At 36.1% G+C, this 288358-nt stretch overlaps 5 protein-coding genes across 8 annotated transcripts; 2 read left to right on the top strand and 3 right to left on the bottom strand.

Annotated features, from left to right (window-relative positions):
- Window positions 1–46599: 46599 nt before the first annotated feature.
- On the bottom strand, window positions 46600–131701 carry trabd2b (TraB domain containing 2B). The gene is made up of 7 exons (XM_073819596.1): window positions 131327–131701; window positions 127712–128281; window positions 76834–76980; window positions 70585–70759; window positions 53750–53840; window positions 47539–47787; window positions 46600–47436 (listed from the first exon to the last, which is right to left on the bottom strand). Exons 1-7 carry the CDS (start codon window positions 131435–131437, stop codon window positions 47211–47213), a joined length of 1569 nt encoding a protein of 522 aa, XP_073675697.1. The 5' UTR covers window positions 131438–131701; the 3' UTR covers window positions 46600–47210.
- Window positions 131702–154727: 23026 nt separating this feature from the next.
- On the bottom strand, window positions 154728–161776 carry lpxn (leupaxin). The gene is made up of 9 exons (XM_073819675.1): window positions 161690–161776; window positions 160746–160870; window positions 160226–160278; window positions 160015–160114; window positions 157861–158130; window positions 157605–157778; window positions 156164–156245; window positions 155870–156018; window positions 154728–155668 (listed from the first exon to the last, which is right to left on the bottom strand). The coding sequence occupies exons 1-9, from the start codon at window positions 161760–161762 to the stop codon at window positions 155402–155404; spliced, it is 1293 nt and encodes a 430-aa protein (XP_073675776.1). The 5' UTR covers window positions 161763–161776; the 3' UTR covers window positions 154728–155401.
- A 581-nt stretch (window positions 161777–162357) lies between these two features.
- Window positions 162358–170972, top strand: znf692 (zinc finger protein 692). Of its 2 annotated transcripts, none has more exons than XM_073819252.1 (12): window positions 162358–162631; window positions 163800–164000; window positions 164368–164399; window positions 167723–168211; window positions 168293–168362; window positions 168445–168519; window positions 168940–169014; window positions 169104–169154; window positions 169393–169471; window positions 169692–169806; window positions 170112–170211; window positions 170393–170972. In XM_073819252.1, the coding sequence occupies exons 2-12, from the start codon at window positions 163834–163836 to the stop codon at window positions 170673–170675; spliced, it is 1536 nt and encodes a 511-aa protein (XP_073675353.1). In that variant the 5' UTR covers window positions 162358–162631; window positions 163800–163833; the 3' UTR covers window positions 170676–170972. The 2 variants fall into 2 exon arrangements, with proteins under 2 accessions (XP_073675353.1, XP_073675352.1); XM_073819251.1 differs by having other exon boundaries at window positions 168904–169014.
- Window positions 170973–173312: 2340 nt separating this feature from the next.
- On the top strand, window positions 173313–236810 carry fcho1 (FCH and mu domain containing endocytic adaptor 1). The gene is made up of 27 exons (XM_073818607.1): window positions 173313–173397; window positions 190655–190706; window positions 208371–208462; window positions 212026–212100; window positions 212719–212860; window positions 213047–213199; window positions 215799–215903; window positions 218188–218286; window positions 218456–218552; window positions 218883–219000; window positions 219154–219178; window positions 220949–221009; window positions 222475–222659; window positions 223841–223865; window positions 223955–224011; window positions 224798–224849; window positions 225758–225876; window positions 226211–227167; window positions 228167–228273; window positions 229888–230002; window positions 230700–230811; window positions 230900–231055; window positions 231143–231275; window positions 232600–232796; window positions 233489–233553; window positions 235031–235198; window positions 236420–236810. Exons 2-27 carry the CDS (start codon window positions 190674–190676, stop codon window positions 236446–236448), a joined length of 3477 nt encoding a protein of 1158 aa, XP_073674708.1. The 5' UTR covers window positions 173313–173397; window positions 190655–190673; the 3' UTR covers window positions 236449–236810.
- An 88-nt stretch (window positions 236811–236898) lies between these two features.
- On the bottom strand, window positions 236899–284878 carry rfx2 (regulatory factor X, 2 (influences HLA class II expression)). 3 transcript variants are annotated; one of them, XM_073818608.1, is made up of 18 exons: window positions 284742–284878; window positions 260066–260178; window positions 258961–259050; window positions 258334–258413; window positions 256682–256946; window positions 254127–254201; window positions 251378–251559; window positions 250994–251113; window positions 249374–249495; window positions 249141–249259; window positions 244298–244410; window positions 242982–243139; window positions 242773–242870; window positions 241003–241152; window positions 240696–240904; window positions 240362–240515; window positions 238766–238808; window positions 236899–238669 (listed from the first exon to the last, which is right to left on the bottom strand). In XM_073818608.1, exons 2-18 carry the CDS (start codon window positions 260168–260170, stop codon window positions 238545–238547), a joined length of 2208 nt encoding a protein of 735 aa, XP_073674709.1. In that variant the 5' UTR covers window positions 260171–260178; window positions 284742–284878; the 3' UTR covers window positions 236899–238544. The 3 variants fall into 3 exon arrangements, with proteins under 3 accessions (XP_073674709.1, XP_073674710.1, XP_073674711.1); XM_073818609.1 differs by lacking the exon at window positions 254127–254201; XM_073818610.1 differs by lacking the exon at window positions 258961–259050.
- Between the last annotated feature and the right edge of the window lie 3480 nt (window positions 284879–288358).

The raw sequence follows: 288358 nt of genomic DNA, 5'->3' as shown, positions 1-288358 counted from the left end.
TCATACTAACAAAACACAGTAACACACACTGGTAGGATACTAAGATATGTAATCGCGATTAGTATATCACTTCAGTAAACTGTATCTTAATATAACTAACGTTACAGTCTATAGAACTTTATATAATAGTAAAGGGTACTTACCTTTTGCAGCTTGCATGATCTTTAGCTGCTGGAAAAAGTCCATATTCGCGTTTGTTTGTTCTCAATCTTCATTCCACAACCAAAACTCGCTCAAAATATGAATTAAACAGTCAGACGTAAAATAATCCACGTGAAAGCCGTTGCTTGAGGAGCGACCGAAGCAGACTGTCACTGTACAAGAAGCCGATCAGCAGCATATTCAAATTTGACCGGGAAACGGCTCCCTACTAGTCATTGGCCAGAATAATTAATGGCAGCGATAATCAAACGCTCATTGGCTGTCGCCGGTACCGTCATAGATTGCGACTTGCAGTGTTTCCACCGGTAATGCGTGATTTAAAAAGGAAAAGCGCGTCAACTGAGCGATAGTGAAAGTGAATTCGGGATACTAGTGTTTTGAGCGTTTAACAACTTAAATGATGCCCTGCTCCTCAAATTACATTATTATCCTACTGTATATTCCACCAGAGAGGACTGCGACTACAAACGTATTGTCATTTGGACTACTGTGGTATTGCTTTTTGACTTCTGCAAATAAATTATACACTCGCTCTTTATTGGTTAATTTGTTCTTTATAAAAATAATTTTTTTTTAATGCAATAGATTTTTAGTGCATGGTTACAGGATATGTGGATTTTAAGACTGATTTTCTATTTTATATATATTCTACTTCTGTTTTATTTAAAATTACAGAGTTTTAATGTAAAATACACCTTAAATATAAAACTAATAAGATTTACTTTCAAATTACAAAAGAACATTAAATTGTTAGTATGGACATAAACCTTAATGAGCAACATTATTTAATTACAGATTGTTTTTGTAATTTTACATCAATATGTAAGTAGTTTAAGAAAACAGAAAAAATACTGTAAAAAATACAATAATTTTTTGTATAAAAAAAAAGAGAATTCCTGTAATTTGTCATTAATGGAGTAATACTTAAAATAACAATTAAGTTGTTAATTTACAGATATTGTTTGTAATTTTACAAAGTTTTTAACATAATTTAAAATAACACAAAAAATACTGTAAAAATAATACAGTATTTTTTCTGTATAAAAAAAAAATACTGTAATTTGTCTTTAATGAAAAAGGACCTAAAATAACAGTCAAGTTGTTAGTTTACAGATATTGTTAGTAATCTTACTAAGTTTTGAATGTAACTTGAAATTACAGAAAACTACTGTAAAAAAGTTACAGTTATTTTCTGTAAAATTAGGGGTTTTTTTAACAGTGTACCTACAATTAAAAATGACAGATCTTTCCATTTTTTGTAAATGGGAAAACTTGACAAATCGGCAGTGTATCAAATACTTATTTGCCCCACTGTATATTTTTACGAGTTTTATTTTAGTTTGTTTGAGTAATTTTATTTGATTTTTTTTTCTTTTTTTTTTTTTCAGTTTTTGTAATTTTAGTATTTCAGTTCCTGAAGCAATTTTTCTAAAAGATTGAATCAAATATTTATGGTATACTATTTTAGCTTTATTACTGTCACCAAAAATGTTCTAATAGTTATTTTTAATGAAAACATAGTATATATACATCTATTTGACATCTGTTTTTACATTTGACATATTTTTTTAGAGTGTTTGCTAATAATATCTATTAGATATCTGAAGGTGTTTTTGGTAAATCAATTCTGGTAATTTTTTTCTAAAAAATATTCCTTAAATAATAATGTTTTAATAATTTCATTATTAGTAGTAGTACTATCATTACATTAAATAATATATTTCCTTCACAGTTTCTTTAAATTAAACCGAACTTTTATTTTGACGGGTTGCTGTGAAGACCTTCAATTAAGTTTCTATTTGTAGCCTATTTTATACTACTATAGTTTTTCTCAAAAGAAATGGTCAAATGCTCATAAAGTGACTCTGAGAGCAGTTCTAGAGATTATACTTACGTGTTCATGTACGCGAGTCTGCGCCGTTCATCGAACAGAAACACGCAGAACATGCAGGTTAGTATTTAAATAGTATTTTTGCGGTTTAATATTCATAGACACTAGTCTATATCGTCTTTTGATTTAAGTGTACTGACCACTTGATTTATTAATCCCAAATATTCTGCATTATACAGTAAATTACATTTTTATGAATGGATTCTGCGATTCCGTCCATGTTTTCTGCATTAAGCTAGGCTATATTTTGTTAACATTGCACTGACATGTATTCATTTAGCAGAAGTTGTCACACAAAGAATCTGCTAAGTGAATAAATGTAATGCTAACTTTTCAAAATAAAGAATTTAATATCTAATCATTAAAGAATATGATTCATTATAAGGAGGCACCCACAATAAAAAGTTTAAAAACTGAGACTAGCAGAAAAGCTTTGAAAAAGCTAATCTAGTCTAAAGCAGTTCAGTTTCCTCTCAAAGCCTATACCTGGTCACAAATTCAATTCAGGACACCTATGTAAATCATGTGTCTAACCGTGCCCCTAGGCCATCGGTGGACACAGAATTAGCCCATTTCTGCACTTGTTTACGCGTCTAAAATTAAAACCTGCAATTAAACAAAATAATGTGTTGTTTTTGATGTTCTTTTTGCGTTGCGGTTATGTTTGACTGGGGTTAATGAGCAGGAGACGGGGCACTCATCACCGTAAACCCCCTCCCTGAACCCAGCGTGTTCTCACCCACCCCGAACACAGATCTAATTGGGGGCAATCACTCAGATAAAAAGGCTCAGGAACAGCACGACTAGGCTGTACACACACGCACACACACACGCACACACACACGCACACACACACACACACACACACACACACACACACACACACACACACACACACACACACACACACACACACTCTCCCTCTCTATCACTCTCCCTCTCTCTTTCTCTCCCTTCTCCTCTTGTCTGTTAGCCCTCCCATTAAAATGCCATGTCCTTCTTTCATTTCTCCACTGAGTGATCCAACCAGCTGGCTTTTGTGTGGGAGAAGGAGAAGAGGCAGAGAGAAAGAGGAAGAGATGGAGAGAGAGAGGGCAGCCCCGTTGTTGACTGGTGCCATTGTCTCGAACCCCTATGAGTTCCCCTCCTCGAAAGTACAGACCCCACAGGTTTTCAATAGATGCTCTGTCTCTCTTTCTCTGTCGTTTTTGCTCTGTCGCTTCCTTCTAAGTTACAGGAGAAGTGCGTAATTTATGTTAAAACAGTTTTGCATTGAATGTGCAACTATAAGCAAGTCATAAACACTGTAGTGCTTTCTAAACTTTGTTAGATGTTTGTTTAAGGTTCCTGACTATTTTTTATTTTCAGAGTGTTTGGGAAACCTGTTTGGAAACAACAAATATTAGCGTTTTAAAGATGCAATGTGTAGCTTTAGCACCACCGTTGGCCACAGGCGGAATTGCAATGTGTTAGTTTAACACTTTGCTGTGTCAGTTTGAGGGTTTTTGATGCTGCTAGTATATAAAAAATTATATGTCGTACTTTTAAGTTATGAGTAATACAGCAATTTAAAAGGAAGAACACCGCAGATGTGGAACTGGTGCATGTTGTTCCAGTGGAAGCAGACTGCGCTGAAGAGGCCTGTTCGTGATTGCAACATGGGCTTCAGAACAGAGAGCGACTGTTGATTTGGAAATGGTGCAAAATGAAATATGCACAATGATTGCAAAGCTCTTTAACTGAAGAGCCAGAGCCACCCGCACTCTGAGGCTGGCCCCCTCTCTTTCTCTCTGTATCTCTCAGAGGGTGATAGTGTTTGGAGTCAGCGTCGAGTTACGGATGGTGCTGTTGGATGAAGAGGATGGTTGGAGGCTAATAGGGTGGAGCAGGCTGACTATTGAGAGAGCCAACCCCACTTAGCTCCTTTACTCCTCTTTTTTTCTCTCTCTCTCCCTCTCTCTGAATTCTCTTCTTTTCTGTATTTCCATGTACACTCTTGTCTTGCCACTCTCAGGCTTGGGTAAAAAAATGTTTCACTACAGTGTTAAAAAGTTGTTAAACTGAGCATTTGGTAAAGGCTAGATTTCAGTCTGAAAAATCTTTCTCTATACACTACCAGTCAAAAGTTTTTGAACAGTAAGATCTTTTGCTTACCAAGCGGGCATTTATTTAATCCAAAGTACAGCAAAAACAGTATAATTCTGAAATATTTTTTACTATTTAAAATAACTGTTTTCTAATTGAATATGTTTTAAAATGTGATTTATTCCTGTGATTTCAAAGCAGAATTTTTAGCATAATTACTCCAGTCACATGATCCTTCAGAAATCATTCTAATATTCTGATTTGCTGCTCAAAAACATCACATGCTTATTACTTATTACATGACATATTACTATTATTATGTTGAAAACAGCTGAGTAGATTTTTCGAGGTTTTGTTGATGAATAGAAAGTTCAGAAGAACAGCATTTATCTGAAATAGAAATATTTTGTAACATTATAAATGTTGTTATCATCAGCTTTTGATCAATTTAAAGCATCCTTGCTAAATAAAAGTATTAATGTCTATAATTTCTTTCCCAAAAAAATTATACTGACTCCAAGCTTTTGAACGGTATAGTGTATAATGTTACAAAAGCTTTTTATTTTAGATAAATGCTGATCTTTGGATCTTTCTATCAATCCTGAAAAAATGTACTCAACTGTTTTAAATATTGATAATAATAATGATAATAATAATAAATGTTTTTGAGCAGCAAATCAGCATATTAAATGATTTCTGAAGGATCATGTGACACTAAAGACTGGTGTACATTGATGACATTTTTGATCACAGGAATAAATTAAATTTTAAAATATATTCAAATAGAAAGCAGTTACTTTAAATAGTGAAAATATTTTAGAATTATAATTTATTGTTTGCTGTACTTTGGATCAAATAAATGCAGGCTTAGTGAGCAGAAGAGACTTTAAAAAGCATTATTCTTACTGTTCAAAAACTTTTGACTGGTAGTGTATAAAACATCAAAATCTAACAAAAATGAAAAAAGCACAAGCAATTTGGTATAGTTTTAATGTTTTTTTATTTCATTTTTGTTTAATTTTAGCAATTGTATGTGCTTTTCTCATTTTTGTTATTTTTTATATAAAATTTCTATATAATTTTTATAGCTTTAACAATGTTTTTTTTATTAGATTTTTAGTTTTAGTATTTTTAGTACTTTGATATATACATGTTTCAGTTAGTTGGCAATGTATTTCAGTATTTAATTTCTGTTTTCTTTTTTAATAAAAATAAAATTTTTATCTAATATTTATATTTTATTTTATCATCATTTGAAGAAAAACAGCTTTTAATTTAGTTTACAATAGCTGATAATAATTTATAATAAATTGGGTCCCACTTTACATTAGGTGGCCTTAACTACTTACATTTACATTAATAATTTGGTGCAATGTACTTATTGTGTACATACATGATTTTACATTGTACTTATATTTTTTAAAAACCTATATGTAATTACATTTGTAATTAATTTCTGTAATTACCTTAATAGAAGCCAAAGTGTTTTGCAATGCAATATGACCACATTAAGTACATTGTACTTATTTTTTGATGTAAGTACATAATTGTTAAGGCCACCTAATATAAAGTATAGTACAAAGATTGTTTTGTTTTCCTGTCTGTTTAGTGTAGAAACTATTAAGAAACCTGTTTGAAAACAATCATTAATATTTGCAATGGTTCAGTGCCACTAATGGTGCAGAAATTACATGCTTAAATATTCCCTGAAGACTGCACACTATGCAGCACACACGAACAGAAATACTGGAAAGAAAATGTGGAAAACCACTAAATATTCCAGAGACTTGGGTATACTGAGATTTTGTGTCGCTCAGCCACCGTTCAATAAAAACAGCTGATCAAATATTGCAGGGAGGTTATGAATCCAAGTCAAAGTGTTCTGTATTATCACGTTACATTAAACATGAGAGCTGTACCCACAGCACTCAGTTTGAGTACGTGTGTGTGCGTTTGTGAGCACAGCGGCGCTCCAGTGTCCTCTACAGAACAATCATGTTACACCTCTCCAGTATCAATTAAAACCAACAGTCCACTCGGTACTCATCTTTTGCTTCCGTTTATCCATATCTCTCTCTTTCTCTTTCTCTCTCTCTCCCCCAGCCAGTGAAAACATTAACATAAGTAAGCTCTCTCCACGACAGGCCGTGTATGGCTGCAGAGACACAGGGGAAAACATCCTAGTCCAGGAGAGCAGCTAATGAGGGAGCGTCGGCGAGCCAGGGGCTGATGGGTAAAGCCACACGGTGCTGCCGATGGGAGAGGACTAGTGTAATTGTTCAGGCCCTTGTCTCTGTTGATACAGGCTCTTCAGAAAGCATGTGATTTAGCTAAAAGCCATCTCCAGGCCAAGTAATTAGAGACACCATTTAGGACTGGCATTAGCCAGATCCACTGTTATTGACTCGCACAAAGGACACACATGCGCACACACTCTTTACTACCAATTTAACACCACGCTGTGGGTGTTATTCAAGCTATTTGTGCTGAGATTAGTCACCCGGTGTGACAGAGAGAGTAAGTGAGTGGACAAGTGTGTGTGTGTGAGTGTGTGAGTGTGTGTGTGTGTGCTCTCATTGGTATGTGTTTCTTAATATGTTTTCTCTCTCTGAGCAGGGTGTGCATTGATGTGTTTAAATACCGAGATCACTGTATGTCCTCAGACAGAAGCAGTACACTTGACGGGCTGAAGTATTTAGTGTGTGAGTAAGGGCTGTTTGTCTGTGTATTTCGCTGGGTTCATTCTCTAACAACGGTGGGTCAGTGTGGCAATTAAACCCATCCAACGTGTGACTCAACAGCCAAGAGGACACACACGTTCACAGATTTACAGATATAGCATGCTTTTCCAATTACTTTTGTTTTATTGTTTATTTGACATTTTATAGATATATTTATGTATATATACACTATCATTCAAATTGTTTCTACAACATTTTTTTCAGTGAACAGTTGTTTTAAATTGTAATAATATTTCACAAGTTTACTCCCTTATTGGTAACACTTTCTATGAAGCCCCTATTTATAATACATTATGAGGGTATTTCTAAGGCATTATAATGAATGCATAATGCATTATAATACAACTTATAATATGTTATATCATCTCATTAATACTCGTAACAACAATTATAATACATTATAATACTTGAGTATTTGAGGTTATAACTATTAAGATTATGATTATTTATAACACAATGGATGCCATTTAATCTATCGAATTTATAATGGACTATATCATATTACATTTATTTTTTCATTTATATTATGTTTTATTAATATATGGTCCCCTTATTCTACTGACTATAAGCAACTTTTCAACTACATGTCAACTAACACTCCTTAGAGTAGTAGTAGACTTAGGTTAAGGTTAGGCTAGGTAGAAGGTTCATGTACTTGCAAAGTTACTTATAATCAGTTTGCCATTTGGGGAACCATCAAAATACAGTGTTAGCATATATTTTGCATACTACTAATAATAATTACTGTTAGCTGACATGCAGTTGCAGAGTTACTTATCAAAAGCTGTCTAAAGGATGCCATCCAAATAATCAAACTGATAATACAAATACAAACACATTTATCTCATCTAATACCTGATCTTATGGCTCTTTGAGAAATATTATTATTATTATTACTTATAAGTGGTCTTTGTATGCTTTAAGTAAAGTGACATGAGAAACATGGCAAGATATGAGACTTATAATACGTTATAACTATGGAGGAGGTAATCATACTCTTAAAAGCTATAACCACAAATAAGTCAAACATTATAATACATTAAAACTGTTCTTATGAATACTCATAAGATGATACAACATATTATAAGGTTTTTTATAATGCATTATAAATTCATTATAATGCCTTAAGAATACCCTTATAATGTATTATAAATACAGGCTTCATAGAAAGTGTTACCCTATAAAAAAAAGTGTAACTCTAAAATAGTGTAAAGTAGTTTTGGGAAATAAAAACTGTTGATAGGTTAACAGTAAGTTTCCATACTATATACAGGGAAAAACTGTAAAAGATCTAACCAGATATTTCATTAAAGTTTACAGTAAAATTCTGTCAATTGTATAGTTTTTGAAGTAAAAAATGGACAAATCAATATATAATTTACAATTAAAAACTGTAAACTAATGTTCCCAGAATTCCCTGTATGACACTCAACATTTGATATATATATGGATCCAAAGGACAGCAAAAATAGTAAAATTGAAAAATATTTTTACTATTTAAAATAATTGTTCTATTTGAATATATTTTCAGCTAAATTTTCAGCATAATTTCTCCAGACTTAAGTGTCACATGATCCTTTAGAAATCATTCTAATATGTTAATTTATTGTTTAATGTTTATTATTACTATTATTATTATTTAAAATAATTTTAATAATTAAAATATTATAAAAAATATTTTACAGGATTCTTTGATGAATAGAAAGATCTAAAGATCAGCATTTGTCTGAAATAAGAATCTTTTGTAACATTATACACTATACAATTCAAAAGCTTGGAGTATATAATGTATTATTAACTGTATTTATTTTATTTTTTTTAGGAAAGAAACTGTAGAAATTAATACTTTTATTTAACAAGGATGCTTTAAATTAATCCAAAGTGATGATAAAGAAATGTATAATGTTAAGAAATATTTTTATTTCAGAAAAATGGTATTCTTCTGATTTTTTTCTATTTATCAAAGAAACCTGAAAAAAATCTAGTCAGCTGTTTTCAACATAATAATAATAATAATAATAATAATAATAATAATAATAATAATAATAATAATAATAATAAATGTTTTTTTTGATGAAAATGATTTTTTTTTTTTTTTTTTTTTTAAATGATTTCTCAAGGATAATGTGACTGGAGTAATAATGCTAAAAATTTAGCTTTGAAATCACAGGAATGAATGACATTTTAAAATATATTCAAAAAGAAAACTTGCTGTACTTTTGATCAAATAAATGCAGGCTTGGTGACCAGATAAGACTTATTACAGATCTGTTCTAATATAGGAATTATGTATATATAAGATATATTTTTGAGAGCTAGCCATCAGGAAATGCTGGGAAGAGGGGTACAGAATGACAGAATGTTGCAAGCCAGATTTAAACCCTCACATAGCAACTCAATGTGTCAGTCATGCGTGCTAACCTGTAGGCCACATTTCCGACAGAACCAGCTAGCCTTAATGCGTCTGTCATTCCCAGAAGTCTACGCGAACGTGTACCTGTGACACAAAACAGGAAAGTCTGATGGCTACCATGAGGGAAAAGTCAAAACCTAACGCTTAGCGGGTCTTTAACGGTTAATAAAACCAACCTCCAAGAATAGCGTTCCCTGGGTGGGCTCTGCTGAGATGAAAAAGCGAAATGTGATAGAATTTACTGGAATGGAGTGATAGGCTGAAGGAGGAACAAACAGAAAGAAACGGAGAGAGGAGCGTCTGTGGCGAGGTGAAGTTAAAAAGATCAGGGAGCCCCTCATGGCACCTCGCTCCCTCTCCGCCGTTCTCTTTATGGGTTACCCGATTCCCTGACAGTTTGTTTTAAATTTGACCATGCAGATGTTTCTCTGGGTGACTGACTTTTATAGTTTAGAAAAGATTATATCAGTTTCCCGCAGATTGTGTTACTGTATTTAAAAAAGAACCGACCGTACAGGGAGAAAGCGAGCGTGAGGGAGGAAGGAGAGAGAGAGAGAGAGGCCAAGGGGCCTGGGGAAGCAGGGGCGCGGGACTGGAAGGAGAACGCTGTAGGTCTTTAAATCCTGGAGTCTCAGTGGCACAAAGAGAGAGAGAGAGAGAGACTGTGATGGAAGTGGAGCGAAGTTCAGGGGAGCCAGGTTTGGCTTATAGCATTAGACACAGATTCTTTCTAATTTCAAAGGACAACATAAGCGTCAAATTTGAGGATATTAGTTTTTGATAGGCAGCTGGGGCAAAGAACTTGGAGGGGGAAAACACACTGTTCCCATTACTGACTTCAGCTTCCACTCCAGCCTGCCAGAGAACAACACACACTCACTCGCTCGCTTCCCTAACAGTATCTTTAGATCTCCAACTTTGTTTCTTACACATTCTATCTGCTAATCTCTGTCCTGCTAATTTGTTGTTTTTCTCTATATCTGTCTTTGATGCAAAGCTGTGTTTGTGTGTTTAATCTTTACACGGTTTGCAAACTGTTGCACTTAAGCCCCCTAACCTGATAGTGGAACGATTACACAGTCCATAGGAATGGGCCTCTGAAATTTCATAAACATTTCGAGCATTCACGTTCTATTTCCTAAATAGCGTCTGATGCCACTTGGCTGGGGCATTAAGGGCTCTGAAGGACACAGGATTAAGGAAGTAGGTTGAGTGGGCTAAACAACGTATGATAGGTGGATGGTAATGGAGAGTTGAAAGGGGTTGTTAGGGAAAATGAAGAAAAACTTCACTGCTGCCCGTGTCGGAAAGCATTTACCGCTGCTCCTCTGTCAAGACGAATTTAAAAGGTCATCCGTCCTCGGCCTGGAACTTAATCAAACCCCATCAACACCAAATCTTTCTTTTCCTTTTGAAAACATGTAGAAAAACTGACGGAACAACAACTGACAGATTACAGAAATGGATAGCACTAACGGCAGAAATGAACTGAGATTTGCATGAATATGCAGATGTCTAAATCAGACTATTTGGGTTCTGATGTTGAACTTTTCACATCATTCTAGAATTTATCAGAGATCAGTGTTCTGCCATGCCTTGCACAGTCAGACTAAACCATCTGGAAATGACTCAGGAGTTTTCCCAGACCGTTGAGGGTGACTAAACCATCCTGCATCACAGCACAGTTTCCTATATTGTAAGTCTCAGACCACTGACCTGCTTCACACTGATGAAGATGCTTGAGCCGCAGTGGCAGCTGTGTAATTTTGCCTCACGTCTGTCAGTCAGCTCAAATAAACTCTCCTGGAAACTGAGCCACACCTTCCCGCTGTAACGGTCAAGGACAACACACTCTGTCTTTGTCAGGCTTTTAGCCTTTCAGTTTGGAGTGACTTCGTAAACATTATTCCAAGATATCTCGCCCTCCGAATTTTCGGAACAAATTGAGTTTCACTCTGTTGCAGATTTGGTGCAGATACATGAAAATTGAGTTAAAGTAAATTAGATTACGTTCAGTTACATCATATGTTAAGTTAATGTTTTAAAGAGCTTAGTTACAGACTGTTTCTTTTCCCTGTCTTTCCCACATCTTGCAGTGAAAAATAAAATTGTTAAGAGCTGGAGATATGTTTCTATGGATCAGCACAACCCACTGCTATTACTACTGGAACCGCTTTCTCACAGTGAGGTTTATGCCTAGAACTCTATCAATCTATCTATGTACATTATATTGCCAAAAATATTGGGACACCCCCTTCCAATGAACAGGTTTAACTACTGTAGTCATTTCCATGAGTACAAATCTTAAAGTTTAAGTATATAATGATATTCTAAGAAATTGTGTGCTTCTAATTTTATAGCAACCGTTTGGAAAGGACCCTTTTCTATTCTAACATGACAATGCCACTGTGTATAAGGCAAGGCTCAAATAGAAATGACTGATTCAGTCAGTGAGGAACAACTTGACTGGTCTGCAGAAAGCCAAGTCCTAATCTATTGTGTCAAAACCATCCATCCTTCATCCATCATCATATACATCCATCTATCCATCATCCACCATAATTGTATCCATCCATTTATCCATCCTTCATATCAAAACTATCCATCCATCCATCGTATCAAAACTATCCATCTATCTATCCATCATCCATCATCATATTCATTCATCCATCATCCATCTATTGTATCAAAACTATCCATCATTCGTATCAAAACTATCCATTCATCCATCCATCCATCCATCCATCCATCCATCCATCATATCAAAACTATCAATCTATCTATTCATCATGCACCATCATTGCATCTATCTATATATCTCTATCTGTCTATCCATCCATCCATCCATCGTATCAAAACTATGCAGACATCTATCAATGCAGCCATCGATTTGAATCTATTTGAATTCAATTCAAATTTATTAAATTACCATTAAAATGCATTTTCAGTTGAACTCTGAATGGCTCATTCCTGCCTCACAACACGTCACACTTCATCCTCATTGAACTTAATAGGCCAAACTTTTGAATGCAGACTTTTCAGTTTAATTTGTTTCAGTTTCCATCAATCAAATTCATTGACCCTCCCACTCTGTCTGCTTCTACAGCTTGCTCAGATAATGTCTTGTACTTTGATGTTGTTGTCCCCTGGCCTGAAATTGGGGGGGTTTGTTGGTTTGAGGCGAGGCAGTTGTTGACTTGATTTTCTTGAATCAAGATGAAAGACCAATCTGTCTTTCTATTGCATTTGATCAGTGAGTTCCAGTGACTTCTGCGTGTTCAGGTTCATCACGGTCAACCTCTGATCCACTCATGACAACATGATAGAGGTGACAGCAGAAGTGTCTGAGAGCCCCTGACTCTGGCCCCTCTCTCTTTTTCTCAGTGTCATCAATGACTTTGATTATTATGGGCTCAGTGATAGAATGGAAGTGCTGTCATTTGCCTGTAATAGCAGCACAATCAGGCTCTAACACTCAGTCTGTATTGCTGCGGAGGGGCCAAACATTTACCTCAGTGTGCGCCAGCATATTTCTGCTTTACATGCTGTTTACATTAAGTGATGCCTGATGCCGTGCACGCTGCCCACTTCCTTTCTATCCTTCGCTATCTCTCATGATTGGCTTTGTAACTGTACATTACATAGTATAGAGAAAATCTATGTACTTACGTTTTCAATTGTGAAGCTCTTGGATTGATAAGCTCTCATGTAGATGTTCCTTTAATCTGCCTCTTCATTAGAGCAATGTTAAGAAGAGAGAGGGGGAGGTGATGGATGAGAGAAAAAAGGAAAAGCGAGTAGTGTAATGTAGATGAGGGAGAAATGAGAGCTAGTTAGGGGTGTCCGTGCATCTCCCTCAAGTGTTTCTGCCTCACCTTTAATCCATGGAAATGTGCGTATCAGATGAGAAGTAATTGTAAAGTGGAGTTTGACCATTAAAATGTCTGGAGAGCATGCTTGATCAGCCGTCCAAAGATAGAGCTGAGATAATCGCAGTCACCTCGCAGGACACTGATGATGGGGACGGAATTAATTTGTGGCGGAGGAAAACAAATTAAGGCACTCGCCGCAGAGCTCTCCATTAGACAATAGCATATATAAATATTTGATCTTGGGTTTGCAAAGGTTTAGCACATGCTCATCCAGACAAGAGCTCACACTTCAAACGCACGGCTGTCCTTAACCTGCAGCCCTTCTCTCTTCTTTCCATCCCTCTCTCTTTCTTTCCTTTCTCTCCTTCCCATCCCAACCCCTCTCTCTGTCGCTCATCACCGTTTCCTGTATTTTTTATTTTGCTCTGCAGAATGATTCTCATTCCAGAAGCTGCAGCAGCATCAAGCCTGTTTAATGTGAATGGCTGAGAAAAAACATTAACCCCTCATAAAGAATATAGTGTGAAGCGTGCTTAATAAGATTCAGCTGGTACTGTTCAAAATGTCACAATGCTTTATGAATATTGCTATAAATTTTATTGGACTCTATAATTGGGAGTTAGAGTTACAGTCTGACTGACTCCTAAATGTTAGTTTCTATATAAGCTTGTATGTGTACTATTATGGGATTAAATGTAATTGCATCCATTACTTCACAGCTTCACAATGGCATTTCCATCTTTTAGGAAATCTTTTGTAACCATATACACAACCATTTAGTGTCACGGTGAGAAGGAAGGGTCTGGGTCCAAGTGCAGGAAGAGGGTTTTTAATTAAACAAACAAAATAAACATAAACCAAAAAGGCCAACACGGCACAAAACTAAACATAAGAACTTAAACACAAAATAAACAAGATCTAGAGCATAACTTGAGTCCGGGAATTCAGGAGCATGAAAAACAAACATGACACGAGACAATGCAGACATGAATGCAGAGTGAGTGGAGATGATACTTATAGTCCTGATAGTAATTGTGAACAGGTGTGGGTGATCAGTGCTAATGACAAAACAGACGTGAAGAATCAGAGGAGTGTGTGCAAACAGCGACCTCAGGTGGCTGAGGGAAAACCCACAGCCCCGATCATGACAGTACCCCCTCTCTAGGGAACGGCTTCCAGACGTTCCCAAAACCAAAATTCTGGAGGGAGGAGGAACGGTGGAAGGTGCATCAGGGGGAGGGATGGCGGGCCAGGCCCATGCAGCGGAGTCACGTGAGCGGACCTCACCGCCAGAGGAACGCGAGCTGGCCTCGCCGCCAGCAGAACATCAGCGGACGCTGCCGCCTGAGGAACGTGAGCTGGCCTCGCTGCCAGAGGAACGTCAGCGGACGCCGCCAGAGGAACGTGAGCTGGCCTCGCCGCCTGAGGAACGTGTGCTGGCCTCGCCGCCTGAGGAACGTGTGCTGGCCTCGCCGCCTGAGGAACGTGTGCTGGCCTCGCCGCCTGAGGAACGTGAGCTGGCCTCGCCGCCTGAGGAACGTCAGAGGTCACCGCCGCCGCCGGAACAGAGAGAGCGGTCAACGCCGCGTCAGGAGCAGAGAGAGCGGTCACCGCCGCGTCCGGAACAGAGAGAGCGGTCACCGCCGCGTCCGGAACAGAGAGAGCGGTCACCGCCGCGTCCGGAACAGAGAGAGCGGTCACCGCCGCGTCCGGAACAGAGAGAGCGGTCACCGCCGCGTCCGGAACAGAGAGAGCGGTCACCGCCGCGTCCGGAACAGAGAGAGCGGTCACCGCCGCGTCAGGAGCAGAGAGAGCGGTCACTGCCGCGTCCGGAGCAGAGAGCGCGGTCACCGCCGCGTCCGGAACAGAGAGCGCGGTCACCGCCGCGTCCGGAACAGAGAGCGCGGTCACCGCCGCGTCCGGAACAGAGAGCGCGGTCACCGCCGCGTCCGGAGCAGAGAGCGCGGTCACCGCCGCGTCCGGAACAGAGAGCGCGGTCACCGCCGCGTCAGGAGCAGAGAGAGCGGTCACTGCCGCGTCCGGAGCAGAGAGCGCGGTCACCGCCGCGTCCGGAACAGAGAGCGCGGTCACCGCCGCGTCCGGAGCAGAGAGCGCGGTCACCGCCGCGTCCGGAACAGAGAGCGCGGTCACCGCCGCGTCAGGAGCAGAGAGAGCGGTCACCGCCGCGTCCGGAACAGAGAGCGCGGTCACCGCCGCGTCCGGAACAGAGAGCGCGGTCACCGCCGCGTCAGGAGCAGAGAGAGCGGTCACCGCCGCGTCCGGAACAGAGAGAGCGGTCACCGCCGCGTCCGGAACAGAGAGAGCTGTCACCGCCGCGTCAGGAACAGGACGCGCAGCCGTCTCAGCGTCAGAGACAGGGATGGCGGTTGTCGCCACATCCCCGCGAAAGAGCGTCTCCGCCCCGGCCGCAAAGCAGGGACCCTTCCGTGCAGCCTCGGCGCTGCGGGTGTCCAGTGCCGCCAAGCAGGCATAAATGAACTCAAACCGCTTGGCCGACGCCGCCTCGAAAGACATCCCGGCAGTGTCAGGAACAGAGCAGATTGTCACCGCCCCCAAACGTGCGTCCGCCGCCTCTTCAAAAAAATTCCTCCCCGCTGGACCCATCAGTGATGTCTGCATTCTGTCACGGTGAGAAGGAAGGGTCTGGGTCCAAGTGCAGGAAGAGGGTTTTTAATTAAACAAACAAAATAAACATAAACCAAAAAGGCCAACACGGCACAAAACTAAACATAAGAACTTAAACACAAAATAAACAAGATCTAGAGCATAACTTGAGTCCGGGAATTCAGGAGCATGAAAAACAAACATGACACGAGACAATGCAGACATGAATGCAGAGTGAGTGGAGATGATACTTATAGTCCTGATAGTAATTGTGAACAGGTGTGGGTGATCAGTGCTAATGACAAAACAGACGTGAAGAATCAGAGGAGTGTGTGCAAACAGCGACCTCAGGTGGCTGAGGGAAAACCCACAGCCCCGATCATGACATTTAGTTGTTGGGTCAGTACTTTTTTTTTTTTTTTAAAGAAATAGCCTAACGTCTTCTAACTTAACTTCTAACTTTTTTCAGCAAGGATATGTCAAATTGATAAAATGTGTAAGATAAAACTTATATGGTTACAAAAAACTATTTTGAATAAATGCTGTTCTTTTCAACTTTTTATTAATTAATGGTCCTGGAAAAGTATCATAGTTTACAAAAAATATAAAGCAGCATATTGATAATAAATCAGCATATTAAAATGATTTAATGAAAATTCAGCTTTGCCAATACAAGAATAAAATATATTTAAAGTAGACCTATATTAAAATAGACAACTGATTTTTAAAATTGTAATAATACTATATTACTATCATTACAACAGTACTGTTTTTACTGTATTTTGATCAAATAAGCCTTGATAAGCATAAGATACTTCTTTAAAAACATTAACTTTGACTGATCCCAAAACTATCAATCTATCTATTCATCATCCACCATCATTGCATCTATCTATATATCTCTGTCTATCCATCCATCGTATCAAAACTATCCAGACATCCACCATGCAGCCATCAATTTGAAACAATTTGAATTAAATTCAAAGTTGTGGAAGAAAGTCAGTCATACCGGTTTCCAATGACAAGGAGGGTGACTGAGTTTTTATTTTTGGGTGAACTACCCCTTTAACAATTTAAGATGAATCCGTCATTGTCTAAATCCTAACTACGTGTTTTTCTTTTAAGAAAGCCTCAATGATTGGCGTATATAAATCGCTTTTAGTAGCCACAATAGCGCAACCAAAGAGCGTCGGTGTTGATGTTCATAGTTTGATTAGCTGACAACAGGCGGCCATAATTATCTCAGCTTGCGTTAATGACTGTGTCGGTGGGCATGCAGAGAGTTACTCACGCACTGCTCCTCCCTCTCTCGCTCGGACTTAATGAGCCTAGTGCTCTAATGAGCGGGATTTAATGGATTTATTGCCGTTTAGGGCTCCGAGGTACGAGGCTCCCTGATGTCAAATGGCTTTAATTGGCGTATGGAGTTCGCCCCAAAGTCCATTTTATTGTCATCTTGTCACTCGCCTGACGCGAATGTGCAGTCAAGTATAACCGGACTGTTGCCGCTTTCTCTATAGGCATGTTATATGGACAGACCGCAAGACGTAGGCTATATATTAAATTGGCATAAAAATATTACTTCGAAAAATATTATATTATGTTTATATGCAATATTGCAATATGTAGGCTACGTAATACTACAACAAACCCACATTTTATTAATGCAACCATTATTTATTTACTTCTTTATTGTTTGTTTGTTTGTGTCATAAACTATTTTTAAACATTAGGTAGATTGCATTAATATTATCTTCTAATCATATAAATAAGGTCTGACATTTGGGTTTATACAGTATCTGGATGGATCTAGTTCAGCTCCTTCTCTGTGCAATCTGTCTCACATGCTGTCTGTATTCCACATCAGTTGAAAGTCATTTGGGTACTTTGAGTGTTTGCTCTGGCCAGCTGTCAGAGGAGCTGCGTCCTCTAGCTCTGAGATCAATACTAATTTAGTGTTAATAGATGTCAATTGATCAGCTCTCCCCAGGGTGCGTGGCACGACCACACGCGGAGTTTGACATCTAGCCTGTAAAGAAGGTGGTAATCCAGGGAATTGGGAGCCACACAGATGCTGCTGAGATGCATTGCAACACTATCTTCCTAAGATAAGATGCTACAGTCTCAGAAAAAAAGCTACAAAAGCTGTCACTGAGGCAGTGCCTTAAAAAAAAAATACAACTACCTAAATGGTCCATATTGGTACCTTAAGGGTACATATGTGTCCCTGGACCACAAAACAAGTCGCACGAGTGTATTTGTAGCAATAGTCAACAAAACATTGTATGGGTCAAAATTTTTGATCTTTCTTTTATGACAAAAAATATTAGGATATTAAGTAAAGCTCATGTTCCATAAAGCTATTTTATAAAATTTCTACTATAAATATATTAAAACCTAATTTTTTATTAGTAATATGCATTGCTAAGAACTTAATTTAAACAAATTTATAGGCGATTTTCTCAATATTTAGATTTTTTTTTGCAGATTCCAGATTTTCAAATAGTTGTATCTAATCATATCCTAACAAACCATACGCCAATCTATTCAGCTTTCAGATTACGTATAAATCTCAGTTTCAAAAAAATTACCCTTATGACTGGTTTTGTGGTCCTGGGTCACATATTAGTACCTAAAAGGTACAAAAATGTAACTTTTGAAAAGCTACCGCCCCAATTTTTGTACCTTTTTACCTTACAATAATGCTCCAATTATTTGCTATATTGAACGATGGAATGTTTTGATTATCAATGGTTTCTAAGTATTGTTATTAATTATAACAGTATTTTAGATTATGTTCTTTGTTACAAATTATAATGTCTCAGAAGACAATATTCAGAACTGCGAATGCCTTTCAAATTTCACTTTATGAATTTGTATTGAATTTGAATTGGACAACATTCAAACTGTAAATTCTTAAATGTATAAGTTGATTTGAAATTATTTGATATCCAAAGAAATTCATAGAGCTGCAATTTTAACTAAAAAGCTTTAAAAAAGTATTAAAGAAAGGCTTAAAGATAGATGGCCTATAGATAGATGGACGGTCGGACAGATGGATAGATAGATACCTCCTATAGAGTTTATTTTATCTAGTTTATCTATTTCATCAGGTTTAATAAATTACCTTTTGTAGACTTTATTTCCCAGAATGCATTCCTATGTTTCTTTCTTTCTTTCTTTATTTGGTGTGTTTTTTTTTTAGCCAGATTAAATTCCACTTCTTGTCATCCCAATTCAGATGTCTTATATTGTGTTCCAATTCAATTCAAATTCACTCGTATGAATTGAAAAAGGAAGTATGCTGAACGTCTCTTTAACCCTGTTAGTTCTCTGGTCCTCATAAAAGGTCCCTGTGATGCTAAGCTTGCCCTAGAGACAATTTGTATTGGCTGATGCGTAACATTCAACAAGGCCTTCTCTTCAAGGAAGGAATTTACCATTTATAAACATAATCACATAAAACAACTTTCGCAAAATAGGAAACAGAAAATTTATAGTTGAACTAAAACATGTTTAATCCTCTGTTTGTCCCACCCTTGTGGATCTGGCGCACAGCTAGAGAGGATACGGAGCACGCGGATTTGAAGAAGAAAGGAAGAGGAACTTCGAAATTCTTCTTGTTTATTCCTGTCCTCTCCCCATATTTACTTCTGAACTGTCACTCATCTTTTTTTCCTCCCTTGTTCGCTCTGCCCTGCGGCTTTTCTCTCACACACAGGCTGTGTGACGGTGCTGTTGTGAGCGGAGAAATCTAGGGGACCATCTGAAACCAATTAGGGTGGTGCAACAGCCACCCAAAGACTCGGTGACGGATGGGGCTCTTGTATTTATAGCCGGGGTAATTGGCAACACACACACACATACACACAGATTGTGGCGCATGAATGCACTTTTCTCAAGACGTGTGAGGGAGAGCCAGGCCAAGTCCCTCCAAATTATGATTCATGTTACATCACAGTTTGATAGCACAGATGTGTATGAGATTACACGATCCTCCCTCTCCGAGAGCGAGGGTGCTTTGAAGTTGTTTAGGCTGCGTACGCTCGTCACGCCTGCCAAAGAAAATCTTTCCAGTGTCCGCCGACCAAATGGTCTGGAATGAACGTATTAATACGATCATCAGTCATTGCGAAGGGGACGAGGTGGAAATCACGGTGGCTGTATGCAGCTGATACGGAAGTCAGGGCCGAGGCAGTACATCTCAGCTATCTGTCCGGGGCTGTCAGCGCGTCAAACCTGCATGTGAAAATATACACACGGCACATCTGCCTCTCGTTAGCCGCCATAAATGGCTGCCATGTGGTCTGCTGATAAATAGGCCAGTCTATTTATTGGAACACAACAAATTGGCTACAAACACTGACATGGAATCGAAGCACTATAAATACTAGACGCGATGAAAGTTTTAAAACGTGCTGCAGGTATTTTATGAGGGTCCTCGTTTTTCCTCCTTTCTTTTTATGTACTTTCAGCCATTCCTCTCACTCCTTTCTTCTTGCTCTGCCAAACAGGAGTGGACTCTCTTCCTCTCTCTCTCTCTCTCTCTCTGGCTCGCTCGCTCTCTCGCTCCTTGGCTGTGAGCGATCGAGCATAGAACGTAGATCAGACTCCGACTCCATCACGGAGCATAGTCTCTGTACACTAAAAGCCATAAGATTCCTGAATGAATTGTCAACAGACAAGCCCTAAACCCCGTGTAATTACATATTTGGAGTTTATCTGGGTTTATGCGAAAATGCACAAGTTTCCCTTCCTTGGTGGTCCTTAAACACATCCATATGTCTTGAGTGTTTCCCTTTTCACTCCTCCCTCTCTCTTTCTTGCTCTCTCTCTCGCTCTCTCTCCCCTCCCTAGTCTTTGGAAACATTATCCTTTTGCATGAGTAGATTAGTAGACCTGTTGGTGTGGTGTTTTTCTATTGTTAAGTTTGTTGTGGCATTAGACACTTTCACTGGCCCAGATGAGGTTTCAGAGTGCGGAAGATCTGGGTGGGACGGTTTGCAAACAGAATCAAGCCGCAAAGCACATCCCTGCAGAACCAAACAGGAACACACAGTAAATGTGGGGAGGCCTGGGATCGTGTGTGGGCCTGTTTTTCCTTTTTTTTCCTCCCTGCTTGAGAAAACCGATCTGTTTTAGAACACGTGCTAAATATTACCATATTTACATTTTCCTGTTTGAAAAAGGCCAAGCCAGGAGGGAGGGCGGTGGGGTTTGCAGTGGAAAGGTCTCGAGCCGGGTTAGGCTCTGTTTGAAACTCTAAACCCTTTTCATGCTTATTTGTTTTATGATTCTGCAGGGTACTGTGTTTACACTCAAAGTGCAACATCTGGATTAGATAATTTGTTGAGAATTAACCGAGGCTGGATGCTTATCGACCTCTTCTGATTAAATCTGTTTGATGTTTTGCTATTTCGTGTCGCAAAGATTTTTTTTGTCGCTCTGTCGGCTCGTATCTTGCATGATATATTTCATTCTAATAACTTTGTAGAAAAAATAAAACAGGTGAAAGCTAGGATTATTGTACTGGAATGGCCCCTTTAAACACACAGACAGAGAGAGAGCGCGTCCACGCTCTAATCACATTCATGGCCTTTGATCTATAATGGCTTATTTGAAAGTTAAGCATGTGGTGACTGTTTGTCTAAAGGCCACTCCTGCAGACTGCACAGTGAAGGACCAGAGAATGATTAAATCCCTCTTACTCCAGTAATAGTTCTGTTGTCATTCACCATTTGTGTATTACAAATCTGCTTGTTTACGATGACGGGAGCAGAATCAATAGATTATCAAGTGAAAGCATCACATATGCACAGCAGATGCAGTTATGAATAAAGGAATGCGTGAACAAATGAGGGAATCAATACGTTTGATTTAGGCCTGATGCAGCACGTGCAATAAGAACACACCAGGTATGTGTGTATCTACTAAGCAATAAAATGTAATAATAAAAAAATATATTCATATTATATTTAAAAAAATCACATTATAAAAATACAGTATTAAAAAGTGAAGTCTTTTTTTATTTTCATTTATTTCATTTTGTCTTATTATATAATGTTAGATTAGATATTTGTTATATTAATTTTAGATTTAATTTAATTTAACTTCATTTTAATCTTATACCAAGTATGTTTTGTATAAGAGAAAAAATCTAAATAAAATGGATTAATTCACTTGTTTGTTCTTTCATTCCTATATAATAACAATATAACAATACATGTACTTACTATTTACTTTCCAGAGCTTACAAATTGTAATTTTAAGTAATTAAATCAGAGTACTTTTTGATTACTTTTGGCCTAACTTGTTTATCACATTGACTTATATAGGATAATCTTGTACTATATTGATATAAAAATACAAAGGTGAATAAAATATATTCTATTCATTGGTATTAAATTACATGACAACAATTGTAGTTAGCAATGTAATCTATTACATTACACATTTTAAGTAATATAACCAGACTACTTTCTGATTACCTTTAGATTACTTTTGGCCTAACTCATTTATCACATTGATTTATATAGGATAATCTTGTACCATATTGATATAAAAAATACGAAGAGAAAGGAAATATATTTCATTCATTGCTATAAAAATATATGATAAATATATGATAAAAAATGTAATCCATTACATTACACATATATAATCAGACTACTCTTTGATTACTTTTTGCCTAACTCATTTATCACACTGATTTGATAATCTTGTACAATATTAATATAAAAACACAAAGATAAAGAAAATATAGTCCATTCATTGTTAATAAATTATATGACAATAATTGTACTTAGTAATGCAATCCATTACATTACACATTTTGAGTAATATAACAAGACTACTTTTCGATTACTTTTAGATAACTTTTGGCCTAATTCAGTTATCACATTGATTTATATAGGATAAACTTGTACCATGTTGATATAAAAATACAAAGGGGAAGAAAATATATTCCTTTCATAGTTATTAAATTACATGACAAAAATTGTAGTTAGTAATGTAATCCATTACATTACATATTTTAGGTAATATCATCAGATTATTTTTTGATTACTTTTAGATTACTTTTGGCCTAACTCATTTATCACATTGATTTAAATAGGATAATCTTGTTATATATTAATATAAAAACACAAAGATAAAGAAAATGTATTCCATTCATTGTTAATGAAATATATGACAAAAATTGTAGTTAGTCCATTACATTACACATTTTTAGACTACTTTTAGATTACTTTTGGCCTAACTTATTAATCACATTGATTTATATTGGATAATCTTGTACCATGTTGATATAAAAAAAAAAAACAAGAAGATAAAAAATATTCTATCCATTATTACATTATATGACAAAACTTGTAGTTAGTTATGTAATCTATTACATTACACATTTAATATAATCAGACTACTTTTTGATTACTTTTAGATTATTTATTTATCGCATTGATTTAGATAATCTTGTACCATATTGATATAAAAACACAAAAGGAAAGAAAATATATTCCATTCGTTGTTATTAACATGAAGTGCATTAAACATTACATTGCATCAAGGTTTCCCAAACTGGGGTTTGGAAGGGAAAAAGTAGTTTACGTAGTTATTAGTTTGCATGTTATGTGACCATTAACCAACCTCAGAAAACTGTGACCATGCAAATGTGATAAATATTAAAATTTTCATTTTAAAATCTCACGAGTACTTCAAGTAAATATATATGGTGAAAGGTTCAGATGACCAAAAAAGTTTGGGAATGCCTGCATTATGTAAATAAGATTTTTTTCAAATATTCAAATAAAAACGAATGCGTTTATCAATAGTTAATGCAATGTTGAAACACTTCTTAAATGTGAAATGATTTTTGTAAATCTGGTGGTCAAATGCTGTGTAGCCATCAGCCTAGTTTTTCTCTTTTAGAAAGTAACATTTAAAAAGTATATTTTAAAATGTAATTTAATCTAATTACAAGTACGTCATTTTTGGAATCTGATTATGTAATCCAGATTACATGTAATCAGTTACTCAGCTCTGACTATCCAAAACAGCACTATCCTGTTCAATTTAGTGAATATTAAAACGTTATGGTAAAATAGTGATTTTTTTTAGTACATGGGTCAAAACAATGAGGTATATAAATTCAACTAGTTTGTTTTGTCCCTTTTCCAAAGACAGCATCAGTTTCTATCAGCATGGTACCACCAGTGCTTTGAGATCATGTCCCAATGAGGTTTATTAATATATATTTAATAGCACAAAAGTTTTCAGTAGAAAAGCCAGTTATGACTCAGAGGACTAAAGAGAGCTCCAGTAATTTGATGGGAGCGTTTGAATCATGGGAAATTCCTTGCTTTGAGCCGCTCTGCCATGCAGGGTTCCAGTATGGATTGTAAGCTAACTGTGTTGCTGAGGTCAGCCATAGTTCCAGTTCAGCTGGTGGTGTGGGGTCTGTGTCACATTAATAGCTTTACTGTCAGAGCGAGTGTAGTGAAAGAGAACAATACGTGTGTTCTACAGTCCAGAGTTTGAGGGTTATTATTTATTGTGTTGTTTTAGCTTAAAATGGACACAGAGTGTCTGGGACGACATGCTATGAAATAGGACCTTAATTAAGTAAACAAAGCTCTGTGCCAAATATGTCATAAAAACTATAAGAAGAACCCCCTTCAACAATGGAGGGCCGGTTGCGATCATGCAAATGATGCTCGTTCATCAAGAACATCCAAGAGGGATTAGCTAAGTTACTTACTCCCACTGAAAGATGAGAGGTCTCAGGGGCGAGCCCAAAGTCCCCCCTCCATTCCATCACTGCTGTCCCAGGTCTCTTCAGCGAGGAAATTACTCTAATGCTAGGGAACAGATGTGTCAGAGACACGATTTTTGTGTGTTTTATTGACTCTGTCCATCTGTTAATACAGTTGCTTGTTTCTTGCAGGGTTTTTTTCTGATGCAGAGATAAGCATGCGAGAATGCCAGAAGAAACATATAGAAGAGAAGAAGGACTGATGATGAAATAAAGGAATGGGGTATAATGTCTTGAGATTTAAGACTAATATTTATTTATTAGATTACATTTCATTTCATTTGAATTACTTATCAGTTCCTTTCCTATGTGTTCATTGTTTGATGCATTTCCCAGTCAAACAGTTTATGCTGAAAATGTAAAAAAAAAAAAAAAAAAAAAGTTGAAGAGGGAAAAACTTCTCATCTGTTGTAGTGATTAATAACTGCACAGATGACCACACACAGTGAGGATATTGCATGTCTGTCAGTGAGGTGACTCATTAGTCCCATAGAATACTGAATGTCGCATTGGTTAAAAAAAGTAACAATAAAATAAAAAGTAATTTTATGTGCCTTACAATGGCAAATTTAAATATAATGAAATTTATAAATAAAATTTAAATATTTAAATGAATTAAATTTTCATTGAATGTAAATGACTGGATTATTTAAAATGAAAATGCATTAAAAATAAATAAAAAATATATTTATAAATGTATTACTTTTACATATGTGACCCTGGACCACAAAATCAGTCGTAAGTTACACGTGTATATTTGTAGCAATAGCCAAAAAGAAAAAAAATTTACGCCAAAAATTATTATGATATTCAGTAAACTTCCTACCGTAAATATACCAAAACTTAATTTTTGATTAGTAATATTCATTGCTAAGAACTTCATTTGGACAACTTTAAAGGCCATTTTCTTAATATTTTGATCTTTTTTGCACCCTCAGATTCTAGATTTTCAAATAGTTGTATCAAACCTAAACACAATAGAAAGCTTATTTATTCAGCTTTCAGACAACCTCAATTTCAAAAAAATTACTTTTATGACTGGTTTTGTGGTCCAGGGTCACATATTATCATCCAACACTATCCTATTTAACATTTTTTTGGATATCTGGGGAATGGTGTACTATAGTAAGGGTTCATTATAATAGTATACAGGTGTTTGTAGATGACACACCCACTCTCAGAATCATGTGATCAATAAGCTAAAAGCTTGGCCAGAGGTTGTCTTACTATTGGAAGATGAGAGTCTGTATTACTTTCTATTGAAGAAAGTAACGGTCAACTTGGATTATGTGTGCCTTGATAACCAATTACATTACAGCCTTGATGTCACGGAATTTCAGTCAGAGTTGTGCGACACTCAATCGCCGTTTACGGATACCATAGGAATGAATGCGAAGTGCTGTTGCAAAAAGTCAGTGACTTCAATTATAAAACATTTTTTTCAGTGTAAACTCTAAAACTAGTTCAATCCAAAATTATTTTTAGTGTAAAACATGTTGAAGATCATTAAATGATAAGATGTTTCCTCTAAATAGCTGTTTATTCAGCACAGTGAAGCCTCTATTCCAGTGGTTCTCAACCCGCGGCCCGTCACAAATACAAATGCGGCCCGCGATGCTGACCACGTAAAAAAAAAAAAAAAAAAAAATAAATAAATAAAATAATAATAAATGGTTTTACAATTCATTTCTTAAATGTATTAAACAAATAAATGTATTAAACAAACTTTGAACAATATTTTTTGTCACAAAATCATTTTGGTGATCATGTTTTCATATATGCGCAGAACTGACGCAACTATGAACTGATGCAATTACACAGTTAACGCACACAAGTACAAGCGCGCGCGCTCTGACAGATTTAAAACAGTCATCAATTAACCATCAAAATGGACAAATTTGTTATTAGAGGATGTAACGCGCCGAGTCAGGGTGAAGGGATAGCTTGCCTAACTCACGTTGCAGCAGGAAAATGAACCAAACCGCACTTGGGTCGCATTCCACATCTTGAGCTTTATGCTCCTGGCAATGGCGTTAATTATTAAAAGAAGACAACTTAAATGAGCAACAGAAATTAAAACTAAAGCCATCGCACCCGCACACATGCGGTACTCATAGCATATAGCTGCAGACTGTGCACAGAACGGAACTCTGCTCTTAAAGGAGCCACAACAATTTTACCCGTTACAAGGAGAAAAAAGGTGTGTCATCCTCAGTTGCAGAAATGTGGCAAAACATCTCTAGACAAAACCTCAGATTATTAAGTTCAAAAGTGCTTTTCATATTTGGATCCACATACATTTGCGAACGCACATTTTCTGCAATTTTCTTTTGAGCCGAATTTCACCAAATTGGTCGACTCCCCACAGCATCAGGTGTCCCATTAATGGTAAGCAGAATTATACTCTCAAATGATAATAATACATCTAATTGTAATAATTTTAGATGCATAATATCTGGTTAGTGAGCGTTGATGACGTCATATGTAAATAATATGCGGCCCGTGAGACTTGAACTTTGACATAGTGCGGCCCACTGCAAAAAAAAGGTTGAGAACCACTGCTCTATTCCATTGACATCCATTTAAAAAAAAAAAAAAAAAAACATGTCTTGTCTCCTTCCCTGTGCCACAGCGTTAACTTTAGCCATTATGCTTTTTTGGCTAAAGGTGCAGCAGGCTTACCTTCTAGTGGCTTTGGCTTGGCCTCTTCATGTCAGTAGCTAGTGTATGTCCTGGCCTTGGCTTGAACTTTCACTTGACATGACCACTTTCTTCTCAGATTTTGTCTAGGTACACTAACATTGTCTATAGCAAGCATTTTTTGTGCACTTTTTAACCACTGAATATATTCTTGATTCCAGTAAGATTTTTTGCACTTTATTACATTATTGTTAATTTTGAGCTTAAAGAGTTAGTTCACCCAAAAATAAAAATTCTGTCATTAATTAATTAAAAATATGCGAGTTAAAGACAGACACAGAAAAGAAGAAATTGTTGAATAAAGTCAGTATTTTTGTTTTCTTTGTGCATAAAAAGTATTCCCATAGCTTCCTAAAATCATGGTTGAACCACTGATGTCACATGGACTATTTTAATGATGTCTTTATTACCTTTCAGAGCTTTGAATGTGTCAGTTGCGTTGCTATCTATGCAGAGTCAGAAAGCTCTTGAATGTCATCAAAAATATCTTTGTTTGTGTTCTGAAGATGAACAAAGGTCTTACAGGTTTGGAACAACAAAAGAGTGGGTAATTAATGAGAGAATTTTAATTTTTGGGTGAACTAACTAGTTAATTAGTGTACTTCAGATGTAGTTTTCCTTGCTGTGGTAGTTTTCTATTAAGATTTTTTTTCTAGAAAGGCATACTGTATTTTTCCATTCCAAGCTGTTTCATCAGCACTGTAGAATGTGCCGTAAATGCCAATGGACTATGTCGATGTGTGTGTTTTTGTGTCGAGATTGTTTTGAACATCTGATATTTCTGCCCATGAGAAATGTTAGTAAATTTATAGACGCTGTTACTGTTCCCTGTGCTCAGGGAAAGCCTTACATTCTTCCGCATCACAGGCCTCACATTTCATCTCTCACTTTCCATCTCCATTTTTTTCCATCTATCTCCCTTTCTCCCATTAGCAGTATATCTCACAGTTTTACACTGTTTTACTGGTGTATTTGCAGTCAACTGACTGTCCCGATGCTGTCTGCTCGATTTACAGGACTCAGAGGTTGCAGATATCATGTGATCCAATCCAAACGCCGGCTTCTGGTCTCCTATCAGCCATGAAGCTCGTTGAGTGCTGACTGCATTATAGCTTTGAATACCTTGAAATCACATCACTGCATAAAATGCAGCCAGCCTAAACAGCCCTCACATACGAAGTGTAAAAGTTCAGTGGCTGTACTCCATAATACTGCTTTGTTTTGTTATCTGTAATATCTCACCACTTACAGTTGAGGTCAAAAGTTTACATACACCTTGCAGAATACGCAAAATGTTAATTATTTGACCAAAATAAGAGGGATCATAATGCATCAAAATGCATGTTATTTTTTCTTTATTACTGACCTGAAGAAGATATTTCACATAAAAGACATTTACATATTGTCCACAAGGAAAAAATAGTTGGATTTATAAAAATTAACCTGTTCAAAAGTTTACATACACTTGATTCTTAATACTGTGTTGTTACTTGAATGATCCATAGCTGTGTTTTGTTTTTTGTTTAGTGATAGTTGTTTATGAGCTGCTTGTTTGTATTGCCTGCTGTTCTTCAGAAAAATCCTTCAGGTCCCACAAATTCTTTGGATTTTCAGCATTTCTGTGTATTTGAACCCTTTCCAACAATGACTGTATAATTTTGAGATCCATCTTTTCACACTGAGGATTTGAACCTTCTGTAATAGTTGCATAAGAGTGCCTCAGTTGTGGATCTCAGAATCATACAGTCATTGCTGTGGATCATTCAAGTAACAACACAGTATTAAGAATTAAGTGTAGGTAAACTTTATTTTTTATAAATTCATAACTATATGTAAATGTATATTATGTGAAATATCTTTTTCAGGTCAGTAATAAATAAAAAATAAACATGCATTTTGCATGATCGCTCCTATTTTGATAAAATAATTAACATTTTGCAGACAGCCTACTGCAACGTGTATGTAAATTCAGGGGACTTAATAAGACAATGGAAGTGTTTGTGGTCATAACCAGTATAGGGAAGGCTACTTTAAAATTGTACTAACTAAACTAAAGTTATTTCGGCTTAATATTAAAATATAATTATGTAGCCATAGTGTATTGTTGCACAAACAAAATGAAGGGTTTTGAATGAATAAATAATCTCAGTTAGAGTTACAGTATCAACTTAACCAGGTACATTTATTCTAAATAAATCAACAACACCCTGAGTGGTACATATTACAAGGTCTCGAATCGATTAACCGTCTGAATGAACCGATTCACCGGAATGAATCAGATGTTACAATGCTAGATTCATACGAGAGAGGAGACCATTTCAGACGAAACGACACAATAAAATGAATCAGATTTTCCTAGCTAGAGAGTGTGGACGGTTTAGGTAAGCGTTTGTTCCCTCAGACAATAAGAAACATCGATGTAAGTTTGGTTGCATTTAGCATTATTCATTGGATCGTTTTTACTACAGAAAAATAAATGCGATCCCGTTGAAACAGAGGTGGAAACGGTCCTGAGTAATTGTACTGCGAGCGCGTCAGCCAAACACGTAGCAATTGTGTCTATATAGAAACTATAAAACTCTATCTCATATACAAATTGTGGTGCGAATAATGGCCACAAACTAACATGCAGCTGCTTTCGTGTGTGTTAACAAGCCTAGCAAAATAAATACAATTCTTCTGGTTTTCAGTGTCGTTACAAAACGAGAAGTATTTCAAGGTTGTAGCAGATGGCAAAAGAGCAACACGCAGAATAAAATGTCTTAGTGTTTGTTAGCTTCTTTTCCTCCTCCATCCCTCTCATATAAACACATGGCCACACAAACACACACTCTTTCTCAGACCAGCTGAATAGTTTGGGTTTTTGGCCTCTCCACAGGTTGAACCAAAAATAAGAGGCTGTTTAACAGCACTGGCAGGAGCTTACATAAACAGGCAGGGGATTAGAGTTTCATGAGTTTCTGTCTCTCTGTCTGGTATCAGCACTTGAAGAGAGTCAGGAGAACCAGATGAAACATTTGGAAGGAATGAGCAACCAGCTAACGTCACATCATGCATTGTGGATGAATACGCTTTCCATCTTCGTGGAAAAGGCTCGCATTTTACTGTTCTTTGTGTTATTGTTTATATGTAAATGCTTAGCACTCAATTAAAATAACATGCTTTGCACATTTTATTGCCTTGACTAAAGGCTAATAATAGAAATATGGTTAGGTAAACTCTCTGTGTCAGATTTATTGATGCAATAATTTTCAGAGCGCAAGAATTAACGTAGCTTATTTTAGTTTTGCAGAAGACGTTTAGACTGGATTTAAGACCCTGTAATTGTCCACATTATATGCTTTACAGTTAAAGAGAGAGTATAGAATAATGCACGGCATTTGTGATGCTCCGCTTGTAGAGGCAGAACAGCTGAAGGCTATTTCATGTGAGCCTTGTTGCATTAAAAACATCTGATCGCTTCTGAGAAGCACAAAGACGATGCCTAAAAACCAACACAGCAGTTTGTGTTCATGTGAAATGCTTATATCCCACGCGACCACTGTTGTGGCGAAACACATGGTGTTTGTGGAAATCGGGCCTTTGTGAGGAATCTCATTGGCATAAGGCGCATTGCATATTGGAGATGGTGAAGACATGACTATCCGTGTGTCATACCTCTCTCGTCTGTTTCTCTGATGACTGTCTTTCAGCTTTGTCTGCCCTTGGGCAGTTTTCTAGATGCCCTGCTTTGATCTCAACCATAAGTGAGCTGTGACAACAACCTTGAGATGTAAAGAAAATAGCCAGTTGATGTTTTCATGACAGGCTCGTGAGAGGTGCGTGCTGTGTTTTGTGTTACTATATGGCAGATTGAAGATTTGTCATGGCTTCGTGAATAATTCATGATGTATCATAATTATAACGTCTAACTTTTTGTGATTGATGAATCACTGTATAATTTTGAACATCAGATTTTACGTTCATTTGAATCTTCTCGGTCGTTGCCCTTACACAGATATCCTCTTACCGACCATAGCTATGAGGCCTATGGGAAGTATTTCATAATATAATTGGCATTTAATTAGTTTCCACAGGCTGAGGAGGGGAAAGCTCAAGGCAAAGTGAGAAGAGCATCTGTTCAACACGTCTGACTTAAAATTTCAAATTCTGTCATTAAATACTCACTTTCATGTCGTTCCAAACCCGTAAGACCTTCATTCTTCTTCAGAACACAAATTAAGATATTTTTTTACTAAATCTGAGAGCTTTCTGACCCTGCATAGATAGCAACACAACTGACATGTTCAAGGCCCAGAAAGGTAAAGACATTGTTAAAATAGTAAATGTGACACTAGTGGTTCATCCTTAATTTTATGAAGCTACCAGACTTTTTGTGCGCAAAGAAAACAAAAATAACGACTTTAGTAAAACTATTTTTCTCTTCCGTGTCAGTTGACGTGTGTTTACGAGTACCATGACTCTCGGATTTTATCAAAAATATCTTCATTTGTGTTTCAAAGATTAACGAAGGTCTTAGGGTTTGGAACGACATAAGGGTGAGTAATTAATGACAATTCTCATTGAAAACAATAACTTGGAGTATTTACTTGATATAATCTTCGTAACTAAGACATTTTAAGTAAATTTGCTCTGTACAGTTTACCTGTTATTATATTAAGTTAAGTATATTTAACAATGAAAATAAATAACTTTAGCTTGGCCAGTAAAATAATTTTTACTTAGTCAAAGCTTACTTGGCAATACTTTGATTTTACTCAATATGGCACTGAATTAGATCATGCTTTTAAAGTGTATGTGTTATTTAGAAACATCTAAGTAAATAATACCATAGAAATCATGCAGACAGACACCATATCTATTGCAGCATGCACCCGAACATGCAGAGACTTTAATAGTTGGTACAAAATACACAGTGACTGTAACATTCTGTGAATCGTTTTTGAGTATAGATTTGTCATTTTAAGTAGAAAATTAACTCCAGATGTAACAAAATTGCATATTACTAAACCTAACAACAAAAGCAATAATAAAACAGTGTAAATACAACTTACAAAAACAGCAAAAAAATAATAATCTTGGAACACCTTGGCATCTTGGAACACCGGTATCAGAAAAGTTGAGTAGGTTTCCCTTAAATATCAGTTATAATATTTAATAAATATTTATACAATTTATTAAATATAGTGAATTCATAAAATTTACACTCTTAAAAATAAAGGTTCCAAAAGTGTTTTTGCAACTTTTTTGCAAAAAAGAACCAATTTTGCTTTCCAAAGTACCTTTCAGTGAACGGTTTCTAAAAGAACCAATGAAAAGAATATTTAAAAAATCTAAAAAACATTTTTTGACTATAAAGAACCTTTTCTAAAATTTGGTTCTAAAAAAGGTTCAATGGATATTCAAGGTTCTTCATGAAACCATCAGTGCCAGTAAAGAATCATTATTTTTAACAGTGTACCTTGTTTTTTTTTTTGTTTTTTTTGTTTTTTGTTTTTTTGGCAATTATTGCCTGAACTAACTTTTTCAAGTTGACATTACATTTGTTTTTCTGTAGTATTTACTTCACCACATAATCATTTTAATCAGTGATCCCTTTAACCTGACTTAAATTGTAACCATGCTTTAGATACCCTATAAGAATTTAAAAGAGATTTTTAAAATGTATTTAGTTATTTATTGTTAAATATTTTCTGATACTAATTAATTATCAAATATTACTCTTTAAACATACAGTGCATTGTAATGTCTAATGCTGAATGTTGGAATTTAACTCTACTGTTCCATAAGTGTTTAAAACCTTTTTGAGTTAGCAATTCATGTTGCTGGCTGAGTGATAACTCTGTTCCTACAAACGTGCTTAATTCAATATATCTGTGAAACTTACTGTGTCAGTTCAAGTGAAATATCAGAGTGCCGTTCCAGTTTTGGCCGGGGAACAATAAGCGCACGCAGGTGTTGCCATATGTCTGTACATTTCACATATGTTTACTGACAGCAAGTTTGTAGGCTTTCATTTGTGGTCTTGTCTGTTTGTGTGTTAAAAAGGTCTGCCTAAACATCTGAAAGTCTGTGTGCTTAATCATGTACACAAAACAACAGTAAACTCTCTCTCTCTCTCTCTCAGACTCTCTCTCCCTCTCTCTCTTTCATAAGGACTCCTTTGCTTTCAGTCTGTTGTTGCTACCAGCACTAACACACTCTTGCACACACAAGCTTTTTGGCAATCTTTCTCTCTCTCTTTCAATCCATTGCACCCTACTGCACAAACACAGCTATCCCACCCAGAGGACTCTGGGGGTGATCTAAAGGGTTTTGGGGGAGTGAGGCAGAAGCTCACACATGGGCAGCTGTGTGTGTGTGGGAGGGCTTTGATCAAAGCCAGGGGGGAACAGCCAAGTGGAGGTGGCTGCAGAATGTGGGCTGTGATCATTGAGGAAGGGGTGGGATTGGGGGGGCCTCACTACTGAGAGACACACTAGCACTGCAAAGAACAAACACCTGCTTATCTCCTCACCACCTCCTCCATCTCCAAACCACTGCCTGCTGCCTGTCTATGGACTCACTGATACATTCAGGAATAGGGACTCGGCTAATAATGCTAGCTACAGCTTACAGTGACAATAGCATTCACTGTAGTAGTTGCTGAAAAATATTAGCGAAAAAATAAAATGGCCTTTTATTTCGCTTTTATCTACCAGATTTGCTCTTATCTGTACATTTCCAGGGCTCTTTATTTAGTAAAATCAAGGTGCAAATTATTGAGGAACTAGGGGGTGTGACCTCCCTAATTAAGGCTTGAACCCATCCAAAGGAGGTCAAAACAAGGTTGAGGGGGCTCTTATAAGTATGCCTTTTTACCTACAAGCATATATACGTTTCAACAACCTTTGTAAACAACGTTTCAGCAATTACAAAAGTAAGATTACAAGTTATTAGTGCGCGAAATAGACGCGAACATTAGCTGTGTTTGCCTGAGGAGTAACCATAGAAACAGTACGTCAATGACAATCGCATAGAGCAAGTAGGCTGCATCGACAAAACTTAAGTACTATCATTATTTATCACTTTATTATAGATTTACACATGACATATATAATGAAAAAGTCTTTAGTTTTGTGTTTTCTCTAAATAGTCTTAAAAATTAAGTCTTCATGTTTTCTTAGCGATGCCATTGAACCGTTTTTGGTCCAAACTGAATTTGTGTAAAGGACATTTTACAAATTTAAAGAACCGTTTGTGTATTGGAAAATTTCGATATATGTCAATAAGGAAAGAACCTTTATTTATTTTTTTAAGAGTAACTATTTGGGCGGACGCGAGACGAACCTCAAGCGACTTAAAATTATTAACAGAAACGTCTTTTTAAAATTTGGCCACATGAAAGTCATTGAATAATTTGCACGCTGAATAAAGCGGGAGAACAAAGAATAGCCCAGAATTTTCAATAATTAAATCATACATTAACTCGACTGACTCGGGGCTGTAGCTTGCTTATTGAGCACATGTTGTGTTAGGATGAGTATGTGGTAAATATGTTCAAAAAGACAGAGTAACGAAGCGCAGGTGTGCATGTGGCGATGAAATGTATATATTATGCCCGCTGATGCAGGTTTATGTTTAAGCTCAGAACAGCTCACATTCCCCTGCCTCTGTGAAAAAGGGGCATTTTCCTAATTTGCCAATACAAGTTAACCAAACCCAGTCGTTCTTATTCTAAGACATTTTTAAGAACATCTGAAAGTGTGCGATTTTAATATTTGGCCAACACGCAAATGTATTGGAATATAATCGGGACTGCTGAAAAAAAAAAAAAAAAAAAAAAAAAAAAAAAAATATATATATATATATATATAGCCTATATATATATATTTTTTATCGTTTTCAGGATTTCCTTCAGTTTCTGACACGCGTGAAACGTTAGCTATGCTTAACTCAAAACACATCCAGAATAGCTTTCTTCAAAGAGTCTGTGTTCTCTCTCTCTCTCTCTCTCTCTCTCTCTCTCTCTCTCTCTCTCTCTCTCTCTCTCCCTCTCTCTCTCTCTCTCTCTCTCTCTCTCTGTGTGTGTGTGTCCAAACCTGATTTATTTTCAATAAAGCAGCTGTGAATTGTCCGTTTGGACAGAAATGTAATAGTTCTCAGCTTGCATCAATATTTTACAGACTGTCCGGTGAAGAAAAAAAAATTAATTATGAATAAAATAAATGAATAAATAAAGCCTTTGAAACTCAAGAAAGCCTAATCGTGAAAATCTCCACAATCCTTTGCCAAGCACAACTTACAAACATGCTCCTGAAAACCCACGGTTTATTAGAGTTGACACATAAAGACGGAAAATTAAATTTGACAAAGATAAATTGATAACAGAAGGCAGTACTGGCAGATTTTGCCTGGGTGAAGACAATTTAATTTCCTTAAACCATGCAATATTTCGGCACTTACACTTACTTTTCAGTAATAATAATAATAATCAAACATGTAAATATAAAGTTAGGCCTACAATACAATTGTCTAAATTATAGTATAAGTATAGCTAAATGTAGAGCAATAGACCACAAACTTGTTTTTGGGTGATTACTGAAAATAAGCCAGGAATAATTCCTCTGCAAATGGAATAATAATAATATTTTTTTGATTAATATTACTATTATTATCTGTGGTAATGACATGCAGTAGTGTACATCAAGTTTCTATTCTTTTTCAATTTGCTGTTACAAGCTGGAACTGTAAATTGTTTAACTTGAGGTCTAATGGAGGGTATTAGGCTATATTTATTTATTTATTTTTCATCAGCAGCTCTGCTTTTCCATGATGCCAGTTTTTAAAACATACAAATATTTATCTTTTCGAAATTAAAATCGTTCTAGAAATTCATTTAATAAACGTCACAGTCAACCATCAGTGTGCTGCTCACCAAAACGTCAGAACGATCCATAAGCGGCTCTGAGGAAGAAAACCCACAAACGAACATATGTTTTAACTTTGGTTCCAAGCCGACTAACACACCGAATTGTGCTGGAGATGCCGCCGACGTTTCATTTGTTTCATGCTCCCTGAATGATGTCATGTAATGGAATCACTGGAGAAGATGACATTTCAGTGTGAGGAAGGAAACGCACAATTAAAATCAGAGTGAATCGACATTACAAAAATCTGGATTTTGGCTGCTGAACAGGCCTGCATATAGCCCCCTTGTAAAGTGTGTCTTATATCACAAGGAGCAAACTACGTATGGGTGTGTGTTGTCTACATTTACTAAATAATAATAAATCTTGCCGTCAAACGGCAGTAGGACAGAAAACCAGTGGACCGAAGCTTGGCAACGAGACAGCGTTTGAAAGGAATCTAATCCCCGCAATTTATTTTACAAGCCTAACGCTTCATTACTGTAATATTGTAGTAATCACCACATAATTGCTGCTTCCTTGCCAAACTAAGACGTAACCTGACTGAGATCAAACTGGGATTTCACTAGGAAGCAATCAGAGAATTAAAATGCTGATAATATTATTTAAAACTATATTACATTTATATTATTTAACTGATTGTGTTTCATATTTGTAATGATATAACATAGGCTGTTTATTGTGACCTCTGTACTCGACTGTCTTGTGTTTTTGTGTGAGCATTTATTAAGCAGTCTATTTGTCTTTGTAGAAAGAACCGAGTAGTGCCCTTTTTTACCTGGAGAAAGGAACAGGGAAAAAGAGAATTAAATCAATGTGTGTTTCCAAACAAAACGAATGGAATCAAAGACGTGTTTGGTTTTTCTGTGGTTCTCTCCGCGGGCGATCCCTCTCTTCTTCAGATGACCCCTCATTGGAGTCTTGGATTGTGCGACACAAAGGCGAGCAGATGGGCTCTAGTCTCCTCTTTTTCTCTTTCTCTCTCTGCACTAACAGCCTTGCACGCAAAACTAACACACGTCTCAGCGCCGTTTCTTGAGGACGTGCTCTTGCCACCATTACCGCCCTGAACAGACACGGGTCAATTAGACATTCTGGCTGAACAATAACGTGATTTCTTTCCTGTGTTTGGACTGTTCACAATGTTTTGACTATCTATCTATCTATCTATCTATCTATCTATCTATCTATCTATCTATCTATCTATCTATCTATCTATCTATCTATCTATCTATCTATCTATCTATCTATCTATCTATCTATGTGTTTGTTTAAATACGCTATCTGTTCAATACGTAGCCTACTTAAATATCAAACATTTTCTAGTAGTAAAATAAATGTTTCAGCTTGCATATTGAGCTTTCTCTCCACAACAGTAAGGGCAGCCAGGCCTGAGAATCCGCCGTGTTCATTGCCCTTCCAGCCCACCTCGAGAAGTGGTTTAGTCCTCAGAAGTGTATTTGGCATGAATAGATTGGGGTCCCAACAAAGCGGCCGAGCTCTGAGCTTCTCATCGGTGTTTGGAAACCACTGGTTCGTGTGATGAGACCGAGGGGAGATCTGGGTCTGGAGGCTCTCTCTCGCTGCATTAGGCTGTAATAGGTTTGGGATGACCTAAACGATTTGTTGACTGGGACAATAAATCTGTTGTGTGTTTCTTGGCATGCTGAGGGGAGGATTACAAGTTGTCGTACAAAGGAATGCAAATTGCTGGCCAAACTGTTGGAGAGGGCTTGGAGGAGGCGAGCAATTCGCACCATTTGTGCGGATCCCTTCTTCTTTTTCTTCCCTTTATTTCATGTTTTTCTATTAGGCCTAATAACTGTGAAGGGGTTGAAAGTAGTCACTGTATTCATCCCAAATCAATGGATCACCCATAGCAAGCCCTGCAGACCCCTAGATTTGCATTCCATTGAAATATCGACGCTAAGAGGTGACCAGGAGGACAATGTCCTTCACTGGTGTTAGGACATTTCTATAGGGAACCGCGTGAAAAGTCTTGAATCACTCGGTTTCACCCTCTTCGATCTCCTTGAGCCTCCCCGTATAATAATTTCACCGAGTTTAATTTTGGTCAACCGGCACACTAAATCCAAAATATTGACTTAAACTTTATTCACCTACTACAGTTTGCATAACAGTATTATTTGACTGCACGAGACGAGTTGCTAAAAATACTAGTCGATGAATTTGGAATATGGTAGGCTATTATATTTATTAGAATGTGTTTTGAGGGAAAATGCTTGGCATACTTCCATATAGAAATATAAATCAAGTCATATTAATGCTGCGGATCTCCAATTATTTTCTTTCCTTACATATTTTTTTATACAACGTTATTTTATTATTTTCAGTTATTACCTGTAATTACCTTTTTAATTACTATTATTAATTTGTGGTGCGGATATGTGATACAAAATACCCGCTTAAGGTAGATTCCCAGGTTTGTGATGGGCTGCAAAAACAGCTTCATTCAATACTAAAGCGGATCAAATAAGTAATTCCAGCATTTGGTATTTCAGCAGAGTGTGGTGGAGCTTGTAGATCAGTCACTTGTAGGCCTTTGTGTATTATAAGCACAATTAAATGTCTCTCTGTAAATAATTTTTCAGGTTTAAAGTACGTTGGATGTCTACTTTGTAATATTATATTTAAGCCACTGTAAAGCATTGCATCCATCTTGGTTGCGCTGTAATCGCGGTGGATAAATCGCCTGTCCTGTAGATGATTTCAGTTTCTGTGGTGAAGAATGAGTGGGACAAAGCTGTGTTCAACAGCGCCTCCTAGTGACCACTGAATAGGCCTACAATACAAAGCCCGCCTAGTTCAGGACACATCTCGAATCCTTGTAAGGCTTCTCGATCCTTGCAGCTAGGAAATAGGACCACATGACCTATGAATTGGCTATGTGCCACATATCCCCTCGTATTTTATCAGGTATGAATATATAGTCTGCCGTTAGTTATACTACTTAAGTCATTTTATTTTAGGTAATAAACAGATTTTATACAAAATCAACCCATTACATTTTATTTCATAAAGGCTTTTTAGAGCCATTAATCAATGTCAGTGCAAATGTTAAAAGCAAATATTTTTCATAGAAAAAATATTCTACTAAAAATTAAATCTATCCACTCATCCATCCTTGTGTGTGCGTGCGTGGAGGAGTTGCTGGAAATTCAGCTGACTCCAGCACATTGTCAAATCGCTAAACCTACTTGAATTCCCTCTCCTTTACCTCCCTAGCTCTTGATCAATGGGGAGGGATCCGCCGTTTTAATTAAAACACAACAACAACGTTCTAGTTTAAAAGTCTGCTCTCGGAGAATTCTCAGGAGACGTCAGGCTCCTCCCAGTTAACAGGTTTAATGGCGCTGTGCTAAAAGCACCTGTCATGTGAGAGTTCCAATGATATTTTACGACCGCCCGCTTCTAGGGACAAGCCATAATTGCGATCCTCATAACTTTTTAACGGACTTTTTGTGTGTGCGACGTTGCATAACAGCATTATTTTAAAAAGACAACTAGGAGAAAGCGCGTGCGCGTGAGTTCTCCATTTCTGTCATAAAAACTGCACTTAAGGAAAGGGACGCTGAAAATATGGCAAGCCGTTTTCACGTTTGTTCCTTAAAATTAGCTAGTATTTAAACTAACAGGGAATACTCGTTAAAAAGGGTTACCGATAGACGAAACAGGTGAATTCGAGGCCTCGCTTAGGGCGAGTCAAAGTGAAAATCTGTCGAAGACCGTGAGCGGGAAACTACTGGTCCTAACGACCCACGCATCTCTTTATGCAAACCTAGGCTCGCCCCTCAATTAATCGCATTGTCTTTGATCAACACTCATCGCTAAATTTAAACCCATTGGCACTCGGCTTACCCATATGTGGCACGCTGCGACCACGATGGGTTTGATAAATACAATTATGACATGGCACAAAAGACCTGAATATCCATTTCTAAGGAGTGGCGCGAGTGTTTTTCCCGCCACATACAGTACGTCGCCCTGGTAACTGCGCCTCTAGAATGCAGATCAGGCGCTTGGCTCTTGTGTTCTTCTCAGCAATCGAGTTTGATAGCTGTCACTTTTGTTCACAGGAAAAGGGGGCAGGTGGAAATTACAATGTGCTCCGAAACCATCGCCCAGATCTTTTTCCTCTCTCCAGTTCTGAATTGATCAATTTGCCTCCTTTTTTTCTTTTTTGCCCTTCCACTTACGAGCGCCAGAGTCCTATAAAACCGCTCACTTAGGCGTGCGCGGCGGCAGCGGGAGAGAGGTCAGTGTTATCCAAACAGTGCCATCGGGCCATTTGCTATAGCACCCTCCAGCCAGCAAGCCGGAGGAATCAGAGCCCGTCACTTCAATCAAGCTTACAAGCACAAGCTGTGCACAATGAATTTATAATGCCAAGAGCAGAGGAGCAAAATCACACCAGAAGAGCAAGGGAGAGGGAAACGGGGAGAGAGAGATGGAGAGTGTGTGGGACGTGAAAAGCATTACACACACACACACACACACACACACACACACACACACACACAGAGAGAGAGAGAGAGAGAGAGAAATAGAGTATTATGCTATCGGTGTCAATGGCTCCTATTTTGCTTGTGTGGTTGCTTGTTTACAGATGGAAATAAACAAGTGATTGTTGAAGGTGAGAAAATAGACTGTGAGCAAAGCCAGCAGTAAACAGGGACCTGTTGTCATTGTGTGCGTGTGTGTATATGTATGTGTGCCAACAGCGTTAATGTGTTATTGTCAGGTAGCTGCTTATGAAGGTTTATTTCAAGAAGCGGCTGTGTTTTCTCAACACTTTATATATGTAACAATACTCCGACTGTTTGAATATGGTGTGTGTGTGTACATTTGTCAGGGCTGTTTGCTCATTCTACACCTGGCTGGTGGCCTTTGACCACATTAAATTCACGTTATTATGGCTGCTCTTATCACGTACAATTAAACATTTAAAGAGAGGCATATACATGTTTACCTAAAGGAATCGAAGGTGAACCAAATGAGAATGAAATAATGCAACAATAAAGTGAAAACAGTGCAAAAAATTGGAGGAAACATCTTGAGGTGATGAGAAAACGAATCAAGCTGCAGTTCCTCATCTGTCCTCTAGTTGTAAATGAAGGCTAGTCAGTCTTTGGCAGACAGGATGTTTTTACGAGGCAGCACTGCAATTACCTGTTACCTTGACTGTCTGGGGTTTAAGAGCACCTCGGCCTTGGGGTTACCTGGATACACCTGGGGGAGGTGATAAAGATCTTAAGTTAATGGAGCCAGTGAGTTCAAATTAAACCCATTCTCTAGGTTCTCCATCAGAGTGCGTCTGATGCCTATTACCTTGTTTTCTCTCTAGGGTTTCTCTCCAATGCCAATCATTGTGTATTTCTCCATCTTCACATAAAGCTAAATGCTGTTTCCATAGCACTTTCTGTGACATTTCAAACAGGTGTTTGGATACTGACTGATGGGAAAATATTTGAGCACTTATGTGTGCATGCTCCTCATCACTTAAACTTTTGCATATGTATGTGTGTGAATGGCTGTATGTGCCTGTGTGTGTCTATGTGTTTGCATAGTGAGCATTTAGCATCAGTTAGCAGACAATAGCCTCACAAACACACCCTGTTTGATCAAATTTAATCCAGGCCCATTTGACCTCCACCTTCCCTATGACCTCTAGCAAACTCCTTGGGGAGATGAAGGCTAAGGTGTGTGTTTGTATGCTTGCTTTGATGTCTGACTAAGGAGTAAACGCTGATGGTCAAACACACATCCCTTTTTTTCTTTCACTCTCTTTCTGCTCACTTCCAAATCCATCTATTTCTCTCCTCCGCCCACCCAGAAAAAAAGAAAAAATAATTGGTTTATGGCTCAAGAGCCAAAATGAGAATTTATTAGGGATCTGTTGGATATTTGGAAAATTACACTGATATAAATAAGTACGAGTTGATGACGCCCTGCACCTTTAAACAGTTTTCTCAAATCTGCTCACAGATGATGAAATAAAGGCAGAGAGTGATGTAAATCTCCTGAACATAAATCTCCAGGACAATTCAGAACGTTGTTTATATTTGATCTGTCAATAGTGGATAGTCTGCAAAAACCTGGTGTCTTTTTTCCAGTTTTGCTGTTTTACAAAACACCCAGTCTCGGTTTTTGAACACACTGCTTATTATTTAGAGTGAACAATGCTTGTTGATCTGTAAACCCTTTTACTCCGGACCATTTTGGGGTCAAATGATGCCTTCTTTCGCTTTGTAGTCAATAAAAAGAATCAAATGTGTTTATTAGAATTAGTATTCATTATGGGGAAAGCATCTTTGGATAAAATCATATTTGTTTCTCTCTTTTTACCATCTCGCTGCCTCAGTAGACGAGCTTTCATGTGTATGTAATTATCAGACATCATTATGTGGTGATTGTCATCGCTGGAGCATCAAAGCTCGGGATCCCGTGTGCGTGAGTGAAGCTTACCACTACTTTCCCCCTTCTCTCTCTCTCTCTCTCTCTCTCTCTCTCTCTCTCTCTCTCTCTCTCTCTCTCTCTCTCTCTCGATACTTGCAATTATTTATTTATTAATTTATTTATTTTGAATAAATTTGTTAGCGTCTGTTTTTGAGTGCACTCTCTCGAGCTACAGTCGGTATCAAAGAGAACGCGTGAAGTGCTCCTTGTTCACGAATAATGAATCGGTGAAACGTCGAGAAAACCTGTGAACCACGACACTCACACCTTTCTTAATTCGCTCTCATTCTCTTTCCCTATTGAAACATTTCTTCCTGGGTAGCAAAACATTGATTCCATAGAGAGCCACGCCATATACATAGAGAGAGATACAGTTTACTGTAGGCTATATTTAAAACAAACCATGATCGTATATTTCAGTGTTTATTTTAGCACATTTTGTTTAAACGTACGTAACTTATGTTTTTGTATTTTAAACGTTGATATCCCCGTATTTGCCTGCTAGTAATTAAAATACTTTAGAAACATAGGCTATTATTTGTCACTGAATTGAAACACTAATATAAAATATAGACATTTTATAGCCTATTTAGTGCTCTAGTTTACCGTGATAATCAAATTAAAGTGTTTAAAATAATTATTACGGTATCTCCCATCGTCTCAATTTCATTTTTATTTTTTAATTGAACACGGTAAACATTTAACTCAAATTAAGCGAATTAATTCGGAAACAAATATGTACAGCATAAAACGCGCTAAAATTCATTGTGAATCCAGTAGTTGCTGTTGTCGACTTTGAAGTCTATTGCGTACACTCGTCTGGTCACCCGTAATATTTCTATTTATTTGTTTAAATGTAGATGAAAAGCTTATGTGGATTTTATATCAAATTAAATTATTAGAAATAATAGAACGATTTAAATGACATTTTTTTGTCTTACCTTAAACTGTCTTACCTCAAATCTTTTTTTTTTTTTTTTTTTTTTGCAGAATATATAAGCTATGTTTATGTTTTTACAAACTTTCTTATATATTTAACATAATTAATAGCTTTAAACAGCAAACGCTGGTATAAGCAGGTATGTTAAATTCTATATTTACATATTATGTTGCAAACATGTTGACTATCATATACATTACTCTAGAGACATTTTCTAAGGATATTGCATTAAGACAGTGGATGGTGGTTTATCCTTGCATGGCTCCGGCTTTATTGTCTGACACCCACACAAAGGCAAACTAACCTCAGCGGAAACACTGTGGCATAGTCACATTATAGAACAATAATATATTTTGTAATAGAACAAGATTATCGACGTTTTGTACAATGGGGAGAGCTGTATTTTTTTCAAGGTGAGTATTGATGCACTAATGCGTTTTTCCCAGATGTTCCTTTGAAGGAACTGAAATAATAGCACTTATTTGAAATAATAAATTGTCCTTTATACCTGGTGATCTCTTAAGGAAGTCTTTCCAATTGCAGTCCCTCCTGTAAGCAACAAAGCCCCCTCTTGTTATGTGTGTTTTAGAAACATGTCCCTGAATTTTTTTATTGATCAAATGGAACATAATATAGCCTGAATTTGTAGTGTTATATTTGAAAGACCTTGAGTTGATAACCATTGTGTGCATGCTTTATCTTTCGCTCCACTCAATCAGAACTGCTCTAGATATGTTTACAGAAAGCATTTGAGGGCCGCAAACAAAACCACCCAGACAAAAGATAAGTTTTATATATAAATACGATATAATATTAATTGTTAGCTATCAGCATCTTCCCAGCTATCCCTACCACTCCATCTTGGTCTGGCCCTGCTGGGCCTTAACCTTGGACCATATGACCGTGCAAAGGGGGGCTTTAAAGCCGAGGGGGTCCTGGAGGTGTGTGGGCAAAGTCATGCCTTCCACATTATATGCTTTAACATGGATAGCAAATCCAGCACGGTTAAACAAACTTAACCTTCATTTGTGAAACGGTGCAACTCAAAGGGCAGAAAACGACTTGTGAAAGTAATTACCGCTAGGGAAAAGCAACAGAGCGAGAGGGAGAGAGAGAGACGGAGTGGAGGTAAAGAACAGAAATCATTTAAGATGAAGAGGCATTTTTAATGAGTTTGCTCAGACATTGATTTTCCCCAGTAATCTTTTATTAATATGCAGTGGGTGTTCTGTCCCCAAGCCCAGGGAGGGGTCACAGCCTGTCAGGACCCCTACTCCCTCAAATAACACCCCAAAGCCCAGGGAAAATGGTATTTTAGCAAAGGCAAACATTGTCCTGTCTTGGCTTAAGGGGCGAAATAGCTGTTTATTTTAAAACTTGTTCCTCTCTGCCTGGATCTGTGACATACTTTGAGGAAGAGCGACAGGACGTTTATATACAGTATAAAAGAAATGCATAAAATTGAATTTAGCTTGGCTTATTGATTTTATTTAATAGCTTAGACTTCTTGAGATGTTAAGTTGTGTTTGTACTTCACCTAAATGCAGTATTTAATGGGAAGGAAAAACATAGTTACAATTGTGCAAAAACTTACATAAAAATGCATTATAGATAGACAGGCAGTGAAATGTGTTCATATAATGGGAAACAATTTGTTAATTATGTTACCATTATATTTATTTTAACCAATTGTTTTGAAACAAAGCGTTTAAAATAATTTAATATTAAACATTTGTCAGTGTATTAATGTTTTTAAAGTGTAAGTGAGAAAGAACAAAGATAAATACATGACACCAATGGTTATTGTTACATTTTCTTACAGAGTAGGCAACTGTAAGCTTTTATTATTTATATTATTAATTATATTTATAACTATTTATTATATAAAAAAATACTTATTTTTTAACCCATGATTATTGAACGTAGACAAACCACTTTTGAAACGTATTTCTTGAGGTTGCAGATTAGACTACAACCCCTTTTTATTCGGTTACAAAGGTGTTGTCTGCCACCTAGTGGTTCAAACAGGATAGACTGATTACATTTAATTATGGGTGTAAAGGAAAAGTTTAGTCTATAAATGAAAATGTTATTTGTTCAGTTACGGCATTCTAACGCAGTATTGTTTTTTCCTTTTAACAGAAAGGAGATAGATAGCGTTTCAGTACAATGAAAGCATATTGCTAATTTAAATGCCAAGCTACAACTAGAAACATACCATAAGTGGAAAGAAGTACCATAAAACTGAATATCCATATGAAATGTGATTAATATTCCAAGTCGTCCGAAGCCATACGAAACCTTTTGTGTGTGAGAAACATTGAATTCAAGTCCTTCTTGTCCGGCGATTTGTCCTGTGCACTTGTTCAATTATAATCCAGTGGCGTTTCGACTGTTGTAAGCAGTCACATGACATCCTAGAACAAATGGCGTCACGTCTAAAGGCGCCATTTTTGAGTAGAGCACGACCGCGAATGATTCAGAAGAATATCACTCATTTGTCCTATAGATGACTTTTTTAAATGCTTTTAGCTTGGCATTTAACATAACTTCCCGCTTTTATTGTATGGAAAAGCTGCCTAAAGATATTCTGCCTGGCATGTCCGTTTATGTTCCAAGCAAAGGAAGAAAGAAATAGGCTATTGCTTTGGAACTGCATGAGGGTGAGTGAGTAATGACAAAATTATAATATTTTTATTTTTGGGTGAAATATTCTTTTCAATTATGTGTTAGAACAGAACTAAATACCATGTCGAATAAAAAAAAGTTTATCATTATTTATCATTATTTTATTATTATTTTTATTTGTTTTTACAATTTTACGTACTATGTAACAAGTAATTAGAATCAAAGTATATGGTTTGAGAGCCAGTAGAGGGCAGTGTATGTTGATTTCTCAGCAACGCTGCAAAATACCGATGGACACGACAAGTCGAGTTTGTTTACATAACTATAACTTTAATACTTGAGAAATGCATGAAAATATACTCTTCATGAAATAATAAATATAAAATTTCTGTATGAACAAATGCACAATTTACAAAATATAAGTGTCATCTCTGTGAACTATTTAAGTTATGTCAGTGACCATATCACATATTAAGTCTCTATTATATAATTTATGTGTTTAACCCTTATATCATATTGATAATTTTGGTATAGTTTCAGTTGCCCCATTTCATTTACCAGAAAAAAATGCACATTCATGTTTTGCTGTCTGCTCTGATGGGGCAATAGGGAACAGTCACGTGGGTATTCACATAAAAAAAAAGGTACAATCTTAGCTGATTCTTATGAATCATGTCTGGGCAGAGTCATTGCATAAGTATAACAAAATGTTCTTGTTTTTCTCTTATTGTTATTCTTACAGACTACTACCATTCTGCCAGATGTAACAATTAGAAATTACTCACATATGTCTACTGTTACATACTGCGGCAACTAATTTACTGTAGGCAGACACCCAAAATTGATCTAAGTGGTACCTAAATGTACTTCACTGCCATTTATTTTTACCACAGGCAAAGTCACTCAGATAAAATTCTGATTGAGTTGGTTTGTGAGCTTCCAAGAGACCCATTTCCCTTCAGGAAGTGAAAAGCACTTGTGAAATAAGACAGACCAAAAGGCAAGTCAGCGCATATGTTGTGTTTGGAGCAGCAGAGTCAAGTGTGCTGGGGTTTGTGGGATGGCTGGGGGGTTTCAGTCTGTCTCTGAGCGGCGTTCGTCTTTGCTGTTGTTCCTGTCGTGTTTGAGGAGGTTCCACCGTCACATAGCCATTGGTTATCCTTATATTCGAGTTTGGAGTTGTGCTGCGGTCAACATGAAAACAAAAATGTGGGTTTTGTTAGTTGAAAGCAGCTTTGAACTCCCTGTTGTGGAAATGTGGTTTCTGGCATGTGTTGTGTCCTCACCTGTCTCCTATGCGCACCCACAGGTCACTGAACAGCCGTGGTCGACTGTGTGCATGATGGGTTTTACGGGGGCGCTTGTAGCGGCCAAACTCCTCTAGCTGGCTGAGACTGTCTGGCAGCAGCATGTGGGAGAGTTCCTCCTGGCTGATCTCCTCCAGCTCAGGAGGTTCTGATGTCCATTCCGTCACTGACTCAGAGCTGCCTTCAGTGGGATTAACAGTAGTCTCCTCCACCTCAGACCAACTCCTTCTGTGAGAACATGTGGAACTTATAAAACTTGAGGTATGCAAAAGTTAAATTTGAAATGGTCAAAACACAAGTAATATATCAATATACATGCCTAAAATGAAGAATGCATGATATATCAGCACCATATCAGTCATCAGACAATACTAGAGGTTTTTGCTGTCATCTAATCTAATGTGCACTACCAGTCAAAAGTTTTTGAACACTAAGATTTCAATGTTTTTTTTTAAGACCAAGCCTGCATTTATTTGATCCAAAGTACAGCAGAAACAGTGAAATATTTTACTATTTAAAATAACTGTTTTCTATTTGAATATATCTTAAAATGTAATTTATTCTTGTGATTTCAAAGCTGCCTTTTTAGCATCATTACTCCAGTCACACGATCCTTCAAAAATCATTCTAAGTCGGCACCGATAGCCTTGTGGGCAGTGCGCCGACATACAGCGCCGTTGCGCTCCGGGTGTCCCGTGTTCGAATCCCAACTGGAGGACCTTTCCCGATCCTGCCCCCTATCTCTCTCCCACTTCGCTTCCTGTCATGTATGATCTGTCCTATCATAATAAAGGCAAAAATGCCAAAAAATAAATCATTCTAATATTCTGATTTGCTGTTCAAAAAAACATTATTATTATTATTAAAACAATATTATTATTGTTATGTTGAAAAAAGCTGAGTAGAATTTTTCAGGTTTCTTTGATGAATAGAAAGTTCAGAAGAACAGCTTTAAGGAAAGGAAAGGCGGTGACATGAGGCCAAGTATGGTGACCCATACTCGGAATTTGTGCTCTGCATTTAACCCATCTAAGTGGGTTAACACACACACCGTGAACACACACCTGGAGCGGTGGGCAGCCATTGCTGCGGCGCCTGGGGAGCAGTTGGGGCTTGGTGCCTTACTCAAGGGACTCACCTCAGTCGTGGTATTGAGGATGGAGAGGGTGCTGTACAATCTTTTGTAACATTATAAATGTCTTTATCATCACTTTTGATCAATTTAAAGTATCCTTGTTAAATAAAAGTATTCATTTCTATAATTTCTTTTCCAAAGAGACTCCTAGCTTTTGAATGGTATAGTGTATAATATTACAAAAGCTTTTTATTTCAGATAAATGCTGATCTTTGGGTCTTTCTATTAATCAAAGAAGACAGAAAAAAATGTACTCACCTGTTTTACATAATTGATAATAACAATAAAAATGTTTCTTAAACAGCAAATCAGCATATTAGAATGATTTCTGAAGGATCGTGTAACACTGAAAACTAGAGCAATGATGCTGAAAATGTGTCTTTGATCTCAGAATAAATTACATTTTAAATTTCAAAAACTTTTGACTGGTAGTGAAAATATTTGAGCAAATCTCAAAATATAATTTGATAATCCCCTGTACATTATAATGTTGTGATGTCTAAATTCAAAAGTTTATATTATAAAAAAAAAAATTGAACTTGTAAATAAAACTTTTCAGATTATTGGAATATGTTTTAAAAGAAAATACTACATCAGTTTTTGTACTTTAAAATATATGATGTGTCTTTATATTTATTTATTAATTATTTGAAATTAACTAGCAATTTCTGAGTGAAAATGGCTTCAAAATAAAACCCACCACCACACCTCTTAGTGTAGTTTTAGTTAATTTATTTAAAAAAAATATATATAAATAAATAAATAAATAAAAATACATTTTATAAAAAATAAATGTGATGTATTATTAGGTACATTTTACATTTGCCAATTATACCATAAACATAATTCTCAAGTTATTGATATCGGACATAATTTTATATTGATGTATTTTAATATAAAGTTCAGTTAGCATTTAAAGGAGTTGATTTGAGCTTTTATTGTAATATTTTTCTTTTAATTAAAAACTAATATTAATATTAATGAATATTTTAACATCAGCCATTTATAACATGAAAATAATTCTCTGAATATCTGTATTGGTCTGAATTTTTAATATTTAAAATAGTGAATTTATGAAGGTTATTAGAGAACTGGGCAGTGTCAGGAGACACCTTTGAAGTACTGGAGATAACATCCTAGCAGTGTTTCAAAAAAGCTCTGGCTTAGTGTGAGTGTGCGTGGACTTCTTTGGACTTCAAACAGCATGATATCAGCCTTTCGGCTTGCTAAGAATTTACGAAGAGCCAGTGAGGTCAAAACCACAACCTCAAAGTCTTGAGCTCCCTTACTGATTTCCAAATAAAGGCTTACATACCAAGCCATACTGCTACTAAATGATAGTACTTTTAAAATTATGACTTTGGATTTATCCATTTTGAATAAAGAATTGAATATTAAAGACATTTGGATGCAGACTTTACCATAGTGAACCAGTAGGGCGTAGTATTGCCCAAGATTATGCCACTCTATACTTGTCACCTCCAGCTGGTGAGTGCCCACTAGGGCATTTTATTGCAGTAAACATCAGCCAAAGCCGTGCACACTGAGTAACCATGACGACATTTGGTAAACCGTCCTTCATTCCGAACTGCCTCATTGTGGTTACGCCAACCCGCCGTGTTTAGTACGTCCACAAAGTGTTTTGTTTGGTTTGAATCTCGTAATCACCCATATGTGCACCACAAACACACTACGGGACTGTTTCAGGGCCTCGATTTTGTGGTTCATGAGCTTTTAGTAAACACATGTCCGGCTGCCATTGCACGTTGTTTTACTTGCCCATCATATCACCTCATTTTTTTCGCTTTACCGTGGAGAGAAAGTGAGCTGAAGGGAGCGGGCCTAGGAAAGCCGAAAGGGTTTGTGTTTCTAAACCACAGTCAGTCCGTCATTCAGCTGGTCCATCCAGCTGTCAGCTTGTTACCACAGCCACTGTCATCATCTCCTGCAATCTGAGAACCCCCCTTCACGCTCTCTTTCTCTGCCTCTATTACTTCCACCGCCGCAGTGTGCCAGAGGAAAATGTTTGCACTAAAATTTGCAACAGGAGGTTTTTCAAATGACACCAGCTGGATGTTGTGGTGGCGGTTGGGTGCTTTGCGAGTTCGAACTACCTTTCTGGGACCGTTCAATTGCTCGCCATTCTCATTTTTCCATTTGCGCCTTTGTTGGGTGTTGGAGCCATTACAACAGCTATTTAATGAGTACAACCTACACAGCCTTTGGATCACCCCTTTCCAGCTCCCCTAAAGGCTTGTTGAGTAATGGTACGAGTATGCTAGCGATGAAGGTGGATTGTCTTTGTTTGAGCAGGCATAGCACCCCTCTCTACAAGACAAATGGGTGAGGCATGAGTTGGCGAGCGCTGGTCTGGCCCACTCCGTCATGGTTAGCAGGGGGAGATCAAAGGCATAGTTTAACTCTGTTTGCAGTTTAGCACAGTAAGTGGAATATCCTCTCAGTGAATTACAATGTGCTTGGGGTTTCTATGTGGTGAAATACGATGCATTGCTGAGTCTGTGTATGTAGTATGTTCATTATGTTCTGTGCCACAGAATATTCGGGAAAGTTTGTTGTTTAAATAACTTCTTCATTATTATGTGTGTGGGCAAGGTATTGGCATGGGAAGAAAAGGAATTAGAGGAAGACCGAATCCGAGTGGGGAGGAAAAGGTGATGAGGAGAACTGTGCTTTGTGAAAACCATGAAGCCACACAAGAGTGTGAAGCATATTGTGCACTATTTAAAATTTAGATTCTGAAGTAGACAAGATGTTCATGTCTTTATTCAGTCAAAAGGAAATTAAAGTTTTTGAGGAAAATATTTCAGGATTTTTCTCCATATAGTGGACTTCAATGGGGATCAACGGGTTGAATGTCCAAACTTCAGTTTCAGTGCAGCTTGAAAGAGCTCTACACAATCCCAGCTGAGGAATAAGCATCTTATCTAACGACACAATCTGTAATTTTCTTTAAAAAAAAATAAAAATGTATATACTTTTTAACCCCAAATGCTTATCTTGCACTAGCTCTGTGTCCACAATTTTGATTCCTGCTTCTTAAATTGATGGGATTTAATTCCAAGAATCGATTCCTTATTGTTGTTTTCGATTCTTGCTTTTTAGATTGGAGGAGCCTATTTTCGCCATGACTGCAGGATATAAAGATTGCAGAAAGTAGCCTTTTTTTGTAAAAATGACATGATACATTTCTGTAGGTCTTATTTTGTTTTTTGTTTTTTGTTTTTTTATTGTAATTTTGTCTGCATTGCCCATGAAATTAGTCATAGCCCACAGCTCAGCAGTGGACATTTAATTTAATTTAGTGCGTTTAATGAATGGAACAAGACATGATTTGTCTAAAATACATGTCCAAAGTTTAGCTGAACAATGTTTACTTTAATGCTTTGCACATTTGCAATTAACAAACTGTACACTGAAACAAAATAACCAAAACACAACACTGCTATAAAAGCTTGTGGTTTATCTATCAATCAGATGCACTCTCGGCCACTGATATGTGCTCTTAGAGTTTTCTTTAAGAATTATCATTGGTTGATAGAAAAGGTAAAAAATAGCATTTTATTTAAGACTGAGGTAAGATCAAGCCCTTCGATCGATCACATCATGATCTATTCTGTTGTGCAGCACTCAAAATTGTGGACAACATAAGCCATAAGCCGAGAGTGCATCTGATTGATAGATAAACCACAAGCTTTTATAGCAGTGTTGTGTTTTGGTTATTTTGTTTCAGTGTACAGTTTGTTAATTGCAAATGTGCAAAGCATTAAAGTAAACATTGTTCAGCTAAACTTTGGACATGTATTTTAGACAAATCATGTCTTGTTCCATTCATTAAACGCACTAAATTAAATTAAATGTCCACTGCTGAGCTGTGGGCTATGACTAATTTCATGGGCTGTTTAACTGGTTTATTAAAACCTATCTATCCGAAAGAACCTTTTCGTGGAAACAAATCAGACTTTTAATCACTATTAGCCAGCAAGAGGTGAATTAATGGGTGCTTCTCAAATGGAAGGCTGCATCCTCAAACTCAGACGAGTTAAGTACCATCTCGTTTTCATTCAGTTTATTTTAGTGAATCAATGTTCAGCGACGTTTGAGGATGAAGCAGCCAAGATATGCAGCCTTTGTAGGATGCAGCCTTCCGTTTGAGGGGCACCCATAAATAAGCATTGTTGAACTGAAAATGGCTTTGAATGAGGAGTCGATTCCCCTTGATGGGATCTCTTTCAACCTTTGGAATCGACTCTTGATTCCCAATGCCTCGGAATCGATTCTTTTTGGAATCGGTTCCCAGCCCTATGGTCATGTTGAAAAGGTCACTCATGATGTAGGCAGAAGAATGGACCCAGTGTTTACAAAGCGTCAAACGCCCCTTTACAAAAAAGGCAAATCAACTATGTCGGCGATTTTAAAGTTGGAGGAGGAAATGAGATGAGAAGTTTTTTTACCCTACCCTTTTTAACCGAAGCACACAGACGAAGAACTAACTTTTCAACCTGACCTGACCTTTTCAATGTGATTACTGATTACATAATGCGTTACGTCTCTTTTTTTCCTAGAAAATGACAGAACGTTTTACTTGATAAGTCCCTTATTCCTCGGCTAGGGTTGTGTAGAGCCCTTTGAAGCTGCATTGAAATTGCAATTTGGACCTTCAACCCGCTGATCCCCATTGAAGTCCACTATATGGAGGAAAATCCTGAAATGTTTTCCTAAAAAAAACTTAATTTCTTTTCGACTAAAGAAAGAAAGACATGAACATCTTCGATGACATGGGAGTGAGTAAAATCAGGAAATTTTAATTCTGGAGTGAAGTAACTTTTAACTTTATGTATTCATTCTGAAAATTTGATTTAATATAAATGCCAACTATAGAAATTCTGTATTTAGTTTATACATTCATATTTACTAAATTATACTTTACTTGTCATTCCAGTTCAGCCTTCTATGTTATATGGCCAACATACTTAATTCTGAATTATGCATGACCCTAGTGTGAAGTGAAGTGTATATGTGTGTGTGCGCACTTACTGTGTGATGGGCTCTTGTGCTGGTGTGTGCTCCACCTCATAGCCCTCCTGGCGCAGGATGTCCAGCACACTGTGATTCCCCAGGAAATGACCTGCAGCACACAAGAAACAAGTGGCAGCCATGTTAAGACGATAGGTTTCAGGTGGGTGTGTGCAAATATTAAGAGAAAGCAGATAAGTGCATGTAGTCATGGGGGTGACGCTGTCTCAAGAACCCTCCTTTTCTCTTGTTCTTGATCTCGAGGTGCACTTGTTCCTTCAAGAATGAGGCCATATAAAATGCCCCCGTGCTACTGTCTCTCCGCCTCGGCTCTCACGTATAATACACTCATAATTCCTTCACTCTTGAGACATCAAACGCACGCGCTCCAGCGCCACGCTGATGAAAGCTGTTTCACTTCTCAGCGCAGCCGATAATCCTGTGTGTCACTCAACCCAGCAATAAGCGCTAATACAGCCTGACCTCATCGCCTCAGCATGCTCTGCAAGCTTATTAACAGCACGCTGAAAATCTTCAAGGCTGTCTCTTTTCATGCTTCTTTATCATCATTATTTTGCTGATCAGTCGTGAAGACAGGGCGGGGGAGGGGTGAGCGAGGGGCCCGCGGCGCTTTCTTGGCCGCCAAGTTCAAAGGCTGCTGGGGCGACTGGCACGGAGCGTGAAGAGGCTACCGCTGAGCGTCGGTCAGATCAGACAGCCAGATTACGCAGCTATGCCCTTTGGCATGGTGGGAAGAAACAGGCGGCCCATTGAGGCGGTCCCGTTGTGTTCCTCACCTCGTCTCCCATCCCAGTGCCAGACTCAGACAGCTTCAATGACACGGCGGCACGATCAGCAGGATTTCACACCCACATCCTCTGATTCATGTTCATATTAAACTCTGTTAGAATGTACTTTTATGGAAATTTCGAGTAAAACAGCCATGCTTCTGTATTCTGCGTGTGAGGTCGAGCGGCTCAATTTATGTCCTGTATTTATTTGCAGGGTTCCAGCCACATAAATATCCCAACCGCCGGACAGAGCACTCTCACAGACGTTTTGGCTACTGGAGGAAGTAGTTACTCGAGAAGCGTTCAGTGACTAGAGGAAGTAGTTAGCTTAGGTTTCAGGCTGCGGTGAGGTACGGGTGGTCACACGGCTACCAAATGGTGAGGTTTTTCTTGTTCAATGAACATGAACGCCACCACCAAGTTGTAATTGCACATGGGAAACTCAGGTGTTTGGCTACTGGAGGAAGTAGTTACTCATGAAACATTCAGTTACTAGAGGAAGTAGTTAGTTTAGGTTTCAGGCTGTGATGAGGTAGGGGTGGTCACCTGGCTACCAAACTGGTGAGGTTTTTCTTGATTAGGACTTGTTCAGGGACTTGGTGCATTCAAGTCTTGTCAGAAAAGATAATATTTATGAGTTGAACACACATGAACGCCCAGAGTTTTTGAATTGGTGGTATATCACTGAAAAAAAATATGGCATTGACATTAATAGTAAATTTGTTAAAGCATTTTTTTTTTTTTATTTACAACAAAAAATTGCATGTACAAGATACAACAGTATTATTTAAGTTCTATAGAATATATAATGATTCAATTTACAGCACTTTCATTACATGAAGAAAACACCTGATGCACATTCTTTATTCATTTTTGTAGAGTTAAAAAATCTTGTAGATTTTTTTTGTAGGAAAGGTACATCACGATATAAGATTTATATATCATCTGAAAGCTGAATAAATAAGCTTTCCATTGGTGTATGTGGTGTATGTGCAAAAAATCCAAATATTGAGAAAATTGCTTTTAAAATTGTCCAAATGAAATTCTTAGCAATGCATATTACTAATCAAAAATTAAGTTTTAATATATTTATGGTAGGAAATTTGTTAAATATCTTCATGGAACATGACCTTTACTTAATATATCCTAATGATTTTTGGCCTAAAAGAAAAAACGATAATTTTAACCCATAAAATAGACATGTATTAAAGGAGTAATGGAATATAATTACAGTATATTTGAGATTAAGCTATAGCGTTTGTGCATTTATAGCTACTAAATTGGTAGACTACTGTTTTTCATACAAATACTTAGAAACCATATAGACCTATTCAGTGTTTGTGAACAGTGATGGTGTTTTTTGTGGGCGGAGCCTATCTGGTGGCAGAAAATTACAGTTTTCAAGTACTAGTCTATGGAAGCCATGAAATAAAAGAGTAAAAAAGGTACATTTGAGTTTTAGCAATTTTTTTTTAATTTTTACTTTATTCTCACAATTCCAAGATTATATCACAATTCTGATAAGAAAAACTTGTCATTCTTTCTTTTCCTTTCGGCTCAGAATCTTGAGTTTATAGCCCAAACTTCAGCCTTTTTTCCTCAGAATTGACAAACTTGCTATTGCTGAGTTAAATTGAGTTATAAAGTCTAAATGAAATACAAGATATAAACTTGCATTTGCGAGAAAAAAAGTCTGAATTGTAAGATATTATAGGTAAATGTAAAATGTTATAGGTTTAAATAGTATTTCATGCTGTAACTGTACGGCTAATTTAATATGTTATGAACTGCATATGTGAATATTATGTAGCCAGCATAGCAGGTTTCATCCATTAGTCTGTCCATTTAAACATCTGCGTTTAGCTTAAAATGGCGTCTTTGACGACAGTATTCTATAAAACTTTTATAAAAATTTGCATTCCAATTCTGAAATCCTGACATGACCCTGGATTTTACTCATTTCCCTCCACTTGTTACCAGTGTTCTTCTGCCACCACAATGTGCGCGCAGCTGCAAGTGATGTAACTGTAATGTCTACTACAAATTGGTTTATAGTTACATTTTTACCATGGTATTGAGGTTCTGTATGTACAGTTTTAACTGTGGTTACCATGATCTAAATGTATGCTGTATGGAAGACCAATGGTTAATGCTCGGTCAGAATAATTCAATTTCACTATATAAAAACGAGGTTGTCACAATTTGTTTCTGTTACTGATGTCCCAACTCAAGCCACTGACAAATGTGTATTTCTAAGTGACAAAAAAAGTAATATTATTAATACTGCCAACTGTGCTGAAAATACTCACAAGTCAAGCAACACAAACCTGTCTCATGATTTGTAACAATATCACTCATTAGTACATGCAGAAACTAAGAATTAAAATTTTCTATTAATATATTTATTTTGTTAAGGAAAAATGTTCTGACCAAGAGTAGTTTAAAACCAAAATTAATGGTCTGGTTTCTACTTTCACTTAGGAGCAAAATCTGCCTTTAAACTCAAAAGATATCAAGATTTGAAATTTATTGTGATAATCATCGATATCGAGTGATATGAAAAACTTTAACGTGATAATTTTTTGCCATATCGCTCAGCCCTACTTTATTGTACCTAATATTAGGGCTGTGCAGTATAAAAATCTAAACTGTCACAATTGTCATTTTAAATCTTTTTACATTTCATCACAATTATTGCATTTTCACATAAGCACAATCAACTTTTCCTGTATTTTCAGCTCATTAGTGCTTTTTCCGTAATGTAGAGAGAGCACGTGCATGGTTGCCAGGTTGGGAAGACTAAGTAAACCTTGTGGAGGCTTGTAATTTAAGATCACCCAGATGCAAATTTAAAATTAAATGTTTTAGGATAAATAACCAGCATACAAATGCAATTGTTTATTAAATTGAGAGCAGAAATGATTCATCATGCAGCCCTATCTGACATCATAATTACAACTTTTCAACTTATAAATATGCACTGCTCAGCAGGACTTGAATGCACTATTACTGAAGCACTCTCCTTTAATTATTGCAAAGAGACAGGCGCATGTTACGAAACAAATCAGCCTGAACTAATCTCTTGCTCTCTTTCTCTGTAGGCACCCACACCCAAAACACTGGCACACGATAAATAAATATACACGCCCATAAACAAACAAACAAACCCATGCTCTGTACACAGACACGCAGCTCTCCAAAGGCTGATACAGTTCATTATGTATATTTGTGATGTTTATTTTGTGACCGCAGTTAACATATTCCGATTACCAAGAACAAACTGCTGTTAAGAATTCCTGAAAACACAGCCAGTATGCGCAGGCCTTAAACAAATCCATTCGAGGCTTAGCAAAATCTCTTGGATTTTCACTAGTTATGCCCAAAGCGTTCATTCAAATCACAGAGACAGAGACAGGTGCAATGACTGTCAGTTCATACTCTCAGAATACAGCACATGTGGTGTTTCCATTGCTGGAATTGGAGTATTTGTTTTTCAACCCATAGCTCTATTGGCAGGAACAATTCCATGGCTATACGTTCGATTCCCAGGGAACATGCATAACTTGAATTTACTGTAAGTGGCTTTAAATAACAGTGTCTGTTACATTGATAAATGTGAATGTTTGACTAATGTCCTTATAGCCCTGCTTTTACTGTAATGTGCAAATCTACAGCTAAAACTATGTGCTTTTGCTCTCTGACTTTCATCAGACTTGTTCCCGTTTTCTCTTTCGGGGTAATTAGGGCTCTCAATCACTTTATAGCAGGACTTCTTTGGTGCATTTATACTTTTTCCAAACCCCCCTTTCCTCTTCCCCCTTCAACGTACTCAGAAGATGTACTGTGAATGGTTCAGGGGTTGGTTTGAGTATTTTGGGTTGTGTCCAAATATGTCAACACCTTCATGATACATGATACATGACACACAAGACCATACATAAACATACAGCCAACATTTTAGGCATGTGAGCAGTGTTTTATACAGCAGTTTTTTAGTGTTAATCATAGTTATTGTCTGTTTAAATTTTGTGCATTTTTTAATATGTAATATTTGTTCTTTTTTATTAAGCATTTAAGCGTGTAGTGCCAAAACCCTACTGTAATTGTTAGAATGGTCACGGATGAGCAATCTCAATGTAAAACTGATTGTGCAGACCAAACCATAAGTCGTAGAGACTTGAAACTTGGAGGGTTGCTAGTACTCACACCGTCTACAATGTGACCAAGGCTCAACCCAATTGGCCTGACGAGGGCGCTACAGTGATCAAAAGTACGAAAATCGCTCGTTGCAGGTTTAAGTGTCTTATGTTATTGGAATCAAAACGCACGCCTCCGATTTGATCACAAGCCTTTCAGGTATTTTGCATTTTTTGAAAAACCTACTTTTGTGAACTAGTCCTAGGTTTTTCGCCTGATCAGAACCAAACCAGTGCAGAAAGATTCTCTGGAGAGTGAATATCAATAATTATCAAAAGAAACTGAACTATCGATATCGGGGCAATATTGCATTTTTCAAGGGCATAAATGATTGTACATCTCACGTTTTTTTGCACATACATACAATATTGGTATCATACAGTAGAAGTCCTCATTCTGGACAACTTTGCCTCTAGAACAACTACTGTCAATCAAACCTTTTTTTTTTAAATGATTGAGAATTTGTGGGAAAAAAAAACTTCTTTTGCGAACTAGTCCTAGGTCTTTTGCTCAATCTGGGAAAAAAACACTGCAGTACAATTCTCTGGACTCTCTAGGTCAGTAATTATCAAAAAATATATTGAAATTGTACCCTTTGGGAAGTTATAACGGGGTAGTTTAGATGAGAGGCCTGTCCACATTTACCCAAAATCCTATAAAGTCTAAAGGAAAACTCAAAACTTGCAACATGTGATTCTAAACAAGCATACAAAGTTTTAAGGGGATCGGACCACAGCTGTCACTATAAAGTGAAAGTGAAAGTCGTGACGTATTGTCAAGTATGGTGACCCATACTCGAAATTGGCCCTCTGCATTTAACCCATCCAAGTGCACACACACAGCAGTGAGAAGTGAACAAACACACGCACACACACACTGTGAACACACATAAATGTCATAAACATCATGGCAAATTATCTGAATTTGGCAAAAATGCTTTTTTTAATCATTGATATGCTTAAATGCCTTTAGCGCCTAAACCCTGGTAATCGCTGCTTGCAGCTATTTTTTAAATTAATTTTACTTTAAAAAAAAGTAAGTAAACAACTCACACACTATAACCACAAATTCAAACTTTAAATGGCCTAAAACATGATCTGTTTTCTTTTCTTTTTTTTCTTCTTTTTTTGTGAGTAATTAGTTCTTTGAAATTAGAGGTAAATATTTGCATCTATGACTAGTGTTTACTAGGCTCTGATGACTGATGATACTGTAACATTTTCGTCAGCAGTTAACTGTTGGTGTATGTCTGTGTAACACTTAATGAGCAATCAAACATGCAAATCGACTGATGTACAGTTCACAAACAATGGGCCGTATTGCTACTCTGCCAACAAACAAAATATTCCTCAGCGAGAGGGAACAGTCGAAAGAAAGGAGAAAGCACATACGTATAGTCAGCCTTATGATATGAAATTGAAAGGCATTGTAGGCCACCAGGCTGCTTCTGTCTTTGATCATAGTACTACTTTTGTGTTGTTTTCCCTCTACTTGCTGTCCATTATCATGAGCATGTGTGCATTTTCTGCCGTGTGTGTGTCACAGGATGCTCGAGGGAAGCCTCTACCCTCTGACTCATTCATTTTTCTTCTTTCCAACACTCAATCCCCCGTGATTACCCTACAAACGACTGACCTCTAATGCAGCACAGCTCTGTCTAATCCATGCGTACATACTACCTTCTGCAAGTTTTTACAGCAGCAGGAAATCTATAAATCTCAACATGGTCTCTGAGTCAACAAACCCTCTGCGGCGCCCCGGGTGTACGCGAGAGTATATGACCCACAGATCAGCGAGGAGAGCAGCTCTCACACCTCCTATAAATCTCAGAGCGAGATCAGGAAATTCCAGCCCTCGGGCCATCCCCGGGATCTGAGCTGAGCCGAGAGATTAGTGAGAATTAAGGGGGTGCTTCTCTCTTTTACCTGTCCAAAGGGACTCCTCCGGTGGTAGTCCAGCAGACTCCATAATGAGGGAAATTTCGCTCTCTGTGGTGTAGTGGTTTGGGGAACTGGACTGGACTTTTGTAAGGTCTGTTTGGGGTTCAAGGGTTTGTTGCAGAAACATTGAAACTGTTTCCGTTATGGCTTTAAATATTTACATTTCTTTTATAGTGACTGTGGGGTGGCAGGGAAGCAGATTTAACAAAGAGAGAAAGAGTTAGTCTGATGGTTGGGGACATTTTTGCAGTTGGGGAAATGGGGGAAAGTAACAAAAAAGGGGGAGCAGGAGCGCATTAACAGTCAAAGTTCACAGGGGTTAAAGCATTTAGGGGAAATTGCTCCTACAGTTTGTTTTAGTTTCTGACAGATGGGGTCTCTACTTCTTTTCTTGAAATGCTAAAGTGGCTTTGTGAATCGGTGGGCATGACTGAAGAAAGAGAAACCTTTCTTGCACACATGAAATGGTGCGTGCACACATACTTACAGAGCAAAAACTACATTTGTGTTGAGGTGGTGCACAGCTTTATGTGTGTGTGTGTATCAGGGGTATGTCCTTCGAGAATGTGACGTTGGCTTTGTAGGTGTCACCACAGTTCTGACTTGAAATGTCCGTTGAGTAGCGTTATAACTCTAATGCTCCATGACGTTTTAAAATAACGTACCATCTGCACTACAACCAAACCTACCCGATAGTATGAACAAAAGCAAATGTGAGGTAAAAAAGCAATCGCAAGCAAGCCGTTTTAGCTTGTTTTTAAATTTTTCATTTTTCAGTCATCTCCAATTCTGTGCCGGCTGAGCTACCGAGCGAGCTTGTTACATCCGGAAAGCAAAACATATGGAGCTGTAATCATAACTGTGTTAATTTCTGTTGGAAACTGCAGTGATATGTACTTATTGGCAGTGTAGGGGGTAATGCATTACAAGTAACACGAGTTACGCAATCAAATTACTTTTTTCAAGTAACTAGTAAAGTAACGCATTACCTTTTAATTTACAAGAAAATATCTAAGTTACTTTTTCAAATAAGTAACGCCAGTTTTTTTCCCATTTATTGATTAAAAGCTCTCCTGTCCCCATGTTGAGAGAAATCAGGAGTAAGATGTTAGTTTAGTTCTAGAATGAATGTGAACATGCATTAATTCATCTCACTCGCAAAAAAAAACAAATTCAGTATTCTTCAAAATGAATAAAAACAGTCAAATGCAGCTCAGAATATGATGCAAACCTGCAATATTTAAATACGTAAAATATACAGATATCCTTTATGTATTTAATTCATTTTTGTTAACCAGTATCTTTGCTGCTGACCTTCAGTGATTCAATTCAACCATACAAATAAGAAAAAATTAAACAAGATAAACTATCATTTGTACTTCTTTTCTTTATTGCTGAAAAAATGTACTTTCTTCTTCTGCGTTCTGCTGTACAGACGTGAATTTACTTTTCCTTCAGCCTGAGGCTTTTGGTGTGAAAGGTTTTTACATTTGCCAAAAATAGAACTTTATATCTTAAAACAAACAAGCAAGCCCTGCCCAGATTTAAAAAGTAATGCAAAAGTAACGCAACACATTACTTTCTGTAAAAAGTAATTAAGTAATGTATTTAGTTACTTTTTTAAGCGAGTAACGCAATATTGTATTGCATTACTTTTAAACTTTTCCCAACACTGCTTATTGGTACATATTTTGCGTCTGGTGAAAAAGTTCCCACAAGTATGTTTTCATCATGAGATCAAGTAGATTACTTTGGAATAAATGTAAAATCCTTAAAAACAGTTAACTGATGAGATTCATACTTGGTTTTAGTAAACAGAATAGCCTATTAATTACATTGTTAATGTAAAAATATAGATTTTTATTCTGGTAGTATAAGTATTAGGGCTGTGCAATAAATTGCATGCGATTGTCATGCGTATCTCATCAGTAAAGCCGGTTCTGTGATTAGTAGTAAATCTCCATCACGTGCGTTCAGATGGCGCGGTATTTAAAACACTGAGCCGTAGATCACTGAAAAGCTACGCAATATCGCGTTCAAAATCGCGGATGAATAGCATTCGATTTTAAACGCGATATTGCTTAGATTTTCAGTGATCTACGGCTTAGTGTTTTAAATACCGCGCCATCTGAACGCACGTGATGGAGATTTACTACTAATCACAGAACCGGCTTTACTGATGAGATACGCATGACAATCGCATGCAATTTATTGCACAGCCCTTATAAGTATGTTTATTTAAGAAAACATGACTGGAACATAAATTTACATGTTCACAATTGTAGTTCGGTTCATTTGGTTGATTTGATCCAAACAAAATTATACATTTGGTCCCAGTCTTCTTAGTGTTCACACTGGCATTTTTGACAGCAAACAAGATACTGAACCTAAAGGCATAGTGATTTCCTGTTTTTGGTTCGTTTAGAAGTATTTGGTCTGTGTTGCGTTCGTATTTCATTCGAACCGCACCAGAGTTCATTTGGAAGCGGAGCGAGACCCATCTTTTTAGCGGGTTTGGATAGCAGCATTCAAACTTATTCAAATGAACCGCGCTACAGAGCAATCGCATCAGAGTTCGCTTTAATCGAAACAAACATGACAAGTGTAAAATCACCCTTAAAAATATATTTTATATATGCTATTATATATACGCGGTATTATATATTAATGTGGTTGTCACTCCCAAGACTCCCCGACTTTGTTGACTCTGCAATAATTCCCACAGTTCTTTTCTCTGTTGTAAAGGGACACAAGGTTGCTTAAATAATTCGCCTAATAAATCACAGACTCTGTCTTGGAGTGCATCCACATACTCTTTGAATGTGTATGTGTTGGCTGAAATCACATGCGCAGGTAGATGCGTCTGTGAAAGTGCATCACAGTAAAACTGTGTGGGTGGGGAGAGAGCATGTGTTGTGTGTGTAATGTGAGCTTAAATTCCATTAGCACTCAGATCAGTTGTTTTAGTAGCTAATGAGCCGTGTAATGGCAGAGTCTGATAATGAGCTCTGCTGATCTAATTAGCGCTGAGAGTCACTTTAGCATCTGCACAAATGTCCTCAGAGATGCAGGCCAACACGACACCGCAGCTCAAGACAAACTGACTGCTTTCTCCAGCGTCCCGAAAGCCATTAGATTTGATTGCCATTTAATAGTTGAGCTTTTTTATTGTGTAACCATTTGGAGTAGTCATTTAATGACTTTGCCATTTAGATAAAACACTTCCTGCTTGCCTTTTGAGCCTGACAAATGTTAATCTGATTTCCATTTTAACCAGGTGCAGCATTGTAGCAGATTCACCTGATATTATATAACATTTCTTAACAATAAGAGGACCAGTTGCTATTGTGATTATTGTGGTGTCAGTGTCTTATTTCTTTCTCTTTTTTTGCATAGTTTACATGGTATAAGTTATGTTATTTTCATCTGTTTAAACCCCAGGAGCTTCTGTTATCGTCTTTAGTAACTGTTGCTTCTAATGTGGCGTAAAGAACCTTGGGAGTGAAGCGTACGCCGTTTGGGCACCAAAAAAATGTCCATGGCTCTTTGAAGCTATTATTTTTGAGCACTTCTGTTAGGAATGACACTACAACGACCACCACAAACAACTGCAAACCATGTGCTGAGAGTTCCTCACCACACACAAACACACGGATGAGTGATCACTTCATACAAACACAGTAAGACATAAACAATGGCCCGTGCGCTTACTGGAACTGACTGCATTAGTGCTTTAGCACCCGTGATATTAGCTTTGTCATTTATTAGTGTCATATGCATGTCAAATCAATAGCAAAACAAATCCGAGGCTATTAATGCGAAGACAAATGCATCATGCAGAGTGTGTATTAAAGAAGAGAATGGTGCCTGGGCTGTGGCCATCACAGGAAATTCCTAGGGATGTTTTCAATAAGAGCACAAAACTCCATGCAGCACTGAGGAACCAGGCAAATGAGAACCTGCTGAAATGCCACACACACACTTTCTTGCTCAGCAAACAGCTAATTATATGCAAGTAAATATGTTTGTGAGGCACAATGATTTGCATGAGTGTACATAAAAGTTTAGAGTCATATTGCATTGACCTAAGGGCATATATGTTGTTTTTATGTAAGGTTTATATGTGATTGTTGGAGGTTTATAATAATAGATTTTTAGCGGATGTGAAATACTGATACTGTAGTTTGTGTGTGTGATCTGTACCGTAAACAGATGTGCCATGGTGGTGTGTTCCCGCTTATCATCTGACCTCTTACGTAACTTTGCAGGCTCTCTCATAAGGTCACACTCACAAAAGAACAAAGCAAAACAGATGAAAGAGAATTTTCTTATGAAAAACAGAATTTTCACAAAACTGGCTAAAACGAAGTATGTGCTTTACTACTCCAAACAAACAGGGAGCAGTAAGTTCTACTTGTGTTTCTACTACAGCAATTTAAAAGAGTAGTTTAAAAAGGGCATAAAATAGAAATGCACCCTATCTATTTTCTGTGCATGTTATTAAGTTGGCTTGAAAAAGCCAACTTACTGATCTGCTATTTAAGCTGCTGCTGCTTCTTTTTCTTCTTCTTCTGAGCCTAAATTTTAAAATGTGTCTTCTCCTAGAGCTTTCAAGCTACAACCATCAAACTCAGACTGGTCTGACTCGGGTTGCTATATCTTTTCTAGCTGATCCGAGTTACGGTTTTGTTTTCAAAAATCAGACTATCAAAACCACCCAAATTTCATTGAGGGGGTGAACTTTTATACAATGAGACTTATGGTGTATTTAAGCTGACTATTGCTATAGCAAAGCTTAGTAACTCTCTATTGAAAAAAACTAAAGCAGCTAGGTGGCTCTATGCTTTGACTGGTCTTCAAGTGGCCACTTTTAGCTGGTCAGGATAGCCTTAGCTGGTAGGGACACCTGCTAAAAGGCTTAAACCAGCTAAGACTAGACAACCAGTTGGTTTAAGCTGTTTTTTATCAACTGGTTTTGATGGTTTTAGTTGGTTGTTAACTGGTTTTGTTAAATCAGTTAGCTTTTAGCTTTTTAAATCAGCTGGTTTTAACTTTTTTTTTAGCTGGCTTTTTGCTAAATCAGACAGTTTTAACTGGTTTTAACTGGCTTCTAGCTGTTTGTTTGTTACTGAGTCAGTTGTTTTTAGCTGGATTTCACTCTGCTTAAAAAAACCCCCAGCTAAAACCAACCTAAGCTGGTTTGCTGGTTTAAGCTGGAAGTAGCCGGTCTCCTAGTTTCAGTTGGTCTCCCAGTCTGACCAGCTGAAACCAGCTTGACAAGCTAAAGAAGTGGGCAAAACTAAAATCTAAAACTAACCTGCTTACCAATAAAGACAAGGCTGGATATCTAGTTAAAACCAGCTTAGAACATTGTTAACAACATGGTAATCATGCTAAAACAATCTAGCAACATGTTATGTTAAATTATGTTAAAACATGTTAGCAATATGCTAATCATGCTTGCGAAATGCTAGCAACATCTATCCAATCTCTATCTAAACTTTCAAGCTTTTATAACTACTTCAAACTTCAAACTACTTCAGTCTAGGCTTTTTCACACCAAATTCAAAGTTCATTCACAAACATTACTTATCTAGTTGATTTTATTGCAAATTATTCATCATCGATGTTACACTTTTAAATTGTGCATATGTTTCATTTTAATGTCATAACTGTGTCTTCCAATGAAACAACAGATTTCCTACTGGCAACATATGCTGGACTTATGTCTCCTTCATGTGCTATCAGAATTACTGTAAATATGAGTTTCCCAGTCGGAAATTGGACATGAACGGCTTCTCAAGTCATCTTTAGTACTGGGAAACTCAGAGATAATTTGATACCTGAGCTTGCATTCAGATCTGCCTCCATTCTATCCATTACCAATGGATAGAACAGTGTCCTCGCTCTACATTTTTATTTCTTAGAACCTTTTCTAATAATCTGTTTCACTTGGAAACAATGTGAAAAAAAGAAAAAAGATCTGTCGCTACCTACTGTCATTATGCTGTTTTAAAAAGTACAAGTTTTAAAAAGGATACAAAAGCATCATAAAAGTGTTTTTCACACCCAAGTCATTGGTTACTGATTATTTTCACCTTCACTTAACTATTGATCACTGATTCAATGAGTTGAACTCGAAAACATCAAATAATTTAGTTTTTTGTAAAGTGTGTGTCTGTTTATGATTTGTTAAAGAAAGTAAATGTGCCAGGTAGAGCTATGGTCAGTTTTTCCAAATGAACACATTGGAAAACATATGGTGCCTTCTTTGTAACTGCACTGAGAAAAAAAAAAGTTTCTTCTTTTGTGTGCCACAGAAGAAAGTCATACGGCTTTGGTACAACATGATGATATAAATGACATACATGATGACAGAGTGTATTTTTTCTTTGCGTAAACTATACCTTTAATAGCTAGGCATTCGGTTTCCACAAATTGTGTTCTTTTTTTTCCAGCTATACATTATGCATTATGTGAGTCAGAGTTGAGGGTATGTGCGAGTACACGTGTGTATGATTTCCCAAAAGAGTCTTGTAGCTTGTGCCATGGGGCTTCCTGTAGAATCAAAACATGCTATTGCAAAGTCTGAAAAGCAAGGGTGGCAGGTTTGCTGTGGAGCAAAGATGGATGGCCTGTTGAAACCACTTTACCAGCACAGCGTGTAGCTTAATCACCCCTGTAAAGACTCTGGTAACTGTAGAACCCTCCGAGCCCAGGTTTACAGCTGCTGATTGTGCTTTCTGTCAGTAATTCTGACTTGGTTCTGGATGAAATGATCCAAGTGGAACTGAGAGTAACTCAAACAAGAGCTCCAAGGAACAATGGTTAGAGAAAGGCCTAGCACACATATTTGTCACAGTCATTATCTGTTTATGATTTTTAACTCAATGTTAAAAACTGTAAGGGCAGCATCATGGTAAATTCTACTCCACTAACACATAAATCGACACCCAGTTTCTCACACACACACTTGTCCTGGAGAAAACCTCAGATTCACCCCATCAGTGCTAATGAGCGACGCACAAACATAAACATGCGCTCATACAAACACCATAGCTCTCCCTCAGGACCTGGATGCAGCACTCAGGAAACATTAGCAACATTAGCTTGGAATGCAAATTAAAACAAACAGCTCACACTTGCGCAGATGAAAGTAGCTGTCAGTCCTCTAACTGGGTCTCATTCACTATTAAATGCGCTCAAGTGTTCTTCATGTAGCAAAGGTTATTGCGCAAAACCTTCGGCAGATTCAGAACAGGTGCGTACACGCACACATTTCTATTCTCATTCTAATGAATCCAGATTATTCTAAAGCATGTGGCCAGTGTTAGTAATGAGCATATTAAGGGGAGGACGCAAGGAGGCAGGGCCTCAAAATGTTGAATGAGACAAAAAATAGTAGTACAAAAGGGCATGTCTAAAGCTTGGTGCTGACGTGACCATCATAGTGACAATAGCCAATCACATTAGTTTGCTGGTTTTGTATAAATGTGATTGGCTAGTGTCTGCACCAGTGCATAAGGTGATCTGATTTACTGACACCTGCACTTGGAACCAGTTGGAAAAGTTGCTTGGAAAGTTTTCAACACCAGTGAAGCGACGCAACAAACCCGCAGTTTAGTTCCGCAACACTTGACTTCATTCCATTCAAAGTAAACAAGAGGTGTTGGTGCAGACACCCCGTGTGATTGCATTATAAGTGTCTTTCTCGCCTCTCCTGAGCCCATTAAGTTTTAACAGACCTCCTAAAGCGTGCAGTGGGTTTGGTGGGGGTTAATTGAGAATGAATGAAGGAAAATCACATGATATGATTGGCTGTGATTGGTTCATGTGAAAAATCCCACCTCTTGTTTTCATGCGCATTCTGCATTCATGAATCAGTCTGAATGAACAATATAATGGCGTTAATGGGAAGACTAGTTTAAAAAGGTAAGTAAACAACTCACACACTTAGCTATAACCACTTTGTTATGTGACAATAAGGACAAAATAAAATGGTCTGAAACATGATCTGTACAGGTTTTTAGTGAGTAATCAGCTTGATGAAATTTAAAGTAAATCTCCATGTCTGTAACCAAAATTTACAGAGCTTTGATGATGTAACAAGGAAGGGTCAGAGACGTGCGGATCCATTCGCAGCATTTATTCCAAACAAACAAACACAAAGGGGCAGGCAGAAATCGTGGTCAAAACAGGCAGAAAGGTCGGGGCTGGCAGCGAGAATCAAAACACGGGAAGGAGTCCAGGAATCAAAAACACAGGAAATCAAACACGGGAATAAACGCTCGGAAATAATGACCAGAAGGAACAATAAGACTTCGCAGAGTGGCTGTGTGTGTGTGTGAAGCTTAAATGCAGTCAGTGTGATGAGGTGCAGCTGTGAGCAGTAATCAGTAAAGTGAGAGCAGGTGAATGCAGTGATTAGTGCAGTGGCTTGTGGGGAATGAAGTCCATGAAGTGTGGTGCAAGAGTTCATGATGACAGGATAGACCAGATACGTGACAGATGACTGATGATCCGAAGAATTCAAAAATAGTTAAAAGTTAACTATTTAAACAATAGCTCAACATAAGATCACAAATAAAATATATTGTTTAAATTGTTATTGCCTTAAGTTATTATTTTGGAATAAATGTAAAATGCTAGAAAACACTTGATGAGATTCATACTTGGCTTTAATAATAGAATATTTGTTGTTAATGTAAAAATATAAAATAGATTTTTTTGATAGTATAAGTAATGTTTATTTAAACAAGAAAATGTGACTAGGATATGAGTTTACTTTAAAAAAAAAAAAAAAAAAAAAAAACTTTGAGGACGTCCTCATTTCCTCATTTCAGAACACTACTGGTATATACACTGAGTCTTCTGCTCACCAAGCCTGTATTTATTTGATTCGAAATACAGCAAAAAACTGTAAAATTGTAAAATATTTGTACTATTTAAAATAACTGTTTTTCATTTAAATATGTTTAAAAATGTAATTTATTCCTGTGATTTCAAAGCTGAGTTTTTAGCATCAATACTCCAGTCACATGATCCTTCAGAAATCATTCTAATATTTTAATTTGCTGCTCAAAGAACACTTATTGTTTTTATTATGTTGAAAAAAACTAGTATATATATAATGTTATAGTATATAATGTTTTATTTCAGATAAATGCGGATTTATGGATCTTTCTATTCTTTAAAGAATCCTGAAAAACTGTTTTATGAAAAATTTACTGTTTTAAATATTGATAATAATAATAAATGTTTCTTAAACAGCAAATAATCATATTAGAATGATTTCTGAAGGACCATGTGACATTAAAGACTGGAGTAATGATGCTGAAAATGTAGCATTTATTACAGGAACAAATGACATTTTAAAATATATTTAAATAGAAAGCAATTCTTTTAAATACTAAAAATATTTCACAATATTACTGCTTTTGCTTTGGATCGAATAAATGCAGGCTTGGTGAGCAGAAGCTAATTCTTTAAAAACCATATAAAATCTTACTGTTCAAAAACTTTTGACTGGTAGTGTACATGTATTGTATTATATTATAGGACTGATCTACTGAACAGGAGTTTTTGTATACATGTGGTTTGAAGTCTTATCCTAAATGAACCCTATAAAACACTAAATAAATGTAATTTCAACCTGATGATTCATAATTTGAATGAAATTAATGCTTTGTAATGTTTGTCACACACGCACACACACAGGTGCACACTGATCAGTAATGAAAGTGATGTGTTCTCAGTCGTGGGAAAAGTTCTTAGGCCCATTTAGTTTTACTGCCATCTGGGGGAGTTTGTGTGTGCGTTTGTTTTGTATGTGAAGCTGGACCTATTCCTAGTCAGTGTCAACTGACCTCATCTTCATGTTGTTATGAGTGTGTAACTGTGTGATGGTTAGAAGTTTTGTGTGACTCACCAGCTCCGAAAGCGAAAAAGAAGCTCTGGGTGGGGTTTCTCTGAAGGAGGGCGGAGACCCGGCGGGCCATTCGTTCGTTGCGTTTGTAAATGAGCTCCTGCCGCAGGTAACTGTCAATCTGTTGCGCTGTCAAGCGCTCGTGATCTGGCAGGGAACTGTTGATGAAATGCGGAAGCTGGGACAGAATGAGAGAGAGAGAGAGGTGTTATTAAAGACCTGGCATGAATCGGAGTCTGTGTATGAATGAGAAACTGGGCAGCTCAGATATTTATGCCACTTTGTGGAACGTGACAGCCACACACGCAAAGACTGTTATACTGTCTTGGACTCCACATGAACTGATTGATTTGCTGCAGGGTAAAGTTTATGGGAAGCTTGGCTCTACAGCTGGCTGGGTCTGTCTACATAGTCTGCTATGAATAAAGAGGGATGAATGTAATTGATGAAAGTAGAAAAAGGGTAAATGTAACACTGGACCACCAAACCAGTCTTAAGTAGCACAGGTATATTTGTAGCAATGGCCAACAATACAATTGTATGGGTCAAAATTATCGATTTTTCTTTGATGCCAAAAAATATATAAATACATATAATCAATATATAATCATAAATATATTAACACTTAATTTTTGATTAGTAATATGCATTGCTAAGAACTTAATTTGAACAACTTTTAAGGTGATTTTCTCAGTATTTTGATTTTTTTGCACCCTCAGATTCCAGATTTTCAAATAGTTGTATCTCAGCCAAATATTGTCCTAACAAACCATACATCAATGAAAAGCTTATGTATTCAGCTTTCAGATGATGTATAATTCTCAATTTTTAAAAATGGACCCTTATGACTGGGTTTGTGGTCTAGGGTCACAAATAAGGAATAGAAGAGAAAAAGAAACAGAAGTTTTTGGGGAAAGATTAAAAAAATTCTTTAAAGAGATTTTAAAGAAAAGTTGCATATGTAACCCTGAACCACAAAACCAAATTTTAGAAATTTACATTATCTGAAAGCTGAATAAATAAGCTTTTCATTGATGTATGGTTTGTTAGGATAGGACAATATTTGGAAATCTGGAATCTGAGGGTGCAAAAAATCTAAATATTGAGAAAATCGCCTTTAAAGTTCTCCAAATTACATTCTTGGCAATGCATATTACTAATCAATAATTAAAATTTGATATATTTATGGTAGGAAATTTACAAAACATCTTCATGTAACTTCTTTACTTCCTAATGATTTTTGGCAAACAGCATTTTTTTTATCCATACAATAGATTGTTGGCTGTTGCTACAAATATATCTATGCTACTTAAGACTGGTTTTGTGGTCCAGGGTCACATTTAAGAAGTTGCAGAAAAAAAAGATATAGTCACAGTTTTGAGATAAACAGGCACATTTATAAGTCAAAAGTCAAAAATGTCATTCATAAAGTTGGAATTTTGAGATATATAGGCCCAATTACCTTTTTTTTTTTTTTTTTTTACTTTGGCTTCTATATGTTTGGAATCCATCTTTGGAATTGGAAAAGTGTGTATAGATCTTTGAAAGAGAGCAGGACATTAGGGGAATATATATGGTTATGGACCTCAATTCTGGACCTTTCGCTCTAATTGATGGTCGGAAACACAGCGCTTCCCAAGACTTGACTGGCTATACATACACCAGAGACGGGGGGTAATGGATAATGGTACAAGGACGGAGGAAGCGAGAGAGACTTAAAAGGGAAACTGTGAGGTGGCCTCTTGCTAGAATCCAGAGCTCTGGAACGTCTAAATACTATGTGTGTGTGTGTGTGTGTGTGTGTGTGTGTGTGTGTGTGTGTGTGTGTGTGTGTGTGTGTGTGTGTGTGTGTGTATTTATCCATACGCCCTGCTAATGAGAGAACAGTTTGGAAATGGAGAGGCAGAGGGGGTAAATATGGCTGTACACGTGTGTTTATCTGAGAGATTCCTGCCTGAGCTGTGCACTAAAGAACTGAAGTGCAGTGGAGCAGAAAGCTATACGTTTGGCTCCACTGTGTGCGTGTGCGTGTGCGTGTGCGTGTGCGTGTGCGTGTGCGTGTGCGTGTGCGTGTGCGTGTGTGTGTGTGTGTGTGTGTGTGTGTACCTGGTATTCATCACGTTATAGGAATACCAGTAGATTTTGTCCTTGTGGGGACATTTCTCAGGTCCCCATGAGGAAACAGGCTTATAAATCATGCACAATGAGTTTTTTTGATGAAGTAAAAGTGTGCACAATCTCCTGTGAGGGCTAGGTTTAGGTGTAGGGTAGGTGTAGGGCGATAGAAAGTACGGTTTGTACAGTATAAAAACCATTACGCCTATGGAATGTCCCCATAAAACATGTAAACCCAACGTGTGTGTGTGTGTGTGTGTGTGTGTGTGTGTGTGTGTGTGTGCGTGCGTGTGTGTGTGTGTGCGTGCGTGTGTGTATGTGTTCAGACACTGATAGATGAACTGCTGTACCCCTGTAAGCATCCAAACCACTTTTACAGAAGGCTTTTCCCGTATTGCCCTCTTACACTCTCTCCCCCCAACACCCTCTCCTATAACACACAGTATAGAGAGCCTTCAGTGTGTTAAGGATTCAAACAGGGTCTATACAGAAGCTGGAGTATGGATGGTTAAAACTGAAATAAATAATAAATATTAAATAATTTTACAATATTAGCAGGGGTGTGTGTAAGATTTTCGGTCTGGCTCTCATGAGAGCACCTACAGAATTGGTTTGATTCTCAGACTGCACATAGTGTGACCAATTAAATATAACTATAAAAAAGAATAAATAGTAAAAAAAAAAAATAATAATTAAAAATAATTAGTAGTAAAAAATACTACCTGATCTCATGACAAAAACGTACCTGTGGGAACTTTTTAGAATGAAATGAACACTAGAGGCGTTAAAACAGTGAGCACTTGTAGTCGTTTTCGTACACAGTTATGATTACAGCTCCATAGGTTTTGCTTTCCGGATGTAACAAGCTTGCTCTATAGCTCAGCCGGCACAGAATTGGACAAGATGTGGAATCCATGGGTATGAATGTTGTGAAAAACACGTACAAAACCAACGTCACATATGTACGTTCATCTGTTCCAGGGAAAAAAACGAACACTCTTTTAGTGCCACAGAATGGACATTTCACATTGAATATGTTACGAAACAAACGTATTTTGCAGGTTTTATTGTGTCAGTGTTGTCAAGTCTGTTTTTCTCCGCGGAATTGGGCTACTTTAATGCTCTTGCCGTGGATTGAAGCGCCACCAATAACATGATATTTAGCCCCTGATATGGGAATTTTTCAAAAAAAGGTTTATCTTACCCCCGAAATCCAATTGGGCAGGTTTGGTTGTGAAAATCTGGCAACCAAAAGTGCTGGTTTTAGTGCGGCCAACTGAAGCGTGTCAGTTAAATTTCACAGTTTTATGTTTTGCACTAAAACCAGCAATGCACAGCCTAGATTTAATGAACCTGGTCTTATAACAAAACGTCCCTGTGGGAACTTTTTCACAAAACGCAAAATACCTACCGCCATGTTCGTTTTGTGACATATTCAATGTGAAATGTCCACTGAGTGACGCTAAAAGGGTGTTTGTTTTCTCCCCCGGAACAGATGAACATACATATGGTACGTTTTATGTGATGTTGGCTTTGTATGTGTCACCGCAGTTCTGACTGAAATCTCTGTCAAGTGGCGCTATAACTCTAATGCTCTGTGATGTTTTAAAATAACATACCATCTGCACTACACCTAAACCTACCTAGTATGAACAAAAGTGAATGTGCGTAAGCAACATGTGTGGCAAGCCAGCCATTTTAGCTTGTTTTTTACTCTCTCATCTCATCATGGGATTTGTAGTCGAGGACTCCGTGGAAGTCCAATTCTGTGCCGGCTGAGCTACCGAGCAAGCTTGTTACATCCAGAAAGTGAAACATATGGAGCTGTAATAATAACTGTGTACGGAAACGATTACAAGTGCTCACTGTTTTACTGCCTCCAGGGTTTTGTTGGAAACTGCAGTGATATGTACTTGTTGGTATGTATTTCATGTCTTGCGAGAAAGTTCCCACAGGTACGTTTTCATCGTGAGATTAGGAAGTAGTTATTAGATAGTAGATTAGTAGTATTACAGTTAGTCAAACTAAAATGGTGAATGTGCAGTTTATTTAATTCATACACATAATTTTTGTGTGTATATAATATTGGTGACACAAATTTAATCATCTTAAATTATGAAAAGTTCTAGATGGAGAAAACGGTAATATACCTTTTGTCTGGTTATGGTCTGATCTAAAATAATTAAAGTAGTTTACAGATTACAAAAATTTACAGATAATGTACTCACCCCCTTGTCATCCAAAATGTTCATGTCTTTCTTTCTTCAGTCATAAAGAAATTGTTTTTTGAGGGAAAATGTTTCATATCCATATAGTGAACTTCTATGCCCCCGAGTTTGAACTTCCAAAATGCAGTTTAAAGCAACACTAAGGAGTTTTTTTTACTCATGTCAGTGGTTCATCAACTCATAACAGGGTGAAACGGCACTTCTGCATTCGCTTTGCAACCCTCTATCGGCCATAACAGCACTATGTAAGTTTGGGGCGTCGGGCGGTTTTGTAGTTCAAATGAGACTACAAATGCGACTTGATTAACGGCAAAAATAAATAGCAAACAATGTCATTATTATGTTTTATTTCGTTTTCATACTTTCATAAAGTCATGCAACATACTCTACCTTGTCACTGGACATCGTTATTTCCAAAGCCGGTCCTGGATAGCCTCCAAACAAATAACGTGCATGTGACGGGCTAAATTATTTACGACAGCGGTGATAGACAATTCCGCTTCCAACCTGTAGAGGGATAAAAAAGTTCCTTGGTGTTGCTTTAAATGCAGCTTCAAAGGGCTGAGGAAGAAGGGTCTTATCTAGCAAAACGATTGGTTATTTTCTAACAAATATTTGCAAAATATATATATATATATATATATATATATATATATATATATTTTTTTTTTTTTTACCTCAAACACTCGTCTAGCTCTGCATGAACTCTGTGTATTTCGGTTCAAGACAGTTAGGGTATGTCCCATCTCCCATCTCATTTTCTCCTCCATCTTCAAAATCGTCCTACATCGCTGCAGAAGTACTGACCCAGTGTTTACAATTGAGCAAGTGAACATGCAAAGAAGGTCAAACCTTTCCAAAAAAAGGTAAAACAGCAATGTTGGAGGAGAAAATGAGATGGGAGTTTTTCGACATACACTGTCATGAACTGAAATACACAGAGTTCACGCAGAGCTAGACAAGATGAGCGTTTGAGGCTAAAAAGTATATAAATTGTAAAAAATTTTAGAAAATAACCGATCGTTTCGCTTGATAAGAACTTTTTTCCTCGGCTGGTATTTAGAGCCCTTTGAAGCTGCATTTAAACTGCATTTTGGAAGTTCAAACTCGGGGGCACCATAGAAATCCACTATATGGATAGAAATCCTGAAATGTTTTCCTCAAGAAACAATTTCTTTACGACTGACGAAAGAAAGACGTGAACAACTTGGATGACAAAGGGGTGTGTACATTATCTGTACATTTTTGTTCTGGAAGTGAACTCCTCCTTTAATTAGCTAGATATTACTCTTGTGTAGAGTTAGTTTAGACCTAAACTAGCTTGCAAAGTCTGAAACAATTCATTACCAGTAAAGAAAAATTACTGAAAGGTTTATAAAAAGAGAAGACTTGACATTTAGTGAGTTTATATGTCCACATTGTAATTTAATGTGGTTTAGTTTGCTGTCCATAGTAAGGAGACTCAAGCAGAAGACTTGACTCACACTCAAGTCAAGTACAACATAATTTCCGCATTGAGTATAGAAGCCGAAATAGCGAGAGAATGAGGAAGAGAGGCATAAAGCAGTGAAAGAGAGAGCACAGAAACCTTATCAGACGTTACAGCCATTAGCTGCCCTGCGTCTGACCTTTGCAGGAAATATGGAACAACACAAAGACATTTCCTCCCTTCCTCGTCTTACCGCTCCCTCACATTTCTCCTGAAATGTTCCTGCTCTCTCTCACTGTGTGTGTGCCATTGCTTTAATCTTTTAGCATGTTGCAGGGTGAAGTAGAGAATTATAGGCCATCCATCAGAAGGAACCTGTTGCTGCTCAAACCTTAAGCTCATAATGACTCCAATACATCACATACCTCCACACACAAGATGCATAGAACAGAATCAGGCTGTGTTTTTGTGTGCGTATACCTGGGACGTGTCATGGTTGAAGATGATGGAGTTGAGGTCTCCACAGTTGTAGTGTGTGATGAGGTCTTCAGTAGTGAAGCCGTCCTGCAAAATGCCTGCACGCAAACTCTCATGCTGCAGTAGAGTCTGGTTTAGAGCAAACAACACCTGCAGACAGAGAGAGAGAGAGGGTCAGTTTGTTATCCTGAACACATAAAATACACAAGTTTAGTCATTCTCACTTCTGCACACATAACATGATGTCACGTTGGACATAATGTGTTCATAAACACACTCGTCATTTATTCACACACTATAAACATAGCGGTGTTGAACATTTTTCCTTTTAAGGGCTTCCCAAATATTACGCCAGGTACAACCATGTTGTGTACGCCAGCCAGTTTCTAAAGTAACAGGTATGAGAGAAAGAGAGTGAAACAAAAAAGACAGGGAGTGCTCCTTTAAAAACAGCTCTATCTCCAGGGTCCAAGGGTCGTAAATTTACAGCCCCCATTAAAATAAAAAGTAAACCCTCTTTAAAGAGAATTTATGGTGTGCAACAGCCACAGACCACAGCGACACTGCAGCTGTCCCAGACTCCTGGGGTTAAACTTCACACTCCCGCCCACTCCGCTCTCACGCCACACCTGACTGGCTGACTCGCTTGTCTCGGGCTGTCAATCAAAGTTAAGCGTTTTGACAGCAGAGCCTGTTGAAGATGGGAGGGGGGAGTTCCTTCTGTTATTTTGCATGGAAAGGTAGATTGAATTTCACGCTGTCGTGCATTCTGCTGGCTAACACGTTCGTCCCCGATCATGTGTGGTCAGTTGATTTGTGTACTTGATTACACATCTCTATTCTGGCTGGGACCCGTCACACTAATTGCCTTGGAGATTTACAGGGAGGGTGTGTTTGTGAGCGTGTGTGACAGAAATACAGTAATGAAAATGGTCTATGAAAGCAGTGATGCTGATTGATTTATATAATGGCTTAAAGGCTACAGAAGATTTAGTCCCCTGCCTCATGCAAAAAGGTTGGAAATGAGAGTCTGGCACTGGGAATGAAATACAGATTGCTGTTTTGCTCACTAGTCCGGTGTGCTTTGCCTACACTGTGAGCATCGCCAACAGCAATCCAAGCTTAACATCACTTTACAGTATTTGTTTAAAAATGTTTAGAATAATAGCCTCTTCTATAGTAGAATTTTTTCTTCTTTACATCAGTTCACCTTTCTCCATACATCTATGGGTATTACTAGGAGAAAAGTAAAATACATTAGCCAAAAAGTAAAAAAAATAAATAAATAAAATAAATAAATAAATTTTCTTTGTCTTATTAAAAATATCTGTCAGCCTGTTTTATTATTTATTTTATTTAATTAAATTTTATTGAACATATCTGTCAACATGGTTTGTTTTATTATTTTATTTTATTTTATTTTATTTTATTTTATTTTATTTTATTTTATTTTATTTTATTTTATTTTATTTTATTTTATTTTATTTTATTTTATTTTATTTTATTTTATTTTATTTTATGTCAACCTGTCATTTTAATGCCACATTTTTATTTTATTTTCTCAACAGATATACATGCACAATACATGGCAACATTTTTTATGCCTCCTTCGTAGATTTTTTTTAAAGCATTTTTTTTAAATATTACCAAATAAAAATATTAATAAGATTCAGTTTAGCTAATAGCATAAGTGTAATTTCCGTATTAGTACTGTCAAACGATTAATCATGATTAATCGCATCCTAAATAATTTTTATTTACGTGTGTGTGTACTAAGTATATTTATTATGTATATGTAAATACACACTCATGCATGTATATATTTCAGAAAATTTTTGTTTATATATTATATATGTATTATATTATTATTTATATGAATATAAATATATACATGTAAATATTTTCAAAATGTATACTGTATGTGTGTGTATTTATATATATATATATATATATATATATATATATATATATATATATATATATATATATATATATATACAGTACACATATATTATATAAACTTTTTTTAATGTGATTATTTGGGATTAATCATGATTAATTTTTTAACAGCACTATTGTAGTATTTAATAATGTTTTAATTTGCTTTTATTTTAAATTTTCAGTTTTCATTACATTTTAAAGTTTTAATAATTTAGCAAATTACTGTTTTGTCATTTTTAGTAGTTTAAATATTATTTTATTTAGGTTTTAATCTCAGTACTTCAACTTATTTCAGTTAGTTGCCAAGTCAGCATTTTTTAATTGTATTTATACATTAAGTTTACATTTTTCATCTAATATTTTTACTTTTATGTTATTGCAGCTGAATTGCTGAAAACTATTTATTTTTAGTTTAAGTAGCTTGCCCAACACTACCCGAGTGTGATGTTAGTTGGGGTTTGGGCATACTATTTAATCATTTAAACATTTTTTAAACAATCTATTTTCAGCCCAGTGCTGTGCAGGTCTTTGTCACGCTTCCAGCGCGGTAATCCCAAAATGGACCACGATCAAACCAGCACCAGATCAGGATGAATGCACTCCATCTTTCGCACTTCACATCCAGCCAGCGCTCTGTGCTCTGAGCCGACCCCCTGCCGGCCTTGTAATCGCCAGCCATTTATTTCAATATTGCGTGTGTTGTTTTATTGTCTTCATTTTTTACGTTGCCATGTCATGTCAGAGTGTTGCCCTCCTGTGCAGATGTGCTCTGGCTCTGTGTGCCACGGTATGTACCCACATATGGGAGCTTTATAGTGATGCCAGCTGCTGCAGCGGCCATGGCACGCTCAGATTAGAAGACGGGTGTCTGACCCATCTGCCTCGCTTCTGTGCTGGTGCCAAAAAATGAGGAGTTTCCCTTAACCTTAAGCACATTCCATGTGAGAAATAGAGAGATGAAAGAACGACTGGGATGTGATAGATAGAGGGATTAAAGGATGGGACGGCGAGGACGAGAGCGAGCCAGGAAAGAGAATTGGATCATTCTGTACTGTTTTGCCATTCATTTGACAGACAGAGTGTGAGAGAGCAGACATTAAGGCCTGTGTGTGTGTGTGTGTGTGTGTGTGTGTGGGATGAAGGATGGCTAAAGTGTGTGAGAATGTTCCATTTGTTGAAGTGTGAACACCCTTTAGCATCTATTGTGCTAAGTAAAAGCATATTTCCTCAGCGGATTCTCTCTGGTAATGGAGATTTCACAGGGCGGTAGGTGTGCGATCTACCCAGAAGGACTCTTCTGTGTGTTTCTTGAGAAGCTCCGTTTACATCTGGTATTAACATCCATTTTGGAGGTCAGTTGAAATCAGGATGATGCCAGATGCAAGTATTAAAAGGGACATCGAATGCCCATTTTCCAAGTTGGAATGATTCTTTAGGGTCTTCATAAAATTTCTGCAACATACTTCAGTTAAAATTCCTCAGTGGTTATTTAAACAACACACTTTGTGTGCGATATAGACCAAAAATGATATCTCGATATTTTCTGAGATTTCATCAATAATGGTAATTAAACAATACTTTGCTCTGTGAGTTATTGTGTTACACAATCTTAAGGCCTACCGTAGACAGCTGACTACTTAATTTTTTAATACTTATCATATTTTCTGTGGTAAGTTCACAACAGTGATAGAAATGAATGATTTCCAATAAGTTTAAATTGATTTTTACCTTTTATGGGCAGTGTTACCTTATAATAAGACATTTGGGCTTTTAACAAGATGAAATCAGTATCAACAAAATTCATCTTTGCTAAAAATCATCTTTGCTTAAAACGTCAAATACTGATATTTGAAATTATTTAAAAATGAAAAGATACTTTAAACGTGAAATTAAAACCGCCAGTAGGTGGCAGCAAATTACTGTTAAGTGAGTCATTGCAATTGAACCGAATCATTTAAACGGTTGATTCATTCAGAAACAATTCATTCATGTTGCTCAAAGACGCAAAACAGCGCTGTGGCTGTGTTTGGAATTATTTTTGTTGGTGAAACAGAGCAAAAACAAAAATATGGTGTCTAAAACGTAAGTCTCTTAAAGGGGCATATGATTTCATGTTTTTCTTCGTCTTTGGAGTGTTACAAGCTGTTTGTGCATATATAAGATCTGTAAAGCTGCAAAGATTAAATAACACCGCCCAGATGTATAAAGAAAGAAAGAAGGTGTAACTTTTATTCTCACTGCAGTATTTTTGCAGCCGTCGCCATGTTGTTGAGACGCTGTGTGTTTCGTTGTGAAAGTGAAAGTACTTTGTTTGGCCTTCCAAATGAGTACAGAACTAGAAATCAGTGGTTAAGTTATATTTAACACTGTTCCAGAACAGTACAATGCAAATATTCGAGCACGCTATAAAGTGAGTCAATTCTAACTTTGCAAGAACAGTCTGGCGCTTCTGACTCACAGCCTGTAAGTACGTTTTCATATTTAAAGAATTTGCTACTGGCTATTTGAACGCAAGTTTTGAGCAGTGTAGAGTAGTACTTATTGTTTGTCGTTCTGCGATCACAAACGCAGACATGGTGTTACGTTTATGTGGCGCAACGTAACACGTAATTATGTGATCATTCTAAATGCATTTTAATAAAACTTAATAGAACCTAACTTATTAGACTCTTATTAAACACGTAATGTCTGCATGCACTAGTCTGTAGGTGTGTTTTGTTTGCTTTTCGGGATGTACTTGATAATGCCAAATCGCACATCATTAAAACAACAATTACGATATTATCGCAGACAATATATATCGCATACTATTACATGGAACAAGAGGAAACTGACAGCACACCCACGGACAAGACAGAGCAGGTCAATTCTGGTATGAAACAAGGTCGAAGCTTTTAAATGTTGTAATTTTGTAAAGAAATTCAAATGATAAATACCATTTTGTACCTCTTTAATGTGTCATGACAGATCCTTTATTGCCTTATTAGATCGATCGACACATGAACCAATTGTGTTTTCTTTTACTTAAAACAAACATGAATGAACATCAGAACATATTTTATTTTAACCGTGGAAAGTGAACATCAGTACACAATTTTTCAAGTTTAAGTCCAGCGAAGCTGATCTGTTCTCCTGTCTGATTTGTTTATCAGACAAAATGGCAGCTTCTGTGCTATAATTTGTTAGATCGCCTGTCAATCAAGCTGTTTGCGAAGGGTCAATTGAAAATGGATTATCATCATTGTAGGGTGGTTGCATCTAAACACTGCTAAGACACATTTATTTGCATTGAAAATGTGAATTTTGCACCCAATGCCCCCTTTAAGATTTGCATATAAAATTAAACCCAAAAGGTTTATATTTGGGAGAAACAGTAGTGACATTTTCCTTCCTTTTGTGATCGGTTCCCCCGAGACGGATCTTAATACCAGGTGTACCAGAGTCTCATGGCCTGATTAAACACAGTAACCCCTTTGCAAACAACAAAGTTTGGAGAACCCAGCCTGCTTCTGGAACGTCTAACCTTCACCCAAGCATTGCATTCCAAAATTTTATTAGCGGTTTGGAGAGAATAAATAGAGAAAAAGACCAAGCGAGGGAGGGAGGGAAACACAAAAGAAGAGAATTTTAATTCCCATGTAATGTTCCCAAATGAGAGGAGGAAAGAGAAAGATGCTATTTCATTGACACGTGTGAGTATGGAAGCAGTTGACTTGCTAATTCACAGACTTCTTTTTCCAGTTCAGCTCGTGCAGATCTTACACGACCAACATGACATTATCACTCTCACACCTTAATTTCTTTGTTTCTTTTTTCATTCAACTCTCTAGCATTCACTCGATTGTCTTCATTGTTGTTTATGGAAAGTTCTGAGGTAGAACAGAGGGATAGAGAGCGGGAGAGGATGGCAAAATAAATAATAGCTGGCTGCAAACGCATCTGCACCACAGCTGGAAGTGATTTCATCTCTTTTAGAGTGGTCAGAGGCATTATGGGAAAAGTCCAGATGGGCACAGGTGCAGTTGGTGGGTAGTGTGAGCCAAAATCAGCTCAAAGTATCCAAACAGAGAAGGAAAAAAAGCAGTCGAGCACAGCTGACCACTTCAAACCAACATCACGTGAATGACGCTTGCTCTTATTGGGCATTAATTAAAGGTTGTCTGCTCTTTCTTGCCATATTTTTATCTGCTCTTTGTTCTCACACTTGACTGCCCGGTGCATGCCACAGAGATTTTGTGGATTAGCTTTGGATAACTCAAAACATAACACATGGCATGCAATTTTTAGTTTCCAGCAGTCTTTTTAGCAGAACATGTTTTTCACAGCAGTGTTGGGCAGTATTCAGAATTTTAAAAAATGGATAATTTCCATTCTTGAGCGTGAATTTAAATGAAAAATATTGTATTGTAACTACCATCCACAGACAAAATTATCACATTGTTTCAGATAACTTCAACTATTGAAATTGTATCTAGAAATCTACTTAGTTTGTAATATTTAATGAACTACAGTACATTTGAAGTGGATAAAAAAAGTTAATCAAAGTTGTCCTTAGACAAGAACAGGTATTGTTTTGGTTTTAGGACAACTTTGATAAAAGGTTTTGATCCACTTCAAATGTTGACTACTGTATTATGATTATAATATTCATTAGTCCATTAAAAAAGACACTTTTATATGAACTTATATCTTTTTTTGTGCATTCAATTGTAGGAGTATTTCCTAAACTCACATGCGAAAGAAATTGGAATTAAAATTCTCCTTCCAACGTAATTGCGGTTAAAGGGCATTCTTAATTCAGTTTTGGATGACACACAATCCAAATCAAAGAGGGTGAGATACTGGAAATATTGAGGCATTTAAATATTGTTTGACATTTTTCTAAACCATTTTGTGTAAATTCTGCATTTTCTCCCTGTATTTGGATACATTACATCAGATGCAAAAGTGCATCAAAAAGTTACATGATATCCATCTTTAGCTGATTGAAAACTATTTTATTTGTGAGTATTTAGAGGTAAGCAGTTCATGCAGAACAGAGCAGACCTTTTACAGGATATGTTTGTGAATCACGGTTTCTGTGTTGCTTGCATACTAATTTTACATGCTTTCCTTGTCTTGTCTTATCTATTTTTACTGCCAAGAGAAGTTTGGTAGCACATCGATGCACTTGGGTTTTCCTCTCCTTCCTGTCTTGCTAGACAAATCTCTTCATCTCTCTGTCTGATCTCTCCATGCTGTCGTCTCCATCCTGTCAGTCTCTTTCTTGAACCCACTGTCAGCCCACAGTGACCATCTGTGTCTGTTTAATAAGATCATGGAGAGAGTTTCTCTTTTCCTGTCTTTTATTTTTCTCTCTCACACCCTCTCTCTCTTTTTGCACTTGTCCAAAAACAAACTCTGCCATTTGACTTGGCAGCACCAGTAGCGGAGTCTTCAGCAATTCTTTCCCTTCGAACAAAAAAAAAGAAAACAAGACAAAAGAGCAGGAAAATAATCAGTGCTCTAACTCCACATGTCCTGTGAGGAGTGGGAAAAAGTGTGAAATTACTAGACAGCATGAAGCGTACTGAGAAAGTAAAAGGGTACACCACTGAGAAACAGGAAAATGCTCAGACCGGTCTCTAGGAGCTGAGGGAAAGATGGAATGAAGGGATGAATAAACAGAAAGGGAGAGGAGCATTGTTGAGACGGGTCAGAGGTCAAATAAAACTCAGCCGTCTGAAAGCCCACCACTCTGAGCAAACATGCCAGTAGAGATGAACTGAGCTGCATGGGGCTTCAGGACATTTATTAAACCCTGTGTGTGTGAGGGGGTCAAGTTTTGCTTGCCTTGCTTGTAGAGGGGGAGATCTGTTAGGACAGGATTTGTTTTCTAAATGACGTTACAATTTTTAACTTACAACACCTGTGTTTTCATGTACTGGTTTAGACAGGACTGGGATTTATGTGTCTCAGGATGTGGGTGTTATGGAAGGGCATTCACTGCTGTGAATGCATGCATCATAAAACCTTTAAAATAAAATAAAGATTTTTTTTAAGAAGCCATTTATGGTCACCCAGGCTGCATATATTTGAGAAAAAAATACAGGGAAAACAGTATATTGTAAAATATTTGTTGTGATTTTAAAATTTAAATATTATTTCTTAATATTTTTTCTTGTGATGGCAAAGCTGAATTTTCAGCAGCTATTACTCCAGTCTTCAGTGTCACATGATCCTTCAGAAGTCATTCTAATATTCTAATTTGGTGCTTAAGGAACTTTGAAATCAGTTGTGCTGCTTAATATTTCTGTAGAAACTGGATAATATGGATAGTTTTTTATGCAGGATTCTTAGATTAATTGAAAGTTAAAAAGAGCAGCTTTTTTTTATACATTTAAAGGGACAGTTCACCCAAAAATGAAAATTCTGTCATTAATTAATCACCCTAATTTCATTCCAAACCCTTTGTTTATCTTCAAAACACAACTTAAGATATTTTTATTGAAATCCGAGAGCTTACTGACTCTACATAGTCAGCAATGCAACTACCACATTCAAGGCCCAAAAAGGAAGTAAGGACATCCATAAAATAGTTCATGTGACATCAGTGGTTCAACAGTAATTTTATGAAGCTACAAGAATACTTTTTTTGCACAAAGAAAACAAAAATAATGACTTTTTTCAACAATTACTTCTCTTCCATGTCAGTCTTTGCTACACGTTCATCAGAGTACCATGATGTACAATCCTGCTTGAAAGTTTGCGAACCTTTTAGAATTTTCTATATGTCTGCATAAATATGACCCAAAACATCATCAGATTTTCATCCTGAAAGTAGACAAAGACAACCCAATCAAACAAGTGAGAGAAAAATATTTTCTTTGTCATTTATTTTTTGAGAAAAATTTATCAGTGTGACATATCTGTTCGCTGCAAAAATATGTGAATCTCTTGGATTAGCAGTTAATTTTAAAGGTAAAATTAGAGTCCATCTGTGCAGATGAGTTTTCAGTCAGTGCAGTGACTATCAAATGTCAGTATGTGACCGGTTTATTCAAATAACAGGGATCTATTAAAGTCTGATCATGTTGTGGAAGTGAATAATGTCACGAACAAAGGAAATTACTAAGGACCTTGGAAAAAGAGTTGATGTTGCTCATCAGACATCTCTAAAGAGTTTGGACTCCACAAATCCACAGTCAGACAGATTGTGTACAAATGGAGGAAATTCAAGACCACTGTTACCTTCCCGAGAAGTGGTCGATCAACAAAGATCACTCCAAAGTGAAACGTGTAATAGTCTGTGAAGTTGCAAAAGTTCCTAGTGTAACTTCTAAGCAACTAAAGGCCTTTCTCACATTGGCTAATGTTAATGTTAATGAGCCCACCATCAGGAGAACACTGAGCAACCAATGGTGCGCATGGCAGAGTTGCAAGAAGAAAGCCACTGTTCTCCAAAAAGAAAATTGCTTGCTAAAGATCATGTGGACAAGCCAGAGAGAAAGGAGAAAGGTTTAATGGATGGATGTAACCAAAATAGAACTTATTGGTTTAAATGAGAAGCTATTATGTTCAGAGAAAAGAACACACTGCATTCCAGCTTGAGAATCTTATTCCATCTGTGAAACATGGTGGTGGTAGTATCATGGCTTGGACAGGACAGCCTGTCATCGTTGATGGAACAATGCATTTTGAATTATACCAGCAAATTCTAAAGGAAAACATTAGGACATCTGTTTAAGAACAGTCTCAAGAGAACGTGGGTCATGCAGCAAGACAATGACCCCAAGCACAAAAGTCATTCTACCAAAGAATGTTTAAAGAAGAACAAAGTTTTGGAATGGTTAAGTCAAATTCCAGACCTTAATCCAATTAAAATTTTGTGGAAGGACCTAAGCAAGCAGTTCATAGGAGGAAACCCACCAACATCACAGATTTCAAAGCTGTTCTGCACTAAGGAATGGGCTAAAACTACATGGTATTGTGCAGGACTGATCAGCATTTCAGTCCTAACCAAACTTTACCTTTAGTTACTGCAGCAAAAGGGGGTCACACCAGATACTGAAAGCAAAGGTTCACATACTTTTGCAATGCACAGATATGTAACACTGGATCATTTTCGCAAAAAATAAATGACAAAGAAAATATTTTTCTCTCACTTGTTTGATTGTGTTCTCTTTGTCTACCTTCAGGACTTATATGAAAATCTGATGATGCTTTGAGTAATATTTATGCAGACATCTAAAAAATTCTAAAGGGTTCACAAACTTTTAAGCAGCACTGTATAACCCAGATGCACTGCGCCTTTTTTACAAGCAGTCTTTGTAAAAATGTCTGAAAATTTTGACAGAGAGGATGACTTGCAATTTTTGCCCAGCCTTACATATCTGAGTCAGAATATACAGATGAACGTAGAGAGATGGACGTTCTATGTCACAAGGCCGGCTCCTGCATTAACAGCACCACACGCATGCAAGAAATTGATGAATAAATTTATTATTTTTGTTTTCTTTGCACACAAAATGTATTCTTGTAGCTTCATAACATTACGGTTGAACCACTGATGTCACATGGACTATTTTAACAATGTCCTTTTTACTATTCTGGGCCTTGAACATTGTAGTTGCGTTGGTGTCAATGCAGGGTCAGAAAGCTCTCAGATTTTCATCTCAAATTTGTGCTCTGAAGATGAACAAAGGTCTTATAGGTTTGGAACGACATGGGTGAACTAACTTTAATGCTTCCATGCTGTATAAAAATATTTAATAAAAAAAAAAAAAAGACTGACCACAAACTGTTGGATGATAGTGTAGTGAACTTTACCTATAAACATTAGTTAATTTGACAGGAATGAAAATGAGGCTGTGAGAAATAGAAGTAAAGTGTCAAAGTTGTGAATTTTGAAAATTACATGCTCTAGGACTTTTAAAAGTCTATCCCTCACTGTCCCATTTTCATCCATGTTAAATTTAAGGTCATCTATTCTGACTAAGGCCTGTTGACTTAAGTAGTTTAATTTTACTTAGACAGTTGCCAAACATGTCTTTAACCGTAATAAAAGTGCACCAGGCCACATAATTAGAAGTGAAAGAAAGGGCACACACAAAAATAAAGAGTAGGCAGGCAATTTGCTAAGTAATTTTCATCAAACCTTTACAAGAAAAACATAGATGTTTGAGTCAGTATTAAAATCACCAGGTACATCTTTAAAGCCCAAATTTGCCTAACCTCCTCAGGAAAGACTAGACAAAATACTAAATGTTTGTTAAAATTAAAATGTGAAAAAGAAAATAGGATTTTGTGAGCAATAAGGCGATAAGATAGAAAATCTCTTTTACTTAGTATATACACAATAGAAGGCAGTGGAAATTCCAAACTATGATAGATAAACAAACATCTGTGTCTGTGTGTGTGTGTGTGTGTGTGTGTGTGTGTGTGTGTGTGTGTGTGTGTGTGTGTGTGTGTGTGTACCTGGTATTCATCACGTTGTGGGGACCAAATGTCCCCACAAGGATAGGAATACCAGTAGATTTTGACCTTGTGGGGACATTTCTCAGGTCCCCATGAGGAAACAGGCTTATAAATCATGCACAATGAGTTTTTTTGAGGAAGTAAAAGTGTGCACAATCTCCTGTGAGGGCTAGGTTTAGGTGTAGGGTAGGTGTAGGGCGATAGAAAGTACGGTTTGTACAGTATAAAAACCATTACGCCTATGGAATGTCCTCATAAAACATGTAAACCCAACATGTGTGTGTGTGTGTGTGTGTGTGTGTGTGTGTGTGTGTGTGTCTGTGTGTCTGTGTGTCTGTGTGTGTGTGTACCGCACTCTCGCATTGATCCTTCCACATTCTAAGGATAGCGACCCCTCCCACTGGGAGAGATAACTGACTCCCACTGCTCTTTATCAGACCCTGGGGCATCTGATAGCATCTAAACCATATGATGCTCATTCCTGGGCCGAGCGAGAGAATAAGACAGAGAAAGACTGAGAGTCCTTCCAACTGCTTTCTTATCTACAGGACAGGTTTTCATCCGTTTAATGCCCTCGGACAGAGTAATTCTTCTCGAGTGATTTGTAGTTTTCACAAACTCTTGCTTGGAGGGTGTGCTGAAACATGAGCGTAACCCATGAGTTTTAATACTAAGGTAAATGCGCCTAGGAAACTGGGACAAAGACTCCAGACTCCTACCGCTGCTGTTCATTCATGCAGACAGACCTGTGTGTGAGTGTGTTTGAGAGGGACTAAATGAGAAGCAGACAGTGACACCGTGTCATGTTCTCCTGATCTGGAGCACAGCTGGGCCGCTCCCCACCCAAACCTGCAGTCTTATCAACATCGCATCCTCTTTCTCGCTCTCTTCTCTCTACGATTCATCCTCATCATAATGTTTATTCTCCTTTCATCTGCTCCCTGCCCTTCCTGTGTCATTTTCCTTTCATGTGTATGCTTATGTGTGTGTGTGTGTCCACTAATGTTGGCCGAATCTGAGTGTGATTGTATAGTCAACATGTAGGTGTATTTCATGTGCTCCATTTGGTGTTTACATTACTGTAGGATGCAAAAAACAGCAAAAATGCATCTATTTTTGGCTAAAGAGAAAATAGGCTGAATAGTAGAACAGAAACCATTACTTCATTCAGTGACACAATCATGAAAGTGTTAGTTCGTCCAAAAATGAAAATTCTGTTATCAATTACTAACCATCATGGCGTTCCAAACCCATAAGACTTTCATTTATCTTCAGAACACAAATATATTTTTAACACAACCTGAGAGATTTCTGTCACTCCATTGTAAGTCCATTCACCCAGTAGTCTGACTATTCAAAACTATTCATAAACCATTGTAAAATTAATCTACAATTATTGATCGATTCATGGATTTCTTTTACTGTGTTCGTTTTTATAAACTTTTTGAAGGCAATGTTTCCATTCACAGTAAATGCTGCTCCACACAAACTGTTCTTATTTACTGTAGATATGTGGAGTGTCTCAAACCCCATCTTCACATATTGCTGTGAGTTTGGGTTTATTATTACATTCATTTGGGAACACAACATGCGCCATTTCATCAGATTTGTAAGCTAAATCATTATTAACCTATGCAAACACAGGAGAATATATAATTATCTTTCTCAGTATGCTAACTGTTCATCGTGATTTTAAAATAAAAGTTCAAACCTGAACTCTAGTTTATGCGTTTTGATTTCCACATATTTAAGAAATTACAGTGGCTGTAGCATTTCTGTCGTAAAGAAATGGTTAAATATTAAAGATTAAGTGGACATTTAAATTAAATGTTTAGTCAACATTAAACAAGGATTAGATCATGCAGTAAAGTGTAAAAACAATCGTCAGGCCGTTGGCAGCCTCTGCATTCATTTGTTATAATGCATAATAGACATTAGTTTTATTGTTCATAATACATTATGTATTTAAACAGTTTGGTTCAATAAAACCATATGATTACTTGTTTTTGATACTTAATTTGAACTAATTGTTATTGCCTCATTGCAATTATATATGTATTTTTTTTTTTTAATTAAAACCCATTTTTACGCTGCGGTCTATTTTTATTACCACAAAAAAGTGAATTATAATTATTACTCGATTGTCAGAATAATTGACAATTTACTCAATTACCAAATTAATTGTTAGAGACATCTCTAATTACAACCAATTAGAACATATTTGATATTTTGTGTACATTTATTTAGAGCATTTTTATAGACCAATGAGATTTAACTGTGGGTGGAGCTCATTAGAATTACAAAAAATTATATTTTTTATTTTTGTAAAATAAAAATATAAAATTTTGTAATTTTAATTAGCTCTGCCCACAGTTAAATCTCATTGGCCCAATTTCTTGAAATTGCAAGTTATAAAGTTAGAATTGTGAGATATAAACACTCAATTTTGAGAAAATATTTTTTTCCCTCAGAACTGGACATTATAACTTACAAAAAAGTCAGAATTGTGAGCTATAAACTCACAATTGCGTGAAAAATTCAGAATTGCAAGACAAACAATTGCGAGGAAAAAAATTCAGAATTGCAAGATATAAATTCGCAATTGAGAGAAAAAAGTCAGAATTGTAAGATACAAACTTGCAACTGCAAGAAAAAAAGTCAGAATTGCAAGATATAAACTTGCAATGGTGAGAAAAAAATTCAGAATTGTGAGTTATAAATTCGCAATTGACAGAAAAAAGTCAGAATTGTAAGATACAAACTTTCAATTGCAAGAAAAAAGTACAAATTGTGAGATATAAACTCGGAATTGTGAGAAAAAAAGTCAGAATTGCAACATATAAACTTGCAATTGTGAGTAAAAGAAAACCTGAATTGTGAGATACAAACTCAGTTCTGAGAAAAAAGGTTTTTTTAGATTTTTTCCTCGCAATTTTGACTTTTTTTTCTTGAAATTGTAAGTTTGTATCTCACAATTTTGACTTTTTTCTCACAATTGCGAGTTTATATCTCACAATTCTGACTTTTTTTTCAGAATTGTAAGATATAAACTCAGAATTGAGAGTTATAATGTCCAATTCTGATGCGTAAAAAATAATATTTTCTCAAAAATATTTTCTCTTTTTTCAAAGTTTTTTTCAAAGTTAGAAAAAAGTTAGAATTTTGATACAAAAGTCAGTATTGCGAGATATAAACTAGTAATTCTGAGAAAAAAAAGTCAGAGTTGCGAGTTCATATCCCGCAATTCTGAGAAAAAGTCAGAATTAGAATTTCAAAAATACAAACCAGGTGACCAACAAAAGATTTTGTTGCATGTCATGGGTGCAGCTGGCTAAACTCAGATTTGTCTGAAGACGGAGGGTTTAACACTTGTTTAGGACACAACTTAAGACTGAATAGTCTGAATGTGACTTTGTGTGATACTATGCGCAGAAATGACGCCCTAATGCAGCCTAAGCCCAAACAAACATAGCATTTCACGGCAAATCTTTGCAGAAAAGTTCAATTTCACACATGGACTGCGCCAGCACTGTCCGCAGGCCTCTGTCTCGCAGACTAAAGGAGAAGCAGAGAAAATGTGCGAGTGTGTGTGTTTGACTAATGGCAGGCATATGTTGTCTTGACTGTGTCCTGTGTGTACGTTACATGTGACCTGATGACAGAAAACATGGAAGTGTGTGTGCTGTCATATCAGGAGCGTTAACGTATGTTGAACACATGTAAGTGTGTGTGTGTGTGTGTGTGTGTGTGTGTACAAAGGCAACTGCACTCATCTAAAGGGGTCAGCCTCCCCCGTCAATTTCAATGTATTCCATTACGGTACGAAAGGTTCCTGTCAGCACGAGCGTACACACTGCAACAAGAACAAGCTGTCTGAGCCTCAGTAGATATTGATGGAGCTTTCACAGACTGGCGCTCAGACGCAACGTGTGATTCTGTGGAGGAGCCAGCACTCTCTCAGTACTGGCTACAGTGTAGTCAGAGTCTGAAACCAGAATGAAGTGACACTTTTTTTCCTGATGGAAAATATGTACAGAGGGCTTGAGCAGACTTATGTCATCCATCTCTCGTGCTTTCATTCTTTATTTTTGGCTCCAACCATCCCAAGGCCCACAAGCTCTCTGTAACATAGACTCATGTGTATTTATACAGATGCATGAACACCCATACAATTATTTATATATGAATATATTTGTGAGAATAGTTTAAAGGGATAGTTCACCCAAACATTTTAATTTTGTCATTTAATTATTTACCCTCATGTCATTTGAAACCCGTAAGACCTTCGTTTTTGATGGAATCGGAGAAATTTTTGACCCTGCATAGACAGCAACGCAACTAACATGTCTAATGGTTCGTTCACACCGGACGCGAATGAAGCGGCAAGTGCAAGTGATTTACATGTTAAGTCAATGCAAAGACGCGAATAGCCATCCAGCTGTACGATACATCTTTGTACTTTTATAGAAACAGGAATAAAAAGGATCTTGCTTGGAAGAAAGTGAGTGAGGAGGTTGGACAATCTGGTAAGTTTTAAAAAAAGTGAGAAGAATAGTTCAAGAAGAAAATAATTGTACTATTTTATTTAGAATTTTTTTTTTTCCCCAGATTTTTTTTTTTTTTCGGTAACAGTACAATAAGGTTCCATTTGTTAACATTAGTTAACATGTACTAACAATGAAAGATATGTCTAAAGCTTTTATTAATCTTAGTTAATATTGATTTCAACATTTACTAATACATTATTCAAATCAAACGTTGTCTATTAATGTTATTTAATGAATCTAAGCTAACATGGACTAACAATTAACAACTGTATTTTTATTAACTAATGTTAACAAAGATTAATAAATACTGTAACAATGTATTGCTTATTGTTAAAAAATGTAAAAAGAATTATTATTATTATTTTCATTATAAAGGGTATAGTATGTCCAGAAATAAAAAATAACATTTTGTTTAATTTTAATTTTATTTAATTGTAAAAGGAATTACAATAAAAAGTACACACACACACACACACACACACACACACACACACACACACACACACACACACACACACACACACACACATACATATATATATATATATATATATATATATATATATATATATATATATATATATAATTTTTTTCCCCAAATAGAGCGATCAGGTCCCTAAAGAAGCCTGTTTCCACCACTGAATAAATAATAAAAAAGGTAATTGCAATTTTTTTATCTCACAATTCTGACTTTATAACACAGAATTGTGTGTTATTAAGTCTCACTTTATAGTTATTCTGACTTTTTCTCAGAATTGTATGATATAAATTGCGAGTTTTAAAGTCAGAATTGCAAGATATAAACTCACCATTCAGACTTTTTTACAGAATTGCGTGATATGAACTCGCAATTGTGAGCTTTAAAGTCAGAATAGGAGATATAAACTTTTTTTCTTAGAATTGTGAGTTTGTATCCCCCAATTCTGACTTTATTCTCTCAGAATTGATATTGTGCATTATAATATCCAATTCTGAGGGGGAAAATAAGACTGATATTTTCTCCAAATTGTGAGTTTATATCTTAAAATTCTGAGAAAAAGTCAGAATTGTGAGTTTATATTTTGCAATTCTGACTTTATAACAAGCAATTGCAAATTTTTATCACATAATTCTGAGAAAAAGTCAGAATTGTGAGTTTATATCCCGCAATTCTGACTTTATAACTCGCAATTGTGAGTTTATATCATGCAGTTCCGAGGAAAAAGTCAGAATCGCGACATGTAAACTTGCAATTGCAAGAAAAAAGTCAGAATTGTGAGATAAAAACTCGCAGTTACCTTTTTTATTCCTTATTCAGTGGCGGAAACAGGTTTTCATAGGTCACAGACTTGACTAATATATTAAAACCAACTTCACTATTCAAGATGTTCATAAATCTGCCTAATAATATTTAGCTTTAAATCTATTAATGCCAATTGTGAGGTTTAGGTGTGTAGTAAATCATTTTTTTTTAGCAGGAGAGCTACTTTGTGTGTGAGAAATCCTTACTAAAACCGCTTCAAAGGTCTGTGTCTGTGTCTGTGTGTGTGTGTGTGTGTGTGTGTGTGTGTGAGGTGCATGCTGGCTCAGGCCGCCCTCTCAGACAAAGCCCAGCTCTCTCCGATCATCAGAATACATCATGTCAGCTCTTTCCCTCTCCTCCACACCCATCACTACACAGAGCGAGGGAGCGGGTAGCTTGGCAGAGGAGAGTGTGAATTAGAAGCAGATGAAGACGGGGAGTCACAGCCAGTGTTTCAGCAGGAACAAGAGCATTTTTACTCTCTCAGAGACCCACATCCCAGAACACATCCACTACGCACATACACATACAGAAAGAGATACACACACACACACAGAGAGACAGACAGTGCTTCCGTTTCTGCAGCTGGCTGGATCCATATCTTATGCTGTGCGTGACACAGAGAGAGGGGAAAATGGAAAGAGGGTTAAGACCAACATAGACAGACAGACAGACGACAGGATGAACTCAAGGAAAAGAGACAGAGCCAAGGGATAGAGCCAGGCAGACAGACCTACACACACACAAACACAAACAGAGCACCTCTTTGACTATGTGCTGGTCTTAATTAGAAAGTGGGATCCAGACTTCTCTAGCTCTTTCTCCGTATATTTCTCCCTCTCTTTCTCTCTTGGCCATGCCCAAGTCTCCAACCCAAAGAGACGTTTATTACTTTACAAGAATGTTCCACAGGTGAGGGCAAGGCCAATTTGTAAATAAGCCACTGGGCAACTTGCAAAGCAAAACATGCCAAACTGCAAGAATCACAGCTATATTTGCATTCATTTATGTCTCATTTCATTTTAGTCTTCATTAGTCTGTCACAACAATATTTATTTGTACATTTCTGTGTTTTTGTGTATTTTTCAGTTATTTAATCATAAAATGCTACTTTGAGTATGATGCAATGTCATAGGGTTTAGTTACTGTTATGGCTCCTCATTGGGTTTAGATCAAGTTAAGGCACACATTCTATGAATTTAAGTTGATTTACAGGAATGGAATGTTCAAATATTCAAATTCTGTCATTTACTTACCCTCATGTCTTTCCAAACCAGTATTATTATTTTTTTTCCTTCACTGGAACACAAAAGAAATGCCATTTTCCATATAGTGAAAGCATACAGTGTCCAACAACATGAGGATGAGTAAATGTGACACACACTACCGTCCAAATGTTTGGGGTTGTAAAGTTTTTTTTTTTCAGCTTCAAATTTAAGTTCATACTGTCAGCAAAATGAGTTAAATTGATCAAAAATGACAGTAAAAAATTTAAATAAACGATGTTGTATTCTGTTTTCATTTATCAAAGAATACAAAAAAAGTATCATTTTTCACAAAAAGTTTCCACAGTTTCTTGAGCATAAAAATCATCATATAATAATGATTTCTGAAGGATCATGTGACACTGGTGACTGTTGAAAACTCAGCTTTGCCATCACAAGAATAAATTACATTTTATTATACAGTTGAAGTCAAAAGTTTATATATACCTTGCAGAATGTGCAAAATGTTAATTATTTTACCATACAAAATGCATGTTATTTTTTATTTAGTACTGACCTGAAAAATATATTTCACACAAAAGACGTTTACATATAGTCCAGAAGAGAAAATGATAGTTAAATTTATAAAAATGACCCTGTTAAGTTCAGTTTACATACACTTAATTCTTAATACTGTTTTGTTACCTGAATGATCCACAGCTGTGGGTTTTTTTCTTTGTTTGTTTAGTGATAGTTGTTCATGAGGTCCCTTGTTTGTCCTTAACAGTTAAACTGCTCGCTGTTCTTCAGAAAAGTACTTCAGGTCCCTCAGATTTTTTGGTTTTTCAGCATTTTTGTGTATCTGAACCCTTTCCAATAATGACTGTATGATTTTGAGATCCATCTTTTCACACTGAGGACAACTGAGGGCCTCTCATGCAACTATTACAGAAGGTTCAAACACTCGCTGGAAAAATTATGGATTTCTAAATGAAAAAATATGATATTTAGGCAAAATAAGAAAAATGTACACATCCTCATTCTGTTCAAAAGTTTACACCCCTGCCTCTTAATGCATTGTTTAAATACACAAAAATCCTGAAAAACCAAAGAGTTTGTGGGACCTAAAGAACTTTTCTGAAAAACAGCGGGCAGTTTAACTGTTTAGGACAAACAATGAACAGCTATCACTAAAAAAATAAAATAAAAAATAAAAACAGATGTGGATCATTCAGGTAACAACTAGTATTAAGAATCAGTGTATGTAAACTTTTGAACAGGGTTCATTTTTATAAATGATTTTTTTTTTCTTTCTTGTGGACTGTATGTAACGTCTTCTATGTGAAATATCTTATTCAGGTCAGTACTAAATAAAATAATATGCATTTTGTATGAACCCTCTTATAATTAACATTTTGCAGATTCTGTAAGGTGTATGTAAACTTTTGTTTTCAACTGTATATTCAAATAGAAAAGAGTTAATTTAAATTCTAATAATATTTCATTATAGTACTGTTATTACTGTATTTTGGATCAAATAAATGTAGCCTTGGTGAGTATAAAAGACTTCTTTCATAAACAGTAAAATATCTTACTAACCCCAAACGTTGAAACTGTGCTCTGTTCAATTGATATTTTGGATGAACTAATTTTTATGCAGAATCATTAGGTCTGGTGGTCCTGTAAATTGCACACCATTTCGTGCGTGTCTGTAATTCTAACTTTATAGGTGTTTTCCAGCATAATTAGCAGCTTTCATATCATTCATATGATGTCTTTAGTTCTGCGCAGTCCAAAAGCTTAGAGCTGATTTCATTTCTCTTGTACATTTACAGCTGTAGTTGTTTTCCCTCAGTGTTTTATTGTTGTGTTGTGTGTTTGTAATTGTGTGTGTATGTTTTTATGGTGGTTTGCGTACACGTGTGTGTCTGTTTGTTTGCCTCCCAGTAGTAGCATGCATTTGGCAACCTTAAGTCTTTTGCTGAAATTACAACAGCATTTGGTTTAGTTCATTCCGTATCTGATTGTGTGTGTGTTTGTGTGTGTGTGTGTGTGTGTGTGTGTGTGTGTGTGTGTGTGTTTGTGTGTGTTTGTGTGTGTGTGTGTGTGTGTGTGTGTGTGTGTGTGTTTCATTTGTGGCTCTGTGCTTTGAAAAACAAACATTTTATTATTTCATTAGAACCTTTAATAATGTGAACCATTAGGAAAAACAGAGATCTGGGATTTGGTTTCCAAGTACTGACTAAAAATAAGGATCATTTTCGAGGACATGATGGGCCAGCAACCAATCACAAGCAATCCTGTCTTCCAGCTTCTGCCAGCGACCAATCACAAACCAATCTCTGGCCCAGCTAACTAAATCCTAGGAAATCAAAAGCTATTTTTTAAAATCTTGATAAAAATGAAGTGATATTTTTGATTGATAATCATTTGTGCTACACAGAGCATACAGAAGTGCTGCACACACCTGTGTTCACACACTTTTGTGGCATGGATTTGAATGCCAAAACCCTGAAAAAAGGATTATTTCATGAGAAACCTTTAGAAAAGTACAGAGTGTTGCTGATGTTGACAGAACAGCAGGGAAGAGGGAAAGTTTTGCACCGTATTTTAACCAGTGAAACCAAAGAATCCATGGCAACGCACACATACACACTCACAACTCTATTCTGGAAACTAGTGTCTTTATTAAAGTCATGACATTTTATTAAAATGATGATTCAAACTTTTTCAAATAACTGTGGTTGGTAATAATAGCCCATTTTTTATTCTAGTATGATATACAGAAAAAAAAACATTGAACTTTAAAAGTAAATGTATTTATTTTTAATGAAAATTTTTTAAATGTACTAGTGCTATGGAAATTCTACAAATGACTTTCATGCAAGTAAAAAAAGTAAAGGTTAAAGTAACAGTTCACCCAAAAAGAAAAATGTTGTCGACATTTATTCACCCTCATGTTGTTCCAAACCTTTAAAAAAATGTAATATGTTGAACAAAAATGATATTTTGAAGAATTTTGAGGAACCAGACAGTTGTCCCCATTGACTTCCATAGTAGGGAAAGAAATACTATGGAAGTCAATGAGGCCATCAACTATTTGATTACCAGCATTCTTTAAAATATCTTCCTTTATTTTCAACATAAAAAGAATCTCATACAGGTTTGGAAACGACATCGAACATGTTCATTTTTGGGTGAACTATCCTTTTAAAATACCCTACCAGTAAAAAGTTTTTTTTATCTTTTTTAACTTAGTTTAACTTAATCGTTTTTAAAGAAGTCTCTTCTGCTCACCGTGCCTGCCTTTATATGATCCAAAGTACAGCAGACACAGTAAAATTTTGAAATATTTTTACTATTTAAAATAACTGTTTTCTGTTTGAATATATTTGAATATGTAATTTATTCCTGTGGTTTTAACATCATTATTCTAGTCACATGATTCTGATTTACTGCTAAAAAAAAAACGATTATTATTATTATGTTGAAAACAGCTGAGTAGAATTTTGTCAGGTTTTTCTGGTGAATAGAAAGTTCAGAAGAACAGCATTTATCTGAAATAGAAATCTTTTGTAAAATTATAAAGGTCTTTATCATCACTTTTGATCTTTAAAGTATATATATATATTTCTATTCGTCAAATAATCCTGACAAGTTGTACTCATTGTTTTAAATATTTATAATAATAATAATAATAAATAATAATAAATTTTCTTAAACAGCAAATCAGCATACTAGATTGATTTCTGAAGGATCATGTGACAATGAAGACTGCAGTAATGATGCTGAAAATTTAGTTTTGATCAAAGCAATAAATTACATTTTAAAATATATTTAAATACTAAGCGATTATTTTAAATAGTAACAATATTTCACAATATTACTGCTTTTGCCGCACTTTGGATCAAATAAATGCAGGCTTGGTGAGCAGAAGAGTCTTCTTAAAAAAAAAAAAAAAAAAAGGAAAATCTTTCTGTTAAAAAACTTTTGACTGGAAGTTTAAGTATTCGTAAAATTTTCTAGTGAAATATTGAGTCCACCTCTATGTCTCTGTAATATAATGGACCCCAAATATGGCTTGGGCCTCTCCATCAGAGTAAATCTAATGGATTTTGCCACTTTTTTAATTATCCATCAGGCAAAATCGTAAATCCTGATTGCTTAGAAAAGCAATAGCACATCTCTCCTCTACAAACCACATGATTTGAGGTATCATCTCTAGCTCAGGACGAGCCAAAGTTTAATAGTAAAGCTTGGGGATTTATCCAAATCCCAAACCTTAAGTAATTCTAATGATGATTGTCTTACCAAGCACCACTAAGTGAGATCCGCCTTTTAAACAGCCGTGTAATCCTAAAAACATTTGAACTGTCACAGACCGATTCATCCCTGTGGGAAATTGTGGCATTAATGTGTTTTAGTCCTGTTAATAAAGTTTGGTAACTTGGAGCAGGTGAGGAAGAGGGTCATTTTGTGGTAGCGCTAAACGTTACTTCTGCTGGACCAGCTGTGAGCAGTAAATCCAGCTGTGCTGCCAGGCTGATCTCAGCTGATGTAATTCAACGTGTCGTCCCTTTCCTGCTCTGGATAGCACTGACTCCTAGTCCCATCACATTAGGACTGTACTGAGGCCTTATGGGACTGCATACAATGGAGCTCTTTTATTAGCCCCTCAACTACTGTTCTCTCACTCTCTCTTTCTTTACCTCTATGATTTTGTTCATAAATTTGAGTGGGGCCGCTCTGTTTGAGAGCAGAGAACTTGGATAAAGCTGGTTTAAAGTTTTCTCTAATAGATGGTGCTGATTAAGTCTTTAGGGGACCAGGCAGACCTTTTTTGCAGCTGTGGGAGGTGTGTAAGAGGATATTATGTAGCAAATTATGGATGCAAGGCATAGTGAGGTACAAGGAATGATGTAGAAAACATAAACGGAGGAATAGAATTTAAAAATTACTTTGTTTTCAGGCAGTAATGATAATTTAGCAGCTATGATTTGCTTTGCTTGGAAAGTACTGACAGAAAAGTCATCTAATTATTATCCATGAGCCAGGCTGATGAAGTTTATAAAATGTCCTGGATTATAATATGAGCCTGGGGCACATAGCAAATCTGTTTTTGAGATTTTTTACCCCTAAAAGTACCCCTCACAGAAAGCTTTCTGCATTTTTAGGTTTTCAGAACACTTCATTCTGTATGATTTACAAGCTTGTTTCCTCATGGGGAAAAAAAAATCTCCCCACAAGGTCAAAATTTACTTGTATTACTATACTGGGGACATTTGGTCCCCATAATATAGTGAATACCAGTACACACACACACATACTACGTCAGATTGGCCGTTCTGTGACCCTACAGCTATCTGTTGTTCAGATCTCTTTCTGGGATTTAAGCTACTGTCTGGGTTGGCAATGCCCCAGGTCATTTAACCTTTCCTCACCCAATCTTTCTGTATATCTGTCACTCTCATGTTTAAACACAGTGGCTTTCATTCACCCATTAACAATGTGTATAGAGGTATTAATGTGTAAAATCTGTGTGAACATTTTCACACAGAACTAACGAATCATCAGTAATAAAATTGAGAATCAGCTCAAACACAAATCACAAACACACACACAAAAAAAAGTATTATACACTACCAGTCAAAAGTTTTTGAACAGTAAGATTTTTGATGTTTTTAAAGAAGTCTCTTCTGCTCACCATGCCTGCCTTTATTTGAAGTACAGCAGACACAGTAAAAATTTTAAATATTTTTATTATCTATTTAAAATAACTGTTTTCAATTTGAATAGATTTTAAAATGTAATTTATTCATGTGATGTCAAAGAATGTTTAGCATCATTACTCCAGTCACATGATCCTTCAGAAATCATTCTAATATTTTGATTTGCACCTCAAAAAACATTTATTATTATTATTTTGTTGAAAACATCTGAGTAGATTTTTTCAGGGTTCTTTAATGAATAGAAAGTTCAGAAGAACAGCATTTATCTGACATAGAAATCTTTTGTAACATTATAAATGTTTTTATTATCACTTTGGATTAATTTAAAGCATCCTTGCTTAATAAAAGTATTAATTTCTATCATTTCTTTTCCAAATTTGAATGGTATAGTGCATAATGTTACATAAGCTTTTTATTTCAGATAAATGCTGATCTTTGGATCTTTCTATTCATTAAAGTATCCTGAAAAAAAAGTACTCAACTCTTTTAAACATTGATAATAATAATAATAATAATAATAATAAATGTTTCTTGAACAGCAAATCAGCATATTAGAATGATTTGTGAAGGATTATGTGACACTGAAGACTGGAGTAATGATGCTGAAAATTTAGCTGTGATCACAGGAATAAATCACATTTTAAAATATATTCAAATATAAAGTAGTTATTTTAAATGGTAAAAATATTTTGCATGATTACTGTTTTGCTGTATTTTGGATCAAATAAATAAAAGGTTATAGCTTAATCTGGGATAGGCTCTGAATAATTCAATTGCCATATTAATGGTGCTACAACTTTGCATCTTTAGCATTGTGCAGAAATTCATCTGTATGTAACTCTTCTGGCTCTTGCAGAAATGTTGCGTGAGCACTGATTTGTGCAGATACAAGCAAGAACACTTAAACGCAGTTATTAGTAAATGAGACCCATATGAACAGTGAATATGACTGACTTTGACAGTGGCAAAGCCTCAACCTCTGAGTGTCTTTGTCAGTGTGTATATCTGACACAAAGCTCTGTTTCCCTTCACTTCTCACGAACCTTCTGGTTTTCAGAATTAATATTAAAATTAAAAACGACATTGGACTCAGACAGTTGAAGCCTTTGTTCCTGAATGCATTCAGCCTTTTCCATCAAAATGTTTGACAGTCATCCTACAATAAAACTGTATCTGTCAGAAGCACTTTACTTACGAGTAATGTGTTTTTGTTTATGTGTTTAAGAAAAGAACGATAGCAGCTCCCATCTTTCAATCGAGCCACTGCTCTTGTTTCATTTAGTAACAGATGCTCTGGGTGAGTGGTTGTGGTTTTGGTATCTTTTGGCTTGCGTGTGTGTGCATGGTGCGCTGTGCCTCCTAGACACAAACTAACCACAATTTTATCGCTGTGTGCGCATACGCCGGTCCGTGCCTTTATACATAATAGCAACGGCAGGACGAAGAAGAACTATTTCAGCAAAAATAAGCACTCAGTTGACCGCAAACACAGACACACTCATACTCTTGGCTGTATGAGGAAATGCTTCATTTTCAAGGTCTTTCCACGTAGATTACAGGCAAGGAATTGTTCGCCCCATAAACTGTGTGCAACCAGAATCCCTGAGTAGGGAAGATGATCTCTTCGGGTTATTTTAGGTCACACCAGACCCAAACACTGCTGACGCCTACAGGGGATATTAAGGGTGTCAATTAGACAGACACAACACACACATAATTAAGTCCGGTTTGTGGGCAGTCTGACAGGGCCCATGAGTCAAAGAATGGCTTCAAAGGTAGCCTTGAGCACCATTTTCAGTGAACATTTAAACATTACATCTCTATCCATTTAAACAAACTCGAAACAGCTTTGCTCAGTGTGGTAACAGAACCCACACATCTAGAACACAGAACTGGATCAAACGGCTGGGATGGACAGTAAACAGTAAAGCTTAGCTGAGATATGGTGCTGGTTTGGTTGGGCAGTTTGACCAAAAGTCTGTATCATGGTTTTCCCTGACTGTGCCTTTATGTGAATCCAAATGCATGAAACAGTTGCAGAACGACTGCATTTTAATCACGATGCATGTGTAGCATGAAGAGTTTTTGATGTTAATTAGATTGTATAATTTACATATTTAAAGCAAAAACAGAAAGGTTTGACCTTAGCCTTGTGAAATTATACTACATAACATAACTGCACGAAACAAAAACAGCAGATGGGCTAAATGAGAGCGCAAATTCACTGTCTGACAGCAGATGGCGCTTACGGAACATCTGCAATTTAACATTTTATTGGTGACTGCTGTAAATAAAGCAGCGCTGTGCTTTTAAATACTACATTAATATGCATTATATATAATACATATTAATGTAGTATACCATCTAAACTTTTCTAAAGACAGTGAGTTCCCCTCAGAGATACATTCATATTAGGACTGTCAAAATGGCTGAAAAACTAAATTCAAATTTTGTACTTAAATATGATCAAAATTCGAATTATATTTAAAATGTACAATTTCAGTTGGGGTTAAAAACAGGCCACAATAGGGTGCATGCAAGCAAAATATTACTAATGCACGTTTATTCAAAGCAATAAACCAATTATAATAAATTCGTTGCTTAAACAACTATAAACAAACCAGCATCATGTAGGTATGTATGTATGTATGTATGAGCCATTCACACAGAGTACTTTTTTCATTTAAAAACATGAGATGCAGTGGGATGGGGGGGGGGGAAACACCATAAAGTTTTAAAATATGATTTTTCAAACCTGCATTAATTTTACATGACTTTGTAAACATGCGTAAAGAACTTGTGTGTCTCACACGAAAGTACAACAGTGTTAGATGTCCCTCTAGAAAATATGTGAAATAATGTGTCTTAGTTTCAGTTTTGACGTAAACAAGATGTTCTCTGCATTGATATTTGTTATGAACAATGCAGCAGCTCTGCATTTCGTGCGCCACCAAGGCTGCCCCCTAAGAGCACACCTAAAATTCGAATGCAACGTTTTTGCATTCGAATGTGGGTTTTTGTTTTCAATTTGACAAATATTTGAAATTCAATTTTTTTTTTTTTGACAGCCCTAATTCAGTCTTTAGGATTTTTTTTTTTAAATATTTCACACATCTTGAACAGTGAGTTTCAGTTCGTCTGCTACAGTATTTTCTCCTCTTTGCGGTCGTCTTCAGCATCTCTGGCTTCTGTTAAGAGACGTTTACAGTTTGGTTATTTGCCCAGTTAAATAATTAGTTGTGTGTTATTAATAGCTATAGAAGCCAATCATTTAGTGAGAAGTGTATACAGTTAACAATGATCCCTTCTCAGTTGATGACATTGCGTAGACGCTTATTAATTGTTTTTTAAACCGATATGCAGTTTTTCTCCAAAAAAATTCACAGTGTAAACTATTTAACTATTTTATTTATATGTTTTGGACTAGAATTAATTAAAAGTCACTTTACTCTCAATTCATCCTCCGTTTGGATTATTTTATTTTCTTTGAGCTCAACGCACTGCATTTTGGGATTGTTTTTTGTTCTAAGAGTGCATGCCATGCTGCCTGAATTTGGTCAAAGAAAATATTTTAGAAGGCAATGTAGTTAGGCTGCTTGCCTTTCGCAACAGCCTTTGTATCAGAAGCATCAAGTCACATTGTTACATTTATCATTTGCACAGCTTGCACAGATTTACTTGGTGTCAAAATGCTTGTGGCAAGATTTACATTGCAGGATACTGACAAGATAGACTTATTATAGAACAAGACACGGGGTATCTAAAACACAAAAGTAAAAAATGTATATGGGCCATTCTACAGAATTGGTGCAAACTGCTGTCCCACAAACAAAAAACAGTTTTCAAATCTTTGATGTTTACTAAGATCCTTCTATTATCTATTGAAACCCACAATGACATTTAAAATATTAGTAAGATTAATATATTTAAAATCATCATTTATTGGGTGCTTTCAATTAGGAGGTGGCTGTCCCAAACTCTAACCCCTAAATTTCAACTTAAGAAAATGATATTGGAATTTTTTTTTTTCATTATTGTTTTTAAAAATATCTTTTTGATTCTTTTAAAAAGTGAAGTTTAAAAAAATATATATTTATTTAATATTTTCTTTGTAAATTAGGAAACTTGTGTCCTGCTTTTTCATTTCACTACCAAAACAGTCTTTGTTTTAAGTCCATTGGAGATTGATTTTAACTACACCCCTACATTTATGATCAGGAAATATTCATGTGTCCCTCTCTTTCAGCTGCAAGGTGTGAGTAGATAGGTCCAATCATTTTAAGGTAAATGTGTTCAAAAGTCTGAAAAACCTATGTGTAACTTTGAGGAACGTCATTACCAAACACCTTTTTTCTGCAATTAAGCATTTTCAGGTGTTATCCCATAACATTTAGTTTTTACATGTGTACCACTGTTCAGAACTGTGCTATAGCTAACCATGTGCTGATTAGCAACTTTGAACTAGGTTGAAAAGTATCTAAAAGTGTCACTACCCAAATTTTCTTGGCGTTTCGGTAGTGACATTTTTGTTTCTTTTTGTGTGTTATCCCATAAAATTGTCACTACCGAAACAGTTGGTAGTCGGTTCATCTATAAGTGAAATATAAATTTGTAATAAGTGGATACTATAGCAGAAAGTAGCATGCTTGTAGAGCAACAACTGCCTATGATGTCTCCAATGCTGTCTAGTTAGGCTTTTTTGGTTTGGGTTTTGGTCAGCGCTGATGTTTCTTTCTCCGACCAGAGCAGGGACCGGGACACATGGTTATCATTGAAGGGGATTGTGGATTCCTTTCATCTGGGGGTGACTGTCTGTTTCCTAAACCTCGCTCTGACCTCCTTACCTTTATCTCTCTCTGTCTCTCTCTCTTCCTTTCTCTTTCCATTTTCACCCGCTCTCATCTGCTTCTCATCCGTGAGTGAAAGTGAATCTGGGGGCTTGGAATAAGAGCATGTGTAATGTATGTCAGTGCTGGACTCCAAACCGTTTTCCCATGTAGAAGTGGAGGTTATCTATTCCCACAATACAATACAGCTTGAAGTATCTGCTGCACATAATGAGCCAATAGATACACGCAGATCACCAGTCCAAACAGTGGTTTGTCAGTGTAAATGTGTGGGCTGCTTGCCTTTGTGGAAAAAAACAAAAAACAAATGGAGATTTGACGGGGCAGCCTGCCATTTCAAAACACACATATACAGACATTCAGTAAGGCTGTCAGTGCCTGTTAGGCTTGGCATCCTGATTAGCAGGCGGTTTGGATTCACTTTCAGAAGACCTTTTCCCCTCATCTCCTCTCCCATACACAGACAGAGAAAAAGAGAGGAGGATTATGGGAAAGTCTGAAAGGCTTCTGTCACACTGAAAGGGAGAATATAATACAGCATAATCTTTTCTCATATGCGAATTTCACGAACGCACCTCTTTGTTGCATTATATATACATTAACAGTCACTACCAAGTTTTTGAACAGTAAGATTTCGAATGTTTTTAAAGAAGTCTCTTCTGCTCTTCAAGCCTGTATTTATTTAATCCAAAGTACAGCAAAAACAATTCCTGTGATCAAAGCTACATTTTCAGCATCATCAACATATATATATATTAGGGGTGGGCATAGATTATTTTTTTTAATCTAGATTAAATCTTGGAATTAATCTGGATTAAAATGGCTAATTTGAATTCTGTTGAAGGCATTCAGAATATGTGTGCTACCCAAATAATGACTAAAAGTAAGTCTTCGAGAACGGGCCAGGTGGCGCATTAGATCAGGCACTCATCTCCTGTTTCCAAAATGCATCACAAACTGCTTGACAATTGCATTTACAACATAATTACCTATACAAACTTGTGTAACCATGTACTTCTGCGCAAAAGGCTGCACGACGTGCGCGTTGCCGTTAAATACACAGACGCGCACGGGCATGGATTTCTGCGTGCATAGTCTTCCATTAAACTGCGTTGCTTTTAGAAGCGTCAATTCAGTTGTTGCATATAGTTTAATGTCTTTATTTCGGGATTATCAAAGTAAATTATAACTCACGTGCCCCAGTAAAAAGGGTCTAGCAACGCACCTGCCCTGAAGCGGCTTCATAGCTGCATCCATGTTGCACGTCTCATTGGATGTGGTAATTTTACAGAAGTTGAAGACTCGTTCTCGCCTCCTACGTCATCCGCGCTAAAATATCAAGGTGAAAGTCGTATATCTTGTGTAGTTTAGACCCAGCTCCCAACCCAACTTTGAGAATAGATTAACAGCGATATTTTTTTTATCGCCCGATAAGAGTCTCACGTTAACGCAGCACGTTAACGCCGCTAACGGCCCACCACTAATATCACCACTAATATATATATATAATTTTTTTTTTTTTTTTTTTTTTTTTTTGAGATGCAAATCAGAATATTAAAATGATTTCTGAAGGATCATGTGACTGGAGTAAGGATGCTAAACATTCAGCTTTGAAATCACAGGAATAAATTACATTTTAAAATATATTCAAATAGAAAACAGTTATTTCAAATAGTAAAATATTTCAAAAATTAATGTTTACAAATTAATAAAACAAAAATACTGTTCAAAAACTTTTGACTGGGTGTATATATTATGTATATTTTTATTTATTTATTTATTCGATATTGGTTATTTGATTGTGCATGCTCATTTTCCCTTTTTTTATATAGATTCACTTCGCCATCTAACACTCACTTAAATTAAATATTTTCTTTAATCTCATACAATTTACATACTTAAATTTATTTTTTATTTTAAAAATTAAAATATTTATTTAAAAATGTATTTTATTTATTTCATAAACTTAAAATTACAATTATTTAAAATTATTATTTTTGTTTAAATATAATTTTCCCCAAAAATACTAAGAATTTGAATCTTTTATCTATAGAAGCCTGTTTCTGCCACTAAAAAAAAAAAAAAGGTTATTGGGACTTATCTCACAATTCTGACTTTTTTTTCTCAGAATTGTGTGATACAAACTTGCAATTCAGACTTTTTCCTCAGAATTCTGACTTTTTTTTTCTCACAATTGCAAGCTATAAAGTTAAAATTGTAAGATATAAACTTGCAATTCTTTTTTCAGTCATTTTTTCTCATCAAAACGAGTTTATATCTCACAATTCTGAGAAAATAAAGTCAGAATTGCGAGTTTAAATGATGCAATTCTGAGAAAAAAAAAAGTCAGAATTGTGAGATAAAAAGTCTAAATTACCTTTTTTATTTTTTATTCAGTGGCGGTAACGGGCCTCCATAGTTATCAGCTATATAACATGGGAATAATTATTTTATAGTTTGATATCAGGGCATCCCAGTTTTCATTTTCATTCTTTGAAATAAAAACCTTAAGGGAATGGAGCTGATAATGAGTATTTATTTGTGTTTAAAGGTTCTATGTTTTATGATTAAAGACAAGATCCCTGTGAGTCATTAAATCCACAGTAACATCAGCCTTAAAACTGACCCAGATCTCACACACTGTGCCAATAATGACAGAGCCTCAGTGCAGATAGAATCAAATGCACTGATGTTGTCTATCACCACATTAAATGTGTTACTACCACAATAAACAAAAAAGGCAAGACCGTTTTCTTTGGATGCAAAGTCTCCTACAGAGACCAGTCCACTAAAGGTGCTCTTTCTCTCTAACTCTAACCATCTCCCTTTTTCCCATTCCCCCTCAGAGGAAAACCATTAGCTCCTACTTTTCCTCTATGGATAATGTGTTTCAAATGACTCCTTGCATCTCTTTCATGCCTCTTTGTCTCTCTCCTGAGGGGCAGGGTGCCTCTTGAAGGGCTTGTTTGGAGAGGGATGTTTCCTCCTGAGTTTGGCCTGGACCCGTGGCAGGTTCGAGAGGGGCCCCTGCAGGCCTGTATTCTACAGGTTGATGGATGGCTGTTTCACCGTGGACAGCTCTAAGGGTGGGGGGAAACATTTCTACTCTGTAACGCCGTAACGAGGCTCGTTCACCCCCGAGACGGATGGCACTCCAAACAGAGTAAGCGGCAGGGGGCCATGTGGCTTAGTAAGTTAACAAGCTCCTGTGTGCTTTTCTCGCAATATACGGAGCGCTGTCACACTCGACCTCTACCACAGCGGGGTCACGGCTCCTGAAGAACACAAGCTGCGAGGGGGTCCGCATTTGGCCGGTAAAGACATTATGAGAGAGAATGCACACATGTGCACAGAAGCCCCCTGATAGATAGATAGATAGATAGATAGATAGATATCTTTTTAAACCTTTCTTACATTTTAACCCCATTCTTAGCCCCATGTTATCCATGGTAACTTTACTGCAGTCCAAATTCAAAATATCTCTTTCAAGTGTAGAAATTAGGAAAGACGTATTGTAATTTCCCTACTGTAGTCTAAAGCAAAAATAATGCACCTATGAAATATTCATTTTCATTTATTTTACAGTGCAATTGTTCTACAATATATGGCCATTACTGTCATAGAAATAACAGTAGTATAAAATTGTTGTTATTTATTATTATTATATTCTAATATGTTTGGCTTCCTAAAACACCAATGTGAATGTAATTTAGACTGAGACAGTATACCACAACTAAAAAGAGGGTTGCGTCCCCTTTAAGGTTCAGGTACAAGTCAATTCACTGACTTTTTTCTGACTTAAGTTTTCTTAGTTAAGAACATGGGTTAGAGCTCTTAGTTTTGAACTCTTACAGTGCATTAGATAACAATTTTGTACATTTTAAAGTTAAATTATTCTGTCTTCAGGTTTTTTTTTAAATATCGCAATAATATCACATTGTGTAATTTAATATTGTGATATTATCGTATCGTGAGGTTTTGATATCATTACATCCCTAGTCATGAGTGGTTGGTTCTTCGTCTTTTTAAAATGTCGCGATAATATCGTATCATGGACTTCATAACGTGATACTATCGTATTGTGAGATTTTGTTACATCCCCACATGGTTAGTTCTTTGTCTGTGTACTTTGCTTTTAAAAGGTAGGATAGGGTGAAAAACTCCTCTAACTTCAAAATCATCCAACATCGTTGTTTTATCTGTTTTTTTAAAGGGTGTTTGACTGTCTTTGCACGTTCGCTTTGTAAACACTTAGTCAGTACTTCCTCCAACGTCACGTGTGATCTTTCCAACATGGCTGTATAAAGTCGTGGATGCAGAGCTAGTGCAGGACGAGGGTTTTTTTTTTGCTAAAAAGTATACAGTTTTATATTTCATGACTGGGATCATGTAGAGCCATTTGAAGCTGCATTAAAAATGTAATTTGGACCTTCAACCTGCTGATCCCCATTGAAGTCCACGATATGGAGAAAAATCCTGGAATGTTTTCATCAAAAACTTTAAGTGTTCTACATTTTGTCAATGTAGCAACATCTAACCTTTAATTAAAATTCTATCGTTTACTGTCCCTTATTTCATTCCAATCCTGTGTGACGTTCTTACTTCTGTGGAGCACAAAAGATATTTTGACTAGACAGTTTTAAAGACAAAATAATACAATGGAAATTAATGGGAACCAATAGTGTTTGGAGAAAGAAATGCATACAGGTTTGGAATGACATGAGAGTGAGTAAAGATGACAGAATTTTGGGTGAACTATCCCATTAAGGTATTAATTTTACACATTGACACACATAATGTTTATCTTGTGGCTTGACTTTTGAAATAGTGTATTTTTAACATTTATCATGGCGCAAAGCCTTGCATCTTAGACTTCCATTGTGAGAGACAGAGATGCTGTTTTGATAGAGCATACTTTAACTTCTCCTTTCCAAAGTCTATTCAGTCTTATACTGTATCTTCTCAATAGTGACCTGCTTCACCCTCCTCTGACCTGTTTTTAGGAATTTGTTGGGTAATTTACAGCTTTAGCTACAGGTCGTGGCTGTAAACAGACCAGCTGACACCAAGATATACAAACACAGTAAACATTTGTGTGTGCTGAGTGGTATAACTGCCATTCAAAGTTATAGAGACACTGAGGTCATCTCAGGGCTGGAGTCAAAGGTGCTGAAATATGTAAATCTTGGACTGAAGAGCCATAAAATCCGTAATTGCTTCAGCTGGTGGGCCAAACGTGGCGTTGTAATAACAGACTCCCTGGAATCACAACAATGTCCTAATACATCTCCACACCCGTGTTTTTAAACTCTCAGCTAATTCCTCTCTGCATTATTCCAGCAAAAACACATTATACCATTAATTGAACCACTCAAAGATGTTTTTTGAGCCTTTCAAGTCATTTTTTGGCCGCCTTCACATGTAGATCTAACCGAATCCAGCAAGCATAAATGGTAGTAAATTTCAGGATTAGTGGACACCAAGGAAAGCTGACGTGTTCGGCTCAGTCAGGGGTGGTTGGAAAGACCCGTCCCCGCTCTGTCGACACTCTCTTCCCATCTCCAGTTCGCCACCGTGCTAAATACCACTCCTGTTAGCAGGCATTAAAAAGCCATTCACACCACAGCCATGTGCTTGAGTTGGCCGCCATAATAGCTGAGCTACGTCTGGAAGGTGTCCGTTATACACACAATCTGTCTCTCGCTCATCTATTTTCTCCATCTCCCTTTGCTTTTGGCACGCCAACAGCAATCGGTCTCTCTGGATCGGTGCTTGAAGCGTAGTTGCCACGGATAAAGTCCCTCATGCGTCTTTTTTTGGCTTAAAACGTTGAGAAATGGCTGTTATGGCTGTTACCTGCGAAGGCCGGAACAGCGAAGCATGATTTATGCACTTGAAAACGAAAGGATTTGCTAATGCATGTCGATCGAATATCACGGCTAGCCACGGAAAAGCGCTCTCTGGCACGTATGAGTGCCTAAAGCCATATTTTTCACATTAGAGGTTCTGTAAAGTTGCCTTGTGGTGCACATATCCGCTGGCACTCTGCTCGAGGGACGACCGAGCCTTGCCGGAGCTGTGATTCCCATCTGACCATCATCATAATCCAATACGCTGTATACAGGTCCCGTGAATGATCCAGTGTTGCGATGAGGGCTGAATTAGGGGGCGTTTTGGAAAGTCAGGGAGGGTTAAGAGCTTGATGGGTGGGATAGAGATGCTGTAGTGCAAGTCTCTTTTTCTCTCCCTTTACCTCCTCCCTTGGGCAGGTGGTCTGGCCGAAAACTGACAGGGGCATCAGAAACCAATTACCCAGACTGCTTACACACAGGCTTTTCGCTGCCAAACCAAACTATGCTATCTGAATAGGCTTGCGTGTTCACTCCCACCCGAACCCCCGCCTTTCTCTCTCTTTCTCTGTGTCAAGCTCACAGCAGAAAGAATGTGAGATGGTACCGTATTATGTCCCTGTTTATTATGTCCAGATCTTTGTTTTTCCTCATTTTCATTTATTTAAAAGTTATAAACTATAAGTACTTTTACTTGTTTATAAAGCACTCAATGGCCTAGGACCTACATACATTGCAGATATGCTCACTGAATATAAACCTAACAGACAACTCAGATCACTAGGATCGAGTCAGTTAGTAATATCAAGGGTTCACACAAAACAAGGGGAATCCGCTTTTAGCTATTATGCCGCCCGCAGTTGGAATCAGCTTCCAGAAGAGATCAGATGTGCTAATACATTAGCCACATTTAAATGCAGACTCAAAACTCATCTGTTCAGTTGTGCATTTATTGAATGAGCACTGTGCTGCGTCCGAACAGATTGCATTATTTTATGTATAATCATTTTACTGTATTAATTAATTTGAAATCATTTTCTTTTTTTAAATCATCTTAAATGTTCTTAATTTTGTTTTTATTGTTGTGATTATTATTTTAAATTTTTATGATTTTTATGCTATTGTGATTTTAATTCCTTTTTATGTACAGCACTTTGAATTACCATTGTGTATGAAATGTGCTATATAAATAAACTTGCCTTGCCTTGCCTTGCCCCACAGGTGCTTACTCATCAGTTTGTACCAGTGCAGTTTTAGTATTATTTATGTACATTTGCAGTATCATTGTTTATTTTTTTCTATTTATATTTAGCTTTGATTTTTTTATTTTAGTTTTAGTTTTAAAGAGATATTTCACTTCAAAATAAAAATGCTGTCATTAATTACTCACCCTTATGTCATTCCAAATCCGTAAGATCTTCGGAACAAAATCTAAGATATTTTTGCCTTTGAATGTCAGAATTGTAATGCAAATCATTTTTTATAGAATATTGTCGTCAAAGGCGTCATTTGAAGCTCAACGCAGACATCTAAACAAACAGACTATAGATAAAACCTGCTATGGTAACTCTACTTTTAAAGCATAAATTCAGTTTAAACCCTGCGTGGTCACACTTTATATTAGGTGGCCTTAACTATTATGTACTTACATAAAAAAATAAGTACAATATACTTAATGTGGTCATACTGCATTGCAAAACACCTTTGCTTCTATTAAGGTGGGATATGGGTTAGGGTATAAGGTTAGGGACAGGTTTGGTAGTATGGGTAGGTTTAAGGGTGGGGTAGGGTGTAAGGGATGGGTCAGCAGTGGTAATTACAGAAATTAATTACAAATGTAATTACATAGAGGTTTTTAAAAATATATAAGTACAATGTAAAAACATGTATGTACACAATAAGTACATTGTACCAAATGATTAATTTAAATGTAAGTACATAGTAGTTAAGGTCAACTAATGTAAAGTGGGACCCAATGTGTCTACACAATATTTACATATTTTTTATAAGAGACATATTGCATTACAGTTACAGCATAAAATACTACTTAAACCTATAACATCTTACATATTTACACACTTACCTATACAATTCTTTTTTTTCTCCATAATTGCAAGTTTATATCTCATAGTTCAGACTTTATAACTCAATTTAACTCAACAATAGCAAGTTCATCAGTTCTGAGGGGGGGAAAAACCCAGTACTGTGGGATATAAACTCATGATTCTGAGCCGAGGGGAAAAAGAGAGAATGATGAGTTGATTTTTCTTATCAGAATTGAGATATAATCCCAGAATTGTAAGAATAAAGTCAGAACTTTGAAATATAGACTAAAATTTATTATTTTATTCCATGGCTTTCATAGACTGCTACTTGAAAACTGTCATTTTCTGCCACCAGATAAGCTCCGCCCACAAAAAACAACATCACTGTTTGGAAACACCAAATTTTTTGTGCACAAAGAAAACAAATATTTACCTTTTTCAGCAAATTCTCTTTGTTGTGTTGTGTTAGTATTTTTTATTTATTTTTTGCTTTCTTTGCACACAAAAAGTATTCTTGTAGCTTCATATTACAGTTACAGTTACACCACAGATGTCACATGTAAGACTATTTTAACATTGTCCTAACTACATTTCTGGGCTTTGAATGTTTCAGTCGCATTGCTGTCTATGCAGGGTCAGAAAGCTTTTGGATTTCATCAAAATATATTAATTTGTGTTCCTAAGATAAACGAAAGTCTTACGGGTTTGGAACAACATGAGGATGAGTAATTAATGACAAAATCTTTATTTTTGAGTGAATTATCCCTTTAATGTATTCATTTTAGTACTTCAGCTTAAACTTACTTGAGTTAGCTGCCAATGCAACCTTTCTAATGTGTTTTTCATATATTTTATTTTAATCAGCAATTTTAGTTAGCAAATAGTTTTAGTTAAGAATAACAACACTGGTTCAGCTCTGGTTTGGCCACAGTTAACAGTTACGGAGCACATCAGGCCCAAAAAATAACTTTCAGACATGTGCCCTCTACTAATTTGAACCTGAAAACCTGGGATTTCTCTCGCTTGTTCTCCTTCTCTTCCTGTCTTTCTGTCTGGAGGGTGTAATTTCAGATGCCCATCATCGTCTCCCATGGTTACCTTTTCCTGAGGAACCAGAGCTGGAATCGTTAAGCAAATTTGATTTCTCAACTCATTTGCCTTCTATAAACGTTGCCATATGTTTGATATTACATATAAGCTGTTCCAGTGGGTGCAGAGGGAAAGCTGAGAAAGGAGAGAGGTGGAGAACAGGAATCGGAACATTAAATGGCAGGTGAAATTGAGCGAGATCTGAGGCGGAGGAAAAACAGGGAAGATGAGAGGACCGATACGCCAAAACATCTCTTTTCTTGGCCACAAGTAGGGAAAAAGGCAAAAGATCTCTTCTTTCAATCAGTCTGTTTTTACAAACGTAAAACAAGAACATCCGAATGTTGAAAGTTCAACCAGCAGACAACCGGGGTAGCGGACAACACAGTGTCCCAACTCTACAACAATGCAATGCCGAGTGGCTAACCAGAATCCCTCTGTATGGTGAATCAACGGTATATGGTTTCTGGAAAAAAGAAAGATTATAAAAACAGGGGGGTAGAAGTATTTAACTCAAGGACAGCCTGGAGGTTGGATGGTTTTGTGCGCTGTAAGGAATGTAAGCAAAGGAAATTTATCAACCAAAGACGGAACTAAAAACTTTCAGCAGTGACATTAAGAGGATAGTTCACCCAAAAATGAAAATTCTGCTACCAATTATTTATCCTCATGTCATTCTAAACTCATATCACTTTCAAACTAAAATTTTTGCAGTGTCAAAACTACTTTTTTTACACAGTAAAACTGGAAAAGGACCATGAGAGCCGAACTAATACAAAAAAAATAATTCTCATGAAATCTTTTCAAATCCTGAAATGTATGACTATATATAGTTGAAGTCAAAAGTTTTCATAGAATCTGCAAAATGTTAATTATTTCACCAAAATAACAGGGATCATACAAATTGCATGTTATTTTTTTATTTAATACTGACCTGAATAAGATATTTCACATAAAAGATGTTTACATATAGTCCATAAGAGAAAATAATAGTTGAATTTGTAAAAATGACCCCGTTCAAAAGTTTACAAATGCTTTTTTGTTTATTGATAGTTGTTCATAAGTCCCTTTGTTTGTCCTGAACAGTTAAACCACCCGCTGTTTTTAGCATTTTTATGTATTTGAACCCTTTCCAACAATGACTGTATGATTTTGAGATCCATCTTTTCACACTGAGGACAACTGACAGACTTCGATGCAACTATTACAGAAGGTTTAAATGCTCACTGTTGCTCCAGAAGGAAAAACCATGTATTAAGAGCCGGGGGTGTAAACTTTTGAACAGAATGAAGATGTGTACATTTTTCTTATTTTGCTTAAATATCTTTTTTTTTTTCATTTAGTACTACCCTACAGAAGCTACAGAGGATACTTACATGTTTCCCAAAAGACAAAATAAGTTAAATTTACCCTCATTTTCAAATTCAAAAAGTTTTCACCCCCCAGCTCTTAATGAATTGTTTCCTTCTGAAAATCAGTGAGTGTTTGAACCTTCTGTAATAGTTGCATATGAGTCCCTCAGTTGTCCTCAGTGTAAAAAGATGAATCTCAAAATCATATTATTCGTTATTGTTGGAATGGGTTCAAATACACAAAAATGCTAAAAAAACAAAAGAATCTGTGGGACCTGAAGGACTTTTCTGAAGAACAGCAGGCAGTTTAACTGTTCACTAAACAAACAAACAAAAAAACACAGCTGTGGATCATTCAGGTAACAACACAGTGTTAAGAATCAAGAGTATGTAAACTTTTGAACAAGACAATTTTTATAAATTCAACTATTATTTTCTCTTGTGGACTATATGTAAATGTCTTTTTTGTTAAATATCTTATTCAGAACAGTACTAAATAAAAAATAACATGCATTTGGACACTAAATGAAGGCTGTGAAGAGTTGAGAGTGAGAGATGGGTCAAGAATATTTCATAATGGAGCAAGGATAAAACAAGACTTGGTGATGAACTGTTAGTAATGGATACGTGTCACCGTCTCGCATGTGATGTCACTGGCACTAAACCAGTATTAGCGCAGTGCAGAAACCTAATCGTGTGCTAATCTAGACCTATCTGCTGTCGTCTTAGACGGACTGGGGAAAAAAATCCCTCCAAATGCCATAAACAAGTACTCTAGATGTACTTGGTTCCACATGTAGCTATATAATCCACTCTCTAACAGTGAGCACTGTTTTACATCGCTCATTTATTGATGAAGTGGGACTGAAATTGTCTGATCTCATTCTGATCTCATTAAAAAATGGATGGCGAAATATACAATCTTTCCCATGATGCCTTTCTCAGAGCAGAATGGCGATAACTGTGTAACCGAGTATGAGACCTTGTTAATATCACTGAAGCCTGTCTTTATCCTTCAGGCGCTGATGAACAGGGGTTGTTCGGACTCTGAGACAGAGGTTACAGTGACAAAGTGAAGGGAAACCGGTTTTGAAGGGAAGTGGTTGACAGGGAATCAGAGGATTTATGTGCACGCCTGTAAAACTTTATGAGAGGAGCCGCATTTCAAGAGATCCAGCGGGCGTTTTTCACATCAGGCCTAACTCGGCGGGGGCGAGCTATGAAAACTTTGTCTGAGGCGAAGGTAGAAATGATAAAAGATGAAGAGAGGTGTGTTTTAGTCTGGATAGCAGCATCTGTTCAAACAATAGCAGCCTGATTGAAGCTTTATGGTGCAAAACTGTCTATTAAGATCGTGACTGTTGTGATTAGGACAGTGATTCTTACTCTTGTGCACGTGCCTGCTTGTCCAGGGGTCACAAAAGTAGCCATATTCCCATCTTTACGCTTCTCATGGGGTTTGTGTGGACATGTGCGGGCAGGACCCACAGGAGTATTTAGAGAGAGTATGGATCGTATTAGAGCAGAGGTCACCGAGAGGCTGCCCATGTGTGCTGTGGACCTGATAAGATGCAGAAAAAGACCCCTGGATCCACCGTGACCTAATATGGAGGCGTCTCTGGATTATCATGAAACAGTATTCGCAATACATTTAACTGACTGAGTATTCAGAAGAGAATAATGAGACCAGTGTTAACTTTAACAGCAAATTTTGATTAGTCTTAGTCATAGACTTTTGACTAAAATGCCATTTAGTTTTAGGTACATTTAAGTTATCTGAATTGTTTTAGTTTTAGTCTAGTTTTAGTCAGCTAAATATGTTAAGATTTTATCTATGAAATCTCCAGTAGATTTAGTCAGCTAAAAGCTAATGGGTTTATTTACAGTGTAATGCATTTATTAAGCATTTCTCTAAAATTTTGACAAATTATTCATAAACGAAATTAACACTGGCTACTATGAAAGCCTGTTTCCACCACTGAATACAAATAAAAAAGGTAATTGAACTTTTTATCTTACAATTCTGACTTTTTTCTCGCAATTGTGAGTTTACATCTTTTTTTTTCAGAACTGTGAGAATCAAACGCACATTTGTGAGAAATAAAATCAGAATTGGAAATATAAACTCACAATTCTGACTTTTTTCTCGTAATTGCGACTTTTTGTCTCGGAATTCTGACTTTATAAAAAAGAGACTGATATGTTCACAGAATTGTGAGTTTATATCATGCAATTCTGACTTTAAAACTTGCAATTGGGAGTTTATATTATATAACATAATATTAAATTCATAACATTAAACTTGAACCACTAATGTCACATTAGTGTTTCTTACCCTTTAAATTGCGCAAAATTGAAACTGCGAATTGAAAATATGCCTAATGGAAACGTGTCAAATGGGCAAAAACTCCCATATATTGCAAAAAAGTTTTTATGCTCACACGAGTTGGTTTTACAGGAAATTCGGAAAAAAAGGAATATTTCGCAAAAAAGCAATGGAAACCTTTTTTTTACAGGTCACATTCAATTAAATATAGCCAAAATCCCACAAAAATCCGTTGCCATGATTTATCGCTAGAGGAAAAAAATACGTTTAGTCGCATAACATCGCTTATTGGAAATGCTGTCATTTTGCAATACTTTTTAATTGACATTTATAAAACATTGCCAAAGTTTTGCACATAACACAAACATTTTGCACATAACATATAAAAAACATTGCCAACGTTTTGCACAAATCTGTATAGACTATTTTATCAATGTCCTTACAACGTTTCTGGGCCTTGAACGTGGTAGTTGCGTTGCTGTCTATGCAGTGTCAGAAAGCTCTCGGATTTCATACAAAATATTTTAATTTCTGTTCCAAAGATGAACAAAGGTCTTACGGGTTTGGAATGACAAGTGACTGAATAATTAATGACAGAATTTTCATTTTTGAGTGAACTATCCCTTCCAGCAATGCTGGAAAGTCTCCTCATATTTTTGAAAGGGTGCCATGTTTGTGGTCAGTCGCCTCGGAATCTTTCCTATGAAGAACACTCTCAAAACCTCTTTATCTGTTGACTATTTGAAGAGTGTTTGTAGAGTGTTATCTGATTTAACTGTTACACCCATTGCTTGTATTTGTGTGTGTGTGTGTTTTCTGCAAAATAGACCTTGTTCCTGCTGATAGGTATGACAGCCGGTGGGCGACCTCTCGCGTGACGTGAGGCCATTAAGGCAAAGATGAAATGACTGTTCCATTCTCAAAGAAGGAATGCAGTGAAGAAGATGAAGCGAAAGGAAAAGAAAGGTGGATCTTGGCGCTGGGATCCCAGCTGTGTGGAATAGCACTCTGTCTTGTGCATTCCCAGCTGCTGGGAGCTCATAGTTCTGCTGCTTGAGCACGATCTATCCCCAATGTGCAGAATTCATTAGGGCTGGAATAGTGTAGCACAACAGACTTAGCAAGACAGGCCATTTATTCAGTCATTGAGATGTTTCATGAATCACTAACAATAGGAAAGCACCAGGGACCACTCTCTGTTAACAGCAACTTGAATAATCAAAATCAGCCTCAATTTCTGTACATCAAGACATTTATATAGTGCTTTAAATGAAAGTTTGGGAGGAGTTCATGTTCATCTCACTCTGTATAGTACAACCTAAGTGTATATAGATTAGAAATGGGTTAGGACTGGGTTAGTTGAGTAATGAGATTTAGATTAACTCACTTGACTTTTTTCTTAGCTTGAATATTTGAGTGACAATTCTTTGAAGGCTAAAACTCTACAAGAGTTAGTACACCCAAAAATAAAAATTCTGTCATTAATTATTCACCCTTATGTCGTTCCAAACCCGCAAGACCTTCGTTTATCTTCGGAACACAAATTAAGACATTTTTGATGAAATCCGAGAGCTTTCTGACCCTGCATAGACAGCAACGCAACTAAATCGTTCAAAGAAATCATTCAAGGCCCAGAAAGGTAGTAAGGGCATCGTTACAATAGTCCATGTGACATCAGTGGTTTAACTGTAATATTATAAAGCTACGGAAATACTTTTTGTGTGCAAAGAAAACAAAAATAACTACTTGATTCAACAGTTTCTTTTCTGCCGTGTCAGTCTTCTACATGCTTCAGTTGCATTGCTGTCTAGAAAGCTCTCAGATTTAATCATGATTGAAGGTCTTACGGGTTTGGAACGAAATGAAGGTCAGTTATTAATGACAAATTTAATTTAATTTTTTATTTAAAATTTAATTTTTGGGTGAACTATCCAGCCACTATAGCTATTAAAGTACCACTTTTCAGAATAAACTTTAAGACAATTGCTGCCAGACTTCAGATATGAATAATATAGATATTTTTATTTATATACAATATTTTATGAGAATTATGTACAAGTCAGGGTCAGTCAGATTTTTTTTCTTAATAGTTTTATTCAGCAAGGTATGTGATTAAAGTGATTAAAATAGACAGCAAAGACATGTATATTGTTAATAAATGGTTTTCTTTTTAACTTTCTGTTAATCAAAGAATCCTTAAAAAATGTATCATGTTTCCACACAATTAAGCAGCACTACTGTTTTCAACATTGATAATAAGAAATGTTTCCTAAGCATTAAATCAAATGCAGACTTGAGTGAGCATAAGAGACTTCTTTAAACAAAAACAAAACAAAACACATTTTTACAGACTCCAAACTTTTGAATGGTGGTGTACACTCGCAGACACATCTTTTGCTGTTGAGTCAAAAATTCATTGCACATATTAACCGTATCTACTTCTATTTTAAACCTGACAGAAAGCCACAGAAACAGGATGTTTGCGAGGCACAAATCTCAGTGTGTACTGCATGGATAATTTCCCCTGCGAGGAAGGCCGCACCCTCAGCACAGAACGACGAGAGTTGGTCCTGCCGAGCACTGGTTCCTTGCTGTGTGTGTGCCACGCTCTGGGTAAGATATCACTTTGATGTAGGTAACTACCCCCCATTTGATGAAAGTAAACATTCACGGTATCCATGGCTTGGCTTTTCCACTTCAGTGAATTCCAGAGCAAGCCTCCCTTTCAGGCCAATACATAATTGTCTAAGTGGTTCTGGACAGCAGGGGGCAATTTAGTCATTAGAAAGGCCAATTAAGTAATTAGGCCAGCGGTTTGACTGCCGCGTGTGTGCTTACGGGCCCCGCAGATCGCCTGATTTGGCTCCGGTGCCACTTTTACGCACATTTGCTCTTGATATCATTGAAGGCTTAAGTCCCCAAGTGGACATCCTCCAAATGGAAATTGCATTTCTTTAACAGCATGATGGGTAATTGAGAAAATTAAGTCGTGGATATACAAACCGAGGTCAATCCTGAGTCAGAAGCATTTATGAAAGTAAGAGTGCCAGAATCTTGGGTAATATTTAAAGACATGCTTAAAACATCATCCAATCAGCCACGCGAAAACACCAAGCTCCAATACCATCTTGAAACAATGAGGAAAGAATTTGATGATAACATCTTTGCTTCCACCAGACTGAAGCTCATGTGTTCTCATTCCCGTATTATTCTAACTCTCCAGTCATTCTAATTCCATGCTGACACTCATATTCCGTTCTGCAGGTAGTGTGTCACAGAGGTGTGCAAAAAGCCAGCAAAAACGTAGACGGAGAGAGGTAAGGAGAATGTTTTGGGCTAGGAGGTTATCCAGCAGGAGCAGAGAGGTGACTGCTTTTTCCATCACGCTGTTGCTCGTGCCAGCAGATCATAGCGCCCAGTTCTTACACATGAGACCTGGAATGTAAATATTTAAATGCGGCAGAAGTCAGATTCTCCTTAATTCTATCATTTAAATATGCATTATTTATCTGAGGTCCGTCAAATGGTTACAGCATGGAGCGTTTAGTAAATATTTGTAGCAGAATGCTGATGATGAACTGTTTTGAACACAAGCCAGTTGAGACATTTGCTAAATTTATGGTGGAAATTTTCTGCACGTTTTCCACCGTGGTATCATTCCTAATAACATTCCTAATTAAGCAATGAGCATACACACAAGAATGGCTGTGATTCGGCCGTTTGCTTGTGATGTCTTCATTTGTAAGTTTCTAGTTTGAAAGAAGTATGCTCTCCAAGGGTGTGTTTACGTGTTTAAAAAAGCAGAAAAAACAGTACTGTGAAATGTTCTATTTGAGTATATTGTCACATGATCCTTCAGAAATCAAATCAATCTAATATGCTGATTTAGTGCCCAAGAAACATAAATGGTACTAATGTTTAGCATAGTTGTGCTGCTTAATATTTTTGTGGAAATCGTAATTTTTTTTTTTATTATTCAGGATTTTTTGACAGTTCAAAAGAATTCATTTATTTGAAATAAAAAACTCTTTTGTAACATTATAAATGTCTTCACTGTCACTTTTGATCAATTTAATATGTCCTTGCTATGGAAGCCTGTTTCTGCCACTGAATGAAGAATAAAAAAAGGTATTTTTATCTCACAATTCTGACTTTTTCCCTTAGAATTGCATGATACAAACTCACAATTCTGACTTTTTTCTCAGAACTGTGTGATAAACTCGCAATTGCGAGTTATAAATATAGTTCTAACTTTCTATTCTGAATTGAATGTAAACTCTGAGCTATAAACTCAGTTGCAGGATATAAACTCACATTTGCAAGAAAAAAAGTCAGAATCAGTATCCAATTCTGAGAAAAAGTTTGTATAATGCAATTCTGAGGAAAATGTCAGAATTGTGAATTTGTATCATGCAATTCTGAGGAAAAAAGACAGAATTGCGAGTTTGTGTCACACAATTTTGAGAAAAAGTCAAATTTTGAATTTGTATTACACAATTCTAAAGAAAAAAGTCAGAATTGTGAATTTGCATCACGCAATTGTGAGAAAAAAATGAGAATTGTGAGTTTGTATGATGCAATTCTGAGAAAAAAATGAGAATTGTGAGTTTGTATGATGCAATTCTGAGAAAAAAAGACAGAATTGTGAGTTTATATCACGCAATTCTGAAAAAAAGTCAGAATTGTGAGTTTGTATCGTGCAATTGTGAGAAAAACGTGAGAATTGTGAGTTTGTATGATGCAATTCTGAAGAAAAAAGTGAGAATTGTGAGTTTGTATCACGCAATTCTGGAAAAAAGTCAGAATTGTGAGTTTGTATGATGCACTTCTGAAGAAAAAAGTGAGAATTGTGAGTTCGTATCACGCAATTGTGAGAAAAAAGTGAGAATTGTGAGTTTGTATCACGCAATTCTGGAAAAAAGTCAGAATTGTGAGTTTGTATCATGCAGTTGTGAGAAAAACGTGAGAATTGTGCGTTTGTATGATGCAATTCTAAGAAAAAAAAAAGACAATTGCGAGTTTGTATCACGCAATTTAAAAAAAAAAAATTTAAATTTAGAGTTTCTAAGATGTAATTCTGAGAAAAAAAGACAGAATTGTGAGATAAAATGTTGCAATTAACCAATTTTTGTTCAGTGGCAGAAACCAGAAACCATACCTTGCTCAGCAGAAGAATTATAAAAAATCTTACTGACCCCGAACTTATGAACAAATAGTTGTTAAAAAATAATATAAAGTAACTGACATTTCATTCACAATATGCCTGGCTATACAGTATAGTTTATTTTTTCTCTGCCAACAAAAAGACTGTAGTTACACTTTGAATTCTCTGTAGCAAACACAGAAGCCGAGTGATACAAACAAATTAGTGGACTGGAACTAATTGCTGTATAATAATATGGCGAAAAGCTCATGACAACTTCACAGTGAGTGTACAAATATTTCTGCTGTATTTGACCTATATATTTCTGTTAATCCCATTTTAACAGACTCTATCCCTCCAAGGTCCATCAACACTTCAGCACTTCTTCACAGCTGAAAACAGATGTGGCTTCTGCTAAAGTGTGAGTTCCAACAACTTTATTCTGTTAGTCTGAGTTTGCGCTGGGGTTTTCACTCCTTACACAGATCCCAAAATAGCCTTGTTACTTTTCTTCTTTGCTAGCCAGTATCACACAGACACTCTAGTATCCATGACGTTGTCTACATCGTCAGCAAGGCCGCGACCTTTGACCTCAGCCCAGAGGAGGGTGGTATATATGAGATATAGCTACAATGTGACCTTAGGATGAACAAATAAGCACATGCATACATTGCTTTAGCATAGGCATGAGGTATTCAGTCCACCTTCCAGCTTGCCCTCCATACTACTCTTGTTTGGTGCATTCTGCATTTTTTAAGTTTGAAGCAAGCGTGTGTTGCTTCCTGTCATACCAAGCTGTCTATGTTCATCCACGTCTGCAGAGCAAGAGATGAACCATGCGCTGCATGCGGCCTTTGAAACTCACCACTCCTGCTTGAAGGAGAAAGCCAAACCCTCCCTAGTGCTCTTCAACGTCCCCCTTCATTGCATCCGAGAGCCAGACGTGGATGTGTGCCAGGCCAGGCAAACCGCTCTATCCTCCAGGCATCACACCCCATTATCCCCCAAGGAACCACATCAGCACTGAGATTGGGACCTGTTTTTCTGTAGCACCTTCTGAGCTCAAAGCACTTCCTGAGCTCTTGGCGACGTTTCCCAGCGAACAGAGAGGAAAAGGTCAGGCTAACTGCTTTAACCCAAGGTAGAGGCCAGGGTAAAGGCTGGAAATGCCAGCGACAATTGATGACTCACGCCACGAAAGCCAGAGAAGGAGAACGCTGCAGGTTTGAGGATATCGTAGGCAGTTACTTTTATTGGGAACAATTAATACGCCACTAGCGGCATTTGGAAGCATTCCCAACTCTGATCTCCCACAATCCCGCGGCTCATGTTTCAGATTAAGCCTCGCAGCGACACCGCAGCCTACACATCATCCAACCCCTTCCTTCTTGCCTCCACGCATGATCTTGCCGTCTGACCTCACTCCTGCCTGAGCGTTCCAGGCGAGCACGGCGCTTAAATTATCCCTCAGATTCTAATACAGCATAATCATTTGCCTGTCATTTTCATTTCATGCTCTTTACTTCTTCTGGGACTATTTTTGGGCGGAAAGCTGTAGGAAATTCAGATGTTCAAAAGCTTGCTGATTAGCCCTGTGATTAAAATGGATCGCTGGCTGAGCCTTCGCCAGAATCTAAAGCAGAGACTTCTAGAATCATTAAGAGTACTTTGTAACAGTTCATATTGCAGTGCCTAACTCCATCTGATCTGCCCTTTCTGGTGACATTTAGCGTACGAACGCAATTCAGTGAAAAATAAAATATAATATCCTAACTGTAATTCTATCTAAAACCCATTCCGTCTCAAAGTAAAAAAAAAAAAAAAAAGATTATTCGACTTTGTCAGCCTGGGAATGAGAGTGGTATTTTGACCTCTCTCTCCCAGGATAAAGATGAGAGAGCTGTCACCCTGCGCCGGTTCCACATTTCCCACGATTCCTTACACGGGGTTCGCTGGCTGGCGGGCCCTGCAGGCATGTTCTTTTTTGACAGCATAGTTAGGAGGTGCTGATGAAAGTGGAGAGGCTACGTTGCCCCTGTACCCTCTCAAATTAGCACAGGAGCCCTGTTGCCTGTCACACGGGGGCCCCGGCTCACAGATTCAGTTGCAGTGTTAGCATTCGTGTCTGTGTTGCTGCCACCGATGCAGGTTTTGTGGTGGTCAGCAATGGATTAAGGTTGAGTTGAGGTCTTGAGGGACCTCAGTTAGCGCCAAACATCAATTTTGGAATTTTTTAACAAAATGCTTTTTTACAGTTTTTTTTTTATGTGTATTTTATCTGTGTGTGTGTGTGTGTGTGTGTGTGTGTGTGTGTGTGTGTGTAATATATATGTGTAGTGTTTGTTTATAGACGTATTTAAAAAGTTTATATATTTTAAAATCACTATTGTCTGTGTGTATGTGTATACTAGTTTTTGAACAGTAAGATTTTTAATGTTTTATTAAAGAAGTCTCTTCTGCTCACCAAGCCTGCATTTATTTGGTCCAAAATACAGCAAAAACAGTGAAATATTTTTACTATTTAAAATAACTGCTTATTTGAATATATCTTCAAATGTAATTTATTCCTGTGATCAAAGCTTTATTTTTAGCATCATTACTAGTCTTTAGTGTCACATGATCCTTCACTTGAGTAAATTTTTTGAGTAGTATTTTTGATGAATAGAAAAATCTAAAAATCAGCAAATAAAAAGCCTTTGTAACATTATACACATGTACCATTCAAAAGCTTGGGGGAGGAGGGTTATAAAAATTAATACTTTTATAATTTATAATGTTGCGATTTCGATTTCAGGTAAATGTTCTTCTGAACTTTCTATTCATCAAGGAAACACAATAATAATAATAATTAATAATAATAAATGTTTTTTGAGCAGCAAATTAGAATATTAGAATGATTTCTAAAGGATCATGTGAATTTAGCTTTGAAATCACAGGAATAAATTACATTTTAAAATATATTCCAATAGAAGAGTTATTTTAAATAGTAAAAATATTTCAACATTTTACTGTTATTGCTGTACTTTGGATCAAATAAATGCAGGCTTGGTGAGCAGAAAAGACATCTTTAAAAAATACTTTAAAAATATTACAGTTCAAAAACTTTTGACCGGTAGTTTATATAAAATTAATCATTTTTAAAGGTATGTATTAAATGTAATATATAAATTATAATATATAAAATAGGGTGTGCGTGTGTGTGTGTGTGTGTGTGTGTGTGTGTGTGTGTGTGTGTGTGTGTGTGTGTGTGTGTGTGTGTACTGGTATTCATCACATTGTGGGGACCAAATGTCCCCACAAGGATAGGAATACCAGTAAATTTTGACCTTGTGGGGACATTTCTCAGGTCCCCATGAGGAAACAGGCTTATAAATCATGCACAATGAGTTTTTTTGAGGAAGTAAAAGTGTGCACAATCTCCTGTGAGGGCTAGGTTTAGGTGTAGGGTAGGTGTAGGGCCATAGAAAGTACGGTTTGTACAATATAAAAACCATTACGCCTATGGAATGTCCCCATAAAACATGTAAACCCAACATGTGTGTGTGTGTGTGTGTGTGTGTGTGTGTGTGTGTGTGTGTGTGTGTGTCTGGCACACACTCGGCCTTTTTAATATAACTCCTCCGCTCTATACATATCTCTGCTTTTTCTGTTCAGAAGTAAAAGCTGGATACCCTCCACCTGCATATCATCAAGCAATTAGGTTAGTTTGTCCATCTTTCACTCTAATGTTACATTGGACAGGCAGCAATAGGATAATCAAGACGTGTCAGATGACAGCGCGACCCCACAGGCAGACAGTCATCCTCTTTTCTCCCCCTTTACCTCATAAATTTTATTCAGCATTGATTTCCACACCAATCTATCAGCCTGACAGCTCCTCTCCCTCCCCCTGTGATTTAACTCCAAACTTTTCGTCAGACTTTTATCTCATTTCCTCCCTGCTCTGGTTTGTCTGTGGATATTCATAATCACTTAATCCATAACAACACCTTTTTTAACCTCCGGATCCCTCATGCACACTTGCCAAAACACACACACAAGACTCTCTGTCTAGTTGCCTGCTCACTGACCTGTGAGAAGTTCAGTCCATTCAGGGGATGGCACTGTTCCTCAACCCTCTCCACGGCACCTGTCTGCTTTCCGAGACGCTCGGCTTCTTGCGCCAAGAACAGGTCGAGGACCGGAGTTCCCCGCGACCGCACATCTGCTTCCGTCAGTGAGTTCACCATCAGCATCACCCACACAGGCCTTTTGCGTTCCCAGTTTCCTGCGATGGCGTTGAAGAGGTAGTCGGCATAAAGTCCCCGGCCACGCTGGTCTGCCGTCATCCAGAAAGGCATCATGTGTTTGACGTAGTCCAGGTGGCGCTTGAGTCGGCGGTAGAGATCGCGCGGCAGTAACGTCTGGAGGTTTTCTCCGTTGGGAAGAAGCTGGCAGCTTGTGAGTTTTGAGATAGTTAGAGGATCTGTGAGATCCAGTTCAAAGAAAACATTGGTACTGGTCTGGAAGGCCTGTTTTGAGTTCTCAGGGATGTAGTCCCAGACTCGAGTGTACGGGACGTGGATTGTCCCAAACAGATAGGACGGAGGGTAAGGAGCAGGCCGTTTAACCATCCATAGGAAGGAGTTCATGTCTTTCTGCTTTAAGGAAAAAACAAAGAGGAGATTTTAGGGTCAAAGGGTCAAGCATTAGACTGAAAGAACTTTAACTTTATATGTGACCCTGGACCACAAAACCAGTCTTAAGTAGCACGGGTTTATTTAAAGCAGCAGACAAAAATACATTTAGATTTTTCTTTTATGCCAAAAATCAGGATATTAAGTAAAGATCATGTTCCATGATATTTTGTACATTTCCTATCGTAAATATATCGAAACTTAATTTTTGATTAGTAATATGCATTGCTAAGACCAACTTAAAAGGCGATTTTCTCAGTATTTAGATTTTTTGCACCCTCAGATACCCGATTTTCAAACTGTTGTATCCTAACAAACCATACATCAATGAAAAGCTTATTCATTCAGATGATGTAAACATTTCAGATGATGTATAAATCTCAATTTAAAAAAAAAAAACCTTATGACTGGTTTTGTGGTCCAGGGTCACATAACAATCTCGAACTGAGTTCTACAGGGTCACAGGCATAAATTTCCCTTATTCAAAGTCAAACCGAAGGAAAAAAGCACCGTATAGTAGCTGTGTCACAGAGGACTCGGTTCATGCCAGTGCACTGATAGAGCTGGCGTATTAAATCTGTGGTGGAAATGTTTAACTGGGGTTCTTAGTTTACAGTGTGCCTCTCCTCGTAAAAAGGCCCTTTACACTCTGCAGCACTGCAAACCTCTGCCGTTCTGCACCCTCTGAAACTTTCAAGTATTTACTGGTTGCTGAGGCTGTCAATAGCTGTGCCCTTGTAAAATGTAACCTTCAATGAACAACTCACACTTAAACGGTCAACCTTTAAATTTAATGAATTGTTCAACCACCTCGGACCAGGAAAGAGCAGTTTAGAGTTTATTAACCACGAGTCAGAGCTGATGGTAATGAGAGCAGAAAGAATTGCAAGTGATGTTTGACTATATTTGTAGTTTATATATATATATATGTGACCCTGGACCACAAAACCAGTCATAAGTAGCATGGGTATATGTGTAGCAATAGTCAACAATATTATTGATTTTTCTTTTATGCCAAACATCATTAGGATATAAAGTAAAGATCATGTTCCATGAAGATTCCTACCATATCAAAACATATTTTTTTATTAGACATACACATTGCTAAGAACTTCATTTGGGCAACTTTAAAGGTGATTTTAGATCAAAATTTCAGATCAAGATTTTAGATTCCAGATTTTCAAATAGCTGGATCTCGGCCAAATATTGTCCTATCCTAACAAACCATTTTTATTTTATTATAATTTATTCAGCTTTCAGGTAATGTATAAATCTCAATTTTTACAGAAATTTATTGGATACAACTGTTCTATTTTTGAATTAATGTCATTTTAATGTTTTTGTCAGGGTGTAAGAAGCAGAATTTTGCTGTCATGTGAAAAAAAGGAGGATGTATATACATGTGTATAGATAAGAATTACCTTAAAACACGCTAGAGTACACAAGTGTTTTAGTACTTTTCCTTTATGGTTATTAGATTGCATTTCTAATAATTTGGTACGTTCTAATATTAGCTTTTTAAAACATTTCTCTTTTTTTAATCGAAGTTATTTATTCCTTCCTATTTTTGGACTTCGTCTGAAATAGCCACATGTGTTCGCGACTGCTCAGGTCTTCATATTGTATTTGGACACCTGTGGAAATGGTTCGAACACTGAGTAGTTTTACTGGAGAGCAGCTTATATACTAAAGTAATATATTCTGTAAGAACAGGTCACATTCACAGACCCTCTGCTCTGTTTTATGGAGTAATTTCTTAACCAAAAACAGGCCTGGCGGTACTCGCGTATTATGAATTACATTAAGAATGCACAGGTCATGTCCTGGACAATGAGACCATTAATGATATAATTCTCAAGGAAAAGATAAACATTATTGACAAAACAAATAGAAAAAGGTAGACTGGAAGAACGTTTGCGTGCATAATGCATTAATTTTCGATTTATGTTTAACAAAGACTTGCGCATTTCTGCCTGTAAATGCACAAACACTATGTTTATAATCGTTTGATGGAATATAATGTATATTTCCTTATTATTTCTTTCTTAATCGATGATGAATTCTCTCTTCCACACAGTGTATGGCTCAGATAAAAACGAGACATTAATTGCGTTAAAGAGCTTGCCAAATCATAATGAAGTAAATATGCTCGATAACTACTTTAACAGCTCTCGTCTCAATGAAACTTGATCAGTTTATGGGGGTCAGTGGATTTTCTTTCCATATAAATGCATTTGAAGTCTACTCACTCGTGGGGCTTCCCCCTTTTTCCTTTGACACATAAACTGGCACTGCACTGGCAAGACTTTAGCAGTATTTCACTTGGCACAAAAATTCATTTTTCTGGCCTAGATTTCTACGATTACATCACAAGAAGTGACACGCGGCTGGCTGGACGCCACTAAATAATTATTGTTTTAAAATAGATATTCCGTTATGGCTCACATGAGAACTTGAATGCAACAAATATAATTATCTTACAATACTTGTGTCTATAGCAATTATAATGTCAGTATAAAATGTCTGTTTCTTTAAATGTATAACTTTGATTCGTATGTAGCCTATATTTATTTACTAATACGAAGAGAAACATGATCATGCAGAATAATTAAATAATAAGAAACGAAAACCCACCTCACATCAAAAGTAATTAATGTCTTATGGCAAAATAGCAATTTAATGTTTTAATTTGTTGCAAAGTAGTTACGTGTTTTAGTGGCCAGATACAATTATGTTTAGAATAACATTTTCGCTTTCATTTTATCCAACTAAAAATACTTTTATCAAACGTCACAATTTCGACTCAATCTTTGAATTAAATTATTTCAGGTGTTGGTAATAAAAGCACCTCTTTAAAACAGCCCGCATCAGCAGCGGAGAAGATCAAACAGCGAATCAATCTCCTATAATAATATCATGCACGATAGACCTCGATGACAAGCCATTTACGAGATTCTGCGAAGGTGCGTGCAGAAGCAAATCCACAAAGTGCGCGCTAGACAAACTCACCGATACGGGCTTGTCACATTTCCGCGTGCTCTGGTGCGTGTCCCGGAGTGAGCCCACTTGAAAGAAAGCGCATAAAGTTACCAACCATCGTAGTCCCGAGTGACAGTTCATTTCGAGATGAGAGGGCACAGGACACCCTCACGCTTCCCTCAGCTCCGTTGCCTCTGTTGTTTACAAGTTGCTCCTGGTTTCAGAGCACAAATAAAATGCTTTCTGCCGGTGATGGTTGTGGGCTCACATTTGCCGTCTCGAAAGGAAAGCATTCTGCCCCTCCGCCATTCTCTTGCCCCAGACTTTCAAAGTGATTCGCGTTGTCTCCTGACTCCCTCACTCTCTCTCTTTCGCTCTCTCTCTCTCTCACTCTCTCCAGCTGCCCAGCTGCTGTGGAGAGCACAAACTCTACGCTGCGCCCCTCAAGTTTCCAGTTTAACTGTGCGGAGAACGTGAAACACTTGAATGTTTCCCCCTCTGCTTGTTAAGAGGAGGGGAGAGCAGGTTCTTTCGGAAGACGAGAGTGTTTAACATTTCGACGGTCAAGGAACAGACCATTGGTATCTACAAATTTACTGTAAAACTAATTGGTCTGGTTGTCAGAAATTCACCTTAAAACTTTTAAAGTATTACGGAAGACATTTTGTGTTCACAATTGTTTACAGTAGGCTATATATAATTTAGTACTATAATGTTAATATAGGCCTACCATCCATACTAATCCACCTTGTTTTTCAATGTGGAAGTAAGCTGTTTTCTGGTAATGTGTGAGACTTCCGGTTCACCGCCGAAACAACAAGAATAACTAAGTGCAGTAAACACTTTAAATTAATATGGCAAGACACCAGTTTGCAATATCAAGCAGCAAAATTAGCTGTTTTGTACAGCTAAAAATAGCTGGACGGGGATGAGACCTGAAGCCAGACACAATAAATTTACAAATGGTCTGCTCTTATGGAGAAATATGGTGGATATTTTGTCCCAAAAAAACTAATAACTACCATAATATTACAGGTGGTACCTTAAATGGTCAAACCACATGATGAACAACAAAAAAAGTAAAACAAACAAATAATAAGTTAATTAGGCCTATTAAAAAATGTATAGGCTAAGATTGACACAAAATAGCAGTAATGCACAGGACAGTACATAATGCAATACATATCTTTTTTAGTTTTAGTCATTTTTAATATTTAACAGTAAAATTGCATGTCCATTTTATATATTAAAGCTAATACAATTTAAGGTGACTTCTAGTTACAACTGTCCATTTTTTTTTAAATGCAGAAGTAAGCTGTTTTCTGGTAATGTTTGAGATTTCCAGTTCATAAACTATTGCAGGGAAATAATGAGAATAATTATGAAGTGTAGTAAACGGTAATGTGTTCATAATTAAGATAATACATTAAAATAATATGATAAGACACACCAGTTGCAATATCAAGCAGAAAATCAAGCAGTTTTGTACAGCTAAAAATCTGCTGGACACAGATAAGACCAGTAGCCAACACATTGAATTTACAAATGGCCATGCCCGCTCTTACAGGAAAAATAAGGTGGATAGGCTACATTCTTTTTCTAATTCTACATCTATTTTAGGGAGTCAAAACAATCTGACAGTCAACACCAGTTCCTACAAGATAACTTTTTCCCTTTGATTATTTTCCATGATACAGCACAAAGCTGATGCTTTCTGCATGAACTGGTTTGTTATTGTTTAAAAATGTGACGCATTCTGCATAGAAGGCATGCCATCGGGGTCTTTTAACACTTAAATGTTTCGTTTCTGGCATATTGTATCGTTTACCCTCAATTCATCACTGTCACCGTCTATTTGACAGTAATGCGTTGTGTCCATTGACTCTAATCATTTTTGCATCAACGTGTTCTGGATCTCAGGCGCAGCTATGATTAATGGATCTAAACATTGTAGGAAGTAATGCCTGCAAAAATATCTTTTAGGTTTGTTTTTCATTCCAGGTCTCGTTAAGGATGTGTAACTCTGACCGGTACCACTGGAGGATGAATGGTGGCGCTGAAAGCCAGTTGACGTTTTTCCACAGTGGTGCCGTGACCCGTGTTATTGTCCGAGTGGACGGCAGAGTGACAGTGTCAAGTAGTAGGCAATTAATCATAGGGATCCTTCAAAACGAGTGCTACATGGAGCTCCGCTGCCACTGGTGACAGCAGAAAGGGTCGACACAAGAGCCCCTTTGTGTTTCCATCACGTCTCATTCTCCAGACTCTCTGCAGGTCCTGTATGAGACTCCGACACGAGCGTGCTCTTACCTACTGTATATTTTCTGTCGGCTCAGTGATTACACCACACTGATTACAGACTTATATTTGTTTATGTGAGTGCGAGCCTGCTCAACCAGGCCTTGATGATGTGCAGTATCAGTACGTTTTAAAGCAGCACGTTTCAATCACAAGTGTTGATGAACGATTAAATTATATATCTGGTTACAGTGTAATGAACGGCTCTAGCTAAAATGCCCTTCCTCAGTTTCGCCAGCATGCTGTAGTTACAGTAAGAGATTCACCTAGAATCAGTTTTCAGTCTAAATTATAGATAATCCCGAGTAATTGTTATTCTACGGCTCATTAACCCTACGTGCCGTTTAGCGGGTTTATTTTATGGAGATCCCACATCTGCCGTCTCTCATTGTGTGTGTTCTGTTATTGAGGGCTTTTCCCTTCGTACCTGTCTTCTGATTCACCTGTGGCCACCTGCAGATGCGTTTACCTGTTGAAACCACCCCTTGCAAGAGTTCGGGGTCTGAGGGTGAGTTTCACATTCTTGGCTGGTGAGTGCGCCGTGCGCGAAGCTTGTTACGGAATATTTCTGGATCTCCTCCAGCACATATATTGTGCACTCGGATAGTGGAAATAAAACAGTTTCAAGTTAATGTTCTGGTTGTTTCTTTAATGCATGCCCTGGGACGCATAACCCATAGCTTGTATGTGTTTTTCGCGCTCAAAGGGCGCAATGACACAGATGTATCTGCATTCATTCACCTCATCGTCAGACTGAACCCTTTAATTAGACGTTCAGCCAAACAAACACGCTGACAGGCCAGTCTATATGGTCTCATATGCCGTCAAGCTGCTTTTTGTGATAGATAGAGTGGGTAATGTCTTTCACCTCAAGGTTCCTCAAGACGCGTGTTTTCGTGTTTCTGAGGCCGAGAGAACTGACGCTTTGACATTTCACAGCGCACCCCCGAATGAGCTCATGATTCATGATTGAATCAAGACAGAACCTCTCCATTTCTATTTGAAGGTCTCTTCCCCTTCATTTTTGATAATTTTGATCTTTTTTGTGTGTTACCTGCTTTGTCCATTATAATACCTGTGCCAGTTTAACTTGTTTATCTTTAAAACGGCGCCCTCTGTTGTCCTTTCCCAGTATTTGCTTTAAGTTGTGAGAGAAAACTAAGTGAAACAGCCATTGTGCTGCTCTCAGTAACCTAAGACAAAGTCAAACAAAAGGGAAAGTTCCCAGTGAGTGGGTTATGAAGACATGGAAATTAAACAACCTAGCTTGAACCATACAGATGTTTGCTCATCCTGACAGACACTGAACATGATACAATACTGTATAGTCAGTGGTAACCTTCAAATAACTTTTACATTGCCCCCTAAACCCAAAATAATACGGCTTTGTTGTAAATACTGAGGTATTGTTGTGGTTTATGGTGCTTTGGATTTCCTAAGACAGTAGGGGGCAAATAGGTCCTCACAGAAGGGGGTTGCAAGTGTCATTTGGGGGTCAGTAGAAGAAATGTGAGGCCTTGACCTAGTAATAAACCAGCCGATGGAGAAAAATGCTCACTTAAATGGCTTTAAGATTTTACAGTCTTCATGCCAAAGCATGAAAAACCTCTGTAGTTTTGACAGCAAAGTGTAGCAAACTACAAAAACAATAAAGAAGAACGACTCTTTTTACGACTGTTTGAAGCATCTGTTGTGCAGCGCTTTCCTGGCGTGTGCTCACATGCAGACAAAGGCTGTCAGGCTATCTCATGAATCAGTATGAGAGAGATGGAGAGGAGTGAAAGTGAGAGGTGGGGGGGAGGTAGGGAGATTCAGATGATGATAAGATGGGAAGGCGACAGACGGATGGTTGTTCGCTTTCTGTGAGTGATGGAATTTCTTACAGATCGAATTCGAAAGTGTTGCTGCTTCCAGGGAATATCGGAAAACTGTGGATGGAATTGTTTAGCTTTGTTTGTTTGATGTTGGAAAAGGCTTAACTGGCTTGTTAGCGTATAGGAGAGAGAGCGGAAAAAGAGCGTTTCTGTGTGCGTTTCTGTGTTCGTAACCTCTGAAGACACTGAACAATCGCTTCAAAGAGCTCGCAAACAAAGGCTTCCCATAATGCTACACTGCTTTCTTTTTAGATCAGAGATTACATGTGTAATTGCATGATGATCTGTGGGGGACCCCTGCTATGGCTTCATCTGTTACTGGGGTCTGTCAATGTTACAGTCTGAATAGATTGAATAACGGCATCTATTCATGATGCAACTGTACAAAGAGCTCCAAAATTACTACTGGTTAAAGATTGTGGTGGTTTAATATAGTGAGACCTGGAAGTCTGGATTTGAACAAAAGAAATCACAATATTATGGAAATAACAACCAGGGCATCATTGTCAGGCGACGGTTCATTCACATTCACCGCAAATCGGCTTATCTTTGTCCAAGAGATGCTAACACAGAGCAGACTGGCAACAGGGATCCAGAATTTCCCACAGAGACGGAGGTACTCCATACCGAAGCCGGTGTAAATCACATCTTCTCTGACCATGTAATTATAGGGTTTGTGAGAGCACTTAATTTGACCAAAGCAGGCAAACATTTATTGTCATAAATTTGCTGATCACAATGTACTGACACACCGTTAGATGTAGCGTATCATCTCCTGTTTAAAATGTACTTGTGTGTGTGTGTGTTTGAGACAGAAATGGGTGGGGGGTGGCCAGAGAGCTGCCTAAGAAAATACAGAGAGGCCTGTTTCCTGGCTGCAGCGTACTGTGTGGGGTTTTATGAGTGGTGAAATCTTAACCATGTTTATCTAGCGTTTTTCCAGTATTCTTAAAGAACATCTTAGTTTCTTGACCTGGATCGCTCGTCGGATTTTGAAATGTTTTGGCATTGGGTGGGTGCTGTGTGTGTGTACTTGATTAACAAGGAAGCCTTTTTAGTCTTTTCAAATCAATAATGAATACATTTATATATGAATTTATTTGTTGTTGTTCACAATGGACAATCGTAAAATACTAAATGTTTAAAAATTATTATTAATATTATTATTATTATTAATCCAGATAATTACTTATGTGCCTTATGTAATAAAAGCACAAAAATTCTTTCTGTTTTAAATACATTTTATTTGAAAATGTATAAATATGTATACAAATATAAAAAAAATAAACTAACAAATGATTATTATTATTATTATTATTATTATTATTATTATTATTATTATCCACATACACTACCAGTCAAAAGTTTTTTGAGAGTAATGTTTTTTAAAGAAGCCTCTTCTGCTTACCAAGCCTGCATTTATTTGATCCAAAATACAGCAAATCAGTAATATTGTAAAATACTTGTACTATTTAAAATGACTGCTTTCTATTTTAATATATCTTAAAATGTAATTTATTCCTGTGATCAAAGCTAAAATTTCAGCATCTTTACTCCAGTCTTCAGTGTCACATGATCTTTCAGAAATTAATCTAATATGCTGATTTGCTGCTCAAGAAACATTTATTATTATTATTTTTTATTATTATTATTATCAATATTTAAAACAGTTGAGTACATCTTTTCAGGATTCTTTGATGAATAGAAAGATCCAAAGATCAGCCTTTATCTGAAATAAAAAGTTTTTTTAACATTATGCACTATACCATTCAAAAGCTTGGAGTCAGTATAATTTTTGGGAAAGAAATTATAGAAATAATACTTTTATTTAGCAAGGACGCTTTAAATTGATCAAAAGTGATGATAAAGACATTTATAACGTTACAAACGATTTCTATTTCAGATAAATGCTGTTCTTCTGAACTTTCTCTTCATCAGAGAAACCTGAAAAAAATACTCATCTGTTTTCAACATAATAATAATAATAGATTTTTTAAGCAGCAAATCAGCATATTAACATGATTTCTAAAGGATCATGTGACTAAAGTAATAATGCTAAAAATTCAGCTTTGAAATCACAGGAATAAATTACTTTTTATTTTTTATTTATTTAGCACACGCTTTTATCCAAAGCGACTTACAATTGGGGAATACAGAAAGTGATTCATCCTAAAGAGGCAGATGGACATAGGAAGTGTTCATAATACCATATATCAGGTATTGTTTAGATAAGTACAAGCTAGAAAGGGAAGATTAAGAAAAGAGGAGAACAAAGTTTTTTTTTTTTTATATATGTTCAAACAGAAAACATTTATTTTGTAAAAAAAAAAAAAAAAAAAAAATATATATATATATATATATATATATATATATATATATATATATATATTTCAAAATGTTACTATTTTAGCTGTTCTTTAGATCAAATAAATGCAGGCTTGGTATGAGACATATTTTTTTTAAAAATGCATTAAAAATCTTACTGTCCAAAACTTTTTGTGGATACCAGTATTGTGCTTGTTATGTGCTATAGAGGGTGAATTGCACGGTTTATGTACTACTGAATACGTTGTTCTGCTAATTTATGCTGTCTAAACCATGGAAAAATATGTGGAAGCTGCTAAATTATATAGAGGAGGAGTTAGTAAGCAGGAAAGGGTGCAATATTTTGACAAACTAACATTAATAAGCTGTATAAATATGAACAAGCAGTATTAATTAAGATACTAGCTTAATATTTGACCTACCTGACCGGAAATGATAAAAACAAACACGAATGTTGTCAAGATTCTTGCTCTGGAAATCCTGGTTAAGTTTGGCCAACCACAAACACCTTTTGTTCCTCAGACAGTTTTTTGCACTCTTGTCCTTGATTTGTTATAACTTTTGGCAGTCTACAGTACTCTAAATGTTTTTGCAGGTTTGACCGATTAGTAGAGCCCAAAACAAGACAATAATTGACCATTTTCAGCAGCAATAATCAGCAAAATTAGTTCTGTTTATTTCAGTGGCATTGTTTACATTCAGTGCCGCTATAATGGCCGATTGATGACGCATTGTGAAAACACACTATTCATTTTACTTTTCACATTTTTTTACAAATGTGTCCTGATTAATGTAGAAGTAGCTTGATATGTTGACATGAAGGCATCTCTGAAGTCCTGCAAAAATAGATGCTTTGCTGATTGTTGGCTCTCTCATGGTGGCACTTTTAAATATTTGTGTGTGTCCAGGCTGTGATTTGAGGCTGTGCTGATTATTTCTGTCTTAGAAATCACATCGGGCCAGCAGGCCATGGGAGAGAGATGTGGACTGCTTCCCTAGTCTGTCAAGTGGACAGAATTGCAATGCCATTTTTCAAAACTCGCAGAAGTGCATTACAAGTTCTGTCAAACTACATCATGTTCTTGTCATTTAGATGATGTTCTTCATGAAGTACTTCACCGGATAAATAAAAGTCAAATAAATATTTTGTCCAACCTTTTACGTCTTACATAAATGACTGAAAGGGGAGACCAAAACAAATTCAATGACTTAAAAGTCTCCAGGGATGTACTGTAAGTGCAAGTCATTTTCTCAGGAGGAAAAAAAGGTTAAAGTAAAAAAAAATCTCTGCTTTTGGTTTCCATGACAGACTCTGCACTCCCTGACACCACAGTCGTGCTACTTTCCTCTGCAGTTTGTTTTCATCCAGTGCCGTCAGTAAACAGCACAATCAGATCCTGTCTTTTCTTGTTCTGCTGCATGTTTTCAATTTCAGTTCACAAACAGTTGTTGCTCTCTGGCTTAACCCAGAAGCAAAGAGAAGCTGTCAGTAGAGACATGATAAACCCTAGGAAACATCCCACCCATCCATTTCTTCAATGATCCTACAACCCCTCTTCCCAAATAATAAGCAGAAAAAAAAACATTGTGAGTGTGGGCGCTTCCAGGAAAAGCTCAGCTCTCATTTTCTGCTTCTCCTGCTGATTCTGAGCATGTGTCTGAGCTTTTGCTGTAATCTACAGTACGAGGAGGAAAAGGAAACACGCGTTATGCTGTTTTCATTTTGTGATTTGTTTATTGTCCTGCCAGCGGCCGCGGCCTGACGTGCCACATGTTTGTGCAGACGCGTTTCACGCACAGTTTGTATGGAAGAAATTATGCAAGTATGTGTATTTCTGTGTGAGACATGAATGAATCATTCACGTCGCTTTTCCCAGCACGAAGAGTAGTGTTGAAATCATTATCGTATTCAGAATAAATTCATATTGACCAGTAACTCTGATGATGAGATGGTCATCTGGTCTTTAGAATGGCGTCTTTAGTTCCTGATGATGTTTGTTAATCTTAATTGGCTCTAATTCATGTCAATCAAAGTCGAAAGGAAAAGAAATGCATTTAATTGCAATGAATATACATTTGAATCATATTTCAAAGACAATAATTATGAAATTATGTATAAAGGATGTATGTGGGTCACTTTTAAAGTTCTTCTAATTGCATTTTATATACATTTAAAGTATAATACATTTTAAATATACACTGCCTTTCAAAAGTTTGGGATCAGTAAGTTTATTATTGTTTCTTATGCTCACCAAAGCTGCATTTATTTGATCAGAAATCCAGTAAAAAACAATAATATTGTGAAATATTATTTCAATGTGAAATAACTGTTTTCTATGTAAATATATTTTAAAATGTAATTTATTCCTGTGATGTAAATCTGAATTTTCTGTATCATTCCTTCAGTCTTCAGTGTCACGTGATTCTTTAAAAAAATCATTTTAATATGCTGATTTATCGTCAGTGTTAAAAATAGTTGTGCTATAATATTTAGTTGGAACCTGTGATGTTACAAAAAGTTCAAAGTTAAATAGAACAGCATTTATTTAAAATAGAAATCTTTTGCAACAATATAAAATACCATTTAAAAGTTTGTGGTCAGTAAATCTTTATTCTTATTAATACTTTTATTCACCAAGGATGTGTTGAATTGGTAAAAAATGATAGCAAAGACTTGTATTGTAAGAAAAGACTTCTATTTTGAATAAATGCTGTTGTTTTTAACTTTTTATTCCTCAAAGAATCCTGAAAAAAGAATCACAAGTTCCACAAAAAATATGAAACAGCACAACTGTTTCCAACATTGATAATAAATCGGTATATAAGAATGATTTCTGAAGAATCATGTGATACTGAAGACTGGAGTAATGATGCTGAAACTTCAGCTTTTCTTCACAGGAATAAATTATATTTTAAAATATAATAAAATAGAAAACCATTATTTTAAACTGTAAAAAGTATTTAACAATAATTTTTTTTCTGTATTTTTGATCAAGTTAATGCAGCCTTTATGAGCATAAAAGAATTCTTTAAAAAACATAAAAAATCGTACTGATCCCAAACTTTTCAACGGCAGTGTAAATAAAACATGACATCCAGTTTTGCTTCATTTGAAGTATATTATTTCTATAATGCATACCTTTTTAAAAATATACTGAAGTGTACTTGTTTTTCACTGGGGTTTGCATTTCTGAAGCTTCTAGACTTAGTTTCACTTGGCCGGACCCCCTACAAAAGCCTGTAGGGGTTTGTTTTAAGCGTGTGGGCAAAGGTGAAGGACTCTGTTTGCCTAAAACACACACCACTCAACAGGGGGTTAAAAACACAGCAAGGCCCGTATGTAGACAGGCAGCTTGATTAATGGCTACACTCACGGTCCAGACAGATTTGCGTGGTATCATGAGATGTGATGCTGATTCCTCTTAAATCAATCTCAGATAGTTGCAGATTTGCCGGCGTTGAGTCACGTAATATCTCAGATGCAGTACGTGATAGTGCCGTTTCCCTCAATTTGATTTAAATGAGATGAGTGCCTTATGCTCAGCTGTAATAGAAAACAGTCATTCTGCATGATGCATTTCCTCGATTTCTGTTTTTTTTTTCCTTTTTCCACTGCCAAAGACAGATTCCATATACATGGAGACATGTTGTGAAACACTTCTATTTGTTTCTGTTTGCAAATCCTTCCTTATCAGGACAAGCCCCAGCCGATCAGAGCATCATCATGTTCTCTTATCATCATGTGTTGAGTCTAAATGATGCATGGATGGATGAGAAGCATGCCAGTACTGCAATCTGACTCTCTTGTTCAGAATGAGATCACGGCTAAATCGTCATCTATCATTTAGCTAAATAAATTTTTCTTTTTTAAAAAAGAATGAAGAGTATTCTAAGAATAGTTTTCGAAACTCTGTCAGTTATTTAAAAGGATTAAGTAAATTTAACCGTATTACATTTTTTATATTACCTATAAACTACTAGCTACTAAAATGTATATGAAATGCTTTTATCAAACTGTTTCCAAGTGAAACTGGATTTTCAGTGAGAAATGTAGAAAGGCACTTTATATCCACGAGAAATTGATCGATTTGTGAAAAGTGGACGCTATATGTTGTTTTGGAGCCAAATTTAGGAGGACAGATTGAAAAGTAAGAGAGATTTGTTTCAGTTGTTTAGGATGTGAAACAAGTTATTATTATTATTTTTTTAAATAAATAAATAACATGCAACACTTGTGCACAGTAAGAAATATGTTTTAAAAAGTAATTTTTCATTTTATTTTATGACTTTTATGGTGACTTGTGGTATTGAGTTTTTATCGAAGCCTGTTTCCGCCACTGAATAAAAAATGTAAAAAACTTCTCACAATTCTGACTTTATTTCTCAGAATTGTGAGATACTCCCAATTGTGATGTTTTTTCTCTCAAATGCGAGTTTGTATCTCACAATTCTGACTTTTTTTTTTCTCATAATTGTGAGACATCAAGTCAGAATTGTGAATTTTTATCTCAAGATTCTGACCTTATAACTTGCAATTGCGACTTATCTTACAATTTTGACTTTTTTTCAGAATTACGTGATTAAAAAGTCACAATTCTGACTTTTTTCTTGCGAGGCCTTGTTTGTATCTCGCAATTCTGAGAAAAAATATAAACTCAGAATTGTGAGTTATAAAATCATAGTTATGAGTTTATATTTAGCAATTGTGACTTTTTTTCTTAGAATTAGGTGATATAAACTCAAAATTGTGAGATAAAAACTGACAATTCTGACTTTTCCCTCGCAACTGCGAGTTTATATCTTGCAATTCTGACTTTTTTATTGCAATTGCGAGTTTATATTTCGCAATGACTTTTTTTTTTGCATTTGCAAGTTTATATTTTGCAGTTCTGACTTTTTTCTCAGAGATATCAACTCTGAATTGCCAGTTAAAGTGCCCCTATTATGCCATGTTAAAGGTAGTTAATATTGTTGTAATAGTCTCTTAAAACAGGTTTACATGTATGCAAGTTCAAAAAACACTTTAGTTTTCTCCAAAATTAGGTTTAATTTTACCCCGTTTCTAAATGATTCGTAAACGACTCGTGTGAAGCAGTTCGAAGAATCAGTCTCTCTAAACCCCTCCTTTCAGTGAGCCCTCACTGCTGTGATTGGTCAGATGGTGCAGTCCTTTTGGATTGGTCTACCGCTTCAGCGCAAAAACGAAACGCCCATTGGCATAACTGAATGACAGCTGTGGAGACCTGTTAATGCATAGAAAAGATAGCCTCGATTTTACCCTATCAATTCGAGCCGGAGTCTGACGATGAAACGGTTGAAGTGGCACATCGACAAGAAACTGTTTTGCAAGCACGACTGGAGCAGGACGTTTCTCAGTGGGTGTCATATTATAACTGTGGAAAGTGCTTGCAATTTGCTTTTGTAAGCGAACCGGGCACACCTCTACGTTGTGAACTTCAACACTGTACAATCCATAACACTGCGTTAAGCCATCGTTTATCATTATCATTACTTAAACTAATAAGGCAGACAGACAGTCAAGCTGCATCAATCACAATTTTTAGACTACATTGCACTCACAGCTGAACAACAGAACTACAGAAACGCAAGTTAGCCGGTTACCAAGACATGAGCGGGGTTGTTACACACCATAACGTACACAAAGACGTATTTTGAAGATCGCTAGAAAATACAATCATCAATTATTAATCATACTTACAGGTAGAAGTTCAGAGGAGCAAGCCGGTCCAAATAAACTGGGCACTGATCCATTTTTTAAAACCAAGTGTTTGGTGAATCTCGCGTTGTAACGTTACTCCCCAAGATTGGAAAAGCAGTCATTAGTAAAATGACGCGAACACAACACAAGATTGGAATTGGACTGCTGAGGTGTTGAAAAAATTAATGTTAACCACTCATTCTTGGTAGTTTCATCTTTTGGAAGGGCATATAAAACAAATTCACTCTCACAGCGCAGGGCGTCTTCTTGACATGATGTAATACACGTGAAAATGGTAGGCCTACTGTTTGTGGGCGGGCAAGTTGTTCGCGAAATTGAACGTGGGCGGACATTAAGCAAATGTGTAGCTCGTGACGTGTGGCCGTTACAGAAAAATATTCGAATTGCTGACGACTCGTTTAGGCGAATGTGAGCCGACTCTTTTTTTTGTTAGACAAAAACTTCATTTATAGAGCACTGTCGGCGTCACAACTTTGCAGATAGTTTATGTTCACATACAGCTACATGACACACTACATGAAATATCATATTTGAAAAGGCATAATAGGGGCACTTTAAGTCAGAATTGTGAGATGAACTCATAATTCTGACTTTTTTCTCTGAATTGCTGGTTTTTATTTCGCAGTTCGGACATTTGTTTCTTAGAATTGTGTTATATAAACTCGCAATTCTGACTTTTCTATCGCAATTGCAATTTTATATTTCGCAATTCTTTTTGTCTCCAAATTGCATGATATAAACTCACAATGTGAGTTATAAAGTCAGAATTGCGAGACAAAAACTCACAATTCTGACTTTTTTATCGCAATTGCCAGTTTATGTCTTGCAATTCTGACTTTTTTTCTCAGAACTGCGGGTTTTTATTTTTCTGAATTTTAATTCTAACTTTTTTCTTGCATTTGCAAATTTTTATATCTTGCAATACTCAGAATTGTGAGATATAAACTTACAATTGCGAGTTATAAAGTCCAGTTTTGAGAGGGGAAAAAACGACTGATATTTTCTCAGTATTGCATGTTATTAAGTCAGAATTGTTAGATATAATCTTGATTTCTCGTAATGCTGACTTTTTAACTTACAATCGCAATTTTATATCACGCAATTCTGAGGAAAAGCAATTACTGTTTTTTTATTTTTTATTCAGTGATGGCTTCCGTAAGTTTCAGCTAATGTTAATCCAAATCAATTTATAAATAGCTCCTGACAATTAAAAGGTGTCTTTGCTAAAAAATATATATACTGTATACATAGTTATAAAGAATCTTGACATAATATAACATAATGTTCCAGTTTGTAATTGTATTCATCTTTATTTTTTCATCAGATACCCAGACAACTGCTTCAGTGTTGTTCTTACTTAGTCGTCATATAGTGCTTGAAGTCACAACTTCTGTTTTGAAGATGCAGGACTCAGACAGTAAATGAGCCGCGGTGTAGGTAATTGGGGAAATAATTCCCCTTGAGCTTTTTTTTTTTTACATTTTATTAAGTGGAAACAATTCCATAGCCTGACCACCACATACCATCCAGGAAAGAAAGAAGAGATGAAAAATTGTAATAATCCCTTCCTTCCTGTTTATCCTGGCTCAGTACAATGGAATGTGATACTCTGATAAAACAAGGAACCAATGTTTGATGCAAAGTAAAAGGGTTTCCAATGTCAAACGGACCCTTAGAAGTTGTAAATTAAACTGGGATAAATTGTTCGTGCGTGTATGAAATGTGGTGTTAACTTAAAACAGCACAAGCAGAGCAAAAACCAGAACACTTTAATCAATATTTTGCCAAAAAAAAAAAAACTGTAAAGTTAATTTGTCTTGCGAAACTTGTAAAGAGATGAAAGATCCCATCCATGCATACTCCTGCAGTTTATATAAATGATAAATTAGGCCTAACTCTATGAGAAATCACAGAGGTTCCTGTTCTTTTCCCGTTCTGTTCAATTTTTTTTTTGTTCTGATCACCAAACAGCTATGAAAGCAAAAGAGCAGACCGGCCCTTCAATCAGTGCTCAGAGTCTGCTGGGGCTTTATTCAGGGGATTTTGCACATGGTTAATTATATTAGATTATCACAGATTCCTCTGCTATTCACATTAATATGCTTGTCTGTGTGGGTGTTTATATATGTGTGTGTGTGTGTGTGTGTGTGTGTGTGTGTGTGTGTCTGAGTGGGACTGTCAGTGTTTTCCATGACAGGGGCCAGACAGACCCCTAGGCCTAAGTCTCCCCTGACAGAGTCTGTAATTTATCATCTAGTAAGCCTCTTGTTTCAAATCTACACACACACACAGACTGATCAACTTAGTTCTCATGTGGTTAACCACTCCTCAAAGAGACAAATCTCTCAATGATGTCTAAACTTCCTTACATAGTGCGGAAGGCGCTGTCCTTCCAAAAAATGCAGTTTGTGCTGAAACATAATACCACTGCAAGTAGAAGAGTCATACACCTATTTTTAAATATTATTTTTTAAGGGTCACCTCTTTTGTAACTTTATAAACATCTGTACTGTCACCTTTCATCAATTTAATACATCCTTTTTGAATAGAAGTATTAATTTCTTTACTTCATGCTTAAATAAATAAATCTGACCCCAAACTTTTATTTAGTAGTATACATTAGACCTGGGTAAATAAATATCGATTCCTTGATTTTAATCTATTCTAATTTTTATGAAATGATATTGATTCTTAAATAGCAAGAATCAACTGTTTCAGTTAATGAATGAGACATTGTAGGGCACCAGCCATCCAAAAAATCGCAAATAGCTTTGTGCTTTTGATATGAAACAAAGTCTCAGATTTGAGAGTATTCAAACCAATAAATGCAGTTTTGGCGCTGTTTAATGTGGAGTGACAGATCGCCGTTGCGCCTAGAGAAGTGGCACTTGAACTGATAGTCATCTCCTCCTCCTGTTTCAGCACGAAATAAACATGAATTTACATATTTACCTCAGAAAAACATATTCGTTGACCATAAACTTGTTAGTCAGCTAAAGAGGAGCGTTTTGCTAAATATGCACCATATAACATATTCATTATCAGTTTTACTGTTATTAAGTGTTTAAAAACTGAATTAAGTGTAATTTAAGCGTTTGTATACAAAGCAGGGAATTTGAACTTTCAATTTTATAGTAATGTTTGATAAAACATTTGATATGTACTGTACCCAATATACAGTTTAGGTCAAAAGTTTACATACACCTTGCAGAATCTGAAAAATGTTAATTATTTTATCAAAATAAGAGGAATCATACAAAATAATTGTTATTTTTAATTTAGTACTGACCTGAATAAGTTATTTCACATAAAAGATGTTTACATATAGTCCACAAGAGAAAATAATAGTTAAATTTATAAAAAATTACCCGGTTCAAAAGTTTACATACACTTGATTCTTAATACTGTGTTGTTACCTGAATGATCCACAGCGGTTTTTTTTTTGTTGTTGTTTTTTTTTTAATAGTTGTTCACGAGTCCCTTGTTTGTCCTGAATAGTTAAACTGCCCGCTGTTCTTCAGAAAAATCCTTCAGGTCCCACAAATTCTTTGGTTTTTCAGCATTTTTGTGTATCTGAACCCTTTCCAACAATAACTGTATGATTTTGGGATCCATCTTTTCAAACTGAGGACAACTAAGGGACTCATATGTGACTATTAAAGAAGGTTCAAACACTGCATTAACAGCCAGGGGTGTAAACTTTTGAATAGATTGAAGATGTGTGCGTTTTTCTCATTTTGCATAAATATATTTTTTTAGGAACTACAGAAGATATTTGCATGTTTTCCAGAAGACAACATAAGTTAAATTTACCCAGAGCTTCAAATTCCAAAAGTTTTCACCCCCAGCTCTTAATGCATAGTTTTTCCTTCTGGAGCATCAGTGAGGATTTGAAAATTCTTTAATAGTTGCATATGAGTTCCTCAGTGAGAAGATGCATTTTAAAATAATACAGTCATTGTTGTAAAGGGTTCAAATACACAAAAATGCTGAAAAATCAAAGAAACTGTGGGACCTGAAGGATTTTTTTTAAAGAACAGCGGGCAGTTTAACTGTTCAGGGCAAACAAGGGACTCGTGAACAACTTAAAAAAAACACACACACACACACACACACAGCTGTGGCTCATTTAAGTAACAACACGGTATTAATAATCAAGTGTATGTAAACTTTTGAACGGGTCGTTTTTATAAATTCAACTATTATTTTGTCTTGTGGACTATATGTAAATGTCTTTTATGTGAAATATCTGATTCTGGTCAGTACTAAATAACATGCAATTTGTATGATCCCTATTATGTTGGTAAAATAATTAACATTTTTCAGATTCTGCAAGGTGTATGTAAACTTTTCACCTTAATTGTATATCCAAAACAAATCAATATTGAATCGAATCGCAAGCTTGTGAAATTTGTGTCAAAACCAAGTCCTAGTCTATGTTTATATGTAATCGAATTTTGCACAACAATCTCTCTAAATAAACCAACATTTATACAATAACTCAGCTTAAATGCTATTTATCTTTCTATATTATGTATCTCAGGTTTAAATGCACAACTCTAAGAAGTTTTGACTGTAGGAAGCAAATTCACAGTTGCAGACTGTAATTTTAAACAACAAACCATCAAATTTATAGTGCATGAGACTTTGGGGAATCAGGCCCTGTAGATGACAAATGTCAACATTTGTTTTCCCATCAGCGCTTAGGCAAGTATCACCCAAGAGAGCTCTCTGTCACAGCCTTCACACTTCCACGGCTCTCAGGGGCTCAGCAGAGCGTGGAGCTGGCCACCCTCAGCAGCCTCTGAACAACAGTAAATCAGGCCTTCAAGAAGCTGGTGCTGCACTTTTCAGGTTCAGGGGAGGAGGAGGAGGATCAGATGAGAGGGAAATGAGAGCAGAGATGAGAGAGGAGGATTTAGTGTGTGGGAGGACTGCGGTCTGAGGTTGATTTGAAGCTCTCCCAAGTTGCCTCCGATCGCTGCTGTCTCCATAGTTACTTTTCTGTTTCAGAGGCAGAGTTTTGTTTTTCTTTTTGAGTTCTGTCGGTGAATTACTGCACACGAGTTGCATTTCAGAGGGCCGAAAATTAATAAAGACATTTCTTTAAAAAAAGATAGTCCACCCAAATAAAAGATGTTTTGCAGAATGTTGGTAACCAAACAGATTTAGTTCCCTTTGACTTCCATAGTATTTTTGTCCATACTGTGGAAGTCAATGGGACCCAAAAAAATTTGTTTGCCAACATCCTTCAAAATGCATTCTTTTGTGTTCAACAGAGAAAAAAAGTCATGCAGTTTTAGACTGACACCATATACGTTTTTAGCTGGGCTGTCCCTTTAATATAAAGCATCAAATGGAAAATAAATCCTTTTAGACTTATCTTAAATGTAAAGTGTGTAAAACATTTTTTTCCTGAGAAACCTGGCAACACTGACTCACATCAATGGAGAGTTTGAAAACAGTCATTATTTCACAATACCGGCTGTTGCTCATAAGCAGAAATTACAGAAGCATAAGAAAGACATAAAAGAAGAGGTCAAAACTGTTTGTTGCATTCAAACCATGAGTCCTTATGAGCAAGGGAATTAGAGGCCAAAACTCAGAAGCTGAAGGAAAGAGAGCGTGAAACCACAGATCAAATGATAAAGAGGAAAAAAAGGTCACCTGGCACAGGGAGCCTCAGCTAAGCACTACAGGAAGTCCTCTGTACAGAGAAGCTAGTCATTAATCTGATGTGATACCTGCACTAGGTTGGCTGTGGGCCTAACCAAATACGGGTAACGGCGGAGGGAATGCAGCCCATTTCCTCTGGCTTTGAATGAGCTTGTCTAATTAATATATGGGCTCTGTGTCACCAGGATGCAATTAGGGGGTGTTGAAGTTGTCACTTCTTGTCTTCGTTCAAAAACCACTCTTTAGGGGGCAGTTCCGTCAACACACAGTCCAATGACTTAAACTTTGTGCACTGTAAAGCTTTACCTAGCTGTTAACTTTTAGCTTTAAAACATAATTACATGTTAAGTATTTTTCGTTTTATTTTTGGAGACGGTAATTCAGGATTTGCCATGGAAACGGTACCTGTGGGAACTTTTCCGCAAGATGCAAAATACGTACCAATAAGTACATATCACTGCAATTTCAACAGAAATGAGCACTAGAGGCAGTAAAACAGAGAGCACTTGTAATACATTCCGTACAGAGTTATGATTACAGCTCCATATGTTTCATTTTCCGGACGTAACAAGCTTGCTCGGTAGCTCAGGTGGCACAAAATTGGACTTAGGATGCAGAATCCTTACAAATCCTGTCAAAAAGAACGTCGAAGACTGATACAGAAGAGAAGAAATTGTAGAATGAAGTCGTTATTTTGTTTTATTTACACACAAAAAGTATTCTTTTAGCTTTTTTTAAAAAAAAGATTTTTAAAAGACTATTTTATTGAGTTTTTGTTTCAGGTTTTACAGGCTTGGAATGAGTAATTAATGATAGAATTTTTATTTTCGGGTGAACTAACCCTTTAAATTACATTTTTCTAATTCTTCAAGTGTAGCAAAAGATAAAAAATGTTTGGCTTTTTATTTTTTTAATTGTATTACGTCACTGCCTCGCATATTTCTAAATTCAGTTTTTCTATGGTCTCTTTAACATCTACCTTTGCACTGGCAGCCATCTGGATTGGATAAGAATAAACGTTACGACATGTCTCCATGTTGGTGATGGAAGACATGGCAAATAAATCAACAAAACACCGCTTTGCTGACACTCCCGCATTTCAGGTTTGCACCATAAATAGATTAAGTTACATTTGACTTCATTGGTTTTATTAAGTATTGCATACAGTTAATCATTTTGGCATTCAGCGGTCCACATTCATCTTTCCAGTCCTTTATAAGGACTCTGAGACTGATGAATGCGGTTTTGTTCGTGGGGTTACACACTCATTGGCTTGTCTGGCAGTGACATAGTGGACACTTATTGGCTTCATTGTTTATTATGGGAGTGTGGTCTCAGGGTTGCCAGGTTGTGCAGTATTTACGGTGCTTCGTGACCCATGTCATGGCTTTGTGAATTGGCGGGGTGACAGAGAGGCCAAGGTCTGGTTCAGGTGAGGCTAGGGTTTCAGAACGACTCCCCTCTATTTAACCTCTCTATAGGATCCATGGGCCAATTCACCCACCGGCCTCCTTCAGCCCTACAGCTGTAAATGTCACCTGACTCCTGCCACACCAACACTTATTGACAGGCCTTTTATTTCTGCCGCTTTAACGAGGTTGAACACTCCTGTTTCATTCCCTATGGCTTTACAAGTAGTAAACACCATTGCTCCCAATAATTCTCTCATATTGTTGCAGCAAGCCGGATGGTTAATGCTTTTAAACAATAGTGTAATATTACAAGAGGTACGTATTGAGTAATTAACATTTTAGATACAAAATTGCCATGTATTTTTTCTACCTTATTTTTAACACGGAAGTAAGCCTATGGACGAGACTTCTGGTTCATTAGCCGCTAAAGGGAAATAACGAGAAGAATAACAACATGCAGTAAACGGCAAAACAGTTTGCACTACAAACCAGAATGTTCATAATTAATATGATACATTAAAATAATATGGTAAGACACACCAATTTGCAGTATAGAGCAGCAAAACGAGCATTTTTGTACAGCTAGAAATAGCTGGACGCAGATGAGACGAGAAACCAGACCCATAAAATTTAAACACGGCCACACCCACTCTTACGGGAAAAATATTTTATTTTAAATGAATAGGTTGTGTGAATGAATCAATGACTTAGTTATAAAAGACATTCAGTTGTTTCTTTCCTTTACAATTCAATGTTTTTGAACACATTTTTTCCACAAAGAAATCAAGATCTGCTTAGAGACCCAATTATTTTCAATGTACCAGATTATCAGATTGCATTGAAAGATTCTTTGGCGAATTTGACTGAATTTATTGCAGCAGTAAAAGGGCTAGTCCAAAAGGGCCTTCTTCCAAAATTTGTTTCGGTTTTCATTGACTTTCATTACATTTTTGTCCATAAAATATGGGAACCAATAGTGTTTTACGGCACATCATCCATTGACCATATTGGAACGTTAACAATGCCCCTGAACCGAACGAAACTTGCATATTTTCCTGATTATTGCTGCTAATGGTCAATTATTGTCTTGTTTTGGGCTGTACTAATCGGTCGGACCAGGAAAAAACATTTGGAGTACTATAGACTGCCAAAGGTTATAACAAATTGAGGAGAAGAGTGCAACAACTGTCTGAGGAACAAAAAGCGCTTGTGGTTGGCCAAACAGAAAACATGATTGCCAGAGCAAGAATTTTGACAACATTCGTGTTTGTTCTTATTCACGGTCAGGTAGGTGAAATATTAGGCTAATATCTTAATTAATACTGCTCGTACGTATCTTTACCACCTATTATCTTTAGTTTGTCAAAATATTTCGCCCTTTCCTGCTTACTAAGTCCTTCTCTCTATATCATTTAACAGCTTCCATGCCTTTTTTTTCATGGTTTAGACAGCATAAATTAGCAGAACAATGTATTCAATAGTACATTAACCGTGCAATCGATGCTGTTGTTTACATTATCTTCAATATGGTCACGCATCGTAGTAACTGACCAAACTATACTATGCCATACTATGTTTCTAGGGATGTGCTCGAATAGTAAATCCGTATTCGGAAAGGCACCGAAAACGAATAACGCGTTAAATATTGTAAAATGTGATGTAAGTACTGGCGCTCCGTAGTATACACAGAGTAACTCACGTGCGATCCCGAATTTAAAAGTGAAAGTAAAAACCGAGCGTGCTTTCAAACGCCATATTAATAGCAGGCCCTAATGCCTGGAATTTATATACAGTATAATTAGCTACCCAACAATATAACGATATGTATTTTTTTTCTTCCCATCTCGTATTTTGTCCACCACTTTGTATTTATTTCCTTTAGAGTTCCGTAAGTACACGTAATGTCATACTGAATTCCAACCTATTTAAGCTCTATCCTGTCCTGAAAAAAAAAGCAGGAGGATGAAATATATGCCTGTCAAACAGGGAAAAATAAATACACTCTATTAACCACATACTGTAGCAACCACCCACTACCACAGGACCACAAGAGTCAAAAGGAAAGAAATTAAATGGACCCAGATAGCAAAATTCAGGTTGTATGCAGCGTGGTTCCAAACAGAAACTCCATTCAGGAAGCTCTATATTAGCACTAGATTAGCAGTTATTTGAGCAAAGGGACAGTAAACGGAGAAGAGGGAGCAAGAGAATGTGAAAGAGAGCAGCCTGTGTTGTTTTGTGACAGCAACATATTTTAATCCGGTCTGCATAAACCAGAAAAGAGAGTTCTAATGTAGTGATGACAACATGATTTATAAACTCAACGCTTACACATGTCTTCCCATCCACTGCATTCCGTGTTCCTCTTCCCTTCTCTCTCTCTCGCTCAATCTCTCTCTCTTTCTCAATTTCTTTTTATGCGAGAAAGATCTTTTTCAAACCCTCAGCCCTCCAAGTTTTGTTTTTGTGATTTTTAAAGGGATAGTTCACCCTAAATTTTAAATTCTGTCCTTAAGTACTCACCCTCATGTTGTTCCAAACCCATTAGACCTTTGTTTATCTTGGGAACACAAATTAAGATCATTTTGATGAAATCCAAGACCTTTCTGACCCTGAGACAGCAACACAACTACCACATTCAAGGCCCAGAAAGGGTATGTTATGTTACTGTATGTTATGAAGCTACGAGAATACTCTTTGTACACAAAAAAGCAAAAACAATGACTTCATTCGACAATTTCTTGTCTATCCCTTTAAGGAGTGCTTTCTTGTGGTCAGTTATGGTGAAAGCATTGTGACAGAATTGATGCCATTTATGGTCAGCAAATGTTAGATTAAGCCATTGCATTAAAATCTTAAATTCAGCATGTACTGCATGAGTGTTTGTCCACTCACTGTGGGAGGTTCTTGCGCTTCATAACAGTCTTATGGTGTGATAAACATCTTGATCTTTGACCCATCCTCCCAGAAAGCAGCTGTCATCTCTTACCATCAAAGAGCATTCTTTGAAGATGAGAAGGCACGTCCTTAAGTTACTGCCTGGTTGAACCTTGAGTAACAGTGCAGTGAACTGACAAAGCAGGGGATCTTGAGCAATGCCTATGGTGATGTTTCCTCATGTGATCTTGCCGTGCGCACAACAAAATCAACAGGCTTCTGTAGAGTTCATGTGTACTCAAACAAGAAAGTCACAGTCTGTGTTATTCTAACCTTTTTTGAATATTAACAGAAAATGTCCCCATGATATTACTGTAATGCATAGGCTATGAAAACACATATGGTATTAGTTAATTAGGATTGTGAGTCTTAGTCACTGAAACCTTAATGAAATAACAGTACATCAATGACATTTACAAGACCCAGAAATCTCCTCAAAGGCTTGTAGAGATGTATCAAGGGGCGTTTCCTCCGAGGAGGCAAGGGAGGCAGTGTCTCCTCAAAATATTGGGTGAGAAAAAAACTAGTACAAAAATAAAACAACGCCAATAATACAAAATATAACATTAAAGAGTGTATAAATCATAGTTTTCATAAAGAAACATTGTCCAACAGCGACATCAGCAGGTAAAGTAACATACTCCCTAAAGCCTGCAGTGAGTTTAGTGGGGGGTAATTGAGAATGAATGGGGAAAAGTCACGATCGCAATATGATTGGATTAATATGACTGGTTATGATTGGCTGTGATTGGTTAATGTGATAGATCCCGCCTCTTGTGTTTGTGCACATTCGCGAATCAGTCTGAATTAACGATATAATGCTGTCAATAGGAAGACTAATTTTAAAAAGTAAGTAAATAACTCTTAGATATAACCACTTTATCACATCAAACTAAGACTTAAAATGGCATGAAAACATGATCTGTGGAAGTTTTTAGTGAGTAGTCAGCTTGGTGAAATTTAAAGTAAATCTCTGTCTGTGACCAAAATTTACCAAGCTTTGATAAATGATGATTTGAGAAATTCAAAAATAGTTAAAAGTTAACTTTTAAAAAGAACAGCTGAACATAAGTTCAAAAATTAAATGGTTACTGCCTTGAGTTATTATTGGAATAAATGTAAAAATGTTGATGAGATTCATACTTGGCTTTAATAAACAGAATATTTATTACATTGTAAATGTTTTGTTCAACATGTATTAGAACAGCTTCACTGATGTGACATGATAATGATATAATTAAATAATGACATTTAACATATTGCTATAGTTTACTTTATAAGAAAATATAGTAAACAATACATTTTTTTTATGTTTTTTTATTTTGAGTGCAATTTACATTTTCTTGCATTTGACTTGCATTCTCTAAAAAGTTTTCTCTTTTTATGATATTAATAAAAAAAACTTAATTGTGACCCTGGACCACAAAACTAGTCATAAGGGTCAATTTTTTGAAATTGAAATTTATACATCATATGAAAGCTGAATAAATAGGCTTTCAATTGATGTATGGTTTGTTAGGATCACATCTGTCTGAAGTACAACCATTTGAAAATCTGGAATCTGAGGGTGAAAAAAAAACATTGAGAAAATCTCCTTTAAAGTTGTCCAAAAAAAGTTCTTAGCAATGCATATTACTAATAAAAAATTAGGTTTTGATATATTTACAGTAGGAAATTTACAAAATACCTTCATGGAACATGATCTTTACTTATCCTAATGATTTTTGGCAAAGATTTTGACCCATACAGTGTATTTTTTGCTATTGCTACAAATATACCTGTGCTACTTAAGACTGGTTTTGTGGTTCAGGGTCACAATTTTGTTTGAGAAATGTCACATCTTTCACACAAAGAGTTTTGTGTGACATACTGAGCAGTACGGCTTCCCTGCCTGATCCTTAAACACTCCCTGACTCAGTTGTCGAAGACAAAACGCACACACAAAGTGTTCAGGGTGAAACTTGCGATCCAGAGCAGAGATGCAGCGACCCGAGATGGGCTCTCCACAGGTCCCACACAGAGTGCCCTGTCTGGAGTGATAGTGCAGGGAACAGAGGGGCCGACCATTCAACTCAAGGAAGCAGCCGTCTGTAAAAGGCTTCAGGCAGTCCTGGAGAGATGCAGAAAGAGGGTATTAAAGAATGGTTTAATGAAGAAGAATGTTCTGGAGTGATAGATTGAGCAGGTGAAGAATTCACCTTTGAAGCTCACTACAATAGAACAGACTGACTGACTCCATATTACTTATTTATAAGGAGCGAGTCACATGACTGTATTGCATTCCAGCCTTCAACGCCACTAATTCACTCACCGCACAGACAAAGCAGTCGGGGTGCCAGGTTCCATTGGCTGCAGACAGATAGTTCTCCTTCACTGGCTCTCCACAGCCGGAGCATTTGGGTGCAAAGAGGCGGTAGAAATCCCTAGAGCAATATGGTTTACCATCTCTCTCCAGAAATCCTGGAAAAGGTAGATTCTTTTAGTATGAAAGTCATTTCTCAAATAGTTACTATATCTGCTGACTCACAGAATGCATGGGATGTTCTTGGCATTTGTGTGATGATAAATTATGTTGGTTTAATTGATAAATCTGCGGTTGTCTCACCATCAGGTCCAAATAGATCTCCACAGTGGCTGCAGAAAAAATGTTCTGGGTGCCATGTTTGATCCATTGCTGTGAGAATGTTCTGTGCAAAACGCAATTAATTATAAACCATTTCATTAGCTAGAATAATTCATTTGTTTGTGAAAGTTGAAAACGACAAGTTTTTTTATATTTATATATTTCATACATACATCATATATGTCTTTCTTTCTTTCTTTCTTTCTTTCTTTCTTTCTTTCTTTCTTTCTTTCTTTCTTAGTATTTTTATTGCATTTTATTGCTATTTAAATTAAAATATGACTCCAATTAATTTAGTATTCGGGTCTAGAGCAGTAGTTCTCAACTGATACAGCAGGGGAAAAATAAAATAATTTTTAATAAAAGCTATATTTTACTTATAAAAATTGACATTTTTATAACAAAACCAAATTAAAATATAAAATAAAATAATGTCTAAATGAATATTATATTTTTTAATAATTAAAAGAATAGTAATTACATAACTCTCTTTCTAATAAACATTTATATTAAATCATAAATATTATATTTTTTTCATATTATATTTTTTAATAAAAATAATAGCAATTATATATATATATATATATATATATATATATATATATATATATTATAAATTTAAAATAATTTCTAAATGAATCATAATTATCATTATATAACTTTCTCTAATAAACATTTAAATAGTAGATCATAATTATAATTTTTATAATAAAAGAAAAAGAATAGTAAATGTATATTAAATCATAAATATTGTTTTTAATAAAATAATAGCAATTTTATATATATAATACAATAAAATATAAATTCAAATAATTTCTAAATTAATCAATTATCATTAATCATTAATTATATAACTCTTTCTAATAAACATGTAAACAGTAATTCATAAATATTATAATTTTTAATAAAAGAATAGTAATTATATATATATATATATATATATATATATATGAATTAAAACAAATGTATATTGTGATTTTTTTTTAAGTATATGTATATGTATGTATATGTGTGTGTATATATATATATATATATATATATATATATATATATATATATATATATATATATATATATATATAAATTTAAATAGAATAATTAAAATCATATATAAATGTATATTATGATTTTTATAATAAAAAAGGATATACACACACACACACACACACACACACATATATACACACACACAATTTTGTTTATATATAAATATTATGCTTTCTCTCTATATATAAATAACATTATTAATCATAATAAACATTTAGACATTTAAGGTTATTAATTCATTTTTTTAAATTAATAATAATTTGTAATAATTAAGGTACTGTATTGAGTCATAACTTAATTTTTTCAATGAATATGCCTGAGGAAATTCTGACAAGGTGCTTTTGGAGGATAAATAGAGTCAGATATGGCAAGTCACCTGAGTAATAGGACCTTTGCAGTAAGCGCAGCGAGGGGAGAAGAGGTTCTGGTAGTCTTTCTCACAGTACGGCTTGCCATCTCTCTCAAAGAAACCACTTGTGCCTAGCTCCTCCCCACATGTCGTACACATAAAGTGTTCTGGGTGCCACACCTGACCCAGAGCTGTGATCATCTGTAGTTTGGGATACAGGATGACATATTTGTTACTACAGAAAACTGATTAGTAATTTGCAGATTTGTTGTCTTGCTAGTACCTTGCCAGCTATACACTTGCCACAAGAAGCACAATGGCCTTTGGCAGCTGTGCGGACGCCCATTTTCTCCATATCTGAGCTGAGAGAGCCAAGCAGGTCGTCTATAGCATCCACACTCTTGGATACTTTATCCGACACAGGAGGATGCTGCGGTTTCTTAGATTCTTTTTGGTTTCCACTATCACTTTCTTTAGTTTCCTCAGGTTTTTTGTCTCTCATTGATTTGCGAGCCAAAGGAGGAGGGTTTGATGTGGGAACTGGTTCTGAAACCTACAAAATAAAGCATTTTTGGTCAAAAATGAACTTAAATTGGAATAAATTAGGAGCCTTAAAGAATAATTTCACTTCCAGAATAAAAAATTCCTGATAATTTACTCACCCTATGTCATCCAAGATGTTCATGTCTTTCTGTCTTCAGTCGCAAAGAAATTAAGGTTTTTAAAGAAAATGTTCCAAGATTTTTCTCTTTATAGTGGGGATCAATGGGTTAAAGGTCCAAATTGCCGTTTTAAGGGCTCTACACGATCCTAGCCAAGGAGAATAAGAGTCTTACTTAGCCTAGAAAAACAATCATTTTCTAAAAAAAAAAAAAAAAGTATATACTTTTTAACCACAAATGCTCGTCTTGCATTAGCTCAGCATCATATAATCCCATTGGAAAGGTCATGCGTGGTTAGATTGCCTGTGTAATTCTGTTTAAAAAGGTAGGGAAGGGCGAAAAACACCATCTCATTTTCTCCTTCAACTTCAAAATCGTCCAACATCGTTGTTTTACCTCTTTTTGTAAATGGAGTTTGACTTTCTTTGCATGTTCGCTTTGTAAACACTGGGTCAGTACTTTCACCTACATCATGCGTAGGGTTGGGTATCATTTTAATTTTATTGTTTCCAATTCTGGTTCCGATTCTGCTTATCGATTCCGATTCTTATCTATTCCTAATTCCAATAAGATAAACAAAAGTCAAACATTTAGATGTCAAACATATTTAATCTGTCCTTTGCCTATGGTTTTACCAAAAAATACCACAGAAAAAAAAACAACTAGACTGATATAAATTTCAAACATTAAATTATTAAAGAAAAGCAATAAAATAGGAACAAACTAATCAATTAGCAATCGCATAAATAAATAAAACTGAACAAACTGTTACACATGCATTTTCTTTCTCATCTGTTTACGTTCACTTAAGACAAAAAAACGCTGTGTTTATGATGATATACCGACGTATGTCGTGCATACTGGTCAATAAATGTGAAAGAGAAGTCAGTTCCGGCCCGGAATAACCTTTTCTGCAGTGGAAATGCACGGAACTCGTCGGGAACCCGCATCGGGGCCGCTGTTCTCCATGCTCACGCCTCAGATGTGTGAGCTGCATGCAAACAGTGCACAAGTTCTTTTTTTCTTATAGTTCACATTGAAATGCAAATGTGGGAATCGTTAAGCGGAATCGAAATTTGGGAATTTGGAACCGGTTCTCGATACCCAACCCTAATCACGCGTGACCTTTCCAGCGTGACTTCGTAATTTGTGAAGTCGGGTTGGTGTAAGACGAGCATTTTTGGTTAAAAAGGATATACATTTTTTATTGTTTTAAGAAAATGACTAATCGGTTATCTAGAAAGGACCCTTATTTCTAGAGCCCTTTGAAGCTACAATGAAACTGCAATTTGGACCTTTAACCTGTTGATCCTCATTGAAATCCACTATATGGAGAAAAATCCTGGAATGTTTTCCTCAAAAACCTTAATTTCTTTGCGACTGAAGACAGAAAGACATGAACATCTTGGATGACATGGACGTGAGTAAATTATCAGAAAATTTTTATTCTGGAAGTTAACTTATCCTTTAATACAGGGGTGCCCAACCCTGTTCCTGGAGATCTACCTACCTGCAGACTTTAGTTTCAGCCCTGCTCCAACACAGTTGTCTGTAATTATCAAGTGCTACCTAAGAGATTAATTAGCTGGTTCAGGTGTGTTTGATTAGGGTTGAGCTGAACTTTGTAGGATGGTAGATCTCCAGGAGCAGGGTTGGGCACCCCTCCTTTAATATAATGCCTGTTCTGCCCTCTTCTGGTGATACTCATAATGCACAATGATGATAAACATGATTCAGCAACAGGTCAATCAATGTCCAACTCATGTTTCACTCACCTCCAGGCCCAGCCCTAGCAGCTCATTCATGATGGAGTCCAGCTCTCGTGTAGCTGTGCCAGGACTCATCACTCCTGCCTCCACGGGGACTGGAACCACACTAAAAAAAGATTTTTCTACTTATTGAACAGCTAAAACGCCAAAAGACATCAAGTTTTTTGATAATACTTTATAAATAAGATACAACTATCTACTAAAGAGGTGGATATACCTGTAGGGATTATGTGTATTTACTGGACCAGCAACAAATCCAAAGGAATCAGTCTGTAACAGGAAGAAAAGGACATTAGAATCGCTCAGATTTTTTTTTTAAGAAATTCATACTTCTATTAATCCAAAATGGCAGCAGAAATGGTGTTAAAGCCTTTTATTTATATCAAATAAATGCTGAACTTTCGAACTTTCTATTCAACAGAATCCAAAGAATTCTAGTTTTATGGTTTCCACAAAAATATGAAGCAGCACAACTGTTTTCAAAAATAATAATCAAAGATTTTAAAGCACCAAATCAGCATATTAGAATGATTTATGAAGGATCATGTGACACTGAGGACTGGGGTAAAGGCTGCTAAAAATTCAGCTTTGTTAACACAAGAATAACTTACACTTTAAAATATATTCAAATAGAAAACCGTTATATAAAATTGTAGTTTTCGAAAGCTTTCGAAACTTTAATGGTTGTTTAAGTTCAAACTGAAAATGAAAATGAATTGGCCTAAAATTGTAATTACTTGTTCAAGCTGACTTGTGTTGTTACTTTTAACCGAGGTTCCCAGTTGGAGAGTTTTGGGTGGAATTGGTGCAGGAACATTTGAAGTCTGGGTGGAGTTCTGAGCCAACTCCTCTAAAAGCATGTCTGCAATATCAAATTCACACATGTGAGAAACCTGCACTGAAAACAGTCAAACTGAACACAAATTTTAATACATAAAATTACTGCACTGAAGCATATTGATCTAAAGGTAAAACCACTGTATGTTAGCAATCTGTGTCATTTCCTGAGGAAGTGAAAAAGCACGTTACTGTCATCGCAACGGATGCAAAAATGAAATAACAAACACATCAATTTCTAACTTACTCACACTTTTTTGCTGACATAGAAAAGATCACTTAATATAGACATTGGTGATCTGACTCACTTCTGTCAAATTACCAAGAAAAAGTACTACCAGTAAAGAGTCATGTGTATAGATATTTATATCTTCATTTTTACTTCTTTTTTTTCAATTATTTTATCTTGTTTTATGGATGACAACACTTTTCACTTTCTCTTAAAATAGCCTGGGTATACCAACCTGTTACATCCAGACAGATTTTCAGCAACTCTACACTGATGCTGTTGCTTCACACAACATTTGGGGGTTAATCTGTTGTCTGTTTTCTAAAATGTCACAGCTGTCACTGATAATGCATTGGTCACATTGAAATGTGTGACATGCCGATGAGTGGTTCAGTTTAATTTGAGGATGCCAGTGAATGTACCAGAAAAATTTAAATACCACAAATACCTGCTTGCATTTATAGGTCACAGTTTAAATGAGACTAGAGAATTGTAGTATAAATTATAGAAAATATAAAACCATCTCACTCTTTGGATTGCAAATATGTTACATCTTTAGATACTCTAGACTGATTAAAAGTGTTAGAATTGCATATATAAGGTTGAACAACTCACCGAGTTCATCCATGGTGGTCTGGGGTGTGAGATGAGAGGTAAACCGTGTGCAGTGCGTGTTCCTAGTAAGCATGTGTGGTAGGGTGAACTGATACATGCAGCTGTGGGTTGAGCCCAATCTCACAAGTGAAACTGATGTTGCTTCCTTTTTGTGTTCTCGTCGTTTACTCCTTATCTTATGTCTTTCACTCTGTCGCATTTTGTTACCGTTTGCTAGTGGGCACTTTATATGTTTTGAGTAGATATGTGGGCCGCATTAAAGAAATTAGATGAGCTTGTGTACCATTTATTCAAATACTTAGTTTTATTTTGATTATCATTTGGATAAATGTAGTGGTATTAAACCAGGCGTAAGCTATTTAGGCTATGTTTTAGAACATTATTGAGAATATTTTTACCAATTTGATTAAAAAGAATGGTAAATAATATGTAAATTGTAGGATATTGAACTCCTGACACACAGTGTATGCACATTAAGAACTGTAAACATTCATGTGAATATTAATACATGTTTTATTTACGCATATTTTAATGACTTATACATTCTTTCAACGTTTAAAACAGCGAATGATCATATAAAATTATAATATAGACACAGATGTTTGTTCTCGGACTACATTTCCCATAGATCCTAGCTGTACCGCGAAGACTACTGGGACAGGAAGCTACCGATTTGGTTTCTGTTTCTGCACCTCGCTTGAAATAATATTCTGGAACTGAGGACATACATCACATAATTGTATTGAGAAGATGAATTCAGCCAGTATTAATACTTTTCTGTGCAGCATCTCATTCGTCACGAGATATATTTAATGATATTTTTATTTTTTTATACCGAGTTGAGCGTTGACTGAGTTGATCGACTGAGCGGGTCCGCCTTAAAAGGGCAACAGTTCGAGCGAGTGGGCCCCGCAAACACTATCGCTCAGGGTCTTATTTAAGGTATGGCGGTGGTTTCCTGTCTGCACTGTGTTTATGAGTTTTCAGTTTAAGACATATTATGCATATGCATACTTAAAATGAGGCCTGAGAGTAACTGACTGCTGGTGGCACTTTCCAAGAACAGAGTTCAAAATAAACATTTGATGTCAAAAGTTTACATACACCTTGAATCTGCGAAATGTTCATTTATTTAGCAAAATAATAGGGATCACACAAAATGCATGTTATTTTTATTTAGTACTGACCGGAATAAGATATTTTACATAAAAGACGTTTACGTATAGTCCACAAGAGAAAATAATAGTTGAATTTATATTTAAAAAAAAAATGCATTAAGAGCTGGGGATGTAAACTTTTGGAAACTGGAACTTATTTTGTCTTCTGAGGAACATGTAAGTATCTTCTGTAGCTTCTGAAGGGCAATACTAAATAAAAAAAAAGTTAATATTTAGGCAAAATAAGAAAAACGTACACATCCTCGTTCTGTTCAAAAGTTTATGGTCCTGGCTCTTAATGCATGGTTTTCCCTTCTGAAGCATCAGTGAGCATTTGAACCTTATGTAATAGATGCATATGAGTCCTTCAGTAGTCCTTAGTGTGAAAAGATGGATCTCAAAATCATACAGTCCTTGTTGGAAAGGGTTCAATAAACAAAAATGCAGAAAAACCAAAGAATCTGTGGGACCTGAAGGATTTTTCTGAAGAACAATGGGCAGTTTAACTGTTCAGGACAAACAAGGGACTTATGAACAACTATCACTAAACAAAAAAAAAAAAAACACAGCTGTGGATCATTAAGGTAGCAGTATTAAGAATCAAGGGTATGAAAACTTTTGAACAGGTTCATTTTTATTAATTCAACTATTGTTTTCTCTTGTGGACTACGTAAACGTCTTTTATGTGAAATATCTTATTCAGGTCAGTACTAGATAAAAAAATAAATGTATTATGTATGCTCCCTGTTATTTTGATTAATTAACATTTTGCAGATTATGAATGCTTTTTGACTTCAACTGTAGCTTGAAACTTAAAATGTATTTTTTTTTTCAAAGAAACACTTAAACAATTTATTCATTTGTTTGATGATTTAAATCCACATTTGTACTACAGCAACGAAAATACAAACCTGTCATCATGTTCACCAAGTCATTTTTGTTTCTCTCTCCAGGTTCAGTGTTGTTTGAGTGGCACCTGTCAGTGTGATGTCATCCTCTAAAGACGCTCTGAGCAGTCAGCGGCGCAGAGAGCTGGATGCCCGCAGGAGTAAGTCTCGTGTGCGGCTGGGCTCATGTCTGCAGAGCTGGGGTCAGCTCAAAGAGAAACTGGGCTTCTCTCTTCACTCGGAGCTAGCTCAGCATCTGCTGGAGAGGTATAATACACTCATCCTGTTCTGCTGAGAGATACAGTTACCCTTAGACCCACTAGATGACAGTTCGTTGGATGAGCACTCTTGAATTCCTGTTGAATTACATCTGCAGTTGTTGATTCTGGCTTTGAAGATGAGACTCAGATTTTTTCCAGTTGTTCTGATCCAGTTCCAAATCATACAGGGAAAAGACAGGACTTATGAGTGAGCTTAAAAGAAAGTATAGGCAAAAAAGCAAAGATGAACTTGTGGTTTATTGAGTTCTAAACGTGTTAAGGTTTGGCTGACAGCCAAGTCTGTTGGTGGTGTGTGAAGCGATGTAGATAAAATGTGGTTTAACTGAAAATGACATTTGCTTTATGTTTTGCAGCTATGCTTCAAGAGTTTGTATCAAGTGCTCAGGTAAACCACCACAGAATCACTCGTTAGAGGCATAGTTCATCAACAAAATTACAATTCAGACATAATTTACTCTATAATACTTTAGCATTTTTGTATAAAGTATCTTAACCTTTATGATTACCTGATAATTAAATATAACATATTTTGTATTGTAAAACATTGAAAAAATGCAAAAACATTTTCCTACTTAGTAATTTTGTCTTGTTGTCCATTACAGATGTTTAAAAGTTCACCCAAAAATGAAAATGGTGTCATTAATTACTCACCCTCATGTCGTTCCAAAGCCGTAAGACCTTAGTTCATCTTCAGAACAGAAACTAAGCCATTTTTGATCAAATCCCAGAGCTTTCTGACACTGCATAGACAGCAATGCAACTAGCACGTTCAAGGCCCAGAAAGGTAGTAAAGACATTGTTAAAATAGTCCTTGTGATATCAGTGGTTCAACCATAATGTTATGAAGCCACGAGAATACTTTTTGTGCACAAAGGAAACAAAAATAACGATTTTATTCAACCATTTCAAGGCCTTTCTGGGCTTTGAACGTGGTAGTTGCATTACTGTATATGCAGGGTTAGAAAGCTCTCGGATTTCATCATAAATATCTTAATTTGTGTTTCGAAGATAAACAAAGGTCTTACAGGTTTGGAATGACATGAGAGTGAGTAATTAATCACATAATTTTAATTTTTTTGGTGAACTATCCCTTTGAGATACTCTGATATTTCTGAAAAATGTAATAAATTAAGTGAGTTTATGCTTCTCTTGGTGGGGTAAAACAAATAATCTTGTTTACTTTTTGAATTAAGTTCTTACCCCCACTTACATATGTTTTGTTGTTGTTTCAAGCATAAACTCACTTAATTTTGATAATGTTGGTTCTCAAATAAATGTTGATTTATGAAAGTTTTAGATATTTGTAATGGAAAACAGGACAAAAATACTGAATACCCCATTGATGCCAGAAATATTAACAATAAGGATAACTATAACAATAAATGCTCAAGCTCTTTAATCGGGTGGACTGCGATCATCAGCTTGAAAATATTAATATGAAAGTGATTCCAATGATATTGTTCCTCTGTGTCATTATCGTTATGACTGTAGACTTCCCTGTTCTCACGGAATTAGAACCATTAGTAAAACTTTAGAGTTATTTATCATTATAGTCATTGTCCTTGGTGTGAACGGGGCTTAAGAAAATAATTTTTTGCAGTGTTTTTGGCCTCGCTAATCTGATACAATTACAAAATCTGTCGATTACTCAGTGCATTTAGTGTATATACATATACATTACCAGTCTTTAAAAGTTTTTAAACAGTAAGATTTTGAATGTTTTTCAAAGAATAAGAACAAGCCTGCATTTATTTGATCCAAAGTACAGCAAAAACAGTAACATTTTGAAATATTTTTAACTATTTAAAAAAAAAATATATATATATATATATATATTTGAATATATTATAAAATGTAATTTATTCCTGTGATTTTAAAGCTACATTTTTAGAATCATTACTCCAGTTACAAGATCCTTCAGAAATCATTCTAATATTCTGATTTGCTGCTCAAAAACATTTGGGTCATTCTACAGAAATGCCCACTTTTGACTTTATGTATACACAGCTTAATGATTTTTAAAAAATCTTTTTGTGCATTTATTTAAAGAGCACATGTACCATTTTTGTATGATTTTTTTTTTCCAGCACATGCAGTCAGAGTTACAGAAAAATAATGAAAATGCAAGAAATAAGGAGATTATGTTTTATTTATTTAATGTAACAGGAAACAAACACAGTAACACCAGTAACAATGAATCACCAGTGACATACATACTGTAAGACCTGACATATTGATCTTCACTGGTGTCAGCCATAAGGAAGGTAACACCATTTTGTAAAATGCTGCAAGGTAGCAAACAACATGTTGTCAATCATGGTATACTCACTAAATTATGTAGTTTAATCCATTTGTATTCTAGTTTTGTACAATTCCCTAACAATAAAGTAGGTCAAACCAGTGACATCAACTAAAAGCTTCATATGAAATCATGAGATCATTGAGAAAGTTTTCTGATAACTGAAGAGGGACAGTGGACTTTTCACGGGACTTTCCTCATATATCTTCAGAAAATAGGAAGAAGGACGTCAAGTGATGTCATCAGTGTGATTTTTATTTCAAAATAAAAGATTTTTGTTTAACAGCAACACCAGTGACACAACTCTAGGGGACCACTACTTTAATTATATATTTTATAATAGTTTGTTATGCCATTTAGATCATATATTTGATAGTTATGAATACATTATGGTATTTTTTATGAATACATTATTGGAAAGGAAAGGAAAGGAAAGGAAAGGAAAGGGCCACGACTGCCTAATGGTTAGACTGCCTAATATATTATGTTTTTAACCTCAAAATAAAGTACTTTCCATCTGCACATGGATGTGGGGATGAGCAGTTTTTGTGGTGCTTGGAATTCTATATAATTAATTTAAAAACAAATATTGCCACATTGATACCTGAAGAAGGTTTGATTGTTCAAATTAAAAAATGTTTAATTTTAAAATATAAATCAGCTGTAACCCTAAAGTGTTTTTCAAGTGTTATTTTCCATAGAATGACCAATTTATTATTATTATTATTGTGTTGAAATCAGCTGAGTTTAATTTTTTCAGGTTTCTTTGATGAATAGAAAGTTTGGAAGAACAGCATTTATCTGAAATAGAAATCTTTGTAAGACATTATAAATGTCTTTGTTATCACTTTTGATAACAATCCTTTAAATAAACAATACTTTGATAAACAATACTTTTATTAAGCATCCTTGCTAAATAAAAGTATTAATTTCTATAATTTCTTTACCCAAAAAATAATAATCATACTAATAAAATAATTATACTGATTCCAAGCTTTTGAATGGTATAGTGTATGTTACAAAACCTTTTTATTTCAGATAAAAAGCTGATCTTTTTGATTTTTCTATTCATCAAAGAATCCTGAAAAAAATGTACTCAACTGTTTTAAGTATTGATAATAATAATAATAATAATAATAATAAATGTTTCTTGAACAGCAAATCAGCGTATTAGAATAATTTCTGAAGAATCATGTGACACTGAAGACTGGAGTAATAACGCTGATCGCAGAAATGAAATTTTAAAATGCATTCAAACAGAAAGCAGTTATTTTAAATAGTTAAAATATTTTAAAATTGTACTGTTTTTGCTGTACTTTGGATCAAACAGATGCAGGCTTGGTGAGCATTAAAAGTCTTACTGTTCTAAATGTCTACTATGGTTATGCATGTCACTATGACTTCTTTAGGTTATGGCAAAACAAGCACTCTGTCAACTACCAAGGAGTCTTTGCAGGAGCTCATCCTGTTGGTCCACAACCATGGACAGACGTGCCCTCTTCCCCCTGTTCTGCATTTTAGTACGGTCACAAAAACAACAGAGCGAGATCAGAGCGCTCTTGCAGCAGAGACAATAGAAGCTGAAAAGACTGAGTGTAAAGACACATCTGAGGTGGACGTGTGTCTGAAATACACTTGTGAAAACGGACATCATTTTTTGTGGTCTCCTATTAAGATAGAAAAGGTAACGACATCTAAAAATCAAGGTGATAGAACTGCATTTAGCCCAAAGAGACAAGGCAGGAGGCGGTTGAAGGAGCCAGTCACAGATATAAAAAGACAAGAAGTGGTGACTAGATTAAAAACTAGACAACAAGAAACTGCTGAAGTTACCACAAATTGCGCAGAACAGAAACACAAGACAAGGTCTGAAACATTTGGGGGAAACAAGAATACAGGTGACTGATTTGAAGGATTTTTTTCTCAAAGAAATATGCTGTTTGTGTTATTAAAAGGACTAACCACAACTATGTGTTAAGGTGTGCCAATGACTCCTGAGACACAGGAAGGAAATGATGTGGCTGTTGACTTTTCACATTCAGAGCATGGGTATATATCTTTGCATGTTTAGTTGCTTAGCTGTATCTATAATGTTTTTCTTAATTATTAAGTATCTTTTTCTGATTGTCAGATCTCCAGACAGTGATGAGCTGACTGAAGATGTTCCTGCAAGAGTTTGCATAGAAACCCAAAGCTATCCTAATAGGTATGTGCTCTGTTTATCTATAATGAAACACTTAATGACTGAAAAGACTTAAGTTAAAGGGATAGTTCACCCAAAAATGAAAATTCTGTCATCAATTACTCACCCTTATATCTCAAGATATTTTTGAAGAAATCCGAGAGCTAATAAAATTATGGTTGAAACACAGATGTCACATGGACTATTTAATTGATGTCCTTACTACCTTTCTGGGCCTTAAATGTATTGGTTGCATTGCTGCCTATGCAGGGTCAGAAAGCTCTCAGATTTCCGAAAATGAACAAAGGTCTTATGGGTTTAAAACAACATGAGGGTGAGTAATTGATGACAGAATTTTCATTTTTAGGTCAATTATCCCTTTAAACTAACCTTAAATCTGTCTTGTAGCAATGAGGAAGTTGCAGTGTTGAATTTAACCAACAGAGGGACCCAGAGTAGAGCAGATCCTCCTGAGACACCCAATGGCAACAAAAAGGCAGGAACTCTTAAAAATACCAGGTGGTTTATCTAACAGCACATATTTTTATATTTTAAAATTCAGAATAAGTTAAATGTAACCTTTAAGTTTTGTACTCTTTTCTTACCAGTCCACAGTTATTGAAAGATGACGTGTCCCAGATTGGTCGCAAGAGAAAACGGTTTGTTAATTCATTTTACCACAATAAATATATTAGTTATGTAATTTTTAAACCAACATATATGTTTAATAAAACATTTATATAGTATTTTATGTTTATATAGCTTTTATGTATATGTTTTAAATGGAAAAGTCATTTATTTCTAAATTTGGTTGTGTTTTCATGGTTTTATTTTGAATGTTCTGTTGTATCGTATGTTAATGTCATAATTACATGATGCTTATTTTTGTGTTTACAGAAAATCAACATCCAAAGTGATTTTGCCTTGCGAGTTTGAAGGCTGCGATAAGATTTTCTCCAGTCGGCAATATCTAAATGTGAGTGCCGAGTCAGCATTGACATGTTCATGACACATTCATTAATCTTTACTGGACTAAAACAACTCTGAGAGAGACATCTAATTTCCATTATTCTGCACTGATCCATGAGATAATAAACTTTATTTAAATTAGAAATATGTTGACTGCAAGGTTTATAGAAAAGCGTGAACCCTGTGACAGAATGGCACAGCATCTCACAATCTGTTCCTCTCCACAGCATCACATGAAATACCAACATCTCCAGCAGAAAACCTTTATCTGCTCGCACCCCGCCTGCAGCAAGTCATTCAACTTTAAGAAGCATCTGAAGGAGCATGAAAAGTTGCATAGTAGTGAGTTTTAGTTCAAATAAATGGTGTATAATTGTCATAAAGTGTACTTCTATACATGTAGATATGTACACAGTAATCTTAATCTTAAATTAATACATCTCATCATTAGTCTTTACAGGTATAATTTATATTGTAAATTATTGTTGTAATATTGTTGTTGTAATGTTATTAATTTTGTTATCCAATGTAAAGTCTGTATCTGAAAGCAAAACCACTGGACAAGTACAGTAACTATAAGGAGTTAGTGTTTTTCATGCTGTGCTTAGTAATAAGTTTCTCTCTGTATGATTCTTTGTGTGTCTGAGATCAGAGAGACTATATCTGTGAGTTCTGTGCCCGGGCGTTTCGAACCAGCAGTAACCTGATCATCCACCGCAGGATACACACCGGAGAGAAACCGCTGCAGTATGAGTTTCACCACACACACGTGCACCAGGCCCATTGTTTATACCAAACCCTGCGTAACTCCCAAACTCATTTTTACATGAACATTCCATCAATATTTAACACAGCAGCTATATCGCTCAAGTCCTTGCTACTAGAGTTTTCAGCTCCAGATCTAACCCACCCTGTCTCTCTTTCTCAGGTGTGAGGTGTGTGGCTTCACCTGCCGACAGAAGGCCTCTCTGAATTGGCACATGCGAAAACACAATGCTGAGAGCACCTACAAGTTCCCCTGTGAAATTTGCGGTCGGCGCTTTGAAAAGAGAGACAATGTCACGGCTCACCGTAGCAAGAGCCACCCAGACTATAATACACCCACTCCGGAACCGACTCTTCCCCTTCCTCCCTCTGACCCACTCCCGCATCCCTCGGGGCAGAGCGGATCTTCCCCTTCTGCCTCTAAGGGTCACACTGCTGTAGAATAACATTTGTTATGTAGTGTTTTGATTAAATATGTAACAACTTGTGCATCCTTGACCTTCAGCAAACTCTGTGTGGCTAATTGGTTTAAAAGAAAAAGCTGAGAAATTGCCATGTGATGCATATCTGTGGCATTAATACTCTTTTAGTGGTTTTTTGAAATATAAATAGGTCTTGTTTTGACATCACACAGAGGCTGTATTTATGTAAAATGAGCCAGCATACTCAGGTCAGTGTATTAATTATTAATATTTATTATTAATTATATTAATTATTTATTATTAAATTTGTCATTAACTTTATATGGGTCATTCTACATAATTGGTACGAACTGCTGTATCACAACTAAAAAACACATTTAAAAAGCATTTAAGTATTCAAATCTGATGTTCCTTCTATTATCTATTGAACCCCATAATAATATTTAAAATATTAGTAAGCTTAATATATTTAAAATCATTGGTTATTGGGTACTTTCAATTGGGAGCTGGCTAAATTTCAGCTTATGAAAATGATATTGAAATCATTTTTGTAGTTTTTTCCATAGTTGTTTTTAAAATGGTCTTTTTTTATTCTTTAAAAAGTGAAGTTCAAAAAAATATATATTTTCTTTGTAAGTTAGAAAACTTTATGTGAAAAAATGTCACGTCATTAACGAAACAGTGTATGTTTTAGTCCATTGGCTGAGACTGATTTGAACTACATCCCTACATTTATGATCAGAAAATGGGTGTGAGTATATAGGTTCCATAATTTTGAGGTAAATGTGTTTAGAAGTATGAAAAATCTGTGTGTAACTTTAAGGAACATCTCTACCAAAAACTTTTTTTCTGCAATTAAGCGCACTTTTTTGGGAGTTATTACATAACATTTCGTTTTTATATGTGTACCACTGTTCAAAACTGTGCTAGCTAACCATGTGCTGATTAGCATATTTGTCACTACCAAAACATTTGGTGAAGTTTCGGAAGTGACGACTTTTTTTTGGGCGTCATCCTATAAATTTGTCATTAACAAAACAGTCAGGACCAAAACATGTCACCATTGTTTCGGTAGTGATGTAAGGGAACACATAATCCTTATTTTTGGGAAATAAACAAAATGTTAGTACCGTTATATAAGTTAAAATTCTGTAATATGATATGGTCGAAAATGTGCAGTCACTACCGAAACATAGGATGTTTTGGCAAAAATAAAATATACTGAATTATCAATGATGTTCTGATGGTTTTTCGTTTATATTTTGGTTTGTATATTCAAACTAATGAATCCTTAACTTTGAAATCAGTATAATATTTTTTTTTTTGCCTTTTACCAAGAAAAAAATGCATTCAAAATACAGCAAATCTCATAAATTACACTTGAAATATTGTTAAAAATGTAATAGTTGTTAATGTACCTCTGAAAAAAATTTAATAAAATAGCAAAAATATATATATACTATGTAGATGTAAGCAAAATCTTAATAGGTCAATATAACCCTTCTAATTAAATTATTATTACTGTGTTTTGGTAGTGACAAATTTGGGGCAAGGACAAATATTTCAAAACTTTCTGAAAATACAATTTGAGAATTAACTACACAATTACTTGAAATCTGTACCTTGGATATTATACAATTTGCATACATACACATTTTTTGGAAAAAGAATTTTTTTTAGATTTAATTCTGACTTTGGACCAATTTTGTAAAATGATCACACAGTGCTCATGGGTAACATGAGCCTTCAGAAACAATTTGTTACAATTTGTAAACTGCTTTTAAATCTTTAGCATATATGTGTCCACAAATCTAATCATAGGGGTCAGTTATGTTTTTTTTTTTTTTTTTTTTTTACATAATCTGAAAGCATTATGTATGATTTGTTAGGATAGGTATGAGATACAACTATCTGAAAATCTAGAATTTGAGGGTGCAAAAAAATATAATTATTGAGAAAATCGCCTTTAAAGTTGTCCTAATTAAGTACTTACATATCACAAATATAGTTTTGATATATTTACAGTATGAAATTTACAAAATATTTGTTTGGAACATAGACTTTACTTAATATCCAAATAAAAAAATCGATAATTTTGACTGATAATCCTTGGCTATTGCTACAAATATACCTGTACTTCTTAAAATTGGTTTTGTGGTCCATGGTCAAATATAAATATGATTAATTGTGACATTGTTTCATTTAAAATATTGACTGAACTTGATATATATAATTTTGTGGTGGAACTCTGTGCTGCTTTTATAAATATCCACACAATACTTGTTACGCCAACTGTGCTGAGTATTTTCTTTGGGGCATTTACACAGCAATTTGTCTTTATTAATTTCAGAAAATAAATGAATTTGCATACATTACAATAATTGGACTCAAGGGTTCCCGCCTTTTATAAAGGCTTACTCTGATTGACAAACACTTTATCCAATGCCTCTTGTTTTTGCCAGGTGGGCGTTGCCTCTTGAAGTTGAACCATTATTCAATTGGCTAGGAAAAGCGGCAATGAAAACGCAGTTGCCATGCCTACACAGTTTTTCTCCTGTGACGCTTGAGTGACGGGAAACGTGAGCCAATAGGAGCACATGTGGGTGGGGCTTTTCAAACACTGTCAACTGTTCGTTCAAACCTTCTTACTCTCCGTAACACATTGAACGCGGCACGGTCGGAGCAACTGCCGGCGTTTACCGGCGATGAAAATGAGCCACGTTGTTTTTACTGAAACCACAAGCAGGTAACATACTTTTACACGTTTCTACGCACAGTATGAAGTCATTGGTTATGTTGTTTTAAAATATTTACCTGGAATGCAACATAATAGGCGTCCAGCACTAGGCAGCTCATCGTATGTGACACTGACAGTGAGGCTTTCCCCAGCGGAGCATCTCTGTTTCAGTGTGTCAGCATTGTGGAGCAAAAGCTTGAGCATTTGCAACAAGGTCAGTTTCAGTTTGGGCTGGCAGCGCACAGCATGTGTAGTGCTGTTCCCCATCAGTGCATATATTTCCTCTGTCTAGAACAAAGACTTAGACACGGTGCTTTCTGGAAGGAAGTTGCTGTGACAGAATAATGATGGGCAAAGAAGCAGAGATTTTGTGTCTCTTGTGGAAGTTGGATAGATTAACTTGTTTCTTAATTATTTGTGTTTTAAAATATGATTATCTATTGCTTTAGGTCTTGCATTCAATATCTGCATGTACAGTAGTAGCCTATGGTATGCCAACTATCTAGTTTCTCCATTTATGTTACTTATTTCCATTTTAAAATATTAGTAAATAATCCACCCATGAACTTTTTTAGAGATACAAGTACAGTATTTATTCCAGTAGAAACTGGTATCAATTTATTTTGTTACTAGTACTTATTTCTTTGATATTAGTCACTATACCAGTTGTAGAAGTTTTTGAACAGTAAGATTTTTGTTTTTTAAAGAAGTCTCTTCTGCTCACCAACTCTGCATTTATTTGATCCAAAGTACAGCAAAAACAGTAAAATGTTGAAATATTTTTATTATTTAAAATAACTGTGTTCTATTTTAATATATTTTAAAATGTAATTAATTCCTGTGATTTCAAGCTGAATTTTTTAGCACCATTACTCCAGTCACACGATCCTTCAGAATATTCTGATTTGCTGCTCAAAAAACATTTATTATTATGTTGAAAAAAGCAGAGTAGATTTTTTCAGGTTTCTTTGATGAATAGAAAGTTTAGAAGAACAGCTTTTATCTGAAATAGAAATCTTTTGTAACATTATAAAACGTCTTTAACATCACTATTGACCAATTTAAATCATCTTTGCTAAATAAAAGTTTTAATTTCTTTAATAATTACAAAAGCTTTTTTTATTTCAGATAAATGCTGATCTTTGGATCTTTCTGTTCATCAAAGAATCCTGAAAAAAAGTGTACTCAACTGTTTTAAATATTAATAATAATAATAATAATACAAAAAGTTTCTTTTGAACAGCAAATCAGCATATTACAATGTTTTCTGAAGGATCATGTGCCGCTGCTAGTTTGCAAATTTCGAGTAATGATTCTAAAAATTCAGCTTTGATCACATGAATAAATTACATTTCAAAATATATTCAAATAGAAAGCTGTTATTTTAAACAGTAAAAATATTTATTAAAAAAAAAAAAAAACTTAAAAATCTTACTTGTTCAAATAATTTTGACTTGTAGTGTTTGTAATGAAGAAGTACTAATGACTAAAAAGATACTAATCACTAATAATAAGTTCTATTAGTATGTAATAAGTACAAAAATCAAATGAATCGTTCTATAGCTCTGTTTAGCCTGTCCAATTTCATGCCTTAAAGGATGCATCATTTGTTTTGCAAGTTGTGTGGATGAATAATGTCCCTGTCAATCTTGATGAAGTGGACCAGGAGAAACCTCTCTAGAAGTGGTCAGTCGCCTGTTTGGATGTGTGGCGGGTTATTTCTAGAAACACTTGGTGCACAGTGTCACATCCAGCGCTAGTGCCATGTGGTTGTAGATTTGTGGAGAATGGCTGCAGGCTAGTTTTTCATATTCCCACAAAGTCAAAAGAGTTTGCAAAGCGGATTTGTTGTGCAACACGGATCCTGAGGCTCATATACACTGTACTCCACTATGCAACTTCACTGTGTGATCTCTCGCAGCGTGTTCTGTAAATGCACGGCATGGTATTCCCACCTCATGATAAGAGTCTTGTGATGCAGACTGTCATTTGAGTGTGTGTCTTGACTTGTCCTTGTTTAGTCTATGCTTAAAAGAAGCCAGAGATTCACAAAAGTGTAGTATGTATCTACAGTACACAAACATAACATTCTTAAGACAATTTTAAGACGCACTTGAGAGCGTTGAGATGTGGCCAAGATAGGAAAGAATGCAGGAGTGCTTTTAAAAAAACAAATTAACAAACCATTCAACCATCTTATTCTTGTAATGCAGGTTCTTGACAAGTTGTGGTTTGTAAAAAAAATTTAAGAGGTTCTCGAGTTGTGTGACTGTACAAAAAAGTACAAAAAATTGCAAACATTGAATTAATATTCTGATTTATCAAATCATCATGAATTAAATTGATTATGTTAACATAAATTTGATGACCAAATGTTTCTGCTCTATTCAGTTATTAGGACCCTATGATTTCCAAATTGCAAAAAACATGGACAAACCATGGAATCCAGTTACTGTATAATGCAGAATGTTAAAAAGTGATATGGACTAGTGTCTGTAAATATTAAGCCACAAAATGCTATTTAAATGTGAATCCTGCATGTTCTGCACGTCTCTGTGTGAATGAATGGCGCAGACAAGCGGTGTAGTAGTTTATGCCACACATACTGAAGCGCATTTTTGCCACCTCGATATGTGAGTACATGAACACATAAAGATAATCTCACACTTCATGAGCATTTTACCGTTTCTTGTGTGAAAAACCAAAACTAATGTCACGTCATATATACAAATAGAGACTTAAAGGTCTTCACAACTTCACACCCGTCAAAATAAAAGATTGGTTTAACTTGAAGAAACTGTGACAGAAATATATTACTAAATGTATTTTAGTATGTGTAATTATTAAAACATTATTTTTTTAGAAATATATACCTAAAAATTATTTACCAGATTTTATTTACCAGAAAAAATGTAAATGCACAACACATTTTTTTCTGAAAAAATAAATTAGTAAAAAAATATTTTTTTAAATAAAATTAATTATTTAGAGATGCTTTTGATTACTAGATTTAAATGAAACTATTAAAATAAAACACAGAATTTGGTGAAAACTAAATTTGAGGGGAAAAAATAAAATGCATTTCATAGGGTCTTAAAAATGTATTTTTGTTAATCTTTTAATAAATTACAATTGTGTAAGTTTCATTATTTCAATTAATTACACTGGCCTTTTGATTTATAAAATGTAATTTAACCTTTAAAACGCAGTCTAGAAAAATTAAAACAAAAAAAAGGGAATTTGGGAAAAATAAAATCAAATGGATTTCATAGGGCTCTAAGTTATACATCAGTGTATTTGTTCATTTTACAATATTCGCTATTAAACACTTTCCTATTTTTGCGTTCATTAAGAAAAGAGAGCAATGTTTAGTTACTGTACTTTCAATTTCAGAGAAATAGGAAAAAACAGTCAGTTATGGATTAGTAAAAGGGAGGTAAACCCAAGATATTGACTACAAAGTTGCACAATTGTATGCTAGTTATTTTGAGATAGTGCTTTATCCCAAATGGGTCCTATTTTTATTTATTTATTTATTCATTTTTAGATGTTTAAGTACTCTGCTTTCCTGTTGAAGACCATCCTATGCTATGTTAAGATTTCAATACCAGTGTAGTCATTATGAAACCAAAGACTTCAATTTAAATTTTGAATCTTTACTATGACTAGTCATATTATGCATTTTGACTGTACGATGACTGCTAATGATGGATTTCATCATCGTTTCTCATCATTTCCAAAACTGTTAGCTTTTAACACTTCTAGCATTGCACTTATCTTAGAATCAAAGCTAACAACTTTTCAAGCTTGTTAGAAATTTAAATATCAGTATTTGGTTTTCAGCATTGACTGCACTGCAAGAGATAAAATGCATTTAAATAGAATTAAAAACAAAATTAAACTACCCAAATACCCATAATCTTCTGAATAGTATATGACATATGTGACCCTGGACCACAAAACCAGTCATAAGGTTAAATTTTACAAAACTGAGATGTATATAGAATACGAAAGCTCAGTAAATAAGCTTTCGATTGATGTATGGTTTGTTAGGATAGGACAATATTTGGTCGAGATACATCTGTTTGAAAATCTGGAATCTGAGGGTGCAAAAAAATCAAAATCCTGAGAAAATCACCTTTAAAGTTGTCCAAATTAGGTTCTTAACAATGCATATTACTAATCAAAAATTACATTTTGATACCTTTACAGTAGGAATTTTACAAAAAATCTTCATGGAACATGATCTTTACTTAATTTCCTAATGATTTTTGGCATAAAAGAAAAATCAATAATTTTGACCCATGCAATGTATTTTTGGCTATTGCTACAAACATACCCCAGCGACTTAAGACTGGTTTTGTGGTCCAGGGTCACATATGTGTCTTGCAAACTGTTTGTTATTTAGGCCAGCACTGAAGATTGATATTGCTGTGTTTCCTCTGTGAGCTCGAGAGATACCATCCAGTGCTGCACGGCTCACCAGTGCAAGCATGCATGCAGAATGCATTGTTTTTTGTTTGGTAGAGTAAGCTTTTCTCTCTGTTAAAAGTTTCATGCTGTATTTCGATTTTGGAGGTTATTTTAAGGTTCTTATCCTGTCTCACCTTAAATAAAATACTGATAAGAGCTCTGAACCCTGTAGGCATCTGGATAATTCTAAGTCTTACACAAGTGAAGAGCTTTGAAAGGGCTCTACATCTCATCTTCGGGTCATGCTGAAGTTAACAGTAGATACTTTGACCCCACACCGGGCCTGCTGAATTAGAGTCAGCCTGGCACTTTTTAAGTCAAGGTTGATCCATTATCAGGCCCGAAAGAGGCACATGAAAGCTGGTGCGGATTGAGATTAGAGGGATCATTCAGAAACACCCCTGACTCTGAAGGCCTGCAGAGAAGGACAGAGAGAGGGAGGTGGGGGATGAGCAGTACTTTGCATTTAGATTTGAATAGGCTTGAGTCGGTCCTGTTGATTAGAGTTAATCAGAGGGAGCCTGCTTCATTAGCATGAAAGTTTCAAGGAATCTTGTCCAGTCCTCCTGTCACTCATCCGCTGTAACTAGTGGTTGGTTGTATCAGCATTGAGAGATTTGTAGTTGTGTGTCAGTGCTGCTGGCTCACCTACATCCCTGCCAAGCAGGACAGTGCCTGTGGGCAACGCTTGGCAGCCCGTGGCAGATGGAGGATTTCTGTCTGTTGGGCTGTCTAGAGGCACACAGAAGCCTGGAGAAGGGAACGTGGCTCTGAGCCTAGCCTGATTGTGGGTCATTGTTACATGGATTGGAAGTGGGACTTTTCCGTAAGCATCAATTTGTGTCAGCATGTTGATAATTACATTTTTAGTTCACCCAAGAATGAAAATGGTGTCATTTGATCACCCTCATTGTTTTCTTCAAAAGAAACAGAATGACTAAATTCCTTCATTACAAGGAAGGTGAATGGCCATTTATACTGGTGAAGGGATAGTTCACACAAAAAATGAAAATTCTGTCATGTACAGTGTACATAATGGAATCCATGTTTCCCTCAATGAACTGCAGCTCCCCAGTACCAGCAGCACTCATTCAGCCCCAGACCATGATGCTACCACCACCATGCTTGACTGTAGGCAAGACACAATTTTCTTGGTACTCCTCACCAGGGCATTGCCACACATGCTGGACACCATCTGAGCCAAACAAGTTTATCTTAGTCTTATCAGACCACTGGACATGGTTCCAGCAATTTATGCTCTTGGACAGGTTGTCTTCAGCAAACTGTTTGTGGGCTTTCTTGTGAGCTAGCTTTAGAAGAGGCTTCCTTCTGGGACGATGCCCATGCAAACCGACTTGTTGAAGTGTGCGGTGTATGGTCTGAGCACTGACAAGCTGACCTTCTACTTCTGCAACCTTTAAAGCAATGCTGGCAGCACTCATGCATCTGTTTTTTGAAGCCAGATTCTGCACCTGATGCACAGAACGAGTGCTCAACTTCTTTGATCGACCCTTGCAAGGCCTGTTCTGTTTGGAACCCATCTTGGAAATCCTCTGTATGACCCTGACCACTGTAGTGTAACTCGGTTTCAGGGTGTTACTGAACCTCTAATAGCCTTGGCCATCTTTGTGGAGAGCAACAATTTTAATTCCTAAATTCTTAGTTCTCTGCCATGAGATGCCATGTTGAACATCCAGTGGTCAGTTTGAGAGAATTGTACTTAAAGCATCAAATTTTAACTGCTCTAATACAAGATACACAACTTTGTATGGTCCTGTCAAGCAGACAAAAACATAAACATGATGAATAGGATATGTTGCTTTGCATGGTTAAACAACATACTGCTGTTATCACTTAGGGTGTACTCACTTTTGTTGTCAGCTATTTTGACAAAAATGGCTGTATGTTAAGTTATTGTCAGAGGACAATAAATCTGTACATGCTGCACGTTTTCATTTTAGGTATTTTAGTATAATTGGGTATTTTAGTCAAACAAACTAAATGAAAATGAGAAATGTTGCCAAGCTGAAATAAAATAATAATTAACTAATAAATTTAGTTTTATTTCAGTTAACATTATTTTTTAAATGTATTTATTTTTTTTTTTTAGATTTTTAGTTAACAAGACGTGACGTCTTTATGGTCTTCTTTTTTACTATTAAATACGATTAAGCATGGGTTGTATGGATTTTTATAACAGTCACAAGCTATCTTTGTTTTACAAACACTTATGTAGGCTGAATAAGTCTAAAATCAGCCTGAAATCAGTGGAAAATAGATTAGTAGGCCACTAACTCCAGCAGTTTGGTATGTGGTGAATGGAAAACTATATGTAAAGGCAGAGAATGCAGGGAAACAAATTAAAGAACCATTGCTTTGAGTATAAGCTAAATCATTTGTCATTTTTAAGGTTTTAACAGTATTTTAGTGAAATTATCAGGTGAGCACAGATCTCATGGCTGCTGTGTGGCATGATAATAAAAGCAGTTTACAGGAAACCTCAGTGGCATGTAATTGTGCCATTGAGATGCAACTGTCCCCGAATTCAGAAGACCCTAATCAAATTTGCTATCTAGGTCATTTATGAGGTGCATGCTAACCCAAAAAAACTGAGAAAGCAACAGTAAGTGATGCCAGAGAATAGGATGATGTTTATCATTTGTGTTGCTAATGCATCTCCGTCAGTGTCTTCTAGACGTGTCCTGTCATTTAAATATGCTCTTGGGCTGCATAAACATGGTTTAATGATCTGAATTAATTAATGCATTGTGTACAATTGTTGATTCTGTATGCGCTCACATGGCTTATGCAGCTGGGTGATGTACCAGGTGGAGGTGAGCTCTTGCCTGCTGTCATAGACTGTGCTCGAGCACTGCTGACAACAACAACAGCATTCAGCACAGCACAAAAGCCAGCAGAGACTGTGGTTTCATTCTTCTGGGCTGTGAATAGAGGAACAAGCTAAATTCTGTTGGTGCGGAAGGATATATGGCTGTTGTCCACATGGTGCCATTCGCCTGTTGCTAAATTAGCAGATAATTTATTGTCTAAAGCTGCTGAAACTTACTTTAGAAAGAGGAAATCTGGGGTTTAAGACCTTGTTCTTATCACCTTGATGATAGTTTATTGGTCATCACCTGTTTGAGAATTTGTACCTTTAACCTTTGTGTTTCTAGTCCAGATCTTAAATCATGATGCATTTTCAACTGGGGGTCGACTGATTATCGACGCTGATATTAAGCAGTTTTATGGTTATCGGTATCAGTCATTTTCAAAACCGATTTTGAACCGATATACAGTTGATTCTAGGGATGTAACGGTATCAAAACTTCACGGTATGGTAATACCTCGGTATGAATGGCACGGTACGGTATTTATTGAATCATTTACAGGAAAAACAAAACTAATGAAGAGTTTATTAAACAGTTTATTACTGTTCATGTAAACTGTTTATTAAACAGTTTACATGAACACTGAACATATCAATGGTTGGCATACAAATTAGCCATCTATCTGTAAACTTTGAAACAGAAACTTAAATTTTTCAATTTTAGTAACAAAAAATTATTAAAGCATGTAAAAAAACAGTCAAATCAGTTTAGCTGAATGAGTTGTCTGAATCTAGTTGTCTGCTTGAAATAAGATTTTTTTTTTCTTACCCCATTGGTAGATTATTTAGTTTGTTTTAAACAAAAACTCACCTAATTTTGACTTGTTTTTACTAAAAACAAGACAATAATTTTTACTTGTCTAGAAAATCTTTCTTGATTTAAGAATTTTTAGATATTTTGGCTGGAAACAAGACAAAATTCTAAGTAAGAAAAGCATTTTTTGCAGTTCAGTAGGCGCTCATGCCTTTCTTTCGCATTAAATCTTTATTAAAAACAATCCTTTAAAGAACTTTTCTACCTGGACAAGTGCATCTATTATGTTGCCTAGTTTATTTAAAACTGCACCTTTCCTTATTTTAAACCTAGCCAAAAAGCCACGTGTTGACTGTGAAACACAGTAGACTTCATTTATATGCATTTATGGTACATTCCCGTGTAAATCCATGTTCATTTTTACAGCGAACAATGCACTGTAACATTAATTCAGCGCATACAGCGCAGCAAAAAATAGACTCGGTGCCGAAACGATCGCTGCACTGCTGCAAAGGCACCGCTTCTAGGACGTACTGCAGGACAGCACCCGCGTGCAGTGTGAACGCTCTAATCCGTTAACATGGGTGCTGAAAACAATACGTAACGCATACGCACTGCGGACGGAGCAGGTTCGACCATTTCCATCTCTTTTCCTTGCTGCTACAGTCTGTAGCGACAACAGACCGCAAAGGATGATGGCCACGCCTGGGCTGATGGGAAATGTAGTTCCCACTACCTCACGTTCGCTCTATTCGCCTGAGCAAACTTTTCTCAGAAGACCTATCGTTTTATCGAGTCATGCGACCACGGTAGTATCGAAAAAATTTGTTATTGCGGTATGATGGTATTTACAATACCGTTACATCCCTAGTTGATTCTGCAAAATGTTAATTATTTGACCACAATAAGAGGGATCATACAAAATGCACATAAAAGACGTTTACATATAGACAACAAGATTAAATAATAGTTGACTTTATAAAAATGACCTCCTTCAAAAGTTTACATACACTTGATTCTTAATACTGTGTTGTTACCTGAATGGTCCATAGCCGTTTCTTTTTAATTTTTTAGTGATTGCTGTTCATGAGTCTGTTGTTTGTCCTGAACAGTTAAACTGCCTGCTTTTCTTCAGAAAAAATCCTTCAGGTCCCACAAATTCTTTGGTTTTTCAGCATTTTTGTGCATTTGAACTCTTTCCAACAATGATTGTGCTCGCTTTTCTAAAACTACAAGCTACACTTTTGCTATTTAAATACGCAAGGGGTGATTAAAAGTTCAGAGACTATGAAAACAGATGTTAGTCTGTTTGTGTAATGAAGCAGTATAGTGCTCCAGACTTGACAGACAGCTCTTGTTAAACCCGTGAAGTAAAAAGTAAAACCCATCTCACTTTAAACCCGTTTTTCTCAAAATTCCATTTCTGAAAATCATAGCTATAAGCCAACTTACGATAACTATAACTTTTGTTATGTTCAAGCTATGGACAAAATTTTTTAAAGGCCTTGAACCCAACTTTCATAGGGTATCAAAACATAAAAAAGGTCAAATTTCACCATGTGTTGGGTTTTTCTAGATCGCATCACATATATGCCTGGTGTAAAAATAAAATTTGATGTCAAAATAATAACAAGGGCTCTGACAAAAACTTTCTTTATATGCTTTTTAAATTATTTTATCGGTATCGGTCATTTTAAAGATCGATTTGCACATAAAATAATTTAAAAGCATGTAAAAGTTTTTGTCAGAGCCCTTGTTATTCTTAATTTTGACATTAATTTTCATTTTTACACCAGACATATATATCGGTTCAAAATATCGGTTATCGGTCTACTTGATATGTAATAATCGATATCTGCCCTGAAAAACACATATCGGTCGACCCCCGTTTTTTTTTTTTTTTTTTTTTTTTTTTTTGTCTTTAAAGGGATAGTTCACCCAAACATGAAAATTACCCCATGATTTACTTACCCTCAATCCATCCTAGATGTATATGACTTTTTTCTTTAAGACAAATACAATCCGAGTTATATTAAAACAAGTCCTGGCTCATCCAGGCTTTATAATGGCAGTGGGTAGTGGTCAAGATTTTGAAGCAAAATACAATCATGAAAGTACTTGCTCAAATGATATTGCCTAATTACCATTATTTTAGAACATTATTTATTATACGTTATCAATTTATCATCATTATTAATGTAAATTAATATGGTAATCAGTTTGTACCATGGTCTTAGTTGTCTGAGTAAATTGGATACTACACATAACATTTGGTAAGGGCTTTTTGTTCATGAGGAAACAGCAGACGGGATCACTTCAGCACAAGCCACAGAATTTCCAATAAACCCCCCCCCCCCCTCCCCAAATTTATTCGTAATCACACCAAATCAAGTTCTGGGCATCTTGCTGAAGCTCTGATGCAGAGATACAGACGGCTTGGCCTGCTGTAGGTGGGTGGGGAATTTGGCAATTCGCTGCTGAAGATAGCTGCAAAAACCCCTCTGACAGGAAATATTCTCAGCCCTTTTTCTTTGCCAGAGCAGGTGAGGAAGGACACGAAAACACTCTGTGATTCACACTAACCCACATGGTAATGAGTATTAGAGGCTAAATTCACCAGACAGCCATGGCACATCTTTTTCCTCAAAAGGGCTGTTCATCAGGGATTTTGATTTAAGTACTGTCATTTCTGATTTATGTATTTTAGGCCACTGTTAGTTGGTTTTCTCCCTCAATTTTCTATAATGCAGCGCTGAAGTTATGAGAAATAGTTATTTATTTATTTTACTCATTTAGAGTTTCACTCCCCTCACACACATTCAGTGTAAAATCAGACTTTCGGACTTTGACAGATGGGGCTCTAGTAGACAAGCAGGCTGTTTACTGTTGGTTCTTGGCTCTGTAGCCATGCTTCACTCCTGGAGTGGCTCAGCTGAGGGTTGATACGCTGCTTCTGTTTATATACAGCACCATATGAAGCTTCAGATAGAAAGAGAGAGAAAAGAGATCAGCGTCTCCCCTCTGAGCTGCATCTGCATCTGCCAATAGTTCTCTAACAATCCTCTCAGTCACAGCAAATTGAGAAAGAGAGAGAATGAAAAGATGAAAAGTGCTGAGCGTTGCCATTTAAATTCTGCCAGAGAGGGATGAGGGTCACTGCGTGGCTCTTGTGCTCACCAAGGCTGTGTTTATTTGATGAAAAATACAGAAAATGTAATATTGTGAAATATTATTACAGTTTAAAATAACTTTTTATTCTTATTTTACCATACTTTAAAATGTAATTTTATTCCTGTGACGCAAAGCTGAATTTCCAGCATCATTACTCCAGGCTTCAGTGTCAAATGATCTGTTTTATTATCAGTGTTGGAAACAGTTGTGCTGCTTAATATTTTTTTGGAACCTGTGATACTTTTTTTAGGATTCTTTGATGAATAAAAAATAAAAAAGAATATCAATGTCTTTACTATCACTTAAAATTGTTAATTTCTTTCAAAAAAGAAAGAAAAAAAATGTATTGACCCATATATTTTTACAATACATTTGTAAAAAATGCTGAATTGCGAACAAAGTTTCCAAAAAACTTAAGTACAACACTTTTCAACATTAATAATAGATAACCATATTAGAAGGATTTCTAAAGGATCATGTGACACTGAAGACTAAAGTAATGATGCTGAGAATTTAGCTTTGTATCACAGGGATAAATAATATTTTATATTAAAATAGCAAAACTTTATTTTAAATTGCAATAATATGTCACAATATTACACTTTTTTTTTTAAATTTCTGATCAAATAAATGCAGCCATGATGAGCATAAAAAACTTATTTAAAAACATTTTTTTTTAAATCTTACTGATCCCAAACTTTTGAATGGCAGTGCATATATCAGTGTACTTTTCACTCTCGCATGCCTTTGTTCATGCATGTTTAATTTAATACATAAATGTTGAAATATGTGGTTTAATTTTGTAATTTCTAAAATATTATTTTGTTTATTAACAAAGTTGATAAAATTGTAGTCAAAATAACTGGCTAAAATAAGTGAGTATGACATGAAATAAATTCTAAAATAAACATTTCTAATAATAAAATGTTTAATAAATTTAAGTTATATATTTGGGAAAATAAAAAAATGTATGACTATTAACTAAACTTGCAAACAGCTTGATGGACAGGCGATCTGACTAATCATCACAATCAATCACAATTGAAAAAATTGTGTGTATTGACATCCTTCAGCGGTTGAAATAAAATATGTTCTGATGTTCATTCATGTTCATTCAATTAAATAAGAAAAGACGATTAGTTCACATGTCGATTAATCAAAAAGGCAGTACAGTGATCTGTCACCACACATTCAAGAGCCACAAAACGGTATTTATTGTTTGAATTTCTTAAATTTCAAAATTTCAAAGCTGAGACCTTGTTTGTTTTTTTTTTATACCAGAAGTAACCTACTCTGTCTTGTCTGTCGGCGTCACGTGTTGTCAGTTTACTCTTAGCTCCGCAATGTATTTTTCACTGTGTAGTATGAGGGTGGCATTGTTTGTCGGACATAGCAACAGTAACTAAAGAGGGCAGGTTTTTGCAAAGGGTCAATTGAGCGCCCTTGAGTCACCATGAGCAAGAATGGCAGGTTTTAAATTGCCTACTACTTGGGGTTCCTATGCTGGTTAAGCAAGTGCAAATGAGATGATGGAAAAGCTCATAGATTTTTTTGGGTACCTTCTAGAAAGGTACCAACTGGCTTTTTTTTTTTTTTTTTTTTTTTTGCAAGAAAACACAATTTCCATTAACAGTATTTCTCCTGACAGACTCACTGAGCACCAGATGGATCCTCCAGGACTCACTCCACAGTGACCACAGAATCAGCTCTAGGAGACTTATAGTCTTCAATGGAAAATTCAGCTGCCAGTGTCACTGTGTTTTGGTGCCAAACCAAAAGGGTAGATTTGCCATGATCCCAAGTGGCTGGAATGTAGTTATAGCATGTTATTTAACTGAAACATCAAATTTTTTTGCGTAATATCAAGCCATTGGTTGATAGTAACAAGCCTATGTGTTAAATGAATATTTCAGCGATAATAAACTGAATGGTTTAAAAGAACTTAGTATTGCTATTGTCCTGTCCACCAACATATACATGGCTGACATATAGACCTAATTACAGAGCATGAGAAGCCAATATTTAGAAATTCCTTCTAGTCCCAGTTGGATCGTATTCAGTCTCTGCCACGTTACACCCTGACGTCTGTTTGGAGCACTCTGAACCGATGACTGAGTCTTATTTTTGGAACGAGCTGCGCTGCCAAGCTTGTGTTGTCTGTAGGGGTCTAAGGTTGGCTGGGTCGAGTTAATTAAAGGGGTGTGAAAGAAGGAGAGAGGGAGCAAGGCGTAAGCATGAGTATTTCCCTGTCCATGAGTGGTCGTGCTGTGCACTGGCTGATGGTCGTCAATGGTGCCAGGAGAGGCCTGGCCGGCCAGAGAAAAACCCTGTGGTCAGCACTCCATGAGCGGCAGATCCTGCCAGCATCCAGCTCTCAGAAACATAACAGGAATCACACCTCCAACCGGCCCTCTGCGGGGCCCACGCCTGGCTCCCACAAACACATCTACTCAAGGACAGCGCTGTCATTTTGGCAATTTCCTCAATGTTATTGTCTATAAAATGTTTTTAAAGACCAAATTTTGATAAAAAATTAGTAGTAGACCCAAAGATATACCAGACTGATATTTATCAGCCATTTATCAGCAGAAAAAATATAGTAGAAGATTTGTAATGCATTCACTACCATAATTCACTATGCTTACCAAGGTTGCGAAAATACAGTAAAAACGGTAATATTGCAGTTTATAATATTATAACAGACAATAAATATGATAACAAATATATTAATATTAAATATTATAACAGTTGTAAAATGTATTTCTGTGATTGTTGGTGCTCAAATGTTTCTTACTATTGTTGAACATGACTGCTGAAAAAACTATATATATATATATATATATATATATATATATATATGAAAATTAAAAAAATAAATAATAAATAAATAAAATTAAAATAATTAATAAAATAAATAAAAAAATATATATAGATATAATATATTTATTATAACAAATATTTTACTATGAAAATAAAATCTGATTGTGTTGAAATAAATAAATGAATAAATAATATTCATAAATATATAAATAAAACCGGATTGTACTGAAATAAAATATAAATAATAAACTAATTATTAAATTATATTTGTATTTATTTGTTTTTATATATATATAATTTAATATTTATATATTTTTATGTTTTGTTTATTTTTGTTTCAGCACAATCTGGTTTATTTATATATTTAATATTTTTTGTATTTATTCAATATACATACAAATATTAAATATATAAATAAATTTGATTGTGCTGAAACCAAAAATGTTTTGGTATCATGATATGAGAAAGTATGTCAGTGCTGTGGCCCAGTGTGTCGTGCTCATCACACACACAACTATTTTGCTCATGGGGATGTGAGTTTTAATCTAGCATGTGTCCTGATCCCATTTCCCTTCTCCCTTCCTCAACTTTCCTGTCTACATCCACTGTCATGCACAAAAGCCCTTAAAAATTAGGATGTGTTTCTGAAGGATCCTAACCTGGCTGGTGTCAGGATGCTCATTATGAGCCAGCTTGTGCTTTAGAAATCAAGAGCACAAACCTGTAGACACCAGACTGAAAATGAGCTTACGGTCACATTCTGAAAGCCAGCAGTCACTGCCAGGATGTGTTTACGAAAGAGAGTGAAGAAAGATGAGGAGAGGATAGGAGTGTGTGCGTGTGCGCGTGCGCGTGCGTGTGTGTGTGTGTGTGTGTGTGTGTGTGTGTGTGTGTGTACCTGGTATTCATCACGTTGTGGGGACCAAATGTCCCCACAAGGATGGGAATACCAGTAGATTTTGACCTTGTGGGGACATTTCTTAGGTTCCCGTGAGGAAACAGGCTTATAAATCATGCACAATGAGTTTTTTTTGATGAAGTAAAAGTGTGCACAATCTCCTGTGAGGGCTAGGTTTAGGTGTAGGGTAGGTGTAGGGCGATAGAAAGTACGGTTTGTACAGTATGAAAACCATTACGCCTATGGAATGTCCCCATATAACATGTAAACCCAACGTGTGTGTGTGTAATGAGAGAGGCTGTATTACAGAAGAGCGTTCTGTAGTGACTCAGCTCCTTGCACCTGTTGTCTTACCTCAGAGACACATTCAGTCACCGCATACACAGCTGCCGAATAGAAGCATTATGAAGCATAACTCAGTTTAACTGATCTGAAAGCTAAACTTTCAAAAGCGCTTTCATGTTTTGTTTAGCCCCAGACCTTACCGACAAATGTTACATTTGGTTTCACTGAATAGACTCGACCAAAAAAAAAAAGGTATTTCAGTGGTACGCTCAGGCTATTAGCTGAGGTGATGGTTTTATATTTCTGAGTTGGCTGACATTTACATTCACAAAGAGACACTTTCACAGTGTCATCTGCTCTGTCAAAGTATTGAAACAGAGTGAGTATGTTTGTGTGTGCACCTCAGCGTGGGTTTGGTCTCATTTAAATTGCCTTGAGTTCCTGCCACTAGCCCCTGCAGGAGCCTGCTTACATCAGCATTATATGTCAGTCTGCTTTCCCGGTTAACCTTGTTTTTGATTGTGTACCTTGTTTCTTCCCTGTAAGGTTCTCTGAAATGCATCCATTTAACAGGTTCACAAAGGTACATCTAATATCAGTAGATTATGCATGAAGACGGCCCCTTGTGGTTTAAAGATACCCAATTAGTCATTGTGACACCTCATGACACCCAGCACCTGCACATTTACACAGAATAGAGACGCCAATTAGTTGCATGCTTATATTTTTTTAGGGATGTAACAGTATCATCAATATTGTGGTATTGCAATAGCAAAACTGTCTCAATGTCATTGTGGTCACATGATGATATTAAACGATCGGTCTTTCGGGCAAAAAGTGTAGTTTTTAAAATTTATTAAAACTTCTTATTCTAACATAAGAGGTCTGTAAAGTCGTGTTTTCTTAGTTGAGAACATGGGTTGGAGCTCTTAATTTTGAGTTAATAAAGTGCATTAGATAGAGGAATTTAGCTTTAAAATGTACAAAGTCTTCATTTGTCTTTTTTTATATTGCAATAAATATTGTATCATGGACTTCATATTGAGATATTACCGTTTAGTGAGATTTTGATATCTTACATCCCTAATTTATATACTTACAGGGTTTATATACTTATAGTTTTTTAATTTTTCCCAAATTCCATTTTTTTCCATTTTAATTTCTCTAGACTCTGTTTTAAAGGTTAAATTAAAAAAATATTAATGAAAAAGCATGTCTAATTACTGGAAATCATGGAACTTACACAATTCAACAGTAATTTATTAGTTTAGCAAGTTTAACAAAAATTACATTAATTCCATTAATTATCTGGATTCCATTTAAATGGTTTCATTACATTTTAATAATCAAAATGTATTATTATTATTTATTTATTTATTTATTTCAGAAATATTGTGTTGTGTATTTACATTTTTACTGGTAGCTAAATAAATTCTGGTAAATTTTTTTCTGGTAAATATTTGTTAAATTATGTGTTAAAAATAATTTTATTAGTAATAGTAGTAGTACTATCATTACATTAAGTAATCTAAAACGAGCTTTTATTTTGATGGGTTGCTGGGAAAACCTTGTTTTTGTTATGGCGATAGTTTTCCCCAAAAGAAATGGTAAAATGCTCATGAAATGACTGTCATAGCAGTTCTAGAGATTTTTTTTTGTGTGTTTATATACTCCTATATTGAGGAGGCAGAGGCTGTGAAAACACTGCGAGCATCAAGCAGGATTTAAATAATTTTAGTTTTTCAGGGTTTTTTTTTTTTATGTGGACAGAATTATGTAGAATTTATCATCTTTTGGTAATAAAATAAAATAAAAAAAGATTAGTTGTAGTGTATAAATATCAAAATGAGAGTCGAAAAACATTTTACTATTTTAAAATTTATTTAATTCACAATTTTGCTGATATTTTTCTAGAATATGTTTCCTAGAAAGCAGTATTATGTCTGGGTCATAACCCTCTTCATCTCTCTTTCAGAACTCTCTAGGAACTCTAAATGGAGATGGCGTATTTCAAGAACAATTTTTGGGTAAGTCCGTCACATTTCTTATGCAGTGGGTTTTTTACATTCCAGCTTTGTAGCAGTACAGTAAGAGCAAATGTTTACTCAGCGTATGTTTGGTACAGTTGCCTTGTAAGCAGTTTAGGATATTCATATGCTGACTGTTTCAGTCGCATCATTGAGAGTATGAAGAAGGGATTGAGAGAGGGAAGAACAAAGAGAGAAAAAAGTAAGAGAACAAAAGCAGAGGGCCAGGGCTTTGTCAGCTTTCCCACGAGGACAGCCGTGCTCTGCTCTTTCAGCACACCTGGCTGGGCTATTTCAGGTGCGTCCTACTTTAATACCCAGCCTGCCCCCTCTCAAAGAATGAGGGAGCAGAGAGAGGGGAATCAAGGCAGAACATTGAGGAACCACTGCTACTGGCCACATTGTAACAGTACAAAGCCTTACTACCAGATAAAGACCTCCATATGTTAAAGGAATTTACAACATCTGTGCTGTCAGATTTGTTTTGTTTGAGGTGCTTTTGTAGTAAATTGTCATTTTTGCCTGCCTCTAAACGGCATACAGTGATCAGTTCCCTCGTGTTTAATTTAAACAGCCCTTCTTTCATTTGTAGTCTTGACTGAGCGAAAACAAACTGATTTTTGAGTTCCTTTTCTGTGTTCCTCTGTGTGGTTGCAGCCTTTGGTCTGCTGACCGGTTTCAGCAAGGTCATCTAGATGTCTGGCTTTGTGTCGCAGGACTGTGGTAGATGCAGAGACCTCCACTATTGTGTTCTTACACAAAGCTGGTGTAAAATACCCCCAAAACTCCCAAGCATCCACCCAGAACTATTATTCAGTCTGGACGTCCTCATCGCTCATGCAGATGTATGCAGACGCTCTGGCCTTTCAGTCTTTTCTGTTGCTCCAAAAAGCAGTTTTTAAAGTCAACATGAAATCAAAGTGGCCCTATTTACTTTTAATACACACTTTGGTCTGTTTGTGTATAGAAAAATATATAAATATTTATTTTACATTTCTCTAATCTTTTTTTTTCTTTTGCTAGTAATAACTTGTTCTATAAATTGTACATTATTTTAATCGAATGTGTTTTATAATTAGTGGTGGGCATAGATTAATTTTTTTAATCTAGATTAATCTAGATTAAATCTTGAAATTAATCTAGATTAATCTAGATTAAAATGGCTAATTTGAATTCTTCTGAAGGCATTCAGAATATGTGTGCTACCCAAATAATGACTAAAAGTAAGTCTTTGAGAACGGGTTTCTCAAGCCAGGTGGCGCATTAGACCAGGCGCTCATCTCCTGTTTCCAAAATGCATTACAAACTGGTTGACAATTGCATTTAAAACACAATTAACTATACAAACTTGTGTAACCAAGTACTTCTGCGCAAAAGGCTGTACGACGTGCGCGTTCCAGTAAAATATACAGGCGCGCGGGTATGGATAGCCTATCTGCGTGCATCTTCCAATAAACTGCGTTGCTTTTAGAAGCGTCAATTCAGTTGTTGCATATAGTATAATGTCTTTATTTCGGGATTATCAAAGTAAATTATAACTCAAATTTGAGATTTTACTGGGGCACAGCAGATTTTCACTGGGGCACGTGCCCCAGTAAAAAGGGTCTAGCAACGCACGCACCTGCCCTGAAGCGGCTTCATAACTGCATCCATGTCTGCGCGTCTCATTTGATGTGGTAATTTCACAGAAGTTGAAGACTCGTTCTCGCCCCCTACATTGCAATTCAACTAGATATACGTCATCCGCGCTAAAATATCAAGGTGAAAGTCATCATATCTTGCGTAGTTTAGACCCAGCTCCCAACCCAACTTTGAGAATAGATTAACGGCGATATTTTTTTTATCGCGCGATATGAGTCTCACGTTAACGCAGCACGTTAACGCCGATAACGGCCCACCACTATTTATAATATTTAGAATAATTGTTTAATGTAAACATGATCTGGATGCAGGGTTTCCGCGGGTCCTTAAAATGTCCTAAAATTGTAATTTAAGGCCATAAAAAGTCTTAAATGTTACAAGAAAGTCTTAATTATGATGTCAAGAGGGAAAACTGCAATATTTCTGCCATTCCGAAAGTGCCACCTGCTGGCAGAAAATTAATTTACATTTCCAATAAGGCTGTCTGCTGTTTTTGTTCTGACCAAAGTGAAAATTAACCAAAGATTTTACACTGCAAACATTACATTACGAGTTGTAAATGTAAACTGGTGGATCAACAAGAAGAAAATGCATTATAGAAATCTAAACAATTAAGACAAAATAACAAAATATATTTATGTTATTTAATTAATATATAGTTGATATATTTTTTCATTAATATAATTAATACTTAATTTTAATTTAAATAATTTTATAAAGCTTTTTGTTTTTGTGAAAACCTATATCTGAACTGTAAATCATGCTGTAAATCATTTTACAGTTTAATATGTTACCATAGACATTGCCCTACCCTGCTATGGTATTCATTTTATCTGTGCAGGTCTTAAAAAGTCTTAAATTTGATCTTAAAAATCCTGCAGATACTCTGTGTGGGGCTGTCACTAACGATTATTTTGATAATCGAGTAATCGGTCGATTATTCTGTCAATTAATCGAGTAATCTGAAAATTATAATGATTTTTTTTTTAGGTAATAAAAATAGACCTAAGCTAAGAATAGCCTTTAAAATGACTTCAAATACATGTATAATAGCAATGAGACAATAATAATTGGTTCAGATAAAGTATCAAAAGCAAGTAAGTTTTATTTTTTATTTTTATGTAACTGTTGTATTATAAACAATATAACTAATGTACATTATTCATTGTAACAAATGACTGCAGAGGGCGTCACCTGTCTGACGGTTGTTTTTTTTCACTTTACAGTATGATCCAGTCCTTATTTAATATTGACCAAACAACAATTAATTCAAATGTGCACTTAATCTTTAATATTTGGTCATTTCTTTACAGCAGAAATGCTACAGCCACTGTAATTTCTTGAATATGTGGACATCAAAACGTGTAAACTCAAAGTGAAGGTTTGAGCTTTTATTGTGAAATCACAATGAACAGTTAACATATTGTAAAGGATATTTATGTATTCTCCTGTGTTTGCATAGGTTTTTATCTGATAAAATGGCAAATGTTTAGTTCCCAGATGAACGTTATGATATGCTGAGATGGAGGCGCTCCACATGTAAATGATAACTGTTTGTGTGGAGCAGCATTTACTGTGTTTAGCCACTCTGACACACTTGTACATAACCTCAAGAATTATAAAATAATTTAATCGTAGCATTTGTGAATTCACATTAGCAATATGCTTTATGGTTTTTAAATGGGTTTAATATATCATGCAGCCTTGGAAATGGTCTAATAATGTGTTTTATGAATTCTCATCTTTGGAATGCGCCACTTCTTGCTGGTTACTCGACACAGGCAAATTGCAGTACTCAAACTGAATCGAGGAATCGTGATAGCCATTAGAGGTCGACCGATATTGGTTTTTACCGATACCGATAGCTAGGTTGGACCACACTGGCCGATACCGATTAATTAACCGATAGTTTTTGAAAATGGATACTGAACGGCAACTAAAATATTGCTCTACTATTTTTTAAAAAATATACTAAACCATACTTTGTAAATAAATAAAAATATTAATATTAATTATATATTGATCATTAAAGTTATTTCATAGTTCATTAATGTTAACAAAATAAACTTCAAAATATAACAATATTACAGTAAATGTTGAAATTAACAGACTCTAACAAGGAACAACACTTCTATTCTACAGCTTTCATCAATCTTAGTTGATGTTAATGGGCTCATTTTAAAGGGGTGTGAATCTTTACATTTTAACAATATGTAAAATTGCAGGTTTTATGCCTTTTGTTTATATTTGAAATCTCTGTATGTCAGTAGGCCTACTGCCATCTTAAAATTAAGATTCAATTTAATTACGATTTTCAATATCAACTAAATATAACCATGTCACATTCTCAGTTTTCAATATTACTGCACATGGCTACATTTTCATTTACATTTTATATCAAATTGATTTTTCCATTATATAAGCAGGCTACTTTTTTAAACAATTACTTATTTAAAATAAGTGTTCTTTTTTCTTTATCATTTGATTATTACTGATGAGATCGTAGACAGTAGATTCTTTAACAGGCTGCATTAAAACGAATGCACAGATCTATTTCGATATATCAAATGTTTTGTCCTGCTCTAAAAACATAACTGACTGTGTGTACTGTACATCAGTTTCGTATAAAAGTATTCGAAATGCAAGTGCATTTAATCGCATCCGCAATCGAGCTTTTTAGGACGAACAAACCCAAAGCACAAGTGAAAGTCTGTCAGTGCGCGAGTTTTGTGCATCTAATAGTACTGCATTACAAACGGCAGAAATGAAGGCATATGTAAAGTAAAAAACTGCGATTGTAAGTTCACACTGTCAAACAATGCACATGTAGCTCACAGTGCAAATCCTGTGCAATGAAGCCTACCGCGTCTCCAGCGTGCGCACGTGCCGTATGCGGGAAAACACAAGCTCATTGAAGAGAGGATTGAGATGCATCCGAGAATCCTTTTTTTTGCCCACCCTTAATGAAACCGGATAAAAGTGCAGCGCTGCGTTAACGGATAACTTGCAGGTATCAAACACACACAGGACACGTTGTGTAGTTCAAGCAGAAATCTAAAACAGTTTATTTAATCACCAAACGGGCAAATGTTTACTTCAAGAATGATAAAAAAGCGGCAAATGTTAGATTAAAGAACAGATCAAACGGAAAGAGAAAGTGCGATCTATATCGTTAATTGCAGCCATTTCAGAAACAATTTATTTTCTGTTATACATTTATGTTTAAATATTATTTGTTTTGTTTCAGTTTAATATGTTAATCACGAAAGAAGTTTGTGTAATTTGTAAATGTCATAAAGGACGTGGTATGAATTGGATGGCAATACGCCGGGAAATTAGGGTCAGACACAATTTTTGACCACTTCGTACGTTTTTATTTGTGGAAAATACCTTCTTAAACGAATTTCGTTTTGTATAATTTTTATTTTAATTTTTAATATTTTTGTTGATTTATTAAAATAAAATAAGAACAGGAAAATGGCATTGTAAAATAAAGTGCGTAACTACCATGCTTCCGCTGCCTGACGAAAAGGCTAAAACATAAATTATAGCTCTATATGAAGCATACAGACATTATTAGAGCTACAGAAATAAAATAAAAATATTTTGCTTAAATGCACAATACTCAATCTTCCAGCCCAGGGTCAAGTCTTTATGAACATTAACAATGATTTGGGACAGATCTGTAATCTGTTAAACTATGGCGCGCTGTGACTCGGCAGGATTCTGTCGGCTGAATGAACACAGTTTGCTTTCTCACGTCATGTCTTTAAATCTGCAACTTTGCTGGCTAAGAATATCACCAGCTGGATATAAATCAATACAAATATATGGTAACAATCCTGACATTAAACATTGGTCTGGGGCTTAACCTCTCTTACTCTATGACAGCAGAGCTGAGCCGCTTCAGCAAAGAACGCAACCCGGAAAAACTATCGGCAAGGATTTTTGCCGATAACCGATAGGTCGGCCAATCAACTATCGGTGCCGATTAATCGGCAAAACCGATACATCGGTCGACCTCTAATAGCCATATCTGGATTGTTGTTGGGGTGATCAAAAAATTACAGAAGTAATTCATATTAAACAGATTCATGTTAACTCTAAAGAAATTCATTGTCATTCTAATGTGTGTCTGCATTTGCATATAATGTGATTATAATTGTGTGTTCGTCTGTTGTGCCCGTTCGTCGTTCTCTGACTGTTTCTCTAGCACTGAATATAAACACCTGTGCGAAATGACTGAGACGACACATTTGGGTAATTACTGAAAATGCATGATTAATTAAGTCTCCGAGAGGGAATTCGCAATCGCAGTGATTAAGCACATTCCTTATTTAGCTTGTGCGTCTTCATCCTTACGACTGTCTTCGATCTGTTTCCTCTTCAGATGGAAAACAGGGCGTTTAGCAGGCTGTCAGATGTTTGTCGCACAACAGAGAGCTCATTTAACAGCCTAAGCAGTTTGTTTAGTTTCACTCTTCTGTTTCAGTTTTGTGAGGTTGGAAGCAGTTTTTCCTCAGTGTTCGTGGCTTTGGAGCTTTGGAAGATGAGAGTTCAGTCTAAATAAATTGTTTAAAGCTTGACCTTGGCTCGGGACTCTACAGAGCGTGTATTTTCTTGCCATTGCCTGTGAAAATGCCTAGACCACCCCATTGTGAGTGAAATGTGCCAGCTAAATCAAATCTCATGAACTTAAGACATAAATTGTCTTTCATACTGAGATCTTGTGTTCTGTTTGATATATTTTAAAAATATTCATTTATGCATTGGCGCTTTTGTCCATTGAGTTTTAATGATTAATAAAGTTTAATGTGAGATTCATGTATAGTGTGTAAATATTAATTGGGTCATTAATTTGGCCATCACATTGCTCAGTGATCTTCCAGGAGTGTTCAGTCAAAGTACTTAATGTAATTAAGAATTTAAAAATATTAAGATTAAGGAATATGTATTATTCAAAATTATTTGCAATAAATATTAATGAGCAATAATTTTATCAAAAGTATTCTAATACTAGAATTTGTTAATTGCCTGATTAGCACACACTTAACAATGACTTTATTTCAGTCTATCCATCTTTTTCTTCCTGTAAAAGCGGCAATTTGTACGTTTTATGGGTCTGGCTTCCGGTCTCATCCATGTCCAGATATTTTTAGCCGTCCAAAATAGCTTGTTTTCCTGCTTGATATTGGAAATTGGTCTTGCTATATTATTTTAATGTATTATCTTATTTATGAACACAGTGGTTTGTAGTGCAAACAGATTTACTGTTTACTGCATGTTGTTATTCTTCTTAATATTTCCCTATAGTAGCTAATGAACCGGAAGTCTCACCCATAAGGTTACTTCCATATTAAAGAAAAAGGTGGATATATTATGGCTACTGAGTAAATCATAATTCGTTCCCATTCATTTGTGTTTTATTTCATGATCCTTTAGTTTCCACTGTCATATAGTGATTGCTTATGCATGAAAGCAACTATCTGCAGATTTAAAACAATCTAGTTTTCAGTCTAGTAAGAGAATTCCTCAAGTCAGTCTATAGTCCTGTCTCCATCTCCAGTTCAAGAGAAACTTCACTGTTATATCTGTCTTATTGTCCCGCTCTTTGATTTAATCAAGACCTGTCTAGATAAAAGTAGAAGAGAGGAGAATGATGTACTTTAGGTCAGTCAATGATTTCCTTCTTTCTCACCTAAGAGCTAATGCAGTTATTCATCAGAGGTGACAGGACTGGGCCGTGTGTGCGCCTGGGTGTGTGTTTTTAATGCACAGTCAGCAGTATAAGTCCTTTAACACTACAGCACCTCTGCAGGGAGTTCTGGGAAAAGAGCAAGAAATCAAGTAACATACTAAAAACATTAAAAAATTTCATCATGGTGCAATTGATGACAAAAAAAGAAGAAAATCACCAAGAATTATTTTGATTTGCTTCTGAAAAGTTAGATTTTTATTCGATTCAGTTTGGATTTATTTGTTCATATTGCAATTCTAATGTATTTTTTTTATATGTCCTTACATAAAGAAATTCTCTCTCTGGTAGTGTTGGGTAATATACCGGTTCAAACAGTAAACTGGTTTGAATTACGCACACAGTAGGAACTTTTTAAAAACGTGTTACTGGTACGAGCAACATAGACAGCGTAACGATTTGCTAGGTGACAGTGACTAATGATTGAATGATTTTGGAACTATTTATCACACGCAAACCAATTCTTTAACTGAGCAAATAAATAGGGCTGGACCAGAATATTCGATTATTCGAATATTCGTTCGATGGGTTGGCATTCGAGTTTAAATTGAGATTCGAATATTCTTTTTTTTTTTTTTTTATACACCTTGCATCCCCCGCGAAACAGTTCTCATTCGCGCTTAAATATGAATGAAGAAGATCAGACTGCTGAGCCACTAACACAGAGACAGCAAAAAAAAAAAGAGAGAGAGAGATATTTTAGAGACACTATAAAGTACAGTCGGGCCCACTTGAATGGTGGAAGCAAAACTAGGGCTGTGACTGTCGCAATGACAACCGAGCCTCCACGTTTAAATGCGCGCAGTAGGCTAAACCTGACCGCCAAGCCTCAGCAAAAATAATTACCATGAATGTGTCGGGGGGAAAAAGTAAGGAGATATTTGAATTATTTACTAATAAACTAGTATTTGGCACAAAGATGAAGTTGACGATCCTGACTCGCCATTTGCTCATGAACGCGCCTTTAATGCCTAAATGCGTATTTATGGATTAGGCCTATAGCTAATGAAAGAGTTTTGTTTTTGATTTGAATTATTTAAATTATTTCTTTACAGTTCCGGATGATATATTAGTCTTACCTTTATGAGCAAAAATAAAGTTTCACATCGCACTGGCGCCTCCGTGTTCTGCAAAGTGCGCTTCAGCTTTACTCTCCGCACAAACGATTGGATATGCGCCTAATAGCACACATTTATCTAGGTTAGACGATTCAACTAATATTGTGATATGCTTTAAGTTTTTTATATCTATGGATTTTAATTGAAATCGTGATAACTTGAGAGGGCTAAATTGATCTGTCTGCCGCTGACCGCTTGGTTGTTACTTTAGAAAACAAAAACTTAAATTTAACAAATAAAAATTGTTCCAAATATATTTCTAAATTAACTTTATAACCTAAATAAACGAAAATAAATGTAATCACTTTGCTATTAAAAACAGCAGCTGTGTAATGGGGAAGAGAAAGAGGAAAAAAGACCGGTTTCAGTCGGACTCGGGCCAGTAATTCTGATGAGCTGTCGGAGAAGGTCCGGGCAAGGTTTTAGGAATTTTTGCAAAGAAAGTTTGTTTAATAGCCGATTTAACATTCTTATTTAGGCTATTTTCATATTTAAATATATTATTTATTTGATTTATTTTAGCGTTTTGTAAGCTGCTTGTTCACTGACGGAAGTGCTCAAATAAACACGCACGTTTTTTATTAATGTTTGAGCCTCATTTATTTTGGGTTTCAAAATAATATACATATGTATTTTATATATAGGCCTATATACACAAACGTTATATATAATGTGTGTATATATATATTTATTTATAAATAATTTAGATATAAATAATTTATTTATATATAAACACTGCGCCATTTTTTTCTTTCTTCTTTTATTTAAATCGCCTACCCTTTACGGTGTCAGTAATTACTGTGCTGCTAATTTCTGATTTGGGAGTGATTTGTTTGTTAAAAAATGTTAGGCTACCTTATTAAAAGTATTGCTCTTAAACAGAACTGTGTGTGTGTTGTATCACTAGCGCGGTGTCCGTTCTCGACGCATATTAGCTCTGCCTGCATGAGGCGCGCCGCTTCCAACTCGCAATGTTCTATTACAATTTATTAATTCTGAACGTGTTATGTGTCCATATTGCACCAAAATGCAACACTGCACTCCCTTGGGTCCACAGCAAAAATCGATTGGATGAACTGTTCTCGACATTATAAAAATGCAAACAGAAAGACATACAGAGATTCCTGCCTTTATTAGAGAGAAGGATATGTTCAGCCCCTCCCTCCGAAGCTTCGAATATTCGGTGTTGATTACTACCGAAGCTTCGAAGCTCAAAAAATGGTATTCGGACCAGCCCTACAAATAAACCAACTGTAAACAGCCGTTAACAGAAGCCAGAGGTGCTAAAGATGAATGTGAAGAGGAGAAAATACTGTAGCAGGCAGAGCAAGATCAAGGTTCACAATGCGTTAAATGTTGGAAGAAAATCCTAAATACTGATTTGAGGTTGGTGTTTATATGAATGTTCATATGAATGTATCTCTGAGGGGAACTGACTGTCTTCAGAAAAGTTTCTTTTCATCTTACCTTCATTTAATGCATCTTAATATAGTTTTTAAAAGCAGCACTGCTTTGTTGACAGCAGTAATCAAGGAACGGTGTTGTGCAGTAACTAGTTACCTGTAATTTAGTTACTGTAATATTATTACGTTTTGCAGTAACTATAGTGTAACTAATTACTAATAAGATTTCAGTAATAATATTACAGTTACCATCTATTAAAAAAACGTAGTTACTTTTGATGCCTCAACCTCGCTGATTTAAAATCCAACAATTAAATAATTCCTAGATTTATTTTCATAATTGTCATGACTGGCACATGCATGCAATGTCCCTAGTGCAGCAGGCAAGCTTGGAATATGGAAGAGCTTACATTCAGCAGATAGAAATATTGCATTATATTGGTTTTGTCAGGAAAAACAGATGATCTAAACACTTTTGTGTACATTGTAGCTTTACTTTACTCTGGCATTACATCCCACCCACATCCTTCTGATCAGCATGTGGTACATTATATTACTATAATTAAAAATCTTTTTGGAAAATTAAACAGTTTCTTACAAACTTATGTGATTTGACAAAATACATAAAACAACTAAATACAGAAATTACAATCAAGCTACACAGGAAAATTAATGAAAATAATAAATAATAAAAACTTCTACTTAAATGACACTATCAGTAATTATTGATTGTTTGTAATAACTTCTGACTGCGATCCAATGTGTATTTTGTTCAAATGATGAGGCAGAAATATGTTGTTATTAACATTCTAGAAGAATTTTACGTGAAAGATAAACAGTTACAACTTCTGTGGGGTGTGAAGAAAAAGTAATGTAACTAGTAGTTTAATTACTGTTGCCAGAACGTAATAACAAAAGTAACAGTATTACTTTTTAAAGCAGTAACTAGTAATAAGTAATATATTACGTTCTTTGAGAAACTAGCCCAACACTGTCAAGGAAACACTGTATTGCTGCTGTTCGATAAGCGCCACCTGCTGTCAGAGAGTGAATCTGCATTCTCATGCAGCCGTCTGCTGTTTTAGTTTCGTGCATGTTTTATGTTGCATAATTTCACAAAGCTAAGGTCAGACCATTCTGTTTTTGCTTTAAATTTTGAATTATCCAATCTAATTTACATCAAAACTGCTCATACTCTATTTAGCATGTTTGTTTGGATTGTGATTGAACTGCAGTGGTTCTGCAACTGTTTCATGCATTTTGATTGATATAAAGGCACAGTCAGGAATTAATAAAACATTCCTAAAAAAAAAAAACATGATACAGATTTTTGGTAAAACCGCCCAATGCTGTAAATTATACACAGCAGAATTTCAAACTGATTTAAATTGCTCATCTGTTTTAACCAGCTCATAAGAATAATTTGTTTCAGGAATTGGATGGACGGTGTTGTATATACACATTTTCACACACATTTACACATTGTCAAAATAGGCATGGATTACTTCCGATCTATCTTCAGATTTTAAGAACTGATATCAAGAACAAGAACAATGTTTAAGGCATTTAGCATTCATTTGAGCGTGACTGTAAGTATTGAACAAGACTGTCTGTGATTCTTCCTGTAAGAGTGGGTCTGGCTTCCGGTCTCATCCGCATCCAGCTATTTTTAGTTGTACAAAACAGCTCGTATCAAAATCAGCTTGATATTGCAAATTGGTGTGTCATACCATGTTATTTTAATGTATTATCTTAATTATGAGCACACTGGTTTGTAGTGCAAACAGTTTTACCATTTACTGCACGTTGTTTTTCTTCTCGTTATTTTCCTATAGCGGCTAATGAACCATGTTTAAGAAAAAAGTGGATAGCTGCATTTTCATTTGTACACCCTATTCAAAATTAAAATCACATAATCCTGCTTCTTCTTGGAGCCACTATACACTCACAGTTCTGTACTGACAGTGGTATGTGAAAAAGGTTTTTTGAGGGACTGCAGTGTTCTGTGGCTTGTCGTTTTTTTGTGTGTTTAGTGGGTCTCACATGATTGCCTCACTGCCCTGAGCATGGCCCTGGAACGCCCTGCAATCATCCAATTACAACTTTCATGAGACATGGCTCATTCATCAAACTCCATATTAGTCCTTACATGCTGCTAAAGCCATCATCCCTGCTTGTGTGTTTACAGCACAGGGGTAATTAAAATCAAGTGAGACTGTTTAAGTGTTGCAGACCAACAAAGGTTGGCATTGTGAGGTGATTCTTAGAAGACGCTGCTGTTAGATGTTCAGACTGACTGACAGAGAAACCCATTGACAAGGCACAGTGGGAAAGTTAAAAGTTTAAAGTGCTGAATAAATTTAAAAACCCTTTTCAGAATAGTTTTTGACATTTGGTCACACTTTGAGTTGATTTTTTTAATCTCAGAAATTGCTAATAAATTGCACAGTTAATTAAAAAGAAGCAGCATGTACTGCATTGAATTAAACATGCAGTTTTTCAGTAGAATGACTGAAATTGAATTTTCTTGTAAAATGTATTCCAATATTCTTTGAAAAATCATTTTACGGTGCACATTACCCATAAGTATTAGAAGCTAGCTAAATATTTCAATAGAAAGCTAAAAACATTTACTTTTACTTTAGCTTGCAAATTTTTTTGTTTTCTTCTATTATTTCTTAGTTGTAATTTCCAGTTTTTGTTATGCATTTTGTGTGCTAATTTAGTATTTTTTACCATTATAAAGTGGATTTCATTTTTAATTGTATATTAAATTAAATTTGTTTTCATGTGAAGTACTTTGTCCTTTTTGTGATGTTTTTTTATTGTAATGTACTTCATTCTTGTGTGAAAGGTTTATAATAAATAAAAAGAAAACATATAGATAGAATAGAAAAAGAATAGAGAATAGAGAGTGTTAAAGGGTCACTTTTTAAAAAAAAAAGTCTAAAGAATAGAAAAATAATAGAGAATAATGCTAGTGTTAGAGGGTCAATTTTTTAAGAAATAAAAAGAAAACAAGTGGAAAGAATAGAAAACAAAAAGAGAACACTTGTGTTAGAGGGTCAATTTTTTTTAAATAAAAAAAAAGAAAACCAGTCGAGCAGAAAAAGAATAGAGAATGCTAGTGTTAGAGGGTAAATTTTTTTTTTAAATGATAAAAAGAAACAAGTAGAAAGAAAATAAATATATTACATAATGCTAATATTAGAGGGTCGAAAAAGTAGAAATATAATAGAACGCTAATGTTAGAGGGTCATTTTTTTTAATTAAATTAAAAAAAAGTCAAAAGAATAGAAAAAATAGAGAATGCTACCTCTTTAAAAATAAAGTTTTTTTCTAATAAATAAAAAGAAAACAAGTGTAAAGAATAGAAAACAAATAGAGAATGCTAGTAGATGGTCAGTTTTTTTTATAATTAAAAAGAAAAGTCGAAATAATAGAAAACGAACAGACAATGCTATTGTTAGAGGGTCAGTTTTATTAAATAAATAAAAAGAAAATAAGTCCAAGGAATAGAAATTTTACGCTAATATTAGAGGGTCCGTTTTTTTATTAAATAAAGATAAAACAAGTCGAAAGAATAGAAAATAAATAAAAAGAATAAACAAATAGAGAACGAATAGCTAGTGTTAGAGGGTCAGTTTTTTTTAAATAATTAAAAACCAGTCAAACAAATAGAAAACAAATAGAAAATGCTAGTGTTAGAGGGTCAGGTTTTTTTGTAATATATAAAAAGAAAACAAGTGAAAAGAATAGAATAGAAAACAAATAGAGAACTAGAGAACGAATAGTGTTAGAGGGTCAGTTTTTTTAATAATTCAAGAGAAAACCAGTTGAAAGAATAGAGAATGCTAGTGTTAGAGGGTACATTTTTTTTAATAAAGTCGAAAGAATAGAAATATAATATATAACACTAATAGTAGAGCGTCAATTTTTTTTTTAATAATTAAAAAGAAAACCAGTTGAAAGAATATAAAACAAATTGAGAACACTAGTGTTAGAGGGTCTTTTTTGGGGTGTTTAAAGTGTTCTGCATGGTTGCTAAGGTGGTCTGGGCGGAATTGAGGGTGTTGAGTTGCTGAGATGCTGACAGAACAATACAGTATGAAACACAATATCCAAAGATCTCCATCTGTGTGTATATAGACTACCTTTTCACCCTTCACAAGTGCCACTTTAAGACAGGAGAGGTCAAACTGAATTTTTTAACAGCTCTTGGGTCTTGTTTTTAACAAGGAGTACTTCAGCCCCTCTCTAGCACCGACACACACGTATGCCTGTCACCTTATGGAATGAGCCGCCAATGTGTCTTCCACTCTCTCACAGTTACCAGGGGAACCCTGTCGCTTTAGCAACCGCTATCTTGGTAGGAGACACGTTAATACGGAGCATATTGGAGTTTCTGTTTCAACACCTGCAGCCCTGTTTAATGTCATTGCAGCCGTTCTGTTCCTTAGCTGCCTGTCTGTCATGCTCTCTTCAAACACAAAGCGTCCTCTGTGGCGGCATCGCGTTAGATAAGGTGAACTTCAGGGAATGAAGCTATGAAAGAACAGAAATACTCTGGGTGTCAGCAGATGGCCTGTCGTTCCATTTGCTTTCAGCACCGAATTATGACTAAAGTGTCGAGGGAAAAGACTGTCAGTTTATTTGACAGAAACTTGTTTACCATCACATAAAAAAGAGAGAGGGAAGTGAGAGAACGGGGCACAAGAGAAGGCAGTGAAGGAGAGAGGGGTGCTGTTGTACCTTGGAGTACCTATCATGGGAGATCAGCTTTCCAAAGGGCTCAGGTTTCAACAAGCTTACTGGCCACACAACAAACATCAGCTGTTGTTTTCATTTTGTTTTGAGATTGAAATTACATGTTGGTTGCAACTGGTTCAGGCTGTTTAGTGACCTTAGTTTTTTTAAAATTCACATTTCTGTGATCATGTGCAAAATAAAAGACTGAAATTTAACATCAGAAGGGTCCATGGGTAACTGATACCCTAGTCTGGATCTGAATGTAGTGACACAGGATCTTCATAGAGCATAAAAGAGTGAGCCCCACTTTTTTTCTTTCACATTTATTTTCTTCATAGGGATTTTAAATAACTGTTCAGTAAAGTCTTAAAGGGATCGTTCACCCAAAAATGAAAATTACCCCATGATTTACTCACCCTCAAGCCATCCATCAAGCTGTATACAACTTTTTTTTCTGTCAGTTAAATTTAAAAAATATCCTGGCTCTTGCCAGCTTTATAATGGCAGTGAGTGGCTGTTGAGATTTTGGGGTCCAATAAAATGCATCCATTCATCATAACAGCTCTGGAGGGTTTAAGGAGAAGGTCACTTTCAGAACAAAAATTTACAGATAATTTAATCACCCCCTTGTCATACAAGATCAGTTCATGTCTGTCTTCAGTCGTAAAGAAATTATTTTCTTATTTTATTATTTGTTGTTTGTTATTTGTTGTTTATTGAGGCAAACATTTCAGAATTTTTCTCCGTATACTGGACTTCAATGGTGCCCGCGAATTTGAACCGATGAAGAAGGGTCTTATCTAGTGAAACGATTGGTTGCAAAAAAACGTTGCAATTTATATACTTTTTAACCTTAAATGCACGTCTTGTCTAGCTCTGCGTGAATTCTGTGCATTTCGGTTCAAGACAGTTAGGGTAGGTCGAAAAACTCCCATCTCATTTTCTCCTCCAATTTCAAAATCATCCTACATCGCTGTTTACCTTTTTTTGTAAATAGTGTTTGACCCTCCTTGCGTGTTCACATTTTAAAACTTGGGTCAGTACTTCTGCAGCAATGTAGGATGATTTTGAAGTTGGTAGTTTTTCGACATACCCTAACTGTCTTGAACTGGAATACAGAGAGTTCACGCAGAGCTAGACAAGACGAGCATTTTAGGTTAAAGTTATAAATATATTTTTATATAAAGTTTTAAATCTTCTTTTTTTTCTTACACAAATGCAATAGACTTTTCTTTCAATAGAGGGTTAATAAAGAAAAAGTTACTTAAATCATGTTGTAGTTACATTTTCAAGTTACTAAGTTTAAAAATAAATAAATAAATAAACAGAATCTGATAAAAAGTTCTGAAAAAAATCAAGATTTTTTTGCCCAGCCCTACTTCAAAATCTCAGCAGCCATTCTTGAGCTAGGACATTTTTTTAATATAACTCTGATTGTATTTGTCTGAAAGAAGAAAGTCATATACACTTGGGATGGCTTGAGGGTAAGTAAATCATGGGGTAATTTTCATTTTTGGGTGAACAATACCTTTAAACCAAACCATGCACATCATTTCAACATTTGATTCAAAAGTATTTGATTGCTTGATTTGGTTCAGTTAGTTTTGGTACTTCACCACACATTAGAATTGTAGCAGCTCTGTCATTGGTCGAAATCTATTCTGATAACCTCTACTTTTAGAAGAGAAGCTTGACCTTTTCCCTAGGTTTATGTATGATCTGAATTTTACAATCTTAAATTTGCATTTCAGAATTTCTATATATAAAACTTGAAGCTGCAGTTTTTTGTAATCTGAATATTTACAGCTAATTTCACCTCAGAACATAAGAAAATATACAGTTTGAATGCACACATGTATAAAAAAATTGCCACCAAATATGCCACCACTGTTAAACGTCACATCTAAAATTCAAATGTACAAACTTCCAATTCATTTTCTAGTTTCATAACTAACCAGCTGTTGACATGCAGCTGAAGTTGTTCACTTTTCAAATTAGATTCAAATTAGACCCAAGTATAAAGTATTTAGGAGAAGTATGAGTATCACTTCATCATTGATACTCACATTTGACATCAATATTTGTGCAACACTTCTGACTTTTCCAGTAAAACGTTTAAAGCAGCTTTTGTTTTGTTGTATGTTTTGGCTCTTCCAGTTTCTGTCCTTGGATAGCAGGAATTTTGTCCGTTTTTCTTTTACCTGGGAAGTTCTTTCTGTGGTGTGGAGGTATTTATGGCCAGTGACTGCCCTGGTTCTGTCATCTCTTTCTGGCTCTCCTTTGTTGACATTTTTCTGTTTGCTCAAAGAAAGGGGGCTATTTTTATACTTGCTAACTTTGACCGCAGGATGTGCCGTTACGTTGTTCAAAAGGTTATCATCTGAGGATCTCCCCACTGGGCCTTGGCCTCTGAGGGAAATCTGTGCGTGTTGTGCTCCTTGCTCACGTGGCATGTCTTGCACACACTGCTGTGCTATTGTTTTGTTCTTGTGTTTTCACTACTGCACTGCACTGTGATTTTAAGACATCTTCAAGGAGAAGTCAAGGCAGTGATGTTACAAAGAGGAAGTGTGTGTGTGTGTGTGTGTGTGTGTGTGTGTGTGTGTGTGTGTGTGTGTGTGTGTGTGTGTGTGTGTGTGTGTGTGTGTGTGTGTGTGTGTGTGTGTGTGTGTGTGTGTGTGTGTGTGTGTGTGTGTGTGTGTGTGTGTGTGTGTGTGGACCTCAAGCAGCTCTATAAAAGCTCATAACATAAACTGAGAAATGCTTACTTTACTTTTATTTTTTAAAAACGATATTTTGTAAATGTTTGTTTACAAATGCTTACATTTTGTAGAATCACATACAGTATTTTGTGCCTGCTGTAGTCAACAGTCGACAGTCCAGTCTTCCAAGTTCCTCTTGCTATTTTTATTTTAGCACTTATTTGTTTCTGCCGATGATTCATTTTTACACACACTGCAGGAATGTACCTTATGTTGGTGTTTTTGATTATTCGCAGGGAGAGAAGAATGCAGGTTTCGACGTTCTCTACCACAACATGAAGCATGGACAGATCGCCACCAAAGAGTTGGCGGATTTCGTCCGCGAGAGGTGAGGTGTTGTTTTGGGAGGAATCGTCATGGTGATGGGGAGGACGGGTGAGATGGTGTAACTGGTACAGTCAGGAATGTGATGTGAAATTTGTTTTCTACTCCTTTTTGACTCCTCACTTTTTGTGTTTCTAACTTGGCAGTAGCAGTTGTGTTTTTAAAGCGAATTGAAAAGTGCAATGGTCATGTTATGATTGTTACATTACATTTTTGCAATATTTTGTCTTATTTGATCATATTCTGTCTTACATAATGTTACATTACATGTTATTGCAATGTTGGAATATTTTGTCTTATTTTGTCCCTTTTTGCTCACCAAGCCTGCATTTATTTGATCCAAAGTACATCAAAAACAGTACAATTTTAAAGTAGTTTCTACTACTAGTTTCATTTATTCCTGTGCTTCCAAAGCTGATTTTTAGCATCATTACTCCAGTCACATGATCATTCTAATATTCTGATTTGTTGTTTAAAACATTTGTTATTATTATGTTGAAAACAACTGAGTACATTTTTTTCAGGTTTCTTTGATAAATAGAAAGTTCAGAAGAACAACATTTATCTAAAATAGAAGTCTTTTGTAACATTATAAATGTTTTTAGCATCACTTGATCAATTTAAAGCATCTTTGATAAATAAAAGCATTGATTTCTATAAAAAAATGTTAAATGTATTATGTGTATGGTGTTACAAAAAAGTTATTTTTAGTAATTTTTTCAAGATTCTTTGATGAATAGAAAGATTCAAAGATCAGCTACAAAAGCTTTTGTAACATTATACACATAATACATATATTTAACATTTAGCTAGGATGCTTCCAATTCATCAAAAGTTATGATAAAGACACTTATAATTTTACAAAAGGTATCTATTTCAGATAAATGTAGCTCTACTGAACTTTCTATTCATCAAAGAAACCTGAAAAAATCTACTTGGCTGTTTTTAACAATTATAATAATAATAATAATAATTTTTTTTGAGCAGCAAATCAGAATATTAAAATGATTTCTGAACAGATTTCTGAATAGATTCAAATAGAAAACAGTTATTTTAAATAGTAAAAATATTTCTAAATTTTACTGTTTTTGCTGTACTTTGGATCAAATAAATGCAGAGTTGGTGAGCAGAAGAGACTTCTTAAAAAAAACATAAATAACTGGTCAAAAGTTTTTGAACAGTAAGATTTTTAATTTAAACATTTTCATAAACGCTTGTGACCAGTGTTATTATAACTGTTATTTGCTATTTTAAATATTGCTGTTTCTTGAACAGCATATTAGCATAATAGAATTATTTTTGAAGGATCATGTGACACTGAAGACTGGCGTAATGATGCTGAAAATTTAGCTTTGATCACAGGAATACATTACATTTTAAAATATATTCAAATAGAAAACAGTTATTTTACATAGTAAAAAATATTGTTTTACTTGGGTTCAAATAAATGCAGTCACTTTAAAAAAAACATAAAAAATCTTACTGTTCAAAAAACTGGAAGTGTACATTATAGTACAAATGTAACATAGCATAATATAATGTAATGTTAAGTCTTAATTCATATCATTGATTCTCATCGTTTATCATATCTTTTTTGGTCTTGGTCGATTTCTCCACACCACAGTTCTGTCTTTCAACACACAGCACTGAAGTGTCAAAACACACTAACCTGAGAGCAGCAGAGCAGTCTACAAAGTGTTCACTGTCCACTCGTGCACACGTCTACAAATGCAAGACAGCTCAGCATTCAGAAAATGCTGTATATGCAGCGTATAAAACGGATGAAAAAAGCTTGATCTTCATTTCACCCTTCCACTGACAGCATATGTGGGACGTGTGAGCATTCCTTTTGGTCTGTAGTAGACATTTGAGATGGAGCTAATTGCAATAATTAAAATGAAATCTCCAAAACGACTCTCCCATTCTGCAGAGAGAACAGAGACTATTTGCAGCTCAGCCAAGCCTCCTGCCAACTTTCATAGTCTCCTCTATCTGTTATAATGGAGCTGGATGCAGGCACCCTCCGTCATGGACTGGAGGATTAAATTGTATTTTTTTTTTTTGTTGTTGTTAGAAATCTGTCCAGGAAAGCCCTGGAGGAGTGTGCTGAGAAATTGAGAGAGACAAATATGTCCCTGATAAAAGCATAGCTTGTGCAATAAATTACATAAATCAATTTTCAAAGGCCATTTTGCATGCACTCAGGACAATGTGCCTCAAAGTGGCTCTGTTCCTTGAATCTGACTCGACTTCCCATTGTGCTGTCCCAGCAGAAAGCAAAGAATCAAATAAGACGTTCTTGAAGAGAAAAGGCCGACAATATAGCTTGACGCACTGGATGGTAATGACAACATCCTTTTTTCCATAGGCAGACTCTGAAGTCAGAACAAAAAAGCAGATCACATTTGGTGTTTCACCAATATTTGGTGTTTTAGCTTTGGCTGTGACCCTTTGGAAAACTGCTGTGTGTTTTCTCTCTCTTTTTGCTGAGTTTTTAGTCCTGAGGTTGCTTTTAAACTCTCAGTTTCCCTTACAAAACCCTACAATAGTTTCCGCATAAACACTTAGACCTATTCACATAGGTTCTTCTTTAAACCATCTAAGATAATATTTTTTATTATTATTAATTATAGGGCCCTAAGTTTCATTTTTTCCCAAATTCATTTTTTTCCTTTTTAATTTGTCTGGATTTTGTTTTTGTTTTTTCGGTTTTAATTAAATTTTTTTCCATCTCTGTTTTAATGGTTAAATTAAATTTTATTAATCAAAAAACATGTTTAATAATTGAAATCATGAAACCTACAGTATTAAACAACAATTTATTAAAAGTTTAACAAAAATAAAGTCCCTATGAAAAATGTTTCTGTTTTCCCTTTTTTTTTAAAATACAGTTTTATACATTTTTTATTAATTTTCTGGATTCCATTTTAATGATTATTCAAAAGCATCTCTAATTAATTGATTTAATAAAAAAATATTTTATTTCATTATTTTCCTCCTGTATTGTGTACATTTTTCTGCTAAATTAATTCTGGTAAATAATTTTAAAATGTATGGTAAATATTAATTTCAAAATAATGTTTTAATAATAATATTATTATTAGTAGTAGTAGTAGTAGTAGTAGTAGTAGTAGTAGTATCATTACAGTAATATTTCTGTCACATTTTCTTCAAATTAAACCAAATTTTTATTTTGACAGGTTGCTGTGAAGGCCTTTAGGTTTCTATTTATATGATACGATGATAGTTTTACTCAAAAGACATGGTAAAATGCGCAGTTCTGTCTGTGTTTTATTGACAAAAAAAAAAAACGTAATATCTATGACATTTGGGTATAGACTGTGATTAATTTTTTGTAAGGGTTCTTCCTCAATTATTATTTTTTTCTTCCCAAATGTAATGTGTGCACCATTACAAATATACAATATTTGCAACTTGCATTAAAGAACTGTTTGTGACCTTTGAGGCATTAATGTTGGTGCTAAATCACTTTAATGTGAAAATGTATTTGCTTTTGTGTTTGTAAGCGAATCCATTACCTGCTGACACTTTGTGTTTGCATTGAAGGGCGGCCGTCGAGGAGACTTACTCGAAATCCATGAGCAAGCTCGCCAAGATGGCTAGCAATGGAAGCCCTCTTGGGTGAGTGACGTTATTCCTGTTATTATGAGATTTTGAGATTTTACTGGTCTGTTTGACCAGAGTAGGTAACAGTATTGAGCTTGGGATATTGTGTCTTGAAATTTACTATTAGTATCTGATTATGTCTTCTGGAGAGGAGCAAAACATTCAAAGTTTTCTCTTGAAAAGTTTGGCCTGCTGCTGCCTTACATATACAAGAGGACTGTATGTGTTTATTTGTGTGTGTACGAGGATGTGTGGTTGTGTGTAATTGGTCGAAAAGTCGTTGCTATGGTTAGCTCTTTCCTCTGCTCTCTTCACCTCACTTCCTCTCTGCACAAGCGTGTGCTAGTTGTCACAAAACAATCACACAGTGCTTTAACACTTTAAAAACAGACTTTGCAGTGATGTAAAGTGGCATAGAGCCAAACTTAATAAAGAATAAAGACCACAAATACAAAGCTAATTGAAATGTAACTTTATATGGACTTTGTGTTTGGGTGTCCTTGTGAGTCAGGAGATATAGACTTACAAAAGCAAGGAAGCCTGTTGTTTTTCTAATACTGCTGTGCTGTAAGAAATCTGAGCAGCTTACGCACTTCCATACATCAGCATCTAACCACCTGCTTTGCTTCCCAGCACGTTCGCCCCCATGTGGGACGTGTTTCGCGTGTCCTCGGACAAACTGGCCCTCTGCCACCTGGAGCTCATGAGGAAGATGAACGACCTCATCCGTGACATCAACAAGTACAGTGATGAGCAAGTCAAAATTCACCGCAAGGTAAATGAAGGGCTTTTAGCCTAATAGGATTTCTGCATGTGTCTATAATAACTGCCCGTTTTACCCATAATTGTGCATTGCCCATAAAAGTGTCCACTGCACTATTTCTGATCAGAATGAGTGCATTGGGTTGTAAGTTTGTGCTTAATATCTGTTGTGTATTTAAATCTGTTGTGTCCTATGTAGACGAAAGAGGAAGTGATCGGGACTCTGGAGTCGGTGCAGTCTCTTCAGGCGCAGAACGGCCAGCTGCAGAAAACCAGAGAAGGCTATCACAGCAAGTGTGTAGAGCTGGAGAGACTGCGCAAAGAAGGGGTGCCTCAGAAAGAGCTGGAAAAGGTTTTTGAGAAAGAAGACAATGAATACTAAAAATGTCAATTCTGTCCTCATTTGCACACATTCCTGTAGGGGTGGGCGATATGACAAAAAATCCAGTCAAATGTTTTTGAACAGTGAGATTTATTATTATTATCAATATTTAAAACAGTTGAGTAAATTTTTTTTTTTCATGATTGTTTGAATAGAAAGTTCCAAAGACTGCATTTATCTGAAATAAAAAGCTTTTGTAACATTTTACTTAATAGCATTCAAAAGCTTGAAGTCAGTATATTTTTTGGAGCAGCAAATCAGAATGTTAGAATGATTTCTGAAAGATCATGTGACTGCAGCAATGATGCTCAAAATTCAGCTTTGAAATCACAGAAATAAATTACATTTTAAAATATATTCAAATAGAAAACAATTATTTTAAATAGTAAAAATATTTCAAAATGGTACTGTTTTTGTTGTGCTTTGGGTCAAATAAATGCTGGCTTGATGAGCAGAAGACCTTTTTAAAAACATTACTGTTCAAAAACTTTTGACTGGTAGTGTAGTTCTTTTTCATTTAAAAAAGGTCTAAACATGTTTGATACCATAGACATTTCATAATTCTTGTCACCAGTGAAAATGTCACAAAAAACTAATACTAGGAAAAAAAACACAAGCTTGCTGAAGACGAGTAAACAGTCAGTGGGTAAATAAGAATCAAAAAACTAATTACAAGCAATAGGACAAAAACTACAGTAGAACAAATAAATCAGAAATGCTACATACATTGTATAAAATAATCACATGTATAAAAACACTGCATATTCTTCACTGTGTAAATTAAATATATATTTCTTCTTATTAACGTTACCAAAGTGATTTAGTCAAGAGCAGTGAGAGATTTTCTCTCTTTTGTTGTTTGATTAACATTAATGATAGACAGCAGGAATATTAAACTGCTGTCACTTTAAGAGCTGCCCGGATTCAATATAGTGTTACACTTGTGATTTCTTTTTCAGCTGTTTGCTTTTACTTAAGACCTAAATTACTGTTTACGAGGATACTTGCAAAATGTCATTTTGACACATACAAGTGTGTATTTAACTGTTCAATGGCTTAAATTCTCTTGTTTTTTAACCGCAATGCTTTTCAATGCAAATGCAAATGTTTTCATGACCACGTAGTGCAGCAATGTCACGTGAGGGATTAACTGCGATAGAGACTAGTGATGCGCGGGTCGGGGTTTTTTTCAACCCGCGGGTCCCGCAATTATGAAATTATTTGGCCCGCCCCAGCCCGCCCCGCAGTACTGTGTCTATTTTTACAACCCTCCCCGCCCCGCACCCGCGACAATTAAATAGACATACTATGCATTGTAATGCAAATGAAAACCGAAAGTGCTTGGAAACATCGCCCTTTAAACTGGCAACAATACTGTACGATTATGAATATGAACCCTAAATCAAATCATATTAATAACAAGATAATCAGTGGTGTGACGTTAGTGGTGCCGGAAGAAATGTGGGTATATGCTTCATTTATGAATATCGTTTTTAACTTTCTATTTGAACGCATTCATTTACTGGATCCTTGGACTGAAAGGTTTACAGGTTCACTGGTTTAAGGAAGTTCTGATCATAAAAATCTGCTTCTTTTTATTTGTAAGATATTGTTTTCGTTATTATGTACTGTTTAAAATGACTAGGGTGCAGGAGACGCAGCGGGCGCACACAGTCCTGACTACATCATTGCTGTCTTTATTGTGTGTTTTTAGCGAATATTTACATTCATTCACATATGACTGGATGTGGTTGACTGTCATGATTTTGGCTAATGCAGGATAATGCGCATCAGAGGAGATTTAAATACGCATAGCACCAGGCCTGCAGAGCTGAATGTGCTTTCGCTTGATGCGCTTGTGGCTGGCAGCGGGAGCTGCTTGGCGCTTTCGTGAGGTGACGTGTTGATAACCTTAAGAACTTAATAAAATATGAAAATAGATATTCCCAAATATGTAATATAGGCTATAGGGAATTGCACGCAACATACATTGATTTTTTTATTTTATTTTGTTTTTAATGACCCGCCCCAACCCGCCCTGCAAATAAAGTGACAGTTTCTTTACCCGCCCCAACCCGACCCGCGGGTTACCCGTGGGGCCCGCGGGTTATGAGACGACCCTCGCATCACTAATAGAGACGATAGTTGAAAATCCCTACCAGTTGACAAATTTCCATTGGTAAATTGTGTCTCATTATATAGCCCACTCCCACTCTCATGTCACTGTAAACATCAAAAAAGACACAAAAGCACCATCGAAGTAATGTGAAAGAAGTTTGTGATTTGTGAGCTACATTCCAAATTTACAAAATTTATTTATTCACAGATAAAACGACCAGTTGGACTTGGGAACTGGATCAGTCTGATTTGTGAACCATGTCGATGATTTGAAAGAACAATTTGTTAATACTAGTTTGGAATGGCATTTTCATTTTTAGTTGAACTAATCTTTTAAGCTGGTGGCCTTTATGTTGTTTTTGTGATCTTAAAAAAAAATAAAGGCTTAATTTCTAACTTTTCTTTATATATATATATATATATATTGATCTGTCTCTTTCTCTTTTCTCAGGCTGAGCTGAAATCTAAGAAGGCTGCTGAGTCTTTTGCAGGGTCTATTGAGAAGTTTAACCGTGCTGGAAGAGACTTTGAACAGAAAATGAGTGAATCAGCACAGGTCGGTAATCTTTCAGGGTTTTTGCTAGCGCAGACCACAGTCGCATGTGTGAAATCTTTTAAAAAGGGGGGTTAGCTCAGTAGTTCTCATAATCTAAACCTTCAGAGCAAATTTTACAGTATTTCAATGAGCTCAATAAAGCAATATAAAGTTACCATGGCTACGAGGATCATTACAGCAGTCTGTTTGACAAAATGATTACATGCCTATGGTCTATTTCTGCCGGGTGTCGACCTGCAAGTATGAATAATTTGAGAGCAAAGAAAGGTTGAATCAGTGAAATGTAAGAGTCCTGACATCACTCTGAGACCAACTGAGTCGTGATATCCCTCAATTAGGGCATCAGCAGTAATCTTTAAATTGTAGAGGCTGACCACTTTTAAATGCTAGGGCCGGTTCTATTTAAACTTAAAGGGGCTATATGCAACTTTTTTCAAAATAAATGTAACAATAGCCTTTTTATTTGACCATTTATGACTCAGACGTCTCCTGATGAGCATACTGACATCTTGTCAGCTCACAGTGGGTGCACCTATAAGCAAGCCTGTATCCTATTTTTCCTATTTTCTGTCGGGTCGGATTTTTTCGCGCGCTGTCTGCGGATGTGACGTCAAGCGCGTTCATATTAAACGTTTCAGATCACTCTGCCTACACCGCTAGTCAGCAATTAGCCTACACTCGTAAGCAGTGCAATGGATTGTGCGAATATACAGAAGAGACCCAGGACAACTCTGACACCAACAGTAACTCCACAGAAGACTAAAAAAGATTGAGAGCGACCGGCGCCGAGCAAGGACTAGAGTGAACATCGGCTTCGCATTTGAGCCTTGGAGGGAGCTCAGATCTGTGTCATTTTGTGACACGTTAATTTTATGTTACGATTTATAAAACACTCACACTATTCTAAACAAACACTGAAATATACAAACACTGTTACTATATAACTCCGAAGCACTACTGTGCATTTTGTTGTGTCATATATATTGCAAACAAACTTAGTTTCTCAAACAATATATGTATTTGACTGTTCTTACCTCTGTAAACATAATGTTGACTTCTTTGCAGCAGATGACTTGTGAAGTGTGCACGTACGAGCGCTGCGAGAGCGAGCAGAAAGGAAGAGCAGTTCCGTTTTTTGGCCACAGGTGTCAGTCGCAAGTTTAAATTTCAGAAAATTGCATATAGCCCTTTTAAGCAGAGGTTCAAATATAAGGTCCTGATTTACTGAGATCACAAATAACAGTCACATATATGCTTGTGCAGCCTAATAAAATGTTTTTCAGCTCTGTCTGTTGAATTGTCATAAATGTTAGACAGAAAATATCCATATTTTCCACATGTATCCAGTGGAGTAGACTTCATTTTTCCATTTTCCATTGTTAATTCCAGTTAGGATGATCTAAACGGTCCTAAAAAAATTAGAAAATATAATAGTTAAAACTATAACCCATATGTGTTACTTAGAACAAGCAAAATAATCTGCCAGTGGGGTAAAAAAAAAAAAAATCATATTTCAAACAGAAAACAAGATTATTTTTCTTACCCCACTGGCAGATTATTTTGCTTGTTTCAAGGGAAAATGCACTTAATTTTGACTTGGGTTTTTTTTCTGAAAACTAACACAATAATTTTTACTCATCTAGAAAATCTTTACAATTTACAAAAGCAAATCGGTTTTAAAAATGACCGATAGCGTTTACCATAAAAATGGCCACGCCGATAATAATCAGTTGACCAGTTAGTCAGTCAAATATTAAAACAACCTTCAGAAGATTTGGCTTAATTTTGCTTAAAAGTGTTTTTATTAATATCTGATGGTAATGACTAAAAGTAGGCAGTGACGTTTTATAATTATTATTTTATAAAATAAATGTGTGTTTTACAACTATCTTTAAAAGATATATCATGTTTGTTTTCTTTTTTTCTATTATATTATATTATATTTCCATTATATTGTTAACCATTTTTAAACAAAATTGAGGCCATACCATATTGTATGTATTCACGATATACACTATTGCACTATTGTTAAGCAGGAATGCATAAAATTGAGGAAAAAAATCAAGACTTTTACATTGTTACTAAAACGTCTGGTAAATAAATAAATAAATATATATATATATATTATTATATTTTTTTTTTTTTTACTGTGTTTTGTACACAGCCTTGGTGAGCATAAGAGGAAAACATTTTAAAAGTCTTACCAACACCAAACTTTTAAACAGTACTGTAAGTCAGTCGAGGTCAGGAGCTTCTCTTTACATTTGTCCTTCTACATCTGCAGAAATTTCAGGACATTGAGGAGACTCATTTACGTCAGATGAAACTACTGATCAAAGCGTATTCACACTCTATTGAAGATACACACGTCCAGGTTGGGCAGGTACGGCTCACTCTGGAGATTTTACCTACTCCTGCATTCTGTTTGCATCCTGTAATTGTGCTGAAAACTCTTCAGACGAATTAATTACCTTTGCAGCTCAGGGTTGTTCTGGTCAATGTGATCTTGATTAGCTGTGCTTGATAAAAATCTTTGTTCTGTCTCTTTTCAGGTCCATGAGGAATTCAAGCAGAACGTGGAGAACATTGGCATGGAGAACCTCATTCAGAAGTTTACAGAGCAGAAGGGAACAGGAAAGGAGAAACCCGGTTAGTCACAGAAAGATAAAAACTTTTTGATTTCCTCAGAAATTGCATTTCTGTTTTATTGGATAGCAATGCATTGAAAAGAATTCTTCTGCAAAATAAAAGGTTTTATAATTTGCCATATACTGACTTTCAAAAGTACCACTCAGCTCCAAACCCTCCTTAAAGTACTGTGTGTGTGTGTGTGTGTGTGTGTGTGTGTGTGTGTGTGTGTGTGTGTGTGTGTGTGTGTGTGTGTGTGTGTGTGTGTGTGTGTGTGTGTGTGTGTGTGTGTGTGTGTGTGTGTGTGTGTGTGTGTGTGTGTGTGTGTGTGTGTGTGTGTGTGGGGATAAGGTCCAGTACGGTTTGAGGAATATCTGTCCCCGCTAGTATCTGAGAACAGTAAAAAGAGTCGTGCTAAAGCCTTCAGGATCCCTGGATTGGGGAAAAAAGACAAAGAACCGGATTCAACGTGAGTCATGCATTCATATGAGAAACAGCACATTTTAATAATCTAGAACAGTGCTGTAATAGACTTTGAGATCAATCATAATTCGTTTTTCAGTGCCCAATTCTTGTTTTGTACTGTATGGCTTTTCATACCTCTTCTGTTTTTGTCCTTTAGGGATTCAGCTGTGGCAGACGCTCTTGTGAGTTCCCATCTCACACACACACACACACACACACACACACACACACACACACACACACACACACACACACTCTTTGCAGTATTGATTTTACACAGAGAACAGGTGACTGTGTGTGCAGTTACTGGTCTTGTATCTTCAGCTGTTCTTGATTAAACTCTGTGACTCTTTTTAGACCATCTGAAAAGGTCTCATCTCAAACCAGTTGTTTGTTTACTGTACACAGACCATAGACGCTTCACTAGGGAAAACATCTCAAAGACAGATGTATTTATATTTTATTTATTGTAATATAACTTATTCAATTTATTTAAATGAAATATGAACAATTTCATTTTAAGATAGACATCACTGAAAGTATTGATAATTACTTGTGATTCAGTGAGTGAGTCAGATATTGATTAAATGCTGTTGTTCATGTCTTTCTTTCTTCAGTTGAAAAGATATTAAGGTTTTTGAGGAAAACATTCCAGGTTTTTTCTCCATATAGTGGACTTCAATGGGCATCAATAAGTTGAAGGCCAAAATTGCAGTTTCAGTGCAGCTTCAAAGAGCTCTACACAATCCCAGCCAAGGAATAAGGGTTTTTTCTTTCTTAACAATCATTTTCTAAAAAGTACTCATTTAACATGTAGTTTATAGCCACAAAAAAGAAGTACCGACCCGGTCTTTACAAAGCGAACATGCAAAAGTCAAACACCCTTTACGAGAAAGGTAAAACAATGATGTTGGATCATTTTGAAGTTTGAGGAGAAAATGAAAGAGGGTTTTTGCCCTACCCTACCTTTTTTACAAGTACACTAGTGCAGGACAAGCATTTGTGGCTAAAAAGTATGTACCTTTTTTTTTTCTTTTTTTTTAAGAAATTGTTTTTCTTTTAGATCGTTTAGCTAAATAGGGCCCTTATTCCTCTGCTAGGATCATGTAGAGCCCTTTGAAGCTGCATTGAAACTGCAATTTGGACCTTCAACCTGCTGATCCCCATTGAAGTCCACTATATGGAGAAAAATCCTGTAATGTTTTCCTCAAAAACCTTCATTTCTTTTCGACTGAATAACAAAACATCAAACATCAAACACAAACATCTCGCATGACATGGGGTTAAATAAATTATCAGGAAATTTAAATTCAGGAGTGAACTAATTCCTTAACAAAACTGGCTTACATGAAACATTTGTTAGTGAATCAACCTGCAGTGATTATGCTGTATATATTTGATTCGCTCAGAAGAACCAGTTTCAGAACCAATAACATCATTCTGCATAATTGATTCTGGAGAGGTTTTTGTGAACTTTAGCTAACTTCTGACGCCAAATTTGTCCTTAAAAATAGCTAAGTAAACCTTTTTCCAGAAATAAACACACATTGTACACAGAATGCAGACTGTTTTTCTACACTGAGTTCTGTGTGTATACACTATGCAAGAGAGTGACGTGTTTGGCAAGGTCTGGTTACCTCATTAAGCTATATTTAACCTTGGCAATACTCAGAGTGTTTAATGAATGTCTGATAGCCCACTGACTGCCAAAATCTTTCATAAACACATGCATGTTACGGGCTGTTATGTAAGACGTCAAACCACTACTGACTCTGTTAAAACTTCAGCACTGTTTTCATTTTAGCCATGGCAACAGCATTAACATGTTTATGAGTGAAAGACAGACCACATCCATGTTACAGCCCTCCAACAAATCATCAGTTTGTCAGCTGATGTCCTGTGCCTTTAAATGTTGTTTCTTGCTTGTGTTCTCCGTTTGTGTTTGAGTGTAGAATTCACCCCTCGAAGTGGACGATGAGGGCTTTGTGATACGTGCAGATGTCAACCAGAATGATATCCTTCAGAAAAAAACCATCAGGAGTGAATGTTGTGAGCGTATACAGTGTGTGAGTGTGCAGAACTGTGTATGTACATAGAATAGGGCCCATAAGTCAGATTACTTGTAAACATGCTTTGACATGAAGAAACTAATATAAATTTCATGATTAGTATTCAGTTTGTCTCTCTTCTGTTGTAATGACAGCAGGACAAAAGAAAACACGATGCATTAAGAGCCTTATTTTGTCTTCTGAGAAACATCTTCTGTAGCTTCTGAAGGGCAGTAATAAATGGAAAAAATATGATATTTGGAGAAAAATAAGAAAAAATGTACACATCTTCATTCTGTTCAAAAGTTTACACTCCTGGCTCTTAATGCATCGTGTTTCCTTCTGAAGATCAGTGAGTGTTTGAACCTTCTGTAATAGTTGCATATGAGTCCCTCAATTGTCCTCAGTGTGAAAAGATGGATCTCAAAATCGTACAGTCTTGTTGGAAAGAATTCAAAAACACAAATAATGCTGAAAAACCAAAGAATTACTGGAACCTGAAGGGTTTTTCTGAAGAACAGCAGGCAGTTTAACTGTTCAAGACAAACTAGGGACTCATGAACAACTGTCACTAAACAAAAAAAACACAGCTGTGGATCATTCAGGTAACAACACTGTATTAAGAATCAAGCGTATGTTAACTTTTAAACGGGGTAATTTTTAAAATTTCTATTAAAAGAAAACTATTATTTGCTCTTGTGGACTATATGTAAACATTTTTAATGTGAAATATCTTATTCAGGTCAGTTTTAAATAAATAACATGCATTTTGTATGATCCCTCTTATTTTGAAAAAATAATTAACATTTTGCAGATTCTGCAAGGTGTGTGTAAACTTTTGACCTCAACTGTATTTACAGTGCAAGCTTTGTAGATATTTGAAGATTAGGCCAAAACTTCTTTTCACTCTTAGAGCTGAAAATATCATCCATATGGTCTAAAACAGGGAGAGGAGATGGATTTATTTGCCTTCTTTGCTTGTTCTTTATTATTACTTTTTGCAATAATCTCTTCACACACTATCAAAGGTATCACATATAGATAGGAAGGAAGTTATTGTCAGGAAGTATGCTTCAATAAAGCAGGATGTGAAATAGAGATGCTTGTACTGTCTGATAATGGACAGTGATGGATTTGCCGTCTACGGCCCAATAACAATTTCTCCCCAAACACCTTGTGATAAAGATTGTCACTCTTAGGTTCCTGAGAATTGAAGTTCATCATGAGGGGTGTTTAAGGATATGAAACTCACTAGCGTCTCTAAATAGGGTGGTTATTTCTGCACCTCACTACAGTTTGTAGACTATTCAGAACAGCTGTGTTTGTGTGAGTGTTTGCACTCATGTCTATTTGTGTCCATGTATGTTTTGTTTGTACATGTGTATCCTGCATCGTGTCTGGGTTTGCTCCTTAACTGCATTGCTCTCTACGTTATGCTGCTGAGGAGAAGGGGGGGGATTTTTACTCCAGTGACTCTGATTTCGATGATGAGGAGCCCAAGAAGTTTCACATCCAGATCCGACCAGTCGCCAGCAGTAACCGTAGTAACTCAGCAGCCAATGAACTGGAGCTGAAGGCCACAGTGGGGGCGTTGACCCTGCCCCCTAACAGAGCGGTAAGAAGTGTGGGGGTATTTAATGTCTAATAGTGAAAATAAGACTGATGCAGGTGGAGATTTAAGCCATTTATTTTATAGCTATATATTTAAAGCTCTTTTAAATATATTTTGTGTTGAGATCACAGGACTACTCAAGTAACACTCACCTTGTATCAGTAATCTCCAATTATTTGATGTTTTAGATTTTGAGATGGCTCTAATCTTAGTAGTTAATTTTATTGCAACTTCTGTAAGTCAGGTTAACAAAGTTATGTCTGCAAGGTACCAGGCTTTAAAATGAGCAAACAGAAAGGCTGTGGTTTTTACTGTAATCAAATCTTTGAAAAATTGTGTTTTTTGTTTAGGGTTTCTAGTTTATTTAGAAAATTCACACATATGCAATACATTAAAGGGTTAGTTTACCCAAAAATTAAAATTACCCCATGATTTACTCACCCTGAAGTCATTCTAGGTGTATATGACTTTCTTCTTTTAGAGGAATACAATCTGGGTTGTATTAAAAAATGTCCTGGCTCTTCCAAGCTTTATAATGGAAGTGAATGGGTGTTGAGATTTTGAAATTCAATAAAGTGCATCCATCCATCATAAAAAGTGCTTCACACGGCTCCAGAGTGTTAATAAAGACTTTATGAAGTGATATAATGCATTTGTGTATAAAAAAACAAAAACTTATTTAAAACTTTATATATGGCCATATGTATGTGCATAGAGCAGTTAGTGGCAGTTAGAGATTACAGTTTATAAAGTTTTAAATATGGATATTTTTCTTACACAAATTCATCAGTTACTTCAGACGGTCTTTATTAACCCTCTGGAGCCTTGTGGAGTACTTTTTATGATGAATGGATGCACTTTATTAGACTTCAAAAAATCAACAGCCATTCACTGCCATTATAAAGCTTGGAAGAGCCAGGGCATGTTTTTTTATATAGAGCTCTCATTGTATTTGTCTAAAAAAAGAAAGTCATATACACCTAGAATGGCTTTAGGGTGAGTAAATCATGGATTAATTTTCATTTTTGGATGAAGTATCACTTTACAACAAAATTATTTTTCACCAAAACCTAAATCATTTGTGCATCTTTACAATATACTCTCTTATTTTAAAAACATGGTGCAAAACATTGATTAAAATTGTATCTTTAATGACACCTTTGATTTTTCCCATTGTGTGTCAGGTGTCAGTGAAGAAGCAGCTCTCACGTAAGTTAACTTCCTCTCTATATCTCAGACTATATTGTGTATTTAAGTTAATGTGAATATTTTTCATGTGTCCCATTTCTCCATTACAGGAAACTCCAGTTCAGCAGGTCGATCTGAAGGGGAAGGCGAAAGTGTTCCCCAGAGAGGTCGGTCACACTCCGCAGACGTCCACTTCTGTGCTCATTCAGCTAGAGTTACATCATAGATCATTAATTTTTCAGTTCTCATGCATTGTTCCTGCGACTAATTTCGACAAGCCATCTCAAATGGCCATGGTCACACACACAGAATATCCCACCTCCTCCTCTGTCCACATTAATAGATGTCATTAGCCCACAAACACAGCGCCATCTGACACCTTAATCACAGCAATCTGCCATCCAGCTGACCTGGGATCAGCGTCATAACGGCACTGTCATTATTGTCGTATACTGACAGCCTGATCTCAGGTCAGCTGAATTGCTGTAATTACAGTTGCAGAATGAGCTCTATTTTTGTATCGTGGGTTTTGACAATAATAGCAAAAGTGGAAACAATTTGGCGTGTGTATGTGGTTAGAAGAAAATGGTTTTAGGCTGTCTTCCTCCCGGGCTCACTATTACTCAAACCTGCTTAATTGCAGACATTAGTTACATAAAGCAAAGGTACTATTTTGATAGGACATGGTTTGAATAATTTATTAATTAAAAATCAATGATATTATACTGTTATTATATGCTGTAAAGATATGTATATGCGGTAAAGAGCTAGGCTTGGGTACCAATTTATGAACTATCATTATTGTGGCCATGGGAAAAGCATTTAACCAAATGTTCCATCAGTGGGACTACCTAAAATATGTGCACTGTGTGTCACTTTGGATGAAACATCTGCTAAATAACCCCTTACATTGTTATTGTATGGTATTGTTATATTGCAGTATTGTTTTGCAGATGGAGAACAGGAGGGTCTGCGCAGATCCACATCTAGCCCAGATCACAGCAGGTACAAAGAGATTTTCCATATGGTATGATTAATGAACACTTTAACATCCAAAAATGCAGATTTAAAGGTAAAGTGTGTCATTTTTGTGGTCTCATCCCAAACCCACACCATTGGTTGAGCCAGAAAGAAGTCTCTTCTGCTCGCCAAACCTGCATTTATTTGATCCAAAGTGCAGCAAAAACCGTTACAATTTTTAACTATTTTTTACTATTTAAAAAGACTGTTTTCAATGTAAATATATTTTAAATGTCATTTATTTCTGTGATTTCAATGCTGAATTTTTAGCATCATTACTCCAGTCACATGATCCTTAAGAAATCATTCTACTTTCTACTGGTGTTGTATAGAATAGAATATTTTGAAGACTATTTATAGTATTTAGATATGCAATCAGTTTTATTAGGTTATTTATATCATTTAGACTATAAACGCTACCGTTTAAAAGTTTGTCTTTGAGTTTGAAGAAAGACTCTTATGCTCACCAAGACAAGACATTTTTCGATCAAAAGTACAGTTAAAAACAGTAATATTGTGAAATTATTTTAATTTAAAATAACCACAATATTAAATAATTTTAATATTCCTGTGAGAGCAAAGCTAAAGTTTTAGTAGCTATCTTCAGTCACATGATTCTTCAGAAATTATTCAAATATTCTGATTAAGTTCTTAAAAACGTATAAATGCTTATTAATGTATTTGTGGATCCAGTGCTTCCTTGCTCAAGAAAAGTAAAAAAAAAAAAAAAAGAAAGAAAAAAATCTTACAGACTCCCAACTTTAGGAGTGTGGATTTAAATAACATAAATATTGTTTCGATTACGTCTGTTATTAATTCTGCATTTTAATAGCCTTAGTTTCTCCTACAATCACTTCCTCACCCATTCAGTTTTCTTCCTCTCATCTCTGCAGGCTGAGTTCCACAGCATCTGGTTCGGACGCTCTGTTTGGACCTCCTCTAGAGTCGGCCTTTAAATCCCACAGCTTTGCTGGCAGAGAGCAGCTCCAGAACGCCTTTGCTGCTTCTGAATGTAATTCTCCAGCACCACACCATCCCCGACCACATTACCGTGATAAATGAGAATCGACTGGACGCACTATCCTCTTAGAGTGTTTTAGAAAATTGAGAATTAAAAGCTTTAAGCTAGCCTAATGTGTGCCAAAGTGTGCATTACCATATTCTAAGAATTAATTGACTCGCTTTGTCAGAACTGCTTGTGTAGGCATTAAAGCATGAATTATTCAATTATGGACCAAAGTGGAATGTGAATTACTTTTCGGCAGTCAGCCCTTTTATTATCAAATCTGTTGCTTTTTAAAGACATTTCTATTTTGATCTGTAATAGACTTTTCTTTGTTTGACAGATGCAGCCTTCTCTTCTGATTCATCCTCTCCTGAGAATGTGGAGGATTCCGGACTAGATTCGCCTTCCCATCAACCTCTTGGGGCTTCTCCAGAGCCCACCGGTTGGGCAGCCTGGCCATCCACTCAATCTAAAGACTCCGTAAACTTGAGCCGATCATCTGATCCATTCCTCGCCGCATTCCGTGACCCATCACCCGGTCGATCTCCTCTTCCACAGGACGACGCCACAAACGCCTGGCCTTCCAATCTACGTTCTCCACGTCCCCCGCCCGATGTCGAGCCCACCACCTTCAGCTTCCCGGCCTTCTCCCACAGCCTGGTGTCCTCAGAACTGGAGCCCTCTGTGTGGAGCTGCAAACACATTCCTCCAGAAGACCCCTTCCTGGATGCTTTTGAACGCTCCGCCACCAAAGACAACATGCCTCCACCTGATGCCTGGGCCCCGCCTCCCCCTCGGCCCGCCAGGGATGGCAGGGGCATGGAAGGCCGCACCGATCCCTTTTCTGTCTCTCTGAATGACACTAAAACCCTTCCTCCTCCATCCTCCTCCCGCAAAGACAGAGACAGAAAAAGAGAACGTAGCGTCCCACCTCCAGAGTCCCCAGATGACCCTTTCGCTATTACTATGATCGGTAGCCCAACGCACCAATCGTCGCTGGCGGCGCAGGCAGCTGCACAAGGCAGATCCAGTAGTAATAGGCCGACGCCCAGTCCTAACCCCGCTCCCAGTACTCAGCCCAAGAAAGAGCTGGTGCACTGGAACTCGGTGCATAATCCTTTTAGTGAGGGCACTACGAATAACACCGTCACGCAAGAGTCCACCAGAAAACAGAGGTCTTTTAACGATGAGCCTCGCAGGAATGGACCGCCACTCACACGGCATTCTGGGCCACAGGAGGACCTCTGCTTTTCTACAGACAAGGACCAGAACTTCCTGGATATTAACACACAACCAGGTATTATAGACTAGTCTTTGACTAATATGGTGGGCAATGCAGATACTGATATTTAGAGAGCAGAGAAAATGATATATGAGCAATATCGCCCAAGTGTCTTTAAAAATCCTCTTTTGTGCAGAACTACTGCCTTCTGCCAGATTGGTGTCTGCAGGACACAGATTCAAATCTCAAGTTGATAGTTTAACAGCTGAGCCCAACCCTCCATTATTAAAACGTCACTTTATAACTAGTAACAAAGGACCGTTGCAACACTGTTTGAATTGCGTTTTGCGAATCAATTGAATAAAATCAGGCCTTCAAATGGCATATCGCAAATTATTTTGATTTAGATCAGGACTTTGGAGCAGGTTCACGAATCATTTGCTTCAGATCGGAACTTTGCGTATCGTGAATCAGTTGATTTGGATTGGAACGTCAACTCATGTATCACAAATTATTTGATTTAAATCGTAACTTTGACGTATCGCAAGTCATTTGATTCAGATTGGGACTTTGGAGCGAGTATCGTGAATCATTTGATTTAGATTGGAACTTCAGAGCGGGTTCTTGAATCATTCCACAAATTAAATGATTTGCGCTCCACGCTCCGAGTCCTGATCTGAAATGATGGTTTGTGAATCGTTATTCAAATTGGGACTTCAGAGCGTGGAACGCGATTCATTTGATTCAGATCGGGACTTTGTGTCAGTTTCAGAGAAAGCGGCAAATTCCAGAAGATCTGGCCGAGGTAAGGCTGCTCTCTGTGGGTTAATGAGTGGTGAATGGCCGCTGACGGTCTGGAGCTCACATTTCTGAAAACATTGAAGCAAATTTTCAAATAGACATTATCTTTATTATCACTAAAATATCGCACACCTCTCAGCCAATTTTCTATAGACTTGGTAAAATTGTTTTGTACTATGGAATAAACTCATGTTTGGAATGATATGTGGGTGAAGAAATTTTCATATTTGGGTTCTTTATTTTCCCTCTTGTCTTTCTCTCTCTCTTTCTCAGTCTCCCAGCATGGTTTCAGGCAGGACAGCACTGAGCGTCTGGCATTGGCTCCCCCTCGGTCGGTTCGGTCCAAGCGCACCTCAGGCAGACTCAGTGGCTGTGAGCGGGTAAATGTCCCACAGACCTTATTACGCCAACTATCCAACCAGCGCACTTAAGCTTCTTTAAAACCATATAAACAAATCCCTTAATCGGGCTCTGCTGCAGCCTCTTTCATTCTTCTCTTGTTTTATGAGATGCGGTTTCTCTCATGAGGTCCTTCAAATTGCTCCCTTGACTTCAGCTCTAAATTAACACCACTATTAAGATTCCACTTCAAGCTTTTAATTGCTTTATACTGTAAGGTAACAAATAATATTACAGAACAAAGAAACAGGCCTCTGGCGGTTTGTTCAGCCCAAAAGCATGTGTTTTCCATCCACACACAGTGGAAAGGAAAAAATAAATTGAAAATAGAGATTTGACAGATAAAAAAAATGTTGAGTTTCAGTATAAAATATACTGTATGTTTAAGGGAAAGTGCATAATTTTCATTAAAATGCATAATTTTTTCAACTATCTAAGATCTTATAAATACAGTTGAAGTCAAAAGATATTTCACATAAAAGCCATTTAAGTATTTATAAAAATAACATCGTTCAAAAGTTTACATACACTTGATTCTTAATACTGTGTTGTTACCCGAATGATCCACAGCTGTATTTTATTTTATTTATTTTTTATTTTTTTGTTTAGTGATGGTTGTTCAGAGAGTCCAGTTAAACTGCCTGCTGTTCTTCAGAAAAAATCTTCAGGTCTCACAAATTCTTTGGTTTTTCAGCATTTTTGTGTGTTTGAACCCTTTCCAACAATAACTGTACGAGTTTGAGATCCATCTAATCACACTGAGGACAACTGAGGGACTCCCAAATGATCACTGATGCTTCAGAAGTAAACACAATGCATTAAGAGCCAGAGGTGTAAACTTTTAAACAAAAAAATGTTTGCATTTTTCTTATTTTGCTTAAATATCTTTTTTTTTTCATTTAGTGCTGCCCTACAGAAGATACTTACATTTTTCCCAGAAGACAAAATAAGTTACATTTACTCTGATCTTTAAATTCAAAAAGTTTTCACCCCCGGCTCTTAATGCATGGTTTTTCTTTCTGGAGCATCAGTAATTGTTTGAACCTTCTGTAATAGTTGTTTATGAGTCCCTCAGTTGACCTCAGTGTGAAAAGATGGATCTCAAAATCATGCAGTCATTGTTGGAAATGGTTTAATACACAAAAATGCTGAAAAAAAAAAACAAGAATTTGTGGGTGCTGAAATATTTTTCAGAATAACAGCGGGTGGTTTAACTGTTCAGGACTCATGAACTATCACTAAATAAAAAAACAAACAGCTGTGGATCATTCAGGTACATGTAACAACACAGTATTAAGAATCAAGTGTATGTAGATTTTTGACCTCAACTCTACACTGAACAAATTTTAAAATATTGTAAATATTTAAATCAAATAATATTTTGTACAGCATATATTAATTTAATTAAAAAAATGTATGAAACATATATAAAAAGATCATATTTATATATTCACAATATTTATTATTTAATTTATACTGTATAAAATAATATTTGATTTTAGTATAGCATTTTACACTTTAGCACATTGCAGAAAGTACCATAAATCCTCAATTCAACATTTTGATTTTGGCTTTTTTTCTATGTTGTGTCTCAGTCTAGGTCCCTGTGTTCATCTCCACTTCCTGAGCCCAGTCCTCCCCTCACCTCCTCATCCTCCTCCAGCCCCAGCGAATGGGGGCTGCAAAACCGTGTTCCCAGCCCAGCCAGAGGTAACCAGAGGCACTTGTATTTCCCTAAACACCCACATTATCACAGAACTTAATCGTATATTACACAAAGAGACAGCCTCAGGAGCTTCGCTGGAATTTTATTATGCTAATCTAATGTAGACATATGCACATTTATGGTGGGGACTGTCAGGAAATGTCCTCATCATTATTTCGCTGTGGCTGATTTTGTCAAAAACAGTAGCTCACGGGCATGCATCTAATATAGAGGATGCATCTCGCAAAATCCCAGGACTGACAGCAGCAAATAAAGTTATGGAGTTGAAGATGTCACACATTTATGTCTTAAAGGGATAGTTCACCCAAATTGAAAATTCTGTTATTAATTACCCTCATGTTGTTCCAAACCCGTAAGACCTTTGTTCATCTTTGAACTGCATAGACAGCAATGCAATTGACACGTTCAAAGCCCAGAAAGGTAGTAAGGATATCATTAGACCTTTGATCATCTTCAGAACACAAAATAAGATTTTTTAAATGAAATCCGAGAGCTTTCTGACCCTGCATAGACGGCAACAGTTCAAAGATGAACTAAGGTCTTATGGGTTTGGAATGACATGAGGGTAATTAATGACTGAATTTTCATTTTTGGGTGAACTATGCCTTTAATTAACAGTTTTATGTTCTATTGAAAATTGACATGGTTTTTAAACTGCAATGTTGAATTGTCATCCTGCAGGTTTGTCTCGAGGGCCCAGTCCCATTTCTCTGAGTACTCAGGAGTCTTGGCCTGTAGCCGCAGCCATCACGGAGTACATCAACGCCTACTTCAAAGGAGGAGAACACAACCGGTAAGGAGCTTCTTTCACCCCATCTGGAGGACATAGGCTTTTATCAAGTGATTTGCTGTCCAACTGTTTATGTGTGTTTGTGTTTCAGCTGTCTGGTTAAGGTCACCGGTGATCTCACTATGTCCTTTCCTGCTGGCATCATCCGCATTTTCTCTGCCAACCCTAACGCACCAGTATTAAGCTTCAGATTGGTGAACATCTCTCGAGTGGACCACTTCTTACCCAACCAGAAGTTGCTCTACAGGTATGATGCCCTTAAATACTAAAACAGACTTGTTCTGGGTTAAATTACAAGCTCTGTGAACAGCATCTGTGGTCTTTGTACCTGCAGTGACCCGTCACAGAGTGACCCGGACACCAAGGATTTTTGGTTTAACATGCCGGCCTTGACGCTTCACCTGCAGAGAGAAGCAGAGCTCAACCCACAGGCCTCCTATTACAATGTGGCTCTGCTAAAATACCAGGTCAGTCAACACAAACCTAAGAAGTGCTTGAATAACAATATGACCTGCTTTAATAGTACATAAAGGAGTATTCCATGTTCTAAATTAAGCTCAATTGCCAACAATTGTGGAAAAATGTTCACCCAAAAATAAAAGTTCTGTCATTAATGACTCACCCTCACGTCGTTTTAAAACCGTAAGACCTTTGTTCATCTTCAGAACACAAATTAAGATATTTTTGATGAAATCTGACCCTGCATAAACAGCAACGCAAGTACCACATTCAAGGCCCAGAAAGGTAGTAAGGACATTGTTAAAATAGTCCATGCGACATCAGTGGTTCAACTGTCATTTTATGAAGCTACGAGAAATTATTTTGTGTGCAAAAGAAAACAAAAATAACTTATTCAACAATTTCTTTTTTCAGTTCCTTTTGTTGGATAACATAACAGGACCAACAGCAGAAAATAAAGTTATGAAGTTGAAGATGTCACAAGTTTATGTTTTAAAGGCAAAAATGAAAATTCTGTCATTCATTTCTCACCCTTATGTCATTTCCAAACCCGTAAGACCTTTATCTTTGGATCACAAATTAAGATATTTTTGATGAAATCTGAGAGCCTTCTGACCCTGCATAGACAGCAACAGGAACTGACACAGAAGGGAAGAAATTGGAAAGGAGATACTAGGAATTTGTGCTCTGCATGTAACCCATCCAAGTGCACACACACAGTAGTGAACACACACACACACACCGTGAACACAGTGGGCAGCCATTGCTGCGGCGCCCGGGGAGCAGTTGGGGGTACGGTGCCTTGCTCAAGGGACTCACCTCAGTCGTGGTATTGAGGGTGGAGAGAGCGCTGGTACTTCACTCCCCCCACCTACAATCCCTGCCGGACCTGAGACTCGATCCCGCAACCTTTGGGTTACAAGTCCGACTCTCTAACCATTAGGCCACGGCTGCCCCTTAAAGTTACAAAAACTGTATTCTTGTAGCTTCCTAAAATAATGGTTGAACCACTGAGGTCACATGGACTATTTAAATGATGTCCTTACTAACTTTCTGGGTCTTGAACATGGTAGTTGCATTGCTGTCTATGCAGTTCAGAAAGCTCTTGAATTTGATCAAAAATATCTTAATCTGTGTTCTGAAGATAAACAAAGGTCTTATAGGTTTGGAACAACATGAGGTTATTAATGACAGAATTTTTATTTTTGGGTGAACCAAACCCTTTAACTTGCATTGGACTCGGAATATTCCTTTAAGGGTTGACATTTTTGAAAATACTTTTAAACTATTTGAAATGTTAATCTGAGCTTTGTTAAATGAACTCTGTCCTAGGCGTCCTCTCAGGATCCGGGTAGAGCACCCCTCCTGCTGTCTGCTGAGTGTCAGCGCAGTGGAACGGTGACCCGTGTGTCTCTAGATTACCACTGCTGTCCCGCAACTGCCCCCGCCACCCAACTGACCTCTGTACAAGTGCTGCTGCCCCTCGATCACACCGCCACAGACCTGCAGTGCCAGCCGCCCGCATCCTGGTGAGAACCAGTGTGTGTCCGGAGGGTGTGGTGTGAATGACTTACATTAATTATACAGTATTGGGAGTTTCCAAGGAAAGAAAATTGACATTTAGATGTTTGCTTAAAGAGATAAAAAAACACCAATAAAAAATGAATACAGTAAAACCAAAATTTATTCAGACACCTTAAACATTTCTCACATTATCACAGTTTATTAGCTATAGTTTAGAAAATGGTGATAAAATACGACAAGAGCTCAGAGTTAAACTGTGTCAGAACAAATTCATCTTGATAATGTCAGATCACTTTGATAGAAAGGTATATAATGGATTAGTCAACCAAAAATTCAGACAACTGTTAGTATGATGATATTTACACAACTATCAATACTTTGTTGACCACTTACCAAGAAATACTTAATTTTGTTCAGTCTGTGGTGTAAAAAGGTCACATTAGTAATTAAAGAAAAGACACTTGTCAGGTCAAAGTGGCAGAATAATTTTTGGTCCCAAATTTGTATCAATTTTACTGGTAGTCCGAAGATTTTTTAGTATTATATATCTTGATATAGTATGTCAAAATTAAGTTTACTTACATAAATGAACTGTAGTGTAAAAAATATCCAAAATTAGATCTGGTGTCTGAATAATTTTTGGTTTGACTGTGTTTGTAAGAGCTGATAGAATAAGAACCGATTCCTTTTTTCACAGGAACGCAGAGGAAAGACGACTCCTGTGGAAATTGTCTAACCTCTCTCCAACAAATCACAGCAAAGGTCAGTGCTGCCACCACCTGTTCATCCTCCTCTTTCTTTTTTTATCACTTATTCATCATTCATGTTTAAAGAAAGAAAAATGTTTTTGCATCTCCATGTTATTCCAAATATGAATATTTTTTCCTACAAAAAGAGATTTTCTAAACATTTTCTTGCCATTCTGTTTATAGTAACTAATGACTATGGAAGCCCAATTCCACCACTGAATAAAAAATATATCTCACAATTCTGGCTTTTTTTCTCGCAATTGTGAGGTTATATCCTCGCAATTTAGATTTCTGTTTTCTCAGACTTGAGATGTAAACTCACAATTTTATATTATAAAGTCAGAATTATGAGTATGTCTTGTAATTCTGACTTTATTTCTCAGAATTGCGACTTTATTTTTTTTAGAATTGCAAGTTTGTATCACACAATTCTGTGGAAAAAAAAAGTCAGCAGTGCAAGAAAAAAGGCAGTTTATATTTTGCAATTCTGACTTCATTTCTCAGGAATCTGAGTAAAAATAGTCAAAATTGTGAGTTTGTATAATGCAATTCTGTGAAAAAAGTCAAAATTGTGAGATAAAAAGTCGCAATTACCTTTTTTATTTTTATTCAGTTGCAAAAACGGGCTTCCATAAACAACTGCCAAGCTCTAAAGAGGACAAAAAATTAAAAATGCTCTATACAGCTTATTTATGTATGATTATTGCACTGTATTAGTATAGTATTTAATAATATAATTAATTTAGAAATTTTATCTGCTTGTAATTTTTTGATTAGCTTTTTTAAAAAGTATTTTTATACTGCTATATATTTCATTTTCATTTTAGTTTTATTAATTAAAAAAAATGATTATATAAAAATTTATACTTTTTTTTTTCATCTAATATTTATATTTTATTTATTTCAGCTTGGTTTTAATACTTGTTTTTTGATATAGTTTATGATTTCATAGTATGATTTAATTACAGCATACGGTTGTAATTTGATTATAGATTGAATAATAATTGAAAAAAAAAAAGAGATTCTTTAGAGTTCTACCAAAAAAGCTTATGGGCTAGAAATGATATAAGTGAATAATAACAGAATTTTCATTTTAGAAGTTTCATTTTATAACTTTTCAAATAACAGTGATATAAAATGGAAAAACTAAAGAATATCTAATATCTAACATCCAAGAAATATTGATTGTCTTAGAAAAAAAAAAAGCATTGCACTATATATATAGTTGTACTGACACAAGATGTTTTCAGTGGAAGTGGGCGGAAGAGAGGCCAAAAAAAGCAAAAAGCCAAGAAACAAACTTGCATGTTTCTGAATACAGATGATCAGACAAAGCATTATAGGAATGCTGTGAACATTTTGGAAGCAACACAATTTTTTTTAAAAATATGGACACCATTAGGATATTTCACCATCCTCTTGCACATATGTGCCGTGAACCCAACAGCTGATGCTGACACTGTGAATGTGTGTGTGTTTCTGGGTCTCAGGGTCTGGCACGTTGTGCGCCAGTTGGCAGTGCCTGGAGGTGCCCCGCGGTCCTCCCCCGAGCCTGGCTGTGCAGTTTGTGGGATCGGGGGCTTCTCTCTCAGGCCTGGGCGTGGAGCTGGTGGGCAGCCGCTACCGCATGTCCCTGGTAAAGAAGAGGTTTGCCACAGGTAGGAGCCAGAGCTACTTTTTGTCTCATAAGCAGCTCCTTTCAGTTCAGAATTGTTTCTTCAGTGGGATATCTTGTTGTCAGGTGGTTGCAAAGATGTTCTCTAGATGGTTGCTTTCTGGTCCAATTTAAAAAAGTCTCTATGATATTCTTGTATAGATATGGCTCCAGTCCCTCCTGCACTTTGAGGTTTATTTTGTTTGTCCGTGTTAGTGTTACCATAGCACACATCTTCTCAACAAGCTAAGTTTTTCTAAAATCAGTCTGGCACCCCCTATCTTCCTGAACTGTTATGCAGTCCCTCCAGAGGTCTTAAATCAGGGACATGAAGACTTTTATCTGTTCCATGTTTCAGACTTCGTCATTGTGCCTTTGCTATTGCAGGTTTAAGATTAGACCTGCACCTTTGCTAGCAGCTAGTCTAATCAGTAGTGTTGCTCATGTATTTTAGGAATGTTGTTTTTTTTTTTATGCCTTTTTTTCCTGTTTTATTTGTGATGTCTTTTGATGCTTTTGATGTAGATTTAAAATATAAAAACTATAATAGTATTTCAGTAATTATTATCATTATTTCTAATAATGATACTAAAATAACACACGATTAGGTGAATGTCAAGCTAAACAGTCTTATTTCAAAACAGATCAATCCTATGGATTTTTTAGCTGTTTATAATTGAATAGCTAAAATATTTACATTTATGCATTTGACAGATGCTTTTATTTGAAGATACATTTTTATACGTTTTATAGGTTTTGCCATAAAATTAATTTGAAGTCAAATTCAAATACAAACTGTATGTATATAGGGCTAGACATAACATAAAACAGAGGGTGGAAAAAAAGTAAAAAAAAAAAAGATTTTGTATTAATATTTCAAATCTGTTCTTATTTTTATATTTTAATTTTACATTTTTAGTAAATTTGTAATAACTTTTTTATATATAAATATATAAATTATCATGTATGTTAATATATAAAATGTTAATATATAAATTAATATTTATTTTTGTATTTATAGATATACAAATATGTATATATATAAAATATTTACATGAACTTGATTTTATTCCAATACATAGTAAATTACTGCTTGCTACTAGCTGAAATATTATTTATATTGATGTTATGTTTTAAAATTGACCAAATAGCAATGCACGACAGATACAATGATAGCAACATGGTGACATATGTAGCACTAATGTTGACCTGTATTATTTTACAGGAAAATACATGGCGGGCTGTTCTTTGTGAGCGGTGATGATGACTATTTCATGACCACGGAGGAACAACGTTTGCACTTTTTTTTAACCCCCTGGACTGCTGGAACTGTCCACATGCTACGGCCCTGACGAGGAGCGCTCATGTTGTACATGTATATACAGTGTGATGTGTGGGAACTTGCATTGCTCTAGGACAAGTATGCACTGGAATTAGGGACCACAACCAGCCTCTACTTTTATCTGTATAGAATTGTTTGTTCAGTGCGCAAGCCACACATTTATTTTAAGTTTGAAGACCTGGATGTACATTTCCTTTCCTTTTTAGTGCAAATTTGTGAACGACTAAGTATGAAGATGTATAAGTTCTGATATTCACAGAATAAGTATGTTGAGTAATCAACGATTTAATATGAAAAAAAAGCGAGTGTACCCGTGTCAATCATTACACAGACAAAGGAGGTTTACACAAATTTATTACACTTCTTACCAGTACAAAATACAGTCGAACTAAGCGGTTGAGGCTAAATAAAGATTTTGTAAAGACACAAAAATAAGGTATCAATATAGTAGTGAGAAGAAATTGCATTTACCTCCATAAAAAGAATCTGTAGCCAGAAGCTTTTAAAACAGCATTAAAAAAAAAAAAAAAAAATACAATTGATGAGCAAATTCCCTTCCCAAAAGCACACACAACAGGCAAAGAACCAGGACAGGCGCAAAAGTACAGAGCCTGACACTCACAACCAACCACAGTGAGAAAACATCCGCCAATCACTTCTCAGAAACAAACACAAAGCTAGAAATGAAGTTTATCTTTGTCAATAGCAGAGAGGGACATGTAGGGCGCCCGTCACGGGCCGCTACCAGGCACCAGTAAAGATCCCGACAATGTCAAACGTCGTCAAAAACAATTACAAACGGATCCTGAAAACGACAGATCTCCTGAAAATATTTCCAGCGTTTCCAATACAAGCGTGAAAACTAAAACATCAGATGTACAGCACCAGGTGATGAGGCGTTTCTGTAAGAATCTGCATATTCTGTCTATTTTGGGTTTTCTACATCGTCTAGAAAAAGCTTTCAGCTATTATGTAGCTTTTACATTTTTTTTGCTAGTACATTTACACAATATCTACTTAAATATGTAAAGGAAGTTCTTTTCATTTTTAGTCAAACAAAAAAAAACTCGTGTTCGTTTTTTGTAATAAAAACAACAAACTATTCACATAACCTGTTGAGTGCACACACTTCCAGTTACTTCAGAAGGCCTTGTGTACAGACGCACGCTCAATATATCGACCACTGCAAACAGCTAAGAACTACAAAACTAGACCATAAAGTTTCACGAACCAATTTTGATGGGAACCCCTCTGCTTTGGAGGAATATCCATCAACACAGTAGGCGTATGTACATCCCGAAGCTTTCCAACGAGAACAGGGTGCTTTCAGGGCAAACCGCGTCGAATAATCTCTATTATAGTGATTTTTATAAAACGTAATAAAAGTTAGACATTAATTCATTAGAACTAAAAACGCTTGAGGTATAGACTAGGCATCTCGTATGGCCGGGGTTTATCTACAAAACGGCTAGAGTGGAGCATCGAAAAGGCTTTGCATGTGCAGCTGAGCGGGCAGCTTTGGGGTCAGCAGGTTGCATCTACGCCTGAGGAACCGCGAGGAAACGGCCGAGGCAGAAAGTCTAAAAAACCGTGACCATCTTTAAAAGGTGCTTTAGACATCTGAGGTTCTGAGACGATACATTCATTCTGCGGTTAGAGGCGCGGTTAGAGGCACGGCCGAGGGAACGACAGAACGAGAGACAATCAAAAAAGAGAAAGAGTTCTGTTCTAGTGTTTTCTTTTCTCATCTAAGGCACTGAAAGAAGACTATGGCACATGAAAAAAAAACAACAGGCATCACAAAACCAGCACGTTCTTGTTTCACAGTCGCAGAAAACCTAAAGGCGAGAGAGGGAGACACACACACACACACACTGACCCTAAACAGACCTACGTACCCTCAAGATAATCAATAAACCTCACAGATGCGTTATCTTGGCCACCGGCAGCCATTTTGAGGTGGTTCGGCTGGTCTGCGGTGGACTGGGGTGAGGCTGCCGCCCTGCTTTTAGATTTCTTGCAGGGAGGGACTGATCTCGATTCGCTCTCTCTTCACCGCTGGCTCGCTCATACTCCTCTCGCTCATCCTCGACATGTCTCCATCGCTGGCCAGGTCGTCTGAGAATGAGGCGTCTGGGAGAGGGAAAGAGAAGGATGTTTTATTACAGAGAAGAGGAAACTTCTAAATGAGAAGGAAACTTGGTTTGGGTTGGCAGCACAAGCCATTACCTTTTTCCATGAGTGATGGCATCATGGAACTGAGGTCACTGAACTGAAAACGAGAAGAGGACAACATTCAAGTTAAAAACCATACCTTATATTTTCATGTTGGATTTTCATAATTAATTAGAAACTATTAAGTATTATTAACAATGCTCTAAACATAAAATAAAATGTATACAATGTATTAGATAACAATCATGTATAAATATATTATAATTATAATATAATATTATAATTAACCTTAATTATTTGGATGGATATAATCAATACAACATACAAACTAATTATTAAAATTAATGTCTAGATATGATATAATATGAAATATTAAAATTTACAATTTAAAATGTATTACATAATCATGTAAGAAATCTATTATATATTACAAATGATATATTAATATATAATATAATTATTAATATTAATTATTTGGATTGATTGAAATAACCCAACAGATATAATTATTATTAATATATATATATATATATATATATATATATATATATATATATATATATATATATGGATGAATATAATAAATCTCAATTTACAATGTATTAGATAATAATCAATTAATAAATATTCTATATTAATTATTACAAATTATAAATTAATATAAAACATTTATATAAATTATTTGATGGATATAATACAACATAAATATAATTACTATTTTAATGTATAAATGGTAAATATAATATAATATATAAATATAAATCATAATTTAAAATGTATTAGATAATTAATGTGAAATTAACAATTTATACTAATAAATGACTAATACATTTAAAATTATGATTTATATTATTTATATATTATATTATATATCTTTATTAATATTAATGATGACATGCATACATATACTTAATATTACAATAAATTATATATATATATATATATATATATATATATATATATATCTACACATACTGTGAAATAAACAATTTATACTAATAAATGACTGTGTGGATATATAATTTATTATAATAATATTAATATAATATAATATAAAACAAATCATACATAAAATGTTAAACCATAATTTGTATTAGATAAATATAAATTATTAACTTTTTATATTATTAATATAATAATTATCAGGATGGGTGGATATAATTAAAATAAATAATTATTAATAAGAATAGTTGTATTGACTGATGGAAGGATAAATGGGTGGATGGATAAATAATAAATATAATAATTATTTTAATTACTGCATGCATATGGTGTAAATATCTATTGTAAATATGTCATTCTCTGCACTTAGTATATGTTCATTCTAGTTAGGAAACTAACCTCAGCAAATGTATTCATCCCAAAAAAAAAAGTTTCAAATGTCACTTCCACCACATAACGCTATTAATCACATCACATCATTTGAGAACTGATGGAATGGACATTTCAGAAAAATACTCAGCTGACGCATTTATATATGCTCTTGGACATTGTTATTTAAATAAACCCAAAACGCACTTTTCATCCCCGCAATATTTAGTTTCTTCGCAGAGCCAGAGAGTCCACAGAGCCAAAAGAAACACCTGCATGTGCTCAACTCAACACAAGCCATCTCAAATATTAAACTACAGAGCAGCCAGATCTCCTCACCTCCCCCATGACAGCGATGGGCGTCTCTCCGGTCGCCATGGCGACGCGGTGCTCTACCAAATAGAACATGTATTCATCATAGAGCAGACGGATGAGGTGGAACGAGCCAAAGCTGGCGGCCGAGCGCAGAGTCAGATCTCTGATCACCATGGAGCTGTAACCAGGGCAACAGAGAGTTTCATTACAAACTACCACAACAAAACCACAACCACACTTAAGTACTGCTTTCAATCAGCTCTCTTCAGAAGATCAGCTAAGGGGCCTAATGAAATTAAACTGAAAGAAATTCATTGGAAATACGGCATTATTTGAGTACTTCGAGAGAGCCTTGTACCTGTAGAAGGACCACTTGAGCAGGAACTGGCGTGCAGCACGGGGGAAGCTGGTACCGCCTTCGTAGGGTTTCAGCACCTGGTTGACGACGTTGTCCAGCCAGGCGGCCCACTGATCCAGAGAGCTCTGCTGCTGCAGGGTCACCTTAAAGTCTTGCTCCAGACGCTGGACGACACTCTCATCACACTGGCACACCCAGGACGCCTGCTCCTGTGACAACAAATACACACAGTGTGAGCTAAGATGACACCCACATAACACCCATGAACCTCAGACAGGATGTAGAAGTGGTTTTGAGAGATACAGACCTGCACGTTAGCAAAGTCCACTCTGTTAAGGTCGCTGAGCATCTGGTTGATCTGGGACGTGTTCTGCAGGACGGCTCGTGCTGCCTGGGCCAGGTGATTCAAAGAGGTGTAGCGGCGCAGGGTCTGCGCAAATGCACTCACTACTGCAGCCTGCGCAGATGACAATAAAACACTCTGAGCATTAACTCACAAAAATATCGAATTCTCACATCCTGTATGGTTAGAGTCACCAAGGTTACATTGTTCACCTTTAAAGCACTTGAACACTTTCATGTTGTCACAGACAAAATCCACAAGCACACACATTAGCCATTCAAGAGTTTGAGGTTTTAAAGAAATACTTTTATTTAGCAAAGACGCATACAATTAATCAAAAGTGAGAGTATTTACAGTATTTAAAGTGACAGACATTTATAATGTCACAAAAGACTTCTATTACAAAAAAAGCTGTTCTTTTAAATTTTCTTTTAAATAAAATACAGCACAGCTTCCACAAAAAAAAAAAAACATTAAACATTTCAATATTGGTGCTCAAGAAAATTTCTTCTGATTATTAAATTAGAATGATTTCTGAAGGATCATGTGATAATGAAGACTGGATTAGCGGCTACTAAAAATATATTTTAAAAAATTAAATATTATTGTATATTAATATTAAAATATATGTAAAAAATATATATTTTATATTTTAAAATACAATAACATATTTTAGAATTTTTACTGCATTCATGATTAAATAAATACAGCCTTGGTGAGTATAAGAGACTTCTTTAAAATATATATGGGATCAGTAAAATGTTATGTTTATTAAATAAGTCTGTTCATCAAGGCTGCATTTATTTGATCAAATTTATAGAAAGAAAAAACAGTAATATTATAAAATAGCATTACAATTTAAAATAAGGGTTTTCTACTTTAATATTCTTTAAATTACAATTTATTCTAACATTACTCCAGTCTTAAGTGTCACTTCAGGAATCCTTCAGGAATCATTCTAATATGCTTTTTATTAATCAATGTTAAAAATAAAAAAAAACTGTGATGCTTTTTTCAGGATTCTTTGATAAATAAAGAGTCAAAAAGAACAGCATTTATTCAAAATAGAAATCATTTGTTACAAGATACAAGATTCATTAACGAGATCAATACATTTTGAAAAATATATATTTATAGTATTAATAGCATTCATACTTTTATTCAGCAAGGATTTGTTAAATTGATAAAAAGTGATAGTAAAGATTTAGATTGTTAGAAAAGATTTCTATTTTGAATAAATGCTGTTCTTTTGAACAATTTATTCATCAAAAAAATCCTGAAAAATGTAGGTTTCAAAAAAAATATTAAGCAGCACAACATTGATAATAAATCAGCATATTAGAATGATTTCTGAAGGATCATGTGACACTGAAGACTGGAGTAATGGTGCTGAAAATTCAGCTTTGCATAAAAGGAACACATTATATTTTACAGTATATTAAAACAGAAAACCCTTATTTTAAATTGTAATAAAATTTCACAATATTACAGTTTTGGCATATTTTTGATCAAATAAATGCAGCCTTAATGAGCACAAGAAACATTACAAATCTTACAGATTCCAAACTTTTGAACTGCAGAAAAGTTCTGTGTAGAAGAAATTGAGAAAAATATGAATTTTGAAATTCATTTACAAAAATTTGTAATTCTTTTGCATTTTGGGGTTTTTGAAACTTGTGTCTGATTTGGAGAACACTTTTCAGCAATTTTATCCTTTCAGAAACACACACATACCTTAGTGCGGACAATCTCCTGTGGGTAGTCACTCATTGCTGAGGTCAGCCATCCTTCCAGGCTCTTAGCGAAGTTTCTGATAGCTTGAGTGAGGGTGCCTGCAGAATCACATTTCCCATCAGTCATGCAACAATTCTGCTTACAGTACAGCAGCAACACTGACCCTGGAACAAGTCACAGTAAGTGTGTGTATATGTATAAATACTAACTGGGAACAGGCCGCAGTACATCAGGGATGAGGATCTCCACCAGTGCCTGATACAGGATGTGATCACAGCTCCTCATCCACTGTTTGATTGGTTCATATTTACACAGAGCGATCAGCTTCTCTCTGGGGAATCCTCTGATGTCCTCCACATCCTCTTCGCTGCAAAATAAACAATATGCATCTTTGTGACAAGTGTATTAAAACAGGTTCATTTTTAACCAGGTTAACAACGGTTTTCAACACTGGTAATCATAAGAAATGTTTCTTGGGCATATTAAAAATAAGAAATGTTTCTTCAGCATATTAGAATGATTTCTAGAATAAATTCCCATCACATGAATAGCCCTCTTTAAAAAATATTAAAATAGATACAAATCTTACAAGTTATTACAATTTAAAATAACTTTTTTTTCTAAGAAATGCAGCATTGGTGAACATTAGAGATTTAAGGCTGCGTTAATATGATTAAAAACACAAAAAAACAGCAATGTTGTGAAAAAAATGCAAATCAGAATTTTCAGCATCATTAGTCCTTAGTGTCACATGATCCTTAATAAATAATTTTAATATGCTGATTTATTATCAACGTTGGAAACAGTTGTGCTGCTTAATTTTTTTTAGGAACCTGTGATACTTTTTTCAGGGTTATTTGATGAATAGAACATTAAAAATAACAGCATTTATTTAAAAGAGAAATATTTTGTAACAACATAAACTATCGTTCATTGCTTTTTTTTTCTTTGAAATAAATGAACACTTTTATTTAGCAAGGATGTGTTAAATTGACAAAAAGCGATTGTGACAGTTTGAATAAATCCTGCTGTTTTTAACCTTATATTGAAAGAATCCTAAAAAAGTTCCAACATTGATAATAAATCAGCGTATTAGGATGATTTTTGAAGTATCATATGACACTGAAGACTGCAGTAATGGCTGATGAAAATGCAGCTTTGCATCAGAAATAAGTCATATTTTAAAGTATATTATAATAGAAAACAGTTATTTCAAATTGCAATAATGTTTAATAATATTAAGTTTTTTCAGTATTCTTGAAGAAATAAATGGAACTTTGATGAGCATAACAGACTTCTTAAAAAAATAAACACACACACATTAAAAATCTTACCGACTCAAACTTTTGATAGATATATATAGATATATATATATATTTGTATACAACAGAAACTCCATGACTTTAAGATTTTACTTATTTCCAGGACTTTCCCAAACCTGAATAATCCCCATTTTAAAAAATCCAGACATTTTCAACTTTTCCATGACTGTGGAAACACTGTAAAGGTATACATGACTCTGCACCTGTTAGGAATGGTAGTGGATCCGTCACTAGATGGCGCTGTTGAATACCAAAAGGTCTGCCATAGCTTTTCTATGAGATGGAACTGCAAGTTCATCACTACGTCCAGAGTTGCCTGGCAGAGAGAAATCAGATGTAAATACAAACTTTCAACGTGCATCAAAACATTAAAACGAGAAAACATCTCTAGATACATCAAATGCATGTCTGACATTCTATACCACTATAATACAAATAATGTTGGAACAAAAACACTAATATGTGAGGACTGCAAAAAGATCTTGAGAAGCTTCCATATAAGTTCTGATCACATTAGTGAGATGAGTGTACTCCTTCATTCTGAGTGTCTTTTGTCTTCCCTGTTGGCATAGACAACTAGATCATCTCAAGTACGGCCCACTCACGACATCACCGTCCATCTCGCAGTCTAAATTATGAAAACAGCCAGTACTTATTCAGAAGCACCCATCTTGAAGGCAATCCACCTTCTTATATAAACAGTTTGTTACACAACACAAACCACATGCAGAAACTCAAATTTCAGCTATCTTATATTGGGTTCTGCGTCCAAAAAAAGGAACCCGAGTCTGTGTGGCAAGGATAGTATTTTAGCAAACCGTAACACACGGAAACAAAAGTAGGTGTTGGTGCTTTATTGGAGAGCAGAAGTGAGAGTGTGGTGAGTTCAGAGTGTTTGTCTCAGTGATTCACACTCAGCTCTCAGATTCTCCTCGATGAGGACACACACTCTTGTATCCAGTTACACAGCCCCCCCCCCTCCCTCCTCCCTCCTCCTCCTCTCGCCGGTCACATGCTATGTTTTGGCTTCCACAGCCAGGTCACCATGGCAACCTTGTTTACCGTTGCCCCAGCAACAGTTCAAACACAGCACTCCAAAACAAAAAGGGAAAATTCTCTTTCGCCAGACAAACAAGCTTTCTTACCTTAGTCGAAAGAGGGGGAAAGCACTACAGTTCTGCTTCTAGAGGACAAGATGATGATTTTTTAAGTGTACTGCACTTGTGAACTCTGAAAAGACAGTTTTATAAACTCACTTCCAATTCAGACAGCACTAAAGGCGTATAGGAGTGACTTCCTGAAGTCCTGAAGGTTCTACTTAGAAGTTTAAAGATCATAATTTAACATGCTGGAGTGATTTTAGACAAATTAAAATATTTTGGGGCAAGTTCATATTTTTCTCTGGAGCTTAGCACCAGTGCAACAAATTTAAAGTGACAGAACATTTTTGCGTTTGCCTTGTTTCTATTTGATACACACCATGAAATCTCAATGGTCCAAAATCCCACTGCAAATAAATGTGTATTAAACACCAAATATGTTCTGATTGCCTGTGGTTGTGTTGTGTTGAACAAAGTTTGTCACTGAAATGACAAATATTAGTTTTGAGAGAGTGAAAATACACTGTCGTTCAAAATTTGGGATCAGTAAGAATTTAAATACGTTTCTTATGCTCATCAAGGCTGCATTTATTCAATCAAAAACCCAGAAAAAAGTAGTAATATTTTAATGTAAAAAATCATTTTCTGTGTGAATATATTTTAAAATGTAATTTATTCCTGTGATGAAAAGCTGAATTTTCAGTATCATTAGTCCAGTCTTCAGTGTCACATGCTTCTTCAGAAAACAGCTGTGCTGCTTAATATTTTGTTGGAACCTGTGATTTATTTAATTTACTTAAAATAGATTTTTTTGTCACAATACAAACAAAAGCTTCTGGTCAGTACATTAAGAAATTGCTACTTTTATTCACCAAGGATGTGTTAACTTATGTTATGATACTGATAAAAAGTGATAGTATTTATTCAAAATATAAACCTTTTCTAACAATAATATGTTAGAAAAAAAAAAAAAGAATCACAGGTCCTAAAAAAAATATTAAGCAGCACAACTGTTTCCAACATTGATAATAAGTCATAAATCAGCAAATCAGAATGATTTTGGAATGATCATGTGGCACTGAAAACTGGAGCAACAGCTGACAAATTATATTTGAAAATATATTAAAATAGAAAACCATTATTTTAAACTAATAATATTTCACAATGAAGCCTTAATGAGCATACGAGAATTCTTTAATACATTACAAATCTTACTGATCACATACTTGCGTATAAAGATATTCAGAATGCAGAATGACTTGTATTTGATTGTGATAAGTTCACAATAAGTTCATGATTTGTCTGGCAAAAATAATGCTTCACCAGTAGCAAATGAACTTATTTGTCTGGAGCAAGGAGCACACAAAAACCCACAGCCGGACAGCAAAGATCCTTCTGGATGAAAGGTTAATTGGGAAAGCTGAAAACTCCTAGTCTGAAGGATGAAAGAAGCCCAGGAACAAAAAGGTGTGCAGTGGACGGGGAGGGACAGAATGAGAGATGGAGAGAGGGAGAGGGAGAAGAAAAAAACAAGAGCTCTAACATGGCAGAAATGACATTAAATGTGAGAGCTATGAAATGAAGATGGGTTGAGTCCATCTGTCAAAATATTGAGAGCGGTGCTACACTCTGAGTGTAATGAGACCAGCCGCATTCTGAAAGTAAAACTCAAGAACATGTCAAACTAGAAACTCCGTCAGCAGAAAGTACGAGAGGGCGGTGGAATACTAAGAAAGAGGCCATCAACAGCAGAGAGTGGGTTTTTCCTTTTGCACAGTTCCTCATTGCCTGCAGCTAAACTGCTGCAAACATTAAAGTGCTGTTTATTCTTTTATTAAAACACAATTTGAAAAATTGAAAGTAAAACTGCTGCAATTTAAATTGTTCTACACTAGGTTTAGGACTGAATGAATAAATTATAATATCTTCCCTTTCTGGAGTGTGATGAAGCAAAACATTTTTATAATGAGAGCTCACAGGAAACAAATCTAATCTCTCTAAAACACTCCCTTCTAAGCACACACAAAATAAGGAGTTGCTTTTCTTTCATGAATACTACATTTTTTTATCTACTAACTTCTGAAGATAATATAGTCACAGAGAGAATACAACTTTTTAGTTTTAGGAGCCATCATTCCTTGCAAAGCATTGCTACTAAGAAAAACAATCAATATAAATGCAAACTGTTAGTATTATTATTGTTGTTGTTGTTATTATTATATACACACTACTATTTAAAACCTTTGGGGTCAGTTAAGTTTTGAAATGTTTTTGAAAGAAGTGTCTTATGCTCATTTAGATACATTTTTTATTATTACATTTTTATAATGTTACAAATAGTTGTGTTTAATAGTGCTTGTGGAAACTGATACTGTACATTTTTTCAGGATTGTTTAATGAATAGAAAGTTTAAATTATTTATTTGAAATAAAAATCTTTTGTAAGAGTATGTAAATAATGGAAGCCCATTTCCACCACTAAATAAAACTAAATACTTAAGGTAACTGCGACTTTATCTCACAATTCGGAGTTTATAAACTCTCAGTTGCAAGTTAAAGTCAGAATTGCAAGATAAGTTGTAACCTTTTTTCTCAAAATTGCGTGATACAAACTCACAATTCTTACTTTTTTTCTCAGAACTGAGATATAAACTCGCAATTGCAAGTTAAAAAGTCAGAATTGCAAGATATACATTCGAAGTTGTAACTTTTTTTTCAGAATTGCGTGATACAAACTCGCAATTCTTACTTTTTTCCTCAGAACTGAGATATAAACTCGCAATTGCAAGTTAAAGTCAGAATTGCAAGATATACATTCGAAGTTGTAACTTTTATTCTCAGAATTGCATGATACAAACTTGCAATTCGTACCTTTTTCCTCAGAACTGAGATATAAACTCGCAATTGCGAGTTAAAGTCAGAATTGCAAGATATACATTCGAAATTCAAACTTTTTTTCTCAGAATTGCGCGATACAAACTCGCAATTCTTACTTTTTCCTAAGAACTGTGAGATAAAAATTCTTAATTGAGACAAGTTTTTTTGTAATTGAGAAAAAAAAAGTCAGAATTGCATGATATAAACTCAGAATTGTCAGAAAGGTCAGAATTGAGAGCTTAAATCTTGCATTTCTGTTTTTTTTTATCCTCGCAATTCTGACGAAAAAAAGTCGAGGTAGAATAAAGTCAGAATTGTGAGATAAAAAGTCGCAATTATCTTTTTATATTCTTTATTCAGTGGTGGAAACAGGCTTGTAAAAATATTATATAAATAAATTGTGTCTGACAAAATTTAATTGAATGATTATAAAATATCAAAATCAATAAACGTGAAATTAAATATGTTGTTAACAAATTAACTTCAACAGAGACTGTTGTGACACATAACATAAAAATATTCACAGGTTGTGAAAGAACATTGCTCACACAAGGTCATTCCCTGAGAGATGTTGCAGGTGCTTTGTTTTGCTTATCCTAGCTGCCTGTAAGAACAAGGCTCACATTCATCATGTAAAGCATGTGATACATTGTTGCAAGAATACTGGCTTGGATAGATTAGTTTAACTATTTGCCATGGTACATTTTATTCATTATTGTATCTCTTTAGCATTCTTATTACTCACTGATCATATAGTACATTATTGTGTACTTGATATGATATGTACTCATACTCACTTGCTGATTAATTTACACATTTACTTATTTATTTTTACTTTCATACTATTTTTAAACAGTTTAAAGTTGAATAAAGAAATCTACTTTCTTCTTCTATACAGTAAGTGATAGTTTGTCTCTGTTAGGTTGCCTTCAATGTTCTAAATATAGCTGTTAAGGAGTTGCTTCCTTTCCATAAAAACAGTGAAGCTCTTCCTTCCATTGGGAGCTTTGCATCATCACACTCTTTTTGCCTTGACTAACAAAACCAATTTCCACAACAGTGTGCAGTACCTCACAGTGAATCCTGTAGTTGCTCTGTAGTTTTTTCACATCATTCATGCTGATTGATTCAGGCAGAGGACATGAGCCCAAATCAGGAGAAGGGAAGGGGGGCAGGACGTGAGACACATCTGCCAAAACACACAAAACATGCACACTTAAAGAACTGGTTGTGCATGTATTCTGAGGATTTTGATGTCATTAAAATCAAATATATTAAATCTTATCATATGGTGGAGATTTACCAATGTACTGCTGGTGATGCTGGCTCTGTGCCGCCACGCTCTGCTCAGGAGTGCTGGACGGGTGCTGGGAGCCGCTGTTTAGACTGTCCCCCATTCCATCCATCTTGTGAAAGGGCTTAAACCTGGATACAGGAAATGGCAACAGGAAGAATAAATGTAGAATTCACTACAGGGGATTATAGAGGATATGACTAAGAGAGAGACAGAAGGCCATTTTCCGACAGGGTGCAGAGTCGGTGACCAACATGAAGCTGTTCTGTGTATTTCCAAATGGTTCTGACACTTAAATCTGATCATTTTAAACCTGGAATCACTAACGTCAGAAGCTGGAGGGTTGTATGATGTTTTCAAAAGAACAACTACTCAGTATTTTTTTTTTCATATAATAGGTAATAAAAATGTATTTTATTTGAAAAAAATAAAATAAAATAAAATAAACGTGTGACTTGATTATTATATTAGAAATTGTAATATTAGAAATTGTTGAAAGAAGTTTTTTGATTTTGTTGCACACAAAAAGTATTCTCATAGCTTCAGAAAACTACTGATGAACTACTTATGGACTATTTTAACGATGTCCTTACTACCTTTCTGGGGCTTGAACATGGTAGTTGCATTGTTGTCTATGGAGGGTCAGAAAGCTCTCAGATGTCATCATAAATTTCTTGTTCAAATTTTGTTTTTCAATTAATGACAGAATTTTCATTATTGGGTAAACTATCTCTTTAATATTAGATTTAGCTTTTTTCTATTTTCAGTTTTAGATCGCTTTTTATTTTTTACTTAGATTTTTTTTATTTGTTTTTTCTTCAAACGTTTCTTATTAGCTTTATGTTATTTCAGTTTTATTATAGTCGTTTTAGTAACAGTATTAGTAATTTTAACTACATTTTTAAATTTCTACTTTAATGTTTTTCATCTAATATTTACACTTTATTTTATTTTAGCTTTATTTCAATTAAGAAAGGTATTTTATTTAGCATTTTATTTAAACAAAATGTATTTTATTTAGGAAAACCACATGTGTAAATTAATTATAATAATAGAAACTGTAGTAAATGGAATTAATTCACTAAAAATTTAAATAAAATCTCACTATTGCAAAAATTCCAGCTAGTTATCGTAGTACATTAAATTTATAAAAAAATTTCACATATTAAAATAAGTTCTTAAAACTAATTTCGGTGTAAACAGGCATAATGAGATACTATTATAGTTCTTATTAATATTTTGAAATCAGTTTTATAGTTTTGGTTTTTATTTTAGTAATTTTGCTGTTTTTGGAATTTTTGTCTTTATAGTACGGTATTTATTTATTCATTTACTTTTAGTGTTGGTTATTATTATTATTTTTTTAATTATCCATAATGGTCTGTATAATATATAATATCCCCTGGTCTGTATAGAGAAGTGTCCATCTATTCAGCCAGTCTGGGAATCAATTAGATACTGATTTAATAAATCAAGAGAAAAAAAGGAAAAACTTCAAAGCTCAATCAGGATCTGAACAATTGACATGCACACAAACACACACAGATCCTATATGCAAAGAAGTGACTGGGGATATGAGATAAAGATTGCATGCAAGTCAGAAGGAGAGAGAGGGGATGTTTTTTTCACCTCTGTTTCTGATGGACAGGTTGTTGTCTCATTGCCATGTACTGCGTGTCCTCCTGCAAGCGGTTGAGAGGCGAGTCAGGCTTCAGACGAATACCGTAATAATGGTATTTTGAGTTCCCCCTGAGACACACGCAGACACAAAATGAGCCATCACATTTTTTATTCCAGCAACAACAGACCACAATTTGAGACTGAACGTCATTTATTTCAGTCCATCATCTCATGATCATTCTTGAAGCATTAGACAAGTGTTTGCCGCAAATGCATTCAATGTTCTTCTCTGTGCTGCTGTGGTTCTGAGACTGGATTGTGCTTTTCTTTTGAGAGTGGATCAGCTGCTAATGTAGTTCATAGATTAGCTATATTTTGGGGGTGTAGGCTGACCTGGTGCCAAGTCGGCGTGTGCGGAGGCCCATGAAGACAGATCGGATGAGTTTGCCAAAAGAGGCTGCGTTAACCGGATCCAGTTTTTGCTCCTGACAGTGTCTCAGATAGTGGTTATACAGAGAGCTCCGCGGCAGACTCACACCCTCAGCCGTCTCGTAATTATCCAGCAGCCACTGCAACTGTACACACACACACACACACACACACACACACATCCAATGAATAAAACAGTATCTAATCAAGCAAGCTTAAATTCTTCAGTTTTCTCCACAAAATAATAGCATTAATAAATACAGTAATAAAAGTGTGGTTTTGTTTAAGGAATAATTCACCCAAAAAATGAAAAGTCTGTCATAATTACTCACCCTAATGAAATCCAAAAGCTTTCTGACCCTGTATAGACAGCAACGCAACTGACAAGTTCAAGACCCAGAAAGGTAGTAAGGACATTATTAAAATTGTCCATGTGACATCAGTGGTTTAATCACAATTTTCTAAAGCTTACAACAATACTTTTTGTGCACGTCTAAGTCTGACATGGAGGAAAAGTAGTTATTTTTGTTTTCTTTGTGCACCAAAGGTATTCATTTAGCTATATAAAATTATGGTTGAACCACTGATATCACATGGACTATTTTAACAATGTCTTTACTACCTTTCTGGGCCTTGAACGTAGTAGCTGCACTGCTGACTATACAGGGACAGAAAGCTCCCGGATTTAATCAAAAATATCTTAATTTCTGTTATGAAGATGAACGAAGGTCTCAGGGTTTGAACAACATGAGGGTGAGTAATTTATGACAGAATTTTTATTTTGGGGTGAACTATTCCTTTAATATTAAAATTTGCCTTTTTTAATTTTATTTTTTTTTATTATTTTTGGAATGTTCTTGATTAGTTTGTTCTTTAAACATTTCTATTTAGCTTTATGTGATTTCAGTTTTAATTACAGTAATTTTAGTAACAGTACTAGTCATTTTAGAACTTTTTTATTTTAAAGTTTTATATCTAATATTTATACTTTATTTTATTTTTGCCTTATTTCAATTAACAAAGCCAATTTTGAATAGTCTCAGTTTTATTTAACATTAACAACAATGGAACAACATAAGGCTGAGTAAATAAAAATTTTACGTCAGAAAGCTCTTGGATTTTATCAAAAATATCTTAATTTTTGTTCTGAAGATAAACAAAGGTCTTACGGGTTTGGAATGACAAGAGGGTGAGTAATTTATGACAATTTTCATTTTTGGGTGAACAATTCATTTAAAAATTTTAATTCGCTTTTTTATTTGATCTAAGTTTTAGATTTTTTCTTAATTGATTATTTTTGTTATTTTTATTATGTTCTTGATTAGTCTGTTCTTTAAACATGTTTAGCTTCATGTCATTTCAGTTTTAATTGCAGTAATTTTAGTAACAGTACTAGAAATTTTAGCCTTATTTCAATTAACAAAATCAATTTTGAATAGTTGTAGTTAACAGTAACAATACTTGAACAACATGAGACGGATTAAATGAAAAAAAAAAACTCTTTTAGGGGAAATATTTATTTAAAAAAAAAAGTTAGCTGCACAAATTAAAAATTGTGTTAAATATTTTATAAACAAGCAAGGGGTGGGGGTGTGTAGAACTTTGTGAATGAAGGGTGTGTTTGTAGATTCTACACAAGCCTCTTTATAAATGAGGACCAACATGGGAAAGGGAGTTTTAAATGCCTCTGTTTGAAATACGTGAGATGTCTAGGGACTTTGAGGGAGCAATAATTGCCAATCTGTGAGAATTAAAGTGATAGTTCACCTAAAATGAAAATTCTGTCATCAATTACCCTAATGTCATTCCAAATCTGTAACATATTAAGATATTTTTGATGAAATCCAAGAGCTTTCTGACCCTGCATAGACAGCAATGCAACTGACACATTTGAGACTCAGAAAGGTATGCTTCATAGTACTGTTGTAAATATGTGCGTCGAAGATGACAGGGAAGAGCAGGAATTGTTATTTTAGTTTTCTTTGCGCACATAAACCATTCTTGTAAGCTTCATAAAGTTACAGTTGAACCACTGAAGTTATATGGAGTATTTTTTAATGTCCTTGCTACCATTCTGGGCCTTGAATGTGACAGTTGCATTGCTGTCTACGCAGGATCAGAAAGTGCTTAAATTTAATAAAAAAATATCTTAATTTGTGTTCCGAAGATAAACAAAGGTCTTACAGGTTTGGAATGACATGAGGGTGAGTAATTAATGACAGAATTTTCATTTTTGGGTAAACTATCCCTTTAAATTAGGCCCTGCACTGACAAACTGATAGCAGCGTTACGTCAGTCTCATCTCAAGCCTCGCAAGAAAAGGATATTTGTATAAGTCTAAATATTCATAGCCTTAAGTTGAGGTCTTCATCTACAACAAGATAAATAAATGTGCTCAGAGCCACTTCAGACTCCAACTGCTTCTATTTATATGACTTTATATGACTAAATATAAGCTTGAGTGTTTGATATTTAAGGATACATCTCACACAAGTAAACATGGTGATCCCTGGGATGTTGATTGAATAACTGGTGTCATGTAAATGCAGGGGGTCAGAGGAGACCCAAAATACACAGAGTGAGGGGCTGTTCTGGAAAAAGCATGCTCACAGCAGCAGTGAAAAGCAAAGCAAAGAGGCAGGCAGGACTAACTAAGCCTTTTTTTCAGGATTTGTTCCAGTTTCAATAAAGTTTTTTTCCCAGGTTGACTTACATGGCTGTTGAGCAGGCTGCTTTTGTGAGTGGCAATCCCTTCTGACTTTTGGAGGTTTTCAATCGCCACTTCAAGCTGAGGAAAAGTAGGAGCATGCAAGACATGAAACAGGGGAAGAGAAGGAAAAAAACGGAGGGGGTGGAATGTTGGGGGGGGGGGGCAACAGGGAGGGAAAAAAGACACAAAAAACAGAAAAGGAAATCAGTCTGTTAGCTGCAGCCGGACTTTGAGCATTTCCATTACAGTCTGTCAGTGTTTGCAGCCACATTCATTATGGGTGGACAAAAAGCATGCAAATGTGAGGAACTCGGAGGGTTACGCCACTCTTCCTGTCTCGGCCTCATATATGCTAATGAGCTGCACACACAGGGCATGAGGTCAGGCTACTCTCAAACACATGAGACAAACTCACTAGACACTTCTGAAATCACACAGTTAGTGGGGTTGTGCCCTCTGCAAAGACACCAACGCATTTAACGCGTGATGCTGAAAAAGCAGATTTAATTTGACTCTAATAAACATGTTTTTCTTCAGGTATTAGCTGGGCAGGAGGACATACGTTTCTGCTACTGCATTTATTATTCGGACTGAACAAAAAAAAAACTAAAGAGATTGAGAAGAAAAGATTAGAGAAGGAGAGAAAGATATAAAGAGGCAGAGAGAGAAAGTTTTGGCAGAGTGTCAAAACTTATAAAGAAAAAGAGGGAGACAGGGAGAAAGAAAAAAAAAAACAGGCATCCGTCCAAGTCTTTAAAAGGCTCCCGAGGGCCCTTGGCCAAATGGTAATGAGCCCCAGGGGTTGCTTTGTTTCAGAGGCCACTCAAGTGGCTGTGAAAACTGCTAAAACAAGGCAGAGCTGGATTATTTAGAGGCAGTCGCCTTCTTAAGCCCCGTCCCTGCTTCCAGCCCACCTCATAAACTAGCACACAGTGGAAAAAAGCTACACTGATGACAGTGTGTGTCATCCCTTCTCTACAGAGTATTGGTAAGGGAAAAAATGTGTTTGCATGATTAATCTGTGACGTTACTGTTTGAGAAATGCATATAATAGCAAAACACTTCTGTTTTGAGTAATGTAAGCTGAGCTCTGTCAACATCTTCTGTGACATAGTGCGGGTTACCACAGAAAGTCATTTAGACTCATCCTTCAGTTTGTAAAGAAAGAAAAAAAGAAATTATAGAGAAGATGTAAGCAGAAATCAGCCTGTATATTTATGTTTTAGTGGTTTTATTTCTCCTTTGCATAAAAATGTTTTTGTTTCTTTTAGAAATTTGCCTTAATTACCTATTTAGCTACTTTTATAGACGGGCAAACTTCTAGTTATGCACACATGCATGTAAAAGAGTGTTTAAAGGGATAGTTCACCCAAAAATGAGAATCTGATGTTTATCTGCCTACCCCCAGGTCACCCAAGATGTAGGCGAGTTTGTTTCTTCAGTAGAACACAAACGAAGATTTTTAACTTAAACCGTTGCAGTCTGTCAGTCATATAATGGCATGCTTTGAGAGTAAAAAAAAAAAAGCATACACGGACAAAACCAAATGAAACCCTGCGGTTTGTGACGATACATTAAGGTCTTAAGACACCACAAAATTGGTCTGTGCAAGACACTGAACGGTATTTATATTACTTTTTACCTCTGATCCACCGCAATGTCCAACTGTCCTAAACGCGTTCACAACAGCCAGTGCGTGACGCCTCAACGCACTCTGGCATGCGCAGAAGCAATCTGTTGCACGTATATCACTCATTGTTTGCAGAGAGATTGTGTATACGACGGCTACTCAAAATGGTAATTACTTGTGCTTATCCTGATTGCTGCAACCTATTAAAAACAAAGATTATGTTTGCTTGTGAGAGCTCATTCGGGAGTGTTGACCTTTCACTGACTCCCAACTTTTGAGCCTGATCAACTAAAGTTTTGGTTGCTTGCTCTTCGTCAAGCACCCGGCTGTTGTGAACAAGGTCAGGACAGTTGGACATTGCGGTGGATCAGAGGTAAAAAAAAAATAATAATAATAAAAATGCTGTTCAGTTTCTTGAGAGACCGGTTGTTTGGTGTCTTAACACCTCAATGTATCGTCACGAGCCGCAGGGTTTAATTTGGTTTTGTCTGTGTATGTTTTTTTGACTCTCAAAGCCATGGAGCCCATTGACTGCCATTATATGACTGACAGGCTGCAACGGTTAGAGTTAAAAAAAAATTGTTTGTGTTTTACTGAAGAAACAAAGTCACTTACATCTTGGATGCCCTGGGGGTAAGCAGATAAACATCAAATTTTCATTTTTGGGTGAACCATCCCTTTAACAGTGTTTCTTTCTTTGCTACAGTTGTTACTATAAACACAGTTTTTGTTAGCATTTATAAACTGAGGGATGAGTTGAATTTTTTTTCTGCATTAAAAGTACATTCCTGTCACACATCTAAACAGTGTTATAAGACTGTGCTCACATTTCCAAAACCACAGTTTTCTAAGAGAACTGAGACTAAAAACTCCCCTCCCATGTCATTAGTGCCCTAGCTTTGAAGGATTTCAGCATAGCGAACCATACCATTGCGGATGAGGAGCGTGAGGAGTGAGAGGTGTGGTGGCGGCCGCCCTCCATCCCACCATGGATCAGGTAGGCACTGCCGCTGGAAATGATCTGACTACTGCCCACGTCCATGGCGATTCCCACCATGCTGTGGGTAGGCACCCCGCCAGCAGAGGAGACGACAGTGGTAACCTGAGTACCACCTGCTTGAGAGTCAAAATAGGTGCTTCCGCTGCCCTGTCCATACAGCTGGGACTCTGGGTTGTACGAGTATGCAGTACGACTGAAGAAAGAGAGAAAGACAATAATGTTTAGTATAAACATAATCTCAACTTTCAAAGAACGCCTTTTAATTTTCTACTTTTTTTTAACAAAAGTTAAGGATTTGATTCAGACTCCATCTATATCCTGAATAAGAGTCTTTCACGACCAGGCCATATTCTACAGTTTTAGAGCATTTATATTAGCCAATTTATTAAGATTTAATTAGCTTAATTAACTACACATTGGGGAAAAAAATAGACAAATCTGCTAGGGGTTTCAATATTGGTATGGTTTTTGGTCTGCCATTCAAAAGTTTGGGATAAAGTAAGATTGTTAATGTTTTAATTTGATTAAAAAGAAAAAAAAACATAGTACTAATGTGAAATATGATATATACACTAATTCTCACAGTTTGGGGTCAGTAATTTTATTATTTTCTTTTTCTTTGAAAGAAATGAATACTTTTATTCAGCAAGGATGTGTTAAATTTATAAAAAGTGATAGTAAAAGATTTATACTGTTAGATATATAGATTCTATTTTAAATAAATGCTGTTCTTTTTAACTTTTTATTCATCAAAGAATCCTGAAAAAAAGTATCACATGTTCCAAAAAAATATTAAGCACAACTGTTTCCAACATTGATATAAAATCAACATATTAGATTGATTTCTGAAGGATTGTGTGACACTGAAGACTGGCGTAATGGCTGATGAAAATTCAGCTTTGCACCACAGAAATAAATGATATTTTAAAGTATATTAAAATAGAAAATCTTATTTTAAATTGCAATAATATTTCATAACATTGCTTTTTTTTGAGTATAAGAGTCTTCTTTAAAAAGAGCATAAAAAAAAACTTACTGATCCCAAATTACACTTCTGTCATTATTAAACTACAGAATAAATGTAAAAAAAATAAATAAATAAATAAAATAAAAAATAAGCTCTTTCCACAACAATAGGTACAAAATGGACCCTGAATCACTAAAAGCTTCCAAAAAAATTCAATTTCCTTTTTATTAGGCTCAAGTGGTTAGTGAAAAGTGGGTAACCTTGAGAAAAAAAAAAACACATTATTGTCAAAGTAAATATTATACATATATTTCTTCCAACCCTCATCCATTTTTTTGACATTGTAAATACGAGTTTAAAACTCTAGTTTTATATGATTGTGTAATTGCTTCTAGCAATGAACATAAATGGCCTCTCTATAATGAAAAAGAGACCAATATTATTAATGACTTATTAGGCGTATCATAGTATTTCAATGAATGTCCCAATTTTTGCTAGGAAAGTGCCATTATAATAATACTTGTGACATATTTCATCATCAATGGGATGCTCTCAATCATAATAAGTTGCCTACACAAAGTGAACAACTAAAAACAGACTAATAGGTGCTTACATTGTGCCATTGGGGTAGACGGCCTCCGCCCCCTCCACGTACTGCACCTGGGACTGGTACACATGCTGAACCTGTTGGACCTTCAAACACACACACATACAGATCAGACTGGTGTTAAACAACCGCCGCGTGAGTTCTGAGATGTGCTAATGCAGATTCTGTAAGGGAAATGAGATGCACAGCTGTATGCAGGCTGCAGGCAGTAGGGGGCAGTGAGTACAAAGCTTCACCTCGACAATCAGAGACGCCCTGTCGAGCCGGGAAACTACTTATTAACATATTAGTCGCAACAGCCCAAGCGTGACGTGCGTGAAAGTAAAGCATGTCTGCGTTTCGGGGTTCTGACAGTATGCTGGAAGAGAGAGAGAGAGAGAGAGAGAGAGAGAGAGAGAGAGAGAGAGAGAGAGAGAGAGAGAGAGAGAGAGAGAGAGAGAGAGAGAGAGAGAAAGAGAGAGAGAGAGAGAGAGAGAGAGAGAGAGTGTAATGGAAAGACAAAGACAGTCACGAGAGCGGAAGAGATATGTAAAGAGGCAAAAGATAAGCCAGAGGTGTTGTGGGTCCTCAGGATGTGCAGTGAGCGTGCAGGGCTTGATTGACTGTCCTCTGTGCATGTGTGTGTGTGTGTACCTGCTGAGGGACCTGTTGCACTCTAGGCACTGGCAACTGCTGCACCTGAGCTCCCTTCTGGGAAGAGCCGGTGGCCTGAACTAACACACGCTGCAGGTGAGGGACACACACACACACAAATGTAAAAATTAGACCCTTTTCTCTTTAAAATGTCAGGTGCGTAATTGTTTCGATGTTCTATTATACCAGTTTAATATTGAAGGAGAACTCTAAGGGTGTGTTCACACTTGTAGTTCGCTTCGTTTGGTTAATTTGGCCTGGACCAAAAAGGAAAATGATACATTTGGTCCTGGTCCGCTTAGCGTTCACACTGGCATATTTGACAGAACCTAAAGACACTGAACCTAAAGGCATAGTGATGCATTCACAACTAGATTGGTCGAGTTGAACGAATGAATATTTCGTGATGGAACTCACCGAACACTCCAAACAAAAGAAAAATGTGTGTTCGACAAAGCGCTTTAAGTCGACTAGACCTAATGCCAACTGCTGGACTAAGCATGCTCATTGTTGCGTGTATATGATTTTATTTTTAACCCCTGCAAACTCACAAAAAGCTCATTACAGGCATTTTACCTCCTTGTTGCTCTCAAAATTCACACACACAAAAAAAAAACACTGAGAAAGATCTTAATATCTTGAGAAAGATCACTGGAAAGTTTTGTTTATAAAAGTGTCATCTCTGATCCAAACTGCAAGCACTAGTCTATAGTCTATATTTCATTCTGCACTGGTTTTCATCAAATCCTCTACAGCTGTATAGGGAAATGTGATGCTCTACTCAAAAACATTAACCGAAATGACATAAAGACCAGTTTCTTTGGATGTGTGGTTGATCCAAACCCAACATCTCCCCCTCAGAAGCACCACGCAAAGTCGCTGCTAATCATTTCAAGTGGCTTTGACATATGAAGGGTGTGGGTGAGGAGAAATCTTTCATCGCTTCATCGGATCCAGCGCATATTGAAAATCATCTTTTAAGAGATTCAGACCGATGACGGGAGAGCTAAAGCAGCTCAGATCTTCAAGTGGGAGGGGTTTCTTTCTTTTTTTTTACGCTACTTTTGTGCAGCAGTGTTTGATGGATCGTATTGGGCCTGCTTACCTGTTGTGAGGCGGGAACAGGTTGAACCACCGGCGCCTGGGCTGAAGTGGACGTTCTCAGCGCCACAGTTGACGCTGACTCTGAGCCACCCTCTGACCGCTGCATGGTTTGTCCTAAACATGCGAGAGACACAGAGAGAGGAAGTGAAAAAATTTAAAAGGAAAAGCAGTTGTTGCTTCCTAATTTATGTACTATCCATATTAAATGGCTAAACACTGCACGCAACATTAGAATTGGTGTGTCAAAATCGTTGTACCAAGCAAAGTAGTATGCCAAAAGCCTGTTTACTTTTGCAAAGTGTGCACTTGTGCATGCATTTTTAGGAAATGTTGGCCAAAAAGCTTTATGTAACAGAAAAGTAGTTTGTGCCTGTGCTTTAGCTAATACAAAAAGATCCTAATAGCTCTTTCTGTAATGCTAACATTTTTTTTGAAAGTACAAACCAAATTAAAACTGAAATAATTAGGTTTGCGTGGTGAAAATGTATGCAACATGGTTTACCAACACGCAAGTTAACGACAATAAGCAAAGTACATAGTTTTAGTAGGTAGTATTAGTACTAGTTATATTAATATTAGTAATAAACAGAGCTGGGTAGTAACTGATTACATGTAATCTGGATTATGTAATCAGATTTAAAAAAAAAAATTAAGTACTTGTATTTAGTAGTTATGTAACAATATGAAAATCTCACAGTATGATAATATCACAATATGAGGTCCACAATGCGATATTATTGCGATAATTTGTGTGTGTGTGTGTGGGGGGGGAGCACATGAAAACTTGGGGGAAAAAAATTAAAATTATGTACATTTAAATAGTTAAATTATTGTATCTAATGCACTTTGAGATTTCAAAATTAAGAGCGCCAACCTATGTTCTTAACTAAGAAAAACATATTTTTTGTTGTGGTATATCGTCACTAAATTACATTCACGCTGACGTTTTAGGAAGCCGAACAAATTAGAATATTTTTAAGTATTTTTTACAAATTATTTTTATTCCCATTACAATAATAGCCATTATAAAAAAATAGATAAAAATGAATATTTCATAGGTATATTAATTTATGCTAATAAGCTATGAACATAATTTTGACAAAAAACCCTGAAATGAATAAAAGTTCCGAATATAGCCAAATAAAAAAAATATTCTGATATCAGATATAATTTTTTATATTTTCTTTTACACGTGTGTGCAGGAAACTACAGTTCATTTATAAGTGAGGATAGCACAGTTTAACTCTCGAGTTCTTGTCATATTCTATTAAAATTTTCTAAACTATATCAATTAAACTGTGATAATGTCATAAATGCTGAGGGGGTCTCAATCAATTTGTTTGACTGTATCATTTCTTTTCTTAATGGTTAATGTAGTTTAAAACAATGCTAATTGCAACGTCGATATAATATTATAAATCACAAGATCCCTTCTGATTCCCACCATGACTACAGATACACAACAATCAAATTGAGCTCCAGCAGGTTGCCAGAAAGGATAAGAGCAGCCCACTGAAATACAACTCAGCGCATGTGCCAGGAAAAGTGGGATACAAAGCGGCTTTTCACACTGTCTTCTTCGAAAGGACCAGGAGCTCAACCTAGCCAAGTCAGACCGAGTCACCCGCATCTCCAGCAGGCCGCTCACCTCTGAACTCAATTATAGAGAAAAGAACAAAGGAGACATTAACAATCCCATCACAACCGCAGGATTGGCAGGGAATTGGGCTCAAGCGTAGATTTGAGTTTGCCACTGTCGTCGAGATTCCGATGCAACTCTCTAAACTCGTACAACCGTTGATGGTGCACAGAACAACAGGAAAGAGTTGAAAAGAGTGACAAATGGAGACCAGGCAACCTCCCACGGAAAAAAAGACAGAATAGGAGGTGAGAGCAGGGGGACTTTGGAAAAAGTGGAGGGGCGGTAAAAAAACATACCCCCCAATCATGAAAAGAAAAAGCAAAGGGGGGAAAAAAACTAAAATGGCAATGAGGCTGTTCCCCCCCACCAGGATACTGATGATCTCCAGCGGTTGTTTGGAATGAGAGTCCGTCTCTAGGGGCTCCAATAATACAGCTGATATGAGGAAATTCCTCAATGCTTTGTAAACGTTTGTCGGTTGCTATGGTGAGGGATCCATGGCAACCATCCCTAACTCTACCACCCCCCCTCCCCTTGTGCTATTCTTTTTTTAAGCTCACACACAGGAACTTTCGGAGTGCTGGAGAGACAGACAGACTCAGAGACGGGGAACGAGATCTACGGGGGGGCCGCCGATCTCTGTACATCTAAATAAGCTCTTTACCAGACCGACGGTGCATTTCCCGCCGCCAGCGTGCTCAACAGGTCCCAGATCAGTGTTTGCGGTGTGCTCCTGCATTGATTGAGACTAACAAACAGCAGCAGAGGCTGATCTGAGAGCTCATGCGCTTCGAGAGACACCCTGACTGACAATTTGTTGTTAAAGTTTAAAATAGAGCAAAAGACAGGCAATACGCTTCACACGCATGATTTCATCTGCAGGAAAAATGGATGCTAATTACAGGCACTTAAATTTTTCCTCTGGGAATAGAAGAATAAAGAATAAAACTAATTGTGTTTTGAGATCAGTAATATAGAAATAATGAATTCTCAAGTGTGAAGCTCTATTCAAAGGTAAATTAATTGGAGAAAAATCTAACTATCCCCGTTTTCAGGAAATAAAGGGATTGTGATGAATACAACAGATGAGTCAGTTCAGTAAAAAGCAGGAACTACGATGGCCTCTGGGTGTATCTGTCGTTTTTCTTTTTAACACAGTTAACACACATTTGTGAAGTTTTTTTTTTTCTACAAAGAGTCAATACTATGAAATGGCAATAAAAAAAATCCATGATTTTCTACCAACATTTTTGGACAGTAAGTTTAAGATTTTCATTATATTTTCTAGTCGGTCGTGATGTACGGAAGACCGTTTCTGCCAAGGAATAAAAAAAAAAATAAAGTAATTACGACTTTTTATCTCACAATTCTGACCTGCGTGATGCAATTTTGACAATTCTTTTCTCAGAATTGTTGGATATAAACTTACAATTCTAAGAACATGTCTTTGTAGTGTTTAGAACTCGCAATTGCAAGTTTATATCTCAAAATTCTGAGAAAAAAAGTCTGAATTGCGAGGGAAAATAAACAGAACTAGTAGAGAAAAAAGTCAGAATTGCGGAAAAAAGTCAGAATTGCGAGAGGGCAAAAAAAAGTCAGAATTGCGAGAGGGAAAAAAAGTCAGAATTGCGAGAGGGAAAATTGAATTGGAAGGGGAAAAAAGTCAGTATTGCGAGGAAAAAAGGTCAGAATTGCTAGAAAAAAAGTCAGAATTGGGAGAAAAAAAATTCATAATTGGGAGGGGGAAAAAAGTCATACTTGGGAGAAAAAAAATTGGTAGAAAAAAGTCAGAATCGAGTGAAAAAAAAAGTCAGAATTGCAAGATACAAACCAGAGATAAAAACGAGATAAAAACAGAAAAGAAAAAAAAAAAAGAATGTAATTCTGAGGGGGAAAAAAAAAATTTGTAATTCTGACTTTTTTTCTCAGAATCGCATGATACAAACGTTTTTTCTTACAATTTTGAGATAAAAAGTTACAATAATATTTTATTTTTATTAAAATATTTTATTTTCTACTGCTCTCCTTTTCATTATTAACATGACGGTGTAAATGTACATTGTGTAATGTGCCCAGGGATATACATGATAAATAAAATAATATAAAATAAAATAAAATAATATAATACTAAACAAGAGATTACTCTGATTAATGATTTTATTCCTATTGGATGGGGATTACGTTGTTGTATTGATGTTATGCATCAAACAGACTCAGAATTGTTTAATTTATTCTTGGAAAATTGTGCATTTGGATATAAATGCTGTCAAATGCTGTCATAATTTATTATGACGTGGTGATTCGAGGGAAATGACTGAGTAAACTGAGAAAATATGCAAAAATATACCAGAGATGGAGAACTGAAACCAGCTGGCGTTATGTTGAGCATATTATTTTGACGAGTCAGCGGTCTGGGTGGCCATATAAATTACAAAATGTTTTTATCTGTTAATTATATAACAATAACTTAGAAAACAGACAAAACAGAAAAGGTAAGCATTATTTGAGACAAGGGCATACTAATATAATAGGCGCAGACCTGTAGCGGAACTAACTTTACCCTGCGCTGACATAATTTACGATTTTTGTGAAAAAGGCTAATTAAATGTCTTATAGCACTAGAAAAAAAAAACTTTCATTGATTAAAAAAAAAAAATAAAAAATAAGCAGTATTCTTCTGCTCTCAAACGCTGGGGGCGTGTCTGCTGTCTGTGTTGAAACCACGCCCACTCTTGGGAAAGGGGGAGGGCCCATGCTCAATGGCTTCACTGATTTATCAAGACATGATTCAGTCGGGCCCAAAAAAAATCCTCAACACAAAAAAAGTTGAAAAACTGTTTAACGGTCTAACTCCACAATTCAGTACTATAGTTCACAGACATTGTAACGTGTTACAGCAATAAATTTAACATTTATAATGTGTTCAGAAACAATTCTCTGAATTGCATTTACATTGACTTTAAATGTAAAGTTTCTAGGGATGCACCGAAAATGAAAATTCTTGGCCGAAACCGAAAACTGAAAAAGAGGAAATCAAGGCCGAAAACCGAAACACAGAAAGAATTATGCCAATTATTAGTACCATTGCATTTATGGCTATAACTGTGTACTAATCTTATTAAAATCAAGGCATTGCAATTGCATAAATTAATATTACAGTTTCAAAGAATAAATCAATTATATTAATTTAAACAATTATTATCAATCAAGTATTATATTACTTAAATAACACATACAAATATTTTACTGCTTTTGTTTAAATTGATTGAACGTGCAGTGCTCATATTTATTCAATGGATAGCCTTTTGAAGTTTCATCGCAATTCTTGTCTTTCAGTCCCTACATTTAAGACCACCTGAAATCATAATTAAGACTTTCTAAACCCCTAATAACACTGCAGTCATCAATGAAAATTAAGAGCTTTATTTCAAGAACCAACTTTCAAAAACAAACCTTACACACGTTTCTTTTTATTTCTTTCCCACCATGTTCGGGGCACAAGAAAAATATTAGGGGACTAAATTAATATCAGCATATGTATAATCGTCTCTCATTGTCTCTGAGAGAATGCACGTCAGATGCTGAAAGCACTGTCAGTTTTCACTTTCACTTTAACATATTGCGCAGTTTTCACGTTGCTTGTGTGATATCCATTGGCTCACCTCCATGGTTTAAAACATAAATATTTATAAAAATACAATATATAGAAAAGATATCTCTCTAAAATATTGCGACGTAACACCAACGTAAAGCCATTGTTTTTCACTCACTGAAAGCTACATCTGTCTCGATCTCTGCTCTCATCACTGGCTGCTCTCATCACCACTGCAGACACACCCCTCTTGAAATTTCGGCATTACATGTTTTGCAAATCGCTTTCCGTGGGTCTTTCTCAGATATACTGAAATACATCCACACTGCAGACCTGTTGCTTCAGACAAGCACGTGCAGGCTGCGGTTTCTGTTTGCGTCAACATACTGTTTCGGTCGTGTTGTTTTCGGTGAAAAAAGTCTTTCGGCCGAAAACCGAAAATGCACTTTTGGGCCATTTTCGGCGGCCGAATATTTGGTGCATCCCTAAAAGTTTCACTAAAAATCATTTTGGTGCATTACTAATTTCCATTACTTTCTATGACGTGGAGACCTTGCATCTGAAGACATGAGGATTCAGTGCTGAAATCATTAGTAGCGGCAGATGGAACTGGCAGACTTTTTTTTGCATCAAATTCAAGTGGAATTCTGCTAAACAGATTCAAAAATGACTATGAAACTATGACAACGCTCAAATATTTTAGCTAATCTGATTATGCTTTTTAATGATAAATCAACAAAAATTCAAAGGGTGGTGGCTGGTCAAATTTTATGAATGACGTGGGTTCCAGTTCTTGTGGAAATCTGTGGACTTGCAGGCACAGATTACGTGTGTGCGTAATCACCCAGTCATCACCAGGCTGGAAGTCTTCCAGTTTGTTTACACCAGTTAGACTCGTGTAGATGTTCACAGCCGTGGATTCCAACTGGGCTTGCTGTATCAGTCAACACAAGTTATTTGGTTCAAATCCCACAGACATTGTCTAAGTCCAACCTGAACCAGACAGGTAAGGTAAAATGCAAGTCATAATGTCAATAAGCTTTAGATCTCTGAGGGTAAATAGTATGAGTGTGCTTAGATCTTTTAAAAGAAAGGAATTCGCTTGAGGGGTGTTGCATCGGTTATAAATACGTCCTGGGCTGGCCCCGGCACAGTTATCTTTGGAGCTGATTCCTGCCTGCTGCTATTATTCCCAGAGAACGGCAGAGATCGCTCACTATGTGCCTTCAGGTGTCCAGAGAGAAATCTACTTCTGCTTGTCTGTCTGGGTACAGAGCAGCGCTTCTCAACTAGCTTTGTTTCAAGACCCAAAATTTACATTGGGCCTCAAGTGGTTTAAAAACAAATAAACAAAAACATATCAATTGCATAAACCAAGGTAAACCTTGTTTATGGTTTGAGGACATCACATAACCAGTCCATATTGGCATCTGCTCAATGCGATTATCTTCTTCCAAGTGTAGGGCCCTATGTATTGGCCCCAGTGTGGGCCCCATATATTGAGGGCAGAGGCTATGCTTACATTAGTGTGTTTTCTTTTTAAAATGCATAACTTTTGGTATGGTTAAACCTGTTGTTTACACTACACCCTCAAAAACAGAGACTTCAGAAAATGCTGCAGACCCCATTTTAGTTTTTCCAGGGTTGCGTTTCAGTGTAAACGAACCAAAACAGAGACTTTTAAAACAAGATGGCATGGCTACCCACATTCGCTTTGCGCATTCCTTGATGACCATGTAAACAATGACATCATGCTCATTTGCTGCGTCTCATTTCAGAGGCTCATTTAAGAAAAGTAACAGTTAAATTGCAAAGTAAAAAAAAAAAAAAGAAAAAAAAAAAAAGAAATGACAGTATTTTTTACACCCCAAGGAATAACAGTTTATCACGGTTACTTCTCTTAAATAAGGGTGTGTAACGTGTGTTCACACTTGTCATGATTGGTTCGATTAAAACGATCTCTGGTGCGATTGCTCTGTTAGTGCGGTTCATTTACGTAAATGTGAACGCTGCCATCCGAACCCTGGTGCGCACCAAACGAGCGGACCAAGACTGCTAAAAAGATGGGTCTTGGTCGGCAAACAAACTCTGGTGTGGTTCGAATGAAATATGAACGTAACATGGACCAAATACTTCTAAACAAACCAAAAACAGGAAATAATGACAAGACGCGACACTATGCAACATGATTTCATGAAGGGAACAAGGGAACACGAAAGAGCCAAAATGGGGAATGAAGACAAAATGAGCAGAAGGCAAACGTGGAGCAACAAGGAGATAAAGTGCCTTTTATGAGCTCTTTATGAGTTTGCAGGTGGAGAAAATAAAATCATATACATGTAACAATGAATGCAATTAGTCCAGCAGACGGCATTCAGTGAATCGATTTAAGTCGAACGCACCTTTTTCTTTTGATTGGAGTGTTCGGGGAGTTCCGTCATGAAATATACGTCATTCAACCCGACCAACCAGGTTAAGAACGCATCACTATACCTTTAGTTTCGGTATCTTTAGGTTCGCTTTCAAAAATACCAGTGTACAGTACCAAATGTATAATTTTCCTTTTTGGTCCGGACCAAATGAACCAAACAAAAAGTGTAAACATGACAATAATACGTTTTTGATAACAATAACTATAAATACAATGATAACTATATTTGCATCCACAACAGTGAATGATAACTGTCGTTGTTTTTGTTGCATTTACATGACTTCAACCAGTAGATGTATGCAGCCTGAATGGTCATGTAAAATGGCAATGTAGACAAGGAACGTTTTTACTTTAAAACGCTGTTTTAAAACAAACCCACTAGTGCAAACAGGGCCTTAGTATGTGTGTAGTAGGGGTGGGCGGTATGACCTAAAATTAATATCACAGTATTTTTCATCTTTTGAACAGTGACGGTATAATATCACGGTATTGCTTATCCTTATCAAAAAGAGATATGGGAGAGTATTACGCATTCTCAACATATTTATTTTGCAAAAAACCTAAAGATCTTACTTAACAGAGTACAACAAAACAATTTTTTTTTTTAATTGAAATTTAATTTCTGCAATATTTAAAACCTTTAAATAACTGACGGGAAATCAACCCATAGTAGGTCTGTGCAATATATCGAACGATATTGTGAGGCGCGTTTAGTCAATGAAGCCGGTGCTTTGATTAGTAGTAAATCTCCATCACGTGCGTTCCGCTCAGGTTCCGCTGGAGCGGCAATTGATACACAGAGACGTAAATCTCTGACAAGCTACGCCATATCGAGCTTAATATCGCATTCGAAGAAAATAATGCCTTATTATTTAGAATTAGCTATTATTGATGTAAATGCAGCCGTTCAAAGCACGTGATTTATTATGGTATTGACGGTATTAGAAAATCCATGTCGTGGCGCAAAGTCACACCGGTGCTGACTATGACACCGGTGTACCGCCCACCACTAGTGTGTAGTAAATAAAACCATGCATTTGCGCCATTCATTCACACAGAAACACGCAGGATTCATATTTACATAGTATTTTTGCAGGTTAATATTCACAGACACTAGTCCATATCGTGTTATGATTTAAATGTAATGTCCTATTTTGATTTATTCATCCCAAACTGGGCAAATTCCATGACATTCCACGTTATACAGTAAATTCCATTTTTATGACTGGATTCCATGATTCAGTCCACGTTTTCCGCATTGCAGAAATCATAGAGCCCTACAAGTGGCAGATAATCTTTGCTCCAAATTGTCAATAAACATAGAAAGCATTTTTTTCTCCCTGTGAAAAGTAGTACGTTTTTCCTTGCCATCCACGGCCCAGTCAGAACCTGCGACCCGTTTTTGCATTACAACCTACTAATCTACTAACCACTAAACTACAGCAAGTTTTTTTTTTAAAAAATATTGAGAAAGAGTGAAGTGGGCTAGTTGGACGTGCACGTCACTCTCGTCTAAGCTCCTAGAGAAGGTTAAAAGCCACACAAATTCCCCACCAGCAGCTATGGGCCGCACAAAAGCAGAAAACAGCAGGAGCACCCCGGCACTTTGGTGTGAAGAGCGAGAGAGGCCCTGTCCTGAATAGGCTTCTGGTTTATTACAGTATTGCAGATACTCCCCGCTGCACGACACAAGCGCTCACCTCAGCCTAGCACAAATGAGCTATTAAAGACTGCCACAACATCGCAGCCATTTCCTTCTGTTCTCATTAACCTGAGTGCGAAGAGACGGAGGGCGAAATCCACTCCTAGATATATGCTGGCAATAAACCAGGCCTAAATGACAAGGAAAACATAAAGTAATACCTGTGATTGAGGTTAGTGTTGAGAAGAGGGTTTAGACACATCTGTCACAGACAGATTGAACTTAAACAACACTCGATCGGGGCAAAGCACATGCAGATGTTCAATTAAAAACAGGAGCCCACAGTCTTGGCTCTTGTTTGCACTGGCCCACATTGTTTGCAGAGCAACAACGGTTGCTAGTGGCAACACCGTCCACTCCCGTTTCTAGGAGCCTGTTGCTATGCAACCAACAGAATACTTCCCAAACCAAACAATGCCATCCCCCAAGTGATCCTTCTATCTCACATTAACCAGAAACTTAGAACAATAAATACATAAGCTATTACTCTGACCCTCCGGAGCGGAGGCAGGGGTAAAAAATTAAAAAAGCATATGCCGTTATAGTGAAAAATCTACAGAAAGCTCCACTTACAAGAACTTTCTCTAGTATGGCATGCTGACAGTGAATGTTAAAGCCATCAGAAAGACAAAAAAAGTCAAGAAAAGAGAAGAAAAGAAAAGCCGCCACAAGTCATTCTTGCACTTACACACTCCAAACACAACAATCACTTTGTAAACGAAGCCTCAAATGACTTTTCCAACTAAATAATCCAGACGTTCCTGACAGATTTGCAGTTTGGAAATACACTCTGATTGCTTTTATGACCCGCCGGAAGCTTCGAACAGCCGTGCAATAAAGCAGAGACACTTGTTGCCATTAAAGGGCCGTCTATACTGGACATCTGTGTCCAACAAGCCAGGCTGATGTTCTGCAGGTACGCAGCTTTCAAAACACACAAAAAAAGGCTTCAACCACTTATGATATAGACCATCCATCCAAACTAGCTGCAAGTATGAAGCTTGAACTAGTATGTTATTAAAGGAGAAGTTCATTTTCAGAACAAAAATTTACAGATAATTTACTCACCCCCTTTGTCATCCAAGATGTTCATGAAAACATTTCAGGATTTCTCTCCATATAGTGGACTTTAACAGTGCCCCCAAGTTTGAACTTCCAAAATGCAGTTTCAAATTCAGCTTCAAATGGCTCTAAACGATCCCAGCCAATGAAGAAGGATCGTGAAACGATCGGCCATTTTCTAAACAAATTGACAATTTATATACTTCTTAACCTCAAAAGCTCATGTTGTCTATTCTCTGCGATGCACATGCCAATTCTGTGTAATCCGGATCAATACAGTTAGGGTAGGTCGAAAAACTGTCATCTTGTTTTCTTCTCCAACTTCAAAATCATCCTACATCGCTGCAGAAGTACCGACCCAGTTGGGCTGCGTGATATGACGATATATATCAGATGGATGAAATAAAAAGTCTGGAATCGTCTGGCATTGTCTATCGGACCAACCCTAGATAACAGAAGTCATTGCAACTTACAACACAGTTGAGAAACAGGGGTTTCATGCATTGATGAAAACACTCAACTCCAGGTACACAATGCCAAGCAGAAAACACTTCACACAAGTCGAGTTGCCTCATTTATATCACGAGTGTCAGGCCAAAGTAGAGGAGGAAATCCACCAGGTAGCAGAAAAGGTACTATATTGTGAAATATCGTTATAGGGATATGAGATTTTTGTCATATCGCCCAGCCCTACGACCCAGTGTTAAGTGAAAATTCAAAGAAGATCAAACGGCCATTACAAAAAAAAAAAAAAAAAGGTAAAACAGCGATTTAGGATGATTTTGAAGTGGAAGAAAAAAATGCAATGAGTTTTGACCTACCCTAACTGTACTGACCTGGACTACACAGAGTGTACATGCACATCGCAGAGAATATTGCATTTCGGAAGCTCAAACTTGGGGGCACCATTGAAGTCCACTATATAAAGATAATTCCTGAAATGTTTTCCTCAAGAAACATAATTTCTTTACGACTGAAGAAAGAAAGACGCGAACATCTTGAATGACAAGGGGGTGAGTACATTATCTGTAAATCTTTGTTCTGGAAGTAAACTTCTGCTTTAAGAATGCGTGATTACAATTTACACGATAAGAAAGGCAGATCTATTTCAACATCTAATGACTGATCCACTGAGATTAAGCTTTGCAGATGGCAAGGTTGGGCTGAGAAAGTGGACAGTTGAAGTGATCAGCTGTGAGCCCCTCAAAAAAAACCTGTAGCTTTTATGCTCCTTGATCGTCCACCCCCCCAAAACAGGCACATACGCCAAACCCTCAATCTTCAATTGCCGTCACAACCCTAGTCCATCCGTCGCCAGCACACCAAAAGCAAAGGGCTCTGCAGCCAGGGAGAATCGGTCGAGCGTTGCCATGGAGACCGTTTGTTCACACTTACAACTCTACAACCCCCCTCCCTTCTCCTCCTCCTCCTCCTCCCCCGGTAACCCTTTCCAGATTTCCGCACCACCCCCAACCCGGAGCTGAGGATGATTCCGAAAAGGGAAAAAAAAAAAGAAAAAAGAAAAAGTGTGTCGTAAAAGACAACGCTTACCTTTTGAACAAAGACTATGAGAAGGTGAAGAAGGAGAAGACTGTTAAATGTGTCTGGTTCCATAGTGATAAATGCCCTGTGTTTTTTATTTTTATAACGGTGATGACAAAATGGTGGAACTCCACTCCGGTTTTTGTTGTCACACTTTCTTGTTGCCCATAGTGATACGAAAACAGAGGATTGCACTGCAAAAAGGAGTCTCTACCAGCAGGTGTCTGTTTGGGGTGCAAAAATATACATCCTGGTAACTACACCCAGTGACACATGCAGGAAAGCTGAGTTTTTCAGAAACGTAACAGATTCCAGGCAGCTGAGTTTCTGCTGCGGGCTTTCTATTGCAACAGTGCAACAAGTTCTGGCTGGCAGATAAGACGCTAGATTAATAGAACAGCACTATTAAATGCACAATCTGCTTTAATGTGCATTGATAATACATGTGCACAACATAGTGCCAGTTGTCTTTGAAAAACCTCTGTGGAAGACAGTGAGAAGAGGATTACCAGACTACCAGTGCTAAATGCCAAATGGCATCAGGTCAACGGTAGCCAATATATTTGAGAGGGAAGGAAGACAGAAACTTCCTAAAGTGATTCTGCCATACCACATTGTCTCCACATTACGTCTGCGCTTCCACGCTCAGGTTTCAGAGTCACGCAGGCTGAGGAATCATTCTTTTGATAATCTGCAAGAACAACATGGCCTTTACTCTATACATACTCTGACTGACTTGATTCCACCTCAACAACAACTGGATTATCACACGCCCTTCAAGGTCTTATGACCCAGTGTGGTCATCTCTATAGCTGTATGTGAAAAACTTCCATACGCTTAAACTGTCTGATTTATAATCGGTCATTACCACCTGTGACAAATAGGGTTGGGCGATGTCGACCAATTCGGCATCGTACGATGTCTAATGGGAAACATCGCGATGGACGATGGCATCGTCGTCATAGGCGGGGGGTTGGGGGGGGGGGGGGGGGTGATGACTGTTGTTAAATAATTAATTCATAACGAAGCCTACCATTTCCACTACCTGACCCGCATGGTCTTTGTTTTATCCATAACCAAACTAGGGCTGCAACAACTAATCGATAAAATCCATTTCCATTTATGCATAAAAGTTCATTATGACAGTCTGTGTTAAGTTTACTGAATGAGCGTCAAACATCCGGAACACAGACGGGGAGACAATTAATCCTCAGCGCAAAAACATTCATTGTGCTGAAACATATGTCCTTGAATGTTAAATTTAGATTTAAAATACCAGATTTTTACCACCGCGGTGGTAATGGACCAACTACCGCAGGTGGCGCGGTGTTTTTATATATATCAAAATAAATGAGGCTTTTTTTCTGTTTTGTTTTTTGTTTCCCACCCCCCCTTGAAGCGAGTCGTGGCACTCACTTCATCACACCACCAAACAGACAGTCACTGACACTTGAGACAGCATTAAATTTGCTTTGCTGTATCTGTTAACACATTTCGACATAAGAGAAGTTTTGAGGAAGTCTAGCTTGTCTGGTATATTGCGCAGGTTTCAAATTATGCAATAAATTTGATAAGTCATGTAATAAGTCAAGTAATTTTTTTTAACAGATATTCATATTTTCTACTCAAGGTGTGGTCACACCTTTTTCTGGATTTTTTTTTTTTTTCCATTTGAATTATTCTAGACTCTGTTTTAATGGTTAAATTACAAAATATTAATCAAAAAACATGTCTAATATTTGAAATCAGGAAATTTAATAGCAATTTATTAAAACTTTAACAAAAATAAAATTCATTTTTTTCCATTAAAATTTTTCTGAATTACATTTTCGTTTTTTTTCTCCAGTTTAAATTTTTCTAGACTCTGTTTTAATTGTTAAATTAAATTTTATTCATCATAAAGCATGTTTAATTAATTTAAATCATGAAACTTATACAATTTAAGCAATTTATTAAAAGTTCAACAAAAATAAAATTAAGGCATTATGAAATGTTTTATTTTATTTTTTCTCAAATTCTCAAGTTTTATTTGTACCAAATTCCATTAATTTTCAGAATTTCATTTTTATAGTTGAATTAAATTTAATAATCAGAAGCATCTCTAATTAGTTGATTTTTATAAAAAATAAAAAAAGTAGTAGTAGAAACACTGTGTTGTGTATTTTAATTTTTCTGGTAAATAAATTCTACATTTAATGTGTTTTTTTTCCCCCAAATTCCATTTTATTTTTCCCCAAATTCTGTTTTCCCATTTGAATTTTTCTGGATTACGTTTTTTTTTCCAGTTTTAATTTTTCTAGACTCTGTTTTAATTGTTAAATTAAATTTCATTCATCATAAAGCATGTCTAATTAATTTAAATCATGAAAGCTTACACAATTTAAAAGTAATTTATCAAGAGTTTAACAAAAATGACATTTTCCAGGCCCTATGAAATAAGTTTTTTTTCTCAAATTCAGTTTTATTGTTTATCAAATTCTGTTTTCCATTAATTTTGATTTCAAATGCATCTCTAAATAATTAATTTTATTTAAAAATAATAATTTATCATTCTTTTATTTATTTATTTTTCCCCCTCAGAAATACTATGCTATGTGTTCACATTTTTCTGGTAAATAATTTTTCTAGTAAATATTCCTAAAATATAAATATTCCTAATATAATATTGTAATAGTAATTGTATTAGTATTGTATTAGTACTATCATTACGTTAAGAAGTATATTTCTGTCACAGTTTCTTCAAGTTAAACCAAACTTTTATTTTGACAGATTGTTGTGAAGACCTTTAAGTTTCCGGTTTGTATATGATATGAAGATAGTTTTTAACAAAAGAAATTGTAAATTGCTCATGAAGTGACAGCAGTTCTATGTTTATGTGCTCATACACCCGCGAGCATCATGCGCAGAACATCCAGGATTCCTATTTAAATAGTATTTTTGCAGCTTAATATTCACAGATACTAGTTGATATCGTATTTTGATTCAAGTGTACAGACCATCTTTTGATTTATTCATCCAGTATTTAGCAAATTCCATGACATTCCATGTTATACAGTAAATTCAATGTTTATGACTGGATTTCGTAGATCTGTCATATTAATTTTCAATATTCATGAAATATTTCTTTTAAGCCGTAGTCTAATAACTTAGTTATCATGGTGTCAAAATAAATAAATAAATAGATTAAACTCATGAAACATGTCAATCAAGTACAGGTTTCAGTCTTGAAAGACATTATCAGTCAATGTCTAATGTGTAAAGTTCTATTGCTTATCTACAATTTCATACGCCCATTTGAAAGAATGATATCTAAGTGTTTACAAGCATCTATCTGATTCATGCTGGGTCACATTGGATACAATGACAGGCGTGTTCTGTTTATAGGCATTATGGGTAAAAATGATATTCAAGTAAAAAGTAATATCACAAGATATATAACAGCGTCATCTCACTACTGATCAAATGCTGGTTACAATAAATATTAAAAGAAACAGAATCAATTTTGCTGATTGGAAAACTGTGTTCATTGTAGTCGTATAAACGACTGCTGTGCTATTTGTAATTTACAAGAACTTTTGACTGCTTGGACGCTGTGTGAATTTAATAAACAACAACCAGGCTCATGGAGTTGATTCGATCCTCCACAAGAGACCCTGGCCTGGGCTGACGTGGGCAAAAGTGTGCAGGAGGACTGTTTGACAAGTTCTGCATACAATAGACTGATAGCACAGAGGGCAACGGAGGAGTCACACAGGGTTCAACACTCACAGAATCAACAAGCTCTTCCTCTGCGTCTATTCAGGTGCATAGAGAAGCATGAATGCAGGCTGAAGTGCACATCTGCATACAGACATAGAGCAGTGTATGAGAACTACAGAAATGTGAGAAAAAGTATTGAATAAATGCTCTTTTTCTGAGGGTCTGAGTGTACCGGAGTGAACTTCTACTACAGGATGAACGAGTGGATGAATGGAGCCTGACACTATAAAGTGTGCCAAACCTCGAAGTGATGGATATTAAACAAAACAGAAGACAGAAATTGAATACGTTCTAAATCAAGAGTTTCTCTACTTTAAATAAAGTAAATATTGAGTTTCAAGACGTTGTCCTAAATTACAGACACTGTTAAAAGAACATCAAGGGCTGACAACTGGAAAACATCAGTCGTATAATATGCAACAGTAAAAAGAGGGGACATTAGAGGGACTGTCCATGTCTCCAGACTATGAGAGAAGGCAAGAGAGAGGAGGCCATTGTGATGCAAATGTCACAGCCCAGTGTGCTGTTTGTGGCAGGAAATTTAATTAGCAGTTGTGGAGCTACGATACAAAGCAGGTGGAATGTAAAGAACGCTCCGACGAGGAGCGGTTTGAGACGAACGAGGGGGTTGAATGCTGAGGGAGAGGCTCTTGTGAGCAACACATTTCAGTCTCAGACAAGTCTCAGCCTGCTGCTCAGACATCTCACAGCCAAGTCACCCGTTTCCTTTTCTTTTTTTTCCCCAAAGAAAATAAGAGAGATTAGAGCACTTTGCCTTTACGCATCAGTTTATCAAACTGACTGGCTGAACTGACCAGTTCTAAGAGCTATGCGAAATATTACAAGTTAATTGTAATTTTGAGTGCTGTGAACATCGCCAATACTGTTGTGAGTGATTGCCAGATTGTTGTGGTTGCTAAGGTGTTTTGAGTGACTTTTAGCATGTTGCCAGGTGGTCACTAGGGTGTTCTGGGTCATCGCCTATGAGTCAAAGGAAACAGTCTCTATGATGTAGGTGTTTTTTTGGATGACCAGTGCCGATATCTGTGAAAGCTGGGTGGCCGAAGGCCAATATAATGCCAATTTTGCCAGACCTGCTTTATTCATCCAAAATTTGGCAAATTCAAAATGACATATTCATTAAATTCCATTTTTATGACCGATTTTATAAGCGATTCTGTAATTGTTTTCCACATTGCGGGCCCTACTAATAGATATAAAAAGAGGTGTTTAAATCACATAATTGTATATTTTCTAAATGTCACCAGTATATTAAAGTATTATAGCATTTGCTTTTATATTAGACAGAACTGTTGACAGAAGACTATTGTCATCTAAGCTCCAGTACAATGCCTGAGTCAAAATATTCTGTTTAATAGAAAGGCAAAGGTTTTAATACTTAATACATGTCTACATATGCATCAATGTATCAGCCAATAATTGCTTTTAGCCAATAAAAGCAATTATGTGCTTAAAAAGAGCTGACGATCAGTGATGTTTATATCCTGTCAATCAAAAGTTAATAACACATTTAACACATTAATGCAATCTTGCTTTAAAAAAAAAAAACAGCATGGTTAGGCAGGTTCTATTTAAACTTCTGAACCACCCGTAGTTCAAGTCAGTACTGCCAATAAAACAGCATGTGCACAATGTTACTTAACACTGCATTTACTGCAGGAAACTTCCTCCAGACAGAAAATTGTATGCTATGTGTTGTAAGAGAACAAATCTCCTCAACAAGCCGCATGATTTGAGGCATCATTCATGTTTGTAGAGCAAATGATACGAGTTCAGTTGTGAATCAAAGTTTAATACTACCAAGAGCTTGTTCAAATTCCCAAGTCGATTTATGACAATAACAATAGAGCTAAAATAACTATTTGTACGCAATTATCAAACCGAATCTTCTTGGCTCCAACTCAGCCTGTCAGGAGGAAGCTATTTCTGCCATGTTAAATTGAGAGATAAGATAAAGAGATAATTACAGCCATAAACACAATAACAAAACATGATAACGATATCTATGGAGACGTGAAAGTTTTCAATCATCAACAGTGAGTTCACGCTGCCAGGACGGCCTAAATCTTGATTTCTAAACACACTTTTGACAGTGCCAAAACAGTTCAAATGAGATCAGCTAATTTAGCGTGTTTGGTGTAATTTATTAATGCTTGTGGTTCAAGTAAGCTGGCAGGCAGGTACATCAGTGATCCGCTCCAGGCCGAGGTTCTTCCACACGGGCTAAATACAGCACGGGCTTAATCATGCGCACATACACACACAGGAGAGCTGTATCTGGTCATCTGCCACCCCCCGTGACACCCTTCCCCCCATGGTGCATCGGTGCACACGCACAAATACCTTTCACAGGGGACCACTGCAGCTGTCTGCTCGAGAGCCGCGCTCTACTATAGTCCATTAAAAGCTCAGTGTGGTTTAAGGTTACAGTAGATGCTGCCACAACAATCATAAAGTCTCCATGATGGCAGATGACTGGAGGTGAACTCTGACCCGGGCACAGGACACAAACATGGGCACTGATAGATGAGCGTGATCTAACGAGGTTATTCACTGGACACGTAAATATGCGCGTGAACAGATTTAGGTATACAACATCACACCTATCACTTCCTGGTATGTAAATGAAGACACTGAGGTCCTGCCTTTCTGTATTGTATAAATAAAGGTGACCTGACTTGACTGTGGTTTACAAACACCTGACAGTCCTGACGCTTCACCAGGAAGTGGAAGAGAAAATCAGAGTCATATCGTGGCACTTAGGTGAGTCACTTGGCTAAAAGTGGTACCGTACCTGCAGTTCCTCTGTTCTCCTTTTGGCCCTTCACCTGTTTTGCAAGCTGAGACTGTGCACGTCCATCACCACCACAAACACGGATTGAAGAGAGCTGATTAAAAACCACAAACTTTTGAAAGAACAACACAGCACCCCCGGCCCAGCCCCTCTCTTTCCATAACCCAGGCTGTATTTGTGTATCAAGTTGCCATGTAAACATAACAGCTGCTTGGATCTGGGTTGCACGGAATTCCATTCCCATTCCTTTATTTTTCTTTGCGGTGGGTGTGTAACCAAATTAAAAGCTTGATTTGGACTACGCTGCATTACGAGGCTTTGTCAAAACAAGTGAACAAATGGTTTTGAATTTGCCCACAGGTTTAGCGCTAATCCGTTCCTCACATGTGCATTACAAATCTAGTGATATATAATTACTTACACATCTGTGGTACATTGAGGAACTCTTCTGAGGTGAAACTTTGCCAAATATTAATTTCAGCATGAATAGATTTAGATTTTGTCACGATTAGACTCTTTGGGGGTTGGAGCTAATGTTCAACTCGTTAATATTAATTAGATTATCAACATCAAGTGGCATAAACATTAACCAATTAATATTCATGAGCTGGTCTTCTTAAATTCGCCTACCTGTTCAGCAGGTAAACTCACATGATGAAAAAGTCGGCAAAAAGAACAGCAGACTCGCAAATGAGAAAAAGGCTAGTTTTTCAGATTACATAGTAAATACAAAAGGCCTTGAAAGTACATTATATAGGCTACACAAAGCAAGGATGCATACAAAAATAGCCCACTTCACTGAGATTAAATTTATCATGCATTAACACTACAGCCATAGAAACAGTTAAGCAGCGATCTGAAATGAATTAAATGTCACTATCAAAAGGCCTTTTCTCGCTCTACTCGAGAGCAAATATGTCAAATAATATTTACAAAGAAGCCTTCTAACAGTTGGTTTGCATTAGCTGAAGCTTTAATGGTTGTTTAAAAGTTAGAGGTGATATGTGATAGGTGTTATGTAGGGCTCTATGCGGAAAACACGGACAGAATCGCGGAATCCAGTCATTAAAACAGAATTTTGAATGGATACATCAAAAGTAGGTCAGATGACTTAAATAAAAATGTGATACGGACTAGTGTTTGTGAATATTAAGCAACAAAAGCACTATTTAAATATGAATTCTGCATGACGCTCTGTGTTCTTGGCCTCTGTCACCTCAGTATACGAGTACATGAACACATAAACAACCTCTAGAACAGCTCCGAGAGACACTTCATGAGCATTTTACCGTTTCTTTTGAGTAAAACTATCATCGTATCGTACAAACAGAACCTAAAGGTTTTCACAGCAACCCGTCAAAATAAAAGTTTGGTTTAACTTGAAGAAACTGTGACAGAAATATAATATGTCATATGATAGTACTATTAAAATTATTATAAAAATTTTATTTTTAAAATGAATGTTTACCAGAAGAAAAAAACTTTTTTTAATAATATCAATAAATTATTAATTGTTATTAATTATTAATATTTAATGAAACCATTAAAATGGAATCCAGAAAACTAATGGAAAACAGTATTTAGTAAAAATAAAAAAAATTATTATTATTTGGTAAAGGTCGTTAAAATGTAATTTTTGTTAAACTTTTAATAAATTGTTGTTTAATATTGTAAGTTTCATAATTTCAATTAATTAGACATGTTTTTTGAATACATTTGAATTTAATCATTAAAACAGAGTCTAGAATAATTAAAACAAGGAAAAAATTAAAATGGAAAAAAAAAATTGGGAAAGAAAAAAAACGGATTTCATAGGGCCCTTCTCTTACGCTCACAAAAAAAAAAAATACAATAAAAAAATAAAGTGAATTATTTTAACGCAATATTTTAAATATACAATAAAAAAATCATTTTATTTAAACATTTTAAAATGTAATGTGTTGTATTATTAATGTTGAAAACAGCTGTGATGCTTAATATTTTTGTGGAATCTTTTTAGGATTCTTTGAAAAGAATGTTCAAAAGGACAGAATTTATTTGAAACTTTTTTTATTACATCTTTATAGAAGCCCGATTCTGCCACTGAATTAAAAAAAAAAAGTTCTTTTTACTAAAAAGGTTACTTTTTATCTCACAATTCTAACTTTATCTCACAATTTCGTGTTTACATCTTTTTTTTCTCAGAATTGCATCATATAAACTTGCAATTCTGACTTTTTTCTTAGAACTGTGATATAAATGCACAACTGCGAGTTATAAAGTCAGAATTGCGGGATATTAAAAACCTTTTTTATTCAGTGGCGAGAAAACAGGCTTCCATACGTCTGTACTGTCACTTTAATCAATTGAAAATGTAAGGCATCCTTGCTGAAAAAAAAAAAAAAAAAAAAAAAAATTACTGACCCTAAACTTTTAAATAGTAGTGTGCGTTTGAAGCAATGGTGTTAGTTTGGGATGGGACGATCTACTTGAACAATAACAGATGGGTGGCAGAAGTGCTTGGGAAACCTGTTTGGAAATCATAATTTTTCAAGGCACAAAAATTACAAACCTACTGCTACAGGGGCCCCCTAATGCTCTTGGCCCTGGGTTGCATTCAAATTTGCCAACTGGGTTAAAGGGATCCTGGCAATAGAATATGACAGTAGCATATGCAAATTTACATTTAAACTTGATTCTAATTGGTTGAGTCAGTCACGTCGAGAACAAAGCGTAGTCTCTACCGACTCATACTCAGATGGGGGCAAGTCTGGGCTATGAGAGCATAGAGTGCAAACTGAAAACCAAACCCCGCAAAAACGAGCTAACCGGACATCACACAGCCCAGGAAGCAGCGATTGGCCCCATTAATAATTAACTTCAATTACATGAATCATTCATTTCTCCTCCAGCCTGGACATGCACCTGTAACAACATATTTCATTACAGAAATCGGATCTTAGGGCATCGGAGATGTCGCGTAGTGAAGATGCGTTTGGGGAGGATTTCAGAGCTCAGTGAAGCACCTGACAGACACGTCGGCAGCTGATGCGAGCTCTGCTGCTCACCCCCTTCAGCTGAGCTCAGGAGGGACCCGTCACACACGACGACAAACACACTCCCACTCTGACAAGCAAAAACGCCTCATCTCAAACATCCTCGAACCACTGCTGCAGAAACAGAAAGGGTGAAAGAATCGAAACTACCCGAGCACGATGTTATAGATAGCGAGGAACGGGCCGGCCAGCGTGATCTATGTGTTCCATCAGGATCTGCCGCTCTCTATGCCAATTACCCTCATTATCAGCTGCGCTTTCAGTGGCACGGACACTCTCGGCTAAAGAGAGATCAATAGAGAAGCATGGCCCAATGAGGGGCGACACCTGGACTGCATGCTATTGTCATGAAGAGGGCTCATTACCAGGCTCTCTGCTGAGCAGGTGTAACATTGCCACGACGACACGATGCAACTCTCGAAAAATTACAGCAGCTTTGGATGAGCACAGTCAAGCTGTTGTCAAACTGTTAGCGCCAACAGCCACCCCTGATCTCATTATGAGCATAATGCAAATACATATCTCATTTGCTTACAATTAACAGTATGGTGTTTCACATCACTGACACTCAGCTCTACTTACAACATTTAAAAAGACGGAGAAAATACACACATGGAAAAAAAAAAGTTTTCACAAGAAAGTTTTGGAAGATTAATTGTGGAGAACACACTCAATAAAGTATCAAGATTTGAATGTTTCAGACCAATTTAGATTATATTTGAAAATGTCATGTTAAACAGTGATTTTTTTTTTATATCACAATGTGGGCGTATGAAGCATAGGAAACATAGCATAATCAAATATAAACTGCACTGATTATTAGGTTTATGCTGTTGAAAATTTGATCTGCAGATTGTTTTTGGCGTCAATGATAAATATGAATGCCCAAAATGATCTGTATGCATGTTGGTTTCATAAATAAGAAATAAAATAATACAAGCCTTAAAACAATTTTCTAGAAACTTTTTGGTTGAAATACTTAAATTTAAAAGAAAAAAAAAATAGTAAAATGGTTTCAAAAATGCAATAAAATTACTACATTCAATACCAGTCAAAAGTTTTTGAACAGTAAGATTTTATGTTTTTTAAGAAGTCTCTTCTGCTCACCAAGTCTGCATTTATTTAATCTATGGTACAGCAAAAACAGTAAAATTTACACTGTTTAAAATAACTGTATTCTATTTTAAAATGTAATTTTAGAGCAAAATTTTCAGCATTATTACTCCAGTCTACAGTGTCACATGATCCTTTAGAAATCATTCTAATATTCTGATTTGCTGCTCAAAAATATTTATTATTATGTTGAAAACAGATGAGTAGATTTTTTTTCAGGGTTGTTTGATGAATAGAAAGTTCAGAAGAACAGCATCTGAAATAGAAACATGTAACATTATAAATCTATTTATCATCACTTTTGATCAATTTAAAGCATCCTTGCTAAATAAAAGTATATATTTTCTAATTAATTATTTCAGATAGATGCTGATCTTTGGATCTTTCTATTCATCAAAGAATTGTTTCTTGAACAGCAAATCAGCATATTAGAATGATTTCTGAAGAATCATGTGACACTGTAGACTGGAGTAATAATGCTGAAAATTTTGCTTTGATCATAGGAATAAATTTGTATTTTAAAATATATTCAAATAGAAATCAGTTATTTTAAATAGTAACAATATTTCAGAATTTTACCATTTTTGCTGTACTTTGGATCAAATAAATGCAGACTTAATCTTTTGACTGGTAGTGTATTTTCAAGCATATGTTTATGGTAAAAAAAATAGTCTTCAATATATATATTTTTTTTTTTGTAATGACCTTTACACAGAGTCATCAGGATCTAATGTGGTCCTTTTTGATTTATAGTTTTCTTGTCACATGACAACACAATGAAATGACTTCCTGTAGGTTGACAACCCTAACCACAACAACTTGGTGTTCAAAGGAGGGTTTGTTTTTCAATACATTTAAATTTTTGGAATGTTTCAAAACAAATCTACTTAACTACATTTTAATAAAACAGCAAGAAATATCATGACAAGTGACTAACATTTCCCAAAACGTTAATCTCTTTTTTTTCTTCTTCTTTCTTCTCTCCAGTCAGATACAGCACATACTATATTAGAACAACTTGTTCATTTTCGACTCGTGAATTGAAGTCAGTTTTGTATAAACTCGCATTTTTATTATATTCCTAAAAAACTTAATATATTCGGACTAAAAAACGATAATCACCTCATTGACCCTTTTACCAACAGCCTGCGAAACATATTAGCGCAGATAAGAGAATCAGATTTGAACCGGATGACAAGAAGCTAAATTCAATTTCCTTCAAAATGGGGAAATATATTTGCGTCTAACAAATTACACGAACATCCAAATAACGTGAAAATACTTTCTAAAGTCGGTACTGCCGATGACGCTCGTATAATCCGAAATGCATCACTTTTATCGGACACCGCTCTTCAGACTGACTTCAGCAACCTGTTGATGCATCCAAACCTGACGCTTCCAGACTCAAATAAACATGACAGGACTAAAAAACGACGTTTTGCTTACAATTTAAGACATTTAACTTGAGCTCGTTAGTCAAACCGAACCAGGCGGATCCACATCATTATCTCCGAATCAACTCACGCACTTCCACGAGAATTAAAGCGATTCGTGAAGCAAAGCAACGGCGGAACAAAGCGGTTATAAGTTGCTTCTGTGACAGATCTCGCTGTTATTCAAGCAGTTACAGCTTTTGAAGAAAGTTTACCCTAGTTACGGTAACTGGTTAGCCGGTTAGCTCATGATTAAAGCATGCTTATTAACATACTGATCTTACAAACGCAATAACTAACGTGTATGGCATTCAGCGTACAAACAGAGCACTTGGATTTCCCCGTTAATTAGTTTAACCGATCTCAAAACAAACTGACTGAAGTTAGCGAACCAGATGAGCTAACAACTAGCGTGCTAATGTGACTCTAATGGACAGCGAAGGAGATCAGGGCGTGAAAACACGTCAAGATGTACATTACTCAAGCTCCGTGGCCCGTTCAATTTACATTCAATTCATTTTGATTTCTCTAAGCAGTAAAAAGATATTCACCTCAGCCTTCTGCTTAAATCTGCCCTGGCTTTACTGTTCTTTCCCCTCTCTCTCCTCCAGTTGCTGCTGCTGCTGTTGCTGAGTGTTGCTCCCGTTGGTAAGTAACTGTCTCCACGACTACAGTCACTATGGCGAGCGGGGGTCTCGAGGCAACTGTTGCTACCGTCCTCTTCATACGTCAAGGGCTAAAAAGCGAAAGGGGGAGGGGCCACCTCGAGCCCCTCCTAACGCATTCTACGCTGGCTGAGCTCAGACGGTTAATGTTTGATTCCCGCGGAGAGCGGCGCACAAACGCGCCTCGGTTCTGCTCTTCTCCGCCAAAAAGTTGTCATTTTACCGCGCTAACTTACAGATAAAGGTGGTTAAAACGACCGAGAAGTTTTTGGGTTACATGTCTTTCCGCATGGGTTGTCAATTTACTGAAGTAAAAAAAAAAAAATATTGATAATATAAAGATTGGCTTTAGTCCATGCGTAACCTATTCTAATACACGTAATACATTTGCAAAGTAATATGTAAACCACGGTAGTACAATCTATAAATTTAAAGGGTTACTAAAAGTTGCTTGTTAAAACTGTTCATGATTTCAGGCGAAATTCTCAACTATCACCGCTTGGTGGCGGTATATCACCGTAGAATAAACACCATCAACAGGACATCAATGCTTCAAAGGTAATATAAGCGTATTGATTAATAAAAAATAATTTTTAAATGTTAGCAATTCAAAAGACTTTTTTTAAATCAATTTACCACATCTTTGCTAAATAAAAGTATTAATTTCTTTAAAAAAAAAGAATAAAAATGTACTGACCCCTGAACTTTTAGATAGTGTATAATTGTTACAAAAGATTTCTATTTTAAATAAATGCTGTTCTTTTTAATGTTTTATTCATAAAAGAATCCTGAAAAATTATAGAAATATTAAGCAGCACAACTGTTTCCAACATTGATGATAAATCAGCATATTGGAATGAATTCTGAAGGATTGTGTGACACTGAAGACTGGAGTAATGATGCTGAAAATTCAGCTTTGCTTCCCAGAAATAAATTCTATTTTAAAGTATATTAAAACAGAAATCTTTTTTTTAAACAGCCGACTTGAATTTGCTGATTTTTTTATTTATCTTTGCATTTATATTGTTGTTTATTAAACTCTGAGTACAGTGTGTCCCACAGATTTTTTTTATTACTATTTGAAGATGTATAATTATTATTAAATTATTATTAAAAAAGTGATAGTAATGACTTGCATTGTTAATAAAGATTTACATTTTGAAAAAAACGCTATTCTTTTTAATGTTTTATTCATCAAAAAATCCTGAAAAAAGTATTACAGTATTTACTTGAGACAAAATGTCCCCACAAAGATAGCAATATCCAAAATCCTTGTCCTTGTGGGGACATTTTTTGGTCCCCATGAGGAAACAAGCTTGTAAATCATACAAAATTAAGCTTTTTAAAATTGTAAAAATGCAGAAAGTTTTCTGTGAGGGGCAGGTTTAGGTGTAAGGTTGGTATAGGGCGATAACAAATACAGTTTGTACTGTATAAAAACCATTAGGCCTATGGAAAAACCCAACATGTGTGTATTCAAACTTAAACCTTAAAAATCTAGTATACAGTCGTGGCCAAAAGTTTTGAGAATTACATAAATATTGGAAATTGGAAAAGTTGCTGCTTAAGTTTTTATAATAGCAATTTGTATATACTCCAGAATGTTATAAAGAGTGATCAGATGAATTGCATAGTCCTTCTTTGCCATGAAAATGAACTTAATCCCGAAAAAAAACTTTCCACTGCATTGTTAAGAAGGCTTCAGGGCATCCAAGAAAGTCCAGCAAGCGGCAGGATCGTCTCCTAAAGAGGATTCAGCTGCGGGATCGGAGTGCCACCAGTGCAGAGCTTGCTCAGGAATGGCAGCAGGCAGGTGTGAGCGCATCTGCACGCACAGTGAGGTGAAGACTTTTGGAAGATGCCTGGTGTCAAGAAGGGCAGCAAAGAAGCCACTTCTCTCCAAAAAAAAACATCAGGGACGGATTGATCTTCTGCAAAAAGTATGGCGAATGGACGAATGGCAAAGTCATATTCTCAGATGAAGCCTCTTTCCGATTGTTTGGGGCATCTGGAAAAAGGCTTGTCCGGAGAAGAAAAGGTGAGCGCTACTATCAGTCCTGTGTCATGCCAACAGAAAAGCATCCTGAGACCATTCATGTGTGGGGTTGCTTCTCATCCAAGGGAGTGGGCTCACTCACAATTTTGCCCAAAAACACAGCCATGAATAAAGAATGGTACTAAAACACCCTCCAACATCAACTTCTTCCAACAATCCAACAACAGTTTGGTGAAGAACAATGCATTTTCCAGCACGATGGAGCACCGTGCCATAAGGCAAAAGTGTTAACTAAGTGGCTCGGGGACCAAAACATTGATATTTTGGGTCCATGGCCTGGAAACTCCCCAAATCTTAAAACTTGTGGTCAATCCTCAAGAGGCGGGTGGACAAACAAAAACCCACTAATTCTGACAAACTCCAAGAAGTGATTATGAAAGAATGGGTTGCTATCAGTCAGGATTTGGCCCAGAAGTTGATTGAGAGCATGCCCAGTCGAATTGCAGAGGTCCTGAAAAAGAAGGGCCAACACTGCAAATACTGACTCTTTGCATAAATGTCATGTAATTGTCGATACAAGCCTTTGAAATGTATGAAGTGCTTGTAATTATATTTTAGTACATCACAGAAACATCTGAAACAAAGATCTAAAAGCAGTTTAGTAGCAAACTTTGTGAAAACTAATATTTGTGTCATTCTCAAAACTTTTGGCCACGACTGTACAATTACGAATGTTTACATGTTCCAAAACCTATGATTTTCACAAAGAGTGAAATGCAGTATTTTGATATGTATTGTCCGAAATTTATTTCTCTATTTCTCAATTTTAGCCTTATTTCCACCACAAAAAGCAATTTCGCTCGTTATAAAGTTGCTTTAGTGTACCTGGTAACCAAGGAGACACCAGAGTCTGTGAAGAGCATGCTCGAGTTACTTGAGTTCACTTTAAGTGAACGGCAGGTGGCGCGGCCGCGCGGGAAAGCCTTGAGAGAAGTGCTGGGGGGCGTGTGCGCGACTCTCATTATAAAATTATTGGCGCTATCCACCGTTTATGAGCAGGCGTGAGCCTTCATGAGGTCAACCTGTGTGGGTTTCTGTGACAGTATCATGCATAAACAGTAACAGACACATCAGCGTGCCTTATCTTTTGCTCTCATCACGATCCATCTTTGAATCTAAAATTTGCATTAAACTTGCAGAGACAGCTTTAACACCTGGACATCCAGATATTATAAACTAACGGTGAGTACAACATTAAAGATCTCAGTGAGAATGCATCTGTGCGTGTTATATTAATGATTCAGTTAAATTAAATCCGCGTGTGATTGCTATCAGTTTACGTACTCGTGTTTACATTAGCCTAATTAGCGACCAAACAAGACCTTCCGGTTGCTCAGGTTCTCAAGTGTGAAACTTGTGCATGTCTGTCATATGCATGTCATATAATTTCTCTATCAAGTCAAAAATAAATCTTAAAAGACATAAAACATCTTAATATGGATCAGTT

Source organism: Garra rufa, chromosome 15 (assembly GCF_049309525.1).
Source record: "Garra rufa chromosome 15, GarRuf1.0, whole genome shotgun sequence".
Taxonomy (NCBI): Eukaryota; Metazoa; Chordata; class Actinopteri; order Cypriniformes; family Cyprinidae; genus Garra; species Garra rufa.
The sequence above is the reverse complement of the archived record's forward strand: the minus strand, read 5'-3'. Positions and strand labels throughout refer to the sequence as shown.

Bases quoted from the DNA above. Each gene is read 5' to 3' on its own strand.
- trabd2b (XM_073819596.1), bottom strand. From the start codon at position 131,437: ATGAACTGTCACTCGGGACTACGATGGTTGGTAACTTTATGCGCTTTC. The intron at 70,760-76,833 runs GTATACGCACAC...ATTCTGTCCCAG, and splicing joins TCAACCATGACACGTCCCAG to CTTCCGCATTTCATCAACAG. The intron at 53,841-70,584 runs GTGAGTCACACA...TGTGTGCTGCAG, and splicing joins CTTTTTCGCTTTCGGAGCTG to GTCATTTCCTGGGGAATCAC.
- lpxn (XM_073819675.1), bottom strand. From the start codon at position 161,762: ATGCTTACTAGGAACACGCACTGCACACGGTTTACCTCTCATCTCACA. The intron at 160,871-161,689 runs GTGAGTTGTTCA...TTGATATTGCAG, and splicing joins GACCACCATGGATGAACTCG to ACATGCTTTTAGAGGAGTTG. The intron at 160,279-160,745 runs GTAATTACAATT...TTCCTGTTACAG, and splicing joins ACACAAGTCAGCTTGAACAA to ACTGATTCCTTTGGATTTGT.
- znf692 (XM_073819251.1), top strand. From the start codon at position 163,834: ATGTCATCCTCTAAAGACGCTCTGAGCAGTCAGCGGCGCAGAGAGCTG. The intron at 168,520-168,903 runs GTATGTGCTCTG...TCTGTCTTGTAG, and splicing joins ACCCAAAGCTATCCTAATAG to CAATGAGGAAGTTGCAGTGT. The intron at 169,155-169,392 runs GTTTGTTAATTC...TTGTGTTTACAG, and splicing joins ATTGGTCGCAAGAGAAAACG to AAAATCAACATCCAAAGTGA.
- fcho1 (XM_073818607.1), top strand. From the start codon at position 190,674: ATGGAGATGGCGTATTTCAAGAACAATTTTTGG. The intron at 222,660-223,840 runs GTAAGAAGTGTG...ATTGTGTGTCAG, and splicing joins CCCTGCCCCCTAACAGAGCG to GTGTCAGTGAAGAAGCAGCT. The intron at 230,812-230,899 runs GTAAGGAGCTTC...TTTGTGTTTCAG, and splicing joins AAAGGAGGAGAACACAACCG to CTGTCTGGTTAAGGTCACCG.
- rfx2 (XM_073818608.1), bottom strand. From the start codon at position 260,170: ATGCAGCGGTCAGAGGGTGGCTCAGAGTCAGCGTCAACTGTGGCGCTG. The intron at 241,153-242,772 runs GTATGTGTGTGT...TCATCTGCGCAG, and splicing joins AGGAGATTGTCCGCACTAAG to GCTGCAGTAGTGAGTGCATT. The intron at 240,516-240,695 runs GTACAAGGCTCT...CCCTGGTTACAG, and splicing joins CTCAAGTGGTCCTTCTACAG to CTCCATGGTGATCAGAGATC.